The sequence below is a fragment of the Schistocerca gregaria genome, chromosome 3, assembly GCF_023897955.1.
Source record: "Schistocerca gregaria isolate iqSchGreg1 chromosome 3, iqSchGreg1.2, whole genome shotgun sequence".
Lineage (NCBI taxonomy): Eukaryota > Metazoa > Arthropoda > Insecta > Orthoptera > Acrididae > Schistocerca > Schistocerca gregaria.
In genome coordinates this window covers 948,936,559-949,224,916 of record NC_064922.1, presented here as the reverse complement: position 1 = coordinate 949,224,916, position 288,358 = coordinate 948,936,559, and the positions used below count along the sequence as shown (strand labels likewise).

At 43.0% G+C, this 288,358-nt stretch overlaps 1 protein-coding gene across 1 annotated transcript; it reads right to left on the bottom strand.

The window, feature by feature from the left end:
* Positions 1-82,329: 82,329 nt before the first annotated feature.
* LOC126355722 (uncharacterized) lies at positions 82,330-252,105 on the bottom strand. Its single transcript, XM_050006089.1, has 12 exons — positions 252,045-252,105; positions 219,825-220,005; positions 197,465-197,585; positions 184,117-184,327; positions 178,680-178,906; positions 167,850-167,956; positions 167,524-167,714; positions 149,110-149,297; positions 130,285-130,474; positions 116,588-116,791; positions 111,974-112,165; positions 82,330-82,469 (listed from the first exon to the last, which is right to left on the bottom strand). The coding sequence occupies exons 1-12, from the start codon at positions 252,103-252,105 to the stop codon at positions 82,330-82,332; spliced, it is 2,013 nt and encodes a 670-aa protein (XP_049862046.1).
* Positions 252,106-288,358: the final 36,253 nt, after the last annotated feature.

Here is a 288,358-nt window from a genome sequence, read left to right as displayed (position 1 = left end):
CTACAGTAAAGTGCCAAAGAAATTGGTATAGGCATGTGCATTAAAATACAGAGATATTGAAACAGGCAGAATACGGCGCTGCCGTCGGCAACGTCTATATAAGACAACTAGTGACTGGCGCAGATGTTAGATCGGTTACTGCTGCTACAATGGCAGATTTAAGTGAGTTTGAAAGTGGTGTTATAGTCGGCGCAAGAGCTATGGGACACAGCACCTCCGAGGTAGCGGCGAAGTTGGGATTTTCTCCTAGGACAATTTTACGATTGTACCGTGCATACCAGGAATCAGGCAAAACATCAAATCTCCGACATCGCTGCGGCCGGAAAAAGATCCAGCAAGAACGGGAGCAACGACGACTGAAGAGAATCGTCCAACGTGACAGAAGAGCAACCCTTCCGCAAATAGCTGCAGATTTCAATGCTGGGCCATCAAAAAGTGTCAGCGTGCGAACCATTCAACGGAACATCCTCGATGTGGGCTTTCGGAGCCGAAGGCCCACTCGTGTACCCTTGATGACTGCACCACACAAAGCTTTACGCCTCGCCTGGGCCCGTCAGTACCGGCATTGGACTGTTGATGACTGGAAACATGTTGCCTGGTTGGACGAGTCTCTTTTCAAATTGCATCGAGCAGATGGACGTGTACGGGTATGGACAAAAGCTAATGAATCCACCGACCCTGCATGTCGGCATGGGACAGTTCAAGCTGGTGGAGGATCTGTAGTGGTGTGGGGCGTGTGCAGTTGACGAGATATGGGACCCAGATATGTCTAAATACGACTCTGACAGTTGACACAGATGTAAGCATCCTGTCTGATCACCTGTATCAAAATGGTTCAAATGGCTCTGAGCACTATGGAACTAAACATCTGAGGTCATCAGTCCTCTAGAACTTAGAGCTACTTAAACCTAACCAACCTAAGGACAACACACATATCCATGCCCGAGGCAGGATTCGAACCTGCAACCGTACTGGTCGCGCGGTTCCAGACTGAAGCGCCTAGAACCGCTCGGTCACTGCGGCCGGCTTACATGTATCCATTCATGTCCATTGTGCACTCCGACAATTCTAGCAAGACAATGCGATACTCCACACATTCGATTAGATTAGATTTAGTTTCATTCCAATTGATCCGTAGTGAGGAGGTCCTCCAGGATGTGGAACATGTCAGAAAAACAACAATACTTGACAAATATTTACAAGTAAACCAAATGAGCTAATGTACCATTCCACAGGTCCCAAGTGGAATGATCGTCATTTTTAATGAACACTATATGAAAATCATTTTACAAATTCTAATACACTGAATTTAAAATAAAAAAGTTTTTTTATTTATTTATAATCTAATAAACATGTAATGCAACTACTATAATACTTATTTACAGTGAACATATTACTTCACTAAAATGGTGCAGAAGTTAGATTGTACTTACACACACTCACACACACACACACATTTACTATGAACACATTACTGCACTGAAATATTCAGTTGGTTTTACTGAGAAATTCAGTAATGGAGTAGAAGGAGTTGGCCACCAATAAATCCTTTAGGCTTCTCTTAAACTGAATTTTATTAGTTGTTAAGCTTTTTATGGCTGCTTGCAAGTTATTGAAAAAGTGTGTTCCTGAATAATGCATACCTTTTTGTACAAGAGTAAGTGACTTTAAATCCTTGGCAAAATTGTTCTTATTTCTAGTATTGATTCCATGAATTGAGCTGTTGGTTTGAAACAGTTATATATTTCTGATGACAAATTTTATTAAGGAATAAATATATTGGGAAGCAGCAGCTAGTATGCCTAGTTCCCTGACCAGGCTTCTGCAGGATGTTCTTGAGTTCACACCACATATAACCCTTACTGCACGTTTTTGTGCCCGGAAAACTTTAGCTCGGCTTGATGAATTACCCCAAAAAATAATCCCATACGACATTATGGAATGAAAGTAACCATAGTATGCCAGCTTTTTCATTTTTATATCCCTTATGTCTGACAAAATTCGCATTGCAAACAGAGATTTGTTAAGAAGCTTCAGCAGTTCTGTGGTGTGCTCCTCCCAGTCGAATTTATTATCAAGCTGTGATCTCAAGAAATTAACACTGTCCACTTCTTCTATCTTCTTGTCATCGTATGTTAGACATATACTCGTGGGACATCTCTTACAAGTTCTGAACTGCATGTAGTGTGTTTTTTCAAAGTTTAGTGACTAAGAATTGGCTAGGAACCAGTAATTAACTTCCACAAATATTTTATTACCTGATCTTTCTAAGACTACGCTAGATTTGCTATTTATTGCAATGTTTGTATCATCGGCAAACAAAACGAACTTGGCATCTGGTAATGTTACTGATGAAAGGTCATCGATATACACAAGAAAAAGTAAGGGCCCCAAAATGGAATCTTGTGGGACCCCACATGTAATTAGTTTCCAGTTAGATGATGCCTGATACCTTGATATATGTCTCTTTCCGAATAACACCCATTGTTTCCTGCCATAGATATAAGATTTGAACCATTTTGCAGCATTTCCTGTTACACTGTAATTAATTTACTTACAAGGATATTGTGATTTAGACAGTCAAATGCCTTTGACAGATCACAATATATACCAGTTGCCTGATATTTTTTGTCTAATGAATGAAGCACATTTTCGCTGCAAGTGTAGACAGCGTTCTCAATATCAGAACCTTTTAGAAATCCAAACTGTGACTTCGACAGTATGTTATTTGAGATAAGATGGTTATAAAGCCGACTGTACATTACTTTTTCGAAAATTTTTGAGAATGCTGGCAACAGTGAAATTTGACGGGAATTTAATGCTATTTCTTTATCTCCCTTCTTAAACAGTGTCTTAACTTCAGCATATTTCAGCCATTCAGGAAACATTCGATTGATAAATGACTGGTTACACAGATAGCTTAATATATTACTTAGCTCAGAATCACATTCTTTAATTGACTTTGTTGATATTTCACCATACCCACTAGATGTTTTTGATTCTAAAGATTTTATGATGGACATTATTTCTGTTGGATTAGTGACGGTCAAATTCATATTATGGAAGTTACTTGAAATGTCTGGTCTGAGGTATTCCATAGCAACATCTACCGAACCTGACAACCCCATCTTTTCAGTAACAGAACTGCTAGAGAGTGGCTCCAGGAATACTCTTCTGAGTTTAAACACTTCCCCTGACCACCAAACTCCAAAGTCATGAACATATTTGAGCATATCTGGGATGCCTCGCAAGGTGCTGTTCTAGAAGAGATCGCCCCCCCCCCCCCTCGTACTCTTTCCGATTTATGGACAGCTCTGCAGGATTCATGGTGCCAGTTCCCTCCAGCACTATTTCAGACATTAGTCGAGTCCATGCCACGTCGTGTTGCGGCACTTCTGCGTCCTCGCTGGGGCCTTACATGTATTAGGCAGGTGTACCAGTTTCTTTGGCTCCTCAATTTGTTTGAAACCAAACCCCTGCAAGAGTTCCAATTCAAATGCCGACAGGCGAGGGATACTCTATACAAAGGACTGGAACAGCCGGGACGTAACAGCATGTGCCTTTTGATATTCTCAAGAGAAAGTACGATTTAAGAATGAACTGCCAAAGGAAATCACAATAATGACGGCAGAGATTACGGCGATCTTGGACGTTTTTAAGTACTGTCACGCCATAATGATCGCTAGACCTAGGAGTCCGTCCTCGACGATGCCGTGGCTGAAGTGGGATGCATTTAGTAGTCTTCCGAGCGCACAGATCAGGCTAATTTAATCACCGCGAAATGGTTCTGGCAGAGACAGGTGTATCGGTAGCGGTTGTATGTGATCTGCCTAGCACTGAGACGTCCGTTCTTTTCCTCGCTTGCGATAAGGTGGTCCGTCTACAGCCACCGGGATGTTTTCACATAATATTTTCACCTTCAGCGGCCTTTCCTTAATCGCTAGATGACACTTTTGGATACACCCAATACTGAAACTTCCTGGCACACTGAAACTGTACCCCGGACTGAGACTTCAACTCGGGATCTTTGCCATTCGCTGGCAAGTACTTGGGTAGCTCAGATAGTAGAGCATTTGCCCGCGAAAGGCATGGATCCCGAGTTGCAGTTTCCGTCCGGCATACAGTTTTCATACTGATTTAATCTCACCGGAGATAAGGAAAGGACATAAGGAACTTTTATTGTCTGTAATACACCACACAGTCAATAGTAATCTTTATTTTAGAGTTGTTGTTCCCTAATTTGTCCCATATAAACAGATACTCGTCTGCATTCAGCTTCTTTTTTCTTCTTGTAGACAATGTGAAAGGCTTGTCAGGCACCAAAGTATCATAGGGAACCTCAGCTAGTAGCCCTGTACTCTCTACTACAGTGTATGTCTTCCAAGCCAAGATGTTTGCATCAGGGAAAGCTTCAAGGCCACCATAATCACAATAATTGCTCCATACCACAGCCAAGGTCAGCCATGTACTGCCTCCAAACACAGCAGAAACATCACACGTGATTTCATATCAGCGCACACTCCGGTGCAGAGTGGAAATTTCATTTTGGAAGCACCGAGTACTGTGGCCATTGCAGTAACCCCTTGACTGGCTCAACCCGTCCACCTGCTCGTCCACGATAGTAAGCGCTCATATGAAATCTTGCACACATGTTGCCTGCCACACGGGATGTCGCGCAACAGTCTTCTTCAAACAATGTACTGCACGAACTGTCGAAAGCGTGCGGAGTGTTCGCCACAGGTAACGCGTCCCGCCTTCTGTATTACCTCTTACTACCATTGTTCGGGTCTTCCGCAGCAATTGTCGGTTGTTCCGTAGCAGCTGGCAGTTGTTCCTTAGCAAGTGTTAATTGTCAAGCAGTGTACAGGGGAGTTGGGGAGTTGGATTCTTTAAAGATGGGACTGGAGGGTTTGACAGCGGAGGTTACGGGAATTAACTGCCTTACATAATCTACACTACTGGCCATTAAAATTGCTACACCAAGAAGAAATGCAGATGATAAACGGGTATTCATTGGACTAGAACTGACATGTAATCACATTTTCACGCAATCTGGGTGCATAGGTCCAGAGTAATCAGTACTCAGAACAACCACCTCTGGCCGTAATAACGACCTTGATACCCCTGGGCATTGAGTCACACAAAGCTTGGATGGAGTGTACAGGTACAGCTGCCCATGCAGCTTCAACACGATACCACAGTTCATCAAGAGTAGTGACTGGCGTATTGTGACGAGCCAGTTGCTCGGCCACCATTCACCAGATGTTTTCAATTCGTGATAGATCGGCAGAATGTGCTGGCCATGGCAGCAGTCGAACATTTTCTGTGTCCATAAAGGCCTGTACAGGACGTGCAAAATGCGGCCGTGCATTATCCTGCTGAAATGTAGGGTTTTCTCAGGGATCGAATGAAGGGTAGAGCCACGGGTCGTAACACATCTCAAATGCAACGTCCACTGTTCAAAGTGCTGTCAATGCGAACAAGAGGTGACCGAGACGTGTAACCAATGGCACCCAATACCATCACGCCGGGTGATACGCCAGTATGGAGATGACGAATACACGCTTCCGATGTGCGTTCACCGCGATGTCGCCAAACACGGATGCGACCATCGTGATGCTGTAAACAGAACCTGGATTCATCCAAAAAAATGACTTTTGCCATTCGTGCACCCATGTTCGTCGTGGAGAACGACATACCAGACGCTCCTGTCTGTAATGCAGCGTCAAGGGGAACCGCAGCCATGGTCTCAGAGCTGATACCCCATGCTGCTTCAAACGTTGTCCAACTGTTCGTGCAGATAGTTGTTGTCTTGCAAACGTCCCCATGTGTTGACTCAGGGATCGAGACATGGCTGCACGATCCGTTACAGCCATGCGGATAAGATGCCTGTCATCTCGACTGCTAGTGATACGAGGCCGTTGGGATCCAGCACGGCGTTCCGTATTACCCTCCTGAACGCACCGATTCCATATTCTGCTAACAGTCATTGGATCTCGATCGAAGCGAGCAGCAATATCGCGATACGATAAACCGCAATCGTGATAGGCTACAATCCAACCTTTATCAAAGTGAGAAACATGATGGTACGCATTTCTCCGCCTTACACGAGGCATCACAACAACGTTTCACCAGGCAACGCCGGTCAACTGCTCTTTGTGTATGAGAAATCGGTTGGAAACTTTCCTCATTTCAGCACGTCGTGTGTGTCGCCACCGGCACCAACGTTGTGTGAATGCTCTGAAAAGCTAATCATTTGCATATTACAGCATCTTCTTCCTGTCGGTTAAATTTCGCGTCAGTAGCACGTCATCTTCGTGGTGTAGCAATTTTAATGGCCAGTAGTGTAAATAATTTTTGTAATCTCAGTACGTGATTTCAAGTTGTTTGTATCTTTGTTTTTGTATCATAGTTAGTGCTTAGTTTACCAATTTACTTCGTTAAATACAACATAAGTAATTGTGATTAATCTACGTGGGTTGCTGTTTGGAGTCCACTGAAAGTAATAAGTGAAAAAGAAATCGTAACTGGTGCAGTAGGAGTAGGTTCGAGACAGCAGCCGGCGTGTAGGTACACGCAGCGGACGCCACGCGCGAGGGGGGAAGAAGATGATGCACGGCGTGTGGAGAGCCGTGTGTTACATGCGTGTGTGTGCGTCTGTGTGTGTGAGCCAGACAGTCGGCCGTGCCGGCAAGGCGCCACCGCCGCCGTCGCCGCCGCTGCCGTATACATCACGCGGACTTGGAACGCAGCAGACGCCGCCCGCAAGCGGCAGTACGGGCGACCCGTTTGTGTCCGCAGAGGCTTAGGCGAGGGGGGAAGGGGGGGGAGGGTATCGGAGCGGCCAGGTCCCTATTTACGCCGGCATTGTGGCTGCGGGTGCTGGCTCCTGGGTTTGGCCGGATCCCAGCACGCGCGAGACACGTCTTCTATTTGTATCGCCGAGCGGCCCCACATACTGCAGCTGCCTCACCTGTAGCCGGAGGACCTGCCATCACGCCACCGGTAATAGGCTCCACGACTGCTTGATCATCTACGCATTTACTAAGCCTGGCAATGTTATAGCTTTGTGGCCCTCACTTCTACGTCTGTGTGACAACTATGGCGTGCACACCTAAGTGCCTAGACATGGGTAGAACTTGAAACTTCCTGACAGATTAAAACTGTGTGCCGGACCGAGACTCGAAATCGGGACCTTTGCCTTTCGCGGGTAAGTGCTCTACCAACTGAGATACCCAAGCACGACTCCCGCCCCGCCCTCACAGCTTTAATTCCACCAGTACCTCGTCTCCTACCTTCCAAACTTCACAGAAGCTCTCCATCGAACCTTGCAGAACTAGCACTTCTGGAAGAAAGGATATTGCCGAGACATGGCTTAGTCACAGCCTGGGGGTTGTTTCTAGAATGAAATTTTCACTCTACAGCGGAGTGTGCGCTGATATATGCTAGTTCTGCAAGGTTCGCAGGAGAGCTGCTGTGAAGTTTAGAAGGTAGGAGACGAGCTACTGGCGGAAGTAAAGCTGTGAGGACGGGGCGTGAGTCGTGCTTGGGTGGCTCAGTTGGTACAGCAAGGTCCCGAGTTCGAGTCTCGGTCCCGCACAGAGTTTCAATCTGCCACGAAGTTTCATATCAGCGCACACTCCGCTGTAGAGTGAAAATTTCTTTCAAGGGTGGAACTTCTTTTAGCCTATTTATTGGCTTACACTGAGTTGACAAATGTAAAGGAACATCTCCAGATATCGTGTCGGACATTATTTTGCCCGGCCTAATCCAGCAACTTGATGTAGCTTGAACTCAACAAGTCACTGGAAATCCCTGCAAAAATACTGAATCATACTTCCTCTAGAGCAGTCGATAATCGCTAGTTTTGTTCGTGCAGGAGTTTGTGCACGAACTGACCTCTCGATTGTTGTTGTTGTTGTTGTGGTCTTCAGTCCAGAGACTGGTTTGATGCAGCTCTCCATGCTACTCTATCCTGCGCAAGCTTCTTCATCTGCCAGTACCTACTGCAACCTACATCCTTCTGAATCTGTTTAGTGTATTCATCTCTTGGTCTCCCTCTACGATTTTTAGCCTCCACGCTGCCCTCAAATACTAAATTGGTGATCTCTCGATGCCTCAGAACATGTCCTACCAACCGGCCCCTTCTTCTAGTAAATTTGTGCAACAAGCTCCTCCTCTCCCCAATTATATTCAATACATCCTCATTAGTTATGTGATCTACCCATCTAATGTTAAGCAATCTTCTGTAGCACCACATTTCGAAAGCTTCTATTCTCTTCTTGTCCAAACTAGTTATCGTCCATGTTTCACTTCCATACAAGGCTACACTCCATACAAATACTTTCAGAAATGACTTCCTGACACTTAAATCTATACTTGATGTTAACAAACTTCTCTTCTTCAGAAACGCTTTCCTTGCCATTGCCAGTCTACATTTTATATCCTATCTACTTCGACCATCGTGAGTTATTTTGTTCCCCAAATAGCAAAGCTCATTTACTACTTTAAGCGTCTCATTTCCTAATCTAATTCCCATAGCATCACCCAATTTAATTCAACTACATCCCATTATCCTTGTTTTGCTTTTGTTGATGTTCATCTTATATCCTGTCCATTCCGTTCTGCTGCTCTTCGAGGTGCTTTACTGTCTCTGGCAGAATTACAATGTCATCGGCGAACCTCAAAGTTTTTATTTCCTCTCCATGAATTTTAATTCCTACTCCGAATTTTTCTTTTGTTTCCTTTACTGCTTGCTCACTATACAGATTGAATAACATCGGGGAGAGGCTACAACCCTGTCTCACTCCCTTCCCAACCACTGCTTTCCTTCCATGCCCCTCGACTCTTATAACTGCTATCTGGTTTCTGTACAAATTGTAAATAGCCTTTCGCTACCTGTATTTTACCCCTGCCATCTCCAGAATATGAAAGAGTGTATTCCAATCAACATTGTCAAAAGCTTTCTCTAAGTCTACAAATACTAGAAACGTAGGCTTGCCTTTCCTTAATCTATCCTCTAAGGAAACTCGTAGGGTCAGTATAGCCTCACGTGTTCCAACATTTCTACGGAATCAAATCCTCTCGATTATGTCCCATAAATGTTCAATGGGATATATGTCGGGCCATCTGAGTGGGAAAATCCTTCGCTCGCATTGTCCAAAATGTTCTCCAAACCAATCGCGAAGAATTGTCATCGATTAAAATTCCGTCGTTGTCCGGGTTGCAAATGATCTCCAAGTAATAGAACAGCACCTTTACAGTCAAAGATCGGTTCAGTTGAACCAGAGGATCAAGTCAGTTCCACACAAAGACAGCCCACTCACCAGCAGCTTGCACAGTGCCTTGTTGACAGCTTGTGTTCTGCGCCACGCTCCAACCCCGGCATCAGCTCAGCTCATACCTACTAAACGGTTTCACAGCCGTCTAGCGTACGACCCACATGGTGACGAGCCGAGGAGACGCGCTGCTGGCGATGTCGCGTTGCTAAGCAACGGCACTCGAGTCGGTCGTCTGCCGCCACAGCCCACTGACGCCTGACCCAAGTGATGAGTTACTTGTTGACTTCTCCGGTCATTTCGTGCACTGTTGCTTGTCTCTTAGCACTGACAACTCTACGCAAATGCCGCTGCCCATGGTCGTTGAGTGCAGGCTATCAGCCATTGCGTTGTACATGGTGAGAGGTAATACGTGAAATATGATACTTTCGGCACGCTCTTAGTACTGTCTGACGAAACAACAAGAAACAAAACATACGGAGTGTTGAATTCGCTAACGATTTCCGAAATGGAATGTCCCAGCTGTGTAGCTGCAACTACCTAACATTCCGCGTTCAGAGCCTCTTAATTCCCGTCGTTCGGCCATTATCTTGTCTGAAACCCTCACACAAGAATCACGTGATTATAAATGACTGCTCCGCAAACACGCTGCTCTTTTATACTTTGTACACGCAATACTACTGCTATCTGTATATGCTCATATCTTTGTTCCATGAATTTTGTCACCTCAGTGCAAAATGTTCAAATGGTGCAAATGGCTCTGCGCACTATAGGCTTAACATCTGAGGTCATCAGCCCCCTAGAACTTAGAACTACTTAAACCTAACTAACCTAAGGACATCACACACATCCATCATACCCGAGGCAGGATTCGAACCTGTGACCGTAGCGGTCGCGTGGTTCCAGACTGAAGCGCCAAGAACCGCTCGGCCACACCGGCCGGAGCAAAATGTTCAATTCATATGAAGTGTGACATAAATGTTAACATATCTTAAAAACCGCCATTTATTGCATAGGGGTCTGGCGCATACGAGCGCTCGAATGCAACCGATGGTTGGTTACCTCAGGAATGAGGGTCCTTTAAGTTTCGGATAGCTTCACAGAGGGAATCATTATCAACTAAAATACTATTCTCAACAAAGCCCTTGTTTGCTGAACGCTCACATTCTGATAGCCTTTTTGTTCTGCCTATCTGGGTCTCACCATCTCCGCCATATGGTGAGTAGCAACCATCCTTTTCATAATATTGTTGCAAGATTTCTCTTCGTAACATGATTGCGTTATAGTAAACAGTCTGGAAGCATGTCCTTGTCTCGCGTCTAGTTAAATTGCCATTGTGCTTGTTTTTTGTACAACTTAAAACGTGAGTGTTCGAAAATGACTAACAAACGTATTTATAAGGATATAAAAGGATGAAAAATTAATTCGATTGGTCACCGGAAGCCATGTAATCGATATAATTTCGTCAAAATAACAGTGCTTCGACATTGGCGAAAAAAAAAAGGCCTATTGTACTGTGCTGGCATTGTCGATTAAAGGCTTATTCAATTACAATATTAAAAAAACACGAGTTGAACCTTTACACACTAGATTGTTCAAAACACGCTTTCTTTAACTAGGCGCTGAGTCCGGAACCGCGCGACTGCTACGGTCGCAGGTTCGAATCCTGCCTCGGGCATGGATGTGTGTGATGTTCTTAGGTTAGTTAGGTTTAAGTAGTTCTAACTTCTAGGGGACTAATGACCACAGATGTTAAGTCCCATAGTGATCAGAGCCATTTGAACCATTTTTGAGCTTTCTTTAAGTTGGTGGAAGCTGAAACTCATGAAATTTATATGCAGTTGCATTTTACCTTTCTGTAACTTGTGAGTCGGAGTTTTTTTCCTCTGTAGTACGTACAATTTTTGCCCTGTATTTTAGTTTGCAAGTTTGGTGCACATTTTTATAACGACTTTTTTGTCGAAAAAATTGACTTTTCTTTCAGAGTGCCGGCCGGGGTCGCCGAGCGGTTCTAGGCGCTAAAGTCTGGAACCGCGCTATCGCTACGGTCGCAGGTTCGAATCCTGCCTCGGGCATGGATGTGTGTGATGTCCTTAGGTTAGTTAGCTTTAGGTAGTTCTAAGTTCTAGGGGACTGATGACCTCAGAAGTTAAGCTCCAAAGTGTTAAGAGCCACTTAGAACCATTTCAGAGTACCGTCATTTTTTAAAGATGGTTTTCTATAAATATTCTTACATATCGTCAGTTTCAAAGCAGTTTTTGAAATTTCCTTCTACGTTGAAAATGGGGTCTTCAGATGTCCCAACATCCGCTCTCGCACTCTGCGAAGACCTTTCGCCGATTTCGTGAAGAGTAATCTGCGTCTTTCGCACAAGGTCCTTCTCTCGAATAGCTCGTTGGAAAAATTATCACCTAAATCTTTCCTTGAGAGGTCTAATAGATGCCAGGAGCTTTCAAAGTGACATCCTTGGGGAGGTAAACGTCTTCTGGCTTTCCTAAAAACACTTGAAACAGCTTTGACCTGATTTAAGAACACACGCTGGTGCAGAGTAGGCTACTATGCTTGTAGCAAGCTCTTGTACGTTTTTTACCTGTAATCCAAACTGGCCGATGGCAGAATGAGCACCAATTGGAGCCTTAGTTGTGACATCATGAGAAAGTAATACTCGGCAGCAAGCTTTTTTTCCTAAAGAGGGGAATTAATGTGATTCATTGGCTTGCTGGCGTTTCATTGTTTTTGAGTGAAAATCTTGCTTATGAAACAATCTCACCGTTGGGCGGCACTGGCAACTTTTTGGACAATTATTGGCCACATGGTGTTGGTGGGAAGACAGCAGCAGGCTACCGTGTTAGATACGTGGAAAAAGGAGTCACTGGAGAGAGGTGTACGCAGAAGGAGAGCGTGGTGCGAATTAGAGAGACTGACTATGAGACGCAGAGGCTGATGCGTCTGAGGTGACGTGCAGGAGACGGAGGCTGGACTGCGGCTGGGTTCTCAAGTCGTGGATTCTCTGTGTCTTCGCTCTGTTCACATCTGAGTGAATATTACGGTGAGCATTGCCTAAAGCTCAGGCATATTAGGGAAACCGAGAATATAGTAGTGCAGCTCCAAGATAGCTAACACTGGCTCGTGCATCAATACTTTTTCAGATCTGCAGCATTCTTGGGTGTTGATTCCAGACAAACTGCCGCTGTGGTCATCACAGTCACGCTACTGTGCCTATTTCAAGACCTAGAGCAGTGAGTTGGTACAACTTCACCTCCTTCAGCAACTTTACGAACTCAGAGATTTATCTAGCAACACACATAGTAGGTAACGTTCCTGTATCGTTCTTGTTTACTTCAGCATAATCTTGTTTTAAAACGTTAAAATTTATATTCCTTTAGTAATAAACCATAGCGTTATTTCAATCCTCACTTCATTATCACAATTAGTTCGTGTAAATGATAATATTAGCTCAATTCCTCATCTTCAGGTTCACAGCCAGAGTCAGTCTATTACAGTGTTGCTAAGTCTGTTGTGGGCACTTAATTTAGCACTGTGTCTCAGTGGTGTGCACATTTCAGAAGACGTCAAGATTGGGTGTTTTTCTGAACCACCTGTTGAAATATGTGGAGCACGGAAAGGATTTCATTGCCCAAATTGTGGCATATGACGAAACGCCGTATCATCACTTCCACCGTGCCTGCAAACGGGTGACTACGGAGTGCCGAAATCCCAGATCCACTTGTTCAAGAGAACAACAAACGAAGAAGTCCTCTCCACCCCAAAAGCCGGAAAAGTGATGCTCAGTTTCTTTTTCGACGAGGACGGACCTACACTCAACTACCAAGGGATATAACAGTTAACGCTGAGCAGTATTCAAACATATTCCTGAGGCTCAAACAGGCCATCAACAACAAGAGCAGGGGCAAGCTCTCGAATGGGGTTGTACTTTTCCAGGATAACGTTAGACCCAAGAGTTCCTTCACAAATTTCGATGGAAGGTCCTCGAATATTCTCCTTACTGCCCTGACATCTCCCTATGCGGTTCACATATCTACGGCTCCGTAAAACAATAAATGAAACGTCAGAGTTTCACTTATGACAAGGAAGTGCAGGGCACTGTGGAAACCTGGATCTGTCAGCAACCCACTAGCTTCAAAAATAAAGCCATCCACTCCCTTACTACGCGCTGTGATCAAAGTATCAATGTCAACGGCAATTATTTATCGTTTTATTGTTGCCCCAGGAACAGTAATTACACTGCTGAGCCAAAACATTATGAGCTCCTGCTTAATAGCTTGTTTGTCCATCTTTAGAACGAAATACGTCACAGATTCTGCGTGTCACGAATCCAACAATTTGTTAACAGGATTGTGGAGGAGAGTGGTTTTACGTGCACACTCATGAGTCCTATATTTCGCATAAATAACGGGCCGCTGATTTGCGTACGAAATGATGTCTCCCGACAGTGACCCACGTGGGTTCCAGGCCGCTGATTTGGGTCCACGTGATGGCGCCCATAGGATTTACATCAGGCGAATTTGGCTGCCGAGACATCAGCGTGAGTTCAGTATAATGCTACTGTAGCACCGATTTGACTCCGTAACACGAACAGTTATAACGCTGAAAGATGACATCGCCGTCGGGGAACATCAAGCGTGAAGGGATGCAGGTGGTTCGCAACTGTCAGCGTGTCTTCCATTACGACCACAGATCTCGTACAAGTTCAGGGGAATGTCTCTAATAGCGTAATAGTGATAGGGTGGTTCTCATCAGAATCGACAGCAAGCCAACACCGACAACGGTAGTTCAGATATGTATGCCGACGTCGCAAGCTGAAGATGAAGAAATAGAGAAAGTGTAAGAGGATATTGAAAGGGTAATACAATATGTAAAGGGTTATGAAAATCCAATAGTCGTGAGGGACTGGAATGCAGTTGTAGGGGAAGGAGTAGAAAAGCCGGTTACAGGAGAATATGGGCATGGGACGAGGAATGAGAGAGGAGAAAGACTAATTGAATTCTGTAACAATTTAGCTAGTGATAGCGAATATGTTGTTCAAGAATCACGAGAGTAGGAGGTATACTTAGAAAAGGCCGGGTGATACGGGAAGATTTCGGTTAGATTACATCATCGTCAGACAGAGATACTGGAATTGTAAGGCGTACCCAGCAGCAGACATAGACTCAGATCACAACGTAGTATTGATGAAGATTAGCGTGAAGTTTAAGACATTAGTCAGGAAGAATCAATCCACAAAGAAGCTGGATATGGAAGCACTAAGGAATGAAGAGATACGATTGAAGTTCTCTAAGGCTATAGATACAGGAATAAGGAATAGCTCGGTAGGCAGTACAGTTGAAGAGGAATGGAGTCCTCTAAAAAGGGCCATCACAGAAATTTGGAAGGAAAACGTAGGTACGAAGAAGGTAACTGCAAAGACCATGGGTAACAGAAGAAATACTTGAATTGATCGATGAAGGAAGGAAGTACAAAAATGTTCCGGGAAGCTCAGGAAGAGAAAAATACAAGTCGTTGAGGAATGAAATAAATAGGAAGTGCAGGAAAGCTAAGACGAAATGGCTGCAGGAAACACGTGAAGACATCGAAAAAGAAATGATTGTCGGAAGGACAGACTCAGCATACAGGAAAGTCAAAAAAACCTTCTGTGACATTAAAATCAAGGGTGGTAACATTAAGAGTACACCGGGAATTCCACTGTTAGATGCAGAGGAAAAAGCGGATAGGTGTAAAGAATACATTGAAAGCCTCTATGAGGGGGATGCCGTACAGTTGCAGCGTCACAAATCAAGACTACATATACCTGTAGTCTTCTTTTCATTTGGACACACATTATATGAGGGTTGTCCAGAAAGTAAGTTCCGATTGGTCGCAAAATGGAAACCACAGTAAAACCAGAAACGTTCTATTTGCAATAGATAGGTACACCTTCCATTTACTTCTCTACATAGTCGCCGCTCCAACTTCGAGTTCTATCGTAGTGCTGTATCAACTTTCCAATATCCTCGTCATAGAAAGCAGACGCCTGTGCTTTCGGCCAGTTATCTGCACTGGTCTGCAGCTTGTTGTACGTGGCAAAATATTGCCTTCATAGCCGGTGGTTGTTGTGAGCAGAGATGAGACTCAGGGGTAACCATTTACGGACTGTGATCAAACACTTCTCAACGGAAACGCTGCAGGAGCGTCTTCATTGCCCCTCCAGTGTCCCGCCGAGAAATGGCATGAAGAAAGAACTGCTCGACAGTTGTGTTATGTGGGCTGCATGACACAGGCGAAATCTCTAAGCAGGCCCTCATTCTTGGCGGGAGACGCTGTTCCCCGCGCATCTTTACGTGCTCACTGATCACCCAGAACTGAAAAGAGCGACGCGACCCGGTCGACGGGCATACTAGAGACCCTGCCCCACGCATCTGTGGAAAGCGACCGTCGGAACTTACTTTCTGGACAACCCTCGTATACTCCGATAAACTGAACGACAACAATGTATAGAATTATTTTTAGAAATCTCTTATAGAATTAAGAAATAATATTGAAAATATGGTATGAACTGCATTTTCCAATTTCTATGTTACAGCTTCTGTATTTTTTAATAATCTATTCAACGTTTTCTATATCTTGCTGTCCTTGACGCTTTTCCCCTATATCCCTCGCAGTAACTTTAAGGTAGCTACATGTTGATCTCTTAAGAGATGATCAATCAAATTCAATATGGTAGAGAACCGTAGAAAAGTAAGTTTCACCACAGCCAAGCCGATCGAGTCATAACGTTCGATGCCTTAGCATACGATGAACCAAACTGTCATTTCCTTTAGTGCGAGTTTCACACAGACATCCCACGTTTCCTATTTCTCTTCACATTGTACTCTAATTCTTCAGTTCGATTTGATCATGCTTATGTAACTTCCCATTCAAATGATATCAGTGTCTCAATCCTTTTTCACCCATTGTCCATATTATACTCGCATCTATTGCTATACTAGGTATGAACAGAATAAGGATCATAGCTCAACTCTGGGACACACCAATCAATTCTTTTGCGGAGGAGTATATTTTAAGCTGAGTTATTCTCTACCTGATGCTTGTCTCTCAGGCAAAAGTGTCCTATAATCTGCGACTTGGGCAGCAAAATCATTTCATTGCCTTCACTGACGAAATTTCGGTTTCGTACGAGCCTTTTTTCTTCTTTCATATTTTGTACAAAGTTCCCAAGCGATCCCTAAAGCAGATGGGAATTTTGGGAGTAACATATAACTTACCTATAATTATTCTTTGGCAAAATGAGCATTTTTAAGAGACTATAATGTATTGACCGTGCGGCAAGCTAAGTCATTTGCCCTTCACCGCCGATGCTCGAGAGAGAAGACGAGCGCAGGATTCGCTCTCACTATTTCTCAACAGCTCCTCGCCGCTTATAATAGCTCAGTTACTGAGCCGCGCAATAGCTCTTTGAGAGTGAGTTAGAATTTAGATCATAGCCAGTCCGCGGTTGCACCATGGTTCGGACAGTGGACTCGTTTTCGGGAACGGAGCTCAAACATTCGCCTGGGTACCCAGATTGCATGGTCTCCCAAATATCTGAGGAGAACAGCACAATTTCTCTTTCCTCATACTTGGTCCCCTGAGTTGTCTTCCTTCAATTACGACGGGGCCGACGGAAAGCTGAATTGCAACTTCCCTTTCTTCTTTCTGTCATAGATCCTTGTCATGGCATAAAGGAAATCAAACCGTAATTTCTTTCGTCTCTATAACTGGAGCTTATAGGTCTCGAGCTCACCATCATCATTTTCTCTTCATGGAGTAGATCTGTTTCAGAAACCATCTTGTCCTCAGACGTCCGACGCTTTGCTGTCCATTCGACGTGTGGTGAATGGCAATTCTAGGCACAGCATCTTTCTCCCTTATTTTTACATTGTTACATAAGCTGACTTTATATATTTAATTTTGCTTTACAAGTCCAAAATACGTAGCTTTGGTCTTATTTATCTGTTTCGTACATTTTCAACATTCTCGAGTATTTGACTGCTCTGAGAAACTTCATCTCAACTGTCGCAGTCGCAGGTTCGAATCCTGCCTCAGGCATGGATGTGTGTAATGTCCTTAGGTTAGTTCGGTTTAAGTAGTTCTAAGTTCTAAGGGACTGATGACGTCAGCTGTTAAGTCCCATAGTGCTCAGATCCATTTGAACCATTTTTTTTTAACTGACGCAATTTCCGTTCTGTCTTTCTTCGAGAGCATCTCCGTCTCACTTTCATATTATACTACCATACTAATAGCTTCTATAAGTCTTCAGTTTAGTTTTCTTTCTGATTTTGTATTTCAGAGTTCTACAAATTGATTCACATATTTGCTTAAATTTGCAATGTTTTGTTACTATATATTTCAAATCCAAGACAGTTAAAGGTGGATACCCGCTTCATTATTTTTCCGTTTATCTCAGTTTTGGATCTTATCGGGTTTACCCTCTGAAATGCCATTGCTATTGATTACGTGGATATATTACAGTCCATATTCTTCTGGTAGAGTTCTTGAAATGTATAGCCTTCTGTCCGTTGCACAATAATAACATCGTCTGCATATCAAATTCTACTGAATCTACACTATGGCGAGAGCATTATACTACACTTGAAAATATTTTTCATCGTACTGTGAACTTGTACACATAGCTATTAAAAAGTGTTTCGGGAAGACGTCAACCTAGTCTAACCCTCCTATTTGTCTTACAGGTGCTATTCGTTGCTTCGCTGTGTCGACAAAGTATGTTTTATATGGACTTCTGATCGCTTAGTTCATCTGGTAAACCTTTTATGATCAAAATTTTCCAGAGTACATCTCCATTCAGTCTGTCAAACGTCTTTAGAAAATCGATGAACACGATGTAAGTTTCCAGGTGGAATTCCCATGTTTTGTGAATCATTTGTTTCACTACAAATATGGCACCTAGTGTAGAGCGACCCCATCTAATCTCCGTCTGCTCGTTGATGACGGTTGTGCCTGCTATGCCCCTAAGCCTAATGACTATTCTCAAGTATACTTTGTAGGCAACTGTCTGGCGAGCTGACGTCCCTGTAATTTTCACACTCAGTCCTGCCACATTTCGTGTAAGTAGGAATGATCTTCGCTTTTAGCTAATTCTCAGGGTATTCTTGCTTGTCTCCAGCACATATTCATCAGAAGCATGAGTCCAACAGGCAAGAAGCTTCCTCTATATTTCCAGCACTCATCTTAAACACCGTACATTTCTACCACTTTTCGTTTTTCTTAACGCTTTCACGTGTCGGTTCAGTAAAACAGAAACTTTTCCTGTAGGTCCTGCATATTCAGTAATGACGACTTTGTGATTTTGCGTACAGAAGAAGAGGCAACTTCTTGCCTACCAGCTATCACCGGTGACGGTGCTAAAAATGGTAAAAGTAATGAAAAATTTGAGCTTTGTACTTCAAAGACAACGACCTATGTCCTGCACGATGTACAGGGTTATTACAAATTATTGAAGCGATTTCACAGCTCTACAATAACTTTATTATTTGAGATATTTTCACAATGCTTTGCACACACATACAAAAACTCAAAAAGTTTTTTTAGGCATACAGAAATGTTCGATATGTGCCCCTTCAGTGATTCGGCAGACATCAAGCCGATAATCAAGTTCCTCGCACACTCGGCGCAGCATGTCCCCATCAGTGAGTTCGAAAGCATCGTTGATGCGAGCTCGCAGTTCTGGCACGTTTCTTGGTAGAGGAGGTTTAAACACTGAATCTTCCACATAACCCCACAGAAAGAAATCGCATGGGGTTAAGTCAGGAGAGCATGGAGGCCATGACATGAATTGCTGATCATGATCTCCACCACGACCGATCCATCGGTTTTCCAATCTCCTGTTTAAGAAATGCCCAACATCATCATGGAAGTGCGGTGGAGCACCATCCTGTTGAAAGATGAAGTCGGCGCTGTCGGTCTTCAGTTGTGGCATGAGCCAATTTTCCAGCATGTCCAAATACACGTGTCCTGTAAAGTTTTTTTCGCAGAAGAAAAAGGGGCCGTAAACTTTAAACCGTGAGATTGCACAAAACACTTTTGGTAAATTGCGAATTTGCTGCACGAATGCGTGAGGATTCTCTACCGCTCAGATTCGCACATTGTGTCTGTTCACTTCACCATTAAGAAAAAATGTTGCTTCACCACTGAAAACAAGTTTCGCACTGAACGCATCCTCTTCAGTGAGCTGTTGCAACCGCGCAGAAAATTCAAAGCGTTTGACTTTGTCATCGGGTGTCAGGGCTTGTAGCAATTGTAAACGGTAAGACTTCTGCTTTAGCCTTTTCCGTAAGATTTTCCAAACCGTCGGCTGTGGTACGTTTAGCTCCCTGCTTGCTTTATTCGTCGACTTCCGCGGGCTAGCGTGAAACTTGCCCGCACGCGTTCAACCGTTTCTTCGCTCACTGCAGGCCGACCCGTTGATTTCCCCTTACAGAGGCATCCAGAAGCTTTAAACTGCGCATACCATGGCCGAATGGAGTTAGCAGTTGGTGGATCTTTGTTGAACTTCGTCCTGAAGTGTCGTTGCACTGTTATGACTGACTGATGTGAGTGCACTTCCAAGCACGACATACGCTTTCTCGGCTCCTGTCGCCATTTTGTCTCACTGCGCTCTCGAGCGCTGTGGCGGCTTCAGCCGAACAAAACTTTATGAGTTTTTCTACGTATCTGTAGTGTGTCGTGACCATATGTCAATGAATGGAGCTACAGTGAATTTATGAAATCGCTTCAATCATTTGTAATAGCCCTGTAGATGAAGACGTATAATATAAATTCAGCCTGATAGACGAAGACTTACAAATTCATCCCACTGTTAGTAAACCTGTTAGGCTAGACATCACCATTCTTCAATTTTCATTTTGACTCGTAATAAAATGATGTTAAAAGAAAGATGTAGAAGTTAAGGAAGCAAAATTAAGGAAGAAAGATGAAAAAGATTTATCTGCAGGGAAATCAAAGTTAAATTTGACTGAATGGCAACAACCTCCTCTGATGTCATAATCAGAAAATAAAAAGTACTCTTTTAAAGATCTATGAGGGTATGATGAAAATCAGTGCCTCTGAATTTTTTATGTGAAAACGTTTGGAGCTTTTTAAGTAAAACTAACGTTATTAACATTCAACACCTTCATTCTTCATATCTACATATTTATTTCTCAACATAGTCACCCATGACGACGAACACATTTCTCCCAACGAGACACCAGTTTGTTGATACCGCCACTGTGGGATGTATGACTTTGCTCAAAACTTACCTGTGCTTGCAAGGCTTCATCCCTATCGAACTAAAGTCCTCGAAGGTATTCTTTAACTTTTGGACACGGATGAAAGTCAGCTGAGGTCAAATCGGTAGTGTTTGGAGGATGATCCATGACAACTCATGACGCTGGAATGATGCATAAATCACATCTCTTGTGTGAGGTTTGGCATTTTCATGTTGAAGGACAGGGTGCTCCGTGTGTGAACGAATTCTTCGAATTCGAAAGTCGATTACAGCACGCTTTTCCTAGTGCACCGACATTGTTATGTTACATACCGCCACGTTACAGGCTACAATTGTAATGGCACGGTACTTCGACTATGTAGACAGAAGGATAAAGATGTAGAATCAAATGAAACAACAAGTTTACTGTTTCCATTCACTGTTTACTTACCTCCACGATGCGTTTCGAAGGTTTAAACCTCCATCATCATGTGGATTTACATTTGTTACTATGACATATGTGTGTGTGTGTGTGTGTGGGTGTGGGTGTTGTGTTAAGATTTTTTGGAGTGCCTTACGGCACTGTGTAGTGGAGAAACAACACACAAATTTGGAACATGGTTCTCGGTTTTTTTATTAAAACTAAACGTATATCTAACGGTTAGAATAAAATAAGTGAAACACAGTACCTCCTGTGGCCACAACTTCCTTTCACTATCGTAAACACATCATATGTATAATACCATAAGAGGGTAATCCCAAAAGTAAGATCTCCTATTTTTTATAAGTACATAGACCTATTTATTTCTACAATGGTTTACATCAGTTTACAGATTGAACATTTAGCTATTTTTCGACATAATCACCATTTCTACCGATGCGTTTTTGTAGACGCTGTGGCAGTTTTTGTCGACCCATGTCATACCAGCTCGCCGCCATGCTGTTTAGAAAGTTATGAACCTCTTCTTTCACCTCGTCGTCGGAGCTGAATTGCTTTCCGGCCAAATGTTCTTTTAACTTAGGGAACAGGTGATGGTCATTGGGCGCCAAGTCGTGACTGAAGGGTGGGTGGGTGATTATCTTCCACTGAAACTGTTGCAGTAGAGCAACGGTTTGCCGAGCGACGTGTGGGCGAGCGTTGTCATGGAGAATGTGTACGCCCTTGCTCAACATTCCTCTTCTCCGTTTCTGAATTGCCCGTTTGAGCTTTTTCAGAGTCTCACAGTACCTGTCAGGCACCGTCTATGTTGATCCGCCGATCTTCACGCATGTTTTCCTCAACCTTCAACACTGTCTCCTCAGAAATTGACTGTCTGCCGCTCCTTTGTTCGTCGTGAATTTCGGTCCGACCAGCTGCAAACAAACACTCTTGAGCACTTACGGACATTTTTGACATCCATGCACGACTCACCATACACTTCCGTCAACAGGCGATGGATTTCAATCGGCGCAATGCCCTTTGCGTTCAAAAACCGAATAACTGCGCGCACTTCCCACTTGGCGGTAGCTTCGAACGGGAGCTCCATTCTCAACGGCTGCCAAGCCAAGACTGAGCGCCTCAGCGTGGCGTGCGCATGTTTAAACACAGCTTTTTAAATTAGAGATGAGGCCCCTCCACGCCCGCACCAACGTGGTGACCAAACCAAAAGTTCCTCTGTCACCTCCGTAAACATGTTAGTTATCTAGTAAGTGGATCACAGGATGCTGGGCTGTGATGTTATCCGTGCGTCTTGTTAAGACTACGCATTAACACGGTCCATCAAGTGATAGATAGTGGACGAAACGCGAGTGAGGGTAGCGATTTGAAGAACAGAGGAAAAAAAGTGCCAAGGCTCGTGCAGTGGGGAAAAAACCCTGCGACTGTAGGATGGGTAGTAAGAGCAGTAGTGGCTTACTAGCTGCGATAGTTCATGCAAGGTTGGTTTTGTTAGTATGGGTATCATGCATCATTACCGTGACGAGCGATGGCGATGTGTCCCAGTTGCTGCAGCTGCTACATTCCTGGAACAATCAAGATCGTTGTACAGTAGTGGGAGATCGGCCATAGATCATCTCACTGTGTGGGGGATGTGTGGAGCTTGTCTGCATGCAGTGTACGGTACAGCTTCACTGTGTGGTGCCAGTTATTCGGCAGTGTGTTCCAGCTGGATATCCAGTAATGGCGTGTAATTAGCAGGGGCTCGCCTGTACCGTTATGTTTGCGTATGCTTGGCCATAGATGTTAGGTCCTTACAAGTATGTCTTTTGATCTTCTATGTTTCCATCTATGGTTGTGGTCGTAGTTCCCTAGATTCAGAATAAACGGGTTCTGCGAATGTCTGGAGTTCCTGTGTAGTCTTGTGGTGAGTTTGTGGATTACCTCCTTGAGAGTCTCAAGTCGGTGTTCCCGGCGAAGGTCCGCGATGCGTGTGTATCGTGGAGCATTGCTTATGATTTTGAGTACTTTGTTTTGTATGATCTGCAGACGGCACAGGCGTGTGGACGCAGCGTATCTCCAGACAGGGGCTGCGTACGTCATCAGGGGTCGGATAAGTGTCACGTACACGGACCTCGACACCCTTCTGTTCAGTGTGCTACGCCTGCTGAGCATAAGGTAGAGCTGTTTGAGCCTCGGTACTTGCTCCTATTGGTCATGTGTTGTATGTGGTCCCCCCAGAGTAATTTCCGGTCCAGCCAGACACCGAGGTATTTGACTTTCTCGCGGAAACGCATTGGACGTGCATGTAGAGTTATTGGTCTGAAGCAGCCGTGTTTGCGCAGTTGCTTCGGTCTTCTAGTGAACAGAACGGCTTCGCACTTGTCGACGTTTACTCTAACACGCCATTTCTCCAACCAAGGCTCAGCCACTATGGGTGCAGTCTGTAGGCGTGACTTAATGTTTGATGCTTTCGAATCTTGCGCAAGGATGGCTGTGTCATCCGCGTAGATTGCCATTGTTGTGTTGTGTGTGGTTGGGAGATCGTTTATGTAGAGGTTAAACAGCAGGGGCCCTAGGATGCTTCCCTGGGGTACTCCCACGTGTATACCGTGTCGTGTTGATTGTTTCCTCTCCACGTCAGTGTTGAAACTCCTGTCTGTGAGGTATGAGACGCACCAGCCCGTCGGGGAATCCCGCGTCGCTGAGTTTGCGGATAAGGCCGTTGTGCATAGACGGTCGAAAGCCTTCTCGATGTCCAGGAACACCGCCCCTGTAGCTTTGTTTATGTTGAAGCCATATGTTATGTGTTCAACGACCCGTAGGAGTTCTTGTGTTGTGGTGATTCCTGAAGCCGAATTGCTCCAGTCTCAGGATGTCATTTGTTATCCAGTGCCTAGTGATGCGTTTGAGAATCACCTTCTCAACAATCTTACCGAGCGAGCTCAGAAGGCTGATGGGTCGGTAATTTTGTGGGAGGCTGTGGTCTTTCCCCGGCTTCCAGAACATCAGGACCTCGGCCGTCTTCCAAAAAGCGGGGAAGTGTTGGTGTTTTAGTATGGAATTCGTTATGTGTGTTATGTACTCAGTTGCTTTATCTGTGAATTCCTGGAGGACACGGTTTTGAATGCCATCATGACCAGGGGCTTTCCTAGCAGCGGAATGCATTATAGCCCAGGAGACTTCGGCTGTACTAGCATGTCGAATGTCGTCGCGCGATGGTTGGGCTAGAATGCGTGTAACCTCTTGGTCAGTAGCAAGTGTGAACACTGGATCTGATGGTACCAGGTTCGGTGTGAATGACGCCGCGAGTGTTCGGGCCATTAGCTCTGCTTTCTCTTCCGCTGAGTATGCAGGTCCGTCAGGCCCTTGAAGCGTGAGGGTGTATATTTTCTCCCTGGTGAAGTGTAGGGCTAGTTGCGACACGCCTGGTCGTGTGGTGTCCAGCCCTTCGAGTTTTTGGTTCCACTGTTGTGTTCTATGTGTTTGTATTTTATCGTGTATGATGTCCTGTATCCGTACCAGTGGTCTAGAGGTAGCGTCTTTGAGTCATAATCAAAACGTCTTCGGTCCTGGGTTCGGTCCCCGCCACTGCCTAAATTTTGATAAATAATCAGCATTGGCGGCCGAAGACTTCCGGCATAAGAAGTCAGCCTCATTCTGCCAACGGCCTTGTCAAAGAGGGCGGAGGAGCGGATAAAGGTTCAGGGCACTGTCTTATCCTAGGGGTGGGAAATTGCCCCTAAAGGCGGAAGAATCAGCAATGATCAACGACATGAGGATGCAGAAGGCAATGGAAACCACTGCATTAAAGACACGTAACGTGTATCCACAGGACATGTGGCCTGCAGTTGAAGAAGCGTCATGATGATCTCTCCATTGGCAAAAGATTCCGGAATAGTTCCCCATTCGGATCTCCGGAAGGGGACTGCCAAGGGGGAGGTTACCATGAGAATAGCCGGCACGGTAGCTCAGCCTGTTCGGTCAGAGGGTTACGTGCCCTCTGTAATAAAAAAAACTGAGTTAATCGATCATCAACGAACTTAAAAGGATGTCTTACGACGTCCGCCCCGAGCAGACGAAAGGAGCAAAATGAGATTTTAACAGTCTGCTTTGCTGCGGTGCGCCCCGCCGTGCGCGACCGTGAGCGCTTGCTTGTGTTTACCTTCTCGCGGGGCCAGTTGTATTAGTTCCAAGTTCAGTGCGACTATGGCACACACATGGCGCCACGATACGATCAAAATTACTTTCCAACCAGATCACGCGCGTCCTCGAGCCTATGAAATAGAACAGTTCATACGCGACGATCTACGTTTAGATCCGGCGACTGTCGTCGGAATACATTTTTCTATAACGGCGAGCGTGGTTTAAGTTAAAATGACCAGTGCAGAGGTCTGCGCGACAGTGGTGTCTAAATACTCGAACTGTCTCAGATTCAAACATTATGACGGGCATATCGGTGCAGTGACGGTGGATCATGCAGGCATGGGCCTAAGGACTGTGAGGGTTTTTGAGCTCCCCTTCGAGGTCCCCGAGGAAGTTGTCGAGGACGTCTTCCGACCGTACGGCAATGTTATCAACCACGTTGCAGAAAAGTGGCAAACTTTCTCGACGTATAAGGTCTACAATGGTGTGCGCCAAATTAAACTTGAGCTCAAGAAACATGTGCCGTCCTATTTGAACATCGGTGGCTGTCGTGTAATCATCATGTACGACGGTCAGCCGCGTACCTGTTCCGGATGTGGGCAGGAAGGCCATGTTCGATCGAGCTGCTTACAACGTCGAATTGCGCAGATACCAGTGGGAGCCTCCGTTTCCCCGACAGGGACGACAATCCTGCCCCTCACGTACTCTCAGACGACGATGCGCACCATAGTTGAGGACGAGACGGGCGATCAGACACACCCATCGACGCCAGAAGTACCAAGGGAGGATGAGGAAGGACTCCCGACGCCAACCCATATGTCGCCCCCTCCACAGCAACAGCAGCAGCAGCAGTCCCACAGACTCCAGACGCAACGTAACATTCTGAACGCGATGGACGTGGACGTGAACATTGTCCCAACCGCGGCTTTCCTAGCGGAAGGTGATACGACGCTGGATTGCCTCCCACATTCGGATACGGATGTCCACGTTCGAAAGCAACGTTCGCCTCGACGACGGAAGCGACGTCGGCGGGACCCCTTCTGACGATTGCCTCCTACACACGGCCGGTCAAGAAGGTGACATCTCATCAGACGGCATGGATACTGTGCCTGCTGAGGATCTAAGTGGTGTAGACGGTTCACTTGCCCATACCACGAGTGCCAAGTTACTTCTTGCACCACGGATTCAGCAGGTCGCGTCGATGGATGGCGCCCCGTCTACCTCTAACAAAGACGACGTACGTGCGGGAGATTTAGGTGCTGATCAGCTACACAGCATCGTGTTGCAGCCACTGTGGTTGGACGATATTGAAGAACTTCCTGAAGAGGGCACGGGTGATAAGGGAGGGGGTGGCATTGGGGATGCCACTCCTAGCATGAAAGACTCTTAATTTGTAACGGGTTTGGTGGTTCCGGCATCTCTCGCGGTCAGCTTTGATTGCAATGGCGTCTACCCTAGGTGAAGAGGCTAGGCAGCACACCTTTCGCCTTGCCACAATCAATATCAACTCGATAAGGGCACCACACAAACTGACAATGCTACAACGCATGCTTGATGCGGCGGACGTCGACGTGGCTCTCTTATAGGAAGTATGTGTCGCTAGTTTCCCTGACTTCTACGGATATATCGCCCACATCTCCCACGCCTCTTCTACCGATTGTGGTGTAGCTGTTCTGCTACGAGACGGTCTGACGGCTACGGACATACTGTACTTACCGAGTGCAAGAGCCATGGCGGTAACTGTCAACGGTGTACGACTCATCAATGTATATGCCCCTTCAGGATCAGGGAGACGGAGAGATCGGGCCCGCTTTTTTTCGGAAGATATTACGCGTCTATTTATGGGCCGCATAGACGATATGGTGATCTGAGGAGATTTTAACTGTACATTATCTCCGTCTGATCAGCAGCCACATCACGTCCCGTGTGCGGAATTGGAAATGCTAGTGCGTGACCTCCACCTGATTGACACGTGGCGCCACATCCATGGCCCAGCTCCTGGATACACCCATTATACATCAAGTCGGTTAGACAGGATTTACGTCACAAGCACGCTTTCGACGGCGACGAGAGGAGCAGAGCTCTGGCCCACTGCATTCACCGACCACACAGCCTATATTTGCACCATTGCCCTCCAACCTGCATGTGTGTGGCGCAGTAGGCCCCCCTGGAAACTAAACGTCGCCCATCTGGACGAGCCGGCATGTAAAGGTGCTATCGAAGAGTCGTGGAACGCGTCCTTACAGCGTCGTGGTCGTTACCGGTCGACCCTCAGTTGGTGGACTGAATGTGCGAAGCCTGCTCTTAGGCGCACCTTCATGGCTTACGGCCGGGAAGCGGCGGCATGGAGGAGAAGCACGGAAAACTTTCATTTCACTATCCTACGGGAATGTCTTGCTATAGAGCCTTCACTTGACCGGCAGATCATAGTCAATCGCGCGAAAGGGCACCTCGTCACCTTAGCACGCCAACATTTACAAGGCGCTGTTATAAGGTCGCGTGCTCCAGACATGGTACAATCAGAAAGGCCATCTATGCACCACGTGCTCCTAGAACGCAGGAGGCGCCGTAGGGCACTGGTAACCGACATGATAACGGACGACGGACGACACGTGGCTGAACAAGCAGATATAGCAGAAGCCTTCTATGGGCATTACGCTCAACTTTATTCAGCAGTGCTCCCTGATATGACGACGGTAGACATCGTTACAGCACATGTCCACGGTACAGTTCCACCAGACATGGTGCCGACTTTACTTAGAGAAGTGACAGAAGAGGAAGTGCTCGACGCTATTGGTAAAGGTGCTCCCCATAAATCACCAGGAATCGATGTATTACCATTAGAGTTCTATCGAGCATTTAAACAACTGTTGGTACCGTGTTGGGTTGAAATATGTCAGGAATTGATGTCCCCGGGTATACCGTTGCCTGCACCGTTCTTGGAAGGACTGATTGTCCCCATTCATAAGCCGAAGGGACGGAATCATGTCCGCGATTATCGCCCCTTAACGTTATTGAACAGCGACTTCAAGATCTTTTCGAGGCTGCTATCAGGACGTCTTCGGGGCACACTATTTCACGTCCTGTCCAGCGATCCGATGTCCTTAGGAGGACCCAACAACATCAGAACTGCGTTATGTCGTTACAGAGATCTCATCTCCCTTGCACGGGTGAGACGTTTGCCGGCAGCTCTGGCGTCTATCGACTTTAGCCAGGCTTTTGGCCGTGTGGGCCACACTTTCCTCACTGCCGTTCTACGGCGGATGGAATACCCCGACCCCTTTATCACAGTGTTGACACGCCTTCTGCATGGGGCTACTTCTCGAGTTCTTGTTAATGGAAGACTGACGGCACCCATGCCGATCCGCCGATCAGTACGACAGGGATGTCCATTATCAACATTGTTATTTGCGTTGGCCTTAGAACCTTTGTTGTGTGGTCTCCGAGACAGGCTCGCTGGGATACAGTTCGGCGGCTCCATCTATCGCTGCACTGCATATGCGGATGATTTGATGATCGTCATACGAGGAGCTGACGATATGGCCGCGGCGTTGGACTGGATTGCAACCTACGGTACAGCTTCTGGTAGCCAAATCAACGTTGACAAGTCTGTCGCCTTGAGCATCGGGATGTGATACTGTCCGCTGCTTGGGCTTAGAGTTCATGAACGACATGCGACGCGCGACGACGCTCAATTATCGACGCCTTCTTCACCAAATTAGGGCCGGAATTGCAAATCAGCGCTTGCGACCCCTCAACATCGTTCAGCGGGTGTATTATGCCAATGTATACCTTGCGTCCCGCATACCGCATGTCGCCCAAACACTACCCATTCCGAAACCCTTGGGGCGTAGCATTATGGCAGCGCTGGGATACTTCGTCACCGCTGGTATGTTACTGAAGATCAGATACCTATCTCTTACCCTCCCCAAGGAAAAAGGTGCTCTCGGCCTAGTCAACGTCCATGATAGGGCCATTGCCCTCTATGTTAGCTCACATTTATGTCTGCTGCGCCTTTGTCCTACGAGCCTCACGAGTCTGCTTCTGACGGCGCTACGACCTGCTTCACTAAGAGCGCCGGTGCCACTACATAGACATCCCAGCGCCCCTCTTTTGTATAGGACGTTTCTATTTAGAACAAAGTTATTGCAGTGTAGCGCTCACGACACCACAAATGGCCACGACTCGACGCCTATATCACGACATGCTGCAACGCCGCCCCCTAAATGTGGTCGAACTAAAATATTCTGACGTACGGTGGCGCGTGGTGTGGAAGACTGTACACGATGCCATGCTTGATTCCGACGTTGTTTCCCAATGGTACGTAGTAGTTAATGGGAAGCTGGTGACGCAAGAACGTCACTACAATATCCACATGGCAGAATCTCCCAATTGTGTGGGTTGTAACACAGTAGATACTGACGAGCACCGCATCAGCTGTGGAGAGGCGGAAACGGTTTGGCACCTTGTGCGGCAGATGCTGGCTTCTCTCTTGCGAGTTAGGCCGGAGCATATATTTGCACGCACGTTATTGTTTCCGGATGAGACATTTTACCCCAAGACTCGAACCAACTCCGTCACCTGGATACGTGGAGATGCGGTCCATTACCTCTGTCGTGACGGACCCAAGAATTTCCTTGACTTCTGGCTCTATTTGCAAGAAAGACATCATGATATTTCCGGGCATACCACATATCGACAATGCTTTGCAAACTACCTATGGAGTGCCTTTCACAGCCCGCCGTGCAGCTGGAATGTTTCAGGCAGCGGCAGATGAGGTCAGAACGAACTGCAAACGAGCATATATTGAACAATCTTTACCAGTGGGCGCAGTCGCTGGGAAGCCTAACTACGATGGAGTAGTCCCCCATTCGGATCTCCGGGAGGGGACTGCCAATTGTGAGGTTACCATGAGAAAAATATTGAATAATCAACGAAAGGATAATGCTCTACGAATCGGGGCGTGGAATGTCAGAAGCTTGAACGTGGTAGGGAAACTAGAAAATCTGTAAAGGGAAATGCAAAGGCTCAATCTAGATATAGTAGGGGTCAGTGAAGTGAAGTGGAAGGAAGACAAGGATTTCTGGTCAGATGAGTATCGGGTAATATCAACAGCAGCAGAAAATGGTACAACAGGTGTAGGATTCGTTATGAGTAGGAAGGTAGGGCAGAGGGTCTGTTACTGTGAACAGTTCAGTGACCGGGTTGTTCTAATCAGAATCGACAGCAGACCAACACCGACAACGATAGTTCAGGTATACATGCCGACGTCGCAAACTGAAGTTGAACAGATAGAGAAAGTGTATGAGGATATTGAAAGGGTAATGCAATATGTAAAGGGGGACGAAAATCTAATAGTCACGGGCGACTGGAATGCAGTTGTAGGGGAAGGAGTAGAAGAAAAGGTTACAGGAGAATATGGGCTTGGGACAAGGAATGAAAGAGGAGAAAGACTAATTGAGTTCTGTATCAAGTTTCAGCTAGTAACAGCGAATACCCTGTTCAAGAATCACAAGAGGAGAAGGTATACTTGGAACAGGCCGGGAGATACTGGAAGATTTCAATTAGATTACTTCACGGTCAGACAGAGATTCCGAAATCAGTTACTGGATTGTAAGGCGTACCCAGGAGCAGATATAGACTCAGATCTCAATATAGTAGTGATGAAGAGTAGGCTGAAGTTCAAGACATTAGTCAGGAAGAATCAATACGCAAAGAAGTGGGATACGGAAGTTCTAAGGAATGACGAGATACGTCTGAAGTTCTCTAACGCTATAGATACAGCAATAAGGAATAGCGCAGTAGGGAGCACAATTGAAGAGGAATGGACGTCTCTAGAAAGGGTCATCACAGAAGTTGGGAAGGAAAACATAGGTACAAATAAGGTAGCTGCGAAGAAACCATGGGTAACAGAAGAAATACTTCAGTTGATTGATGAAAGGAGGAAGTACAAACATGTTCCGGGAAAATCAGGAATACAGAAATACAAGTCGCTCAGGAATGAAATAAATAGGAAGTGCACGGAAGCTAAGACGAAATGGCTGCAGGAAAAATGTGATCGAAAAAGATATGATTGTCGGAAGGACAGACTCAGCATACAGGAAAGTCAAAACAACCTTTGGTGACATTAAAAGCAACAATGGTAACATTAAGAGCGCAACGGGAATTCCACTGTTAAATGCAGAGGAGAGAGCAGATAGGTGGAAAGAATACATTGAAAGCCTCTATGAGGGGGAAGATTTGTCTGATGTGATAGAAGAAGAAAAAGGAGTCGGTTTAGAAGAGATAGAGGATCCAGTATTAGAATCGGAATTTAAAAGAGCTTTGGAGGACCTACGGTCAAATAAGGCAGAAGGCATAGATAACATTCCATCAGAATTTCTAAAATCATTAGGGGAAGTGGCAACAAAACGACTATTCACGTTGGTGTGTAGAATATATGAGTCTGGCGACATACCATCTGACTTTTGGAAAAGCATCATCCACACAATTCCGAAGACGGCAAGAGCTGACAAGTGCGAGAATTATCGCACAATCAGCTTAACAGCTCATGCATCGAAGCTGCTTACAAGAATAATATACAGAAGAATGGAAAAGAAAATTGAGAATGCGCTAGGTGACGATCAGTTTGGCTTTAGGAAAAGTAGAGGCACGAGAGAGGCAATTCTGACGTTACGGCTAATAATGGAAGCAAGGCTAAAGAAAAATCAAGACACGTTCATAGGATTTGTCGACCCGGAAAAAGCGTTCGACAATATAAAATCATGCAAGCTGTTCAAGATTCTTAAAAAAGTAGGGGTAAGCTATAGGGAGAGACGGGTCATATACAATATGTACAACAACCAAGAGGCAATCATAAGAGTGGACGATCAAGAACGAAGTGCTCGTATTCAGAAGGGAGTAAGACAAGGCTGTAGCCTTTCACCGCTACTCTTCAATCTGTACATCGAGGAAGCAATGATGGATGTAAAAGAAAGGTTCAGGAGTGGAATTAAAATACAAGGTGAAAAGATATCAATGATACGATTCACTGACGACATTGCTATTCTGAGTGAAAGTGAAGAAGAATTAAATGATCTGCTGAACGGAATGAACAGTCTAATGAGTACACAGTATGGTTTGAGAGTAAATCGGAGAAAGACGAAGGTATTGAGAAGTAGTAGAAATGAGAACAGCGAGAAACTTAACATCAGGATTGATGGTCACGAAGTCAATGAAGTTAAGGAATTCTGCTGCCTAGGTAGTAAAATAACCAATGACGGACGGAGCAAGGAGGACATCAAAAGCAGACTCGCTATGGCAAAAAAGGTACACTCCTGGAAATTGAAATAAGAACACCGTGAATTCATTGTCCCAGGAAGGGGAAACTTTATTGACACATTCATGGGGTCAGATACATCACATGATCACACTGCCACAACCACAGGCACATAGACACAGGCAACAGAGCATGCACAATGTCGGCACTAGTACAGTGTATATCCACCTTTCGCAGCAATGCAGGCTGCTATTCTCCCATGGAGACGATCGTAGAGATGCTGGATGTAGTCCTGTGGAACGGCTTGCCATGCCATTTCCATCTGGCGCCTCAGTTGGACCAGCGTTCGTGCTGGACGTGCAGACCGTGTGAAACGACGCTTCATCCAGTCCCAAACATGCTCAATGGGGGACAGATCCGGAGATCTTGCTGGCCAGGGTAGTTGACTTACACCTTCTACAGCACGTTGGGTGGCACGGGATACATGCGGACGTGCATTGTCCTGTTGGAACAGCAAGTTCCCTTGCCGGTCTAGGAATGGTAGAACGATGGGTTCGATGACGGTTTGGATGTACCGTGCACTATTCAGTGTCCCCTCGACGATCACCAGAAGTGTACGGCCAGTGTAGGAGATCGCTCCCCACACCATGATGCCGGGTGTTGGCCCTGTGTGATTCGGTCGTATGCAGTACTGATTGTGGCGCTCACCTGCACGGCGCCAAACACGCATACGACCATCATTGGCACCAAGGCAGAAGCGACTCTCATCGCTGAAGACGACACGTCTCCATTCATCCCTCCATTCACGCCTGTCGCGACACCAATGGAGGCGATCTGCACGATGTTGGGGCGTGAGCGGAAGACGGCCTAACGGTGTGCGGGACCGTAGCCCAGCTTCATGGAGACGGTTGCGAATGGTCCTCGCCGATACCCCAGGAGCAACAGTGTCCCTACTTTGCTGGGAAGTGGCGGTGCGGTCCCCTACGGCACTGCGTAGAATCCTACGGTCTTGGCGTGCATCCGTGCGTCGCTGCGGTCCGGTCCCAGGTCGACGGGCACGTGCACCTTCCGCCGACCTCTGGCGACAACATCGATGTACTGTGGAGACCTCACGCCCCACGTGTTGAGCAATTCGGCGGTACGTCCACCCGGCCTCCCGCATGCCCACTATACGCCCTCGCTCAAAGTCCGTCAACTGCACATACGGTTCACGTCCACGCTGTCGCGGCATGCTACCAGTGTTAAAGACTGCGATGGAGCTCCGTAGCCACGGCAAACTGGCTGACACTGACGGCGGCGGTGCACAAATGCTGCGCAGCTAGCGCCATTCGACGGCCAACACCGCGGTTCCTGGTGTGTCCGCTGTGCCGTGCGTGTGATCATTGCTTGTACAGCCCTGTTGCAGTGTCCGGAGCAAGTATGGTGGGTCTGACACACCGGTGTCAATGTGTTCTTTTTTCCATTTCCAGGAGTGTATTTCTGGCCAAGAGAAGTCTACTAATATCAAATACCGGCCTTAATTTGAGGAAGAAATTTCTGAGGATGTACGTCTTGAGTACAGCATTGTATGGTAGTGAAACATTGACTATGGGAAAACCGGAGCAGAAGAGAATCGAATCATTTGAGATGTGGTGCTATAGACTAATGTTGAAAATTAAGTGGACTAATAAGGTAAGGAATGAGGAGGTTCTACGCAGAATCGGAGAGGAAAGGAATATGTGGAAAACACGGGTAAGGAGAAGGGACAGGATGATAGGACATCTGCTGAGACATGAGGGAATAACTTCCATGGTACTAGAGGGAGCTGTAGAGGGCAAAAACTGTAGAGGAAGACAGAGATTGGAATACGTCAAGCAAATAATTGAGGACGTAGGTTGCAAGTGCTAGTCTGAGATGAAGAGGTTAGCAGAGGAAAGGAATTCGTGGCGGGCCGCATCAAACCAGTCAGCAGACTGATGCCCTGTAGCCTGTTAATGTGCCGTTTGAAGTACGGACGCCTGGTGGGCTGCCATTGTGTCCTGAGGCGAGTCCTCGTTGAGATTAGGCCCAGGATTTCCTGGGGCAGGGCCGCACTGCGTTGTTGTGGGGTGCGACCAGGTGTGGTGTCCGCCATTGCGTCCTGGACGGCGTTAGTGAGGGTTTCTACTGCCTCGTCAATTTGTGCTGCTTCATTAATTTCGTGTATAGGTGGGATGTGGCTATCGAGCGTTTGCTTGAACAATGTCCAATTCGCACGCCCGTAGTCCAACATCTTGCGTTGTTCCATGCGCTGCAGTGTTTTCTCGATGTATAGTATTACAGGTCGGTGGTTTGAGGGCAGATCGTTTTCAACGGCAACGTTGAGTGTCAGCGCGTAAAGCGCTCTTCATAACAGCGTGACCAGCTGCCACACAAACAGAGTTCTGTACTTATAAAAAAATATGAGACCTTACTTTTGGGATTACCCTCGTATTTTGTAAACAAATACGGCTATTAGCTGCAAGGATCTTATAACAGAAGAGAAACATTATCACGAAGTACAAAGAATATAAATCGTGACAACAGTATTACAGAATAACTTTTAAAGGATTTTGGAGATATTTGTTTTGAGGTGTTGAATACATGCGTTGGAATAAATATTTCAGGTGGTATATAAATCTGATTTTGTCAATTTCATATAGCTTAAACTTCATACTCGTTTATACAATCAGGTGACATGTTGCACACTTTAAGTACAGTAATTATGTTGGTTACGGTGGTAAAATTATACATAACTAACAATTTTGGGTGGGATTGACATATAGGAATAAAAGGCCGGGTGCAGAGGGAGAGGAAGAGAAAGAGAAAGAGTGAGGGAGAGAGCGGGTGAAAGGAGTGATTGGCTGAGAGCAAACTTTCCAAAGGAGTGGCTTCTTAAGATTATGTTTGTTACATGTAATAACTGCCTAAAGGTTGGGGTATTGCCTTTAGTTAGTGCTTTAAAATGTGCAGATGGAAGTAAAATTTATGCCATTAGTTGATGTTCATATAGCTTCATGCTGATAGGAGATAAAATATGTTGGTCTGATGGTATATTTGTAAATGAGGTCAACTCCTCGTACATTTGGGGGATGTCATGGTAACACAAATATTTATGGTAAATATTAAGGTGTGTATGTGTGTGTGTATGTGTGTGTGTGTGTGTGTGTGTGTGTGTGTGTGTGTGTGTGTGTGTGTGGGAGCGTCCATTACAAATCTAATAACGTAGGCAACTGTTGAAAACAGAAATCGTACTAGTGTAGACATTGTCATTTTTGTCATTTAAGACGGATTCAGGTTGTTTTGTATATTTTGGAGTGTTTCAAGGCTGTTTAGTTTTTTGCCTTTAGGTTAGATGTGTAGGCTGCTGATACTTGCGTTGTTAACATGGTGTTCCGTTTCTTGCAGGTGGCTGGCTATTGCTGATGTGTGGTACTGTTTTGTTTTTCTTTAAATCATATCTCAAGTGATCTACCTGTCTAACCTATGTAGAAGCAGTCACAGTCCAAACGTTCAATTTTGTACATACTTGTGTGATAAAGTGACTGATAACAGTGGACTCGTTTCATTTGATGTCAATAACAGTCACGGTAAATCCTAATGCAAAATGTTCGAATTTAAAGGTGTGGAATTTTAACTGCGTCTTTTTCATTTAAAAAGCTATAAGAGTTTTCACATACAAAATTCGGCGCTATTACTTTTGAGCACGCCCTTATGGATCTCAGATGACTAGGTGGGTGTACTGCACAGTTAGTGTAAGTAATCGACTGTGCTCATTTACACACGTAATCATACAGACAGTAGGCCTTCATACTTTTGCCTGGGACGTGTTGCCCCTGAAATGAATTAGGTATAGCTTCAGTCCACTAGTTCCGACTAAAGTTTTCGGAAGGTATGTTGAGATTGCAGATTCCTCCCACTCAAATATTACCAACTGAAGTATAAAGACTAGAAACATCAGGTCACCAGTTTATCGCCTTGCATTCGGCTATCTCCACTTTCCATTATTATTTATTTCATTCCTCCCACTGTTTCTCATCAGTTTTTATAATATCATCATCAGTTGCTTGTTCATCCCGCAGCCTCTCGACCCAAAGGGTGGTGCCATTATAACTCAACACATAAGCGAATAAATTAGACAGGGAGAGCGCGTCAGTTTGCGTTTCTTTTTCCGGGCGTTTCTTCCTCGCCCGACATCCGCTTAATGAAGCCCGTTAAGGCTCTAATGGGCCCCCTGATTAGGCCGCAGACTGGGCCATTTACGAGCCCGCGGTGCTCGCCCACATACCCGGCCACCTGGTTGCGGACACGCCTGCCTGGTGCGTTTTCTACCCGCCTGGCGCTGACCTTCCGCGCCCCGAGATTGCAGGTGGTTCCCCACGCGCAGTTACGAGCGCAGACCGCACTCCGTTACCCGCTCAATCTGATCGGCGAGCAGAATTGACTTATGGCGGCACGAACCGCTCGCCACAAACAGCCGGTAATTGGGCCCCCAGCCGACGCCCACCCGCATTACCTGGTTTTCTCGGTCGCTGACGGCCGTGTCATTTCGTAAAAGTATTTTTATTGTGGTAATAAGCAACGTTTTGTTTATATAACTACTTACAAAAACTGAGTGGTCAAAGGTCACGGGAAGGGCAGTCCCATCTGAAGATGTGACGTGTATGAGGCTCGAATGACGTGGCTAGATGCGGCGTACGGCACCGTGTCTTACAGACAGATGTGTAGTAAACGTAACAGCACGTCGCGAGTTAACTTTTCCGCGGCTCTGCATCTACCTCTACATCTACAGAGTGGTCCATTGATCGTGACGGGGCCAAATATCTCACCAAATAAGCATCACACGAAAAAACTACCGAGAACGAAAATCGTCTAGGTTGAAGGGGCAAACCAGATGGCGCTATGGTTGGCCGCTAGATGGCGCTGTCACAGGTCAGACGGATATCCACTGCGTTTTTTATATAGGAACTCCCATTTTTATTACATATTCGTGTAGTACGTAAAGAAATATGAATGTTTTAGTTGGACCACTTTTTTCGCTTTGTGATGGATGGCGCTTTAATAGCCACAAACGTATAATTACGTGAATTACGGTATTTGCTTCGTGATACATTACCCGTGGTAAAATGGACCGTTTATCAATTGCGGAAAAGGTCGATATCGTGTTGATGTACGGCTATTGTGACCAAAATGCCAACAGTCGTGTGCTGCTCGGTATCATGGACGACATCATCCAAGTGCCCGAACCGTTCGCCTGATAGTTACGTAATTTAAGGAAACAGGAAGTGTTCAGCCACGTGTGAAACGTCATTCAAGACCTCCAAAAAATGATGATGCCCAAGTAGGTGTTTTAGCTGCTGTCGCGGCTAATCCGCACATCACTAGCAGACAAACTGCACGAGATTCGGGAATCTGAAAAACGTCAGTGTTGAGAATGCTACATCAACATTCCATTGCACCCGTACCATATTTCTATGCACCAGGAATTGCGTGGCGTCGACTTTGAACGTCGTGTACAGTTCTGCCACTGGGCAGAAGGTAAATTACAGGATAATCACAGATTTTGTGCACGCGTTCTATTTAGCGATGAAGCGTCATTCAATAATAGCGGTAGCGTAAACCGCCATAATATCCACTATTGGGCAACGGAAAATCCACGATGGCTTTGACAAGTAGAACATCAGCGACCTTGGTGGGTTAATGTATGGTGTGGTATTATGGGAGGAAGGATAATTGGCCCCCATTTTATCGATGGCAATGTAAATGGTGCAATGTATGCTGATTTCCTACGTAATGTTCTACCAATGTTACTACAAGATGTTTCGCTGCATGACAGAGTGGCGATGTACTTCCAACATGATGGATATCCGGCACATAGCCCGCGTGCAGTTGAAGCGGTATTGAATAGCATATTTCATGACAGGTGGATTGGTCATCTAATACCATGGCCCGGACGTTCGCCGGATCTGACGTCCCCGGATTTCTTTCTGTGGGGAAAGTTGAAGGATATTTGCTATCGTGATCCACCGACAACGCCTGACAACATGCGTCAGCGCATTGTCAATGCATGTGCGAACATTACGGAAGGCGAACTACTCGCTGTTGAGAGGAATGTCGTTACACGTACTGCCAAATGCATTGAGGCTGGCGGACATCATTATGAGCATTTATTGCATTAGTGTGGTATTTACAGGTAATCATGCTGTAACAGGATGCGTTCTCAGAAATGATAAGTTCACAAAGGTACATGTATCACATTGCAACAACCGAAATAAAATGTTCAAACGTACCTACGTTCTGTATTTTAATTTAAAAAACCTACCTGTTACCAACTGTTCATCTAAAATTGTGAACCATATGTTTGTGACTATTACAGCACCATCTATCACAAAGCGAAAAAAGTGGTCCAACTAAAAAATTCATATTTCTTTACGTACTACACGAATATGTAATAAAAAATAGAACGAAGAAAAAACGACTGCCTGTATACCTTTGTAAGAGTCTTAACCTCTCTAATCGAAGATCCGTTAACAAATCTAGCAGCCCGCCTCTGAACTGCTTCGATATCTTCCTTCCGTCCGACATAATGCGGATCCCAAACACTCCAACAGTATTCAACAACGGGTGGCACCAGCGTCCTATATGCCCTCACCTCCACAAATGAACCGCACTTTCCTAAAATTCTCCAAATAAACCGAAGTTGACAATTCGCCTTCCCTACTACAATCTTTACACGCTCATTCCATTTCATATTACTTTGCAACATTACGCCCAAATATTTAATTGGCGTGACTGTATCAAGCAGATCACTACTAATGGCGTATTAGAACGTTATAGTTTTGTTTATCTTATTCATTTGCATTAACTTACATTTTTTTGCATTTTGGGATAGCTGCCATTCACACACCTACTACAAATTTTAGCTAAGTCATCTTGTATCGTTCTACTGTCGCTCAACGGAGTCACCTTCGCGTACACCACAGTATCGTCAGTAAACAGCCGCAGTATGTTGCTTATCTTGTCCGCCATATTATTAATGTATATAGAAAGTAACGGGGTTCTATCACACTTCTCCGGAGCACTTCTGACGATGCCCTTGTCTTTGATCAGCACTCGCCGTCCTGGACAACACACTACGTTCTGTTGCTTAAGAACTCTTCGAGGCATTCATGTACCTCAGGACCTATTCCGCATACGTGTACCTTCGTTAACAGTCGGCGGTGTGACACCGTGTCATATACTTCACGGAAAGCTAGGAGTATGGAATCTGCATGTTGCTCTTCACCCATGGTTCGCAGGATCTTAGGTGAGAAAAGGACAAGCAGAGTTCCGCACGAACGGTGCGTTCTAAAACCATGTCGATCTGTGAACAGAAGCTTTTCCCTCTAAAGAAAATTTGTCATGTTCAAAATGAATGTTCCAAGATTATGCAGTAAACCGATTTAAAGAAGTTGGTCTGTAATTCTGAGGGCCCGTTCTGTTACGCTGTAAGAGGTCCATAATTAGAGAACTCGTTGCTAGCGCACTCGAGCTGATGTAATTTCGATGTATTGCTCACGCGCTTCCTGCGATATGTAAGCTAGAAGAGAATCTGAGACCAAAGAGTAGTATTGACTGCAGTAGGAACTGTGTAGCAGTAGCCAGTTAGTTGTTGGTAGCGAGCTGTCGTGTCTGGTGTGTCGTGTTGGGTGGGCCGGTCGTGCGCAGCGATGGCAGAGCCTGAGCGTTATAGGATAAGGTAAAAGCAGCCTCGCGCATATGTAGTGTTGTTAATCAAGTCCCATGTAAATGTTTTTAAAAAAAGATCTGTTAATAATAATCTTTCTCATAAAAAGTGATTTTTGACATTAATCTCAGTTCAAACAATTCAATAATTTCTCCAATCCTTGGCCATCCCGATTATTGAAAGGAAAAATCAGTTCTCCCCTTTTATATAAGACAAATCTATCGGACAGCATTGCACTTAGCTGCGCCACGAAAAGTATCTTATAGGAGCAGATATATACGCGTTATCCGGCGACCTAATTAAGGTAAGATTTTTCAGCTTATTCAGAATGATGTATCAGGGCCATGACGCAGCATTGCTGACGTCCAAAATTTGCCAGGTTAACTTGACTGTCAATTATTGAAAGGTTATAGGTTTGTCACATTGTATTATATTTTCACTGTTGGGTAGTTACGCCAAATGAGAAAATTATTCATATTATTTTATACTGTGGGGAGGTTACACTTGGCGACAACCGGCCAGAATCGTATTTTTGTGAATTTCTGAGAAGTGGTCAGCTATATATCTGCTCTTATTTAGTTAAAATTAAAAGTAGTTTGCATCTGGTGCAACGCATTTACTAATTTGTCACTTTTTCTTTCACAGATCATCGGCAATTTATTGCTCTTTGTTGTAACTGTATTTGTTCCATTTTTGCTTTGTCTTTGTTTGATTTTGTGCTTAACTTTGAGTTGTGAAAATGCCGCGCAAAACTGCTAACAGTGCATCGCGATGTGCAAGGAGTGAAAAAGCTGACTCGAATAATTTGACTGATAATACTAGCGACACTCAGTGTCTTGATGATAATCCTCCAGTTACAGACAATCAGTGCGTACCGATCACTAGTAATGATTTTAATGCTAATGATGAGCAAAGAAATTCAATTGTGTCCTTTGTTAATTTAACGACAATTGATGAGGCGGCACGTTCCGTTACAATGAACGCTGCCCAGTTTAATACACCTGATTTGCAAAATTTACGTAGCGAACAGATAATTGTTTCTGACGAAGGTGACCAATATACACAAAGCACATCAGATTAATTTGATTCCGCTGTAGTGACCAACACAGCACATCTGATTAACAAACCTTTTTGTGAATCAGACAATGACCAAATGGTTATACAAAACGTGACACATGCAGATACACCATCACACAGCACAGAGAATACAGCAGCTAATTTTGGCATGGATCGAGTTATGGCATTATTGCTACAACTTAATGAAAATCTCAAACAACAAATTAATGAATCGAACATACAACTTAATGAAAATCTCAAACAACAAATTAATGAATCGAACAAACAACTTAATGAAAAACTAGACAACAGTTTCAAACAGTGGAATGAAAAACTAGACAACAATTATAAACAATGTACTGAATCATGCAAACAATTTAATGAAAGTTTCAAACAGTCGAATGAAAAACACGACAATCTTAATGAACAGACCAAACAACTTAGTGAACAGATTTCAGACGTCAGCGTGCAAAGTCATGATACTAATGAACAATTACGTGAGGAAATTAATGGTTGTGCTAGGAACAGTAGTGAAGAAATTAGATCTGTTGCACAAGAATTAGGTAATACACATGCAGCCACAACAGAATCACTTAGAGATGAAATTAGTGTGGTTAGCAAACAATGTTCAGAAAACGCAACACATTTACGCGACGAGTTTAAATTAATGTCAGCAGAACTTTCACGCACTCCGGATGCGAAAGTCGATGAGAAATTTCAAAAACAGAACAGCCAAATTGACGAACGTTTCAAAGTGACAGAAATGGAAAATGTTTCAGCCTCTAACACGACACAGCATACGCCACATTCCGAACATTTGCCACACTCACACAGCCAGTATAATTTAGGTAGTTTACAGAGAGTACGTGACTTAGATTCCGAACAGTCACTGACAAACAGATTATCATACAATCCTGAACCTGTTCAGAGATTCAGAGACGATAATTTTGATTTCAAGCAGTTTCTGTCCGTTAGGAAATTTAAGATGTTTAATAATGACAGAACACAGATTCACGCTTTGGACTGGATACGACAATTTGCTTTTGTATTTTCACCAGCTTTGCCTGTAATGCAGAAACTAGAATTGGCCTGGATACAACAATTTGCATCTGAATTTTCACCGGCATTGCCTGTAACGCAGAAACTAAAATTTATTTGCAGCGCGTAAAAGACATCAGGGGATTCATTACACTTCGATGAATATGTGCCGTAGCGTGCACAGGGCCCCGAGCCGTAGTAGTGCTATTTCATCTTTAGTTTTCTGCACTGCTGCCTTCTCTTTTACTATCCTTTATATCTATCAAAACAGCTCTTCAACTATCGATCTATCTAGTGCTATGAATGAGTAAAGAAAACCTTATACGACAAGTTTTACCTGAAAGTGGCAGTTATCTTTAGACACTCCCGAAGCGACAAGAACTATCAGCGTAATTTTAATAACAGACAACATTTTAATCATCAGTATATGCAAAATTATCAGCAATCCCAAACACATTTTGGGAACAATAGAGGGTTTTCACCGCAACAGCATCAAAAGCAGCCGGTTAGCGTACCAAACCAACAATGTGGTTTGCGAGGTCAACCAAGCTTTAATGTTTCACCGCCTACACGTATAGCGTCGGCTCCAACAAATACTAACGCCCACCAACAAGGAAATCACTACCTACAGAAAACACACCATTTCAACTCGTATCGCAATGCGCCGAAGAGCAACGATTATTATGACAGACGTAAAAGTAATGAGCACAGTTTCCAGCGTAACAGTCGGTCTTACCAGCAGCAGAACCATCCGCAACAACAGATTATCATGAATGAACCAGACAGTCGGTATCATCCAGCACCTAATACGTCAGGAAGAAATAACAGAACAGTACAAATAGGGAGATGCCACACCATCCTCCCGCAAATAACAGCACGTCAGAAAGAAATTGACTAGATACAGTACAGGTTGCATCTTCCAACAACGTAAGCACTACTTTTGACACGCAGAATGTTATTAACCAGAATGTTATTACTTTTGACGACATTCGAGACACTCTTTTGCATGAAAAACCAGTTATTCAAAAAACCATTTCCCACCCTGTCATTGAAGTAATGATTGGATCATCCACATTTTCAGCAGTAATCGACTCTGGATCACCTATGTCAGTTATAAATGAGGAAACTTTCAACTCTTGTAACAAATAGAATACTTATCCTACGTTACCATTAGGCAAAACTAAAGTAAAAGGAGCAGTATCTGGTAAAGGAGTACATGTAAAATTACAGACACACTTATCATTTTGTATTGCAGATCATACGTTCCACTCAAATTTTTGGATTGTTCCCTTATTGACAACAGACGTTATTTTAGGTACGAATATTTTGGTACAACACGACGCAATTATTGACTTTCAAAATTCCTATTTAATGTTAAAGGATGAAAATGTACAACTGGCATTAGATTTTCAGCACTCTTTATCTGCAGAAGAACAAACAATTAATCGGACAGTGGTCATTTCTGCATCACGTAACATAGACTGCCATTCCACATTGTTCACAGATACGTTCGTACACAACTCTAATACACCAGACAAAGCCGACTGTGACGTTATGCAAATGATTTCTGATAAAGTTAAACAGAGCAGTGCAAATACAGACGACGAACGTACGCAACTACGCAAAATTCTTTTACAGGAAGCTCCAGTTTTTGACAACATCCCTGGTACTGTGTCTGGTTTCATGTATGAATTTCAAGTTAAACAGCACGACACGTTTAAAGCCAAACATTATCCCATACCGTATATTCACAGAGAACAGGTTAAGAAAGAATTGCAAGCTATGCTTGACCAAGGTATTATTGAACCAGCAGTTAGTCCGTACATAAACCCGCTCCATATTGTTAAGAAAAAGAATGGCTCACTTCGCCTCGTACTTGATTCGCGTCACATCAATGACATTATTATTAATGAAACAGATCGCCCACAAACACTAGAAGAACTTCTACAGAAATTTCATGGTGCTGCTATTTATTCCACATTAGATTTGAGGTCGGGATTTTGGCAAATTCAGCTCCATCCAAACTGCAGAAAGTACACGGCATTTCTCTGTTTTGGTGACTGTTATAAATTTTGCAAATTACCGTTCGGTTTAACAATTTCTTCAGCAGCGTTTATTCGCAGTTTGAATAGTATACTTCCGACAGAACTTAAAGACAGAATCACAACCTATGTAGACGACATTCTTATTGCAGAAGCTAACTGGTCTGAACACAATTTGATTCTGGAACAACTGTTGCAAACTTTTCGTGCACAAGGACTCACAGTTAATCTTAACAAATCGCACTTTGGCAGAACTTCCATAAAATTTCTTGGACATGTAAGTTCAGCAGAAGGCATTGCGACTGACCCGGAAAAACTTCAAGCTTTACGTGACATTACTGTTCCAACGACGAAGACACAACTACGCAACTTTCTGGGTTTAATTAACTTTTTCCGTAAATTTATTCATTACTCTGCTTTAGACACCCCTAGATTATGCCAACTGACGGGTAAGAACACTATTTGGTCCTGGGATAGCCAAGCGCAGTCTGAATTTGTCAATCTGAAACAAGCTTTGTTGAATGCACCACTTTTATCACACCCAGATCTCACTAGAAATTTTTCCATTGCCACCGACAGTTCTAACACAGCTTTTGGCGTACACATTTTTCAGGAAATTGAAGAAGACGGTAATATAGTAATTAAAAACATCGCTTTTGCAAGTCGCGTTCTGTCACCTGCTGAACGCAATTATTCTGTTACAGAACTTGAAACATTATGTGTTGCATGGGCATTTACGAGATTTAGGCACTTTCTTTATGGAAGACATACTACCGTTTACACAGACCATAGAGCTATCCAGTTTTTACTTTCCGCTAAATTTACACATGACAGATTAAGTAGATGGAAACTGTATTTACAGGAATTTAATTTTACAATTGTTCACATTCCCGGTACACAAAATATTGTAGCAGACGCACTATCCCGTTCTCTCTGCAACAATCAGCAAGACATCGCAACCAACTTCTGCCAAGCAAATTCTAGCCTTATGTATATTCAACAAGTCGCATTTGAAAACTTCATTTCATCGTCATTACGAGACATAGCACAAGAGCAGAGTAAAGACAACGTATGGAATGAAATTAAACACCTTTGGCAAGATAAGAATAACGTTACCATTAGAAACCATTACACGGTACGCAATAACATTCTGTTTCGCCGCTCTCACCCTGACGGCAACAATTGGTTATTATGCATTCCTGACGCACTTGTTAACAAATTAAATTGGTATACTCATTTAAGTTACGCACATTATGGAGCCAGAAAATGTTTTCTTATACTGAGACAGAACTGTTATTTTGCCAACATGGAGAAACGTATTCGACGAGTTTTAGCGTCATGTAAAATCTGCCAGAAAGCTAAATCACACACGACTTCACATATTCCTCCGTTACATCCCATTGTACCTGTTAAATTGAGACACATGGGCGCTGTAGACGTTTTTGGACCGATTCCCAGAACTAATACAGGTTTTTGCTGCATCTTTGTCGCTGTTGAACTCACTTCGAAATTTGTTACCTTCACTCCGTTACGCAAAGCTACTGTTAAATCTATTTCGAATGCATTTGTAAAACATTTTTTATTGCATGTAGGGCATGTATTGAAAGTAATTTCCGACAATGGACCACAATTTCGATCTGCGATATGGACACGTATGTTACGAGCTAGAAACATTTCTCCGATCTATATATCCAAGTATCACGCTTCTTCGAACCCTTGTGAACGACTGATGAAAGAAATTGGTAAACTGTGTAGAATGTATTGCCATAAAAGACATATTGATTGGGATACACACATACACTCATTCCAGGATGTAATTAACTCCATACCAAATGAATCTACTATGCTATCTCCGACTGTTATATTGAAAAATGTTGAACCACCTAACAAAATTAAAGAATTGGTATCTTTTCCTACATCTCGTCGACTACGTCACCATGAAATAATTGACATTACGCTCAACAACATCAAACGTGCCCCAGAGCGCCGGTGAAGACAGCAAAAACAGGTTTGTACACGCCGTGACTTTCACATAGGACAGAAGATATTAGTACCCACACACTATTTATCCAACAGAGGAAAGAGTAGATGCAGTAACTTTGAACTTCTATACACAGGTCCATACAGAATTCGCAGCATTCATCATCCCAATGTGGTACATGTTGAAACTTTGAGAAACAGAAAAAGCAAAGGCAATCACCATATTTCCAATATTAAACCCTTTATTGAATGAACATACTTTACGATTTGTCACACTGTACCGCCATTTCCTGATATTTATATGACCACTCACGCAGTTATATTTATGTGATTATTTACTGATGATTATCATATTTTTTCCTGGCAAGTGCCCGGCACGGTAAGGTTAGCAGGTCGCTTTTCTTGTCGTTATATATCAGACCGTGCACATTTTCGATTTTTTGTGTATGTATGATTGTTTTCCTATCGAAAGTAGAATTTTTGTCTGTATGCACTATGAAATGTTTAAGATGTAACAAACACCAGTTTACATTGACATTTTGCATTATGATATCTCAACATCTACACTATTTTACATTTTTTGCTACTACATTATGATACTGTGTGTACATTTTTTGCAGATGATAATAAATGATGATGAATAGTTATATGAAGAATATGCTAATACGAATAATGAAGTTTTTCTTTGCAGGTGATTATAGTGATGAAGTTATGGTGATATGAATAATGAAGTTTTTTCTTTGCAGATGATGATAATATTTACTGTTAGTTAAGAAATGCTATGTCGTTATTTAAGTATTTGTTGCAGTTCCTTTTGACAGTATGTCTTATGTCGCATAGTATAATGACTGAATGTTTTGGAAAGGACAGCTAGAGTACATACATATTAAGTACACGTTTCATTACCTGTTAATTCGAAGTTCACTATTTTTCATCATAATATGCATTTCTTCTTTCAGCTCAATAATCCATTTTGTATTTTTTCCAGGAAAAGCTTTTCGTGACATGACATGCTTACCCAGTTGTGTCTATCATTTCTGAATGTGATCACATATACTGTACTTGTTTCATAACCTTGCTACAGCTGACTCGTGACGAATGACGTTAATAATCCTTATTGCCAGTAATAAGTCAAATGCAAATATTTTCATGCCCCAGCAATTAATTATCGATCCCAGTGCAATGCATTGCTAAAATAAATAAATAAATAAATAAATATTACGAGTCCCAACTATTACCAGTATAAAACTAAATAATGCTACCAGGTTAAGATATATTTTTAGTCCTAAAGATAATGCAAATTTTTTGTGTATTGATTGCATTATGTGTATGTGTTATTGGACTACCGACCTTGAGTAATAGTTCCAATGTCTTACATTTTAAATATGTCTTATGTCACTTACATGATATCGTATATGAACACCAGTAACTTGATGCTACATTCAGTAACTCCTGTTTTAAATGACGACTTGTGAATAACACTGAATAATGTTTTGTAACTAGCCAATGAATGTCAGTAACTCAATAGCTCCTGTTTTAAATGATGACTTGTTAACAACACTGAATAATGTTTTGTAACACTATATGAATACTTTGTAACTGGCCAATGAATGCCACTGATTGACTGAATAATGTTTTGTAACTAGCCAACGAATGTCAGTAACTCAATAGCTCCTGTTTTAAATGATGACTTGTGAATAACACTGAATAATGTTTTGTAACACTATATGAATACTTTGTAACTGGCCAATGAATGCCACTGATTCACTCAGATGAGTTATGAATAGTGTTTCGTAATACTCAATATTGTTCATATCGGTTGATACACTAGTGTAATTCTATGATGACTAGCATAAGACTTAATGTGTCCTTCACCTTCTGAACTAATTACTGCAATATCCGTTTATCCTGACCATCCTCATGATCATGGAGCACTATACTGGTTTTTGCACTAATTCTACGTTGCTGTAAGAGTATGGATTCTACAAGAATATGGTGTTGACATATCAATCTGTCCACCACCTTGAATGATGGAGATGTTATTGTGGTCCCACTGTTTGGTGTACCTAATGTACTACCAAAATGGTAACATTGAATATTAATACAACATTTCAGTGTCTTGGTTACACTAATAAATACTTCAGGGAAGAGAACTTCAGATTGTCTCGCTTGGTGTTGTGCTTCTGTAGAAAGATTGGACTTTCAGTGCAGCTACGTGCAACCTATTGTGCTACAACCATGATGCAATCCTTCCCATTCCTTTCCTAGTTCCTGTAAAATAGTAAAGGCTTATACAGTGCATTTAAATTCTTGTAAAATGATGTTTTGTACTCAGTGCATGTGCACTCTAATTTCTTAATGTGTTCTGCACTTATCAATGATGTATATACTCTGTGATTGTAGCCTTAGTAGACTAAATAGATTATAGAAAAATTTGTTGCTCATGGCAAGTCCAATTGACTCACCATCGCTGCCAAATTTTTGCCCCCCAGTGGAGGGTTATGTAAGAGGCCCATAATTAGAGAACTTGTTGCTAGCGCACTCGAGCTGATGTAATTTCGATGTATTGCTCACGCGCTGCCTGCGATATGTAAGCTAGAAGAGAATCTGAGACCAAAGAGTAGTATTGACTGCAGTAGGAACTGTGTAGCAGTAGCCAGTTAGTTGTTGGTAGCGAGCTGTCGTGTCTGGTGTGTCGTGTTGGGTGGGCCGGTCGTGCGCAGCGATGGCAGAGCCTGAGCGTTATAGGATAAGGTAAAAGCAGCCTCGCGCATATGTAGTGTTGTTAATCAAGTCCCATGTAAATGTTTAAAAAAAAGATCTGTTAATAATAATCTTTCTCATAAAAAGTGATTTTTGACATTAATCTCAGCATCACGTAGCATTGCTGACGTCCAAAATTTGCCAGGTTAACTTGACTCAATTATTGAAAGGTTATCGGTTTGTCACATTGTATTACATTTTCACTGTTGGGTAGTTACGCTAAATGAGAAAATTATTCATATTATTTTATACTGTGGGGAGGTTACAACGCTTCTTATATAGAGGAGTCACCTGCGCTTTTTCCAATCGCTTGGGATTTCGAGCTGGGCGACAGATTCGCAATAAACGCAAGCGAAGTATGGGAGCAATGCTGTGAAACAGAAATGGGATTCCATAAGCAACTGGTGACTGCTTTAAAGTCTTTCAGCTGTTTCTCTGCACCAGGGCCGCACAAACACGGAAAACCGCACGCGTGCAAAGCGAGGTGCACCGAGTGCCTGCACAGTGCATCGGTTCAACTCGGCATACTTCGCCTCAACTCGGCTTGCCGAATGCCCTGCCAGACGGCTTAGTCAACATTGGAATACGTAAGCGCAAGACAATTACCGGAATAATGGAACCATCTGCTCCAAAAAAAGGGAAAATTGCCGAAAGTCAATTCAAACCGGAATGGGAACTCTCCTACCTTTTTGTGCGTTGTGGCGATAAAGCCAAATGTCTAATCTGCGGTACACTAATTACGTGTGTCAGAAAATCGTCTATTAAAGGCACTACAGCAAATTGCATTCATAAAAGTGTAGTATGCCAGAGAGGAAGAATTACGGAAGTTGCAAACTCTTGCAGAAGAGAATTCTGTATCTACAAACGAGGTTTGTTGCAAGTACTTTAGCATGTATATTTTGGTTAAACGTCATGTGAAACGAAATAGCATTTGTTTAGATTCCTTAGTTTTCGTTTTCACATAAATTATTTCTAACGTATCTTTTCTTATCTACTTTAGGTTGAAGCAGATGAGGGGTGTTGCGAAAGGACTCTCAGAGCTAGTTACAAAGTTGCTCTACGTTTAGCAAGAGCTTGGAAGCCATTTATGGACGGGCCATTATTAAAAAACATTATGTTGGACGTAGTAGAGACAATGAATCCCACATTAACTCCCGCGTACAGCAGAATAACACTTTCCAGAATGACAATACATCGGAGAATCAACGACATCGCTGAGAATTTGCATGAACGACTGGCAGCCAAAATTGAAAAACTTCCTAGCGCACTCCATCGTACTTGATGAGCCGCGGATATTAACGACACGGCTCAGTTAGCAATATTTTTGCGTGGCGTGGACGACGACCTTCATGTAACGGAAGAGCTCGTGGATATGATTTCGTTGATGGACACTGTTACAGGGCCGGATATTTTAGCAGCTGTTGAAATGGCAGCTGAAGGAATAGGAATCATTTGGGAAAAGCTGTATTTCGTAACCACAGACGGGGCACCAGCAATGTGCGGTAAAGCAAAATGGTTTATTGGCCTACTGCGGAAAAAAACTTAACATGCCGAATTTACCTTCCGTTCACTGTTTTCCACACCAAGAGGCTCTTTCTGCGAAAGTTATCGGTCTTCAAGATGTGATGAAGGTAGTGGTGCGTATTCGTTCTCATGGACTCACTCATCGTCAATTTAAAGAATTTTTGATTTCCTTTGAAGAGGAGTATCCAGATATTCCCTATCACGCTGAGGTGCGCTGGCTGAGCAAAGGCAATGTGATTTCCCGAATTTTTCGACTACGCCACACTGTGGCTCAGTGTTTGGAGAGCAAAGGACGTCCGAGCCACTTATTCATGACACTGAGTGGGTAGCTCATTTAGGATTTTTAGCAGACATTATGGCTCTCCTAAATGATTTAAGTCTGAAACTCCAAAAAGAAAACAATCTCATCAACGATATGATCAGCAAAATAAACGCTTTCCATTACAAACTGAAGCTCCTCAAAAACAACCTTTCAGAGAAAAATACGCAACACTTTCCTGAACTAGGTAAGCGAGATAAAAATTGTACCTTTATTAAAACACCTGATTTTTATAACCGCTCTAATCAAAACGGTACTACTATGTTTTTGTTTGCCGGCCGCGGTGGCCGTGCGGTTCTGGCGCTACAGTCCGGAACCGCGGGGCTGCTACGGTCGCAGGTTCGAATCCTGCCTCGGGCATGGGTGTGTGTGATGTCCTTAGGTTAGTTAGGTTTAAGTAGTTCTAAGTTCTATGGGACTTATGACCTAAGATGTTGAGTCCCATAGTGCTCAGATCCTTTTTTTTTTTTTTTTTTTTTTTTTTTTTTTTTTTTTTTTTTTTTTTTTTTGTTTGCCAGCATCTGTGCAGGAAGGAGCGCGCTTTGAAAAATACGTAGAGGTGCTACAATCCCTTGAAAATGCGTTTAATGACCGATTCCAGGTAATGTGCCGCTATATGTCATACAGCTAAATAAAGGAGATTGCATTACATATGCAAGTGTACCATTACATTAAAATCAATAGCACACATTACATATTTATTAAAATCTATCGCATTTTAGTACTTCGAAACAACGGCTTACATTACTTTCCGTTATTAATATTGTCTTTGTTATTGTTTCAGGAAATTACCTACCTGCAGCCAGTTCTCGATCTTTTTGTGAAACCTTTTTCGATGGATATTGAAAGTCCGTCTTCAGATTTACATTTCGAACTAATTGATTTGCAAAGCGATGTTCACCGAAAGGATGTGTTTTCCAGTACAAAAGGTTTGCTCCAATTCTACCAGAATTTGCCGAAGGAAGAATTTCCGAAGTTACACAGAGAAGCAGCAAAGATTATTTCTATGTTTGGTTCCAGTTGCGTATGTGAAAAGTTTTTTTCTGTGTTGTCTTGTACAAAAACTAGATTGCGTGCGAGTATTTCTAATTGTAATTTAAAAAATTCTCTCAGAATTGCTGTCAGCTAATCTCTTGTTCCAGATCTTAGTAGCGTAATTGCAAATAAAATAGAGAGCACATAGGAAGATACATTTGTGCTGAAACCAAATTTAAAATTGTTACTATTACAGTTATTATATAAATCTCTTTTGTACCGGTGCACCAAACTAAGCTGTCCACCTAGTGTACATTAGTATTTGGCAATGACGAAGACAACAGGGTAAAAGCTTTGAAACAGGTCGAGCCAGGCGGCGCGAGCGACACAAGCTAAGGGAGTGAGAGGCAGCACTGCTGCGCAAAGCCGAGGAGTGGGGGGTCTGCACACCGTCGTCAACATAGCGCAGCCGTCTTCTGCACTCTGCACTGTGCGATGCGCCGGTGCACGCACCTTGTGCGGCCCTGCTCTACACCAAGGATGCTCATTACTACGTCCTCTGTACAGGATTCTGCAAATTGGAAATTTGTGGTAAGGTCATCGGTCCCTAAGCTTACGCACTAATTAATCTAACTTCTAACTTAAACTAAATTACGCTAAGGACAACACACGCACCCATGCGCTAGGGAGGACTCGAACATCCGAGGGGACGTAGGTGGGGGGTGGAGGGGGGGGGGGGGAGAGAGAGCTGCCCCCGGACCGTGACAAGACGCCCTGGACCGCGCAACTAGCCCGCTCGGCTCAGGAGTCTGTGCGATGGTCAAACGATGGGATGTTTGTACGATTCTCCCTCGTGAGTGATTTCTTAAGTGCAAAGTTTAAAACTCCGGCTTTAGTTTTGCTGTCTTCTACTGCCTCGCTGGACTGATCAAGATTCTATTAACTTTTCCCTGTCTTCATTTGCACGTTCTCTTTCGAACCGAGACAGCAGCACGTGTTGTTAATCCACGTCGTGTCTTTTGCGTTCTTAGTCACTTATTCGCACATACTTCTCCAGAGTATACTTACAATCCGTCTAAACTTTGCTCATAATTCCTCTACGTCTATCGTACAGGAACTAAATGATGTCGATTCCTTTTTAAGTGCGATACTAACGATTGTCTGCCTGCTGTTTCTAGCAGATATAATTCCCTATGCACCTTGAGTGAGTTATGTCACTATGATATCATGGTCACTAATACCCACCGAGCGAGGACGCGCAGTGGTAAACACACTGAACTCGCGTTCGGGAGGGCAACGGTTCAAACCCGGGTCCGGCCATCCTGATTTAGGATTTTCCATCCAGGCAAATGCCGGGATGGTTCCTTTGAAAGGGCACGGCCGACTTCTTTCCGCATACTTCCCTAATCCGATGGAATCGATGACCTCGCTGTTTAGTCCCGTTCTCCAAATCAACCAACTAGCTCAGTTACCCCTAAAGTAATACGCAGTTTTGATGTTGGTATGTTTGTGTCCAATTCTGTCTAGTGCTGCAGTCTAGCAAAAAGGTTTCGGAATTCGAAGAAAAATGGTACGGACCATGGGCTGTATATATATAGTGTGGGCAATCAACTGTAGTGGTGTGTGTTTATAGCTCGGCATGGTGCATATGTTTTACGGAAATCACATCACCATCTGATTGTTCCAAGAATGTATGAATGTTTCCTTATACACTGTAGCATTTTTATGGAACACTACCATGCTCATAAATATTTCTGTTGGTTTGTACATCATTTGTAGTTTCAAACGTATATAACCCAGAAAACTTCATAGAAGGCAATAAAACATTCGTATTGTGACAGTACAAACCCGCGTTACTAGATGAATATCTCCAGTATGCAAGGACTGCTTTGTGGAGAGCGAGCGCGCGACATGGTGCGCGATTCGCGGAAGGGCGTGGCGGGCCCGCGCTAGATTTGCAACGGTCGGTGCGATGTCTCCACGTGGCCCGCAGCTTGGAGCATTGTTTGGTTTTTCGCGCATTACACGAAAACTATGTAACTAACGGTGAAGAGCAATGCGGCAGTGGATTGCGGTCAGCAATATGCACCTTCTGAAAGATCGATCTTTATTTCAGGTCACCAGACGCAAAAGTTATAGTAACCTCAAAATCGGTTAATACCACGAATACTGAAAGACTAATAAAAATAGTAAGTAACAACTTACAGGGATGAGCGCGCACTCATTAAAACGTTTCGTCATAGGGGATCGAGTGCCGTAGTCATATGTTAAGATTCATAAATAATTAAGCCTGTAAAGAGTAATAAACAAAGTTTGAGGGAAAATTGTTTGCAAAATTCAATAGAAAATTTATGACGTAAAGAACGGCACTATATAATATTCTGGGTGGCATCAGACGTATTTTAAAACAGTTAACTTATACTATTCACTTAACTTGCAATAGTTTTCATTGTTTGCAAATAATTATTAAAACATTTATCGCCCATAATGAATTAATTATTATAGATATGAAGATTTTATGAGGCGCAATGTGTAGATCGCTATAGATTAGGGGCCTACGTCTAAAAACGGTGCTATCTGCAGTTCTGTGTTAAAACTTTGCAGCACAGTTGTCAACAAACAAATTTGGGCTAAGTGGCGAAATTTTTCAAAAATTAAACTTGATTTACAGGCGATAGAATAGTCCTAGAAATTAATGTAACGTAGTGAATAAGATGTACTTTTTAGTGCGGTTCCGATGGTGTACTTATTTCTGTCGAAGAATATATGTATCAAAATATGTAACCTTAACTGGGGAGATTGGTGCTTAAATAACCAGGGGGGTTGGCATCTGAGCCCTATAAGCGAGTGGCCTTCTTCGCCAGGGGTCAGCCGTCGGTCTGTCGTTTTGGAGGGTGGGTGGCGAGCAGGCCCCACTTGAGGTTGGCCCATGCGGTCGTTTGAGAATTCTTTTTCGCGCCGATTTATTTCCACAAAGAGTGTTGTATAATAGTGCAAGTGTGCAAGCATATATTTGGTGAACGATTATTTGCGTGAGTACGATTTACGAGGTTGTGAGTAGGCTGTTTAGGTTTTTTCATTTGTAACACCACCTCTGTATGAAAATCACTGGCTGTGCTGTGTGCAGTCTGTGGCTGGTTGGCATTGTTGTAATACTTGCCATTGTAGCGTTGGGCAGTTGGCTGTTAGCGGCGCGTAGCGTTGCGCAGTTGGAGGTGAGCCGCCAGCAGTGGTGGACGTGGGGAGAGAGATGACGGAGTTTTGAAATTTGTAAGACTGGATGTCATGAACTGCTGTATATATTATGACTATTAAGGTAAATATATTGTTTGTTCTCTATTAAAATCTTTCATTCGCTAACTATGCCTATCAGTAGTTAGTGCCTTCCGTAGTTTGAATCTTTTATTTAGCTGGCAGTAGTGGCGTTCGCTGCATTGCAGTAGTTCGAGTAACGAAGATTTTTGGTGAGGTAAGTGATTTGTGAATGGTGTAGGTTAATGTTAGTCAGGGCCATTCTTTTGTATGGATTTTTGAAAGTCAGATTGCGTTCCGCTAAAAATATTGTGTGTCAGTTTAAGCACAGTCACGTATAATTGTTCGAAGGGGACGTTTCATATGTCGACCCTTAGCCGAGTATACCTCACTGGAATCTTCTGTGTTTTTCTGGTAGTTTGTATAATTAGTTTAGCTTTTGTTTATTGCTAGCGCGTATTCATAGAGAGAATTTCCTTTGTACTTGCAGTCTTTCATTGTACAGTAAAACAGTTGTGCCATGCATGTAGTTTTGCACCAAGTAATTCGCAGCTAGGCTTGCAATTAACTATATGTTATTTTCAGTGCTATGTTAATGTGTTCTCTTATTTTTGCTCTTCAAATTGTGGTTTTCTGTGTTATCGTGTGAAATATTGTGACAATAATGGCGTGTGAAAAACGTAACACTAGGCTCCAAAGTAAACTGTGAAATAATAGTGACGAAGAGCATAGCTTACCAGCACCACTGTGTAGTGAATTAACAGACATTCAAAGTGGTAATTTGGTAACTGTGGATAGGGAAATGGAGCGGGCGTCAAATAACGGTGTAGACAGTGAAACAGGTAGTGAACAGGGAAGCATTATCGATCGATCGGTCGACAACAGCTCGCCTCAGGAATCGGGAATGAAAGAGCACAATCTTGCAAATACTGTACATTCAGGTTTTGCGTCCTCACCGTTTTCTCAAATAAGTCAAGACACATTTTCTGTTTTTCAAACTGCGAATATTGCCGGTTCAAATACATTGCCGAATAGCACTGAGGAACATGTTTCAGACACCAGTCCATTGTTATTAAAATTAATGCAACAAATGGGACAAAAGCTTCAAAAGTTAGACTCAGTGGAACATACGCTTGAACAAACACGTGAAGATTTAACTACTGAATTACATAAAATCGAATCGAAATGTCAAGAAGTCTGAAATGACGTAAAAACACAAATTTGTGAGCATTTCCAACCTATTTTTTCGCGGCATGAAAATGCATTACAGAATCACGAAGCAGCCATAAAAGAACTGTAAACTATTGTTCATGAAAATCATGAGACCTTGCAAGCTAAAACTGACTCAGTTGCATGTACCGATTCGGTTACGCAACTTGCAAAAACTCAAGAAAACTTAAAGGACACAGTAGATACGATTTCAACACAAATGGACACTCTGAAACTTGGTTCAGAAAAACCCACAGAGGAAATAATTTCACTATCGGATAAAGTAGCCGAACTTTCACATCAGTTCACTAACTTATCTACAAAGGTAGATAATGATCTGAATGACACAAGACCTGTAGCCTTCACAGACACTGAAGAGTATAAACAAATTAGAAAATTCTAACAAAATTAAAATCAAATTAATACACAGTACAAAACAGAAATCCGGGAACTACAAGATCAGTTGGCACAACTAATACAAGAATTACGTATTTCAGAGGACACTCGCGCTCCAGTATGGGAAGAGGGACATAAAAATACGGAACAACCACAAAATAATAACACACGACACTTCGGAAATTATGAAAGAAATTGGCAAGGCTCATTGGATTCTGAGATGGAACCGCCGAAACGAAGTAACAATGAGCGATGTGCGACTCGCCGACACGATGATTTTGACTATAAGCTGTTCATTACTACATGTAAATTCAAAACATTTAAGAATTCTGGCAACGACATTCATCCACAAGCGTGGCTTCATCAATTCTCTCATTGTTTTCCTCCCAACTGGTCATTGGAGCACAGGTTAGAATTTATGTGTGGCTACTTGGAGAATGAACCAGCTGTAAGAATGCGATCGGTCATTCACGATTGTCACAGTGAAGGAGAATTTTATCATGCCTTCCTCTCAGCGTATTGGTGTCAAGCTACACAAGACCGAGTAAAACATAGCATCATAATGATGAAACGTTTCGAACAGTCTGAATTTTCCAGTCTTATGAAATATTTTGAAGACATGTTGCATAAGAATCAGTATCGTTCAAACACATACAGCCCCTCAGATCTCATCCACATTTGCTTAATGAAACTGCCTGAACATTTACGACAAATTATTGTGGCAGGACGTTGCAAAGACGACATTGAAGCTTTTCAGGGACTGTTACAAGAACTGAAAATTGACACTGACAATCGCGGAACGCGAAAACAGGAGCACAACAATTACAGGTCATATCTGTCACAATTCCGCTATGACAGAAATAATACACGACAAGGCTATTCTTACAACGTAAATCGTGACCAAAACAGACACCACCCATATGACAGTCGTTGGCAGAGTAGTAATAATTACAGGGAAAGATCACCTCTCCGCGGTAATGACTATCACAGAGACAATCAGAGAAACAGACAATATGGGAACCAAAATAATTCTTATCAAGGGAGACAGAATAACTTTAGATGCAACGGTCCAGCGCGCAGTAACGATTCAGGGAGAAATTCTCCACCACGTGACTGACAAGAAAGAAACTATGGAATCTACCGACATGACGACAGACGATATGATCGTAACGACAGACCTGAATTGCATCAGAACTGGCGGTCTTCAAACAGGGCAGGGCCTTCTCGTCAAGGTGAATTTGTAGAAGTTAGGTCTCCTAATCCCAATAACGACGCGCGCCAACAAAGAGACAGACAATGACTCGCACCGCAGGCAGCCGCGTGCGCCGATTGGCTCAGAGAAAAATAACATCAGCTAACCTTGAGAAAAATTCCAGTGTTCCTTACCGACGTAACCACGTGATAATTGCGTTGAAACTGAAGCTCTGCATAGTAGGAAGACTAAAGGTATACACCACATTTCACATGTGTTTATTGAAAGATAATTTGCTTTTTAACTTTCTCTTTGCCATAAAATTTTTCACTTTACATTACTAGTATGCTGTGTCAGACTTAGAATCTGTTAACATGCAACAATGTTTGAAGTTAAATATCCAGTCTAGAACCTAGGGAACATTTTTAAACAGAAATTACGAATACATTGTTATAGTGAACAGATGACACAGTGTTGTATTTGTACATTCTTGCTTGTTATTTGCACGATTACGTAACGACTATCAGGCTTACATACTTAGGACATATACTGGTACTGCTAATGAGATTTTAGTGCAACATTTTGGTTTACTTGAAGATACATCTGGATTTAAAGTACTTTCTGTGAGATACCAGATGACACAGTGGTTAGTTTATGTGACAACCACACGATTTTATCACGCCGCTACTAATGAGTGACGATTTACAATGTTGCTTTTGCGGTGTATCTGTTTTATATCTGCACAGTTTTTCTGAATTATTCTGGAAAATAAAACATGTTTTAATAGTAACTTTTGTGGTATAGCTACAATGAGACAGCCTTTTCCGTAGCACAACAGTACGTTACATTACAGTACTTTCTTGATCACGGTAGGGTACGTAATAACTACGATATATATACGCAAAGCATTTCACTTTCGTTTATGATGAGGTAAGTATATTGACTTCAGCAGAGCTTTGCTTACAGAGGACGATAACTACGACACTTCCACAGAATTATCTTACAGTAAGACGCACATTTAACGCTACAGGACACGCATTTGAGTGATTAATTTTGTACTTGAACCATTTATTTTTCAAGATTTTTGAATTACAAAGGTTTTCCGTGATACTTTTCATTCAATTGCTGTAATCTGTAATACCTGAGGGTATAATTACATTAATCCTCAGGGGGGTACACGCTTACTTTGTGTACCATGTGTGGGGCAAGCACAAGAAGCCCTAGCTAATATGGTATTTGCTTATACAACTTCACACATTGGTACCATATTTCTCTAACACAGAATTACGCAGCTATGTGATCGTGTAACTGAGAGAGACAAATACTTATTTTACTACATCAGTGACAGATGTTCACGTAATTAGACAGTTGGATAACTTCAGACTTACGAAATCGTGTTTTGTCTGTACTCTGTGAACTGTTCATATTTTTTCGGAACCATTATGGTACTATGAGAGCTTTGAATGACGTATTTGGTAGGGGATCATGATTTTTAAAGGACGTTTGAGGTAGATGACACTTTTGACATGAGCAAAGAATTTGTTTTAGATTTTGAAATTATTGGAGGAATCTATGACGATTTTGAGAGTTGACTGAGGTGTTATGATGTTATTATTACGATGAAGAAATTGATGAAATGTATGATGAGATAAAAGAAATTATTCAGGTAGTGAAGGGAGACGAAAATTTAATAGTCATGGGTGACTGGAATTCGTCAGTAGGACAAGGGAGAGAAGGAAACAAAGTAGGTGATTATGGATTGGGGCTAAGAAATGAAAGAGGAAGCCGTCTGGTAGAATTTTGCACAGAGCATAACTTAATCATAGCTAACACTTGGTTCAAGAATCATAAAAGAAGGTTGTATACATGGAAGAATCCTGGAGATACTAAAAGGTATCAGATAGATTATATAATGGTAAGACAGAGATTTAGGAACCAGGTTTTAAATTGTAAGACATTTCCAGGGGCAGATGTGGACTCTGACCACAATCTATTGGTTATGACCTGTAGGTTACAACTGAAGAAACTGCAAAAAGGTGGGAATTTAAGGACATGGGATCTGAATAAGCTGAAAGAATCAGAGGTTGTACAGAGTTTCAGAGAGAGCATAAGGGAACAATTGGCAGCAATGGGGAAAGAAACACAGTTGAAGGAGAATGGGTAGCTCTGAGGGATGAAGTAGTGAAGGCAGCAGAGGATGAAGTAGGTAAAAAGACGAGGGCTTGTAGAAATCCTTGGGTAACAGAAGAAATATTGAATTTAATTGATGAAAGGAGAAAATATAAAAATGCAGTAAATGAAGCACGCAAAAAGGAATACAGACGTCTCAAAAATGAGATCGACAGGAAGTGCAAAATGGCTAAGAAGGGATGTCTAGAGGACAAATGTAAGGATGTAGAAGCTTATCTCACTAGGGGTAAGATAGATACTGCCTACAGGAAAATTAAAGAGATCTTTGGAGAGAAGAGAACCATGTGTATGAATATCAAGAGCTCAGATGGCAACCCAGTTCTAAGCAAAGAAGGGAAGGCAGAAAGGTGGAAGGAGTATATAGAAGGTTTATACAAGGGTGGTGTACTTGAGCTGAATATTATGGAAATGGAAGAGGATGTAGATGAAGACGAAATGGGAGGTAAGATACTGCGTGAAGAGTTTGACAGAGCACTGAAAGACGTAAGTCGAAACAAGGCCCCCAGAGTAGACAACATTCCATTAGAACTACTGACGGCCTTGGGTGAGCCAGTCATGACAAAACTCTACCAGCTGGTGAGCAAGACATATGAGACAGGTGGAATACCCTCAGACTTCAAGAAGAATATAATAATTCCAATCCCAAAGAAAGCAGGTGTTGACAGATGTGAAAATTACCGAACTATCAGTTTAGTAAGTCACAGCTGCAAAATACTAACGCGAATTCTTTACAGACGAATGGAAAAACTGGTAGATGCGGACCTCGTGGAGGATCAGTTTGGATTCCCTAGGAATGTTGGAACACGTGAGGCAATACTGGCCCTTATCTTAGACTTATCTTAGAAGAAAGATTAAGAAAAGCCAAACCTACGTTTCTAGCATTTGTAGACTTAGAGAAAGCTTATGACAATGTTGACTGGAATACTCTCTTTCAAATTCAGGAAGGTGGCAGGGGTAAAATACAGGGAGCGAAGGCTATTTACAATTTATACAGAAACTAGATGGCAGTCATAAGAGTCGAGGGGGCATAAAAGGGAAGCAGTGGTTATGAAAGGAGACAGGGTTGTAGCCTCTCCCCAATGTTATTCAATCTGTATATTGAGCAAGCAGTAAAGGAAACAAAAGAAAAATTTGGAGTAGGTATTAAAATTCATGGAGAAGAAATAAAAACTTTGAGGTTCGCCGATGACATTGTAATTCTGTCAGAGACGGCAAAGGACTTGGAAGAGCAGTTGAACGGAATGGACAGTGTCTTGAAAAGAGGATATAAGATGAACATCAACAAAAGCAAAACGAGGATAGTGGAATGTAGTCAAATTAAATCGGGTGATGCTGAGGGAATTAGATTAGGAAATGAGACACTTAAAGTAGTAAAGGAGTTTTGCTATTTAGGAAGTAAAATAACTGATGATGGTCGAAGTAGAGAGGATATAAAATGTAGACTGGCAATGGCAAGGAAAGCGTTTCTCAAGAAGAGAAAATTGTTAACATCGAATATAGATTTATGTATCGGGAAGTCGTTTATGAAAGTATTTGTATGGAGTGTAGCCATGTATGGAAGTGAATCATGGACAATAACTAGTTTGGACAAGAAATGTGGTGCTACAGAAGAATGCTGAAGATTAGATGGGTAGATCATGTAACTAATGAGGAGGTATTGAATAGGATTGGGGAGAAGAAAAGTTTGTGGCACAACTTGAGTAGAAGAAGGGATCGGTTGGTAGGACATGTTTTGAGGCATCAAGGGATCACAAATTTAGCATTGGGGGGCAGCGTGGAGTGTAAAAATCGTAGAGGGAGACCAAGAATTGAATGCACTAGGCAGATTCAGAAGGATGTAGGTTGCAGTAGGTACTGGGAGATGAAGCAGCTTGCACAGGATAGAGTAGCATGGAGAGCTGCATCAAACCAGTCTCAGGACTGAAGACAACAACAACAATATGTGTATTATGCTGTTGCGGTGTGTTTATGATCAATAAGCTGATGCTATACGAGTTATTTGATTATGCTACGTATCTGTCATGGTGAAATATTGAAGAAGTGTCGACGAATAAGGTAAGGAATAATGAGTAGTGGTTAGGGACTCTGGTTTGTGAAAAAGGTGATTGGAAACCAAGAATCGTACTTTAAGAATTATGAAATATATGTAAATGTGTGAATGTATTACAATGCCGACGGAACTTTTTTGCAAACTGTTATATTTACAGGATTTTGTTTCTACAGATTTGAAACACAAATTCTCGACGTGTGAAATATTTTTATATGAGACTGCCACTGTAGCGGAAACTGGTGTCGTAAATATTTCGGTAAGAAAGGTAAGTGACCGTGACATAATGCGTTGTGAGCCGCCAGGTGTGCCACCCGCCTTGAGAAATGTCATTAGTGTGTGCCTTTCAGAGGCGCAGGTGGAGAAAAAAGGAGGCCATTAACCTCGCTATTGACATTCCTTTGTAGAAAGCATCGCAAATACGACACGCCCAAACTTGAAAACATATGATTACTCTGTGAACCTCTTAATTTATGATATATACTGAAATGAAATGATGAGAAACATTTCACGTCTATTGTCTTGCTAGTTGAAAGCTTGTTTACTGCACTATGAAATGCCATATGGCTAGTGTATGACGTTTCATACCTTGCTTTGTCTATTTTGTTCAATTTCTAGTTTCTAGCTGCACTGCAAGATTGGTTAAAATAAAATTTTATAGATGTACCAATATAAATATTTTCTGTCTACAGATCCAGTATATAATAATAATAATGTGACATACTTCCAAAAAAAATGAGGGAGCACAAAAAGACATTTCCCTTCACAGGAACTGCATACATAATTTTGTTTTCAACTACTTGGTAGTTTTTTGGTAGAGTAAGTTATCGTGATGCAGTATTAAGATGTGATGTAGGTATTAAACATGGTCATTTTTACTGTAATATTTTTTCTGCTTGAGCTTTGTCATGTTTAGATATAAATTACTGCAGTTGCTGCTGCTGTTTGCCAGGCATAGTGTTACTGAATTTCACTTTGTATTACTCTGTTAAGCCAGTTTTACTATTGATTTTTTTTTTCTTGTTGCTGTTCATTGTTTCATATTAGTTGTAATGTTGCATTTGCTTTGCTAAGTCCTATATTGCTGCCTTTTTTTGCCAATTCGCATTTTTTTTGTCATTGCTGTTTGTGTTAATTGTTTTGTGCTGCTGCATTGCGTCGTCCCTTAGTTTAGCATCTGAGCTCAGTAGGTTTAAGTTAGCTTAAGAGGGGGTAGACTATATAAGAAACTAACTATGATGAATTGGAAGAAAAGCATTGAGAAGCTATAAGAAAATGGTTTGGCCAAAAAAGTAGTGTACAGTGGAGAAAAACTATTTTTGAAAGAGGATGTGAACAGAATACAGAAAGCATGCTTGGATAGGCTTTTTTTTTTTTTTTTTTGGCTGGAGCAAATGTTGAAATAAGAGGGACGATCTATGGAATGAAGTTTTGGGTTGGACTGCACTACCAAATGTTACACTGAAAACAATCCCTGTCCTTTCCTTTTGTGTTATCCCACTATGTGTTTGTGTACCCTTGTGTATTTGTTTTCTTCCTGTCTCTGTGTAGTGTTCCATAGAATTTTTTCTCTTCTAATACTAAGCTACATTCACTATGATGAGGAATACTGTTATCCTCAAATATAATTTGCATTAATAACATGTTATTTACATCCTAAAGATGTTTACACATTATTTATTCTGTTTTGTTCTAATACTCATGTGTGAAGTTGATGTTTCAAAAGTTATTCTGATCTTTTATGTATGTACTTATGTCATGATTCCTGTAACACTGATGTATATGTTATTTCGATTCTTTTGTAAAGCCTGTATTACTGCAAATGTTATCTGTACTATTATGTTCTTTAATGATATATTTTGTACCTTTGTTATTGGATTCTCATGTTATAAAAATGTAATTGACACCAGTTCATCAAATTAAGTAACTTGTAAGCATTCATTTCACTGCACATATTTCTGTAGGTCATAGTATATGGACAATATGTGAGAGTAGGGACTGTTAGTGTTTGCACGTGTTGATAATTCAGCAAGGGAGTGGTTAACAGCATTGCTGGTTGTAAGGACAATTCCAAAAACTTTGTGAGTGCACAAGTGGTGGTTCATGGACTTGCTATATTCTCTGCAAGACTCTTCGATGGTGGTTGTGCACCTGCACAGTCGTAACAGATGGCTGCTGGCCGTCTGTACAAGGTCTTTATCTTTGATGATCCACCAATACCACTATTTCTACAAGGACTGCACTGGGTCAGCACCTCTGGTGGCCCACCAATACCATAATTTCTACCAGGACTACAATGGGTCTACTCTGTGATGACCTACCTACCAATATTCTTCAAAACTTCGACTCTATTGTGGGTTTGCTCTGTTGTGGCCCATTACCTATCTGCATGTCAAGAGTCAGCACTGTCTTTCCGTTGGAAGGACAATACTACTTCAAGACTGCACGGAAATCCACTACTTCCGTGTGCATTTTCTTTTACTGCTCAGACTTTGATAAAAACACTGCTATTTTACTGTGATGAATGATCAAGACTGTCTTTATGAACTGTGAGAAAATTTTAGCTTTTGACCAACATTGTATCAATAAGTGTGTGCATTTGATTTCTTTGTTGTTGTAAATATAATTAGGAAAAAAATTTTTCAAATCTGTTTTGGCCAGTGCCCAAAACAATTTGTAAAATTTTTTGTGGGGAGCGTGGGGGCTATGTGAGTAGGCTGTTTAGGTCTTTTTATTTGTAACACCACCTCTGTATGAAAATCACTGGCTGCACTGTGTGCAGTCTGTGGCTGGTTGGCATTGTTGTAATACTCGCCATTGTAGCGTTGGGCAGTTGGCTGTTAGCGGCGCGTAGCGTTGCACAGTTGGAGGTGAGCCGCCAGCAGTGGTGGACGTGGGGAGAGAGATGGCGGAGTTTTGAAATTTGTAAGAATTGGTGTCATGAACTGCTATATATATTATGACTATTAACGTAAATACATTGTTTGTTCTCTATTAAAATGTTTCATTCGCTAACTATGTCTATCAGTAGTTAGTGCCTTCCGTAGTTTGAATGTTTTATTTAGCTGGCAGTAGTGGCGCTCGCTGTATTGCAGTAGTTCGAGAACCGAAGATTTTTGTGAGGTAACTGATTTGTGAAAGGTATAGGTTAATGTTAGTCAGGGCCATTCTTCTGTAGGGATTTTTGAAAGTCAGATTGCGTTGCGCTAAAAATATTGTGTGTCAGTTTAAGAACAGTCATGTATAATTGTTCGAAGGGGACGTTTCAAGGTATACATCGTCGTAAGTGAACATATGGTGAACTGTGATTTCGCTCCAAAACTGCTAGAACAAAGAAGGCAGTGGGACTTGTGGTTATGTTCGAATTGGTTCGTTAAAGCAACCTACATTACTACTATTGGGGGCTCGGAGTCAAATTATTATGAAAGTAAAACTGTAAACCGTCTTGCCAGTGCAAATTTCATTGTGTGAAAGAAAAGGAAAACGCCAATAAATAGTGATTGAACGGTGTCGTGAAAAACTGATTTTAGTATAATAATCGCCTAATTCTTGTTCCCTAGCATAAACTGTACTTATGTCTGAGTGAATAATTAATTCAAAAACTGTAACAAATTCCCGGATGTGCACTAATGCACCAAGTGTGGAAATCATCCCCTGAGATTTACGTGAGAGCCAAAATTTGCTATAACATTTTTTAACGGACATTTGTATGCACATTTCGTGAGAAAACGCTTCAACCACACTTATTATTATTAACCGCCCCATTGCAGTATCGAATATGTAAAACAAAATTTCAAATATTGTGTTGAAAATCTGTATTCAGTATTTCATGTTTTTCATTCCCATGAGAATAAATGCGCGTTTCTACTGATTTGTTATAATTCCTCTGCATCAATCGCCCTGATAAAGTCCCACTACAAAAAAAAGATTACTTTAAAAATCCCATTTTAAAGTGAAAACTGGGGCATAGTTAGATTTGTAGTACACACGTGTCCCACCACACTGATTTCGAAAATATGCCCTGTTATTATTATTATTGTCATTATTATTATTATTATACTGCCTTGCCGCAGTGGGTACACCGGTTTCCGTGAGGTCACCTAAGTTAAGCGCTGTTGGTCGTGGCCGGCACATGGATGGTTGACCATCAGGGCCGCCATGCGCTGTTGCCGTTTTTCGGGGTGCACTCAGCCTCGTGATGCCAATTGAGGAGCTACTCGACCGAATAGTAGCGGCTTCGGCCAAGAATACCATCATAACCACTGGGAGAGCGGTGTGCTGACCCCACGCCCTTCCTTATCAGCATCCTCGTCTGAGGATGACACGGCGGTCGCATGGTCCCGGTAGGCCACTTGTGGCCTAAAGACGAAGTGCTTTTATTGTTATTATAATGAAAGAGACTGGGGCCTTGGTTTGGAGCCAGGTATCAACCAGAGGCTTCAGTCATTCTGTGAGTGTCTTGTCTGGACCTGGGTTACCTATTGGAGAATTGTGGGCGCCCTCTTGATAGGTCATAGACGAAGTACTAGCTACTCAGATAACAGAGTATTTGTGTTCATGAGAGGTTTTTGGATTAGGTAGTAGTTTGAGGTCCTCCTATGAACGCCCACCTGTCGATACTCAGAAATGAAATCAGACCACCTACCAAGTTATAACACATGGGCTGTCAACATTTTACCAATATATTGTCGACGTTCCTGGGTTTACTGGTATCCAGGGAAGTAGCCGGGCTCAAATTGTTCTCAGAACCGAGAACTTTGTGAAAGCCAAAGTACAAACTTCGAAATATTTAGCGAGGCTGTTGCTGTTGTGGTCTTCAGTCCTAAGACTGGTTTGATGCAGCTCTCCATGCTACTCTATCCTGTGCAAGATTCTCCCAGTACCTACTGCAACCCACATCCTTCTGAATCTGTTTAGTGTAGTCATCTCTTGGCCTTCCTCTATAATTTTTACCCTGTACGCTGCCCTCCAATACTAAATTGGTGATCCCTTGATGCCTCAGAACATGTCCTACCAACCGATCCCTTCTTCTGGTCAAGTTGTGCCACAAACTTCTCTTCTCCCCAATCCTATCCAATACTTCCTCATTAGTTATGTGATCTACCCATCTAATCTTCAGCATTCTTCTGTAGCACCACATTTCGAAAGCTTCTATTCTCTTCTTGTCCAAACTATTTATCGTCCATGTTTCACTTCCATACATGGCTACACTCCATACAAATACTTTCAGAAGAGACTTCCTGACACTTAAATCTATACTCGATGTTAACAAATTTCTCTTCTTCAGAAACGCTTTCCTTGCCATTGAAAATCTACATTTTATATCCTCTCTACTTCGACCATCATAAGTTATTTTGCTCCCCAAATAGCAAAACTCCTTTACTACTATAAGTGTATCTTTTCCTAATCTAATTCCCTCAGCATCGCCCGACTTAATTCGACTACATTCCATTATCCTCGTTTTGCTTTTGTTGATGTTCATCTTATATCCTCTTTTCAAGACACTGTCCATTCCATTCAACTGCTCTTCCAAGTCCTTTGCTGTCTCTGACAGAATTACGATGTCATCGGCGAACCTCAAAGTTTTTATTTCTTCTCCATGGATTTTAATACCTACTCCAAATTTTTCTTTTGTTTCCTTTACTGCTTGCTCAATATACAGATTGAACAAAACCGGGGAGAGACTACAACCCTGTTTCACTCCCTTCCCAACCACTGCTTCCATTACATGTCCCTCGACTCTTATAACTGCCATCTGGTTTCTATACAAATTGTAAATAGCGTTACGCTCCCTAAATTTTACCCCTGCCACCTTCAGAATTTAAAAGAGAGTATTCCAGTCAACATTGTCAAAAGCTTTCTCTAAGTCTACAAATGCTAGAAAAGTAGGTTTGCCCTTCCTTAATCTAGCTTCTAAGATAAGTCGTAGGGTCAGTATTGCCTCACGTGTTCCAACATTTCTACGGAATCCAAACTGGATTCGGCTTCTACTAGTTTTTCCATTCGTCTGTAAAGAATTCGCGTTAGTATTTTGCAGCTGTGACTTATTAAACTGATAGTTCGGTAATTTTCACATCTGTCAACACCTGCTTTCTTTGGGATTGGAATTATTATATTCTTCTTGAAGTCTGAGGGTATTTCGCCTGTCTCATACATCTTGCTCACCAGATGGTAGAGTTTTGTAAGGACTGGCTCTCCCAAGGCCTTCAGTAGTTCCAATGGAATGTTGTCTACTCTGGGGGCCTTGTTTCGACTCAGGTCTTTCAGTGCTCTGTCAAACTCTACACGCAGTATCGTATCTCCCATTTCATCTTCATCTACATCTTCTTCCATTTCCATAATATTGTCCTCAAGTACATCGCCCTTGTATAGACCCCCTATATACTCCTTCCACCTTTCTGCTTTCCCTTCTTTACTTAGGACTGGGTTCTGGTTTTCCATCTGAGCTCTTGATGTTCGTACAAGTGGTTCTCTTTTCTCCAAAGGTCTCTTTAATTTTCCTGTAGGCAGTATCTATCTTACCCCTAGTGAGATAAGCCTCTATATCCTTACATTTGTCCTCTAGCCATCCCTGCTTAGCCATTTTGCACATCCTGTCGATCTCATTTTTGAGACGTCTGTATTCCTTTTTGCGTGCTTCATTTACCGCATTTTTATATTTTCTCCTTTCATCAATTAAATTCAATACTTCTTCTGTTACCCAAGGATTTCTACAAGCCCTCGTCTTTTTACCTACTTCATCCTCTGCTGCCTTCACTACTTTATCTCTCAGAGTTACCCATTCTTCTTCCACCGTATTTTTTTCCCCCATTCCTATCAATTGCTCCCTTATGCTCTCCCTGAAACTCTGTACAATCTCTGGTTCTTTCAGTTTATCCAGATCCCACCTCCTTAAATTCCCACCTTTTTGCAGTTCCTTCAGTTTTAATCTACAGGTCATAACCAATAGATTGTGGTCAGTGTCCACATCTGCCCCTCGAAATGTCTTACAATTTAAAACCTGGTTCCTAAATCTCTGTCTTACCATTATATAATCTATCTGACACCTTTTAGTATCTCCAGGCTTCTTCCATGTATACAACCTTCTTTTATGATTCTTGAACCAAGTGCTAGCTATGATTAAGTTGTACTCTGTGCAAAATTCTACAAGGCGGCTTCCTCTTTCATTTCTTTGCCCCAGAGGCAAGGAACGTATATCGAAAAGACAGATTTGACGCCGTAGGAGGGGGGAGCGTTCAGTCCAGTCAACGGAAATAATGTGTGTATTGAGGTCGACACTGAGCCTGACTGTGAAATTATCTGGACGCTAGTAACAGCCTTAGGTGAACTCAAGTTACTTATCGGATGTTTATATCGTCCACCTAATCACGTCGCGACAGTTTTACAATAATTCAAGAGAAGTACAGGCGCAGTAGTGCGGAAATAGCCAAATCATGCAGTATTGTTTGGAGACGACTTTAACCTATCGAGTATGTGGATTCGTTGCGAGTGGTACGGGCAGACAGTATTGTGAAGTAATTGTGAAGACGTTTTCCAAAAACTTTAGCGGTTATTACGACAGCCCTCACGTAATGAAATATTTTAGACCTGATATTTACAGACAGGCCTGACCTTTGTCGATATTATCAGTATAGAGCATTTTCAGCTGGCGCCACATTAGCTGAGTTGTGTGTCGATGATGATGATGAGCATAAGACAAGTTCCCGAGAGAAGAAAATCTCCAACGCGGCAGGGAATCGATCCCGGGCCCGCTGCATGGCAATCAGGTGCGAGCATCAGTATAGATACAGGGAATTGGTGTTCATGATATCATCACAGCGATTATGGCTAATAAAGGCCAAGAGGGTACTTTTGCTAGAACGAGCAGATAAGCTCTTGTAAGCGTCCCACTCAATGAATAGGCCGTATTTAGTTCCATTACGACGGACGTAAAGGAATTGTGGGCAAGGTTTGAACTGACTGTAAATCCCGCTCAGGAGTACTATGTGGCGAGTAAGTGGATTAAGGACGAAAAAGAACCATCGTGGTTTAATAACAAAATTTGGAAAATGCTGAGGAATCAGTGACTATTGTTATCTCGATTCAAAACAGAACGCGCAAATGACGACAGGAAAAAGTTAACGGAAATTCCTACGTCTGTAAAAAGATCAATGCGCGAAATTTACGATTTCCACCGACTTATCTTAGCACAAAATCCTGCTGAGAACCGGAGAAACCGAGCCGTTCTAGGCGCTACAGTCTGGAGCCGCGCGATCGGTACGTCGCAGGTTCGAATCCTGCCTCGGGCGTGGATGTGTGTAATGTCCTTAACGTTAGTTATGTTTAAGGAGTTCTAAGTTCTAGGGGATTGATGACCTCAGAAGTTAAGTCCTATAGTATTCAGAGCCATTTGAACCATTTTGCATCGGAGAAAATTCTGATCCCGCGTAAAATCGCTAAGCGGGTAAAAGTTTTCTATCCACCCACTCATTGACCAGTCTGCTGCGGGGAAAAAGGACAGAAAAAGGAAAGCTGAAGTTTTAAATCCAGCATTTAAGAGCTGATTCACGAGTAGGATCGAATAAACATACCATCGTACAGACTCAAGTGTGGAGGACATAGTAACAGACACCCAGGCCCTGGCGCAGAGAAGCAACTGAAACAGTGAAGGAACTCTGCACGAGCCTCTTCTTGATTTTGCCATACCACACAGCTTCATTTCTTTGCCTCTGGCACCTAAGTTATTTACAAATGGTCTGTTACCCTAGATGTAAAGAAGAAAACGGAAAAGACTGAGCAGTTGAGTGTGTTAGTGATGGCCACAGTATACTATCCATATTTCGTTTCGACGTTTCATTAGGTTATTGAAACTTGTCGGAGCGCCACACGCATGTTTGATACATTTAAGATCCATATTTCATTGTATCTGTCCTTTGTTCTTCTTGACCGATCAGCTGAATGTATGAATGAGGGTGTGCAAGGATTTCAGTGGGTAGATGGGTGGGAGTGTAGTAGTAGTCTGCCACTGTGTCAGAACAGCCAACTTAGGAAACACGTGCCAGGTAGCAAAAGAGGTTTCTGTTTGCCTTCGACGATCCTTCTGCATAGGTTGGCACCACAGTAAGGGTTCCTCTGGCCACTTCCGTAGATACGTGGAGCGGTCTTGGTTGGAGAGCGAATGCTCGCGGAGTGTTCCGTGGGACGTGAGACGGCAGAGACCTACTGACGGAAAATGGAAATGATCGTATGACGTCAGAGGTGGGGAGTTCCTAGGCGCGAATTTCAGCCGCCAAGTGTCTTATTGAGTGCGACGCCACATTGGGTGACTTGCGCGTCGACAATTGGGAGGAAATGATGAAAGGGTCAGCACAACACCCAGTCCCTGAGGGGAGAAAATCTCCTTTCCCACCCGGGAATCGAACCCGGGCCCCCGTGCGTGGCACTCCAACGCGCTGACCGTTCAGCTAATGGGGCGGACCTACTGACGGTAGGTGTGCCTTTCGATGGGGAGTTAATGTTGTGTTTTATATAAGTATTTCAAAGTCAGTCAAAGTAAATGATTCCTTTCATCGTTCACCGTTTATTATCGTGTGTGACAATTTTTACTTCATCTACATCTACATCTACATTTATACTCCACAAGTCACCCAACGGTGTGTGGCGGAGGGCACTTTACGTGCACGGTCATTACCTCCCTTTTCTGTTCCAGTCGCCTATGGTTCGCGGGAAGAACGACTGCCAGAAAGCCTCCATGTGCGCTCGAATCTCTCTAATTTTACATTCGTGATCTCCACGGGAGGTATAAGTAGGGGGAAGCAATATATTCGATACCTCATCCAGAAACGCACCCTCTCGAAACCTGGACAGCAAGCTACACCGCGATGCAGAGCGCCTTTCTTACAGAGTCTGCCACTCGAGTTTGCTAAACATCTCCGTAACGCTATCACGGTTACCAAATAACCCTGTGACGAAACGCGCCTCTCTTCTTTGGATCTTCTCTACCTCCTCCGTCAACCTGACCTGGTACGGATCCCACACTAATGAGCAATACTCAAGTATAGGTCGAACGAGTGTTTTGTAAGCCACCTGCTTTGTTGATGGACTACAGTTTCTAAGGACTCTCCCAATGAATCTCAACCTGGTACCCGCCTTACCAACAATTAATTTTATATGGTCATTCCACTTCAAATCGTACGCACGCATACTCCCAGATATATTACAGAAGTAACTGCAACCAGTGTTTGTTCTGCTATCATATAATCATACAATAAAGGATCCTTCTTTCTATGTATTCGCAATACATTACATTTGTCTATGTTAAGGGTCAGTTGCCACTCCCTGCACCAAGTGCCTATCCGCTGCAGGTCTTCCTGCATTTCGCTACAATTTTCTAATGCTGCACCTTCTCTGTATACTTCAGCATCATCCGCGAAAATCCGCATGGAACTTTCGACGCTATCTACAAGGTCATTTATATATATCGTGAAAAGCAATGGTCCCATAACACTCCCCTGTGGCACGCCAGAGGTTACTTTTACTTGCTAACTGGCGAGTGTTAAATGCGTTGAAATCCAGGGACGGTGTGGGCTATTGTTCAATTGAACTGTTAACCAAACACGTGGAGCCGTGTTGAGTTTATTGTGATTCAGTTCATTTCGTTTAGTATCCCTTTCGCTAGAGGATGGACATTGCGTATGACTTCCGTGATTTTATGACCGAATTTTGTGCATTTCGTCTCACTTGATAACTTTCCTTCCGCACGCTTTTGTTTGTGAGGACCACGTGGCCTTGATCTAATGAGAAACTCTACAGAGCCAAGGTCACAATGATGTTCCACCGTAGAATATCTTAATTAATTGTGATTCTTATTTATGCTTCATTTTTATAGCAGTTCACTTTAATAAAAATTTTATTCATTTATCCCGCATGTTAAAATCAAGGTAACGGCCCCTCTTGCTACGCAAGTGTGCTGTGGTGAAGGTTTTTAGTTCTTTCCCTTCCTGTTAGCCTCCCAAGTGCGTGTGAATGTAAGTGTTCTTAATTAAACCATCCTTTGATCATTCCTTTCCAAAAGATCATAGACCTTGCAGGGGACTCCGAAGTAAAGTTGTAGGTTTAATTAATGTGACCTAATAGAATGCAGGGAACAGCCACCATCATATTACTCACTACACATATACATGTGTGCAATTAAATTTACCGATCTAATAAATGTTCTTTCGCCAGAACTTTCGTGTACGCTGTCATTGCTAAAATTCCACTCCGTGCTTCATCCAGCTCTGATGTACGGCACATCCTACTGCATTCCGTTTGCGCTCCGCCACACATATATGTTGATGTAGATAGTTGTATTGAGACCGCACTTTACATCCATATTGAGATTAATTGTAAAGATACCCCTTAATTGTAAAGATACCTTTCAATAGTCGAAAGCAAATACGTTGCCAGGTCCGCATGGAATTCGGGTTCGATTTTACAGAGTAACCGAAGGCACTGGCCCCTTACTTAGCTTGTATTTATCGTGACCCTCTTGCCCAAGCGACTATAAAAAAGGACAACGGTAAAATAAGGGACACACAAAACTACCGATCAGTGTCCTAAACATAGGACTGCTGCACAATTCGTGAACACGTTCTGACAAGGGACACCTTTGACCTCGACCGCTAGGAAAAGCACGAAACCATGCTTAGACTAACACTCGATAATAAACACAACAGTGTTCTGTGTTATTTCCATCCAAAACTACGTGTTTGTCTGCTAACGCCATCAGACAGTAGCGGGTTGTAGCTGCACTAACGTGTGCTTGAGTTACGTGAATGGTAAAGCTGCAGTACGAATGTGTCTCTTGGAGTGTTTATATGCGAAGTGCGTACAGTGATAACAGGAAGAGAATTAATCCTACGAATGTGATCCAAATATTAGGGATAAAAATGTGACGTGTTGAATATGGAAATGTAATCGAGGCCTAGGATAGAGATTTCGTGAATATATTATATAATACAATGATTTAGCCATATGATGAGGATGACACAGAAATAAATGACGTTTACACTGGATAGATGAACTGATTTTGAAGAACAGGAAGAACCTGACTGAAGTAGGCTGTTCAAGCAGTACACGAGGTTTATCTCCAGAAGACAATGAGGGCCGCGCGGAGTGGCCGAGCGGTTTGAGGCGCCATGTCACGGATTGTGCGGTCCCTCCCGCCGGAGGTAAGAGTCCTCCCTCGAGCATGGGTGTGAGTGTTCTCCTTGGCGTTAAGTTGGTTTAAGTAGTGTGTAAGTCTAGGGACCGAGGACCGCAGCAGTTTGGTCCCTTAGGAATTCACACACATTTGAAATTTTTTGAACAAAAGGAGGAGGCCGGTCAAAGTGAGTACATACTATGTCCACCCAAACAGTCTAGATCCAGTGTATTAGATTATACTGATGACAGCGTACCCTAGAACATTTACGAAGACTACTACAGTCGCTGTGGTGTCCAGGAAAGTGTGGTTATTGAGTGACTGTAGGAGGACGCAAGATGACTTGGACAAATTGTCTGGTTGCTGTGATGAATAGAAGTTTGTTACGTTAATGTAGGTCAGTAGGAAAAACAATCCCTTAATCTTCGAATACAGCGCCAGTAGTGTGGCACTTGACACAGTCATGTGAATTAAATACCTAGGCATAGCACTGTAAAGGCATATGAAATGGAACGAGCACGTAAGGACTGTATTGAAAAGGCGAGTGGTGGACTTTGGTCTGATGGGAGAATTTCAGCTAAGTATGGGTCATCTGTAAAGGAGACCGCGTATAGAACACTAGTTGCTCTACTCTTGACTTCTGTTCGAGTGCTTTGGGTCTCCACCAGGTCGGAGGGAAGGAAGACAGCGAAACAATTCAGAGGCAGGCTGCTAGGTTTGATTTCTTGCAGTCAGTCGTGCGAGTACTACGGAAATGTTTTGTGAACTCAGATGGTAATCTCTGGAGGGAAGACGTTCTTTTCGCTAAACGCTATTGAGAAAGGTAATAGAATTGGCCTTTGAAGCTCACTGCAGTGCGACCCCACTCCCACCAACGTCCGTTACGGGATGGACAAAATTACAGATTACAGAAATTAGGACTCGTATGGAGGCGAGCAGACAGTCCTTGTTCCCTCGCTCTGTTTGCGAGTGGAACAGGAAAGTAAATGACTGTTAGTGGCACAGGGTACCTTCCGCCAAGCACCATATGGTGGCATGCGAAGTATGTATGTAGATGTATTGTAGATATTTATTACGACAGCAGACATTTTGTGACCTTTTACTTCTGAAAAATATGTAAGATGAGTTTTAACCACTAAAGAGTTAACCGACCTTCAACGTGGCAATAGGCGGATTCTCTCGTGTCGGGGCGTTGACTGGTAGTGGTTATGTTCGGCTTCTTGGAGACCATTTTCTGCCATTCATATGCTTCATTTCCCGAAACAACGACGGAATTTTTGTGGATGACGATGTGTCACGTCACCGGTCCACAGCTGTCCGCTACTGGTTTGATGAACCTGCTGGACAGTTCAGACGAATATTTTGGCTATCCAAATCGTCCAGTCGTCCAACACGAGTCACATCAGACATTTATGGCACATCTTCAAGAGGTCACTTGGTGCACAAAATCCTGCACCGGCAACACTTTGGCTATTATGGAGGGCTATAGAGGCAGCATGGCTCAAAATTTGTACAGGGGACTTCCAACAGCACGTTGAGTCCATGTCAAGTCAAGGAGCTGTACTTTGCTGGGCAGAACCAGGTCCGACATTATATTAGGAGGTTCCCACGACTTTTGTCACCTCAAGAGTTGTGACGGTACAAGCCCCCGCTACTAGATGAATATTTCTAGTATGCAAGGATTGCTTTGTGGAGAGCGAGCGCGCGACATGGTGTGCGATTCGCCGAAGCGACTGGCGCGCCCGCGCGAGATTTGCAACGGTCGCCGGGCGGCCACGTTAGGTTAGATTAGTTTCTCGTTCCATACATCCGTCCTGAGGAGATCCTCGTCGATGTAGAACATGTCAATTTTTTAAGCTACAATAACAATACTAATAGTATGAGTATATACAATACATCATTTGTTTCTATTAAAAAATTCGTCAATGGAGTAGAAGGAGTTGGCCACTAGTAAGTCTTTCAGGCTCCTTTTAAACTGACCTTTATTTGTAACTAATTTTTTTATGTTTGCTGGCAAATTATTGAAGATCAGTGTTCCTGTGTAGTGGACCCCTTTTTGAAGTAAAGTAAGTGCTTTTAAGTCCTTGTGCAGATCATTTTTGTTCCTGGTATTGTATGTATGAACTGAGCTGTTTGTTGGAAAAAGAGATATATTATTAGGACAAATTCCATAAAGGAGTAAATATACTGAGAGACAGTAGTTAGTATACCCAGTTCTTTGAAGAGGTTTCTACAGGACGTCCGTGAATTTACTCCACAAATAATACGTATTACACGCTTTTGGACTCTGAAAACTTTTGTTTGACTTGAAGAATTACCCCAAAATATTATATCATATGACATTATGTAATGAAAGTAGGCAAGGGGTGCAAGGTTTTTCATTTTTATGTCGCCTATGTCTGCTAACACTCGAATTGCAAATTCAGATTTGTTAAGGCGTTTCTGTGGTGTGGCCCGCAGCTTGGGGCGTTGTTTGGACTTTCGCGCATTACGCGAAAACTATGTAACATACGGTGAAGAGCGGCGCGGCAGTGCATAATGGTCAGCAATATGCACCTTCTGCAAGGTCGATCTTTATTTTAAGTAAAGAGGCGCAAAGGTACACTAACTTGAAAATTGCTTAATATCACGAATACTGAAAAAATTAATAAAAGAAGTAAATAACTTACAGACATGAGCGAGCCCTCATTACAACGTCTCGTCATAGCAGATCGAGTGCCGCAGTCATATGTTAAGATTCAGAAATATTTAAGCCCGTAACCAAAGCAATAAACAAAGTTTGATGGGAAATTGTTTATAAAATTCAATAGAAAATTCATGACGTAAAGAACAGCACTATACAATATTTTGGGTGCCATCGCACGTATTTTAAACTAGTTAAGTTATACTATACACTTCACTTGCAATGGTTTTCATTGTTTGCAAATAATTATTAGCATTTATCGCCCATAATTAATTATTACAGATATGAAGATTTTGAGCAGCGCAATGTGTAGATTGCTATAGATTACGTCTAAAAACAGTGCTATATGCAGTTCTATCTTAAAACCTTGCACCACAGAAGTAAACAAACAAATTTGCGCTAAGTGGCGAAATTTTACAAAAACAGGCGATTGAATAACCCTAGAACTTAACGTAACATAGTAGATAAGATGTACTTTTCAACGCGGTTCGTATGGTGTACTTATTTCTGTTGAGGGATCTGTGAGTCAAAATTTGTAACCTCAACTGTTGAGACTGGTTCTTGCATAACCTCATGGGGTAGACATCCGAGCCTATATAAGCCGGCGGCCATCTTGGCCGGGGGTCAGCCATCCGGCAGACGGTGAGCATGTGGGTGGCGGAATTGGCCGGTGGGTGGCACATGTGGTCATTTCAGTAAAAATTTCTCGCGGCGATTTATTTCGATAAAGACTGCTGTTTAACAGTGCAAGTGTGCAAGCATATATTTGGTGAACTGGAAGCGCTACGAGTATTTGTGTGAGTACCAATTACGAGGTATACATCGGCGTAAGTGAACATGTGGCGATCTGTGATTTCGCGCCAAAACTGTTAGAACAAAGAGGACAGAAGGACTTGTGGTTTTGTCGAATGTATTGAGTAATTTTCGATTATAGCAGCTTACATTACTGCTATTGGGGGCTCGGAATGAAATTATTACTAAAGTAAAGCTGTAAACCGTCTCCCCAGTGCTAATTTCATTGTATGAAAGAACAGGACGACGCCTATGAATAGTGATTGAACTGTGTCGTGAAAAATGATTTTTCTGTAATAATCGCCTCATTTTTATTCCCTAGCATAAACTGTATTCATGTCTGAGTGGATAAGTAATTCTAGAACTATAACGAATGGGCGGGTGTGGAACTGTGTACTGATGCACCAAGTGTGGAAATCATCCCCTGACACTTACGTGAGAGCCAAAATTTGCACTAATGTTTTTTAACGAACATTTGTATATGCAAATTCCTGTGAACGCTTCAACCGCATTTAATTTCCGCCTCGTTCGCTGGAAACAGATACTGGACAACCTCTTGTCCATGTGAGTTCTTGAAGGATTAATTTGTTGATCCGTTTGTCCATTCACGACATTCTCAGCACGGAGCATAAAACTAGTACCCTCTGCGAAAAGTACTAATTGTGCTTGATGAATATTAAGTGGAGAGCGGTTGCCATACATATGGAATAGGAGTGGACCCAAACCAGAACCCTGTGTGACGCTCTTCGTGATTTCTCTCCAATCACCAAATTTTTCTTACTTTCAAGATTGATTCAATTATTCAGCACAACTTTCTGAATTCTGTTTGTTGAATATGATTGAAACTACTTGTAAAACCACGAGATTAATGAACGTTACATTTTTCTAACAGTAAGTCAGTAAACGAAGTCAGACTGCTTGGAAAGACCACAAAATTTGCGAACTGGTGATATTTTCCTGTTTAAGGCTTGTAATACACACATCAAAAAAAGCTTTGCATCTCCTCGGTTCCGAGAGTTCCGGAACCTGTACAGAAAATTGGAATAGAGATCAACATAAACATCATATCCGCCGTTCTTATTGTTCATGCAAACGACACATTGCATGTTGTACCACCATGCAACGAGACCTTCACAGGTGGTGGTCCAGATTGCTATACACACCTGTACCTCCCAACACTCGGTAGCACGTCCTCTTTCATTGATGCATGACTGTACTCATGGTGACATACTATCCACAAGTTCATCGAGGCACTGTTGGTCCAGGTTGTCCCGACGATTCGACGTAGAGCCCTCAGAGTGGTTGGCGGGTCAGGCCGTCCATAAACTCCCCTTTTTCAATCTGTCCCAGGCATGTTCGATACCGTTCATGTCTGGGGAACATGCTGGCCACTCTAATCCAGCGATGCGTTGTCCTGAAGAAAGCCATTCACAAGATGTGCACGATGGGGGCGCGAATTATCCTCCATGAAGACGAATGCGTCACCCATATGCTGCCGATGTGGTTGCACTATCGATAGGAGGATGGCATTCACGTATCTTACAGCCGTCACAGCTCCTTCCATCACCACCAGCGGCGTACTTCGGCAACACATAATGCCACACCACTCAATGGACAGTGCATCTATGGCGTTCAGCCTGACCGGGTTGCCTCCAAACGCGTCTCCGACGATTGTCTGGTTGAAGGCATATGTGACACTCATCGCTGAAGAGAAAGTGATGCCAATCTCAAGCGGTCCATTCGGCATGTTGTTGGGCCCATCTGTACCGCGCTGCACGGTGTCGTGGTTGCAAAGATGGACCTTGCCATGGACGTCGGGAGTGAAGTTACGCATCATGCAGCCTATTGCGCACTGTTTGAGTCGTAACACGACGTCCTGGCCTGCACGAAAATCATTATTCAAGATGGTGGCGTTGCTGTGAGGGTTCCGCCGAGCCATAATCCGTATGTAGCGGTCATCCACTGCAGTAGTAGCCCTTGAGCGGCCCGAGCGAGGCATGTCACCGACAGTTCCTGTCTCTCCGTATCTCCTCCATGTCCGAACAACATCGCTTTGGTTCACTCCGAGACGCGTGGACACTTCCCTTGTTGAGAGACCTTCCTGGCTCAAAGCAATAATGCGGACGCGATCGAACCGCGGTATTGACCGTCTGGGCATGGTTCAACTACAGACAACACGAGCCGTGTACCTCCTTCCTGGTGGAATGACCGGAACTGATCGGCTGTCGGACCCCCTCCGTGTAATAGGCGCTGCTCATGCATGGTAGTTTACATCTTTGGGCGGTTTTAGTGACATCCTTGAACAGTCAAAGGGACTGTGTCTGTGATACAATATCCACAGTCTGCGTTTATCTTCAGGAGATCGGGGAACCCTCGTGATACAAAACTTTTTTTATGAGCGTATTTCCTGTGTAAATGGCGTTCTCAGTCGAGTAACCCTTATCGATCCAAAATGTAATGTGCTAAGTAAATTGGGAACCACATTTTAGTATATGATGGAAGAAGACGACACCTTAATGTGTGAGAGTGCAGTCTTAAATATCATGAGCTGAGTATAAGAGCTGTGTGAGGAAAGTAATAAGGCTGACAACACTGCGAGCAATCTGGCCACGCTGCATTGTTATGTTTGTGTAGACCGGTGTGTTCATCCCTTCCTAATGCTCAGTCCGAATTTGCTAGTGCCATCAGTGAAGTTATGTTTTTGTCGTGTGTTACTAAAATGGAACACCGGAACTTAGAGAAACGTTATGACATCTGGTTTTATGTTAAACTTGAAGAACCCGAGAGTGTGACCTTTGAAAAACTGGAACTGGCGATATGAAGATCACAACTTTTTCGCTGGAGCAACTCGTTTTTGGAAGGCCGAGAACACATTGAAGATGAACCTCGCTCAAGGAGACCTTCAATTTCAAAAAGTTGCTTTTTTGACATTAAGGAATCGTGTATAGAAATTTTGTTACCGCAGAACAAATTGTCAGTAGAGTGTTTTACAAAGATGTGCTTGCAAGACTCAGGGCAAGGATGAATCGAGTGAGACTGGACACTGCAGAGAAGTGGATGCTTCATCATGACAACTCCCCATGTCACACCCCCAATTGCGTCACGGAATTTTCGACCACAAAAGCCGCTCCTGTAGTTCCACAGCCTGCCGATTCACCTGATCTGAGCCTTTGCGGTTTTTTTCTTTTCCTGAAGTTGAAAAATGTTTTTAAAGTACATCATTTTGGGGCTCTGGACAATGTTCAAACGAATGTGACGGACATGTTAAAGGCCCTACCACTTGAAGCCTTTCACCGCTGCTACCAATATTGGGAACAACAGCTCCACCAGCGTTTAGCTGCCGAAGAAAACTACTTTGAAGGGAGGAGTATTGTTAACAAGTTTGTCTGCGTGGACATCTTCTGCAGCAAATACAGAAATACTTGTTTTGTAAATAATACAGCCTTTTCTTGCAGCAACTTAATTTATTTTTCCCGGATGCGTTTCGCCTTTTTCTTACTCTAAAGCATCTTCAGTGGGATCTACATAGAACGATACCACACACGAAACCAAAACAGCAAAGAAAACCATGTTGAATAACCAAGTACACATGGCAAATAATTCATTGTTTACACCAACAGATAAAGTAACAGAATAACAATCCAAAAGATCATTATTATCATAATGATAGTAACAATAATACCACCCAACACCTTTTCACTCACTTGTCCATGAATCCCTCCACAGAACATGTAAACCAAAACTCACACCAGCTGACCACCAAAGCTTTCAGCCACTCTCTCTGACAGCTATTACATTCATATTCAACACTCTACAACCACACACACACAGATACAAACACGCACGTAGAGATACAAGCATCATGAATAGACATCAGTTTTCAACATAGACTTCTCTAGATTAGCAACGTATAGGTAAACAAACCAAACAGGAGGAAACACAGCATGAATACACAATATTTACGTCTTTAAAAGTACAGTTTTCGAACAAGTAGCTATAACTGGTAGCAAAGTAATAACAGTGCACAATAAAAAAGAAAAAGAAAAGTGTGAAAGAAAAAGTTCAGAACATAAAATTCTGCTTATGTTTCGGAAATGAAGTGGTGGTGCGAACTCCAGACGAGATGAGAGGAAACGCAGATGCCAACAAATTGTAAGTAACTACTTATTTACTTTTAAAAAAATGAGACGTGAACTGTTAGACAATCTGAAGATAATAAAACTGTATCGTTCTAGATCGTACTGAAGATACCTCAAAGTAAGAAAAAGGCGAAACGCGTCTGGGAAAAATAAGTTAAGTTGCAGCAAGGGAAGGCGGTTTTATTTAGAAGACAATTTTGTTGTTCGAAAAACCAAAAAACTTTGTTAGACAAAAATATCAACCCCATTCCTTTTTCCACACATCTCGTACACATGGTCTATCATCTTATCCAATAAAAAGCGAAAATATTAACACAAAGAAATGATTTAATATTCATAAGAATAAATAACAAGTAAAGCTTTTCCTTTGAGATATATTATGCACTTTGTTCGCGTTGCCTGAAGGTGGTGTCCGCCGCAAGAGCCCTATTTCCAGATGACTGGCGATACAGGGTGCTGTGACAGTGGGGTGAGCCGTGGCGGGGCGGCGGCGGCCCGCCGGCGTCAGAGGGGCGGCAGGAAGTCGCCGCAGGTGGGGAACCCCCGCGGGGGCGGAGCCATGTCCTCGGGCTCGCCCACCTGCAGGACCAGCTCCATGCCGCTCAGCTGGTGGAACACGAAGTGGCAGTGCATCAGCCAGAAGCCTGGAAAGACAGACACACGTCTCGTCACTTCAGCCGGCTCACAGGCGCTCCACAGTGGCTAAGCTGAAGCTCCGCGTACACCACAGAACAGACGGGCAGTGTATATATTAGTTAAAGACTCATACGTGAGAAGCGCTATAAGACATATTCTATAGCTAAAGGGAAATCTATGACATTGATAATCTGGGGTTTAAAGTGTATCTACAGCTACAGCTGAAAATTTGTGCCTGTCCTACACTTGAACCCGGACACCCTTCTTGTTACAAACAGTCGACTTGATGAGCTCGGCCACCTGGACGAGTCCTCAAAAGGCAGAGTATCTGGGTTCGAGTCTCGGTCCAACACAACTTTCCGTTTGGTTATGAATGTAATGTTGAATCGTACACGGATGCTCCGCTTCTTGCGAATGATAGCTTTGACTACCCTGGTCATCTGGACATGCTTCCCACCCAACCCAAATTCCGAACTGCTGTTCATCTCTTTGGTGATGCCGTTCACTTTCCCCTTTGCCCATAGTCTCAATGTATTCCCGGAAGGGGACGAATGATGACATGCATCAGACCTGTCCGAAAGAACAGACAATATGCATACCATAATATTAATACGTAAATACTAAAATTGAAGTACTGATTCTTAATATTAATTATACAAACAGGCCAATGTAACTTATCTAATTCGAAAGGTACTATGCCGTTGGTGTGCACAAAGAAAAAAATCGTATGTGTACATAGCCGTTAAGAGAGGTAAAAGGAAGTAGATGCTTTAAACTTCATAATTCTGATGATATCTTCTCTATACAGCATTAAAATCTCCAACACATGGGCATCGAAAATTGAAACGCTACAAACTTCTGCCCTGCGTGTCGATCAGCTGCTATTGTAGAGATGAGACACGTAAGTAAAGTTTCTGAAATTGCATTCTAGCGTCGTTCATGTGTACATGGTTCATTTGCAGTAAAAATCGCATACGGGCAGCTTCTATCAGAAAACTGCTGATGTCAGCAGTTAAAATCAAAATATCGCATTAACGGATCTATCAATAGCGTTGTGTATTGGCGCCGATATTTCACTTACTTTTCTGTAAGAGTAACTTTGTGATCATTCGCCGCCGTTAATTGAAAATTTGAAGCAAGTTCCTAACTTTAATTTCTTCATTTTGTATAACTATGCTTTCTGACTTCCCTTATTATACGCAAATTATATTTGGAAATTTGTCATAAGGCCTTATGGGACCAAACTGCTGAGATCATCGGTCCTTAGGCCTACACACTACTTAATCCAACTTATATTAACTTATGGTATGGACAACTCACACATACACCCATGCCTGAGGAAGGACTAAAACCTCCAACTACACAGACACAGTCTTCGTGAAGAAAGTAATACGACTGAGGACATCCATAACGATAATGCAGCTGTTTTACTGACCAATCATAATTTCAATACATTGTAGTAGCACCACTGTTTAAGATGGAAAAAGGTTATCTTCGGTGCAATATTTCTGAGCGCACGAGTTAAAGCGAGGCGCGGGCCTGTTGACAGCAAGTTACGCTACCAGCGGTTGCGAAGTGGAATGGAGGCCAAAGCGCCATAGAGCCACTGGAAAGAGTAAACGCAGCAGTGTGCATGGCGCAAGTTACAGGCAGAAGGGGTCCACTGGCGCAACCCATGAGTACATGACTCAGAGCGGCGCGTTTGCAAAACAGAGGCGCACCGCCGGATATAAAAAAGGTGCTGGTCCATTAACAAGTCATTTGAGGGTGACAGCCCTCCTGCACGGCGGGGCATGTCACACCACCGGATACACGTAGCTGGCAATAATAAATCACTTGGGAAACTCGGACGAGTTTTTATATGGCACCTCCTGACAGCCCATCCTCGTCCAACATGCATCTACAACATGTACATCAAAAATAAAGGTAGAGTTTTTAAAACTAATTGGTAAAGGAGGCCAATGAAACTTATTTAATGGGAAAGGAACTTTGTCATACATGTGCACAAAAAAACCATGTGTGTATGTAGCCATTAAGAAAGGTGAGTGTAAAGAGACATATACACATGGGAAAAGTTTTTCTGTCTCTCACGTCTACCAAGCACACTGATCAGGTGCTATCGTAGAAACAATACACGAAAGTAAAAACGTTCCATGAAATCAAATTCTATGGAAGTTCATGTTTAAATGTTGCAGAGGGTTCATTTGCAGTAACACAAGCATATTGAGCAACTACAATGCCACAAATGCTAGGTCGTTGACAGCAGCGGATAACCTGAAACGTAGTAAAGGAACCTTTGGGGGCAACAAAAGTTGTTTATTACCGTCTTTTTCGGACTTACTTTTGTCTCATAGTAAACGGAACTAACTTTGTATTCGATTGCCGTCGTCACTGCATAATTTGAAGTGTTCCTGATTTTCAGCTTCTTCATTTTGAAAAGCCACAACTTTCCTCATTGTTCAGAAACTATATTCGTTTTAGACTATGCCTCGAAAAAGAACAGTGACGAACTGGACTCAAGGACGAAGAGTTAGAAAGACAGTTTTTGTGTCGACAAAGTAAAGGAAATAATGTGAATGTTAATGAGGATAATACTATTTTTGTTTTGAAAGATACATTTAAATGTGCACTGAACGTAATTCCAAATTGTTTTGACAGTTATAATTGCGGTTTGATAAATTTGCTGTTGAGATTTTACACTGAAAATCATTCGTACCTGATGTTACGCGATATAATGCCATTCACACTGTATTGTCATAATGGAAAAGAGAATTTGCCACCGTTAACACGAAATTTATTTTTCAATGCATTGTATCAAGAACCTCAATTAATCGAATAACTGAAGAGAAACCAAAGAATTATTTCAAGAATATTCGTAGCTACAATGTGGTATTTGCTATGGGTCCGTTCTGAGGCTGAAATTTCAGATGCAGTTTTACGTGTAGTGTACCACTTTAAGATACATGATTTTTTTTTTTAATCACAGGTCAGGTACACTGAGCCGCACAGAGTAGCCGGACGGTCAAGTCGCCTTGTCACAGTCCCTGAAGCCAGCGAGGCGCTGATAATACTCGAGTTCGGTTCGCGGCGGAGACAACGTGTAAAAACTCGTGGCTCGGAGCATCGTATTAAGAAATGTGTTGAAATATTTCCAGAAACGTGGTCGAACTAACGGAATTTCTGGTATCTTATTCATTTCTTCTTACTGACTTCTTTTATGCCTGACATTCTTCAAGAGACGCTCACCTCTGCTCTTATCCACTTAATTTTCTGTACTTTGAAGAAACAATCTACGTCACTAGACTGCTAAATAGGTCTCTGTCTAAACTTTCGCTTGCCTGTTGGATGGCTTCCAGTGCAACAGAAACTTGTTTCTCAATATGCCATATAATTATTGACCTAATTTAAAAATTTTAAATGCCAGCATAATGTGCTCATTATAAGGTATAATTCTATGCCAAAGGTTTGACACGGTACAAGTGTTTGTTAGAAAGTGTGAGTTTATCTTGAGCCAGAATTGCTCATAAAGCGGAAATTACCCAGACTTACTTCATCCAGTATTTGATAATGAGAGAAATTAACGACTTTCGACGAACTTGAAACATAGTTTGAAACCTCTTCCAAATCTTTTCCCGCTTATATGCTTAACGTCCAGTGATTAACACATTAACTCATTTGTTAGCTAATGAGACGTTTCATTCTTGGGAAATCGATTCTTTAAAGAACTGGGCCCAGGGTTGTTGATTTTCTGTTATTTGTCAGCTGTAGAAAGCAACCACTGCCCTTCACCACAGAAGATATTAATTGAATTATATGGCCTACTGTGAAGTGTATTTATTAATTATGACAAACAGGAGGTCGAAAACTAACCAATATGACATTATTAATGAGTCTAATGAAAATTAAAGCTGTGACTAATCCGAAGGATCCTACTGGAAATGGTACGCCGTTATCTCCCTCCAACTTCTGAACTCAATTGCCCAGTGTGTCACAGTTTAACATGGACTCTGGGCCGTGGCGTTACACATCATTTCCGCATTTCAAACATCAGAGGAAAGAAGTGATAATTGACGGATACAAATCTTTGGAGTGACCGGAGCTCGAACCCGAGACATTTGGATCCATAGTCTGACAATTTACCAGTGAACCCAAGACCCGCACGTTATCGAGCCTCTGTCCTCAGTCTGGGCTGCTGCAGCTCTCCTCGCTACTCTGTGCTGAGCAGCCTCCCCTGCAACGTAGATCCGTTTGAACCTGATTGCTGTTTTCATGCCTAAATCTTCGTCTACAATTTTCAACCCTCAGACTTTATTCCATGGTAGTTCGAGCTGCCTCCTACCAACGGATCACTTGTTTTGGTCAAGTTGCGCTACAAATTCAATTTTCGCCCCAATTTGATTCAGTACCTCTTCATCAATTTTTCGGTCTACCAATGCAATCTGCAGCATTCTTCTGTAGCTCCGTGATTCAACAGCTTCTTCTTCTATAGCAGTACCACGTCTCAAAACTTTCTAACGAGTAAAACTTCCTGACAGATTAAAACTGTGTGCCGAACTGAGACTCTAACCCGGGACCAGAACTACCCAAGCACGATTCAGGCCCCGTCCTCCAAACTTCTGTGAAGTTTGGAAGATAGGAGACGAGGTGCTGGCGGAAGTAAAACTGTGAGGACGGGGCGTGAGTCGTACTTGGGTAGCTCAGATTGTAGAGCAGTTGCCCGCAGAAGGGAAAGGTTCCGAGTTCGAGTCTCGGTCCCGCACACAGTTTTAATCTGCCAGGAAGTTTCACATCAGCGTACACTCCGCTGCAGAGTGAAAATCTCATTCTTCTAACGAGTATATACGCAAGGGTTAGAGAAAAACGTAGAAACACCAAAACACAACAAATAATCACGCCTGATAATGTGTAGGAAAGCCTTTGGCATTCAAAACGGCTCCCAGCCGACTCGAAATTGATAAACACAGATTCTGTATGGGTTTTCAAGGGAACATTAGACCTTTCTTCCTGCAAAACAGAGACACGTGTAGGTAACGATGACGGAGGTGTAGCCGGCCGGAGTGTCCATGCGATCCTTTTCAATACCTCCTCATTAGTTATGTGATCTACCCATATGATCTTCAGCATTCTTCTGTAGCACCACATTTCGAAAGCTTCTATTCTCTTCTTGTCCAAACTATTTATCGTCCATGATTCACTTCCATAAAAGGCTACACTCCACACAAATACTTTCAGAAACGACTTCCTGACGCTTAAATCTATACTCGATGTTAACAAATTTCTCTTCTTCGGAAACGCTTTCCTTGCTATTACCAGTCTACATTTGATATCCTCTCTACTTCGACCATGATCAGTTATTTTGCTCCCCAAATAGCAAAACTCCTTTACTACTTTAAGCGTCTCATTTCCTATTCTAATTCCCTCAGCATCACCCGACTTAATTCGACTACATTCCATTATCCTCGTTTTGCTTTTTTTGATGTTCATCTTATATCCTCCTTTCAAGACACTGTCCATTCCATTCAACTGCTCTTCCAGGTCCTTTGCTGTCTCTGACGGAATTACAATGTCATCAGCGAACATCAAAGTTTTATTTCTTCTCCATGGATTTTAATTCCTTACTCCGACTTTTTCTTTCGTTTCCTTTACTGCTTGCTCAATATACAGATTGAATAACATCGGGCATAGGCTACAATCTACGAGACTAAGTTGGCATTGTTTGCTTAAGCGGCTCTGTACCCTGTTAGATAATAATTATTACAGGACACATCGAGCGGGATTAGCCGAGCGGTCTCAGGCGCTGCAGTCATGGAGTGTGCGGCTGGTCCCGGCGGAGGTTCGAGTCTTCCCTCGGGCATGGGTGTGTGTGTTTGTTCTTAGGATAATTTAGGTTAAGTAGTGTGTAAGCTTAGGGACTGATGACCTTAGCCGGCAGGAGTGGCCGAGCCGTTATAGGCGCTACAGTCTGGAGCCGCGTGACCGCTACGGTCGCAGGTTCGAATCCTGCCTCGGGCATGGATGTGTGTGATGTCCTTAGGTTAGTTAGGTTTAAGTAGTTGTAAGTTCTAGGGGACTGATGACCACAGCAGTTAAGTCCCGTAGTGCTCAGAGCCATTTGAACCATTTTGATGACCTTAACAGTTTAATGGCTTTCAAATGGCTCTGAGTACTATGCGACTTAACTTCTGAGGTCATCAGTCCCCTAGAACTAAGAACTACTTGAACCTAACTAACCTAAGGACATGACACACATCCATGCCAGAGACAGGATTCTAACCTGCGACGGTAGCGGTCGCTCGGCTCCACACTGTAGCGCCTAGAACCGCACGGCCACTCCGGCCGGCCTTAACAGTTAAGTCCCATAAGATTTCACACTCAATTGAACGTTTATGGACACATCGAAGCAGGAAGTGCAAGGAGAGAAGAGCAACCGCCGTCGGAAAACCGTGTATGTGGCGTGTTGGGATGCGGTCGTTAAATGCCCAGGCCCCGTTCTTGTGTTAGTGGGCACTTGTGCACGACATAATACATTTTCCTCGGGCACGTTACAATCCGAACAAATGATTTTCTTGCATTCCTCTATAGTCCACGTTTTATGGCTTCAGCACCACGTTTTCCTGCAAACTGCCTTTGCATCACTGACGAGTGGTTTTAGAATCCCAGCTAGTCCTGGAATCTCCAGCTTCTGGAGCTTCCTTCTTTTTCTTTTGCTGCTGACGGTGTTCGCGAGTGCGATATTCAGTTCTGCAGTGACTTCTGCATCTGACGTCCGTTTACTTTTCGTCACAATCCTCTTCAATGACCGTCTTTCACTTTCGTCCGGGTTCTAACGTAGCGGACGGTGTTTCTCCGCTTTCACAATATGCGCTTACACAGTTGATGCCTCTTCAAAACGCCAAACTCTTCGGCTCCTTTTGTTACGGAAGCACCCACAATAGTAGCACCAGCAGTTTTTCCACCTTAGAATTCAATAGCCGCGACATAAAGCGCTTACAACTACACTGAACACTCTGTTCTGGCCACGACTTATACTTGCAAACTATCGAGGACATTGCACAGGTGCCGTTCGCAGTCACATACGCAACCTGCAGGCTTGCCTAGTAACTGCGCTTATGCTCAAGAATGCATTTCTCGCATCGTTTCCACGTTTTTGTCCGCCACCTGTACAGTCTTAAGAAAATTCCGTTCATTTCGTTATTCCATAGCTAAATTATAGTTCTATGGCTATAATTTTACACATTCGGAATAGCGTCCCGGCGACATATTTCAAACTGATTCGAGCGACTGGATGCGCAGTAGCCTATCAACGCGTTAAACCACTGACTGCTCGAAGCAGCCGCAGACACACAGGGTGCGGGGCAAAGCGGGAACCCGTCTACTGATGAGTGCTCTCGCTCCAGACCGGTTGCGGCCATGTCCACACAAAACAAGCTTTTAAACTTGTAGAGTTATTTCATATTTCTTATTAATATTCTGTCTAATTCCATCGTTTTTCATTCCGAGCGAGCGTCTGTACACACCAATACTGCTCGTAAACTTGGGCCCGCTTGTAATTATTTTACTCGGCTGTGTTTTACACGGGCCGGTTGATTCGCCGTTGTGTAGGATTCTTCTCAATACAAAACTTGCCCTAACTTTTTATGCGGTTCCTTTCTCGTTTTCGTGTTTGACGCTAAACTTTATGGTATTGCGTAAGTACGTCTGCTTGCTAAACTCGTATTCTGGCTTCTGGTCACAGTTTAACGATAAAACGCAATTTAAATAATCAATTTGTGCGTGATTAAAATACGAGCGTTTTCTCTCTGTATTTGCCTTATTTACATTTTCATTTAAAATTCTCTTCATTTCTATCTCACTACAATCGTTTTCTCGAGCTGCAACAAAACACTCACAATTTTTTTTCCTAACTCATTTACTTTTTGCCTCAACTTTGAATGAACTTACAGATCAATTACTTAATTGTTTTTGTCATATACTACAGGCTGCATCCAAAATGTTTCACAAGGTGTTCTTAGAAATTCATCTTCGAATAAAAAAGGTATGAACATCTTGAACATACAGTGTTATCATGTTCTGGAAATCAGTTGCTCTACGAGACAGTTAATTAACCGCCGTTTTTTAATTACATCTCGCTTGAACAGGTACCGCATTTAACCAGCTTCATAACATTATTATTCTACAGGTTGAACAGCGGAGGAGAGTGCATCTACATCTACATCCATACTCCGCAAGCCACCTGACGGTGTGTGGCGGAGGATACCTTGAGTACCTCTATCGGTTCGCCTTCTATTCCAGTCTCGTATTGTTCGTGGAAGGAAAGATTGTCGGTATGCCTCTGTGTGGGCTCTACTCTCTCTGATTTTATCCTCATGGTCTCTTCGCGAGACATACGTAGGAGGGAGCAATATACTGCTTGACTCCTTGGTGGAGGTATGTTCTGGAAACTTTAACAAAATCCCGTACCGAGCTACTGAGCGTCTCTCTTGCAGAGTCTTCCACTGGAATTTATCTATCATCTCCGTAACGCTTTCGCGATTGCTAAATGATCCTGTAACGAAGCGCGCTTCTGTCCCTTGCATCTTCTCTATCTCCTCTATCAACCCTGTCTGGTACGGATCCCACATTGCTGAGCAGTATTCAAGCAGTGGGCGAACAAGTGTACTGTAACCTACTTCCTTTGTTTTCGGACTGCATTTCCTTAGGATTCTTCCAATGTATCTCAGTATCGCATCTGCTTTACCAACGATTAATTTTATATGGTCATTCCATTTTAAATCACCCCTAATGCCTATTCCCAGATAATTTATGGAATTACCTGCTTCCAATTGCTGACCTGCTATATTGTAGCTGAATGATAAAGGATCTTTGTTTCTATGTATTCGCAGCACATTACACTTGTCTACATTGAGATCCAATTGCCATTCCCTGCACCATGCGTCAATTCGTTGCAGATCCTTCTCGATTTCAGTACAATTTTCCATTGTTACAAGCTCTCGATATACTGCAGCATCATCCACAAAAAGCCTCAGTGAACTTCCGATGTTATCCACAAGGCCATAAGGTCATTTATATATATTTTGAATAGCAACGGTCCTACGACACCGCCCTGAGGCACACCTGAAATCACTCTTACTTCGGAAGACCTCTCTCCTTTGAGAATGACATGCCGCGTTCTAACTTATTTTACTGTCAAACTGTCTCACTTCTCTCTCGGAGGGTCTGATGGAATCGCAGTTCAATCTCTTAACACCCAGCCAATCAATTTCAAACTCGGTGCAGCCATCACTGTCACCTTGTAGTGCGTACGCAAACTAATTTTACTGATTTCGGTTACCTTTGCAGTGATGACATCATAAGAACAGTATACAAAATTCTCTGAAAATAACATCAGCTTTCAACATCCTAAGATCCTGATAATTCGTTTCAATACAAGGGTAGACTCGAATGGTGAAAGTAGCTACGTGTACACTGTACACTGTACTCCTTTTGCATAATAATTTAGTAGAAACTGGATCTCACAAATTAAAATATTAATTGAAATTCATGATTTTCTGGTTTTTATCTTAGAAATTAAGGAAGCAAGATAAATTAAGTAGGTAAATAAATAAAGCTAGGATGTTTAAATTTAAGTAGAAGAGAGATTCTCTATAATCATAAAATTGTGAGAAGTTTCAACAGAATAACTATAAAACTATAGCTATAGCGTATGTCCAAAGAGATAGTTCAGAGCTCGTCTACTGCGTGCAGTGTAATTAAATTAATTCTCTCGCCCAAAACATTTTACTTAGCCACGTCAGACTTTTGTTATTAATACTTTATTGTGTGCTGATTGCACAATTAAATTGAAAGCTTCATCGGCATCAGCAAAGGAAGCAATGATTTATTGAATAACTTGAAGTGGTGCATTACTAGCCCAGCGGCTAGTCGGGAGAGCAGATTTGATCAGGCGTTCCCTTAGCCAGCCGCACCGCGGCTTTATATGTAAGAACGCTGCGCGAGAAAAGAAAGGCCCCAGTTCTCTCCAGATGCTGATTAGTGCACCACCTGTGCCGGGAGTCGCGTCGCATCGGTACATCTACATCTACCTACATGACTACTCTGCAATTCACATTTAAGTGCTTGGCAGAGGGTTCATCGAACCACAATCATACTATCTCTCTACTATTCCACTCCCGAACAGCGAGCGGGAAAAACGAACACCTAAACCTTTCTGTTCGAGCTCTGATTTCTCTTATTTTATTTTGATGATCATTCCTACCTATGTAGGTTGGGCTCAACAAAATATTTTCGCATTCGGAAGAGAAAGTTGGTGACTGAAATTTCGTAAAAAGGTCTCGCCGCGACGAAAAACGTCTATGCTGTAATGACTTCCATCCCAACTCGTGTATCATATCTGCCACACTCTCTCCCCTATAACGCGATAATACAAAACGAGCTGCCCTTTTTTGCACCCTTTCGATGTCCTCCGTCAATCCCACCTGGTAAGGATCCCACACCGCGCAGCAATATTCTAACAGAGGACGAACGAGTGTAGTGTAAGCTGTCTCTTTAGTGGACTTGTTGCATCTGCTAAGTGTCCTGCCAATGAAACGCAACCTTTGGCTCGCCTTCCCGACAATATTATCTATGTGGTCCTTCCAACTGAAGTTGTTCGTAATTTTAACACCCAGGTACTTAGTTGAATTGACAGCCTTGAGAATTGTACTATTTATCGAGTAATCGAATTCCAACGGATTTCTTTTGGAACTCATGTGGATCATCTCACACTTTTCGTTATTTAGCGTCAACTGCCACCTGACACACCATACAGCAATCTTTTCTAAATCGCTTTGAAGCTGATACTGGTCTTCGGATGACCTTACTAGACGGTAAATTACAGCATCATCTGCGAACAGTCTAAGAGAACTGCTCAGATTGTCACCCAGGTCATTTATATAGATCAGGAACAGTAGAGGCCCCAGGACGCTTCCCTGGGGAACACCTGATATCACTTCAGTTTTACTCGATGATTTGCCGTCTATTACTACGAACTGCGACCTTCCTGACAGGAAATCACGAATCCAGTCGCACAACTGAGACGATACCCCATAGCTCCGCAGCTTGATTAGAAGTCGCTTGTGAGGAACGGTGTGAAAAGCTTTCCGGAAATCTAGAAATACGGAATCAACTTGAGATCCCCTGTCGATAGCGGCCATTACTTCGTGCGAATAAAGAGCTAGCTGCGTTGCACAAGAGCGATGTTTTCTGAAGCCATGCTGATTACGTGTCAATAGATCGTTCCCTTCGAGGTGATTCATAATGTTTGAATACAGTATATGCTCCAAAACCCTACTGCAAACCGACGTCAATGATATAGGTCTGTAGTTAAATGGATTACTCCTACTACCCTTCTTGAACACTGGTGCGACCTGCACAATTTTCCAATCTGTAGGTACAGATCTATCGGTGAGCGAGCGGTTGTATATGATTGCTAAGTAGGGAGCTATTGTATCAGCGTAATCTGAAAGGAACCTAATCGGTATACAATCTGGACCTGAAGACTTGCCCGTATCAAGCGATTTGAGTTGCTTCGCAACCCCTAAGGTATCTACTTCTAAGAAACTCATGCTAGCAGATGTTCGTGTTTCAAATTCTGGAATATTCCATTCGTCTTCCCTGGTGAAAGAATTTCGGAAAACTGCGTTCAATAACTCCGCTTTAGCGGCACAGTCGTCGATAACAGTACCATCGGCACTGCGCAGCGAAGGTATTGACTGCGTCTTGCCGCTTGTGTACTTTACATACGACCAGAATTTCTTCGGATTTTCTACCAAATTTCGAGACAATGTTTCGTTGTGGAACCTATTAAAGGCATCTCGCATCGAAGTACGTGCCAAATTTCGCGCGTCTGTAAATTTTAGCCCATCTTCAGGATTTCGCGTTCTTCTGAACTTCGCATGCTTTTTCCGTTACCTCTGCAACAGCGTTCGGACCTTTTTTGTGTACCACGGGGGATCCGTTCCATCTCTTACCAATTTATGAGGTATGAATATCTCAATTGCTGTTGCTACTATATCTTTGAATTTGAGCCACATCTCGTCTACATTCGCATAGTCAGTTCGGAAGGAATGGAAATTGTCTTTTAGGAAGGCTTCTAGTGGCACTTTATCCGCTTTTTTAAATTAAATTATTTTGCGTTTGTTTCTGATGGATTTGGAAGAAATGGTATTGAGCCTAGCTACAATGACCTTGTGATCACTAATCCCTGTATCAGTCATGATGCTATCAGCTCTGGATTGTTTGTGGCCAAGAGGTCAAGTGTGTTTTCGCAACCATTTACATTCGCGTGGGTTCGTGGACTAACTGCTCGAAATAATTTTCGGAGAATGCATTTAGGACAATCTCGGAAGACGTTTTCTGCCTACCACCGGTTTTGAACAAGTATTTTTGCCAACATACCGAGGGTAGGTTGAAGTCCCCACCAACTATAACCGTATGAGTGGGGTATTTATTTGTTACGAGACTCAAACTTTCTCTGAACTGTTCCGCAACTGTATCATCGGAGTCTGGGGGTCGGTAGAAGGAGCCAATTATTAACTTAATTCTACTGTTAAGTATAACCTCCACCCACACCAATTCGTACGGAGTATCTACTTCGACTTTACTACAAGATAAACCACTACTGACAGACACAAACACTCCGCCACCAATTCTACCTAATCTATCTTTCCTGAACACCGTCTGAGACTTCGTAAAAATTTCTGCAGAACTTATTTCAGGCTTTAGCCAGCTTTCTGTACCTATAACGATATCAGCTTCTGTGCTTTCTATTAGCGCTTGAAGCTCAGGGACTTTTCCAGCGCAACTACAACAATTTACAACTAAAATTCCGACTGTTCCTTGATCCAAGCACGTCCTGTAATTGCCAAGCACCCTTTGACATTGCAGCCCATCCCGCACTTTCCCGAGGCCTTCTAACCTAAAAAACCGCCCAGTCCACGCCACACAGCCTCCGCTACCCGTGTAGCCGCCAGCTGAGTGTAGTCAACTCCTGACCTATTCAGCGGAACTCGAAACCCCACCACCCTATGGCGCAAGTCAAGGAATCTGCAGCCAATACGGTCGCAAAACCGTCTGAGCCTCTGATTCAGACCCTCCACCCGGCTCTGCACCAAAGATCCGCAGTCGGTTCTGTCAACGATGCTGCAGATGGTGAGCTCTGCCTTCATCTCGTAAGCAAGACCGGCAGCCTTCACCAAATCAGATAGCCGCTGGAATCCAGAGAGAATTTCCTCAGATCCAAAGCGACACACGTCATTAGTACCGACATGTGCCACCACCTGCAGCTGGCTGCACCCTGTGCTCTTCATGGTATCCGGAAGGACCCTTTCCACATCAGGAATGACTCCTCCCGGAATGCACACGGAGTGCACACTGGATTTCTTCCCCTCCTTAGCCGCCGTATCCCTAAGGGGCCCCATTACGTGCCTAACATTGGAGCTCCCAACTACCAGTAAGCCCACCCTCTGCGATTGCCCGGACCTTGAAGGCTGAGAATGATCCTCTGAAACAGGGCAGGCAGCTGCATCTGGCTCAGCCAGAGACAGTGCCTGAAACCGGTTTGTCAGACGCACCGGGGAGGCTTTCTGATCAGCCTCCGGAGACGCCTTTCGCTGCCTGCCACGCCTTGGAACGACCTCCCAATCAACCACAGGCGAGGGCTCAGCCCCACTGCGGGCAGCAACCGGGGCAACCACAGCGGCAGACCGATCTGGGGACAGACGGGACGAGGTTGACATCCCCGTGATACCCGAGTCCGGCTCCCCACAGTGGTGCCCATTGGCAACAGCCTCAAGCTGCGCGACCGAAGTCAGCGCCGATTGCAGCTGTGAGCGAAGGGATGCCAAGTCAGCCCTCATCCGAACACAGCAATCGCAGTCCCTGTCCATTCTAATCGATGTTTAACAACAGTTACCGAAACACGAGTCCGTGCCTAGATAACGCAAGCGGAACACGCAAAGAATGTATCAACTAACCTGTACAAATGGCTAACGACTGCGCTACAATCTGCTGAATTTACGATTACAGTAACTAAAACTCGAAATTGCACCTCCTATACGAAACTCACACGCAATTTAAATAAGAATCTACGAAGTAAACACTAAAGCGCGATGCTACAACCCTCAAATACTATAATACGCCCGAAATATATGAATTAAACAATGCAAGTACCCAAAAACACCCAAAGAAATTAATTAAACTATCTAACAAATAAGTAAGCTAGGGTTATACGACTTGCTGCTGCAGCTGCTTATCCAACGGCGGCAGGGAGCACAATGATTGTGACCAACCGACACTGGCTGTTCAAAACAAAAACAGAAGACAGACGACTACGCGAATTTGCACTATTCAGGTACTAAGGCGCGATGCTACAACCTTCAAATACTATAATACGCCCGAAATATATGAATTAAACAATGCAAGTACCCAAAAACACGCAAAGAAATTAATTAAACTACCTAACAAATAAGTAAGCTAGGGTTATACGACTTGCTGCTGCAGCTGCTTATCCAACGGCGGCAGTTGATATAAACAGCCTCGAATGCAGTAATAAGTTACTCGGGATACGCGTAACCATGAAATCGTTTTCGAGTGAAGTGTTAATTTTGGGATGACGTTAATGGTCTATCTTTAGTTTGCGTATGTCGTATTTTCACGTGCCGCCACAGGACAGATATTCTACCATTATTTAGGGTGACGTTTGATGAACATTATCATCAAATTATGGCGAACATTTACTTAAACATTTAATTTGAACAGTTATAGTTGCATCAGCGCATTAGACTCTGAACTGCTCTGGTAGTTGGATTGTGTGGATTATTTTTGGTCTGTGACGTTCAGAATATAGTGAACGTTTTAGAGAGAATGGTTTTTGATTAAGAATCCCAGACAATCTCCTAATTCCTCAGAGCTATAAGCTGTAGCTACAAATGTATTTCTCAGATGAAGTGGGCACTAGGAATTCTAATTACAGGCTTCACGTTTTGCTAATCACTTTCTGGTTGTCAGTACTGTAGTTAGAGAGCCCGTGTTGAGAACGGCAAACAACAGCACTAAATAAATAATAGGAACATTTAACAATTATTCCACCCGTGGCCCCACAGTTTCTCTGCCTTTTGTCTCAAACTGTCAACAATGAGGTGGCATTCTAACCCATGGTCTAGCATTTCCCAGACTTTCTTTTCTTTTGCTGAAAGAATCATGTGAAAATGTTCACGCTTTGTTATTCACTTCCCCCTGCAGGACTCCTGCATTCGAGAGTAAAATGTTCCTACCATATGAAGCCCAACGAAATTACTCGTCAAACAAATGTTGGATACATCCTGATATTCTCATTCACGATTTTTCACTAGACCATGCTCCTGAACGAAGACTCTGTAAATAACAACGAAAAAGAGAAATAAGGGGCAACATATAAGACAAACCATGGAGGGCACGGTCTTTGATATACAGGGTTATCCGACATACTGTACACTACGTCATCGTAACAATACATTATGTATACCGAATCTTCCGCTTTGCAGAGAAATGAGAGGTATCACGAAACAGTAAAACTGTTTGCCAAAGCAAAACGTTGCCTTTCGCAGCCAAAATTCGTGTCAACTGAATTATCACTTTTTTTTTCACCTCGTGTTCTGAATAGGTGAAGAAACTTGAAAAAAATAAAATAAAGAGAGACAGATAGAGAGAATTCTAGGCGAATAAAGGTCAGGGGCATTGATGTGGGCGTCACCGATGCTGTTTAAGCTGTATCTAGCTGCAGTACTGGAGACCTGGCATAGAAAATGTCAGGTTACCGGAGTGACAAGAGAGGACAGCAAGGCATTCAGCTTGTACCGCGCAGATAAGCAGACTGTCCTAGCAGAAGATGGTGATCTGACCTATATGATAGGAAAGCCTAAAGAGGAATACAACAAGGCTGGCCTGAAAATGAACATTAAGTGTGAGTACTTGACCACTGGAAGTGAAAATGTAAATAATTTGGAAGTAGATGGAGAAGCAATTGTAAGCGTGGAAAAGGCGAGGTACCTTGGAGTGTTAGTTAATAAACAAGGTGCAACTAACGACGAAATCAACAGTAGGATTAAGAAAGGACGAGCTGTAACAAGCACAATGAATCCTGTTCTGTGGAACAAAAAGATAAGAACATCGAAGAAGTAAGTGTGTAAGACTACAGTCTAAAGTGTAGTTTTATGTGGAGCAGAATCCTTGGACGTTAGCTGAAAGTAAGACTAAACCTCTTGCCATTGAGGTGGATAACGAAAGACGAGCCTCAAGCTGTAATTGAATGGGGAGGAAAGCATATGACGCAATCCGACAAAGAATAAAAATGGATAGAGACCACATCCAGCAAAAATAGCTGACGTGGTTTGGCCATGTGAATAGGAAGACAGGACATGAAATAGCATACTATGATGGATGCCATTTGAGCGGAAGAAAAGAGATCGCCCATGAGGCAGCTAGCAAGGTGATGTGAAGCAGGCAATGGAAGCAAGGAATACGAACGTTGAGGGAAGGCAACACAGAAGTAGATGGCTACTGGAGGCGGAGAAACGGCGTCAGCGGTAGATAACCTATAAGAAGAAGAAGAAGAAAAAGAACAACAATGCAAGTTTATCCTGGTTCCAAGGCGTCCTTAGTTGCAGAAATCTGAAACCTATTGCTGTATTGAACCACACAACAATTCCTGCTATGTAACACGGCTTATTGGTTCCTAAGATATTGACAATCAACACTTACTTTCCCATACATCGACAGCGAATTATAGTCTACATATATGTGGTAACCAGAATTTTCAGCCGCTTTTTTACCGTTTTCCTCCCACAGTGTTGTCCAAGTGTCCCCTAACTTTGTCTTCGTAGGCTGTGGTTTCTTCACAATTTCTTTCCTGCAGTTTTTCGTCATCCTTTTGTTTTCATCTTTTTGCTCTCCAAAGAGTTTTTTTGTGTCACTACAGTGGCGGGGCCTATTCACGGCTTTTCTGATGCCGCACACGACGCTCTTACAGAAACCTCAGTAAATAAGTCACATGAGTAAAACAGCTAACTAAGTAGCTATCCGGGCGCCAACGACGGTTGGTATCACTGGTGCGGCTCTGCTAGAGCTCTCTCCTACAAAGAAGTTCTGCACACCATTCTGTACTAGCACTCTGGCTGAGTGAGGTGGCGCAGTGGTTGGCACACTAAACTCGCATTTGGGAGGCCGACGGTTCAAACCCGCGTCCAGCCATCCTGATTTAGGTTTTCAATTATTGGCTTAAATCGCACTAGGCAAATGCCGGAATGGTTGCTCTGAAAGAGCACGGCCGACTTCCTTTCCCATCCTTCCCTTCTCCGATTAAACCGATGACCTTGCTTTTTTGTTGCCTTTCGCTAATGAACCAACCAACTAGACTCCCGGGAAAAGCACATAACTGAGAAATGAAGAATTGATATGCGCGAGCCTTCTTCGAAGAACATCAGTTACCGCTGTTTTGTTGGTCGAAACGTGGCCTGACACACTGCCCGTGTCCGGCTGGTCCCGGCGGAGGTTCGAGTCCTCCCTCGGGTATGGCTGTGTGTGTTTGTCCTTAGGATAATTTAGGTTAAGTAGTGTGTAAGCTTAGGGATGATGACGTCAGCAGTTAAGTCCCATGAGACTTGACACACGTTTGAACATTTTTGAACACTGCCCGTCAACCTATTCGAAAGGAGGACGGTTAAAATCCGCGTCTGGCCACCCTGATTTAGGTTTTCCGTGATTTCCCTAAATCGCTTCAGTTGAAAGCCGGAATCGTTCCTTTGAAAGGATACGAGCGATTTTCTTGCCCATCTTACCCTAATCCGAGCTTGTGCTCCGTCTGTAATGACCTCGTTATCGACGGGTCGTTGAAAACTAACCTCCTCCTCGACACTGTCATCAAGTAACCTCTGTGGACTCGCAAACATATCTCGTGGTGGGAGATTCCCAAAAATAGTTTCAAGGTCTCTTTGATTCCTTGTACTAACTCGAGCGGATGCAATGATAAAGATATCGCGGTAATATGGATAGGCGGCTCAACGAAAGAGCGCTGTATGTTCCAGTTAACGAGAGAAACAGGGCGCCTCTAACAGTATCATGACACTAGTCGATGAGCACCACCTATACACCAGACGCCTACATGTGGACCGCTGCAGCACTACATCCTGAGTTGCTTACTACTGGATCCGTCAGAGTTGGGTGCCGAGGAATAACTGGGTGCTTAGACAGAAAATATAAATAATTAGAAGCAGACATAATCTGGGTGACACTGGTATTTACTTAACTTTAATACAGTGAGTCCAATTGTTTCTCATTAGTCAGAGCCTAGCAGTCATAAACAATCACATTACAGAGAAGCTACGAATAAGGCTGGTAATCCACTGGAGGGATTTGCGTTATAAAACTGGACGGGATCGGTCGTGTGGCTTCCTTAACCGTGACTAATGCAGCAGGTGTGGCTTCAAGATGGCCGTGGGCTGGCGAGGCCGCCACACGGTTTAGTGCCGACATCGGGATGCGTTCTGCCTCGTGCGGGCGGTATCGATAATGTACGACACCACAGTTGCATTGTCTGTCTTCAACGCCGGCCGCGGTGGCCGAGCGGTTCTAGGTGCTTCAGTTTCGAACCGCGCGACTGGTACGGTCGCAGGTTCGAATCCTGCCTCGGGCATGGATGTGTGTGATGTCCTTAGGTTAGTTAGCGTTAGGTAGTTCTAAGTTCTAGGCGACTGATGACCTCAGAAGTTAAGTCCCATAGTACTCAGAACCATTTTAACCATTTGTCTTCAACGACGCCCCATCTGCCTTTGGACTGAAATTAGAATTTTTGGCATCCTTTGACCACATTGTACAAAGTAGAATATCCATATAGTGCAGGCACATTCCAAAACAACTTGGATACCACACTGAGCAGCGAAATAAAATGGCCACTTTTTTTAAACCCAGACATGTTCTCCTGCTGTGACAGTGAAGTTCCAAATTTGACTCGAAGGTGTCATCAACCTTTTTCTGTAGTGGTGCAAAAGCGTGCCGTCCTGTGACGTCATACTCGGGCTCTGTGATGCTCTAAACAGCAAGGTGTCGACACAAAAAAAAAGGCCACAGCTCAGAAGTTGATGTGAGGTGTGAGGAGGGTTAAGGACGACACTTTGGTAGCAATTTCAACATAATTGGTGGACGTGTCACACCACGGAAAAGTTCGTCACACCCTCCCTGTCCACATCTCACACCATCTCTGAATGCCTCTGCGACGGATTTCAGAAACACGACTCCCAGCGCTGAAATCGGAGATACAATTCTAATGCGTGCACACTAGACAGCTTATCACAACGAACTACTAACGCCAAACATATTCGCTGCGCCGCGTGGGAGCGCACTCCTCTGCCCAAAGAGCAGCATTCATTCGCACTTGGGTGATCCACAATGCGATTCAGTCGCTTACGATTCCTTTTCGCAGTATGCAAACGGGAAAAATTTCCCGTACTCATAGTTTCTGAGCTTCGTTTCGAATGATCTTCCATTCTGTCTTGTTATGTAGGTGGTATCCTCACTTACTGTTACGGTGGGTCGGTGATTCTGTGAATCTTCTATAGGAAAAATCCTCAGTTGCTATTAATTTTGTAGGTCATTTGGAAGCTCTTGTTTACGGAACTTCGAGTTGATGCGTCTATCCATGCGGACGGAGGGCATACTCTGCTGCTACATCCTTTTCCTGTGTGTTTCTCGTGATTAACGTGTCGGAGAGTTATAGAAACTGAGCTCTAACACGGAAATGGAGTATTTCGAGACCCATTTTTGTACAACGCGTTTTCTTCCTCTAGGTGTGGGGGATGTTTCCTGGAAGTTTAGTGATGCCTTTACGTTACACCCTGTGTGTTTCGTGCATATGTACAGGGTGTAACTAAATTCCCTTTAAAGAGTTTAAGAACTTGTAGCATGGGCCAAGACGATTAAGTTTAGCACAGAAACTCACGTACGGAAACGTAGTTTTCCAGCCACACGGAAAATGTCATACCACACCTTCAAATCGTCCACATTTTCGGAGCTACTGACTAGAGTATTTCGTATGTCATTCACCGATCACATAATGTCCCATACCGAGCCATGGACTTGCGTCAAAACATGTGGTTCCAGCTCGATGGCGCACCACGTCATATTTCAGGTGCGAGATGATCTCGACCAGTTATTTGGGCGACTGCGGACAGGTCGTGCTAGCCCCATTGCTTGGCCTTTACGTTCTCCCGACTTGAACTCGCGATATTGCTGACTGCAATGTCACATGTAATCCTCGATTTACAAGTCCCCTGTGGGAACCGAGGAAGACCTGCTGGTGCTGGTTTTGGTTCCGACGGATGCTGGATGACCAACGATTGGTGATCACGTGAATCAGACCCTGGTGGAAAATCCAAAGACATTTGATCGTACGTACAGTATACTAATGACAGGACACAATCGAAGCCTTCTCTGCGCGATAGCAATGGAAATTCTATTGATGACAATGCTACCAAAACCGAGTTACTAAACACAGCCTTCCGAAATTCCTTCACCAAAAAAGACGAAGTAAATATTTCAGAATTCGAATCAAGAACAGCTGCCACATAAGTAACTTAAAAGTAGATTTCCTAGGAGTAGTGAAGAAACTTAAATCACTCGCGAAAAGCAAGTCTTCTGTCCAGACTGTATATCAGTTAGGTTCCTTTCAGTAGCTCGATACTTAACAATCATATACAACCGTTCGCTCGACGAAAGATCCGTACCCAAAGACTGGAAAGTTGCACAGCTCACAACAGTATTCAAGAAAGGTTCAAATGTGTGTGAAATCTTATGGGACTTAACTGCTAAGGTCATCAGTCCCTAAGCTTACACACTACTTAACCTAAATTATCCTCAGGACAAACACACAAACCCGTGCCCGAGGGAGGACTCGAACCTCCGCCGGGACCAGCCGCACAGTCCATGACTGCAGCGCCCCAGACCGCTGGGCTATCAAGAAAGGTATTAGAAGTAATCAGCTAAATTGCATTCCCCTATCATTAACGTCGATATGCAGAAGGATTTTGGAAAATATATTGTGCTCGAACATTATGAAATACTTCGAAGAGCACGGTCTATTGACACGCAGTTAACATGGTTTTTACAAAATATCGTTCTTGCCAAACACAACTACCTCGTTATCCACATGAAGTGTTGAGTGTTATTGAAAAGGAATTTCAAATTGGTTTGGTATTTCCAGATTTCCAGAACGCTTTTAACACTGTACCATACAAGCGGCTTGTAGTAAAAATTGCGTTCTTATGGAATGTCGTCGCAGTTATGCAACTGGATTCGCAATTTCCCGTCGGACAGGTCAGAGTTCAGCGTAACTGACGGAAAGCCACCGAGTAAAACAGAAGTGATTAGTGTTGTAGGATCTCTGCTGTTCCTTATCTACATAAACGATTCAGGAGACAATCTGAGCAGCCGTCTTCGGTTGTTTGCAGATGACGCTGTCGTTTATCGACTAGTAAAGTCGTCAAAAGATCAAAACAAATTGGAATACGATTTAGAAAAGATATCTGTATGGGGCAATTGACCCTAAGTAATGAGAAGCGTGAAATTATCCACATGAGAGCTAAAAGGAATCCGTTACACTTGGGTTACACGATAAATCAGTCAAATGTAAAGGCTGTACATTCAGCTAAATATCTGGGCATTACAATTACGAACAACTTAATTGGAAAGAACATATAGAAAATGTTGTGAGGAAGGCAAACCAAATACTGCATTTTATTGTCAAAACACTTAGAAGACGCAATAGATCTACTAAAGAGACTGACTGCACTACGCTTGTCCGTCCTCTTTTGGAGTGCTTGTGTGGGATTCTTACCAGGTACCGTTAACGGAGCATTTCGAGAAAGTTCAAACAAAGGCAGCACGTTTTGTGTTATCGCGAAATATGGGGGAGAGTGTCACGGCCACAGTACAGAATTTGGGGTGGACATAATTAAAACAAAGGTGTTTTTCGTTGCGGCGCAATCTTCTAACGAAATTTCAATCACCAACTTTTCCTCAGAATGCGAAAATATTTTGTTGACACCGGGGAGAAACGATCATCATAATAAAATTAGGGAAATCCGAGCTTCCATGGATATAGGTGTGCGTTTCTTCCGCATGCTGTTCGACATTGAAATAAGAGAAAATTATTATGAAGGCGGTTCGATTAACCCTCTGGCAGGCACTTAAATCTGATCTGCAGAGTATCAATGTAGACGTAGATACTGTACGTCTGCTGAAGTCGTCGGTCGTCACGTGCTGTTTGTAACTGGGCCTAGACGACAAACAGCAGGAGACAGAGAGAAGCGTGTGTTGTCGTATTGTGCATCATCATCATCATCATCATCATTTAAGACTGATTATGCCTTTCAACGTTCAGTCTGGAGCAAAGTCCCCCTTATAAAATTCCGCCATGGTCCCCTATTCAGTAATAACACTGGTGCCTCTTCTGATGTTAAGCCTGTTACTTCAAAATCATTCTTAACCGAATCCAGGTACCTTCTCCTTGGTCTCCCCCGACTCCTCCTACCCTCTACTGCTGAACCCATGAGTCTCTTGGGTAACCTTGCATCTAACATTCGTGTAACATGACCCCACCATCTAAGCCTGTTCGCCCTGACTGCTACATCTATAGAGTTCATTCCCAGTTTTTCTGTGGTTTCCTCATTGTGGACACCCTCCTGCCATTGTTCCGATCTACTAGTACCTGCAATCATCCTAGCTACTTTCATATCCGTAACCTCAACCTTGTTGATAAGGTAACCTCAATCCACCCAGCTTTCGCTCCCATGCAACAAAGTTGGTCGAAAGATTGAACGGTACACAGATAACTTAGTCTTGGCACTTACTTCCTTCTTGCAGAAGAGAGTAAATCGTAGCTGAGCGCTCACTGCATTAGCTTTGCTACACCTCGCTTCCAGTTCTATCAATAAGTCGCCATCCTGTGAGAATATGCATCCTAAGTACTTGAAACCGCCCACCTGTTCTAACTTTGTTCCTCCTCTTTGGCACTCAATCCGTTTATATGTTTTTCCCACTGACATTACTTTCGTTTTGTAGATGCTAATCTTCATACCATAGTCCTTACATTTCTGATCTAGCTCTAAAATATTACTTTGTAAACTCTCAATCGAATCTGCCATCACAACTAAGTCATTCGCAAATGCAAGACTGCTTATTTTGTGTTCACATATCTTGATCTCACCCAGCCAGTCTATTGTTTTCAACATATGATCCATAAATAATATGAACACAGAGGAGACAGGTTGCAGCCTTGTCTTACCCCTGAAACTACTCTGAACCATGAACTCAATTTACCGTCAACTCTAACTGCTGCCTGACTATCTATGCAAAGATCTTTAACTGCTTGAAGAATTTTGCCTCCTATTCCATAATCTCGTAAAACAGACAATAACTTCCTCCTAGGAACCCGGTCATATGCCTTTTCTAGATCTTAAAACATAGATACAATTCCCTGTTCCACTCATAATACTTCTCCATTATTTGCCGTAAGCTAAAGATCTGGTCCTGACAACCCACACAGATTTTCACCCAATTTGTCCTCAACTAATACTCGAACTTTCCTTTCAACAATACCTGAGAAGATTTTACCCACAACGCTGATTAAAGAGATACCTCTGTAGTTGTTACAATCTTTTCTGCTTCCATGTTTAAACATAGGTGTGGTTACTGCATGTACTGTATTGTGCATGTAGCGGGAAAATGGTACGTTTCCGGACCTGGTTTCCTGTGCTAAACTTAACCGTCTTCGTCCCAATACTAGTTCACAAAGTCTGTAAAGGGAATTTAGTTACATGCTGTAAACTTAAATAATATTCATTCATTGTGTTCTGTCCATATCGTTAATGCGTCTTGTTTTTTGACAGGTCGAACTAAAAATATATTCTTCTTAAAAATTTCTTGTAAAGTTGCTAGCTTGGCAGCGCTTCAGCAGCTGTACAGGCAAAAGCTTCAATGGAAATAACAGCCAAACAGTTGGAGAATACTGGTTTATTACACCTCCACAATGGTTCGAACAGTTTTAAAACTGTCTTCTTCGGAAGATATTGTACGTAGAATCTCTGTCTAGTATATCGCGTTATCATCCCCTTAATCAACTTAATTTTATCCATATTTTGCAGCTTCAAACGTGACTGTACTCAATACACTCGAAGAATGAATTAAAAAAAAAAAAACACTTCAGTCACAACTTTCCGTCTTTTAATCAGAACACGATGCATATCGGGCCCTGTGGGTCCATCTTCAGGTTTAATTCGTCTTAATACATGCTTTATTTGTTCTCTTGGATGAGATGAAATGCATATTCCTGTCACGAAAAGGTTTGATGTTAGGTTACGAATTTCGTAAGTCAGACGCGGAAGATAAGTCCCAAATTGTCGAAGAGATGAATAGTGTGTACTTAGGAAATAATCCAAGAAAAGCGTTTTTAACGTTTTAGTAACAGCATCATTTTTTTCCTCCATCGTTTTCGAGGATATCACTTCATCCAAGAGGCACATTCGCAAACACATGTTTGTAAACACTTCACAGGTGGTGTGGTCAAAGATGAATTTTTCATAGTGGTAAAGATATAGTTATTGAACAATTGACATGTGCAGGGAACAATTGACACATGCAGGAATTAATTTTGAAACAGATCTTTAAAATTACTGAAATAGTTGTGGCTTGCGAAATCTTTTAGTTCATTTAACATCGATTATGGTTTTTGGTTTTGTGGAGGTATATCTCCAGTTGTTCTAACAGATTTATGGCCTTACCACTGGCTTCATTATGTAATGTTACCAAATTGTTTTCTAGATTTTTGATGACACGCTTCGTTTCCAGCATAAGTTGTGCAGTGACTGATTTTTCAAAGTGGTTGAGCCTGAAAGCATGTACATGTTCTTGAAAACAGGCAGAAACTTCAAAACCTAACCTCAAACCTTTTAGAACTGTCTTAAAGAGTACTTCACAACTGACTGGCTGTTATTTCCAGTCCATTGAAAAATTCTGTAACATTCACTTCAATTTTTTTTCTAACTACTGGCAGGAATCAGCTTTCGGAAGACACTCCATAATGCTCTAGATTGAAAATAGAAACTGTCAGTGCTGTAAGTAGATGAGCCATGTATCGACTCGTGCTACCCCTTGTGTTTAGATTGCATTGGTTTTCCATTTCTTCCCCTGACATGTTTGTTTGATATGTTGTCTGTCATTAAGTGGCTGCTTGGCTGTCTTTTCCCTCTGCTATCGATATCTGCGTTTTTGCTTCCGGGAAACTGCTTTGGAGGAAGTGAGATCCTTGACTAGTTGTAACCTCGTGTGGTGACGCGGAAGTAGGGGTGTTGCGCTCAGAGAGTGTGGTGGACACGGGAGGGCAGCGTGGCTCTCCAGTGCGAAGCAGGCATGGTCAGTTGCACCGAGACGCCACGTGATGTATGTCGGTGGTGTGTAACGAGCGGGTCGAGTTGACGGAAGAGCTCCCCGCGTGTTGGTTGTATACAGAATCGCCCCACGAGTAGTTGCTGTTCATTTCGCCTTGGTGGGACGTTAACAAGCTTCTTTAAATCCTCCGTTTCAACACTTCAGTTTAAAAGGAGACACCTAACATGAAGGAGCGGTCACTACCCGTCAACGTTGCAGAGAAGACGTGAACTCCGGTGACAGAGCGTGTTGTCGCGTGACCGTGGCGTGTTGGGTACGCTGGCGACGCGTGCGCGGTCGGATGTGTGGATCCTTGCCATCGGAGGTCGTGTGCTGCCTGTTTGAGCATAATTGCAAGTCAAGTTCGTGGAAGGTTTAATCATAAAGTAATAATTTTGTGTAACCAGCGTCTCTTCTGCCTTGTGGCCTCCAGCGACCGGATTTCCTGTCCCCGGCACCGGTGTTATTGAAGACAGTGGTTTTCCTCCTCCTCTCGTTACTGTCCCGTTGGAGGTGTAGTTTTAGCAGTTTAATTGTTTCGCTATTTTGTAGTGGGTTATGAGTAAATTCATGCTTCTTGTTAGTCCATCATGTGGTCGCTCATTCAGGACTGTGTGGTGTAATGTTTCCTTGCACGAGTTTAGCTCTAATTCGGTCAGCAAGTTAAAACATCTTATAAAAAGTTTTCGCTGGCTAAAAGTCGGTTCAGCGACCAGCCTGAGAGTGGAAATTGTGTTTAAGGGGCGTACTTAAATTGGTGGGTGATTTGTGGTCACCTTATATGGGTCTGTCATATCTGTTATGTTCTAATGATATTCCAGGACAGTTTGGTTTAAAACTTTTTTAATTCCTCCAAATTTGTAAATTCTTTTATTGCCATTAATCGTGTGTTTGCTGAGACCTGTTTAATGTTCTTAATGGCGGTGTTGGAAGCTTCAATACCTCACCGTACTTTATTAACAAAGTTCTGTATTACTTTAGTAGCCTGTTTACTAATGTTCTTGTTTTAAAAGGTTGTTTATTGCCGTACTGCTAGCTTCTGTGTTTTTTTTAATTTTTAAATTGTTGTATTGCTATAAATTACTTGATTGCCATTAGTGACGTGTTTAAAAGCATGTTTATTACCGTACTGGTAGTTTGTGTCAGATACGAATAAAACATTTATGAAAATCTCAACTCGATAGTAAACTACTAGAAATTTCATTAGGTTGCCCTCAATGGGCTGGGTGAACACAACGACTGTGGTTGTATTGGGTTAGATAGAGCAGCAATTAGTCGTAGAATTAAGTTGCTTTAATGACATAGTGACAACGCAGATCAGATTTCGACCTCTGTCAGGTCATTATCAATGCTAAAACAAATACAAGAGTATATATTACAATGTGATTTACAAAAGTTGTAAGTCCATCACATCATTGTCTTTTAATGTTAACGTTACCTACCAGTGCGGAATTGTAGCAGTTGTTCCCGTTCAAGTGAATGCTTACACAGTTCAACCATTACTGTCGTAAAATTATATGTTGGTTTTACAGTACACAACGGTTTTGCATATGGCACCCTCTGTAAGCTGCGCCTGAAGTTTACAGTTTTTAAGACATTTTTTGTAATATTTATGTTGTATAGCAACTAAGTAGTAACATGAAATTATTATGAGCAAAACTACGTAAGATTACAATCCTTACTCTCGCTGGCGCTAGCAGCGCGACGTATTGAGACGATGCTTACAAGCGCTACTGGCGCCAACAAAGTGCATTTTGTAAACAAAGTCCACGTTGTACCTTTTGTCAAGTAACGACTAATTAAGTTGAGACAGGTCCCAACACGACAAAATATGCAATACTTCCTATAACGTACTTTACGTAGCCATATCAGTTTTATAATTAATTTCAGCCCGTGAGGCGTAAACTGTCACTGTTACGTGCTGTAGTAATTTTAAGCATCGCCATCCTCATATGATGCAAATGAAGGTCTAGCACTCCTTTTCGACTTGAAACTGTCAAAAGAATCTTACCAGCATTTGAGAAATGGGGCTAAAGGAAACGGCTTAAACACGCTATATCCACCGTATTCAGCTGTTTTGGTAGCAAAAATAGCTTGCCGCCCTGCAGCCGTAATCCTTACTTTTACCGAATCAAAAGCTGAGGTACGGTTGCTAGCTTTGTCAGACCACACTGTTCAACGTGTTGTACTGCTGAAACGAGACGATATTTTACATATGAGTGATTCGGAAATGTCTAATATGGCCCTTATTTGTAAGTGGGACTTTGACGGAACCTCCGGCCAAAGCATGTATAAAATGAAGTTTTCAGATTCGAGCATTTCAGATTAAAGTTTATTTTTCACGTTGCTTGTTCCACTGAAACTTGCAGGTGTAAATGAAGAAACTAAAGAAGAAAAGATCTTACGGATTAATCCGAAGCCGTCTTCAACCCTCTTTTGCAGACCACTGAAGTTAGTATTTACAAAGGAAACAGAGCAAACGTCTTTAAATGAGAAAGCGTATTACGACAAACAGATCGAACTCCTCCATGGATGGGAAAGACATTTCCATTAAATACAATTTAAGCATGACCATGGTAGATGGTAAAGTGTGCAATGCTATCACCAACACTAAATCTGCACAACGGTGCTATCTCTGCAAGGCTACGTCTGCCCAATTTCATAACATTGACGATGTTTTGAAAAAACAAGTTACCGCCGATTATCTTCCGTACGGACTATCAACTCTTCACGCCTGGATTCGATGTTTTGAATGTTGTATTCATTTGGCATACCAAATGAAAACAAAAAAGTGGCAGGCACGTAAAGCAGAAGATAAAGAGGAAAAAGGAATACTGAAAGCCAACATTCAAAAAACTCTCAAAGAGCAGCTTGGAATTATAATTGGCATGCCGAAACAAGGGCTTGGCAGTACGAATGACGGAAACACCGCTCGACGTTTTTTTTTAAAACACTCCAACATCAGCACTGATAACTGGAGTTTCCGAAGAACTAATCCACCGTTTCCATATAATTTTGCAGACGATTTCGAGCGGACGTCAGATCGAGTTTGAAAAGTTTCGAGCATACGCCTTAGCAACTGCCAAGCACTACGTGAAAGAATACCCCTGGTACAACATGCCAACAGCAGTCCATAGATTGTTGGTTCATGTACCAGACATTATTTCTTCGGCCATTTTACCCATCGGTCAACTATTGGAGGATGCTCAGGAATGAACCAATAAGTTGATAAAGCAATTTCGTCCGAGTTTTTCTCGAAAGTTTTCAAGAGTTAAGACTATGGAAGACGTGTTCAGGAGATTGTTGGCAACGACAGACCACTATGTTTCTTCCTTACGCAAATCTTCTCCGAAGAAACTGAAGAGTTTGTCGCCAGAAGCCGTTACCCTCTTAGTTCCTGTGGAGGAAGACTATGAAGATTCAGATGCAGATAATGAGGAAACAGTGTTTGAGGATGATGACGATTCAGTTCAAGCAGAAGATGAAAAAGAATAAGAAAATGAAAACTTGTAAATTAAGTTATGAAAAATTTACAAAATAAATAATTGTAATTAAAATGAAATAATTTTTTGTAATATTTTTACCATCTTGTAAGCTATATTTGGTCCTTTCTTCGAGTTTTCCACTTTTTCGGTTTATTTTTTAAGCATTAACTACAATAACCCCTAAATACTGACTTTTATATGAATAAAAATATATAAATATAAATAAATAAAGGACATAAGATTTTGACCGCCATCTTGGATCCACTATTTTTAAGTTTTTTGAACTCCGTCATCATCAGTAACCTCGATAATTCCCTAAAAATTACTTTTATACGTAAAAAATGATAGTAGTGTACATAGAGGCTGCCATCTTGGGTCCGCCATTTTGTTTTTTTCACTTTTTGATATCATATTCTTAATGAGAAACTCCGCAAACCCTTACATACTAAGTTTGGTACAAATTGAACAACTCCTTATGTCTTGAGCAGCTTTTTGGGATTGTGACCCCTGTGCGGCGGCCTCCTAGCGGAACTCACCCGGGTTGTCGGCGAGCAGGCGCAGCCGCACGTAGCCGCCGGCGGGCACGGCCACCGTGTCCTTGGAGGGGGGCGCGCCGCTGTGCGGCAGCCACTGCTCTGCAGCCGGCGGGGGCCGCACGCCCTCCTCCAGCACCCAGGCGCGCAGCCCGTGCACGTGGAACGGGTGGCTCAGGGCGCCCATCACCGGCGCTGCAACACGTGTCGGCCCCTTCAACCACTAGTGGTACATTCTCGATTTGAGAAATTAGCAGTTTACGAGGATTGTTGTTCCAAACTCGACAGTATTTTTATTACTTTTTTTGTCATTACAGTGTCTTTTATTACGCAAATTAACAATTCTGATAAATTTTATCCAGTCACAGATTTGGTATAAGGGCCCACATGAAGTATTGCACCACCCATGACACTGAAAGGTTACAAGCTGCCTACTTTCGTCCTTTCTTTCATATGTTAAGTTCATCTGCCACATCTCACGACTAGCGATAGACACTACACCTAACGTTCAACCTGCTAAAAGCCTCCTGACGTTATTTAATGCTGGGGAATGTACACTGGTGTCCAAAGTCAGAGCAACAAACGGAAATTTTTCAAGCTTTTGCCACAAAACAATAGAAACAGGTGATAGTAAAGTACAGTATGAGTCCAATTCCTAGCCTGTGCGTTGTGGATGGCGAACCACCACTTGTCATTCGGCTGCAGTCCGCCTCCACAGCTGAGCGGTTAGCGCGGCGAAATGCCATGCGCGGGGACCTGGTTCAATTCCCGGCTGGGTCGGAGATGTTCTCCGCTCAAGGACTGGGTGTTGTGTTGTTTTAATCGTCACATCATCATCATTGACTCGCAAGTCGGCGAAGTGACGTTACCTCAAAAAACTTAGGCAAGGCGGCCAGCCTACCCGACGACAAGCTGTAGCCACAGGACTTTTTTTTAATCCAGCAGTGGGTCCTCATGAGGAATTATGTGAACAGCCTGCTATCAATGCCACAATCACCGGCATTTCATACTGTCGCTCGCCCTCCAATGGACCAACTAATTAGAAATACACCAGGAGCAACGAAGTCAGCAGGACTTAGTGGTTCGAGTCGTTCACTGCCCCGATTAATACGGAGACTCAGGGTTATTTTAGATCACTCAATGTGCCAGAAGATTTTTACTCTGACCTTTGCTTTTAAATCAATGTTTTACAGGATTTTATCCGATCACTGTGACTATACAGGATAATTCCGTCGGTTGTGCTGTGCTATTTCCAGACAGTGTAGTCAAGAATCTCTTACCTGGTACACGTACAGTGTACCACGCTGAAAGAATGCGATATTGAGGACACTGGAGAAGACCCCGTTCCGACTTGCTACCAAATTCCTCATCAATAAGTGCTCTTCGGCTACCGATCGTATGCATCCAGCCGAAAAGTATGTCATGACACGCTTTTCCACTTACAGAGGCAGGGAAAGGGTGTGTCATTGTGCTGGATGTCATGGCACGAGGGCATTAAGGGTAATGAAGCAGCAGATGTGGCAGCCAAGGATGCCTGTTTGACAGTACCAATTTATAAATGTGCTGCTCCTGTACGTGCAGTTACCTCGTTATTGAGACGCAACATCGTGCGTCTGTGGGAGGAGGACTGGTTAGGGCTGGAGAAGAACAGGGTGAGGACGACGAAACCAACGACACGACCGTGGCGTTTCATGTTCCGGCCACTGCGACGGCAGCAAGTACTTCTAATGCGCCTCTGGACAGGACACTGTCCTCTGACGCATGGATTCCTCCTTCTGCAGGAAGATCAATCCGTATGCAGTGCTTTTAAGTGAATGCATTTTATACGTATCCGTGAGGGCCACATTTTTCAGTGAACCTGCCCTGTGTTTTAGGTGATGATGAATCTAATGTGACTCATATTTTAAGATTCTGTGTGGTGTCTGGTCTTCTCACGTGGATGGTTTTAATTTGTTTCTAGGCTCGTTGCTTCATCGTTTATTTTTCAGTTGATGGTGTAAGCACAGTTCCTTGTTCTATTATTTTAGACGTGTGGTTACACTGCATGTATTTTACTCGCACACTGCTCTCAGCCATCCGTCTTTTGCTGCTTTGTGTGACAGTACGAGTGAGAGAGTCTCAGGAACGCTGAATGTTCAATTTTTTAATTTACATTTTGTTGCATGCTACTCACAACTGATATTCACACTTGTACTCCTTTAGGTGAGTACGAGCACTGATTAGCTCGCTGTTGAGCGCCTTACGCATACCACCGCTCCATTCACCAAATAGGACTGATAGAGGAAATACAGAAGATCCAAAGAAGAGAAGCACGTTTCGTCATAGGTTTGAATGCGAAAGCGTCACAGAGACACTAATCCACCTGCAGTGGCAGACGCTACAGTAGAGGCGTTGTCCATGACTGTGTAGTCTGCTCTTAGAGTTACGAGAGGAGGAGTCAGCCAGTATGTTGTTTCCTCCTACTGTATACGTCGCCCGAGGCCCTTGAAGGTAAAATTAGAGAGATTCCGGCTCACACGGACGCTTAACAATAGTCGTGCAAGCGCACCGTTAGTGCTGGAACCCGGATACAGTGTACTGGAACTTATGCTCGTTTTCCTATTTGGGTATATGTCTTATTTTTGTTCTGATTATTTTTATCCATTCATTCGCCTAAGTAGTTTACGGCAAAGATTAAAATGCTGTATGCCCGCAGCAATTAAGGGTATCGAGCTAGCGATAAAAGATGAAGAACATTAATTTTCTTATGTTTGTGAAAAATCCTATCAGATGTTCCACCGATCTTGTACTCCTGTCTTTTCCCGCTGTACTTCTGTTTTTTCCCGTCCATAATAGACGACGTGGATTTTTGTTTAGTTCATGCTAATTACATTAATTCTTACAGAACAAAGTCAACTTAATTTACTAATTGGTTATTTGACCTTATCTATCTGCTTTACTGGTACCTGTAATAGAGAAGCAAGAAATTTGAGCAAAGCAAACTAGCCTCCGCAACAATGTCTTAAAAGAAGAAGAGGAGGTATATACCTTCAAGGCGAGAGGAAGTATCATGTAATAATCGAATATTAAATGTTACAGATTTTTCATGTATACGAAAAATAATAAGCCTTTCTGGAAAGTGTGCTGTGCGTAAAGTTAATGTACGGTTTAAAGAGCACAAGACAATATGCGGCAATAACCCATCCACATTTGCTGCACACTTAAAAGACACCAGTCACAAAATTCATAATATAGATGGATCACTTCAAATATTACGTAAGTTGCAGAAAGGAAAAGTCATGGATCTAATGAAAAGAAGAGCTTCGCAACGATTGCTCGAAAGCAACGCGTTCCCAGTATAGCGTAAAACATTTCGGGTTTATTTTACGAGCATAACATGGAGACATAGAATGATGATGTTTGGTTTCTCGGGCGCTGAACTGCTTGGTCATCAGCGCCTGTACAAAGTCCGAATCTTTACGTAGTGCAATTTTCTTTTCTCAGTCCAATGTTGCGACTGTCACAACTGATGATGATGAAATGACGAGGGCAACGCAGACATCCAGTCCCAGGGCAGAGAAAATCCCCAACCCAGCCTTGAATCGAACCCGGGACCCCGTGATCCTGAGGCAGAAACGGGAGTCATAGGAGCAAAGACATACAAGACGTAATTTACTACTAAAAATCGTGTACAAAGGAGTTGAAAATGACCTAAGGCAACTGAACAATCGTACATAAAATAAAGAGAATGGCAGCTGAAGGCATCATGAACTCTTTCAAAAAACTCATCGCAGCCACAAACGATATCACACTGAAAATTATAGAACTCAGTATATTGGAGTTCTTGCGTGGGGCCAGCAAATTTCCATCGTAATTATTACTCCTAGAATCATTAATTAATCAGTAGAGGAGAAAGAGATATTGATATACCAAGTACCCTCCACCGCACACCATAATTTGGATTGTGAAGCGTAAATGTAAGTGTAGCTGATCGGACATGTATTAGGAAATTAAGGAATACCTTCCACGGAATTACATGCAACTGCAGGGGGCAGAAACGGTTGCGGGAAACTGATATTGTAATAAACAAGCGATGTAGAACGTTTGGGGTATGAGCTACTCTGAGATGAAGAGACTGGCACAGGCATGAGGAAAACATGGTGGGACACATCAACCCAGGCAGAAAAACATAAACCAAAATAACAAAAGGGTGCCTGTCACTAGTGTTAGCGTCAGTAGATACGTGAGCTTGTAACTTAAATTAATGAGGCGTTCCATTGTGTCTGGCATATTTAAAGGCTGAGAGAGAGCCCTTTCATCTACAACAGTAAATGTAATAACATGTGGAATAATGGGGGATGTTTGTGTCGCTCTGGCACAATATTTCGGCCACGTAATTCATTGCCTTCTTCAGGTGCTACCTGAGACTGGACAAGATCCTCCAACACGGCAGCCTCAGGCAGCACCTGAAGAAGGCAACGAGTTACGTGGCCGAAATGTTGTGCCAGAGCGACACAAACATCCCCGATTAATCCACACGTCAAGATCTCGCCGGGAAAGCCTGAAGAGTTACAGTAAATGTAATGTTGCAAGAATCGTGAAGTGCGGTAGGGAGGCAGTAAAAACAAAGGAACTCACACTGGTCGATCAGCAGCAGGTCGACGGTGGCGCCGAGCGGCAGGCGGATGACGTGCGTGCACTCTGCGAAGCTGCGGCCCTCGCCCGCCCCGGAGCAGAGCGAGCCCCGGGGCAGGTCGTCCAGCTGGGTGAGCAGCGGGCTGCCCGGCGTCACGAACGACACGTTGTTCATCGTGCCCGCCACCAGCACGGGCAGCGGCGGCTCTGCGGGCAGGCAGGCAGGCAGGCAAACCGCCTCAGGACAGGCTAACCTCCGAAAACATTTACAGCCACATTACGACACTCTCGTCCGAAATGAGCTCACAAGACAAAATGCCAGTGACCCCCTTCCAAGAGGACAATCATCATTCTTTTCTCTCTGCTCCCTTCAGTAACACATACACACTTATCAAACACATACAACATTGATACATCTCACACACATACAGTATCTTAATTTTTGGCCAAGACAACGTTCTCAATGAAGGACGATATTCCAGAAGCAAATTAATACAGTTCCAATCACCCAATTGAAGGTGAATGCCGGAACTGGTAAGCCCATCCCCCCACCCATTCCCAATTGGGATCCCCCATCTGTCCCAATATCAGCTTGTCTGATAAATGGCTAAATAGAACCACGACTCTTTGACGGACTCTTTGTATCCTGAATCCCTTGTTATCCAGCCAGCCATCCTCCCACATTGTATACTACCTGACAAAGAAGTGAAACACCCCAGAAGCATTCAATGTAACTTACTAATATCGCTGGCTAGGATGGCCGAGAGTTTCTAGGCGCTTCAGTTTGGAACCGCGTCGCAGGTTCGAATCCTGCCTCGGGCATGGATGTGTGTGATATCCTTAGGTTAATTAAGTTTAAGTAGTTCTAAGTTATAGGGGACTGATGACCTCAGATGTCAAGTCCCATAGTGCTCAGAGACATTTGAACCATTACTAATATTATACACACACAACCATCTGCAGATAAGGGAATGAGTAGAGTAGTATTTCTCTGTCAAAGGCAGAATGGGTACCAAAGTGTACTAACATTGTTCATGTTGTACTGGGACAGTGTTCAATGGATGAGAACAGCGTCAGATATCGGTGATCACTATGCACATTATGGAAATACTGTGTACTCGAGTGAGACTGCATTACCAGCATCTGACAAAGATTGAAAGGGACCTCATTTTGAGTCTCCATTTGGCCGGCTGTTCGAATCATGTAAGTCCAGATTTGTGGCGTCTTTCTTTATTCGTGTCAGAGGTACACTACAATGAACACATATACAATACATACGAAGAGTACTATACAGTATTCACCCAGAATTGGCACCTTTGGTACTGTTGGGTGCTGCAGACATTAAGTGCTTCATGCTACAGCTGGCCAGGCATAACTTCAATTTGAAGAAATGCTGGGTTGTCTGCAATTTAGCGCATTCGCACAGTGTTGTGTTGGAAGTTGGAAGTTCCATTTTAGTAGATTGTCCTTCGATCTTGCGACTTTGGTCTGTAGTCTGTTCGACGACTTCCAGATGATCCACTTCTACATGTGTCCAGTCCGCCTGCTTAGCTGGCTGGTAACGTGCTCACCTGTCATGCAAGCAAGCCTGGGTGCGATTCCCAGCCAGGTTGGAGATTTTCTATGTTCACAGACTGGGTGTTGCGTGGCCCTCATCATCACTTCATGGCGCGCAATGTGGCTTCGAATGAAATAAGACTTGCACTTGGCAGCCGAACTTCCCCGAAAAGGGGCCTCCCGGCCAATGATGCCATACACTCATTTCATTTTTTTTCCATGTGTCCAGGTGGTAGGGATTCTTGTGGTGTCATCCAGTTTCTCAGGTGTTGGCATCTTTCTTTCCACTTGATGAGTCGGTTAGCCGCAGCTGTACCTTCCAAGGACTGTGAAGTTCTTAGGAAACGCTTCCTGCACTTCAGTCTTGGCTTGGCAAGTTGATGTCCGAAGAGTGGATGTGAGGTTACTGTGTTTGATTCATGCCTGTCGATGTTAGTGCCGACCTCTCTTGTGATGTCACGTGGAGCAATGCCAGTGAGACATTGAACTTTGTCCATGGACTAGATTTTCTAGTACTGAACCGAGCATCAACATTCCAGAAGTACAAGCAAATTTGTGGGGCACTGAGATGGGACAGTGGTCCAATCTTGCACTGCAATGGCAGGTATACTTGTCAAAGTTGCAGACGATCACGCCTGACCACGACAACGGAATATCGGAATATTGCACACCAAGTACATTGCAATCGCTTCACACCTGCGTCTGCAATCGGAGAACAAGTAATGTAATCCCTGCAGCAGTGTCATCCCACATCGTTGGTCGAAGAATAGCAGCAGTGGGACTGGCGAGTTACCACTGTCATTAACGCCACATTACAGATTGTTGTGATTGAAGTAGGGCAGTGACCAGAAAGCAGAGACTGTTGTGTTCACTGATGAATCACAGTTCTTCACTAACACCGTCGGCGATTATGGTGGAGACCTAGGGACAGGATCCAGCCTTCCAATGTTTTGGAGAGGTGCGACGATGTTACTCCAGGCGTCATGGTATCGGGAGCCGTCAGGTATGACTTTGGCTCGCAGTTGGTATAATTGAGGTACATCTGATGGCACAACAGTTCGTCACCGGCATCCAACGTTATCATTTGTTATTTCTCATGGTACATCGCCACAGAGCAGCTTTTAAAGAGGACAGTGCCCATACACACATAGCTTGAGTCAGCGTGAACTATCTGGTTGATACTGAGGTACTTTCATGGTCAGCAAGATCCCCTACCTGACCCCTCTAGAACTTGTCTAGGACCAGCTCACATATCAACTCTGCCCAAAGCCCAAACGTCAGGATCCAGAACAACAAGGATCAGTCACAATTATCGTTGGTCAGCTTGCCAAACAAGCGGACGCAATGAGGGGCTGCAGCTAAATACTGCCAATTGGACTCATAGTGTCATATCCTCCGCAAATGTAACTCGGTTCCGTAATCAGTGAAATAACATCACAAATACGCTCCAGCGCCAATTTCATTCTGTTTCCTCCTCCTGATTCACTTTTTTCATCAGACATTACACCTACCCTCACAACCCAGCCCAACTCGATCACCTAACAGCTTTAACTATCCCAAAGGCCAATCCATATCCATCTCTTCATTACTCCTTCTAAATGCAGGTCCCTCCTGTCAAGTGATTGTGAGCACCGTTCGTCTTATCTTTCTGGCAACAATGGACTCACATTCAGGAGGACGATGCTTCAAATCCGTCGTCAGCCATCCTGATTTAGATTTTTCGTGCTTCCGCTAAATTGTTTCAGGTAAATGCCAGGACGATTCCTTTGAAAGGGCACAGCTGATTTCCTTCCCCGCCCTCCCATAAACCGATGGGACTGATGACATCGCTGTTTGGTCCACTCTCCCAGACAAACCAACCAACCAGCTTTCCGGCAACTCTTGTTTTTAAATATCATACGTTTTCCTGAGTCTTATTCGAAATATCGTCAACGAACAGCGTTCTTTTGTGTGTTTTGAAACATCAGTATACACCTGAAGAGAAGAGTACTGTTCTGCTGCCAGCTGACCCTCTCCCTTGTGATGAAGGAATAAAGTAACAATAAAAATAGAGAAACAATGCACACAAACACACTAAACAGCTTCAAGCGTTGTACATGGTGCAGAAATTGTACCAGACGTCAAATGACTTTTCATCGCAGGTGTAAGACATGGCAATGAAGTGGTGCATATATGGCAGTCGGTTGTATGAAAAGCACAGTAACATGAGTCGATACAGGAACGTGGCAGAATGGCAGAAAGGAGTATATGATCACATTGTGAATGAAGTTGCCTAATTTCCTGATGTATCAGTGCGGTCTAACCTACATGTCTACTAGAAATACTGCATCGCTCAGGATAGGTAACGTGGCAGATGAAACACTGTTCATAAAGAGATCCTTACATACAGATACCAGAAATGAATGTCATATCTAGTCAATGATAATCGGTTTCAAATCCGACAGGAATATCTGGTGTCGGTGAATGCATATGCATCTAAACCAGTTTCAATGCAAAGGGAACTGCATGCATTGATGTATGTAGAGGAATTGCTCGCAGAAGACTCACAGCAGCAAACTGACAGCAACTGGATAATGTCCAGCTGGGAGAATTTGACAGCTGCTGTAGAGGCGTTTGGGGCTGGTTTCTTTACAACATTAAGCCAATTGTGTGACTTTGGCATGACACCATACAGGCTGAATCAAAACACCAGCAACGAACTTCCAGAGGTTGATCACAGATACCTTCTGAGTATTTTGAATTGAGGGACCTGCTGTCTCCAGCGGCTTATTACAGAGTAATAATGAGATTATGATTTATTCGGTTTGTTACCGCACTCACCCCTTTTACTGCGAAAATACCTTCACAACAGTGAAGAAGCCTGTAATATGCTATGAGGAAAACTTACACTACACACAACACACAGTTATCAGATGGAAGACTGAATTTTGGTGTAGTTGCCGTCGCTGTGGGAATAGCTTACCGTAGCATTGTTGTGTCGCTGTTCCGTTGCATGCTGTGAATTCATACATGGCGTGCACGTCAGTCAACTCTTCATCATGCTGGCCGATGTGGCCGAGAGGTTCTAGGCGCTTAAGTCCGGAACTGCTCTGCTACTACGGTTGCAGGTTCGAATACTGCCTCATGCATGGATGTGTTGAATGTCCTTAGGTTAGTTAGGTTTAAATAGTTCTAAGTCTATGGGACGGATGATCTCAGATGTTAAGCCCCATAGTGCTTAGAGCCATTTAAACCATTTTCTTCATCAGTAAACCTATCCATACAACCGTGTATCACTGTTTAACACTGCCCGATGAACAAACTCAAGACAGAACCGAGCAGTACTGGATGTAAGCTTGAAGGCGAAGAGTACTACTGGGAATTACTGTTGTCAACATCATGTATGTGAGCGAATAGAAACAAGACACCCAGCGCATACTGTTGACATTTGCAGTTGTGCGCTATTTTTAGTGCAGAGCTAACTGGGTCAAGAACCCAAACGAAAAGCTACGATATGCCTGAGATGGTGGGTCCATTATACCAAAATACCAATGGTATCTCCGAACAATTTCTGAAAGTTTGTTGGTTGACTTCTAGTGTATTTCGAGCGACTGAGTGCACTCCTGTGTCCATGCGTAACTATTATTCAGCCACATTGGCACTATATACTTGTGAAAACCGTATTTAATGTCAGACATTGAAGTTAATTCAATTCCCTTGGTCCTAATTTTTGCACATATTGGTAAACCTACAGTGTGAGTTACTGACAACATCTTTATTGATTTTGAGTTAAGCAATAAATTTAATTTAATGTTTTTCATTTTAGTATGCCACACATGAATTAACCACTCTCGTATCACACACGTAAGTTAGTTCAGAGTAACATAGTGAGGTTAGGTCAGCAGCTGATTACACGGTCATTTACAATATTTAAATTTAGGCTGGCGATGCAGCTGTGTTATAAACGTCCCCCAAAACTCATGGACTCCATGGCAGACACTACACTGTCATCTTCCATAACAAAAAAAATGGTTGTCAGCACTATGGGACTCAACATCTGAGGTCATCAGTCCCCTAGACTTACAACTACTTAAACCTAACTAACCTAAGGACATTACGCACATCCATGCCCGAGGCAGGATTCGAACCTGCGATCGTAGCAGCAGCGCGGTTTCGGACGGAAGCGCCTACAACCTCTCTTTTCTTTTTTTTCTCATTTTGTTCTGTATTGTTCGTGGAATTTGTTCAGGACGGACGTCCGATGACACCCGTTTAGGTTCTTCGTTGATCCGTTCACTCAGTTTTTTATTACAGAGAGTAGCTAACCGTGTGACAGAACACGCTGAGCTACCGTGCCGGCTCCGCTCGGCCACAGCGGTCGGCCATCTTACATAACATATTCTTTATGAACCAAATTAGCCCTCCTCGTAAGTGGAGACACCTCTGAATGCGGTTTCGCAACTCCTTACCAATTTGGACAGATAGGCAAGTGGGATACAGCTGCATTCCTTCACAGTGGTTTCTGATGGGACATGACGATCGTAAACCGCTGCTTTCAGAATGGCCCATGCCTTATCAATGCAGCTGAGGTCTGGATAATACGGAGGCTGTTCCATCCGAATGACTCTATTCTCTAATAGACAGGTCTTCACAAGATAGTAATGATGGGGGGAGTGCATTGCGTGAATCCCGCTCCAATATGTTTACCAAATGCAGCCACAGTGCGTGCAAGGATGTTGTCCCTATCTTCATACCGGCCACTCTCTCATGTCCTGGCGCAAGGGGTGTCCTGCAGCCATACGTGATTCCACCCCAAAAAATGACTGAACTGCCTTGATAGAGGGCGGCGGTCTACGATACAGTTGGCGTCTAGGCGTTGTCCTCATTGTCTCGACACACGAATATCTGGGTGGAGACTCATACGGATGTGATCAGAAAAGAGCGTTGTGTCCCACTGCTGCCTAGTCCACAAAGATGTTTCATGCTCATGCGATATGATAATTTGAATTCTATAGTGTCACGGGCAGTGCTGCAAAATGGTTCAAGTCATACCTCGCTAACAGGAAACAAAGGGTGTCAGTGAAAGGGACTAGTGAATTAAGTCATCATTCATCATCAGAATGGGAAGGAATTACATGTGGTGTCCCACAAGGATTCATCTTAGGGTCATTGCTTTTTCTTGTGTACATTAATGCTCTCTCATCTGTTACACTGCCAGAAGCAGAGTTCGTTTTGTTTTTGCAGATGACACAAGTGTTGCAATAAATAGTATGTCGAGTGTAGTTCTAGAAAGATCTGCTAATGATATTTTCACGGATATTAATAAATGGTTTAAAGCCAACTCACTGACATTAAACTTCGAAGAGACTCACTATATATAATTCAGATCCTGTAAGAGGTTTCCACCCAGCATATGCATAAAGTATGAACAAGAACAGATAGAAGAGGTTGACAGTCCTAAATTTATGGGATTACAACTTGATAATAAATTCAGTTGGGAGGAGCACACCACAGAACTGCAGAAACGCTTTAACAAATCTGTATTTGCAATTCGAATGTTAGCAGACATAGGCGACATAAAAATGAAAAAGCTTGCATGCTTTGCCTACTTTCATTCCATAATGCCAAATGGTATAATATTTTGGGGTAACTCTTCAAGGCAAACAAAAGTTTTCAGAGTCCAAAAGCATCTAATATGTATCATTTGTGGAGTAAATTCATGGACGTCCTGTAGAAACCTCTTCGAAGAACTGGGTATACTAACTACTGCATCTCGGTATATTTACTCCTTAATGAAATTTGTCCTAAATAATATATCTCTTTTTCCAACAAACAGCTTAGTTCATCTACACAATACCAGGAACAAAAATGATCTGCACAAGGACTTAAAAGCAAAAAGCGGTCCATTACTCAGGAACACTCATCTTCAATAATTTGTCAGAAAATATAAAAAATTTAGTTACAAATAAAGGTCACTTTAAAAGGAGCCTGAAAGACATACTAGTGGCTAACTCCGTCTACTCCACTGACGAATTTTTTAATGGAAACAAATGATGTATTGTATATACTCATACTATTAGAATTGTTATTTCAGCTTAAAACAATGATGTGCTATATATACTCATACTATTAGTATTGTTATTTCACCTTTAAAAAAGTGACATGTTCCACATCCACGAGGATCTCCTCAGCACAGATCTATGGAACGAAAAACTAATGTAATCTAATCAGCACATGTCCGGCTCCTGTGACACATATTACCTGGTTAAGGAGTACCTGCTTCAAACTACCACCACAGACGTGTAGCATTGGGCTCAAGGTTTCTACTTGCTGTTATACGCAGATACCCGGCCTACACACCTGTTGCTTTTCTTCTGCGGCCGCTTCTGTGACGATGCTCAACTGATTCTGTCGTTAGTACCTATTTCCAGATCCTAGAGACATCACTTTGCTTCACAGCGACATTCGCAGCGACGCCTGTCTGTCTCAATCCGTGCCCCATTATAATGACTGCAAGGAGCCTGTCATCGTACGTTATTGTTGTGCGAACCTCCCTGAAGTAGCAGAAGTCTCGTAATGACACACAGCACAGATATTGCAGTGTTTACAGGTCACACAGTTGCCATAGGCTGCACATACTGCTCCCTCGCAATAGAAAAATGGACTATTTCCTTTAGAATTACGTGACAAACAAACCAGTGAATTGATATCATGAGGTGCACTGACGGGAAAGAATCGCAACATAATGAACGAGTCGTGTGAGATAAACGAAACTTGTATGTGTGTTCCTACAACTGTAAGCTCATATCTATCCAAATTTCGCGCAAGTCGTATAAGAGTGGCGCTGCTAGCACTGCAATGACGATGCAAATCAGGTTTGATTTAAAAACTCGCTGTGACGGGCCTGAGCGTAAGTTAGCTTTGAGATTGGACATGGTCAAGAACGCCTTTTAAAGGTTCAAATTCGTGTGAAATCTTATGGTACTTAACTGCTAACGTCATCGGTCCCTAAGCTTAGACACAACTCAACCTGAATTATCCTAAGGACAAACACACACCCATGCCCGAGGGAGGACTCGAACCTCCGCCGGGACCAGCCGCATAGTCCATGACTGCAGCGCCTAGACCACTCGGCTAGTCCCGCGCGGCAAGAACGCCTTTAAGACAACAAAGACGGAATTATCAAAACCTCACTCAATGAAATTTCCACTCTGCAGCGGAGTGTGCGCTGATATTAAACTTACTGGCAGATTAAAAATGTGTGCAGGACCGAGACTCGAATTCGGGACCTGTGCCTTTCGCGGGGAAGTGGTCTGGAAGACGAGGGACCGGCGGAATTAAAGTTGTGAGAATGGGACGTGGGTAGCTCACTTAGTAGAGCACTTGCCCGCGAAAGGGAAAGGTCCCGAGTGTAAGTCTCGGTCCGGCACACAGTTTTAATCTCTCAGTCGGTTTCAAAACCTCACAGAGTTTGAACAAGGTCGTTCAACAGGGCTACGAGGATCTGTATGTTCCTTTTGCGACACTGCAGAAAGACTTGCAAGTAGTGTAGCCACTGTACATAACTGCTGCCAGCGGTGGTCACGGGAATGTACAGTCGAAAGAAGCCAGGGCTCCCGATGGTCACGTGGCAGTACCGAGAGGAAGAACATCGTGTTCGGAGTATGGCTCTGGCACATCATAGTGCTTTTGCAGCACCAGTCTGAGCAGTATTTGGCACGCCACTGACACAACGAACTGCTACAACTCGTTTAGTTCAAGGGTAGCTCCGAGCCAGTGTCCTTGTAGCGTGCATTCCACTGACTCAAACCACCACCATTTGAGAATTCAGTGGTGTCAAGCGAGAGCTCATTAGTGGTCCAGGGGGAGCTCTGTTGTGTTTTCTGATGGAAGCATTGGTTTCAGTGATCGCTGTGTGTTGGTCAGATGGAAGCCAGTTGAGAGCATGCAGCCAGATTGTCTGCGTGCCAGGCACATTTGAGCTACACTTGGAGTTGTGCCCTAGGGTACGATTTCGTATGACGGCAGCAGCACTTTAGTGCCCATTCCATGCACCCTGCCTGCAAATTTGTACATCAGTCTGGTGCTTCGACCTGCTCTACTGCCATTGATAAGCAGCATTCCAGGGGGCGTTTTCCAACAGGATAACGTTCGCTCACATACCGCTGTTGTAACCCAAATACCGTACACAGTGGCGACATGTTGCACATTGATGTTATATGCAGCTATTGAACACGAGATACAAATGTTGAACATAAAAAAAATTAAGAACGTGACTTGGGATTTCTACTACTTGATTGAAAACAGATGCAGTCGATTATCACAAATTTATTTTAACTCACGACCTCCAATCATCACATTATATGACTCTTCTATCAGGCAATGGTAATAAATTGCGTTTGCGTGGAGTAAATCTCGATAACTCAAAAGTAATTCCTATCGACTGACCCAGGCGTAATGCGAAGTGTGAGAAGAATTCTACAGTACACGGCCCATGAAACCCTCGTGGAAACTTTGCCGACGTGATTCAACAAATTAATCAGTGGCTGGAGTGGGCGCAATATCATCTAATACAGCGTTGTGTGGACGTCGGACGACCTCGAGGTGCTGCAACGCTGCACTCTTCTATTCTCTCCTAGCTATCTTGCTCAGTACATAGCTGAACCAAAACCTCCTATCTCCAAGCTCAATCGTTCCCTTTGCTAAGTCCTAAACTGCAGAGATGCTCACTCTTTCTCAGGCAAGCTGAGTCAAGAACGCCACGTCTGCACTCTAGGCAAGCTGGGAATGGAAGACCTCTACAGAGACTTCTGCCAGTCCGCTCTTCACCTCAGTTTCCCCTCCAGCAAAGTCACTTACGCCAACTGCAGCACAAGTCACATTAATTATGCCTCGCTTCCCTCGCTGACCAACGCCTGCTCTGGGAAGTGATCGAATTCCCACAAAATTTCCCTTCCTCTCAACTTCTTCTGTTTAGCTCTCCCTAGGGCACCCATCAAGGTTAGTGTCTGCACAAACGCCAAGTTTTCCAGAATTCTGACTCCCAGGAGAGTACTTCAAATTCCTTGGTCCTACGTTCCCACCGGAGGCTGGCGTATTTCATGCTGTCGCTCTTCACCTGATTTACTTCAGGCTCTGAGGACCGTGAATTCACCGTGAAGTTGCTATAGTCACGAACACGCATATTTTGACCTCTGTTGACCACTCCACCATAGCTTTGCATGGCTTTCTCGCATGTTTCACAGAAAACGGGACGACATTTATCAACAGACGTAAAGTTCAACATCAGTTTCCCGGTACAGTAGCATGGAGTCAGGGTCAACCACCCACTGACTGTCACTGATCTTAGGGCAGCTGGAGGCCGCGCACCGTTACCGCTTTCTCAGAGCTTGAGCCGCCCTAAGCTGCCTATTGTCGCTTCCCCTCGCCACTCCCCAGTCAGCCACGTTTAACTCTGTATACTTCCCTGGATAAACTAGCCTCCAGTAAATCCACTCGTTTCCACAAAGTTTTCATGTCGTGTGACTTAATTTAAAACCGTCACCCGACATTAATTATTCCACTACGTCGACACTATACCCTCGATAAGGTGCATTGTGCCTTGTCAGTCATTTTGTTCAGCCCTACTGATCGCTCAACGTGAGTTAGGCGATCTTTAATGACTTCATGTAAGGGGCATAGTTCTTGCCATCTTACAAAATATATATATATATATATATATATATATATATATATATATATATGTTAATAGTTGACCAACTGTGAGTATTTGAAAAGATACACTCCTGGAAATTGAAATAAGAACACCGTGAATTCATTGTCCCAGGAAGGGGAAACTTTATTGACACATTCCTGGGGTCAGATACATCACATGATCACACTGACAGAACCACAGGCACATAGACACAGGCAACAGAGCATGTACAATGTCGGCACTAGTACAGTGTATATCCACCTTTCGCAGCAATGCAGGCTGCTATTCTCCCATGGAGACGATCGTAGAGATGCTGGATGTAGTCCTGTGGAATGGCTTGCCATGCCATTTCCACCTGGCGCCTCAGTTGGACCAGCGTTCGTGCTGGACGTGCAGACCGTGTGAGACGACGCTTCAACCAGTCCCAAACATGCTCAATGGGGGACAGACCCGGAGATCTTGCTAGCCAGGGTAGTTGACTTACACCTTCTAGAGCACGATGGGTGGCACGGGATACATGCGGACGTGCATTGTCCTGTTGGAACAGGAAGTTCCCTTGCCGGTCTAGGAATGGTAGAAACGATGGGTTCGTTGACGGTTTGGATGTACCGTGCACTATTCAGTGTCCCCTCGACGATCACCAGAGGTGTACGGCCAGTGTAGGAGATCGTTCCCCACACCATGATGCCGGGTGTTGGTCCTGTGTGTCTCGGTCGTATGCAGTCCTGATTGTGGGGCTCACCTGCACGGCGCCAAACACGCATACGACCATCACTGGCACCAAGGCAGAAGCGACTCTCATCGCTGAAGACGACACGTCTCCATTCGTCCCTCCATTCACGCCTGTCGCGACACCACTGGAAGCGGGCTGCACGATATTGGGGCGTGAGCGGAAGACGGCCTAACGGTGTGCGGGACCGTAGCCCAGCTTCATGGAGAGGGTTGTGAATGGTCCTCGCCGATACCCCAGGAGCAACAGTGTCCCTAATTTGCTGGGAAGTGGCGGTGCCATCCCCTACGGCACTGCGTAGGATCCTACGGTCTTGGCGTGCATCCGTGAGTCGCTGCGGTCCGGTCCCAGGTCGACGGGCACGTGCACCTTCCGCCGACCACTGGCGACAACATCGATGTACTGTGGAGACCTCACGCCCCACGTGTTGAGCAACTCGGGCGTACGTCCACGCGTGTTTGAATATGTAACGTTCGCGACTATATAGTTAAATTACAGACGTAAAGTACAGCTTAAAGATTATTTCATTTTATTTGTTTAATAAGAGAGTTTTGAGTTGCTTATTTTAATGACGTCAATGAGCTGAGTGCAGTGGTTGGTTCTTAGTAGATTTTGGTGCGAGCCGCGCCCTGTAAGTCAGTTCTGATTCGCCAGAACTCTGTACAGCCAATAAGAAGTGAGACGGTTTGCCACCTAGCGCATGAGATACAGGCGCTGGTAGAGGGAGAGAGAGAAGAAGGTAGTAGAGGACTAGCTTTCGAAGGAGCCAGTCATGCTGAAAGTGTCCGAACGCATTATGTGTAAAATGAAGTGATATTGTGACTTCCGTGTTTCCGTACGGTGATAAAGGTAGCTGGTGTTTACCATTAACTATTTGTGAAATTTTAAGAGTCAAGAGATATTTTGTTCTGGAGAAAATCGCGTGTGTAAACTTTGAACAAAAAGCGTGGCGGTACTAAGTAAATTCTTTTTACTGAGTATATATGGCGAGCAAAAACTTTATTTAAAGAGAACCACTGAATGCCGAGTGCAAAAGTAAATAGCAGTTTATTCACTGTGTAACTCTCGTAAATGATTTCGGAATTGGATAGGACAAGTTCTGGCTGTTTGATTGTGACGAGGACTATGAACAGGAACTTCAGTGTTTTGAACACATGTGGGCTGATGATCTTGCTCAATGGCAATAAAAAAATCCTAATGCAAGTTTAGAACGACCTTTGAACTTAGAAATTTGAATAGCAACCCGTTTTCGGTTTATTCATTAGAGTTCACTAGGCTATTTTCAGCTTTTTGTACTAGTAGCGGCGTCCGACGTACAGTTATGAAATATCAGTTTCTTCAACATTGCTTTTCTGAGATATCTTAAGTAGCTGCAGTCAGGAGTTACGTGTGCAGATCTGCAGCAGTATCGAGGTAGGTGGACAATTTATGTTGCAGAACCACCGTCGATGTGCGAAAGAGCGCGTTACGCCGCAAGCGGTCGATCGATTCTGTCGGCCGTGCAAAGGACTGCCTGCTACGTAACGAAGCGTTCCTTAGCGGCCACGGCGAGAGACGGAGTAATCCATCATAAGGTAAGAAGATATCTGCAGCAGCTACGGCGAGTAGCGCGTGCGTCTGAGCAAGCACGGCTGAAGAGCGGGTGAGCGCGCCTGTGCGTGAGCGCTCCGCCTTCGCTGCCGACGCTAATGGCTGGCTGCCGCCGTCACATTAGGAGCGTAATGGAGGGCGCAGACTCACGGAAGTAGCGGCGGTAGACGCCCGGCGCGAACAGCCGGCCCGCCGAGAAGAAGTGGAAGCCGAAGGAGATGGCGAGCCGCACGTGCGGGGGCGTGCCGAAGGGCAGCATGCGTGCCGGCGCCGCCTCCGCCGCACGCAGCGCGCTCACGCACAGCCCGCGGCCGCAGGCGCCGTGCAGCGGGTTCAGGTCCTGATGGCAACCAGCAACACCACACACGTCCACTTCGAAGAAGCTTCTGATGAAGTCGACACAAACAAATTACACTCCAAGGCCAAAACTCACGACACCCATCATAAATATCAGTCAGGCTTCCCAAAGCACCAAAGTACAGCAACTGCATTAATCAAAGTAAACATGCTATGGACAGAAGTGAAGCTACCATCCTAACACTGCTTCACTTTAGCAAGGCTTTCGATACAGTTGACTTTGATACACAGGTTGTTACAAAAAGGTACGGCCAAACTTTCAGGAAACATTCCTCACAAGCAAATAAAGAAAAGACATTTTAGTTTCGTCAGTATGTACTGTACTTCCTCGATTCACCGCCAGTTGGCCCAATTGAAGGAAGGTAATGTTGACTTCGGTGCTTGTGTTGATATGCGGCTCATTGCTCTACAGTACTAGCATCAAGCACATCAGTACGTAGCATCGACAGGTTAGAGTTCGTCACGAACGTGGTTTTGCAGTCAGTGCAATGTTTACAAATGCGGAGTTGGCAGATGCCCATTTGATGTATGGATTAGCACGGGGCAGTAGCCGTGGTGAGGTATGTTTGTATCGAGACAGATTCCCAAAACGAAGGTGTCCCGACAGGAAGACGTTCGAAGCAATTGATCGGCGTCTTAGGGAGCACGGAACATTCCAGCCAATGACTCGCGACTGGGGAAGACCTGGAACGACGAGGACACCTGCGATGGGCGAGGCAATTCTTCGTGCAGTTGACAATAACCCCAATGTCAGCGTCAGAGAAGTTGCTGCTGTACAAGGTAACGTTAACCACGTCACTGTATGGAGAGTGCTACGGGAGAACCAGTTGTTTCCGTACCATGTACAGCGTATGCAGGCACTATGAGCAGCTGATTGGCCTCCACGGGTACATTTCAGCAAAATGATTCATCAAACAATGTGTCAATCCTCATTTCAGTGCAAATGTTCTCTTTTCGGATGAGGCTTCATTCCAGCGTGATCAAATTGTAAATTTTCACAATCAACATGTGTGTGATGACGAGAATCCTCACACAATTGTGCAATCACGTCATCCACACAAATTTTCAGTGAACGTTTGGGCAGGCATTGTTGGTGATGTCTTGATTGGGCCCCATGATCTTCCACCTACGCTCAATGGAGCACGTTATCATGATTTCATACGGGATACTCTACCTGTGCTTCTAGAACATGTGCCCTTACAAGTAAGACACAACATGTGGTTCTTGCACGATGGTGCTCCTGCGCATTTCAGTCGAAGAGTTCGTACGCTTCTCAACAGCACAATCGGTGACCGATGGATTGGTAGAGGCGGACCAATTCCATGGCCTCCACGCTCTCCAGACCTCAACCCTCTTGACTTTCATTTATGGCGACATTTGAAAGCTCATTATCTAGGCAAACCCCAGTAGCAAATTTAGAGACTCTTCGCGCTCGTATTGTGGACGCCATTCTCCAGGGCTGCAGCAGCGCATCAGGGATTCCATGCGACAGAGGGTGGATGCATGTATCCTCGCTAACGGAGGACATTTTGAACATTTCCTGCCACAAAGTGTTGGAAGTCACGTACGTTCTGTTGCTGTGTGTTTCCATTCCATGATTAATGTGATTTGAAGAGAAGTAACGAAATGAGCTCCAACATGGAAAGTAAGCGTTTCCAGACACATGTCCACATAACATATTTTCTTTCTTTGTGTGCGAGCAATGTTTCCTGAAAGTTCGGCTTTACCTTTTTGTAACACCCTGTATTGCTAATTGAAATGAAACAACTGAATTTCTCAAACAGCGCAATACACTGGTTCGACAGCCACCTCAAAAACACAAATCAACAAGTCATTTGTGGGTCGGAGAAGCCATCATGGAAAAACGTGCGCTCTGGAGTTCCCCAAGGCTCCGTCCTTGGTCCATTTTTATATTTATTTGTTTATTGTTCTGTCAGACCAAATTAAGGAGACGTCTCCATGGTTATGCAACGAGTCTATGCATGAAATTATAACATGATAGTAGAAACAGATAAAATGAAATATAAGAAACATATTCAGGCGACAAGTAGTTACTTTAAATAAAGAAAATCAACAATGTAACACTGGAATTTGCTTAGTTTTTCAGCTCTTCCAGGAGCTACTCGACAGAATAGAATGAGTGACCTATGAGGAAACTCTTCAGTTTAGACTTAAAAGTGTTTGGGCTACTGCTAAGATTTTTTTGAGTTCTTGTGGTAGTTTATTGAAAATGGATGCAGCAGAATACTGCACTCCTTTCTGCACAAGAGTCAAGGAAGTGTATTCCACATGAAGATTGGATTTCTGTCTAGTATTAACTCAGTGAAAGCTGCTAACTCTTGGGAATAGGCTAATATTGCTAACAACAAACGACATTAAAGAAAATATATACTATGAAGGCAATGATAGAATTCCCAGACTATTGAATACGGCTCGAAAAGAGGTTCTCGAACTTACACGACATGTAGCTCGAACAGCCCGTTTTTGAGCCAAAAATACCCTTTTGAATCAGGAGAATTACCCCAAAAAATAATACCATACGACATAAGCGTATGAAAATATGGGAAGTAGAGTACTTTTCTTGTTGAAGGATCACTTATTTCAGATACTGTTCTAATGGCAAATAAAGCAGTGTTTAATTTCTGAACAAGATCCTGAACATGGGCTTTCCACAACAGCTTACTATCTATCTGAACGCCTAGGAACTTGAACTGTTCCGTCTCGCTTCTATTATGCCCATTCTGTCTGATCAAAATATCGGTTCTTGTTGAATTGTGAGCTAGAAACTGTAAAAACTGAGTCTTACCGTGATTTAACATCAAATTATTTTCCACAAGCCACGAACTTATATCATAAACTACAATATTTGATACTGTTTCAATATTACACACAAGATCCTTCACTACCAAGCTGGTGTCATCAGCAAACAGAAATATTTTTTAATCACCTGCAATACTAAAAGGCATATCATTTAAGTAAATAAGAAACAGCAGTGGCCCCAGCACCGACCCTTGGGGAACGCCCCATTGGGACTTCTCACTGTACATTAATGATATTTCTTCAGTGATTCACTACTGCAACTACCATCTATATGCCGACGACATCCAACTGAACGTAAGTGCAAGCCCCAAGATCATTTCTGAAGCTGTACCGAGTATGAACGCACATATTTCCTCTGTATCTCGATGGGCACAGAACCTAGGTCTGAAACTGAACCCCAAGAAATCCTAGGTCATTCTTATATCTCATCCAAAGTTAATGAGCCGGTACTTTTGCCAAACAGTTCCTCAAATACTCCTCAATGGTACCCAACTACCATACCAAAAACCAGTAAAAGACCTTGGAATAATCTTGAATGGACACCTAAACTGGGAAGAACAAACAGTCACAGCTTGCCGGAAATCGCTCTCCTCCCTACACGCAATCCAAAAATTTAGAAAAATATTTCCAACCCATGTTAAACAAAAATTAGTCCAAACACTAGTCTTGCCTAATCTTTACTACTGTGATGTAGTTCAACGCGACACAAATAGTGAAAATTCGAAATGCCTCGAGCTAGTGATGAATGCTTGCGTTAGATAGGTGTGGAATATACGGTTGTATGATCATATCAGTCCTTCATACTCCCAGCTAGGTTGCATACGCCCACATAAGGTACGCGACCTCCACACGATGTGTTTACTTTATCGATTTCTTAGTCACTGGTGCCCCCAATACTTATCTTCTCACATTAAACACCTATCATCATTCCACAATCGCAATACCAGATCGGATACGTCTAGCATCTTGGCTGTACCTTTACATAACACAAAATCTTTCTCCGTGTCATTCTCCATCTTAGCCATACGACTACAGAACGCGCTCCCTTGTGATCTGCGTCTTATCCAGAACCACTCAACATTCAAGAGGGAACTCAAAACGTACATATTAGGGACGGTATAGCCACCATTGTTGTTCCCCTCTCATCTATTTCTTTCTCCTCTCCATCATAGCTTCGAATTTTACCATTCTATTTCTCTTCCTCTAACCTAGCTACCTCTTCTATATCGCTCTCACCCCATTCTATCGTTCTTATGTCTCTGCTCGATGAGAATAACTCACACGCTGCAAGAACATAACGAGAAAATTCCTAATTAGCAATAGCACTGACCTTCATAAAAGAAAAATATTTTTACGTTCATATACATAGTCATTACTATTATTATTATTATTATTCTTGATTGTTACAATTATTTTTTGATTGTTGTAATTACCCTTGTACTACTGTTATAATTTCTATTTTTTTCTTTAACATTAATACTGTATAGCAAGTGGTATGTCGATAATGTTCTGTACAAACTGAAATTCGTTCAATGACTGGTTAGGTGTAAGAGAGGGCCTGAAGGCCCTAATCTTGACAGGTAGAATAAATGCTTAAGTAAATAAATTAATTAAAAACGACGCACCGCAGATTATCTGGATGGGACACAAATCGGTGGATGTGATGTACATGTACAGACAAACAAATGATTACAATATCCGTTTTGTAATTAAAAACCACCTTTTCTTCCTACACTGTATATTATTACCCCCAGATGCGTTTCGCCTTCTTTTTACTTTAAAGCATTTTCACTGGGAACTGGAATGATACAGTTTTGTTTTGATATGTGTGATCTGTAGATTATAAAGCAGCTCGCGTCTCGTTTCTTTAAAAAAAATTTCAGTGAAATTGGATGATGTATTCAAGTGAAAGAGCTTCGTGAACTGAGCAAGTTGAAACTTCCCCTGCAAAAATTAAAATTACTGGGCTGGTAAACTTATGCATTATTTGAAACTTCCTGGCAAATTAAAACTGTGTGTCGCACCGAGACTCGAACTCGGGACCTTTGTCTTCCACGGGCAAGAGCTCTACCACCTGAGCTACCCAAGCACGACTCACGCCCCCGTCCTTACAATTTTCACATCTGCCAGTACTTTCAAAAATCCCTACAAAGGAGTGTCCCTGATAACAATAACCTATACTTTCCATGAATCACTTACCTCACAGAAATCTTCGTTACTCGAACTACTGCAATACAGCGAGCGCCAATACTGCCAGCTAAATAAAAGATTCTACCTACTGAAGGCACTAACTACTGATAGGCACAGTTAGCAAAGGAAAGATTTTCATAGGAAACAATGTATTTACCTTAATAGCTTTCTACATCTACATCTACATCTACATCCATACTCCGCAAGCCATCTGACGGTGTGTGGCGGAGGGTACCTTGAGTACCTCTATCGATTCTCCCTTCTATTCCAGTCTCGTATTGTACGTGGAAAGAAGGATTGTCGGTATGCTTCTGTGTGGGCTCTAATCTCTCTGATTTTATCCTCATGGTCTCTTTGCGAGATATACGTAGGAGGGAGCAATATACTGCTTGACTCTTCGGTGAAGGTATGTTCTCGAAACTTTAACAAAAGCCTGTACCGAGCTACTGAGCGTCTCTCCTGCAGAGTCTTCCACTGGAGTTTATCTATCATCTCCGTAACGCTTTCGCGATTACTAAATGATCCTGTAACGAAGCGCGCTGCTCTCCGCTGGATCTTCTCTATCTCTTCTATCAACCCTATCTGGTGCGGATCCCACACTGCTGAGCAGTATTCAAGCAGTGGGTGAACAAGCGTACTGTAACCTACTTCCTTTGTTGTCGGATTGCATTTCCTTAGGATTCTTCCAATGAATCTCAGTCTGGCATCTGCTTTACCGACGATCAACTTTATATGATCATTCCATTTTAAATCACTCGTAATGCGTACTTCCAGATAATTTATGGAATTAACTGCTTCCAGTTGCTGACCTGCTATTTTGTAGCTAAATGATAAGGGACCTATCTTTCTATGTATTCGCATCACATTACACTTGTCTACATTGAGATTCAATTGCCATTCCGTGCACCATGCGTCAATTCGCTGCAGATCCTCCTGCATTTCAGTACAATTTTCCATTGTTGCAACCTCTCGATACACCACAGCATCATCTGCAAAAAGCCTCAGTGAACTTCCTATGTCATCCAACAGGTCATTTATGTATATTGTGAATAGCAACGGTCCTATGACACTCCCCTGCGGCACACCTGAAATCACTCTTAAAAATAATAATGTACACTACTGGCCATTAAAATTGCTACACCATGAAGATGACATACTACAGACGCGAAATTTAACCGACAGCAAGAAGATGCTTTGCTATGCAAATGATTAGCTTTTCTTTTCAGAGCATTCACACACGGTAGGCGCCGGTGGCGACACCTTCAACGTGCTGACATGAGGAAAGTTTCCAACCGATTTCTCATACACGAACAGCAGTTGACCGGCGATGCCTGGTGAAACGTTGTTGTGATGCCTCGTGTAAGGAGGAGAAATGTGTACCATCACGTTTCCGACTTTGCTAAAGGTCGGATTCTAGCCTATCGCGATTGCGGTTTATCGTATCGCGACATTGCTGCTCGCGTTGGTCGAGATCCAATGACTGTTAGCAGAATATGGAATCGGTGGCTTCAGGAGGGTAATACGGAACGCCGTGCTGGGTCCCAACGGCCTCGTATCACTAGCAGTCGAGATGACAGGCATCATATTCGCATGGCTGTAACGGATCGTGCAGCCATGTCTCGATCCATGAGTCAACAGATGGGGACGTTTGCAAGACAACAACCATCTGCACGAACAGGTCGATGACGTTTGCAACAGCATGGACTATCAGCTCGGAGACCATGGCTGCAGTTACCCTTGACGCTGCATCACAGACAGGAGCGCCTGTGATGGTGTACTCAACGACTAACCTGGGTGCAAAAATGGCAAAACGTCATTTTTTCGGATGAATCCGGGTTCTGTTTACGGCATATGATGATCGCATCCATGTTTGGCGACATCGCGTTGAACGCACATTGGAAGCGTATATTCGTCATCGCCAGTCTGCTGTATTATCCGGCGTGATGGTATGTGGTGCCATTGGTGACACGTCTCGGTCACCTCTTGTTTGGATTGACGGAACTTTGAACAGTGGGCGTTACATTTGAGATGTGTTACTACACGTGGCTCTACCTTTCATTCGATCCCTGCGAAACCCTATATTTCAGCAGGATAATGCACGAGCGCATGTTGCAGGTCCTGTACGAGCCTTTCTGGATACAGAAAATGTTCGACTACTGTCATGGTCAGCATATTCTCCACATCTCTCACCAATTGAAAACGTCTGGTCAATGGTGGCCGAGCAACTGGCTCGTCACAATAAGCCAGTCACTACTCTTGATGAAATGTGGTTTCGTGTTGAAGCTGCATCGGCAGCTGTACCTGTGCACTTCACCCAAGCTCTGTTTGACTCAATGCCCAGGCGTATCAAGGTCGTTATTACGGCCAGAGATCGTTGTTCTGGGTACTGATTTCTCAGGATCTATGCAGCCAAATTGCGTGAAAAATGTAATCACATCTCAGTTGCAGTGTGATATATTTGTCCAATGAATACCCGTTTATCATCTGCAGTTCTTCTTGGTGCAGCAATGTTAATGGCCAGTAGTGTATAAATGCATGATGTGCGAAAAGTGTTAGGGCCCTTGTAGCAAAATGCCTGGCAAATAAACCTTTGAAATTTTGTCGATGCCTGAGTTTTTCTTTTAATTATGAATTTTTCATTATCGTGATGACGTTTAATGCTAACTGAACCAGTCACTTATATATTACTGAGAAAAAATGGTGTGCAACATCTGACCAAAAGTATCCGCAAACCTATTAGTGGAAATTAATATGTCGGGTTTGCAACTTTCGCATTTATGACCGCTTAAACTCTGCTGGGGTCACTGAACGTCTGTGGAGGAACAGCAGCTCCTCCTTGTAGATCCGGAACAAGGAAATATAGTGACGCTAGGGTTTGGAGCGAAGACGACATTCTGAGTCATTCCAAAGATATGAAACTTCCTGGCAGATTAAAACTGTGTGCCGGACCGAGACTCGAACTCGGGACCTTTGCCTTTCGCGGGCAAGTGGACCTGCCCGCGAAGTCAAAGGTCCCGAGTTCGAGTCTCGGTCCGGCACACTGTTTTAATCTGCCAGGAAGTTTCATATCATCGCACACTCCGCTGCAGAGTGAAAATCTCATTTTGGATTTCAAAGGTATTCCACTGGCTTCAGATCGGCGTCCTGTGCAGGCAAGTGCATTTCATGAATTTTATTGCCCACAAACTACTGCCTGAGAGATAATACTTCATGGCAGGGTGTATTGTGTAGCAGATACAGTCCTCCACTCCGAACTGTTCCTCAACAGTACGCAGCACACACTCTAGCCATGAAAAACACCCTCATACCGTAACACCATCTCTTCCATAGTTCACTGTTGGCACTGCGCATGATGGCAGGTAACATTCTCCAGATATTCATCAAAATCCAAAACCTTCCTTAGGGCCGGCCATTGCGGGCGAGCGGTTCTAGGCGCTTCAGTTGGAACCGCGCGAACGCTACGGTCGCAGGTTCGAATCCTGCTTCGGGCATGGATGAGTGTGATGTGCTTAGGTTAGTTAGGTTTAAGTAGTTCTAAGTTCTAGGGGACTGGTGACCTCAGGTGTTAAGTCCCATAGTGCTCAGAGCCATTTGAACCATTTTTGAACCTTCCTTCGGACTTCCGCAGGGGCAGCGTATAACGTCAGTCATCATTCCAAATCACTTGTTTTCACTCTGGACACCACCTCAAACGTCTCGTAGCATTGGCTACAGTGAGTAGCTTACAACAAGCTTCTCCACCATTGTACCGCATTTTACGCTCAACCACTGTGTTAGCTGGACTGCTGGGTGCATCTTGGGACTCACGATTGATTCGTTCTGCTGATTTCGTGGAACTGTTTCACAACCACACTTCTCAATGCTCGACATACACGTCTGCCAGTACATGGTCTTAATTTAGCTTTGGTTGTTCCTTCGGGTTTCCACTTCACAGGCACATCAGTAGTAGTCGACATGGGCACCTTTAGTAGTTTTAAAATGTCACTGACGAATTTTTTACTCAGATGACGTCGAATGATTTGCCCAAGTCACCTTTCTGATATCACTGCTTCTCCACTGACAAAAAATATTTCCTGCCTCCTTACATATTGGCAAGTCTGCCTCTCGTGACGTTTGGCGGTCAATTTCGCATGACGTAAGCTTGTCCGGATACTTTTGATGAGGTAATGTCGGTTTAATGAAAGATGATATATTGTATTATATTGCATTGTATGTTAACCGGGGACCTAGAAACGACGGAGAGGCTCCGTCCCCGCCACAGCCGCAGTGGTCCACAACCCCACGACGACCACCGCAGTCCACTTCACCCCTCCGCCGCCCCACACCGAACCCAGGGTTATTGAGCGTTTCGGCCCCCGGTGGACACCCCCAGTGAACGTCTCACACCAGACGAGTGTAACCCCTACGTTTACGTGGTAGAGTAATGGTTGTGTACGCGTACGTGGAGAACTTGTTCGTGCAGCAATCGCCGACATAGGGTAGCTGAGCCTGCATTCACCGAGGCAGATGGAAAACTGCCTAAAAAGCATCTACAGACTTACCGGCTCACCGGACCTCGACACAACTCCGCCGGACGGATTCGTGCCGGGGACCAGGCTCTCCCTCCCACTCCAGAAAGCCGTGAGTTAGAGCGCTCGGCTAACCGGGCGGGCACTATGATATATACATCTCTTTGTAATTGGTATTAGCACAGATCTTTTGGCATATGCAGCGCATTTACCATGCATCGCGTAGACAAATGGGTATAAGATTATGTTTCAAGGCAAGTGGACACAGTATGTCATTGATATGTGCGGGGACACTTCACGTATGCTCACATCTTGCCAGTTAATTCAAGTGGGCTTGAATGATACACTGATGAAGCACAACATTATGACCACCTGCTTGACAGCTTGTTTGTCCGTCTTTCGAGCAAAAGAAATCACTGGTTCTGCTTATCATGCATGCGACAGTTTGTTGGTAGGTTTGTGGAGGCATGTGGCGTTGGATTTCTACGCGCTGTTCATGTATTTCTCTTCAATAACGGGCCGCTGATTTGCGTACGCGATGATGGCTCCCGATAAGCACCGAGACGGGTTCCGTGGGATTTACGTCAGTTGAACTTGGTCGCCGAGACATCAAGGTAAGTTCACTACGGGGTGTTCAGAAAGTCTCTCCGCAGTGCAGTATGGTTGTCAGCCGCGCGTGTCGTGTGATTGTTCGCCTCGCTGGGTTACTTCCCTTCAAGCGGACTCTCCCAACATTCCACTGTTTCGTTTGTCAGCCCGCATCAGTACTATCGTTGGTGTGTCTCGTTACGCGTTGACGTGAACGTCGAAGTGTAGTTCCTTTATTCGTTTATTTCGTTTTTGTCACTGTTAAAATGGTAACCATCGAAGAACGTGTGTTTTTAGTCGAACAACTGCTCAAAGCTGGCGCTAAGTACACTCTCAGTTCGTCAGACATTTAATTCAGTTTTCCCGGAGACAAAACTCCCACATCGCGGTACTGTGCGAGATTTGATTAACAAATTTCGAAGTACGGGTTCAGTGACAGATGCACTGAGAGGTGTACGTCCTAGCGTTTTGTCTGAGGACTGTAGGAGGATACAAGATGACTTGGACAGGATTTGTGATTGGTGTAAAGAATGGCAGCTAACTCTAAATATAGATAATGTAAATTAATGCAGATGAATAGGAAAAAGAATCCTGTAATGCTTGAATACTCCATTAGTAGTGTAGCGCTTGACACAGTCACGTCGATTAAATATTTGGGCGTAACATTGCAGAGCGATATGAAGTGGGACAAGCATGTAATGGCAGTTGTGGGGAAGGCGGATAGTCGTCTTCGGTTCATTGGTAGAATTTTGGGAAGATGTGGTAAAGGAGACCGCTTATAAAACACTAATACGACGTATTCTTGAGTACTGATCGAGCGTTTGGGATCCCTATCAGGTCGGATTGAGGGAGGACATGGAAGCAATTCAGAGGCGGGCTGCTAGATTTGTTACTGGTAGGTTTGATCATCACACGAGTGTTGCGGAAATATTTCAGGAACTCGGGTGGGAGTCTCTAGAGGAAAGAAGCGTTCTTCTCGTGAATCGCTACTGAGGAAATTTAGAGAACCAGCATTTGAGGCTGATTGCAGTACAATTTTACTGCCGCCAACTTACATTTCGCGGAAAGACCACAAAGATAAGATAAGAGAGATTTGGGCTCGTACAGAGGCATATAGGCAGTCATTTTTCCCTCGTTCTGTTTGGGAGTGCAACAGGGAGAGAAGATGCTAGTGGTGGTACGAGGTACCCTTCGCCACGCACCGTATGGTGGATTGCGGAGTATGTATGTAGATGTAGATGTAGAAACTACTCTATATTTCCGATAAAACGTCCAGGAGTCTGGGAACGGCCCACACAGCTGTAAGGAAAAAATTAGAACTTTTGCCGTACAAAGTGACAGTCGTGCAAGAACTGAAAAATAATGATCATGGCAGGACACTGCGATATTGTCAATGGTTCAAAAATTTCGTTCAATAAAATGGAAGGGATATTCTTAATGAAACGTTTTTCACTGATGAGGCGTGGTTTCATTTATCCGGGTACATGAACTCGCAAAATTCTCGTATGCGAAGTGCTGTAAATCCATTGCGTATTCATGAGGAATCACTTCATTCTGTGAAAATAGGAGTTTGGATTGCAGTTACTAGACATCGGATTGTAGGTTCCATATTTTTCAACGAAACAATAAACGCGCAACGATACTGAAGTGATATTCTGTACCCATTCATAGGAGAACTTGTGTTAACTGAAATACTGAACGGTTATTTTCAACAAGACGGTGCAACGGCGGCTACTGCTCGCGTTTCAATGTCACTGCTTGCTGATGTTTTTGGTGATCACATAGTTTCACAGGGCCTTAGGCCTCCACGATCGGCTGACCTTACACCACCTGACTTTTTCTTCTGGGTGCAGCGAAACCAAATTGTCTATAAAAACCGTCTTTTAAAATCCATCGACGAATTGAAAACTACAATATCCACTTCCACTGCTTCTTTTACAGAAGAAATGTTAGAGCTTATGTTCGGAAACATGATTACACGAACTGAATTGAGTAGTCAACAACAGGGGGGCCACTTTCAACATTTAATGTGACAATTTGTAAGTAAAAATGAATGTTCAATAAATTAATAGCTTGTACTTCACTGGGTTCATTTCGGCATATTCACTGCGGTATACGGCACTCGCGGCTAACAATCATACGGCACTGCGGAGAGACTTTCTGAACGCCCCGTGTAACACTCCTGAAACCACTGTAACAGGGCTCTGTCTCCGAGACTCGGGCAATTATACTGCTGAAAGATGACATGGCCGTCGGGGAAGACGTCAGAGCGCGAAGGGAAGGAGGTGGGTAACAGCTATCGGCATGTCACCGATTACTAACATAGCTCCCATGCAGGCGCAGGAGAATGTCTCCCACATCATAATACTACTGCCACCAGCCTGCGTTCGTGGCGCGCTGCACGTCTCCAGCCGTCGTTCACATCGATCACGGCGTTTGTGGAGGCGATCGTCGACCTAGCGTAGCAAAAATGTGTTTCACTCTAAGAGCCGATACGTTTCCATTCATTGACTGTCGAGTCCCCATGTTCCTGTACCAATTGCAATCGCAACTGACGATGTCGCCGAGTCAACAAGTGAACTCGTAGGGGTGGTCGGCTGCGGAGCTCCATGTTCAACAATGTACGATGGACGGTGAGCTCCGAAACACTTGTTCGTGCACCAGCATTGTGCTGTTTCGGCAGAAATGCGACAGACCACCAGTGGCGTAGTGTGAGGGGAGACTTTGAGACTTAGTCACCCCTGTATTGGTGCTTAAAAAAGGTGCAATAGTAATTCATAACAAAATATAAACAATTTTCTACTAAGAGCTTTAAATGTGAGAAGACATTACTTTTGTAGCCCGCGCCGCACCCCGAGTATTGGTGTATCTGCCTGCTTGAGACTCGACTGCTCTGTCTGCCTCCCTTCCCTTACCTGGCTGTGTTAGTGGCATTCTCGGCTCCCCTCCACTTCCCCTTCCACGAAGGCCGGTGCGCTGCACTTGCTAGCAGGTATCGAGACCAGTCCCTGCCGCTTCTATGCTGGCTTTTAACACGGAAGTGAAGTAGCGCGGTTTGTGTTCATAGGCATTCTTCTGATATTAGTGCATATTTTCGTAGTGTCGCCAACATGAGTGAGCCAGCAACTCAACACCTTATACAATTTTTATTAAAGACACCTTTTTCTACATTAACGTACTAAAAAAGTGCGAATTGAAGGACAAACGACCTACTCCTATACTCAGTGTAGTTTTGAGTGAAGCCAAACAAAAACGCACTTTTAGACAGCCTGGTACGAAAAGTATACTTGGACGACTGCGAATCCCGTTAATAACAGATTATATTGTTATATATGTCTTCTGTTTGGTGGTGAAAAGGAACGGTGCAATGAGAACATTTGAACAATAAAGAACTTTGACAGGAAAGCACAAAAGCATCAGAGACCAAAATGTCACCTGCAGAACAAAGAATCATTTCAGTTATTGGGCAAAAGTAGAATTGAGCACGCACTTTCTGAAGCCGCTCGTCTTACAGCAATAAAATAAAATGAACAAGTCGCATCCAACAGGAGAATATTGGCTCGTCTTGTTCAGGCGATTGGATTTCTTTGTAAACAAGAACTAGCCTTTCGCGGCCATCGGGAAGACGAGTCCTCCAGCAACAAAGGTAGCTATCTGGAATTGTTGGATTTATTAGCTCAAGGAGAGCAGTTAATCCGAGACCATCTATCATCATCTTCAACCTTTAAAGGAACTTCTCCGGATGTACAGAATGATGTAATAGAAATGATAACTCTGGCAGTTAATGAGAAAATAAAATCTGAAATTCAGAACTGCAATTTAATTTCGATTCAGGCTGATGAAACATTAGACGTGTCATGCAAAAGTCAAATGAGTATAATATTCAGGTACTGTATTGCAGACAAAATTGAGGAACGATTCGTTGGATTTCACTATGTTTCTGGAGATAAAATTGATTCATGCAGTATGGAAAGAATGGAATGTGAAAGAAAAAGTGGTTAGTCAAACATATGCTGGCGCTTCAGTAATGGCGGGCAGCGAAAGAGGACTACAACAATTGGTGAAGCAGTTCTGTCCCTATGCTCTGTTTATTCATTGTTACGCACACCAGCTGAATTTGGTACTGTTACATGCCTCCAAAATCATACAAGTACGCATGTTTGTAAGTGATCTTTCTGCATTCCATTCGTTTTTTAGCAAATCATCAAAACGAACTGTATTGCTAACTGAGAAAGGATTTAAACTGCCAGATGCGAGCAACACTCGTTGTAGATTTCGTTCCAGGGAAGTTTCAACAATATCTAGCCATTTATCAGAGCTATACAGTGTTTTTAATTATATAATTTGTGATACAGACTCTCAGTGGGACCCAGAATCTTGGAGCTGTGCTGTGGAAATGAAACGACGGATGGATGATGCTACGTTTTTCTACTTGCTTTGCTTCTATCGAGGGTTCTTTGTTTATGTTGGTCATGTCTTTAATGTTCTTCAGTCAAAATCTGTCAGTATAACTGTTTGCCGAGACGAAATAAGAATTGTTTTGAGAAACTTACGACAATTAAGAACAGAAACATTCGTTGATGAATGCATTAAATGCAGCTTGTGTTTGAATGGCAACGTATCATTCTGTGATAGTCAAAAGACATCTCTCAGGGCACTAACTTACGAGATACTGGATTTGCAAATTGTTCAAATGAAAAGAAGATTTCAAGAATCACCCCAAATTCAGTTTGTTGAGCTTTCGATCGAAAGTGTTTCCCGAACTATCAAAAAGAATTCCCATAGTTGAAACTGCTTCAGTTATTAGAACAGTACCCTTTTTTCAAACAAGAGCAACTTGAAAATGAGCTATGTAACATAAACGCTGACGAGAAAAAACACTTATCTCCAAGAATCCTCTTAAAGTTCATTGTCAACAATGATTAGGACTCTGTTTATGAAGAAACAACAAAGTTCCTACGTTTGGTTTTAACCCTACCCGCAACGACAGCAAGCAGTGGACGAAGCACGAGTCAAGAATTATTTAAGGAATTCAGTGTCGAACACCCGGCTGTCGTGTTTGAGCACGTTCGCAATAGAAAACACACTACTTGAAGAGCTATCCAGTGATCAGACCTTTGTAGACCGAGTTATAGACTTATTCGTGGGGAGAAAAGACAGGCGCGTTGCACTTGTGTACAAGGCAATATAAATGCTTCTTCTCTTGCTGCTGGAGTTGTACAAATTTTTCATCGTTTCTTGAACAGGTGAGTTATTATTATTATTATTATTATTATTATTATTATTATTATTATTATTATTATTATACGAAGCCCACACCTACTACAGTAGTACACGTTTATATGCCAACTAGCTCTGCAGATGACGAAGAAATTGAAGTAGTGTATGATGAAACAAAAGAAATTATTCAGATAGTGAAGGGTGACGAAAATTTAATAGTCATGGGTGACTGCATTCGGTAGTAGGAAAATGGAGAGAAGGAAACGTAGTAGGTGAATATGGACTGGGGATACGAAATGAAAGAGGAAGCCGCCTGGTAGAATTTTGCACAGAGCACAACTTAATCATAGCTAACACTTGGTTCAAGAATCATAAAAGAAGGTTGTACACATGGAAGAAGCCTGGAGATACTGACAGGTTTCAGATAGATTATATAATGGTAAGACAGAGATTTAGGAACCAGGTTTTAAATTGTAAGACATTTCCAGGGGCAGATGTGGACTCTGACCACAATCTATTGGTTTTGATTGAAAATGAAGAAACTGCAAAAATGTGGGAAATTAAGGAGATGAAACCTGGATAAACTGAAAGAACCAGAGGTTGTATAGAGTTTCAGGGAGAGCATAAGGGAACAATTGACAGGAATGGGGGAAAGAAATACAGTAGAAGAAGAATGGGTAGGTTTGAGGGATGAAGTAGAGAAGGCTGCAGAGGATCAAGTAGGTAAAAAGACGAGGGCTAGTAGAAATCCTTGGGTAACAGAAGAAATATTGAATTTAATTGATGAAAGGAGAAAATATAAAAATGCAGTAAATGAAGCAGTCAAAAAGGAATACAGACGTCTCCAAAATGAGATCGACAGGAAGTGCAAAATGGCTAAGCAGGGATGGCTAGAGGAAAAATGTAAGGATGTAGAGGCTTATCTCACTAGGGGTAAAATAGATACTGCCTACAGGAAAATTAGAGAGACCTTTGGAGATAAGAGAGCCACTTGTATGAACATCAAGATCTCAGATGGAAACCCAGTTCTAATCAAAGAAGGGAAAGCAGAAAGGTGGAAGGAGTATATAGAGGGTCTATACAAGGGCGATGTACTTGAGGACAATATTATGGAAATGGAAGAGGATGTAGATGAAGATGAAATGGGAGATACGATACTGCGTGAAGAGTTTGACAGAGCACTGAAAGACCTGAGTCGAAACAAGGCCCCGGGAGTAGACAACATTCCATTAGAACTACTGACGGCCTTGGGAGAGCCAGTCCTGACAAAACTCTTCCATCTGGTGAGCAAGATGTTCGAGACAGGTGAAATATCCTCAGACTTCAAATCAGAATATAATAATTCCAATCCCAAAGAAAGCAGGTGTTTACAGATGTGAAAATTATCGAACTATCAGTTTAATAAGTCACAGCTGCAAAATACTATAGCGAATTCTTTACAGACGAATGGAAAAACTAGTAGAAGCCGACCTCGGGGAAGATTAGTTTGGATTCCGTAGAAATGTTGGAACACGTGAGGCAATACTGATCCTACGACGTATCTTAGAAGCTAGATAAAGAAAAGGCAAACCTACGTTTCTAGCATTTGTAGACTTGGAGAAAGCTTTTGCCAATGTTGACTGGAATACTCTCTCTCAAATTCTGAAGGTGGCAGGAGTAAAATACAGGGAGCGAAAGGCTATGTACAATTTGTACAAAAGCCAGATGGCAACCATAAGAGTCGAGGGGCATGAAAGGTAAGCAGTGGTTGGGAAGGGATTGAGACAGCGTTGTAGTCTCTCCCCGATGTTATTCAATCTGTATATTGACCAAGCATTAAAGGAAACAAAAGAAAAATTTGGAGTAGGTATTAAAATCCATGGAGGAGAAATAAAAACTTTGAGGTTCGCCGATGACATCGTAATTCTGTCAGAGACAGCAAAGGACTTGGAAGAGCAGTTGGACGGAATTGATAGTGCCTTGAAAGGAGGATATAAGTTGAACATGAACAAAAGCAAAACGAGGATAATGGAATGTAGTCGAATTAAGTCGGGTGATGCTGAGGGAATTAGATTAGGAAATGAGACACTTAAAGTAGTAAAGGAGTTTTGCTATTTGGGGAGCAAAATGACTGATGGTCGAAGTAGAGAGGATATAAAATGTAGATTGGCAATGGCAAGGAAAGCGTTTCTGAAGAAGAGAAATTTGTTAAGATCGAGTATAGATTGAAGTGTCAGGAAGTCTTTTCCGAAAGTATTTGAATGGAGTGTAGCCATGTATGGAAGTGAAACATGGACGATAAATAGTTTTTGGAAAGAAGAGAATAGAAGCTTTCGAAATGTGGTGCTACAGAAGAATGCTGAAGATTAGATGGGTAGATCACAAAACTAATGAGGAAGTATTGAATAGGATTGGGGAGAAGAGAAGTTTGTGGCAGAACTTGACCAGAAGAAGGGATCGGTTGGTAGGACATGTTCTGAGGCATCAAGGGATCACCAATTTAGTATTGGAGGGCAGCGTGGAGGGTAAAAATCGTAGAGGGAGACCAAGAGATGAATACACTAAGCAGATTCAGAAGGATGTAGGTTGCAGTAGGTACTGGGAGATGAAGAAGCTTGCACAGGATAGAATAGCATGGAGAGCTGCATCAAACCAGTCTCAGGACTGAAGACTACAACAACAACAACAACAACAACAACAACAACAATTATTATTATCAGTGGTGGTGGTAGTGGTAGTAGTAGTAGTAGTTGTTGTTGTTTTATTTGATACATTTTGTTTCATTTGTTTAAATTATTGTTTACTGTACTATTTTGTCTCCCTGTAACTGTAAAGTCTCCCCAACCTTTACAACGACGCTACGCCACTGCAGATCACCATCTAGCCCACTTTACGCAGCAGACAAGTCTACAAACCCCCGTTGTGTGAAGAGTCGTGGGCGTCCGCCATTTAGCGCTTAGTGGTAGTTTCACTGTCCTTCTACCTCTTTCCGTAGATGATCAGGACAGCAGCAGGACGTGAATGCTCGGCCAGCTTCGCCGTTTTCGAGACACTCGTTCACAGACTGTGCGTGGTGGTAATCTGCCCTTTGTGACAGTCGCTTATCTCAGCGGATTTCCCAGTTGCACCTCACATCTTCGCTAGAATGGTACCCCGCCCGTGTCTGCGGCAGTTACATACTTTTGTTACCGCCTCATGCGCCCGCAACGCCACCATCGTCGAGGTGTTCAGTGGTCACGTTTTGGCTTATCATTGTGTAGGGGTACGGTGCAGCGCACGACTGCACGATGGCAGGCGAGGCGCAGGTACTCACGTAGGCGTCGGCGGCGGCGAGCCCTGCGTAGCCAGGGTCCCTGGTGAGTGGGTGGGGGCTGGCGCCCTCGTACTGCAGCGTGGCCAGCTGGTAGAGGCGCAGCGGCGCGCACGGCCCCAGACCCTGCACGCTCACCCAGTAGGTCGCCGGGGGCTGGGACGCCTCCAGCACCACGTCGTAGCGCTCGCCTGCAACACGCGCACGCTCCCCTCAGACTCAGCGGCACGGCGCCTTCCGTGTCCCACCTGTCACATACAGGGTCAGCACAAACTCTTGCCCTGCTTATAACAATCTATTATAGAATAACCGTTTCACACAATACTTCACATAGGTTAGTGTTACTAGTTTCTTTTAAGACCACTTACGTTAGTAAAGCTCTACGTGTTCTCTACATCTACATCTACATTTATACTCCGCAAACCACCCAACGGTGTGTGGTGCGGGGCACTTCACGTCCCACTGTCATTACCTCCCTTTCCTGTTCCAGTCGCGTATGGTTCGCGGGAAGAAAGATTGTCTGAAAGCCTCCGTGCGCGCTCTAATCTCTCTAATTTTACATTCGTGATCGCCTTGGGAGGTATAAGTAGGGGGAAGCAATATATTCGATACCTCATCCAGAAACGCACCCTCTCGAAACCTGGCGAGCAAGCTACACTGCGATGCCGAACGCCTCTCTTGCAGAGTCTGCCACTTGAGTTTGCTAAACATCTCCGTAACGCTATCACTCTCACCAAATAACCCTGTGACGAAACGCGCCGCTGTTCTTTGGATCTTCTCTATCTCTTCCGTCAACCCGACCTGGTACGGATCCCACACTGATGAGCAATACTCAAGTATAGGTCGAACGAGTGTTTTGTAAGCCACCTCCTTTGTCGATGGACTACATTTTCTAAGGACTCTCCCAATGAATCTCAACCTGGTACCCGCGTTACCAACAATTAATTTTATATGATCATTCCACTTCAAATCGTTCCGCACTCATACTCCCAGATATTTTACAGAAGTAACTGCTACCAGTCTTTGTTCTGCTATCATATAATCATACAATAAAGGATCTTTCTTTCTATGTATTCGCAATACATTACATTTGTCTACGTTAAGGGTCAGTTGCCACTCCCTGCAGCAAGTGCCTATCCGCTGCAGATCTTCCTGCATTTCGCTACAATTTTCTATTGTCGCAACTTCTCTGTATACTACAGCATCATCCGCGAAAAGCCGAATGGAACTTCCGACACTATCTACTAGGTCATTTATATATATTGTGAAAAGCAATGGTCCCATAACACTCCCCTGTGGCACGCCAGAGGTTACTTAAACGTCTGTAAACGTCTCTCCATTCAGAACAACATGCTGTGCTCTGTTTGCTAAAAGCTCTTCAATTCAGCCACACAGCTGGTCTGATATTCCGTAGGCTCTTACTTTGTTTATCAGGCGACAGTGCGGAACTGTATCGAATGCCTTGCAGAAATCAAGGAAAATAGCCTGTATCTAATATTTTCTGGGTCTCATGAAAAAATAAAGCGATTTGGGTCTCTCTGTTTCCGGAATCCATGTTGATTCCTACAGAGTAGATTCTGGGTTTCCAGAAATGACATGATACGCGAGCAAAACACATGTTCTAAAATTCTACAACAGATCGACGTGAGAAATGTAGGTCTATAATTTTGCGCATCTGCTCGACGACCCTTCTTGAAGACTGGGACTACCTGTGCTCTTTTCCAATCATTTGGAACCTTCCGTTCCTCTAGAGATTTGCGGTACACGGCTGTTAGAAGGGCGGGGGGGGGGACACAAGTTCTTTCGCGTGCTTTGTGTAGAATCGAATTGGTATCCCGTCAGGTCCAGTGGAGTTTCCTCTGTTGAGTGATTTCAGTCGCTTCTCTATTCCTTGGACAATTATTTCGACGTCAGCCATTTCTTCGTTTGTGCGAGGATTTAGAGAAGGAACTGCAGTCCGGTCTTCCTCTGTGAAACAGCTTTAGAAAAATGTGTTTATTATTTCAGCTTTACGCGTGTCATCCTCTGTTTCAATGCCATCATCATCCCAGAGTGTCTGGATATGCTGTTTCGAGCCACTTACTGATACTCGAAGTATCTGTTCTGTCACAGTACGCACATCAGCTTGTATCCTAGCCTTCAGTTCGTCGACGTCTGCAACTGCTGTGATGAAGACTGTCCTTGATAAAGCCCCAGAAGAAAAAGCAAAGAGCCGTAGTGTCTGTAGAGCGGGGTGGCCGGGGTATTGGACCGTTCCTTCCATTCCATCGATCCGGATATTACGCCCCTCTCCAGACATTACGCCCCTTGGCTTCATTTTTTTTCTGCGCTTGTATCAAGGACAGAGTCTTTGTCACACCAGTTGATGACATCGACGAACTGAAGGCTGGTATACAAGCTGCTGTGGGTACTGTGACAGAGCACATGTTACGAAGCACCTGGTGAGAACGGGAATACCACCACGACATTCTCCGAGATACCAAGAGAGCACACGTTGAGGTTTACTAACGCAAGTGGTCTTAAAAGAAACTAGTAGCACTAAACTGTGTAATGGCATCAAATGTAAATTATGTCAAACGGTTATTCTGTTATAAATTTTTATAATCAGGGCAAGACTTTGTGCTGAACCTGTAGTACAGTGCAGCAACTGCACTAATCAGGTTGGCTGGCGGCAAAAAACACGCCGTCGATGGATATGAAGCAATCATTCAAGCACCGCCTTATTTAGGTAACAATTTTTGGACAAATTTCTGAGTGGAGACAAAACAATACTCCCTAGCCACTACATAAAGGGATTTTGTCAGAATTTTCATAGCCCAACCAAGAGAGGGAAATGGACAATTGGGGTATCAAATTGACCAGCGTGAGGTCTAGTTTTTTTTAAAAAAAAGTAATTACTTTACAGTAATCAGGGTAATTAAAAAACCGCAATTACTGACTTGAAGCAATACTGAAATATTTCACGGACACTTGCTGCTAACTATGTAAATGAAAAAATAAAAAGTTCATCTCTTTAAGGTTTAAGAATTTTATGAATAAAAACTTACATTAGTGCAGAAACTGTGGTATTTATTCTTTCGAGTTGGAAAATAAAATAAATACCAAGTTGCTGCATGAATTGGAACTTCTCTGCTTTCTCTTGACCTACATAGGAGTAACTCATTGAATTGCAGGCCGATATCACTGACCTCAATTTGCAGTAGGAATTTGGAGCATATACTGTACTCGAACATTATGAATCACCTTTAAGAAAATGACTTATTGATACATAACCAACACAGATTCAGAAAAAAATCGTTCTTGTGCAACACAGCTAGCTCTTTATTCCCACGAAGCAATCAGTGCTGTCGACAAGGGATCTCAAAAAATGCTCAGATGTGTGTGAAATCTTATGGGACTTAACGGGTCATCAGTCCCTAAACTTACATACTGTAAGTAGGCTGTTTAGGTTTTTATGTTGGTAACGCCGCGTAGCGCTCTGTATGAAAATCACTGGCTGTGCAGTGTGCAGTCTGTGGCTGGTTGGCATTGTTGTCTCCCATTGTAGTGTTGGGCTGTTGGCTGTTAACAGCGCGTAGCATTGCGCAGTTGGAGGTGAGCCACCAGCAGTGGTGGATGTGGAGAAAGAAATGGCGGAGTTTTGAAATTTGTAAGACTGGATGTCATGAACTGCTATATATGTTATGACTATTAAGGTAAATATATTTTTTGTTCTCTATCAAAATCTTTCATTTGCTAGCTATGCCTATCAGTAGTTAGTGCCTTCCATAGTTTGAATATTTTATTTAGCTGGCAGTAGTGGCGCTCGCTGTATTGCAGTAGCTTGAGTAACGAATATTTTTGTGAAGTAAGTGATTTGTGAAAGGTATAGGTTAATGTTAGTCAGGGGCATTCTTTTGTAGCGATTTTTGAAAGTCAGATTGCGTTGAGCTAATAATATTGTGTGTCAGTTTAAGCACAGTCCTGTATAATTTTTCTAAGGGGACGTTTCAATACTACTTAACCTGAATTACCCTAAGGACAAACACACACACCCATGCCCGAGGGAGGACTCGAACCTCCGCCGGGACCAGCCGCACAATCCATGACTGGAGCCAAAGGATCTCAGATTGATTCCATATTCCTAGATTTCCAGAAGGCTTTTGATACCGTTTCTCACAAGCGACTATTAATCAAATTGCGTGCATATGGAGTATCATCTCAGTTGTGTGACTGGATTCGTGATTCCCTCTCAGAAAGGTCACAGTACGTAGTGATAGACGGTACATCATCGAGTATAACAAAAGTGATATCTGCCGTTCCGCAAGGTTGTGTCATAGGCCCTCTGCTGTTCCTGATTTATATAAATGACCTAAGTGATAATCTGAACAGCCCCCCTAGATTGTTTGCAGATGACGCTGGAATTTACCGTCTAGTAAAATCATCAGATGATCAATTAAATATACAAAATCATGTATAGAGAATTTCTGTATGGTGCGAAAAGTGGCAACTGGCACTAATCAAAGAAAAGTGCGAGGTCATCCACTTGGGTACCAAAAGAAATCCGATAAATTTTGGGTATACGATAATCGCACAAATCTAAGGGCTGTAAATTCGACTAAATACCTAGGAATTACAATTACGGGCAACTGAAATTGGAAACACGACGTAGATAATATTGTGGGGAAGACGAAACAAAGACTTCGCTTTGTTGGCAGAACACTTAGAAGATGCGACAAACCCACTAAAGAGACAGCCTACATTACGCTTGGACACCGTCTGCTGCAATATTGCTGCGCGGTGTGGGATCCTTACCAAGTAGGATTGACGGAGGACATCGAAAAAGTGCAAAGAGCGGGAGCCCGTTTCGTGTTATCGCACATTAGGGGTGAGAGTGTAACTGATATGATACGCGAGATGGGGTGGCGGTCACTGAAACAAAGGCGGTCTTCTTTGCGGCGAGATCTGTTTAGGAAATTTCAATCACCAGCTTTCTCTTCCTAATGCGTAAATATTTTGTTGGCACCCACCTACGTAGTGAGAAATGATCATCATAATAAAATAAGAGAAATCAGAGCTCGAACGGAAAGGTTTAGGTGTTCCTTTTTCCCACGCGCCATTCGAGAGTGGAATGGTAGAGAGATAGTATGATTGTGGTTCGATGAACCCTCTGCCAAGCACTTAAATGTGAATTGCAAAGTAATCATGTAGATGTAGATGTAGCTGTAGATGTAGAATGATGTTGAAATAAAGATATGACAGTTTATCACTTTTCATTTTATGCCTTACTTGCGGTGTTTCGAAATACACATCGTCGTAGACATTAACAATGTTATAGTCAGCCCCCGGTAGGTGAGTGGTCAGCGCGACAGACAGTCAATCCTAAGGGCCCAGTTTCAATTCCCGGCTGGGTCGGAGATTTTCTCCGCTCAGGGACTGGGTGTTGCGTTGTCCTAATCATCATCATTTCATCCCCATCGACGCGCAAGTCGCCGAAGTGGCGTCAAATCGAAAGACTTGTACCAGGCGAACGGTCTACTCGACGGGAGGCTCTAGTCACACGCCATTTTATTTTTAAGAGTGTTATAACACTGTCATGACTACACTTGAGCATATGTCGTACAAGGGGGAAACAGACAGCTTTATTAATATTATCTGCTTGTTTGATTCTTCTACAGGTGTGATCCAGAGTTTATAACTTTTTGAATAAGGAAGACATGATCTCCAGGAACCGCAGTACGACTTTACTTTATTGGAATACTACATCTGATAGCACTGGAATCATCTGTTCCAAATTAACTGAGGCATACTGGTCAACTATAGCGAGCCTGTAACACTCAGTTTTATCGTAGTGGTATCGAAAATAATCGTTGAATAAAGTACACACATACCGCAGCTTCATAGCAATCATGTGTTCCTTTTGATATTTCATTTCCTTTGCATCCTTCTAATATGTCTTAAGCTCCACCCCTACGAACATTGCTGCTAGCCGACCGTGGTGGCCGAGCGGTTGTAGGAGCTACAGTCTGGAACCGCGCGAACGCTACGGTCGCAGGTTGCACTAAGAGTTCATCAGTGAACATTTCTGTGGAACAGTTCCTACCACACTGCTTCACGGAATCAAGTTGCTCTACCAAAAAGACACTGAACTCGCTATGATCTTGGATCAGCATCTAAAATGGAAATAACAAAACTGTCACAGCAAGTATGCAATTTACCTTGTGGCTAATTTAAAAGCTTAGAGAAATATCTCAACCTAAAATGAAACAAAAACTTGCCCAATCGATAGCGCTGCTAAATATTTCCTACTATGATGTAGATTAACATGGCACAAATAGTGATAATTCCTAGCGACGCCAGAAAACGATGACTGTTTGCATATGATGTGCATATGATTGGGTTGTTTGATCACGTCAGCTCTTCCTGTGTCCAATTACGAAAGATGTGTCTACATACGCAATGTGATTTTCAGACACTCTGTTTGATTCACCAGTTTCTTTCGCACTACTGTTCTCAGCCTTCTTCTTGCACAACAAACACCCCTCATCATTCCATGACTTCAAATCGATGTAATGCTTTCATGTGTTGTGCCGCAGGCACAAAGGTATTACAGAAGTATTCCACCTTAACTGTATTTTAATGACAATGTCCGCCTGCTTAGCTGACTGTTAACGCGCTCGCCTCCCATGCAGCGGATCCGAGTTCGACTCCCGGACGCGTTAGAGATTTTCTCCGATCGTGGTCTGGGTGTTGTGTTATCCTCATCAACACTTCATCTTCATCACCGACACGCGAGTAGCCCATTGTGGCGTCGACTGCAGTAAGACTTGCGATCGGCGGCCGAACGTCCTCACATGGGGCCTGCCAGCCTCCAATGCCATACGATCCTTTCATTTTTTGCTCACATCCATTTATTTATTTTCACACAGACAGCTCAGTTCCGCAGTGTGCCATTTTCGAGTGCTTACTCATATCTTTATAAGTTTATAAAGTTATCTTCTGTGGGTGTGTACATTATACATCCGTCATATACATATACAAATGCTGGTGAAGTAGACTCCATACTCTCATACATTTGAATAACACTGTTGCTTTAGTGGCATATATTAGCAAATACGAAACATATGATACATTGCACAGAACATTGCTCTTCATGAGTTGATTGCCACTGTCCAGTCTAAAACAGATAGTATTTTAAATAGCTATCAACAATAGTTTCCATTGACCAGTATTTACTCTGATAACGACTGAAGCAAAGTCTTCAGAGTAAGTGACGGACTACCTCACGGATCTGTATTGGTCCCTCTCCTTTTTAACTTATACATTTATGACCTGCCAGCCACAACCTCAAGGAAATTTATATATGCTGGTGGCTTCTGTTTGGTAAACCAGAGCTCTAGTTTCACCACTGCTGAAAGCACATTAACTGCTGGCATAGAAATCTTGGACACATACTTCATGAAATGGTGCCTCCGCCTAAAACCTCAGAAAACTGTTGCTTCAGCATTCTACCTACGGAACAGACACTCTAGCTATAAACCAGAAGTTAAACTCCGAGGATAAACCTTGAAGTACTGCAGCGCATCGACGTATCTCGGAATAACACTCGATAGGTCCCTAACTTTCCGACAACATCTCTCCAACGTGGCCGCATAAGTGAAGACCCATAATAATATCATTCAGAAGCTTGCTGGTACCCCCTGGGATTGCAGCGCTCAAACCTTAAGATCAACTGCTTTGGCACTATCATACTCTGTCGCTGAATACTGTTGTCCAACTTGGACGAACAGTGCTCGCTGTAGCAAGATAGAAGCGCAACTCAACCAGACAATGTGACTTATCACAGGCTGCACTCAAACTCCATGGCTACCAGTTTTAAGTAACATCAACCTCCAGCTCTATGAAGATCAGATGCTCTCCTGAAGACCTGGAGAAACAATGAGAAGAACCCCCAGCTACCCCTACACAGCGATGTATTAATAGCAGAACATCAGCGTCTGAAGTCAAGAAAACCACCTTCGCGAACTGCACAACACCTTGAAGCCTCTGACATTAACATCAACGAAGTAAGTCAGTGGGAAGAGTCGTCAGTGTTCAACGGTCATCTGGTTGAAAAGCCTTCCATGCGAGTTCCAGGTTTCACACTCCCCAGACGCAAGTGGAAAATCATCAGCTGCATCCGAACAGGACAAGGTAGCTGCGAATATCTAAAGCACAAATGGGGCTGGGCAACATCTCCAGACTGTGACTGTGGAGCTTCCCTGCAGACAATTAATGACATTGTTGGTGAATGCCCGAAACTAGTCTTTGGGGATCAATAAATGACATCCACCATGCATCTCCTGAAGGGCTCAACTGGATCAACAGACTGGACTTAGAAATCTAAGAACTTGTGTCATTTGTAGATAATTTAGTATAATACTTTGAACATTTGATTCTGTACATGTGTTTTGCTTGTCATTTGTTACACTGTATACTCTTAAAACTATGTATTTGACCCAATCTCTGTATCATCATACGATAAATAAATATTTGCCAGTATGACTGAACCTATCGATATGTTCAGAGGACATAGTGCCTAGTTATTTCACAACTTTTGCCAGCAAGTTTAACATTATTATCACAGTGCCTTTTACCTTCCATCAACACATGTATTTCAGCCTTGTCTGATTTCTTATATTTAATTAAATTGTCTTTTATGATATTCATAGTCTCTAATTCAATCGTTGGTATAGAAGTTGGAAATATTGAATGATATGAATTTACAGTTTATCGAAATGTGAACAGCTTGTGTTGGACATTGGGAACAATACATTTCGTCTCGTAAGTGCAAAACTCTGTTATGGTGTTTATTTTCTTTCCCTGTATTTGAATTGTGCTGTTAATATAATTTATGACTGATCGAATTAGAAAACCCTCTCTCCGAATTTTAGATTGTGCCCTGCGTGCACCCTAGGATTCATTATTATACACTATCTGCCGTCCTTATCACATAAATAAAACTGCATTTTAAATGCCCTTTGAATATTTAATCATTTATTTTCTTAGTTGATGTTGTTGTCTTGTTTCCTTTAAATGATTTTATTTTTCTTAAAGAATCCATGGATTTTTCTATAATACTCACCCTCATTCATCATTACCATGGTGTTGCCTTATTGGTCTTCACTGTTACTGCTCATGTATTTCTAGTTTATTGCTTGTATCACAAACTAAATTTGTTTATTATTTTCACCTAATGTCTTATTGTTACGATTAATTTGTTCCAAAATTATTCCACTGATTGTATACATTATTTTATTGCGTTTTTATAATGGTGTTTGAGCCATATCGAGGCCTACTCTTTTAATTGCTCTGCTTTGGAACTTAGGTTGAACCTCAGGCCATTATTAAATATTTCATCTCTGGCTCTGTGAAGAAGCCAATTAAGACAGGTTTTGTATTCTTCTAAATAATTAAAAATTTCTGTTGTGAATACATTCCATTCTACATCCTCCATGACAACATTTTTTATTCATCAGTATTATTAGTTTCTTGTGCTACGTAATTTTAAATACATAGTTCCAAATGTGTGATATACACTTGCTTGTTAAATACTTTTTACCCTTAAATTTCTCAAGGATCTCCCCCTCATACATATTATTTCACAATTTCCCTTCACAAGTGTTGTTTTCCAAAATTTAGTTTAATTTCCACAGCCACACATTTTGAGACCACTTTGTTTTTTAGACCAGTCAACTTGTTCTTCAGATTAGCTTCCATCTGTCTTGCTGTCATGCATTTCTGTCAGTATGTCATTCCATATAAGCAGTAGAAATGTTTTGAAAAAATTACTTGACACAACGGTATTAAGACTGACGTATCTGAAATATCACATAGTCATTATAAATGTTTTTAATTTTCTTCTGCTTCTTCTTCTTCTCCTCCTTCTTCTTCATTTTATGTATTAGGCAAATTGCTGTTACAGTATTCCATCTCTTGTATGGCCTTCCTACACTGCTTCTTCCGGTGATTTATAAATGAGTGCTATTACTGGGTGTCTTTCTCGACTCATAAGATCTACCTGTTCTTTCCATATTCTCCTACTCTTTCTTTATGGTATATATTTCTAGGTCTTCCCTTATGTCCTCAGTTCTTTTATGATGTTCACTTGTATATCCTTCCATTCTTTATAGAAACCTCAATTCCCTGTATTTTACGTTCTTATTGTCTTGTCGTCATCTAAGTTTCACTTCCGTAACTAAGGATTGGTACTGCTATGGTTTTATAAAAAGTCGGTTGGCTTTCTTTCCTGCCTTTATTCTGCAAATGTTTGGCAGCTGTTACGCAAATGGAAGTAAATTCATTTAATTTTTTATCCACATCAGGGTTGTATTCCTAATGTGACTTTGCATCCTGGATACTTAAAATGTAACTTGCTCCGATATTTTATTATCAAAGACCTCTTCTGATCTTACTGGTTGTATGTCCTGAAATGCCTTCACTTTCGTATTATCTACAGACAGTTTTAGGCTATATTCTGAGACTATCTGCTGAAGCTAATAGACTCCCATCTGAGAGCCATCTTCATTCCCTGCAATCAGTGTCAGGCCATCTGCAAATAGGACTGCATTTAGGAACACAAGCTAAAAATACTCCTTTTGTATTTACAGTATCACTTCATCTATTTATATATTGAAGAGTGCTGGGAAAAATACAGCATCCTTGTCTTATCCCTTTGCTAGTGTTAATTAGCTTTGTAATTAGGGTTCAGCACCAGATGATCACAACAGTTCTCCTTCCCTCTCCTACAGCTACTGCCTGGTGTTGGGAATCTGTAAGAGCCATTGTTTCTCTGTAGCCACCTGCTAGTACAGGCAGCTGCTCTCTTTGCCGAAATTTCATATAGAATCACAGAATCACTGACTGTACGCAGCACAGTGTCCAAGAAGAATTTCAATTAGGTATAAAGGAGACGAAAAGTAAACGGTATTTCTTGTAATAGCTGTCACCTTTTTATATGCTGTATCGATATACAATAATGAGCAAAAGTATTATGACTACTGCCTGCTGCGAGACTGAATGTCGCCTAGTTATTTTTCCAGGGTGTGACGTGGCGAGGACAGTAAGTCGAGCAGAGTCAAATGGAAAACCATTCTAGTGAGGGGCTGCAAGTGGGTAAGTCAGCTCACACAAGCGAGTTTGTCAAAGGGTAGGTTGTTATGATCCAGTGCCTGGAATGACCTTATCAGAAACGGCGAAGTTGTTTAGGTGTACCAGTGCTACTGTCACGAGCATCCATGGAGATTTGTGACGAATCTGAAAACACGAGCAGGCAACAAACTACACCGCCTCATCATAGAACATGGATGTCGGAAGAAGGATAGGCAGTGATTTGTGCTAGTTTTGACGACTGGGTACAGTTCTGCTGAAGGCAAAAGTGTTTTGCATAACACAGTTGACTGCATGTTGTTGAACATGGAGCTCCATAGAAGACAATTCATGTGTGTGCCCATGTTGACCCAACAACATCATCGATAACGATAGCAATGAGCATCAGATAATAGGGATTGGATCGTGTTTCAATGAAAACGCATCGTCTCGTCAGATGAGTCATGTTTCTTGCTACAACAGCCCGATGGTCTTGTCTGGATACTCGGAACAAGCACTACGTGAAGGATACAGCATGGTGTGTCCATCCCAATCCGAGGTTGTGCCCCGTCACTGATGACGAATTCGTTGACGGGACGCTACCGGCGACATTCGCCAGGGCTTCGATGAGACCTGTGACAGGCGCCATGACAGTTGTGGACTACATGAACACTACTGTGGAGTAGTAGCACCCCGTCATGCTTGGTGTTTCCCCATCAGGGACGGCATCTTCCAGCAGAATAATTGTCAGTGTCACAAGGCCACAACTGTGCTATAGTATTTTGAGGAGCATGATGGTGAAGTCACGCTCATGTGTTAGCTACAAAATTCACCTGATTTGAACCCAACACACACATCTGCGATGCTATCAGACGTCAGCTCCCTACACATAAACCACTGTCTCTGAATTTATGGCAACTGCGTGACTTGTGAGTAGGCCCCTGGTACCACATACCACTAGAAACCTACCAAGGACGTATCAAATGCATGCAATATAGAATCGCTGTCATATTGCATTCCAAAGGTGGATGGGTACGCTATTATGTAAGGATCATAATGTTTTCGCTCATCAGAGAGAGAGAGAGAGAGAGAGAGAGAGAGAGAGAGAGAGAGAGTCTGTAAGAAAGGTGTATGTTTGTGTATGTCTATTCAGAGTATAGTTTTAGAATGCCTGGAGCAATTACAACCAAAACTGGATCACTTATGTCTTACTAGCTTGAGACAGTTAACGTAGTGTTTTGAAGACACTCAACACAGAGGCGACAATTTTCTGGAAGGCAGGCGGCCATGCTTCAACCGTCCACCAGAAGGCGACCTAAGAGCCGCTAGACGCAGGTCGCACGGGCCTATTCTCTTCCGCAAGCCACGTCCCAAAAATTGGCCAGGCTGTGTTCAAACGCTCAGTGAAAATATAGTCAGACTGAGAAAGAAGCATTAGCCATCATTTCTGGCTTAAAAATTTCGATAATTATGTGAAAGTTAGGCATTTCACATTATTCACCGACCATAAGTCTTTGTTTCCTCTTTTCAAGGATTCAGCCAACATTCTCACCAAAACCGATCGTTGCCTTCAGCGGTGTACCCTGTTCCTGTCGAGTTGTGATATCCATTATGGTTCTATCACACAACATGCAAATTCTGATCTTCTTTCCCAGATACCCACAGGCCAGGACCTAGTGTTCGACAAGGATCCCAAAGTGTATTCCCACCTGGACATTACCATAGAAGAAGCTGTGGGCAATCTCCCACTCAAACCAAAGCTTTTTGCTCGCACACCACAGAGCACCCAACCAACACTCAACGACAAGACAGCAGGTGTGACCGAGTGATTCTAGACGCTTCAGTCTAGAACCGGGCGACTGCTACGGTCGCAAGTTCGATTCCTGCCTTGGGCATGAATGTGTATGATGTCCTTAGGTTAGTTAGGTTTAAGCAGTTCTAAGTTCTAGGGGACTAATGACCTCAGAAGTTAAGTCCCATAGTGCTCAGAGCCATTTGAACGTTAATGACATCCTCCACCTGGTACGCCACCAGATCACAAACAGATCTGCCACCCAGAGGTCCAGGACTGCTGGCATCACTGGTACGAGCTCTCAACATTGGAAAACGTGTTCTGCTGCAAGGGGAAAATGGCCGCACCCAAGTCACCATCCCTGCTCTCCCAGCAGCACATTTTGTCACTCCTCCACATTGGTCTCTGGTTTGTGGTGCTCATTAAACATTTGGCCTACCACCATGCCTATTGGTGTGGCATGGACATGCCTGTTACTCAAATAGTAGGCTCTTGCACCGTGTGCTAGAGCAACTAGGCCACGCCTCCAACCCATTTCTTAACTTGGCCATACTCTTCCAGCCCTTTGTTAAAGCTCCATTTGGATTTTGTGGGACATTTCTTAGGCCACACCTTGCTCACTGCAATCATAATTGAGATCTAATTCCCATATGTTTCCAACATGTCTGCCACAACAACTGGTAACACTATTCAAAACTTATCTCACATTTTTTTCCACTAAAGAACCATGAGACCATTGTCACAGACTATGGTCCACATTTTTTATCTGCAAAATGATTTCTTTTCTGGGACATAAATGGCACTGCCTTAGTTCTAACAGCACTCTTGCACCCTGCCTCGAATGGACTAGAGGATCATTTCGTCTTTTAAAACGCAAATGTCTGAACTTTACGGTCACCATCCTCTGGATAAGGATTTCACCTTTTATCTGGCAGTCTACATATCAGCCCCACTAGTCTCCTCCCAAGAAACGCCATGGCCGATCTCATCAGCCCAACTTCCTATCCTTCACCCCACAGTTCACAGCCCCCCTGCTTGGCTCATCACCAACCACTGTTATTCACTTGCAGACCCAGTGTGGACCTTTGTTTGTCTAAGGGACGCAAACGTTGGTTTCCATCAGTAATTTCGAAGTTACTTAGCAGGGCCATGCCAGAAGTCACACTTCAGAATGGCTAACCATGCCACACACTTGTCAACCAATTATGACGCCGCCATAGCGCTTCTCCTGACGCCAAAATCCTACCACTTTCTTTTGTTAAAGAGATGGAGCTACCTGACATCTCCATCCTGGATACCAGCAGGTCATATCAGTCGCTCCCAGCGGCCAGCTCACTGGAGTAGGCCCTGAAAGCTCCACACACCATGACACTAAAGGTTGTGAACATCATCTCCAGCTGTCAGCGTGGAACATGCCTACTCCAGATATGTTGAGATGAGCTTCGCCCTTACCTCCCCTTCATGGCGGACGGGGTGGGGGCGGGAAGGGGGCCGGAGGGATGCTATACCAAGGCTTAATACCTGTGGTATCACCTACCATCTTCACATTAGTGCTCTTAAGATGCGTAAGATGAACAGTTCTCCAGACGAGAGATGATCTCACTCCAACACTCCACCAAGAGGTGACCCAAGCACTGCTAGAGGCCATGGACCACACAGGCCTATTCTCTTCTGCAAGACATGTGATCCAAAATAGGCCCAGCTGTATCCTAGCGCCACTGGAAATTGGAGCCGTGCTCAGATCAGACCAGAGCAGTTCACTCCGAGTGAGTTTTCCTGGACCAGGTGCCGATTCCACAAGGACTACCTCAATCAGGATTCTTACTCGAAGTCGCTATTGTTCACATCGGATTTTGCGATTCTGGGAGCTGCCTGCTATAGACTTAATGTCTGTGCCCTTCCCCCCCCCCCACCCCCCACCCCCCCCCACCCCCATTGAAGAAGATGGCGACTCTGTCACCGTGTTTGATTTTTGGGCTTGTAAATTTATTCCTGTTTGACTTACAAATGGCTACTGACCAGACTCAGATAATTTTGCTCCATATGGGACTTTGACTTTTGTAAAGTATGAGTTTAATGAACGTAAACTCAATAATTCAAAAACAGCCTTATTCGCATTTATTATTATTATTATACCGCCAACCGGTTTCAACCCGACGTAGGGGTCATCTTCTGGGCGTTTACACTGTGAAGTTATAGATATCCGTCAGAAATAATCCATTATAGAACAGCTAAAATTACGTAAATTTAAAATGTGTTACCCATTGGTCGACTGCTGGTAGTGTCACTCCTGTCTATATAATGGCAGGAAACTATGCGAGACTAACCCTTCGTATGCGCTTAAATAGGGTACCGAGATTACGTGAATAGACGGCAACACCCCAAGCGGCGATCAACGGCATTTAATACAGTTTGTTCAATGTAATTACTTGTCACCTTGGTTTAACACAAATGTAAGTGACAGGAAACGGAACAATTCCATTTAAAAAGAGTTACAATTATAGTGTTAATTATAAAATAATAACAAATGTTCCATAGTCAACTCGTAAAATTCGTAAAAGTATATTACATTATGTGCCATAATATAAAGTAAAACAATCTGTGGCACAGAAAAACTGGTGTCGTCTTGTATTCTAAAATATCTATTCGTACATTTACGTAGAAAACGTTTGAGTCCATTTACTACAACGGTTCACATTGATGGACTACAGCACCCTCTAATCCTTGTGGTGAGTACAAGATGACACCAGTTTTCCGTGACTTAAATTTGTGTTAAACCAAGGTGACTAGTAATTAGATATAATAAATTGTATTAAATGCCGTTGATCGCCGCTTGGGGTGTTGCCGTCTATTCACGTAATCTCGGTACCCTATTTAAGCGCATACGAAGGGTTAGTCTCGCATAGTTTCCTGCCATTATATAGACAGGAGTGACACTACCAGCAGTCGACCAATGGGTAACACATTTTAAATTTACGTAATTTTAGCTGTTCTATAATGGATTATTTCTGACGGATATCTATAACTTCACAGTGTAAACGCCCAGAAGATGACCCCTACGTCGGGTTGAAACCGGTTGGCGGTATAATAATAATAATAAATGCGAATAAGGCTGTTTTTGAATTATTGAGTTTACGTTCATTAAACTCATACTTTACAAAAGTCAAAGTCCCATATGGAGCAAAATTATCTGAGTCTGGTCAGTAGCCATTTGTAAGTCAAACAGGAATAAATTTACAAGCCCAAAAATCAAACACGATGACAGAGTCGCCATCTTCTTCAATGGAGGTGGGGGGGTGGGGGGGGGTGGGGGGGGGGGGAAGGGCACAGACATTAAGTCTATAGCAGGCAGCTCCCAGAATCGCAAAATCCGATGTGAACAATAGCGACTTCGAGTAAGAATCCTGATTGAGGTAGTCCTTGTGGAATCGGCACCTGGTCCAGGAAAACTCACTCGGAGTGAACTGCTCTGGTCTGATCTGAGCACGGCTCCAATTTCCAGTGGCGCTAGGATACAGCTGGGCCTATTTTGGATCACATGTCTTGCAGAAGAGAATAGGCCTGTGTGGTCCATGGCCTCTAGCAGTGCTTGGGTCACCTCTTGGTGGAGTGTTGGAGTGAGATCATCTCTCGTCTGGAGAACTGTTCATCTTACGCATCTTAAGAGCACTAATGTGAAGATGGTAGGTGATACCACAGGTATTAAGCCTTGGTATAGCATCCCTCCGGCCCCCCTTCCCACCCCCACCCCGTCCGCCATGAAGGGGAGGTAAGGGCGAAGCTCATCTCAACATATCTGGAGTAGGCATGTTCCACGCTGACAGCTGGAGATGATGTTCACAACCTTTAGTGTCATGGTGTGTGGAGCTTTCAGGGCCTACTCCAGTGAGCTGGCCGCTGGGAGCGACTGATATGACCTGCTGGTATCCAGGATGGAGATGTCAGGTAGCTCCATCTCTTTAACAAAAGAAAGTGGTAGGATTTTGGCGTCAGGAGAAGCGCTATGGCGGCGTCATAATTGGTTGACAAGTGTGTGGCATGGTTAGCCATTCTGAAGTGTGACTTCTGGCATGGCCCTGCTAAGTAACTTCGAAATTACTGATGGAAACCAACGTTTGCGTCCCTTAGACAAACAAAGGTCCACACTGGGTCTGCAAGTGAATAACAGTGGTTGGTAATGAGCCAAGCAGGGGGGCTGTGAACTGTGGGGTGAAGGATAGGAAGTTGGGCTGATGAGATCGGCCATGACGTTTCTTGGGAGGAGACGAGTGGGGTTGACATGTAGACTGTCAGATAAAAGGTGAAATCCTTATCCAGAGGATGGTGACCGTAAAGTTCAGACATTTGCGTTTTAAAAGACGAAATGATCCTCTAGTCCATTTGAGGCAGGGTGCAAGAGTGCTGTTAGAACTAAGGCGATGCCATTTCTGTCCCAGAAAAGAAATCATTTTGCAGATAAAAACTGTGGACCATAGTCTGTGACAATGGTCTCATGGTTCTTTAGTGGAAACAAATGTGAGATAAGTTTTGAATAGTGTTACCAGTTGTTGTGGCAGTCATGTTGGAAACATATGGGAATTAGATCTCAATTATGATTGCAGTGAGCAAGGTGTGGCCTAAGAAATGTCCCACAAAATCCAAATGGAGCTTTAACAAAGGGCTGGAAGAGTATGGCCAAGTTAAGAAATGGGTTGGAGGCGTGGCCTAGTTGCTCTAGCACACGGTGCAAGAGCCTACTATTTGAGTAACAGGCATGTCCATGCCACACCAATAGGCATGGTGGTAGGCCAAATGTTTAATGAGCACCACAAACCAGAGACCAATGTGGAGGAGTGACAAAATGTGCTGCTGGGAGAGCAGGGATGGTGACTTGGGTGCGGCCATTTTCCCCTTGCAGCAGAACACGTTTTCCAATGTTGAGAGCTCGTACCAGTGATGCCAGCAGTCCTGGACCTCTGGGTGGCAGATCTGTTTGTGATCTGGTGGCGTACCAGGTGGAGGATGTCATTAACGTTCAAATGGCTCTGAGCACTATGGGACTTAACTTCTGAGGTCATCAGTCCCCTAGAACGTAGAACCACTTAAACCTAACTAACCTAAGGACATCTCACACATCCATGCCCCAGGCATGCGGTCACGCGGTTCCAGACTGAAGCGCCTAGAACGGCACGGCCACACTGGCCGGCAGAAGATAGAAAGTGGATCTCTTCAGATGCCTTCCTCTTGAAGAAGAATGGGCTGCCATTTATGTACATACCTTGAGACATCTCGTTAAAAGTGGCCCCAGGAGAGTGAAATCCATCATAAATGCGTCAGGTGGACCGATCCCGTGTAAAGGTGCACTAGTAGGTGTCTGGATGCTTTTGATCAGGTAACGCCAAAGACTAGTGTAAGTAACTGCGACGTAGACTCGAAGGTCCAGTTTGAGTAGGCACAGAGCATGCTGGCAGCTAGTTAGGAAACCAGCTGAGATACAAAAGAGCTGTCGGAGAGCTCTGAATATCTAGGGGATCACTGACCTGGCCACATGACGACACCGTCGACGGTCCGCGGGTGGACCGGCGCGCCGTCGGCGGCGATGACGGAGAGACGGTGTTGCTGTATGCTGAAGCGGAAGGGGCAGACGAGGCAGGTGGCGGCAATCAGCCTCAGGCGGTAGCGCCGGCCCCCAGCCACGTGGAGGCGCGCCAGCGGCGCCTGCGGCCACGGCCTGGACAGCCGGGGGCGGCGCGGCTCCGCCCGCAGTGGGGCGTGGTCGTGGCCGTGGCCGTGGTCGTGGTCGTGGCCGTGGTCGTGGTCGTGGCCGTGGTCGTGGTCGTGGTCGTGGCCGTGGTCGAGGTCGGACTGGTCGCGCCGCTCGCGGCCGGGCGGCACGGCGGCCAGGGCGGCCTCCACCAGCCACGGCTCCAGCGGCCGCACCAGCGACGCCAGCGACGGGCCCGGCACCGAGTCCTGCGCACATCAGTCAAACTCCTGGGTGTCCAAAAATGTCACAGCTACGTTCTGGACTAATACTCTCGTTTTTGTTGTACGTATCTACACTGCTTGCCAAAAGAAGCAAAGCACACTTAATACATGATCGGAAGTCGATTTAACTTCTTAGGCACCATTGGTGGGGATGTACACTGAGGTGACATTATGAGAGAGCGATATGCACGTATACAGATGGCGGTAGTGTCATATAACTACTTTTTTTTCTGCCTGACAGTAGGTCTTGTCATGGGGGAAGTCTTCTCACAGAGGTCCACCGCATCAGGGAAGTGATTCCAGTGGTGGTTTCCCTCCCTTTGCCTTCCAGTGATGATGATGAAATGATAATGAGGACAACACAACTCCCAGTCCCTGAGAGAAGAAAATCTCCAACCCAGCCGGTAATCTAACCCAGGCCCCTTGGCAAGTGTTATATACACAAGGTATAAAAGGTCAGTGCGTTGGCTGAGCTGACAGTTGTACTCAAGTGATTCATCTGAAAAAGTTTCCGACATGATTATGGCCACTTGACAGGAACTAACAGGCTTCGAATACGGAATGGTAGTTGGAGCTGGGCATTTCAAAAATCGGTAGGGAATTCAATATTCCGAGATCCACAGTGTTAAGAGTGTGCAGAGAATACCAGATTTCAGCCATTACCTCTCACCACAGACAATGCAGTGGCCAACAGCCTTCACTTAACGATCGAGAGCAGCGGTATTTGCATAGAGTTGTCAGTCTAATAGACAAGCAGCACTGCGTTAAAAACCGCAGAAACCAATATGGGACGTATGATGAACGTATCCGTTAGGACAGTACAGTGAAACTGGCGTTAATGGGTTATGACAGCAGACAACCATCTTGAGTGGTGTTGCTGACAGCACATTACCTGCAGCGTCTCTCCTGGTCGTGTGACTATATTGGTTGCACCACACTGGACTGGAAAACAATGGTGCTCAGATGAGTCTTGATTTCAGTTTGTAAGAGGTAGGGTTCAAGTGTGGCAGAGACCCCACAAACCCATAAATACAAGTTGTCAACAAGACACTGTGTCAGCTGCTGGTGGCCCCATAAATGTGTGTCTTGTGTCTACATCGAATAGACTGGGTCGTCTGCTCCAACTGAACCGATCCTTGACTGGAAATGGAAAAATTTGGAAATTTGTGGTAAGGACTGTGGGACTAAACTGCTGAGGTCATCAGTCCATAGGCTTACGCACTACTTAATCTAACTTAAACTAACTTAAGCTATGGACAACACATACACCCATGCCTGAGAGGGATCGGACCTCTGACGGGGGGGGGGGGGGGGGGGGGGGGACTCGCGAACCGTGACAAGACGCCCTAGACCACAAGGCTACCCCATTACCCCATGTGGCGACTGCAAATGGTTAAGTTCCGCTACCTGGAGACCGTTTGCACTCATTCATGAACTTCAGGCTTCCAAAAAAATAGTCAAAGTTTATGGATGGCAGCACATCATCGATAGGGCGACAGTTGTTCGCAGTTGGTTTGAGGAATATTCTGGATATGATCTGGCCACTTACATTGTCCGACATGAATCCCATCGAATATTTATGGGACAAAATCGATAGTTCAGCTCGTGGACAAAATTCTGCAAAGGCAACACTTCCGCAATTACAGATGGCGATACATGCACCGTGGCTCAGTATTTCTGCATGGAACTTCTGACACCTTGGTGAGTCGATGCCACCTCGAGTTGCTACACAACACCCCAACACCGAGCAAAAGAAGATCCGACACGATATTAGGACGTATCCCATGACTTCTGTGACCTCAGTGTAAATCATCAGAGTTGCAATTTTCTGTGAGAGGCAGAATGGCGACTAGGATGTATTTCTGTTGTTTGTGTTTAATGTTGTTACCAGACCTGGTAAGTTATATGAGGGGCGTGAAGAGTGTCAGATGTTCAGTGATGAAAGACTCGGAAATGCCACGTACTCCCCTGAGACAGCGTTATCAGCACCTGGCAGAGTTTAAAAGGTGCCTCATCATGTGTCTCCATTTGGCTGGCTGGTCAAATCATGCAATACCCAAATTTGTAGGGAAATCGTACATGATAGTCGCCCGACGTTGGACTGCATGGGAATGTGGAGACAGGCTCATTCGTTGTCAATGTTATGGTCAACCACGTCTGAGCACCACAAGGGAGGATTGTCATGCTGTGCATCAGGCATATTTTAATGCCATCTGAGAACAAGTGGTGGACTCTACTGAACTATCTGTGTCATCCTCAACCACTGGTCGAAGGCTAGCAGCGAGCAGGCTGGGAAATTGCCGTCCCATGAGTAAGTTGCTGTTAACACCTCAACAAGAACAGCTGCATTTGAGGTGGTGTCGTGAATGGGAAGCATAGACTGCTGATGAATGACGTCACACCGTTTTCAGTGATGAATTGCAGCTGTGCACTACCCAAGATGACCAACATCGGCGAGCATAGCGAGCGATCTGGGGAGATATTCCATTCTTGAAATGTTTTGAGATGTAGAACAGTGTTACTCCTGCCGTCATGGTGTGGGGACCCACTGGGTATGACCACAGGCCAGGGCTGTTAGTAATCAAGGGGACTCTGACGGCACACAAGGCTGTGTCACGGACACTCTGCTTTCTCCTGTGTTACCTCTCAAGCAACAGTATTGTGGTGTCATTTTTCAACAGTACAAAACTCGTCCACACATGGCACGTTCCTCCATCAACTGTTTGCTTGATGGAGAGGTACTCCAGTGGCCAACAAAATCCCCAGATCTGTCCATGATAGAACGTGTATGGGACCAGCTCGTATGTCAACCCTTTCTAAGTGCCAGTATATGGGATGCCAAGGACCACTTACAGTTGAGCACAAGCTTGCTTCTGGAGTCTAATAACGGCCTTAGGCCACCCTTTCCAATCTAATCACTGCATGTATCCAGGTTATTGAACAGTACAATGTTATACTGGCAAGTGGGCCTGTACTGTCAAGTTCTTTGTAAATTTGACTAATTTTATAATAGCCGGTATAACATCAAACATCTAAGGTTGAATAACAAGTAGACTGTCTTTCTTCTACTGTTACTGTATGTGTATGCACCCTCTGCGACAACAGTCATAACTAGAACCAGCTGCTGTACAATCCCATATTTAGGAAAGCTGTCTGACAAATTAGCCAAACCCTCACATCATGCAACAACAAAACTTCATTTTATGTAAGAGGCATTGCAGTCCATATTCTGTTCAACAGCAAGGACAAAACAGAGTTATTAAGTAGTAACACTTGTGTCTATAAAATCACTTGTAATGCCTGCAACAAACTGTGTAAGTAGCCTGTGTATGTTTTTGAATGTTGGCAGCACGATAGACTGCATTAATAAGTCTGACAGCGATGTGCGCCCTCTTTAAGAGACTCTGTGTGGCTGGTCGGACTCGCAGTTGGAGGTGAACGGCCGGCAGTGATGGAGGTTGAAAGTTTATAATTAGCAGAGATGGAGGTTAGAGGTCTGCAGTGTTAGCGCGAGAGATTTAAAACTATTGATGATTATATAATTTTAGAACCTCGATGTCAAGGACGATTATATATTTTTTGAACTGGATCTCACATTTTTAAGGCAAAATTTGCTAAATACATTGTTTGCTCTGCAACAAAATCTTTCCTTTGCTAACCACGTGCCTATTAGTAATTGGAGCCTACAGTGGTTAGAATCTTTTACTTAGCTGGCTGTATTGGTGCTTTCTGTATCGCTGTACTTCGCGTAATGAAGATTTTTTTGTGACGTAAGTGTCTTATGAAACGTATAGGTTATAGTTAGGATTTCTTCTAATTCAGGGCCATTCTTTTGTCTTAATTATTTGAGCAGTCAGATTGTGTATGAGTTGTATTTGTCATGAATAATTCTGTAGGTCAGATATGAAATGATAAAGACAAGCAAAGTGACAGTACGTTGTTTCACTCATCAGTTTCAGAATTAAATTAAGAAGTTTCCCCTTCCCAGTTATTGAAATGTAAGTAAAAAAACTATTAAAGAAAGAAGTTTCAACTGTATATTCGTCAGACATGCAGGGCCATAACAGCTAGGTTGATTTAACACGAATACAGCTGGAGATTGCATAAATCAGAAATAATTTGTACGGAGCCTGGCGCTCATTTGAAACATAATTTAATATATACCTTTGGCGAACTTCAAATCAATATAAAATCTCTTTCTTATGTTTCACTTAATAATGATAATAATAATAATTGATAACTACTGAAAGGAATGGATAATAACTGTCCTCCATTTCAACTATGGATGTACGATGCACCTTTGCCGAATATGTGCTGAAGGAAGGACGCATCTACCAAATCCACACACAAGTACTACATGTAGCCAACAAAGGAAGAAAACTAAGCATGCTAAAAGCACGCGAGATAAACAGACGTTTAGCCCAAAATCTCCAGTTGGTTCTAAGTTATCAACTACAGCTAAGCACATCCTCACTTTTAAGCTTCACATAATGCTGACAACCAGTCACATACCCACAAACCTTGACACATACTGCAATACAAAATTAAACCCAGCTGACTTTCCTATTCCTTGCTTAATAAAATACTACAGTATAACTTGTAATACTTCAATATTGTATATTTGAACCATGTACTTTGTTTAATATAGTCCACTGAATAATGATATTATTTACAACGTAAAACATGTTTCTTTCTGAACATAAGTTGCGAGTGTTCAGTTACAGCATCATAATCATGTATTCCGTAATAACGTAAGATTATGTATTCTAATTATTATGTATAATACTGTCCATTGCCTTGAGTTTGGTGTAAAAAAAAGAAGTTTGTTGCACAACATAAATGAGAAGTATTCATTTTAACAGTATCTCAGAAAATGAAATCCATTTAACCTCTAATATTGCGTAATTTAATAATTCATTGGACTTAACAATGTCTATTGTGTAAAATGTAATTTCAACATTAAGAAAGAAGTTCGGTGCACGACACGCTATTCAAGTGATTGTACCTTCACCTATAATATTCGGTTACCTAAAAAGCAGTGTCCCTTCCAGACACTAGACAGTTGTTTCCTGAAGATGGCCTAATAAGCCGTAAACTGGTTCGAAATAAACAAAAATCAGTAGAACAAAAACTGTGTACTTGTTATTCAAACTTAAGTATGGAATTGTTCTATCAAGAAGTTCCAGAAGAATCCTTAAAGTACCTCATATATCCTTTCAACCCGTGAATTTTCATTTCCTTGCAACTTCTGGCTGCTTCTTTCTTTTGTCAGGCGATGTATCTGCAAACAACATTGCTAAATGTCAGTTTACACTATGGGCCTAAACAGGCAGAAAACGTATAGTGGAATTCATCTACTTAACAACACGGAAACAGGAGGTCAACGAGTAAACGTGACCCCTTTAAAACTTGCGCGCTGACAGTAGCTGCCATAAGAATCGATTATTACGCAGTTGATAAATAAACCATATAATAGTTCGTCCCACCGCCAAATTTCAATCCCATCGATACGAGCAATCAGAAAGCTTTTCATTCCGAAAAGTTCTAATTATTGGCATGTTAGCGGAACTTAAGTAGGCGGCTCGTTGTTCGTGCCTGGATAGCTCAGTCGGTTGGAGGATTGTTCACGAAAGGCACGGTTCTGCATAGAAGCCCAGATTCGGTGTGCAGTTTTAATCTGTCAGGATGTTTCAAACAGGGCACATTCCGCTCCGGGGTGAAGTATTCACTGTAGAAGTGGTAATCAGGCTGCAAATGAAAGCCGCAGACACGCATACCGAGGGCTCAGTACTTGTAATATACCATTTGCGAACAATGCCTGTGTATTTCTGTGGCTATTGTCTGTGAAAGGGCCAGTTTGTGAGGAGAGGGAGCGGGAGTGTGTTTCTACAGCGTGGAGCTGATGTGTCGGTCTCTCCTTAATCCTCATAAGTGGGCAGCGACCTTAGCACGCGAGGCTGGCTGACTTAAGGTCGAGTGATGGATCTGTGATGATCGGCGTTTTCCAACACTTGCAGCGAAACTTCTGAAAGTGCTCAACAGGGAGCAGCACATTCCAGAAGCACTGTAGGTGGGAACAGGAAACGGCCAATGAGAATGCGCCTGATTCGGATTGGCTGGAATGACCAAACGTTAAACAATTTCGTGGAGTGGTCGGGAGCTGGCGAAATCGAAGTGTACGAGGTGCGACAATACAGTAATGAGACTGATTTTCTTTGCAAGATGTGGCAACCCTGCAGGCTTGTGTAGACACAACATCTTTGACTGCTGAGTCGTGAGTTGTGCTGTAATAAGTTAACACGTGTTTGTGTCTCTCGTCACTGAAATGGAACCACATAATACTGCGCAACGGTATGGCATTTCTTTTTGCGTTAAATTAGGTGAAAACGCGACGAGAACTTACAGTAAGCTTCAGAAGGGTTTTGGAGAGAATGTTATGTCAATAGCTCAAGTTTTTCGTTGGCATTGAATGTTTAGTGAAGGCAGAACGAATGTTGAAGATGGACACCGCAGTGGGCAACCATCAACCTGCTTGTGTGCTTCTTTGATTCCAAGGGAATTATTGATAAAGAGGTGGTGCCTCCTGGACAAACATTTAACCAATATTACTACAAATACATTTTAGAATGAGTTCGTAATTGAATTCTTCGTGTCCGTGACAACATTGCTGATAATTGGACTCTGCATCCCATACTGCTCTGTCAGTACACCAATATTGAACCTCAAAACAAATTTCAGTACTACCCGAGCCACGTTATTCACCAGATATCGCTCCGAGCGACTTTTTTCTATTTCCAGGAGTCAACATGGCGGTCAAGGTACAACATTTTCAAACAACACAAGATGTCCGAAAAGCTGTGACAAGGGTCTTGGAGGATATTACAGGAGATGAGGTTCGTGAAGTGTTACCATCAATGGCAGAAGCGCTGGAAAAAGTGTGTGCAATCGGAAGGGAACTACTTTGAAGGAGACAAAACTAAACTTGACTTGAGCGGTAAGCAACATTTTTTTTTCACATCAGTCTCATTACTTTATTGTCGCACCTCGTAGAAGTCGTGTGTCGTAGAAGATGGAGTCCGTATTTTCGTAGTGCCCTTCAGAAGCTGGTACAGGGTATCTTCCATGATCAGTAGAGTTATTTCTTGCAGCAAGTGAAACTGAAAGAGTTCGAAAGTGCGTTCCCTGCGCCGTCACGGATTTGCAGTTGAACTGTCCGGTGTTCTAGAAGAGAGTTGACTTTAGGTGATCGTACACACGCTAGATTCGCAGAGTACTTATATCAGGCTGCGAAACCTGTAATTAGCTGGACGATAGCGTTCCAGCGAATGACGTGGATCTGTCGAGGTTTCGTAGAAACCAATAAAGTACATTTGTGCCCGAGAAAATTTGAGAATGATATTTTTGTGTGATTATTTCCTACAGACTTTGAACTATGTTACTGTTTTGTTGTTGAGGTGATTTTCGTTGGGAGTTGTTAGAAGCCAATTTGAGACAGTGTACTAAACTGTTAGCCGGCCGGTGTGGCCGAGCGGTTCTAGGCGCTACAGTCTGCAACCGAGCGACCGTTACGGTTGCAGGTTCGAATCCTGCCTCGGGCATGGATGTGTGTGATGTCCTTAGGTTATTTAGGTTTTAGTAGTTCTAAGTTCTAGGGGACTGATGACCTCAGATGTTAAGTCCCATGGTGCTCAGAGCCATTTAAACCATTTTTTGAACTAAGCTGTTAGCGCTGATTATATTCCAATACAGTGTTCGGATCTCGAAATCCTTCTGAAAGTAGTTGGACTGGTCCAGCGCATTAATTATTAACTTTTTGGTAGTGCAGTGTTCAACACTCTCTTGCAGGTCAATACGAAGCTGGCAACCCTTACTTATAATGCAACACTTTTTTTTTCTGAAAGCAGGTTCGTCTTGTTCAGGACTACAACACGCCATATTATTCCCCAATCTTTTCGCTACAAAATCCTACTTTTCAACGTAATCCCCGTTCAGTGCGACGGCCTTATTCTGCCTTAATGCGAGGGCCCGTCGACGTCGGAGCCACGGTGTTGCTGAATCAATAACCTCACCATCACCCACGTGCTGCTTCCCGCGGACCGCATCCTTCTAGGCCCAAGCGGATGGAAGTCGGAAGTAGCGTGATCCATGCTGTAAGGTGGATGAGGAAGATCAGTCCAATGAAGTTTTGTGAACTGCTCTCGGATGCGCAGACTTCTGTGCGGTCTTGCGTTGTCATGGAGAACTTCGTTTGCATTTCTGTGGCGACGAACGCTCTGCCCTCACGTTCCAACACTGCAAGAGTCACAGCTGTCTGCGACCGAAGGGCACGCGTGAGATGGGACGAGTAGGCGCGACCTTGTTGAGACGATCACAGATGCCTCGCCCAACGAATCGCCGTGCTTTTGTTCACTTCCAGCTCTCTGTAGATATTCTGCAAGCGCCTGTTAAAATGTACGATCCTCGGCTTTTCCGTCAAAAGAAACTGAATGATAGTTCTCTGCTTGCAACGCAGCTACATTACAGACCACAGGGACTGAAATGGGAATATTTCACGTTGTTCCATAACAAATTCCGCATTTTTTCAACCGAAATTGGCCGACAAAAACAATGTGTTGCACTACTTATTGAATGCCCATTGTAAACTGTTTTTATGTGTGTAGCAGTGTAGACTAAAAAGCTGGATCAATCAATAAACGATTAGGATTAAATCTGTGGAGCACTACATCATGTGCGAGGGGCGTTTGAAAAGTCCGTGCAAAGTCCGAGAGATGGCACCACTGGTGCGTATCTGTGTCATCTTTAGATAGTACCATCGCCCGCATCTCGTGGTCGTGCGGTAGCGTTCTCGCTTCCCACGCCCGGGTTCCCGGGTTCGATTCCCGGCGGGGTCAGGGATTTTCTCTGCCTCGTGTTGGCTGGGTGTTGTGTGTTCTCCTTAGTTAGGTTTAAGTAGTTCTAAGTTCTAGGGGACTGATGGCCATAGATGTTAAGTCCCATAGTGCTCAGAGCCATTTGAAGCATTTTTAGTACCATCTTTTGAAAAAACGAACACCAAGTTGCAGCCATATTGGTCTGTTTCTTTGTGTTTGGCATTCGTGTGAACCAAGGAAGTCGAGTGATTATCAAAAATGGACAAAGAAGAATTTCGTGTGGTGATGAAACATTACTTTAAGAAAGGTAAAACGCCTCAGGAGACTAAATAGAAGCTTGATAAACATTACAGTGACTCTGCACCTTCGATTAGAACAGTTTATAAGTGGTTTCAAATTTTTTGGAGTGGCCATATTGGCACAAGTGCTGCTGGACATTCTGGACACCCTGTGGAGGTTATGATTCCAGATATCATTGATAAAACCCATGATATGGTGATGGATGACAGACGAGGTAAGGTGCGTGAGATTGATAGCGGTGTGGGCATCTCGAATGAACGGATAGATAATATTTTGCACAAACATTTGGACATGAGAAAGCTTGACCAAAATCGGAATCGTATGAAATGTAGCAAGGATGGTTTGCAGCTATTCAGGAAGAATCCGCAGGACTTTAAGCGTCGTTTCGTCACTGTGGGTGAAGCATGGATATATTACCGTACTCCTGAGACCAAACAACAATCTAAACAATGGGTTACCAAGGGAGAATGTGCACCCAAAAAAGGCGAAGATCATTCCTTCGGCCGGAAAGGTTATGGCGACCGTGTTTTTGATTCGCAAGGGATAATCCTCATCCACTATCTGGAAAAGGGTAAAACTATTACAGGTGCATATTCTTTATCGTTATTGCAGCGTTTGAAAAGCGAGCTGCAAGAAAAACAGGGGCGATTGGACCGCAAAAAAGTCCTTTTGCATCACGACAATGCACCCGCACACACCTCAGCAGTTGTGGTCGCGTAACTAATGGAAATAGGATTGCAACTCGTTTCACATCCCCCCCTTTTCTCCAGACTTGGCTCCCTCGGACTACTGTTTGTTCCCCAATTTGAAGAAATGGCTGTGCGGAACAAAGATTTTATTCAATTGAGGAGATCATTGCAGCAATTAATAGCCATTTTGCAGTCTTGGACAATTCTTGTTATTCGCAAGGGATCAGCAAGTTACAGCAGCGCCGGACGAAGTGTGCAAGTCTACAGGGAGAGCAAGTCGAAAAATAGAAAAGGTTTGCCGGCCGGAGTGGCCGTGCGGTTATAGGCGCTACAGTCTGGAACCGCGTGACCGCTGCAGTCGCAGGTTCGAATCCTGCCTCGGGCATGGATGCGTGTGATGTCCTTAGGTTAGTTAGGTTTAAGTAGTTTTAAGTTCTAGGGGACTGATGACGACAGTAGTTAAGTCCCATAGTGCTCAGAGCGATTTGAACCATTTTTACAAAAGGTTTACCCCAAACACATAAGTAGTTTTTATTTTTGCACGGACTTTTCAAACGCCCCTCGTAATTTGTCTCGTGAGCTGTACATCGCCAAGAGTGTTAGGATTCCGGCTGCAGCCTACAGTAGGACTCTGTGCTGTGCTACGGAAGCTCTGCAGCAAGAACGGAAAGGACGTTTCTACATCTACATCTACATCCATACTCCGCAAGCCACCTGACGGCGTGTGGCGGAGGTGCATTACAGGTGCATATTATTCATCATTAATGGACCGTTTGAAAAACGATCTGCAAGAAAAATGCCGGCGAGTGGACCGCAAGAAAGTCCTCTGGCGTCACGTCCGGTACTGACCGTCACGATGCCGCGGCCGTTGATGAGGAAGGCGTCCGGGTTCTGGCCGGCGCGCCGCTTGCGGAGCCCCGGCAGGCGGTGGTCGGCGGCGGTGCGCAGCCAGTCGGTCACGACCACCACGTGCGCCTCCAGGTCGTGGTCGTAGAGACGCGCCGCCAGCCAGGGGTCGCGCGACCGCGCCTGCCGCACCACCAGCGCGCCCACCACGCCCTCCAGCTTCTGCACGCCTGCGCAGCACACAACACCACCAGTGCTACTGGAGAGCACTGCCTCTGCCGCACTGTCTTAAGCACTGTTCTAAGCTACTCGTCTTTTGTGTCCTCGGAGTCTTTCGCCATGGCATATACGAATAAAACGTTCTCGGTTCTCAAGCCGCGTCAGTCTGAATAAAATCCTCGAGCTTCCGATCACCATCTTCGCCATCGTCGTCAGGAGTTCACTGACTCCCGGAGCTCCTACGGTTTCCCGCTTATATAGGCAACATGACATTATCAGCAGCAAATCAGACAGACCCACTGCGGGGCACGCGCATAAGTCAACCCGGGCAGCTAGCGGAGCTGTTGCTCGTGGCGGCACTCGCATGTGTCTCTATTAACTGTCTGCGTGATGTTAAGTTGCGCACGTGACCAGCAAAACCCCTAGATGTGTCTTCAAAACAACACGTGTCGGATGAGCTTGCCAGAAGGCAGGATATCAAGGATCTGTTACAACAGTCTTGGGCCCTCTTGTCTCAGGAGAGCACACAAATACTTTAAGATTCCATTCCCAACCAAAGGAGCTGCAATGCCACACTGATAAGTGGGCTAAAATGGATAACTCTTTGTAAATTTGACTTGATTTTTGTAACCACAGAAATCGCAAACTATCTGAATTTGTGATGTTGATTTCGTTTCTTCTCCCCTTCCTTTGTGAGGCAGTGTGTTTTTAACATTCACTTGCGTATTGATTATTTGAAAGCGAAAAAAAAATCAGTTTTACGACAGTCAGACTGAGGCCTTGACGACGATGGCAGAGGCAGTCGTTTTACACTTTGTTGTTATTTCACTCTGAAACCCCCATATGGGTGTCTGCGAGCTGTAAACGGTAAAATTTTCCGCTCTTGAGCGAAGCGAATGAGAAAATATATAATGAGCAGGAGAAACAAACATAAGGGATGCTTTTCTATTTTCATTTAAAAATGACAGTTGGACAGCTAAAAACCGAATACATATATACATTTTGGAAACACATCACAGAATGGTATAATTCTTCTGATAAACAACGCCAAAGCACCGCAATTTCACTTAAAATTTGAAGGACCAGCACTGGTGTCGAGTATTGTGAGAGGAGAGAATGTATTCCATAGCCTTGATGGGCATGGTAAAAAGACAGTGGTGTGAGGGGTAGGAGAACTATGAATGTGATAGGTAGGAACTGAGACCAATAGTGGGAATACAGATGGTGGGAAAGACTGAGGGTAAGGAATAGTGTGATTTGTGTGTAGGATAGTAATTCCAAGAGGAAAAGGATAGGGATGGATGGAGAGGGTAAAGGAGAGAGGAGCTCTGATGTGAAGTGAAACACCTGGGGAAGAAGTAAAGTTGGTAGAAGCAACAAGTATTGGGGTAGATATCTCTGTCAGGGAGAGGGAGTTGGTTGAAGTTGCGACTGGATAGGATATGGAGCGTGTATAGCTGTGTATAGGTGTAGGGACGGAGAGCTGTGTGTGTAAAGGCATGGCAGCATTATAGGGCTTGTGATCAGAGGAGAGGCAATTAGATTAATGGAATTTAGTTTGCAGATAGAGATACAGAGGCGTTCAATGTGTGTGAGGAAGGGTGGGAAATTGATGAGGCACTATGGGATTCATGTGGGAAAGATATATGGATATGGAAAGTGAGATGGAGCACATGAAGTTTGAGAATTTGGCGAGACATATACAACTTTTGTGGGGTGGAAATCTATGCAACATTTGCATAGCAGACAATGGTTGGGATCAGTGGACAATAGTGGAGGAGTGTAATAGGCAAGTTCGACCTGGTAGTCGGTTGGTGGATTGGTGCAGTATCCAGATATGGCTGTCATTCGGATGTGACAATAGTCCAATGTTGGACTGCTTGAGAATGTGATGGCAGGCATAACCGTTCTCAAGGTACCCATCAGCCACGTCTGCCCTCCGTGTGGAGGGCTGTGTGTGTAAAGGCATAGTTTTTGTGTACAGCGGGCTTTCTGTTGGATGCTTAGCAGGTAAGGTTTCCACATCAATTGCCAGTTAAGCGTTAGTCCAAGATATTTTAGTGTGTTACTTAACTAGCTAGAACAGTCGTAAATTTCGAGGAGGAAATCATGGAAGTGCAAAGTGTGGATGATTTTGAGAATTTAACGATAATAGCTACCTTCATTTTGAAGGTGTTGATCATGAAAGGCCTTTTCTTAACCATGAGTTGGATTTAGAGGGATCATTAGATTTTCTAGAGTGCAGCATAGAGAGCGAGGGTATCAGAATCATCAGCTCACTGAAGGAGGTGGCCTGGAGGCAGTGGTTTGAGCATATCAGCAGCGGAGAGTAGATAAATGAGAGTAGAAAGGACGGAGCTTTGGGGCACCCCTGCAGTGGGATGGAAGGTACAGTAATTGGTATTGTTAATAGTGACAAAGGATGGACGATCGGATAGGAAGGATGCAATGAGGCAGACATTGTTAACTGGAAGTGTATATGTGTGGAGTTTGAAAAAGAGACGGAGCTGTCGCACAGGGTCGTAGGTTCTGTAAGTCTAGAGAGACAAAATAACGGATTTATGGTAGCTGGTGGAATGGGAAATAGGTGAAGTGCAAGAGCTGATCGTCAGACGACAAAAAAGTTCAAATGTGTGTATAATTTTATGGGACAACTGCTAAGGTCATCAGTCCCTAAGCTTACACACTACTTAGCCTAAATTATCCTAAGGACAAACACAGACACCCATGCCCGAGGGAGGACTCGAACCTCCGCTGGGATCAGCCGCGCAGTACATGACTGCAGCGCCTTACAGCTCTCGGCTAATCTCGCGCGGTGTCAGAGGACAAACTGGAATGGAAGTTGCACTGGTTAACAGGAAAAAGGTTGAGTTAGTTCAAGAGCTGATGGATGCATTGTGAGAGGATGAAGATCTTGAGGTGAGGTAGATTGGAGGGAAGGGGGTAAGAAGGAGGTGTCAGTATGGGGTTTGTGCAGATGGGGGCCTAGGAGGAGGTATCAGGAGGGGTTTTGTGCGGTCTGAGGAAAAGTGGGATTTTGGAGATTGAGCCAGTCATTGAAACCTTGGGATTTTATCCGAATGTGACGTCGTAAGTTGAAATAGAACTTAATGCAATTTTGTCATATGATGACATGATGGAGATCGTGGCTGTTGTTTGAAGACAAATGCTGATGGTGTTGGGACAAATTTACCTATACAGTACTATAAATATATTTTAAAAAAATACTTTATAATTAATGTAACAATATCAACTAAAAAAATCAATGTCTCTGTACTAGTGTACAAGACATTGAAGTTGCGTAAATGGATATATGATCCTTTACAAACATAGGACATCATCGTCAAATGTTACGATGTATTATAGCACCTTTGATACTCACATGTTTGTAAGCTCTTTGTATGTATCAAAACATGAGGTGCGTGATAGTTCTCAGTAACAAAACTAAAGTTTTCAGTGAGAAAAATTTACGCGTGCAACAATAAGAATGCAGTGAGAATGTAGTCACATGTGTTAGACGAATGTTATGAAAACAAACACTCCAAACAGACATTTCACGTATGTCACTTGCAACGAAAATCTGTAACGCAACCATCTGTGCGTGGCATCTTTATAATTATGCATTATTTATATGTTAGGACAATTAATATGTAAAAAAACACAACACATGTCATAAGGAAGGCGTGTAAACCGTCTGAGGATTAGATTAGTACTTGTTCCATAGATCATGAATACGACACTCCGCAATGATGTGGAACGTGTCAGGTTAAGAAAAGGTGTCTATACAAGATATTACATTAGACAAAATATTACATGACACTAATTCTTTTTTGCAGGTGTTAGGAAATTACCCACTTACTAAATCCAAAAATTCATCTAATGATTAGAAGGAGTTGCCATTAAGAAATTCTTTTAATTTCCTTTTAAATGCTATACGGCTATCTGTCAGACTTTTGATGCTACTAGGTAAGTAACCAAAGACTTTTGTGGCAGCATAATTACCCCCTTCTGAGCCAAATTAGATTTAACCTTGACTAGTGAAGATCATCCTTTCTTCTAGTGTTGTAGCCATGTACACTCCTATTACTTTTGAATTCGTTCGGATTGTTAATAACAAATTTCATAAGTGAATATATATATTGTGAGGCTACAGTGAAGATCCGTAGCTCTTTAAATAAGTGTCTGCAGGATGATCTTTGATGAGCTCCAGCAATTAGTCTGATTACACGCTTTTGTGCAATGAAGACTCTTTCACTCAATGATGAGTTACCGCAGAATATGATGCTATACGAAAGCAGAGGATGAAAATAGGCGTGGTACGCTAATTTACTCAGATGTATATCGCCAAAATTTGCAATGACCCTAATAGCATAAGTAGCTGAACTCAAACGTTTCAGGAGATCCTCAGTGTGTTTTTTCCAGTTCAACGCCTCATCAATGCATATGCCTAGAAATTTTGAATATTCTACCTTAGCTACCGATTTCAGATCGAAGTCTATATTTATTAGTGGTGTCATTCCATTTATTGTGTGGAACTGTATATACTGTGTTTTGTCAAAGTTTAATGAGAGCCCATTTGCAGAGAACCACTTAATGATTTTCTGAAAAACATCGTTTACAGTTTCAGCAGTTAATTCTTGTCTGTCGGGTGTGATAGTTATACTTGTATCATCGGCAAAAAGTACCAGCTTTGCATCTTCGTGAATATAGAATGGCAAGTCGTTAATATATATTAAGAACAGCAGAGGACCAAAGACCGAACCTTGTGGCACCCCATTCTTGCTTGTTCCTCAGTTTGAGAAATCACCAGTTTCTTTTTTTTTATATCATGTGAACTGTCTATTTCAACTTTCTGCACTCTTGCAGTTAGGTATGATTTATACCATTTGAGCACTGTCCCACTCATACTATAGTACTTGAGCTCATCTAGAAGTATTCCACAAGGATGAATCACAACGATTCGAAACCGGTAATGGTACCCTTTGAATAAAGGAACTGAAAGTAAATTTGTAGCTGGTTGCTGTCGCAACACCGTCAACATTTGAAATAGAACTTCTTTTCCCTTGGTGACAAGTTGTATAAAGGAACTGAAAGTAAATTTGTGACTGGTTGCTGTCGCAACACCGTCAACATTTGAAATAGAACTTTTTATCCCTTGGTGACAGGTGTTTGCGCGACCACCCCGCTCAGTGCAGGCAGGCAGGCGGGCTGCGGCACGCACCGTCGTGCGAGTGCCAGAAGTGTGTGCCCGGCGTGTCGGCGATGAAGTCGTAGCGGAAGGAGGTGGCGGCCGGGATGGCGCACTGCGTCACTCCAGGCGCGCCGTCCATGTGCGGGGAGAGGCGCTGCAGCGCGCCGTGCCAGTGGACGGCGGTGCTGTGGCCCGGCACACGGTTCTCCACGTCCACCACCACGCGGTCGCCCTCGCACACCTGCCCAGCCACAGATTACAATACATTAATACTAGTTCAATGGGTCATGAATACGATATTTCGTAATGATGTGCAACGAGTCAAATTTTCAAGTACATAGCATAATTAAGTTAATTTAACAACCTAATTAAGTTAATATAACAACCTTTTTTTTAGTTTTTCTTTGGGAGTTAGAACAGGTGGACGGTTTCAAGTACGAGGTGTATTCAAGTTCTAAGGCCTCCGATTTTTTTTTCTCCGGACTGGAAAGAGATAGAAACATGCGCATTGTTTTAAAATGAGGCCGCATTCGTTGTCAATACGTCCCAGAGATGGCAGCACCGTACGGCAGATGTAATTTTACCGCCAGCGGCGAGAATGAGATCTGCTTTAAATACTTAAAATGGCGACATTTCCCTTACTTGAACAGCGTGCAATCATTCGTTTTCTGAATTTGCTTGGTGTGACACCAATTGAAATTCATCGACAGTTGAAGGAGACATGTGGTGATGGAGTTATGGATGTGTCGAAAGTGTGTTCGTGGGTGCGACAGTTTAATGAAGGCGGAACACCGTGTGACAACAAACCGAAACAACCTCGGGCTCACACAAGCCGGTCTGACGACATGATCGACAAAATGGAGAGAACTGTTTTGGGGGATCGCCGAATGACTGTTGAGCAGATCGTCTTCAGAGTTGGCGTTTCTGTGGGTTCTGTGCACAAAAGCCTGCATGACGACCTGAAAATGCGAAAAGTGTCATCCAGGTGGGTGCCACGAATGCTGACGGACGACCACATGGCTGCCCGTGTGGCATGTTGCCAAGCAATGTTGACTCGCAACGACAGCACAAATGGGACTTTCTTTTCGTTGGTTGTGACAATGGATGAGACGTGAATGCCATTTTTCAATCCAGAAACAAAGCTCCAGTCAGCTCAATGGAGGCACACAGATTCACCGCCACCAAAAAAATTTCGGGTAACCGCCAGTGCTGAAAAAATGATGGTGTCCATGTTCTGGGACAGCGAGGGCGTAATCCTTACCCATTGCGTTCCAAAGGGCACTACGGTAACAGGTGCATCCTACGAAAATGTTTTGAGGAACAAATTCCTTCCTGCACTGCAACAAAAACGTCCGGGAAGGGCTGCGCGTGTGCTGTTTCACCAAGACAACGCACCCTCACATCGAGCTAACGTTACGCAACAGTTTCTTTGTGATAACAACTTTGAAGTGATTCCTCATGCTCCTTACTCACCTGACCTGGCTCCTAGTGACTTTTGGCTTTTTCCAACAATGAAAGACACTCTCCATGGCCGCACATTCACCAGCCGTGGTGCTATTGCCTCAGCGATTTTCCAGTGGTCAAGACAGACTCCTAAAGAAGCCTTCGCCGCTGCCATGGAATCATGGCGTCAGCGTTGCAAAAAATGTGTACGTCTGCAGGGCGATTACGTCGAGAAGTAACGCCAGTTTCATCGATTTCGATTTCGGGTGAGTACTTAATTAGAAAAAAAGTCGGAGGCCTTAGAACTTGAATGCACCTCGTACTTAGGATGCATATTCTCACAGGATGGCAACATAGTGAAAGAACTGGAAGCGAGGTGTAGCAAAGTTAATGCAATGAGCGCTCAGCTACGATCTACTCTCTTCTGCAAGAAGGAAGTCAGTATCGAGACTAAATTATCTGTGCACCGTTCAATCTTTCGACCAACTTTGTTGTATGGGAGAGAAAGCTGGGTGGATTCAGGTTACCTTATCAACAAGGTTGAGGTTACGGATATGAAAGTAGCTAGGATGATTGCAGGTACTAGTAGATGGGAACAATGGCAGGAGGGTGTCCACAATGAGGAAATCAAAGAAAAACTGGGAATGAACTCTATAGATGTAGCAGTCAGGGCGAACAGGCTTAGATGGTGGGGTCATGTTACACGCATGGGAGAAGCAAGGTTACCCAAGAGACTCATGGGTTCAGCAGTAGAGGGTAGGAGGAGTCGGGGCAGACCAAGGAGAAGGTACCTGGATTCGGTTAAGAATGATTTTGAAGTAATAGGTTTAACATCAGGAGAGGCACCAATGTTAGCACTGAATAGGGGATCATGGAGGAATTTTATAAGGGGGCTATGCTCCAGACTGAACGCTGAAAGGCATAATCAGTCTTGAATGATGATGATGATGATGATGATGATTTTTTCTTTGGTTTTTTCTTTTTTTTTCTTAATTTATATCTAAAAATTCCTCTATGGAGTAGAAAGAGTTGTCATTCAGAAATTCTTTTAGTTTCTTCTTAAATACTTGTTGGTTACCTGTCAGACTTTTGATACTAAGTGTCGGAAGTTCCATGCGGCTTTTCGCGGATGATACTGTAGTATACAGAGAAGTTGCAGCATTAGAAAGTTGTAGCGAAATGCAGGAAGATCTGCAGCGGATCGGCACTTGGTGTAGGGAGTGGCAACTGACCATTAATGTAAACAGATGTAATGCATTGCGAATACATAGAAAGAAGGATCCTTTATTGTATGATTATATGATGGCAGAACAAACAATGGTAGCAGTTACTTCTGTAAAATATCTGGGGGTATGCGTGCGGAACGATGTGAAGTGGAACGATCAAGTAAAATTAATTGTTGGTGAGGCGGGTGCCAGGTTGAGATTCATTGGGAAAAATGTAGTCCATCAACAAAGGAGGTGGCCTACAAAACACTCGTTCGACCTATACTTGAGTATTGTTCATCAGTGTGGGATCCGTACCAGATCGGGTTGACGGAGGAGATAGAGAAGATCCAAAGAAGAGCGGCGCCTTTCGTCACAGGGTTATTTGGTAACCGTGATAGCGTTACGGAGATGTTTAGCAAATTCGAGTGGCAGACTCTGCAAGACAGGCGCCCTGCATCGCGGTGTAGCTTGCTCGCCAGGTTTCGAGAGGGTGCGTTTCTGGCTGAGGTATCGAATATATTGCTTCCCCCTACTTATACATCCAGAGGAGATCACGAATGTAAAATTACAGAGATTCGAGCGCGTACGGAGGCTTTCAGACAGTAGTTCTTCCCGCGAACCATACGCGACTGGAACAGAGAAGGGAGGTAATGACCGTGGCACGTAACGTGCCCTCCGCCACACACCGTTGGGTGGCTTACGGATTATAAATGTAGATATAGATGTAGACTGTTTGGCAAGTGACCAAAGACTTTAGTGGCAGTATAATTCATCCCTTTCTGTGGCAAAGTTAGATTTAATCTTCAATAGTGAAGATCATTATTTCTCCTAGTATTGTAATTATGCACACTGCTATTACTTTTGAATTGGTTTTGGTTGTTAATAACAAATTTCATAAGAGAGTATACAGGGTATTACAAAAAGGTACAGCCAATCTTTCAGGAAACATGCCTCACACACAAAGAAAGGAAGTATGTTATGTGGACATGTGTCCGGAAACGCTTACTTTCCATGTTAGAACTCATTTTATTACTTCTCTTCAAATCACATTAATCATGGAATGGAAACACACAGCAAGAGAACGTACCAGCGTGACTTCAAACGCTTTGTTACAGGAAATGCTCAAAATGTTCTCCGTTAGCGAGGATACATGCATCCACCCTCCGTCGCATGGAATCCCTGATGCGCTGATGCAGCCCTGCAGAATGGCGTATTGTATCACAGCCGTCCACAATACGAGCACGAAGAGTCTCTACATTTGGTACCGGGGCTGCGGAGACAAGAGCTTTCAAATGCCCACATAAATGAAAGTCAAGAGGGTTGAGGTCAGGAGAGCGTGGAGGCCATGGAATTGGTGCGCCTCTACCAATCCATCGGTCACCGAATCTGTTGTAGAGAAGTGTACGAACACTTCGACTGAAATGTGCAGGAGCTCCATCGTGCATGAACCACATGTTGTGTCGTACTTGTAAAGGCACACGTTCTAGCAGCACAGGTAGAGTAGCCCGTATGAAATCATGTTAATGTGCTCCATTGAGCGTAGGTGGAAGAAGATACTCACGAAATTAAAATGAGCTCTAATATGGAAATTAAGCACTTCCGGACACATGTCCACATAACATCTTTTGTTTATTTGTGTGTGAGGAATGTTTCCTGAAAGTTTGGCCGTACCTTTTTGTAACACCCTGTATATGCTGAGAAGCTACTGTGAATATCCCTAGATCCTTAAATAAATGTCTGCAGGATGATCTTGGGTGGACTCCAGCTATTATTCAGGTTACACTCTTATGTACAATAAATACTTTATTCCTCAGTGATGAATTGCCCCCAAATATGATGCCATATGCAAGCAATGAGTGAAAATAGGCGTAGTAAGCTGATTTACGAAGATGTTTATCACCAAAATTTGCAATGACCCTTATTGCATAAGGAGCTGAACTCAAACGTTTCAGCAGATCATCAATGTGCTTCTTCCAATTTAATCTCTCATCAATGGACACACCTAAAAATTTTGAATATTCTGCCTTTGCTATATGTTTCTGATTAAGGTCTATATTTAATAACGGCGTCATACCATTTACTGTACGGGACTGCATGTTCTGTGTCTTATCAAAAGGGTCACGGAACAGCCTTAGCAGCACGTAGCAGCACAGAACGCAGATGGTGGCAGATGTGAACATCATAGAACCATTAGATCAACAAGTCAGTGTTGTTAACTGCGAAATACACCAATTACCCACATAAGAGCAGAACTATTGTTAGAAGCAGACTTCGGGAAACATCAGTTCGCATTCAGGAGACACGTAGGTACATCAGTGTGTAGGCTATGGGGATACTGGTACACTTTGTTTATGTTGTAAGTTCTGGCTTACTTTATTTACGAAGGTCACACCAAAAGAAATGCACACCTTTTTTTTAAAAAAAATCATCTTTTATTCTATATATTTGAAAGTTTTGCAGTGTGTCGATACATCCTTCAGGAACAATATTTTCATTTCTCCACACAATTTCCATCCCTCTCAACTGCTTTACGCCATCTTGGAACCAGCGCCTGTATACCCGCACGGTACATTTCTGGGCCAACCTGTTGCAGCCACTGTTTGGCACCGTGCACAAGGGAGTCATCATCTTCAAACCTTGTTCCACGAAGAGAGCCTTTCAGTCTCCCAAAGAGATGATAGTCACATGGAGCTAGGTGAGGACTGTAAGGCGGTTGGTTCAGTATTGTCCATCCGAGTTTTGTCATTTTTTGACTGACACGTGGCCGTGCATTGTCGTGCAACAGCATAACGTCCTGCTTTTTCCGTTGTGGTCGAACACGACTCAGTCGACCGCGACGTTTCTTCAGTGTCGTCACATATGCATCACAATTTATGATGGTTCCACTTGGCATGACGTCAATAAGAAGGAGTCCTTCGGAATTGAGAAACTCCGTAGCCATAACGTTTCCAGCACAAGGTGTGATTTCGCATTTTTCTTTCTTGGGTGAATTTGCATGATGCCACTCCATTGATTGCCTCGTCGTCTCTGGTGAAAAATGATAGAGCCATGTTTCTTCACCTGTCACAGATCTTCCGAGAAATTCATCTCCACCATTCTCGTACTGTTCAAAAAGTTCGCTGCATACCGCTTTTCTTGTTTCTTTGTGAACCACTGTCAACATCCTGGGAACCCATCTGCCACAAACCTTTTTTAACGCCAACACTTTCAGTATTCCGCAATCACTTCCTTCCCCTATCCCAACGTAGCGTGACAATTGGTTTACTGTGATGCGTCTGTCAGTAGTCACCAATTCGTTAACTCTCTGCACATTGTCTGGAAAGTGTGAGTACGCGGCCTGCCGCTGCGAGGACAATCCTCAGTATTGCCGTGCCCGCTTTCATCACGTAACCTGCTTTCCCACTAACTAACTGTACTGCAATCGACAGCAGCATCTACATACACCTTTATCAACCTCTTGTGGATGTTTCCCACTGTCTCGTTTTCACAGCACAGGAATTCTGTGACAGCAAGTTGCTTCTGACGAACGTCAAGTTTAGCAGCCATCTTGAAGACATGCTGTGACGGCGCCACTCACGGGAACAGGTTGAACTAAGTCTGAATACAAGCGGGAAGGATGTATCTACACACTCTAAAACTTCCACACATGCACAATGAAAACTGTATTTTCACAAAAATAGTTTGCATTTCTTTTGGAATGACCCTCGTACATCAGACGATCCAGGTCACTGGCCTCTCCATGAGCTCGATCGCTACGGTCGCAGGTTCGAATCCTGCTTCGGGCATGGATGTGTGTGATGTCCTTAGGTTTGTTAGGTTTAAGTAGTTTTACGTTCAAGGGGACTGATGACCTCAGAAGTTAAGTCCCATAGTGGTCAGAGCCATTTGAATCATTTTTGAACCTCTCCATGAGCTACACGCACTTATGTAGGACATCATGAAGTCTTTCTCCTCCCCCACTCTCCCATCCCCTCCACTCCTCCACCTCCCCTCTCCCATCCCCTCCTGCTCCTCCTGCTCTCCTCTCCGACGCTCCCCTCCCACTCCTCGCCCCAGCAGTAAAATAAAACAACCAATGAAAAATCGAAGATGGAAGAAATAGTTGATTTGTGCTAGCGTGACGATAAAAAAAAAACCATGCTCCTTTCTTCCATCCCCTTCCCCTCCACTCCATCCAACTACAGCGTAGTGTCATAATGATCCATAAAAATGACATGTTTATGAAAAATGGCAAAGATATTTACCACGAACACACACATACACACATACACACACACACACACACACACACACACACACACACACACACACAAACTGCATAGTGACCACCCCTCTCTCCTCTACTTCAGTGAGAGCCTAGTACTTTGACCATCATTAAAACGAAAGATCCAGTTACGGTGGAACCCCATTGGGGCGGTGCTCAAAAGTATCTGAATGATCTCTATTATTTATCAGAAAAATACATCACACACCTCTCTCCTCCATCCTTCAATCACAGCCTACTGTTTTACCCACCACTAAAATGGAAGAGCCAACTACTGTAGAGTGCTCAAAATTGTTCATATGATCTGAATCTTTTATCAAAAAATACGTCACACACCTCTCTCTCCTCTCCTTCAATCAGAGCTTAGTATTTTATCCACCATTAAAATGGAAGAGCCAGTTACAATGGGGCCTATCTGACTGAATTATTTATCAAATGGCTCTGAGCATTATGGGACTCAACATCTTAGGTCATCAGTCCCCTAGAACTTAGAACTACTTAAACCTAACTAACCTAAGGACATCACACAACACCCAGCCATCACGAGGCAGAAAAAATCCCTGACCCCGCCTGGAATCGAACCCGGGAACACGGGCGTGGGAAGCGAAAACGCCACCGCACGACCACGAGATGCGGGCAATTATTTAGCTATACATACGTCACATACTGAGAGAATTATCTGGGCTGCGTGAAATAAGGAAAAGTTGTCGAAATTCCACTGAAAGCTACACCGGTTGCCTCCCTAAGAGTCCTCAGACACATTTTTTCTAGTGTTTCGTCAGATATCTGAAATTTCATTTTTGCAGTGAGCAGCTGGAGTCAGGCCAAATACTACTCAACACTTTTTTCATGAGACGTTCAGTGTCATCGGTAAGCTTCATTTGTTTCCCGTTACGCTTTCCACTGACACAGCACGTCGCACGACATTTGATGAGCTGTACTTATTCATTTGGGCAGATTCGAGCTACAAATTACAAAAACGAAATTTCAAATGGTTCAAATGGTTGTAAGCACAATGGGACTTAACATCGGAGGCCATCAGTCCCCTAGACTTAGAACTACTTAAACCTAACTAACCGAAGGACATCACACACATCCATGCCCGTGGCAGGATTCGAACCTGCGACCGTGGCAGTCGCGCGGTTCTAGACTGAAGCGCCTAGAACCTAATTGACGAATTAGTAATATGCAGTTGTCAAAGATGACTTTTAGTTTAAATGCTATTCCACAAAACTTCAAACACCTGAAATAAAGTCAACTGCTGCTTCAAGTCAGCTGTTGCCATTAGCAACAGATGGCGATATACAGTGTTCGATCTCAGTACCACACTTGGTTTAGACGCAAAAGATTCACACATTAATTATTTTCCTCGGCCACGATCTTCGCCAAGTGTCACGGTGTTTTTTACAAGTTTGAAATATCTACAAAAATACGTCAGGAATGCAAAAAAGTGTACTGTTTATGTCGAGTATCGCAATGCAATTTTTCACATACACACATATTCGTCAAATTAGTACGTAAAACATGATACTCAATTCTAAAGTAAATACTCCCCCAGTATCGTTTTCATACTTAAATAGTTCTAAATAACATTATAAAATAACAGTTGACGTTTCGAGGTAGGCCTAAGGAATCGAATCGTGAAACTAACCAACTAGATTTTTAACTGCAAAAATTATGTGATAGCTAAAATTTACGATGAGCAGGTAAGCACACAGAGAAACAGATATCCTGTTTCATTGTAAGAATGTAATTAATTAGGCCTACCCTTGATGTACGCCACAATAAAACTTCAAATTAAATATTTCTACATCTAAAGTGTTATACATTAGAAAAACATAATCGTCAATACTGATTGACAGTTATTGTTTTTGTTCCAAATGACCCAGAAACCTGCAGTGTAACTAACGAATTAGTACTATGCAGTTATTAAAGATGACTTTTAGTTTAAATGCTATTCCACAAACTTTCATAAACGCGAAATAAAGTAGACCCTTGCTTTAAGCTTGTCACCAGCTACAGGTTGTGTACAGTAACAACTTTAAGTTTGAAACATTTACGAATCAGAACTGCGGTGTCAAGGCTCTCTAAACGTCTAAACGTTCATAGACAGTATTTCCTTTATTCAACTATTAAATAACACCATCGTCTAATAAAAATACATAATGTGAAGGCACAAACACACACACACACACACACACACACACACACACACACAGGTTGCGTTCTTATCATAAACATGCAAATGTAAGTACAGATCTCTATGAAAATTCAAGCAAAATAAAATCGTATTATTTGGCGAAATATGAAAGATTTTTCACACTTTGCAAGCATAATGAGACTTCAGATAAAATGTTTCCACATCTAAATTGTCTGGATTACTTCTTAAGATACATGCAGCTTGCTTAGTGGCACTGCTTAAAAAATAACTTCTGTAACTTGTAACCCCGATTCACAAACCATAACCTATACCCATAGCCCTGTGGCCAACGATGATTAGTAGATGGGTCAATGATGATCAGTGGGCAATGACGATGACCGGTGGTCAATGATGGTCACTAGACTGGTCAGTGAGAGTCAGTGGTCAGTGATGATGATCATTGGTCAACGATGGTGGTCAGTGGACAATAATGAGGATCAGCAGCCACAGATGGTCATTGGCTAACGATGACGATCAGTAGTCAGTGGTGGAAACTGGAGGCAGGGAAGAGGGGAAGGGGCAGGGGTGACGGAAAGAAGACGAGCGCTTGACTGCATTAAGCAGTTTCCTGAAATCGAGGTTAAAACTTATACCAGTCTGTTGAATACCTTATGACATGGGGCAGCCATAAAGAATCGTTGTTAACACTATCGACCAAAAATTAGCTGTAGCGAACTCACAATGTCTCCACAATGATACATGGAAGAAAGAAATATTGTCTCAAGAAAACTATATTACTATTCCGCCCTATTACTGCATCAGTTGAAAGCTCAGGTATTCGTATCTATGTTGAAAGACAGATGGTTTACGTCGAAACCTACTTCTGCACTGCCATTCATTTTAATTGTTAATGAACTAGGTTTTCTGCCATCATTATTAAATTTTAGATGTGATGTGGCATATACTACGTTTCCCATGCTTTCATGACGGATAACACGTCAAATACTGTGTGCCTACTAATGACGTCTAAGATTTATAAGCCAACGACTTCCGGGCATGAATGTACAGATAAGTAAACCAGTCCATCACGATTCCTTATTATACCTCTCCACCAGCGTGTCACCTTGATTCTCACTGTTTCCGTAAACACATGATTCCTTGTAGCGATATGAGTTGAAAGATAAAATGCAAATGCCCTGTCACTAGGGCCTCACGTCGGGTAGACCGTCCGCTGGGTGCAAGTGTTTCGATTTCATGCCACTTCAGTGACTTGTGTGTCGATGGGTATGAAATGATGATGATTAGCACAACACCCAGTCCCTGAGGGTATAAAATCTCCGAGCCAGCCGGGAATCGAACCCAGGCCCTTACGACTGACATTCTGTCGCGCTGACCACTCAGCTATCGGGGTCGGACTGTTGAAAAATGAGAAAATAAAATAACGACGAGCCGCGCGGAGTAGCCGCGCGGTTTGAGGCGTCCTGTGACGGACTGCGCGGCCCCTCCCGCTGGGCCGGCCGGGGTGGCCGAGCGGTTCCAGGCGCTTCACTCCGGAACCGCACGACCGCTATGGTCGCAGGTTCAAATCCTGCCTCGGGCATGGATGTGTGTCATGTCCTTAGGTAAGTTAGGTTTAAGTAGTTCTAAGTTCTAGGGGACTCATGACCTCAGAAGTTAAGTCCCATAGTGCTCGGAGCCATTTGAACCTCCCGCCGGAGGTTTGAGTCCTTCCTCGGCATGGATGTGTGTGTTGTTCTCAGCATAAGTTAGTTTAAGTAGTGTGTAATTCTAGGGACCGATGACCTAAGCAGTTTGGTTCCTTAGGAATTTACACACATTTGAACATTTGAAATAGTGATGTTCGAACGCAATACTGTTAACACCAGTTGCAATAACTTCACTGTTCGACTGTTAGCACTCTGGTGTGGTGTTCACGAGACTCATATGACCGCTGATTTCTCGGAAGCGCTTGAGAAGCACATCGTACTAAAGAAGTGCTTGTAACAGCTAAGTGTACACTACAGTCGTGCTACATGCAAGTAAATTCCATTACCTGCTGAATTTAATAATCCTTCCATGTGGCTCAAGAACAGCCAGCCGCTGTGGTCGAACGGTTCTAGGCGATTCAGTCCGGCACCGCACGGCTGCTACGGTTGCAGGTTCGAATCCTGCATCGGGAATGTATGAGCGTGATATCCTTAGGTTATTAAGGTTTAAGCAGTTGTAGGGCTGTGATGACCTCAGATGTTAAGTCTCATAGTGCTCAACAACCTGGAGCAAGTCCTGCCTGCCCCTGACCTACCGAAACAATCCCACCGAGGACAGGAGACCTACACTTTAACGCAACATCTTCACGTCATTGAGAGGTGAAGGCTACCTTTAAAGGCTGAGTAGAATATTCCGTGTTCCGACTGATATTGGAGCCCACGATCTTCAACTTTCCAGACACGCCCTTTATCCCTTAAGTCTAGACCACCACGCCCGACACCTGTTGGTTCAAATGGCTCTGAGCACTATGGGACTTAACATCTTAGGGCATCAGTCCCCTAGCACTTAGAACTACTTAAACCTAACTAACCTAAGGACATCACACACATCCATGCCTGCGGCAGGATTCGAACCTGCGACCGTAGCAGTCCCGCGGTTCCGGACTGTAGTGCCTAGAACCGCAAGACCACCGCGGCCGGCACACCTGTTGGTGTATGCTTCCTTTGTTAGCGTACAGTGACAAAAGACCCAACATACGAGGTTGAGTCAAATGAAAACCTTAAATTTGTAATAACAAATCGAAATTTCACGCCGTTATCCTGTAAGTTGGTAAACGTGCTACAAACAGCGTGCAGAATGGCCTGTAGGTGGCAGCATAGTGCAGATGCACACATACCGTCGTAGTATCGGTATAAAGATGGCCGCCCCACTAGCGACTTGCACCAGGGAGGAACATCGTTCTGTTATTCGGTTTTTGCGTAGTGAAGGTGTGAAACCTACTGAAATTCATCGAAGAATGAAGGTTCAGTGCGGTGATGCATGTTTGTCACAGCAGCAAGACTACGAATGTAGTAGGAAGTTTGCAAATGGTGTGACTTCAGTGGAAGATGCTCCTCGTCCAGGTCACGCAGAAAGAGTTGTCACTCCACAGAACATTGCAGCAGTTGAAGCCATAGTGAACGAAAACCGCCGAGTGACACTGAATGACATTGCAGCATGCTTAAAGATTAGTCATGGGTCAGCACACCACATTCTGCATGATGTGCTCCAGTTTCACAAAGTGTCTGCAAGATGGGTGCCACGGTAGCTGACTCCTGAAATGAGAGAACGACATGTCGATGCTTGTGAAGAACTTCTTCGGCGCTTTGAACGAGAAGGTGATGGAATCCTTGCAAGAATCGTTACTGGGGACGAAACCTGGGTTCACTTAACACCAACCGGAAACGAAGAGAACGAGCAAGGGATGGCGGCATTCCTCATCACCAAAAGCAAAGAAGTTTCGAACAGAGCCATCAGCGGGGAAGGTTATGCTGATTCTATTTTGGGGCGAAAAAGGCGTCATTTTGGAGCATTACATGCCTAGAGGGACCACTGTCACCAGTGCATCATACACAGATGTCCTAAAAAATCATCTGCGGCCTGCAGTCAAATCAGAGCGACGTGGGTTGCTGTCAGCAGGTGTCCTTTTGCAACATGACAATGCAAGGTCCCACACTGCCCGCACAACAGTTGCAACAATCACAGACTTGCATTTTGAGTGTGTTCCTCATCCACCATACTCACTAGACCTTGCCCAAAGTGATTTCCATATGAAACTTCCTGGCAGATTAAAACTGTGTGCCGAACCGAGGATCGAACTCGGGACCTTTGCCTTCCGCGGCCAAGTGCTCTACCAGGTAGAGCACTTGCTCGCGAAACGCAAAGGTCCCGAGTTCGAGTCTCGGTCCGGCACACAGTTTTAATCTGCCAGGAAGTTTCATATCAGCGCACACTCCGCTGCAGAGTGAAAATCTCATTCTGATTTCCATATGTCTGGACCACTCAAAGACGCAACGGGAGGAAAGAAGTTCCGTTCTGATGAAGAGGTACGCCACGCTGTGCATGAGTGGTAGCACGGACTACAAAAAGAATTTTTTTCTAAAGGAATTTATGCGCTTTGTAAGAGCTGGAGGACTTTCGTTGAGCGTGGGGGAGATTATGTGGAAAAGTACCACTTTTGCACAATAAATCATATTTAATTTTTTGATTTGACTCACCCTCGTAAATCCAAATTAAACGCACCGAAAACAGTTTACGGTGTTTCAGAGGAGAGAAGGGGAAGGCGCCCAGGCTCACCTGTATGGAAGGTCCGGGCAGGCGTCGGTTGACGGCGATGAACCCCCGCTCGACGCCGTCTGCAGCGACGCACTGCGGTGCGAAGCACGCCGTCTGATTGCTGGGGCAGCCTCCGCACGCACTGTGGACACGCACGGGGGTCAGCGTCCCACGTGGACACGTCCTCAAGGCGTACGTCGCTTGCTCAAGTGGTTAATACTGTCCCACGTGTTGCGGAAGTAAAAGTCACCTGTTACCAGCTTTGTAGATTGAGAGTAAAACCCTGTTCCTTGAAGCTGAAGTTAGTGTTAGGTTGTTTATACGTGCTGTCTCAAACCTCTTGGATCAAACAGCGACTCCACAGCCGATTATATTGAAACAGGGAACAAATGGTCGGAAAGGCATGTTTATTGTGTTATGGACATATACAGTGTGTTACAAAAAGGTACGGCCAAACTTTCAGGAAACATTCCTCACACACAAATAGAGAAAAGATATTATGTGGACATGTGTCCGGAAACGCTTATTTTCCATGTTAGAGCTCATTTTAGTTTCGTCAGGATCTACTGTACTTCCTCGATTCAGAGCCAGTTGACCCAATTGAAGGAAGGTAATGTTGACTTCGGTGCTTGTGTTGACATGCGACTCATTGCTCTACAGTACTAGCATCAAGCACATCAGTACATAGCATCGACAGGTTATAGTTCGTCACGAACGTGGTTTTGCAGTCAGTGCAATGTTTACAAATGCGGAGTTGGCAGATGCCCATTTGATGTACGGATTAGCACGGGGCAATAGCATTGGCGCGGTACGTTTGTATCGAGACAGATTTCCAGAACGAAGGTGTCCCGACAGGAAGACGTTCGAAGCAATTGATCGGCGTCTTACGGAGGACGGAACATTCCAGCCTATGCCTCGCGACTGGGGAACACCTAAAACGACGAGGACACCTGCAATGGACGAGGCAATTCTTCGTGCAGTTGACGATAACTCCAATGTCAGAGTCAGAGAAGTTGCTGCTGTACAAGTTAACGTTGACCACGCCACTGTATGGAGAGTGCTAAGTGAGAACGAGTTGTTTCCGTACCGTGTACAGCGTGTGCAGGCACTATCAGCAGCTGTTTGGCTTCCACGGGTACACTTCTGCGAATGGTTCATCCGACAATGTGTCAATCCTCATTTCAGTATAAATGTTCTCTTTACGGAAGAGACTTCATTTCAACATGATCAAATTGTAAATTTTCACAATCAACATGTGTGGGCTGACGAGAATCCGCACGCAATTGTGCAGACACATCATCAACACAGATTTTCTGTGAACGTTTGGGCAGCCATTGCTGGTGATGTCTCGATTGGGCCCCATGTTCTTCCACCTACGCTCAATGGAGCACGTTATTATGATTTCATACCTGTGCTGCTAGAACATGTGCCTTTACAAGTACGACACAACATGTGGCGAACTCCTGCACATTTCATTCGAAGTGTTCGTACGCTTCTCAACAACAGATTCGATGACCGATGGATTGGTAGAGGCGGACCAATTCCATGGCCTCCACGCTCTCCTGACCTCAATCCTCTTGACTTTCATTAATGGGGGCACTTGAAAGCTCTTGTCTACGCAACCCCGGTACCAAATATAGAGACTCTTCGTGCTCCTATTGTGGACGGCTGTGATACAATACGCCATTCTGCAGGGCTGCATCAGCGCATCAGGGATTCCATGCAATGGAGGGTGGATGCATGTATCCTCCCTAACGGAGAACATTTTGAACATTTCCTGTAACGTTCTGGTACGTTCTGTTGCTGTGTGTTTCCATTCCACAATTAATGTGATTTGAAGAGAAGTAATAAAATGAGCTCTAACATGGATAGTAAGCGTTTCCGGACACATGTCCACATTACATATTTTCTTTCTTTGTGTGTGAGGAATATTTCCTGAAAGCTTGGCCGTACCTTTTTGTAACACCCTATATAGCGTACACCACATAACAACAACGTAGCTCATTGCAACTATTCAAAGTTGTACATGATGCTCTTGATAAAGATGAATGTGTCATAGGCATATTTTTGGATCTTTCAAAGTCGTTTGGTACAGTCGACCACAAGATTCTATTAAATAAATTACTAGGGTTAGGAATAACAGGGGTAGGTAACGACTGGTTTCGATCATACCTAAGAGACAGGGTACAAAGAGTAGATATACTAAACATTTAGTAAAACACTTATCAGAACCAAAATACATTAATGTAGGGGTTCTACAGGGTAGCATATTAGGACCAATACTGTTCCTGATATAAATCAATGACTTTCCCAGTAGTATTACTCATAGTGAAAAAATCCTCTTCGCTGATAACAGAAATATTATAGTCACTGAAAAAAACGAGAGAACTCTTTGCTGAGAAAGCAAATGAAACTCTCAAGGAAGTTTATGTTTGGTCAATAAGTAATAAAGTGACATTGAACATAAAGAAAACTAATGCCATGAATTTGACTTTGAAGAGCAAAACGGACAATATTTAATTAAATGTAGATGGCACCTCTATAGACAGTGTAACAAATGCAACATTTCTAGGAATGATTATTGATTCCCAGTGTGAATATACAAAGGTACTTGCGAACAGAATGTCATCAACATGTTATGCCCTGAGAATTCTATCATCAGTGTGTAACATGCAGTGTCTTTTAGTTACATATTATTCATATGTACACTCAATTCTTAGCTTTGGAATTATTTTTTGGGGAACAAATGAACAAAATATGAACACAGTTTTCAAACTCCAGAAAACAGCCATAAGAGTAATAACCAAAAATACTAGTGGAGTTCATTGTAAGGATCTGTTCAGAACACTGGGTATTTTATCTGCTCCATGTGAATACATTTACCAGTCAGTTGTACACATCAAAAATAACGTTGGTAATTACTGCACAAACAGCTCTGTCCATGACGTTGCAACAAGAGATAGACACAACTTACATTTACCAAGAAAAAATAAACATGGAACTCAAAACAGCATTTTCTACCAAGAAATAAAATTGTACAATAAATTACCAAAAGAGATTAAAGAAATTGCCAAAAAAGGCAGCTAAAAAGTACCTGTTATGCAATACATTTTATACATTGAAGGATTACTTAGCTAAGACATGCTCACATATCATCTTTGAAAGTGATTTTTTATTTAATTAACGATTGCGGGCTCATTGAAACCTATTATCTCATGATTTGATAAAGAATGTTATACAAATAAATAATAATAATAATAATAAATATAAAATATCGAACATTCCACATGACACCTTCAGTTTATGTTTTTTCCTGCTTTTTTTCCTTTCTAGAAATACTTACACCCAAGCTATGCATAGCACAGTACTAACACCTCTTCCTCATTCTGAGCTCAACATGTCACTCATTATATTATGGAGGGATGCCGACTCAGTTCTTCAGGACAGCAGATGGGAAGTTGCGGTACAGAAAACGACCCAGAGATCACCAGTGTGTGTGTGTGTGTGTGTGTGTGTGTGTGTGTGTGTGTTTTGAAAGGTGGCTACACTGAGTCACAGCGCCAGAGATTGCGCCAAAGAGTATTATTTAGCCGCCTCCACTGGCAGTGGTAGTTCAGAAGTTGCCATGGGCAGTTGTAGTTCAACGGTTGCCGGGGGCAGTGCTTGTTGAGAGGGTGTTGATAGCGGTACTAGTTGAGGGCATGTCGTGTGCAGTTGTTCTGTTGGGCGAGACAGCAGATGCTGTTTGATTGGGGATGTTGTAATGATCACAGTGTATTTTTCGTCAATATATATGAAGGTAACAAAAAAAATATTTCAGTTTCCTAAATAACAATGCCTCTTGGTCACAGGTTCAGTCAACAAAGCATCTGGCTTGTGTTGATGTGTTAGACTGTAATTCTGGTTTCTATGTGCAATTATAGTATTTCTGTTTTTTAATTACTTCCTTGTCAATGTTGTTTAAAATATCTTGTCGTATTGAGGAAGAACCGAGCCAGATACGTGTACGTTGAGTCACACTTCCACACACAGAACAGTTACACTTGCGCTTTGTTGTTTCGTAGCTTTTATAGTTGCTGGGGACTTAATTCATCAATTGTGTTAACGGAAATTTCCCTTCATTCTTTATTGTTATTCTATGCAGTCAGATTGCGTACTAATACTACTCAGGGACAACCGGTTACGAGACTTCATAACCGGACACACAGCTACTAAAAATAGGCCGGCCGGTGTACTGTAAAGAAACCTAATGGCAGAGTAGAAGTTCGAAGCACTTTGGAACATATTCTCAATGATCAAAATGAGATTTCAGACGACCGTGCGTACCCTGAGGAGGAATGCCAGCGGCAGGTCGTTCCACCACTAGGACAAGAAAGGACAACGTCTTTTTTCAGAGCATGGTATTAGAATAATATCAGTTAAGCCTTTGGACTGAAATTAGGATTTTTGGCATCCTTTGACCACCTTGTACGTACAATATTCTGCACGAGTTTGCCGCGCGGCATTAGCCGCGCGGTCTAAGGCGCTGCAGTCATGGACTGTGAGGCTGGTCACGGCGGATGTTCGAGTCCTCCCATGTGCATGGGTGTGTGTGTTTGTCTTTAGGATAATTTCGGTTAAGTAGTAGACAACATTCCATTGGAACTACTGACGGCCTTGGGAGAGCCAGTCCTGACAAAACTCTACCATCTGGTGAGCAAGATGTATGAGACAGGCGAAATACCCTCAGACTTCGAGAAGAATATAATAATTCCTATCCCAAAGAAAGCAGGTGTTGACAGATGTGAAAATTACCGATCTACCAGTTTAATAACTCACAGCTGCAAAATACTAGCGCGAATTATCTATATACGAATGGAAAAACTAGTAGAAGCCGACCTCGGGGAAGATCAGTTTGGATTCCGTAGAAATATTGGAACACGTGAGGCAATACTGACCCTACGACTTATCTTAGAAGCTAGATTAAGGAAGGGCAAACCTACGTTTCTAGCGTTTGTAGACTTAGAGAAAGCTTTTGACAATGTTGACTGGAATACTCTCTTTCAAATTCTAAAGGTGGCAGGGGTAAAATATAGTGAGCGAAGGGCTATTTACAGTTTGTACAGAAACCAGATGCCAGTTCTAAGAGTTGAGGGGCATGAAAGGGGAGCAGTGGTTGGGAAGGGTGTGAGACAGGGTTGCAGTCTCTCCCCGATGTTATTCAATGTGTATATTGAGCAAGCAGTAACGGAAACAAAAGAAAAATTTGGAGTAGGTATTAAAATTCATGGAGAAGAAATAAAAACTTCGAGGTTCGCCGATGACATCGTAATTCTGTCAGAGACAGCAAAGGACTTGGAAGAGCAGTTGAACGGACTGGATAATGTCTTGAAATGAGGATATAAGATAAACATCAACAAAAGCAAAACGAGGATAATGGAATGTAGTCGAATTAAGTCGGGTGATGCTGAGGGAATTAGATTAGGAAATCAGACATTTAAAGTAGTAAAGGAATTTTGCTATTTGGGGACAAAATAACTGATGATGGTCGAACTAGAGAGGATATAAAATGTAGACTGGCAATGGTAAGGAAAGCGTTTCTGAAGAAGAGAAATTTGTTAACATCGAGTATAGATTTAAGTGTCAGGAAGTCTCTTCTGAAAGTATTTGTATGGAGTGTAGCCATGTATGGAAGTGAAACATGGACGATTAATAGTTTGGAAAAGAAGAGAATAGAAGCTTTCGAAATGTGGTGCTACAGAAGAATGCTGAAGATTAGATGGGTAGATCACATAACTAATGAGGAAGTATTGAATAGGATTGGGGAGAAGAGACGTTTGTGGCACAACTTGATCAGAAGAAGGGATCGGTTGGTAGGACATGTTCTGAGGCATCAAGGGATCAGCAATTTAGTATTGGAGGGCAACGTGGAGGGTAAAAATCATAGAGGGAGACCAACAGATGACTACACTAAGCAGATTCACAAGGATGTGGGTTGCAGTGGGTTCTGGGAGATGAAGAAGCTTGCACAGGATAGAATAGCATGGAGAGCTGCATCAAACCAGTCTCAGGACTGAAGACCACAACAACAACAACAACAACAACAAGTAGTGTGTAAGCTTAGGGACTGACGACCTTAGCAGTTAAGTCCCATAAGATTTAACACATGTTTTGCAGCATTTTGTCTAAATTCTGTATATGTCAAAACATTGATACAGGTTCGAGTGAGACTGGATACATTGTTACAGGCTGCCTACGACTAACTTAGGCTTTATTAATAAAATGTACCAAACTAAAGGTACAGCACCGCCAGATTTTCGCAGGGTAGCAGCTTCAGAAACGGATAAGAACAGGAAACTGATTCGAGAGATCGCTTGCTTGTACAAGAGCCTCAACGACGAAGACACACATCAAGAAAGAGCTTCATTCAGACCACTACAGCAATTCTTTCATCTCCAGGAACTCGCCTAATGAAACATTGGCTAGATTCTGTGCCTGGAAGCCGGCCAGTGTGGCCGAGCGGTTCTAGGCGCTTCAGTTTGCAACCGTGCGCCTGCTACGGTCGCAGGTTCGAATCCTGCCTTGGGCATGGATGTGTGTGATGCCCTTAGGTTAGTTAGGTTTGAGTAGTTCTAACTTCTATGGAATTTATGACCTCAGATGTTAAGTCACATAGTGCTCAGAGCCTTTTGAACCATTTTTATTTGCCTGGAGCCCGCCGAGCGAATGTCAAACAGCAACGAGTCGCAGCTTCACACCTACCTTGTGTGGCAAGCTGAGAATTGGGGTGTCACGATTCAAAGTCAGCCTTAGGAAATGGTGCCTCAGTAGTGATGATCAGATTTGGATAGTGTGGTGATCTACAATACTAACAACACCTGTTAGTCTGCAAGAAACTGATGGATACTGCTAACAAAACAGCAAATAAAACCGCAGAACTCCGCACACTCCACAGATTATGAAGAGAATTATGTTGCTGTTTATTTTTTATCTTTCTGCCTGAATTTATGAATGCCCGTTGTAAATATTAATTCCTGTGTTTTTGTTGTTAGTACTTCATGTATGTATTTTATTGACTTTTCTCTGTAATTCATTTTTTGTTAGTCATTAATCTGCTTGTGTATTTTATTAATACTCTACCAGTAATGTAATATTCATGCCTTGGACATGTAGAAAGAGTAAATATAAGGGCGGTCAAAAAGCTTCCGACTGTGGGTGTTGCTGCATCGTATATACAACTCAGAGCAACTGAGGTATGGGTACATAAGGACAGACATACAAAGCGTCAACATTAATAAAACCGACATACTGCAAGGACGGATTCCTGAGTGGAAACGGAAAAAAGGTCTGATGAACATTTTTCCGGAAATGCATCTTTGCCACTTATAACGGATCTTTTACGTTGGGATAAATTTATTTTATTTTCTGTTAAATGTGTTCGTTAAATAGCTGAATAAATTGTAATTAGGAATAATTCAATCAAGCAGAGTAGAAAAGATAAAGTCAAAGAGATGTTCATTGGGTGGACATTGTCGTAATGTAACGTCATTGCGTTGTGTCGGTTGTTAAAAGAAGTCGTCTGTGTTTCGTTCTGCTGTTCGGTCGTGCACGTATCTGAAAGGAACAAATTCGGGGACTAGAATAAACTTTCACATAATAGTTACGATTCGATGTTCCGAGAAAAGGGGTTAACGTCAGTGTTAATTTGAATTGTGGGCGACAGAATGTAACGAAAGTTGTTCGCATATCATCTTTGAACGTGATTTTTTATTTAATTAACGATTGCGGGCTTATTAAAAGCTATTATCTCATGTTTAGGATCAGTCCCTCTCCTCCTAGATAGTGATCATTCGTTAACATTTACGTCATAAGAGAAAGGATTATTAATAAAACTAATGTTAAATGACAATTACGTGTTATTCCGTTAGTGTGGAACCGACGTAATATCTCTGATATGATATTGATGTATAATTTGTGTTAAATACTGAACTGAGATAGGAAGTAAATTGAAATTAGTGAACATTTGATACTGAGACTATAGAAGCAGAAGCGCTTAAGGTTTCTCTTCTCTAAAATGGCAAAACAGGTACGAACTTTAACTCAATAGTCGAAATTATGTGTTGCAAAGACATTAGCATTTCGTACTTATTTTGACGACGCGCTGTTAAACAAAGGAACGTTGTCTCTGTACGAGTAATAAAATTAAATCTAAAAACATAATTAATAACGGCGAACTCCGGTTTTTACAAACTGTATTGCGTGTCGTCATCGGGCAATAACTGCTCAACCCTGGAGACCTGTGTGGTGAAATTAGAAGTCGGGCATATAAAACAAACTTAAAAATCCATTCAAGCTGCAGTGGAGTCGGCACAACACGACGTGGGCAGTTATACACTGTAGATGGCACTGATGATGACAGTTTTTCTGACCACGTGCCATACGTGGCGGTGTGATGGATGTAGCGTACTGTAAGCAGCACAATGTTTCGGGAACAAGCCGAGGTGGTGTTCGTGTACGGCCAAGCAGACGGTCGAGAGGCAGCACGGCTATCCCAAAACAAGCACCCTCACGGACACCAACCACATCAGGCAACATCTGAAGCCTTTTCTGGGCGTCTGTGTGACCATGTGTCCTTTCGGACAGACGAACATGCAAGGAGGCTGCAAACTGTCCATACACCAGATCTGAAGGACCTGCTTCTACACGATATTGAGAAGAACCCAGTTCCAGGTAAGTGGCCCGCCAACATGGTGCAGGCCACAGTACGATTATGTGTGTGCTGCATGACAACCTCTATTCTCCCTATCACCTATAGCACATAAGGAATACACGGCACGTGGTCGGAGGAACTGTCAGTGCCATCAACCGTGACAACGATGCATTTCTGGACACATTTTCTTAGGACCTTGTTTTCCTCCATTCCCAGTCAGGAATCCGTCGGTGCAGTTTGCCTGTTTTATTGATGCTGACCCTGTATATGCAAGGGGCTTGTATGGATTTTGAACGGAAACGTTTTCATAGCCTTTGTAAGTAACCGAACCAAATTTTAGTCACTGATCGCTTTTGAGTGATGCATAGAACTGTAACTAAGCGCTCATGTGACTCCCCACCGCTGACGCAAGTCATGGCAGTAAAATAGTGAGTACGTGTGTTGTTGTATGATTGTACGGAATCAGCGCAGGAAGATTGGTCGACGTGACAGAATGTCAGAGCTATCGTGTTTGAACTTTCCCATGAACACAACATGAGGGAAGTTGTTCAGTTTTATTACGAGCAGTATATCGAAACGGACTGTCGATGACGTTTGCCAGGAATCGTGTACCATCCACACCTACATAACACTGCGAATGAACATTTTTCGTAAAAGGATTCTAATCGACAATTACCGGAGACGAGTGTCTCGTCTTGTCAATACAGTCGTTTAAAATCGGCAAAATAGCAACAGATAACCTGAACAGTAGTTGATTGGCTGTGCATAGTGTTGCGCAACTAGTCGCAATTTTGGCTCTCTTCGAATGCTGCAAGGCGAGAAATACGCGACGACCCAATGAAGCTATTAACCTAGAGTGTATGGAGAGTGCACCCCAGGGCAGGATGGTTCTCTCATGTTTTGGGAGAGTGCAGTTGAGGCCAGGGTGGTTCTCTGGTCTTTGGGGGTGTTTCTCGTACCATGACTTGGGCCCTCTCGTTCAGGTGACCGTGAACGCGGAGACGGTTGTTTACTTCAGCATCTGGCGACCAAGAGTCGTCCTTTCTTCTACACCTTCATAACGAGTATACTGTGGACACACCTGTCTTCCACGATAACAACAGCCGTCTTCATACAGCTGCACGCAAACACTATCTGACCAAACGTATACGTGCATCCCTACGTAATGCGGAACTGACCACTAGATCTCACGAGAGGTGGACCCGCCAGATTAAAAGGAGGTAGGGAGTGTTGTGTTGTCAGTAAAGAAGCTGTAACAGGAGAATCGGTCGCTCAGAAGAATTCAGTGACTTCGAACGTGGACCAGTCACTGCATGTCACCCGACTGACAAAACCTATTAGTGACATTTAAACCCTTCTAAAGCTGCATAAGTTGACTATTAGTGATGTAACTGCCAAGTGAAAAGTTTCCTTTCCTCTGAAAAAGAGACGATAACTTCATTTAATCAAAGGCTAAAGAAAGAAAACCTTGAGTAAAAATTACCTGATCCTCCGGGTTGTGGGGTTGTGCAGTGGACCAGCTCCTCACTCACATAAAAACATAAAAATGCTAAAAAAAATAATAATATGCCTCGGAAAAATTGGAACTTTGGACGACGAACTGGCAATGAGAAATGGAAAATGATGTTTGGATGCTGGAATGTGCAAGGTATTTCCACTAAAATAAATTTACTACCTGCAGAACTTGACATGTTCAACATGGATGTTGTCGTACTCTCTGAAACAAAGAAGAAAGGCCAAGGAGAAGAAGAACTGGATAATTATGTACATATCTGGAGTAGGGTATCAAAAGCAGTAAGAGCCAAAGAAGGAGTCTCCATTTTGATAAAGAAATCATGGAAAGAAAGAATCACAAATTGGACATTCATCAATCAACGTATTATAACTGTTCAAATGACATTATTTCTAGGGAAGTTGTGATTATTGGCGTATATGCACCCACGAACGACACAATAGAGGAGAAAGATACATTCTGGGACACCCTCAGGGAGACTATTGAAAAAATCCCAAGAAGAAAGGAACTGATTATTGTGGGAGATCTGAATGGAAGGGTAGGAATTAGAGAATCCTGTAGAATAGTCGGAAAACATGGAGAGCACGAATATAATGACAACGGGGAACGATTGATTGCAACTTGTGAACAATTTGATCTAAAAATTACCAACACATTTTTCAAACTTAAGGACACTCATAAATATACTTGGCAACAGAAAACTAAAGAACTTCGTTCTATAATAGATTACACTGGGTGATTCAAAAAGAATACCACAACTTTAGGAATTTAAAACTCTGCAACGCCAAAAGGCAGAGCTAAGCACTATCTGTCAGCAAATTAAGGGAGCTATAAAGTTTCATTTAGTTGTACATTTGTTCGCTTGAGGCGCTGTTGACTAGGCGTCAGCGTCAGTTGATGCTAAGATGGCGACCGCTCAACAGAAAGCTTTTTGTGTTATTGAGTACGGCAGTGTCGACCTAACCGCCGTCTGCTTCACGTCTGCTGTGCAGCGAGCTACCTTAATTTAAGTATTAACTGTATTTTTCTTACTTGTCACTTCTTCTTCTGCGTGTTTTTGCTTTTAGGAAGCTTTAATAGTCGAGTGCTATTAAGTTTTCCGTAGATCTCGTGTTTGTTTTGAATACAGTCCGAGAGAGTCCCTTTAGTCAGCCATAGTGCTAGTAGTGCTAGTGTTTGTTTTGAATACAGTCCAGAGACAGGTAGTGCTATTTTCCTTGTTTTCTACAAGAAGTTGTTAGCAATCACAGTTTAGTCAATAATCAATGGCCTTTAGTGAATTAGCAGTCTAGTTAAAAGTTGATTAACACTCTATAGTAAATTGATTTCTTAGGATGGATAGGATGCGTGGCTGCTGTGTACGGACGCAGGAGGAGCTGGCCACTCTCCGCGAACAGCTGAGCATGTTGATGACCGCGGTCAGCCGTCTTCAGACTGCTGCCTCGGAGTGTAGCGGCAGTGGGGAGTCTGGTGCGTCGCAAGGTACACCCCAGGTGTTACATGCTTCACCCACTGTCCCTGCTGTCGAGACATCTTCGCGGGTACCGGGCGCGGTTGGGCCACCCTCTCCCCAAGGGGAGTGGCGGGTTCAGCGGCGTTCGCGGCGCACGAGGCGGAGAGTCAATGTGGAGGCTGGCCGTGTGGCATCGCCCGCTCTGCCTGTGAGTGGACATGTGGCCGCTCCTTCAGCAAGGTCCGAGCAGGCACAAGGGGGGAGGGGTTTATTAGTTATTGGGAGCTCCAACGTTAGGCGGGTGATGGAGCCTCTTAGGGAAATAGCGGAAAGGTCGGGGAAGAAGGCCAGTGTTCACTCTGTCTGCTTGCCGGGGGGTCTCATCCGAGATGTGGAGGAGGCCCTACCGGCGGCGATAGAGACCACTGGGTGCACCCGACTGCAAATTGTTGCTCATGTCGGCACCAATGACTCCTGCCGTCTGGGTTCAGAGGTCATCCTCAGTTCGTACAGGCGGTTGGCGGAGTTGGTGAAGGCGGAAAGCCTCGCTCGCGGGGTGGAATCAGAGCTAACTATTTGTAGTATCGTTCCCAGAACCGATCGCGGTCCTCTGGTTTGGAGCCGAGTGGAAGGCTTAAACCAGAGGCTCAGACGATTCGGCGGAGAGCTGGGGTGCAAATTTCTCGACCTCCGCTATCGGGTGGAGAAATGTAGGGTCCCCCTGAATAGGTCAGGCGTGCACTACACGCCGGAAGCGGCTACGAGGGTAGCGGAGTACGTGTGGAGTGCACATGGTTTTTTTTTAGGTTAGAGAATTCCCTCCCTAGGCCCGACAAGACGCCTCCTGAGACGCGCCAAGGCAGGAGTAGGCAAATGCAACAAGGAATAACAATATTAATGTGCTAATAGTAAACTGCAGGAGCGTCTATAGAAAGGTCCCAGAACTGCTCTTATTAATAAACGGTCACAACGCCCATATAGTACTAGGAACAGAAAGTTGGCTGAAACCAGACGTAAACAGTAATGAAATCCTAAACTCGGATTGGAATGTATACCGCAGAGATAGGCTGGACAGTGAAGGGGGAGGCGTGTTTATAGCTATAAGAAGTGCAATAGTATCGAAGGAAATTGACGGAGATTCGAATTGTGAAATGATTTGGGTGAAGGTCACGGTTAAAGCAGGCTCAGACATGGTAATTGGATGTCTCTATAGGCCCCCGGGCTCAGCAGCTGTTGTGGCTCAGCACCTGAAGAATAATTTGGAAAATATTTCAAGTAGATTTCCCCACCATGTTATAGTTCTGGGTGGAGATTTTAATTTGCCGGATATAGACTGGGAGACTCAAACGTTCATAACGGGTGGCAGAGACAAAGAATCCAGTGAAATATTTTTAAGTGCTTTATCTGAAAACTACCTTGAGCAGTTAAACAGAAAACCGACTCGTGGCGATAACATATTAGACCTTCTGGTGACAAACAGACCCGAACTATTTGAATCAGTTAATGCAGAACAGGGAATCAGCGATCATAAAGCGGTTACTGCATCGATGATTTCAGCCGTAAATAGAAATATTAAAAAAGGTAGGAAGATTTTTCTGTTTAGCAAAAGTGACAAAAAGCAGATTACAGAGTACCTGACGGCTCAACACAAAAGTTTTGTCTCAAGTGCAGATAGTGTTGAGGATCAGTGGACAAAGTTCAAAACCATGGTACAATATGCGTTAGATGAGTATGTGCCAAGCAAGATCGTAAGAGATGGAAAAGAGCCACCGTGGTACAACAACCGAGTTAGAAAACTGCTGCGGAAGCAAAGGGAACTTCACAGCAAACATAAACATAGCCAAAGTCTTGCAGACAAACAAAAATTACGCGAAGCGAAATGCAGTGTGAGGAGGGCTATGCGAGAGGCTTTCAATGAATTCGAAAGTAAAGTTCTATGTACTGACTTGGCAGAAAATCCTAAGAAATTTTGGTCCTATGTCAAAGCGGTAGGTGGATCAAAACAAAATGTCCAGACACTCTGTGACCAAAATGGTATTGAAACAGAGGATGACAGACTAAAGGCCGAAATACTAAATGTCTTCTTCCAAAGCTGTTACACAGAGGAAGACTGCACTGTGCTTCCTTCTCTAGATTGTCGCACAGTTGACAAAATGGTAGATATCGAACTAGACGACAGAGGGATAGAGAAACAATTAAAATCGCTCAAAAGAGGAAAGGCCGCTGGTCCTGATGGGATACCAGTTCGATTTTACACAGAGTACGCGAAGGAACTTGTCCCCCTTCTTGCAGCGGTGTACCGTAGGTGTCTAGAAGAGCGAAGCGTTCCAAAGGATTGGAAAAGGGCACAGGTCATCCCCGTTTTCAAGAAGGGACGTCGAACAGATGTGCAGAACTATAGACCTATATCTCTAACGTCGATCAGTCGTAGAATTTTGGAACACGTATTATGTTCGAGTATAATGTCTTTTCTGGAGACTAGAAATCTACTCTGTAGGAATCAGCATGGGTTTCGAAAAAGACGGTCGTGTGAAACCCAGCTCGCGCTATTCGTCCACGAGACTCGGAGGGCCTTAGACACGGGTTCACAGGTAGATGCCGTGTTTCTTGACTTCCGCAAGGCGTTTGACACAGTTCCCCACAGTCGTTTAATGAACAAAGTAAGAGCATACGGACTATCAGATCAATTGTGTGATTGGATTGAGGAGTTCCTAGATAACAGAACGCAGCATGTCATTCTCAATGGAGAGAAGTCTTCCGAAGTAAGAGTGATTTCAGGTGTGCCGCAGGGGAGTGTCATAGGACCGTTGCTATTCACAATATACATAAATGACCTGGTGGATGACATCGGAAGTTCACTGAGGCTTTTTGCGGATGATGCTGTGGTGTATCGAGAGGTTGCAACAATGGAAAATTGTACTGAAATGCAGGAGGATCTGCAGCGAATTGACGCATGGTGCACGGAATGGCAATTGAATCCCAATGTAGACAAGTGTAATGTGATGCGAATACATAGAAAGATAGGTCCCTTATCATTTAGCTACAAAATAGCAGGTCAGCAACTGGAAGCAGTTAATTCCATAAATTATCTGGGAGTACGGATTAGGAGTGATTTAAAATGGAATGATCATATAAAGTTGATCGTCGGTAAAGCAGATGCCAGACTGAGATTCATTGGAAGAATCCTAAGGAAATGCAATCCGACAACAAAAGAAGTAGGTTACAGTACGCTTGTTCGCCCAATGATTGAATACTGCTCAGCAGTGTGGCATCCGCACCAGATAGGGTTGATAGAAGAGATAGAGAAGATCCAACGGAGAGCAGCGCGCTTCGTTACAGGATCATTTAGTAATTGCGAAAGCGTTACGGAGATGATAGATAAACTCCAGTGGAAGACTCTGCAGGAGAGACGCTCAGTAGCTCGGTACGGGCTTTTGTTAAAGTTTCGAGAACATACCTTCACCGAAGAGTCAAGCAGTATATTGCTCCCTCCTACGTATATCTCGCGAAGAGACAATGAGGATAAAATCAGAGAGATTAGAGCCCACACAGAAGCATACCGTCAATCCTTCTTTCCACGTACAATACGAGCCTGGAATAGAAGGGAGAACCGATAGAGTTACTCCGGGTACCCTCCGCCACACACCGTCAGGTGGCTTGCGGAGTATGGATGTAGATGTAGATGTAGAAGTGAATCGATGACTGTTGTTCAGCGTGCATTTCGAGCGAAGTATGGTGTTAAACCTCCTGATAGGTGGTGTATTAAATGCTGGTATAAACAGTTTACAGAGAATGGGTGTTTGTGCAAAGGGAAAAGTTCTGGACGGCCGAGAACGAGTGATGAAAATGTAGCACGCATCCAGCAAGCAATTGTTCGCAGGGAAGGAAAATCGACTCGCAGAGCTAGCAGAGAGCTGCAAATTCCACAATCAACTGTATGGAGAGCCACCACATTGACATTTATCTGTCCGTAACTACCTGAATGTCAACTACCCGAGGCGATGGATCGGCCGCCAGGTAGCCCGTGACAGAGCACTTCATCACTGGCCTCCAAGAAGCCCTGATCTTACCCCCGCGAATTTTTCTTATGGGGGTATGTTAAGGATATGGTGTTTCGGCCACCTGTCCCAGCCACCATTGATGATTTGAAACGAGAAATAACAGCAGCTATCCAAACTGTTACGCCTGATATGCTACAGAGAGTGTGGAACGAGTTGGAGTATCGGGTTGATATTGCTCGAGTGTCTGGAGGGGGCCATATTGAACATCTCTGAACTTGTTTTTGAGTGAAAAAAACCTTTTTAAATACTCTTTGTAATGATGTATAACAGAAGGTTATATTATGTTTCTTTCATGAAATACACATTTTTAAAGTTGTGGTATTCTTTTTTAATCACCCTGTATTATCATTAGGCAAACAAGTAGTTTCAAGGCAGTAGACATCAGATCTTATAGAGGAGCCCAGTGTGGATCAGACCACTATCTAGTAAAAATGAAGTCTTTCTGGCCATGGAAGAATGCAAGGAATGATACAAGAAACATAAATAAAACGAACCAGACTGAGAAAGATGAAAATTTAGCTTTTAATTTTGACAGCCTGCAAGACGAAAGACACTCTTTGTGGCCAGGATTTAAAGGAAACAGGTTGAGTCATTTGAAGGAAGTACAGAGGAAATATATGACTATATAAAAGCTAACGTGAAAATCATAGCAACAGAGGTGTTGGGTAAAAAAGAGAGCAACCACGACTGTGGAGCAGAGTGGTGGTCAGAGGAGCTAGAGGTCCCCATTAGAGAAAAAAGAAATGTGTTCCTTCAGTGGTTGAATGATAAATCAGAAGAAACAAGATCAATATACAAGGAAAAGAAGAATGAAGTGATGAAAAAATGAGGATGGCAAAAAATGAAGCATGGGAAAGAACATGTGCCAAGGTTAACAGCAAATTAGGATTTGGGAAAGCGAAAGAAGCATGGTCAGTATTAAAAGGGCTTCGACAGGATACAGAAAGCAAAACTAATCTCCAACTGATAACACAAAAGGAATGGGTAGAGTATTTCCAAGAATTATTAAATGAGGACAGAGAAGAATATCTAGAAGAAGGAACAGTGGAAGAAAAAGGACATGAAGATGATGAGATCCAAATTTTAGAAAGTGAAGTACTTCAGGCGTTGAGAACAGGGAAGAATGGTAAATCACCTGGACCAGGCAATATCAATCTGAAGTGTCTGAAATATGGTGGTGACAAAATTGTGAAACTGATAACACAGCTCTTCAACAAAATGAGACATAGTGATTCAGTACCCAACGAGATGAAGCTAGGTTACATTAATACAATATTTAAGAAAGGAGGTCGCAAAATTTGTTCAAACTATCGAGGAATTTGTGTTACAAACACATTAATGAGAATTTTTGCGAAAGTAATTAAAAACAAACTGGAAAAAAAATTTAGAACCCAAGAAGAACAATGTGGATTCACGGCTGGGAGATCATGTGTAGACCATATTTTCACTTTACGACAGATTTTGGAGAAACATAGGGAAACATCAAAAAATATAGGATTAATTCTCATAGATCTACAAAAAGCGTATGATACTGTTCCAAGAAAATTAATTTCGAGAGCACTACATATGGCAAAGATAAACCCTTCCTTGATTAAAATAATACAACAGATGTATAAAGATAACATTTGCCAAGTGAAAGTTGGTAATAAACTTTCACAGAAATTTAGAACAAGCAAAGGCATTTTCAGGGCTGTCCCATGTCACCATTATTATTTAAAATCTATATAGATATTAGCCTTAGAACATGGTCTCGTAAATGTAATAGTGTGGGATTAGAAATAAGAGATGGAGTTTATCTACACCATTTATTATTTGCTGATGATCAAGTAGTCGTAGCACAACATGGGGAGGATGCTAACTATAGGTGCAATCTATTAGCAGTAGCAAACAAAACTTGGGGTTTGAAGATTAATTACCAAAAAACAGAATACTTGACAAATGATTCAGATGAGCTATACATTGAAGGAAAGAAAATCAAAAAGATTAACACTTTCTGTTATTTGGGATCCATTTTAGAAATCGAGGAAAAATCAGAGTCAGAAATCAATAAAAGAATTAGTAGCGGACGGAGGGTCATTGGGATGCTTAACTCAGTCTTATGGAGGAGGAATGTAATGAGCAGAACTAAGAAATTAATATACAAATCCATATTAGAGAGTGTGGTTCTGTATGGAATGGAGACCTGGACAATTAACATGAAGCACACTAAAAACTTACAAGCTCTGGAGATGGACTTCTGGAGAAGACCGGCAAGAATCTCCAGGAAAGAAAAGATAAGGAACACCGAAATAATAAGGAGAATGGGAATAAAAGAAAGAATATATGACGTAATGGATAGGAAGAAATTACAGTGGTACGAGCATGTACGACGAATGGAGAAAACCAGAACACCAAAATTGATACTGGAGTGGGATCCGGAGGTGAGAAGAAGAAGAGGACGACCTATGACCACCTGGCTCCAGAATGTACAGGACACAATGAGCAGAACGGGCGCAGAGGAAGAGGACACACGAGATCGAAACACCTGGAGGAACATTTTGAAAATATAGTTTAAGAACGTTTATTGTTTGTATTGTAACTTCCAAGTAAATTGGAGATAAGCCTCTGTAACGAGGAAAAGCTCAAAATAATAAATAAGAAAAGTAGAAAATGTTACTAGAATCGTAATTTGTCAACCTGCATGTGGATTCTTTCTCTTGTTTTAACCGGATTAGTGGTTATATTTCAGTAGCTAAAGGGATCATTGTAATTTTATGTATTTTCATTACATTTTATCTTTTAAATAATTTTCTTAAAATGTATAACACAAATGGCAGCAATATAGTGGGCGCTAGTTACTACTGACGTCATATGCAGAGGTAAGTTGCATGGAAGTGTAAACAGCAAGTTCACTTTAACTTATGTTTGGCATGTTCGATATCTGTAATGTCAAATGGTGCCATGTAGTATTATATATAAGTCATCATAACTTGGATATAATGATATGTTAATTTACGTGGTTGAAGCTCATATAAAGGACGCCCGGGAAAAAATTAGTACTTTTGGAAGCTCTACGTCAATTTCGATTTGGTGACAGCGTATGCCACCTGGAGGATAATAGATGTAGTGATAACAGTTTCAACGTCGTCCGCCAAGAGACCGCATAGTGGCGTCGCTACCAGAGCGCCATCTGTGTCTGCCCTTTAGTAGGGAACGCTCTCGACCAGAAGGCTCGGTGCGATGCAAGAGTGTGATGCAAACACTGTGAAGCAAGCGGGCAACCACGTCATGGACACACATTCAAGCTTCCTACAGCCAACTGAACGAGTTTGAAAGGGGTCAAATTGTGGACTACCGAGTGGCAGTATGGTCCTTTCGGAGAATTGCTACACAACGTGGACATGCTCTGTCAGTTGTGCAACCGTGATGCCACAAACAGATACTTCACGCCATAATACCGGCTTAAGCAAGAAGAAAACATTGATGACATGAAACCATGTAACAGTAGTAAGTGTACAGCATCATTTGTCAGGCACACCAATATCTAGTAGCTTAGAGCACAAGTGTTCATTCTCCACTGTGAAGATGATCAAAGATCATTGATCGAAACTAGTTTCGAATAAGTACACTCCTGGAAATGGAAAAAAGAACACATTGACACCGGTGTGTCAGACCCACCATACTTGCTCCGGACACTGCTAGAGGGCTGTACAAGCAATGATCACACGCACGGCACAGCGGACACACCAGGAACCGCGGTGTTGGCCGTCGAATGGCGCTAGTTGCGCAGCATTTGTGCACCGCCGTCGTCAGTGTCAGTCAGTTTGCCGTGGCATACGGAGCTCCATCGCAGTCTTTAACACTGGTAGCATGCCGCGACAGCGTGGACGTGAACCGTATGTGCAGTTGACGGACTTTGAGCGAGGGTGTATAGTGGGCATGCGGGAGGTCGGGTGGACGTACCGCCGAATTGCTCAACACGTGGGGCGTGAGGTCTCCACAGTACATCGATGTTGTCCCCAGTGGTCGGCGGAAGGTGCACGTGCCCGTCGACCTGGGACCGGACCGCAGCGACGCACGGATGCTCGCCAAGACCGTAGGATCCTACGCAGTGCAGTAGGGGACCGCACCGCCACTTCCCAGCAAATTAGGGACACTGTTGCTCCTGGGGTATCGGAGAGGACCATTCGCAACCGTCTCCATGAAGCTGGGCTACGGTCCCGCACACCGTTAGGCCGTCTTCCGCTCACGCCCCAACATCGTGCAGCCCGCCTCCAGTGGTGTCGCTACAGGCGTGAATGGAGGGACGAATGGAGACGTGTCGTCTTCAGCGATGAGAGTCGCTTCTGCCTTGGTGCCAATGATGGTCGTATGCGTGTTTGGCGCCGTGCAGGTGAGCGCCACAATCAGGACTGCATACGACCGAGCCACACAGGGTCAACACCCGGTATCATGGTGTGGGGAGCGATCTCCTACTCTGGCCGTACACCTCTGGTGATCGTCGAGGGGACACTGAATAGTGCACGGTACATGCAAACCGTCATCGAACCCATCGTTCTACCATTCCTAGACCGGCAAGGGAACTTGCTGTTCCAACAGGACAATGCACGTCCGCATGTATCCCGTGCCACCCAACGTGCTCTAGAAGGTGTAAGTCAACTACCCTGGCCAGCAAGATCTCCGGATCTGTCCCCCATTGAGCATGTTTGGGACTGGATGAAGCGTCGTCTCACGCGGTCTGCACGTCATGCAAGAACGCTGGTCCAACTGAGGCGCCAGGTGGAAATGGCATGGCAAGCCGTTCCACAGGACTGCATCCAGCATCTCTACGATCGTCTCCATGGGAGAACAGCAGCCTGCATTGCTGCGAAAGGTGGATATACACTGTACTAGTACCGACATTGTGCATGCTCTGTTGCCTGTGTCTATATGCCTGTGTTTCTGTCAGTGTGATCATGTGATGTATCTGACCCCAGGAATGTGTCAATAAAGTTTCCCCTTCCTGGGACAATGAATTCACGGTGTTCTTATTTCAATTTCCAGGAGTGTATATCGTGTTTACCGTACAGTTCTCCAGGTACATTGATGCTGTTGACAGTCAGTATCTGAATGAATATGTACCCATCACTTTTAGACAGTGTTAGTATCTGAATGAATATGTACCCATCACTTTTAGACAGTGTTTTCTGGTATACACTACTGACCATTAAAATCGCTACACCACGAAGATGACGTGCTACAGACGCGAAATTTAACCGACAGGAAGAAGGTGCTGCGATATGCAAATGATTAGCTTTTCAGAGCATTGACCCGAGGATGGCGCCGGTGGCGACACCTACAACGTCCCGACATGAGGAAAGTTTCCCACTGATTTCACATACACAAAGAGCAGTTGACCGGCGTTGCCTGCTGAAACGTTGTTGTGATGCCTCGTGTAAGGAGGAGAAATGCGTACCATCACGTTTCCGACTTTGTTAAAGGTCGGATTGTAGCCTATCGCGATTGCGGTTTATCGTATCGCGACATTGCTGTTCGCGTTGGTCGAGGTCCAATGACTGTTACCAGAACATGGAATCGGTGGGTTCAGGAGGGTAATACGGAACGCCGTGCTAGATCTCAACGGCCTGCTATCACTAACAGTCGAGATGACAGGCATCTTATCTGCATGGCTGTAACGGGTCTTGCAGCCACGTCTCGATCCATGAGTCAACAGATGGCGACGTTTGCAAGACAACAACCATCTGCACGAACAGTTCGATGAAGTCTGCAGCAGCATGGACTATCAGCTAGGAGACCACGGCTGCAGTTATGCTTGACGCTGCATCACAGACAGGAGCACTCAACGACGAACCTGGGTGCACGAATGGGAAAAGTTATTTTTTCGGATGAATCCAGGTTCTGTTTACAGCATTATGATGGTCGCATCCGTGTTTGGCGACATCGCCGTGAACGCATATTCGAAACGTCTATTCGTGATCGCGATACTGGCGTATCACCCGGCGTGATGGTATGGGGTGCCACTGGTTACACGTCTCGGTCACCTGTTGTTCGCATCGAACAATGGACGTTAGAATTTAGATATGTTACGACGCGTGGCTCTACCCTTCATTCGATCCTTGCGGAATCCTACCTTTCAGCAGGATAATGCACGACCTCTTGTTGCAGGTCTTGTACGGGCCTTTCTGGATAGAGAAAATGTTCGACTGCTGACCTGGCCAGGACACTCTCCAGATCTCTCACCAACTGAAAACGTCTGGTCAATGGTGGGCGAGCAACTGGCTCGTCACAATACGCCAGTCACTACTCGTGATGAACTGTGGTATCGTGTTGAAGCTGCATGGTCAGCTGTACCTGTACACGCCATCCAAGCTCTGTTTGACTCAATGTCCTGGCGTATCGAGGCCGTTATTACGGCCAGATGTGGTTGTTCTGGGTACTGATTTGTCAGGATCTACGCACCCAAATTGCGTGAAAATGTACTCACATGTGAGTTCTAGTATCATATATTTGTCCAATGAATACCTGTTTATCATCTGCATTTCTTCTTGGCGTAGCAGTTTTAATGGCCAGTAGTGTATGTAACAGTAGATGTATATTGTGGTCTGGCACATAGCTTCAGTTCGTGAGGAAGGAGACGGACGGGGTAAGGAGCGCAGCAGAGCACGGCAGGTGCGCGGGCGACTCACGCGTTCATGGTGTGGTAGTGCTCGATGACGAAGCGGTAGCGGCAGGTGCGGACGTCCCCCAGGCGGCAGCGCCGGCTGCAAGAGCCGCGCAGCGCGGCGTAGCCGAGGGCGTCGGCCGCGTCGGCCGGCTGCAGGTGCACGTGTGTCTGGGCGTCGGCGACGGCGTCGGCGTCGGCGTCGTCTGCAACAGGGCGGGGGGCAGGGGCGTCACACAGCCTGCAGCACGAGCCCTTCCGTCTCTGCTCCCAGCTGACGGGCACTTTAGCACACCGGGCAAGGGATGAGTCACCTGCGAGACACATTATGTGACTCCGGATACAGCCCCCACAAATGGCCTCCATTCGGCGAGGAAGAGAGTCGCCAAATTCCTTCACGTATGGCATATCCATCTGCAGCTACGCACATGTTGTATCCCATACAGCTACCAACACTGTTGGGAGGTACGTGGCTATGCCTCGCACATTGCTCCTTATGCTCCCACACATTCTCTACGGCAGTGGTTCCCAACCTTTATACCTTTACAGACCATCTATTTTGTAAAAAAAAAAAAAAAAAAAAAAAAAAAAAAAAAAAAAAAAAAAAAAAACGGGGTGTGGCGGAGAACACTTTACGTGCCACTGTCACTACCTCCCTTTCCTGTTCCAGTCGCGTATAGTTTGCAGGAAGAACGACTGCCGGAAAGCCTCCGTGTGCTCAAATCTCTCTAATTTTACACTCGTGATCTCCTCGGGAGGTATAAGTAGGGGCAAGCAATATATTCGATACCTAATCCAGAAACGTACCCTCTCGAAACCTGGACAGCAAGTTACACCGCGATGCAGAGCGCCTCTCTGGTAGAGTCTGCCACTCGAGTTTGCTAAACATCTCCGTAACGCTATCACGGTTACCAAATAACCCTGTGACGAAACGCGCCGCTCTTCTTTGGATCTTCTCTATCTCCTCCGTCAACCCGATCTGGTACGGATCCCACACTGATGAGCAATACTCAAGTATAGGTCGAACGAGTGTTTTGTAAGCCACCTACTTTGTTGATGGACTACATTTTCTAAGGACTCTCCCAATGAATCTCAACCTGGTACCCGCCTTACCAACAATTAATTTTATATGATCATCCACTTCAAATCGTTCCGTATGCATACTCCTTGATATTTTACAGAAGTAACTGCTGTCAGTGTTTGATCTGCTATCATATAATCATACAATAAAGGATCCTTCTTTCTATGTATTCGCAATGCATTACATCTGTTTACATTAATGGTCAGTTGCCACTCCCTGCACCAAGTGCCTATCCGCTGCAGATCTTCCTGCATTTCGCTGCAATTTTCTAATGCTGAAACTTCTCTGTATACTACAGCATCATCTGCGAAAAGCCGCATGGAACTTCCGACACTATCTACTAGGTCATTTATATATATTGTGAAAATCAGTGGTCCCATAACACTTCCCTGCGGCACGCCAGAGGTTACTTTTAACGTCTCACATGACTGCTGTTTCCGGAATCCATGTTGATTCCTACAGAGTAGATTCTGGGTTTGCAGAAATGACATGATACGCGAGCAAAAAACATGATCTAAAATTCTACAACAGATCTGTGTCAGAGATATGGGCCTATAGTTTTGCGCATCTGCTCGACGACCCTTCTTCAAAACTGGGACTACCTGTGCTCTTTTCCAATCCTTTGGAACCTTCCGTTCTTCTAGAGATTTGCAATATACGGGTGTTAGAAGGGGGGAAAGTTCTTTCGCGTACTCTGTGTAGCATCGAATTGGCATCCCGTCAGGTCTAGTTGACTTTCCTCTGCTGAGTAATCTCAATTGCTTTTCTATTCCTTCAACACTTATTTCGATGTCAGCCATTTTTTTCGTTCGTGTGAGGATTTTAGAGAAGGAACTGCAGTTCCATCTTCTTCTGTGAAACAGCTTTGGACAAAGGTGTTTAGTATTTTAGCTTTACGCATGTCATCCTCTGTTTCAATGCAATTATCATCCCAGAGTGGCTGGATATGCTGTTTCGATTCACTTACTTATTTAACGTAAGACCAGAATCTCCTAGGATTTGCTGTGAAGTCCGTACACAGAATTTTACTTTCGAATCCACAGAACGCTTCACGCATAGCCCTCCTAACGCTAACTTTGACATCGTTTAGCATCTGTTTTTCTGAGTGGTTTTGGCTGCGTTTATATTTGCAGTGAAGCTCTTTTTGCTTTCACAGTAGTTTCATAACTTTGTTGTTGAACCACGGTGGGTTTTTTTCGTTCCTCACAGTTTTATTCGGCACGTACCTGTCTAAAACACATTTTACGATTGCCTTGAACTTTTTCCATAAACACTCAACATTGTCAGTGTCGGACAGAAATTTTCGTTTTGATCTGTTAGGTAGTCTGAAATCTGCCTCCTTTTACTCTCGCTAAACAATATAGGTGCGAGTATTTTTATATGTGGTACACCCACAGTCTTGCCATAAAAATGTCACATACTTTACGACCTTATGTTTTCTGAGTAGTTGTACTGCTCCGCTAAGTAGACCACGCCCGTTAGGGCTGCTTCAATCGTTTTGCATCCGCACTTCGACACCTGTTCTTCTGCCCATGGGAAAATAAGCAAAATAAGCATTAGTAGCTAGGTCTTGCCACATTTACTTGGAGATACTAACCAACCCAAAGATATACGACCTGCAATGGCGACAATTATTAAATGAATTACAAATGACATAAATACTGATAAAATGTTGTTCAGTACACCATTCTCAGTCACCAGTAGGAAAGAATCACCCAATTTTGAATAGAATTGTTTATTACGAAGAACGGCTTAACGCCAACAAATTGCATACTAAATTACTCAGAAGAGACTGAAGTTTATAAAAATCCGTCATAAATGTTCAATATGTCCTCCATTGGCCACACAGACGACATCTAGCCAATAGCCGAATTCACCCGAAACTGAGCGTAAGGTGTGTCACTGAAGCTACAGCAGCTGATATTCTGGTTTCCAGTTCATCTATGGGGAGAAATGATCATCGCGATAAAATAACAGAAATCAGGGCCCACACAGAAAAATTTAAGTGCTCGTTTTTCCCGCGTGCCCTTTGAGAGTGGAACAGTAGAGAGACAGCTTGAAGGTGGTTCATTGTACCCTCTGCTAGGCACTTTAATGTGAATGGCAGAGTAATCACGTAGATGTAGATGCATGTCACGAGGTGAGGGAGGGACATAAACACATTGTTTAACATATCTTCACAGGAAGAAATCACATGGTGTTAAGTCAGAAGACCTAGGAGGCCAAGAGTGTAAAGCCCAGTCTCGCGGTCCTGTACGCCTTATTAAACGTTGAGGCACGTCGGCATTGAAGAAACTGGACACGTTGTTGTGCCAGTGCAGTGGTGCTCCATCTTGCAGATAGATGAAATTGTCATAGTCAAGTTGTGCGAATAACCAGTTCCGTAGCATCGCAAGATATGATTGTCCTGTTACAGTTTATTCCTTGCTTTGAAAAACAGAACTAAAAACATTCACTTTTGGTGAATCACCGTCGTGTTCAATTGTTTCATGAGGATTTTCGAGCCCCCATTTTCGCACATTATGACAGTGAACCTTACCACTAATATGGAAAGTTCCCTCATCGCTGAATACCAACCGTGACGTAAAAGTGTCATCTCCCATGTCCTCTAGAACAGCATTGCTAAAGTCCACTCGCTTCACTTTGTCAGTATCTCGAAGAGCTTGTACCAGTTGTAATCGGTATGGTTTGAGGGCTAAACGCCGCCGTTAGCACATGCCACACTGTCATGCGCGGTAAGCCAAGTTCTCAGCTAGCACGACGCGTAGACTTGCCGGGGCTCCACTCAAATGCTCGTCGGATTTGTTCCACCGTTTGTTCAGGAATGCGTGGCCGGCCACGACTTTTGCCTTTACAGAGCCACCCTCTTTCTCCAAACTGTTTATACCATCATCGAATGTTCTTTGGTGATGATGGTTTAGCACGAAATCGAATATGAAAAGCCCACTGAACTGCAATCACTGATTGACTACCACTTAAATTCAGTAACACAGTACGCCTTCTGTTGCGCGGACGCCATAATGCGCAAGACCGGCTGCACACTGCAGGTCAGCGCTCGTAGCGACATCTAGCGGATTGTTTCTCAAACTCTAGACTATGCCGATTACATGTAGCGCTGTTTCAGTTACCTAGTGCCATTTGTCTCAATATTACTACAAGTTAAAATCGAGTCGTTCTTTTTGGGACACCCTGTGTTTACATGTTTTTCACAAAGAAAACATTTTTACTATATTCATTTAGTTGTCACAACTAGATGAAAACTCAAAATCGAACGGTCAATTTTAAAAGGAACTGGGAAGATATTTGACATTGTTTATCACCCAGGAGAGAATCAGTAACTGGATTAAAACTGGTTAATTTTGTCTGATATTACTATCTACATTCAATCTAATCTTGTACTTATTTTCGAGAAAAGTACTGTTTAAAAGGCTATTTCACACAGATAATTAGTCGAAAAGCCTGTAAAGGCAACAGTGATGAGTCTAAACGGAATTTTTATATTTTATGAAGTTGCCAAGACCGTTAACAGTTATAGTTCATTAATGATAAAATGATGTAATATCTTAATTTTTTTTATTATTCTTTGGTAGCAAAGATGTGATGATTCTGAGATAGCTGCTAAGCGAAAAGTCAATAAAGAAGTCTTAAGCAGGAAAAGTGGCGGGTGTTCTTGGTGATTTAAAATTAGACTAAATATCGTCAAGCAACACCTTTTGGGAACTGCCGCAAATATTACGTTACAGCAGTTATATTTGGTGACCCCGACGTGATAATAAGAAGATATGACGACAAACGGGAGCGTTTCCGAAGATCGCCTTGAAGCAAACAAGGCTAGCATCAAAATTCCGCCTTTTTGGAGTGAAAAACACGAAATTTGGTTCTATCAAGTAGAAGCACAGTTCCGCATTTGCAAAATTGCTACAGAAGAAACTAAATTTAACCGCCTAGTGTCACAATTAGAACCAAAATACATCGTGAATATTTGGGACATTCTTGGCGGCACAGATGCGAATAAATATTCGTTGGCTAAGGAACGTCTATTGAATATTTTCAAAGATAGTGAAGATAAGCGTATTAAGAGATTAATTACTGGAATTGATTTGGAAGACCAAAAACCTAGTCAGTTATTACGCAAAATGCAAGCTTTGGCAGGTGTAGATATGTCAGAAAAAGCCCTAAAGACACTTTGGCTAGAAAAACTTCCGGATTCTATAAGGAACATTTTAATTGTCAGTGACGAGGGACTCGAAAAGATGGCTATAATGGCTGATAGAATAACAAAAATAAATCCCCGTAACGAATTGTTCGTCACAAAAAGTGGTGCTTGTAGCCAACAGGATGTTTCGATAACAACGAGTGACTTGATGACATGAATTTCGGGGCTAGAGCAACAAATGGCCGCGCTGTCAACTGGTTATCGAGGCAGCTCTCGTAACAGAAGCTGTGAGTGTCAACGTAAAAGAAGTCGTAGTAAGTCTCGAAATAAATACAACACCAAGGGCAAGTACTGTTATTACCACTTTCGCTTTGGGCAGAACTGCAAGCCTGAAAAATGCACACGTGCATGTTGATGGACTGAAAAGGGAAACGCGACCCAGGAGCTGAATTAGCGGCAAGTTCTGCTGCCCAAGTCCATTGCCGCAAAACCCGCTTATTTGTAACCGACAAAAAAACGGGATTGCAATTTTTAGTCGATAGTGGGGCGGATGTTTCTGTAATTCCCGCTCACGCAAATGTTAATGGTGAGTCACCATATAAATTGTATGGTGGAAATGGTACCGAAATTCCTACATACGGAATCGAACTTCGTACTACTGATCTCGGACTGCGACGTCAATTTCAATGGCCATTTATAGTTGCGTAGATCAATAAAGCTATGTTGGGTGCCGATTTTTTTAATAAGTTTCAATTATTAGTAGATGTCTATAATAAAAGATTAATAGATGATGTAACCAAGCTCAATGCTGAGGGTAAAGTTACGTCAATCTCAGAGTAAAACGTCCTGAGCACCATGAGCCAAAACACAAAATTCACAGGTCTACTGTTACAGTATCCAGACATAGCTAAACCTACTTTGGTACCTAGCGAAATTAAACATGATATCAAACACAATATTACCACTGAAGGCCCGCCTGTGCTTTATAGGGCAAAACAATTAGACCCAAAGCGCATGGCGATGGCAAAACAAGAATTTAAATTCATCATTAGACCATCTAAATCTGCATGGGCAAGTCCTCGCCATGTTGTACCTAAGAAGGATGGCTCAATACATGCGTGTGGAGATTATAGACGGTTAAATGAAAGAACAATTCCAGAGCGTTATTATCCTGTACCTAGAATAGAAGAATTCCATTGTATTCTTCAAGGCAAAAACATGTTTCTAAAATCGATCTCTTTAAGGCCTATTATCAAATACATATTGCTGAAGAAGATAATCACAAAACAGCTGTAAGTAATCACACCATTTTGACTGTATCAATTTAATGTCATGAGCTTTGGCCTGTGGAATGCACCTTCAACTTTCCAGCGATTCATTAATGAAGTTTGGGCTAGATTTTGTGTTTCCTTACCTCTACGACATTTTAATCGCCTCATCCAGTATTGAAGAACACCGAACACACCTGAAATTAGTCCTGGAGCGATTGTCTAATTATGGAGTTAGAATCAACATATCAAAATCCACCTCTGGAGTAAATGATATTGAATTCCTGGGGTACTGGATAACATCAGAGCGATTCCGTCCACTACCTGAGAAAGTGCAAGCAATTGTAGAGTATAATTTGCCTGACAAACTGCATGAGCCCCGCAGATTTCTTGACATTGTCAACTACTACCGTCGCTACCTTCAAGATGTGGCACAGACTGAAGCTGTTTTGCATGACTTTCTTAAGGGAGCAAGAAAGAAGGATAATAGGCAAATCCAGAAGCAAAGAAAATGTTTGAGAAATCTAAACAAGATATAGCAAATGCTGCATCATTGGCTTTTCCAAACTCAGAGTTACCCCTAGCATTATGTACAGACGCATCAGATGTTGCTGTTGGTTCTGTGCTCCAGCAACTGGAAAATGGAAATTGGAGACCTGTTGCATTCTTTTCACAGAAACTGAGTAAATCACAGAAGGGTTATAGTACCCATGACCGAGAATTATTGGGAATTTACCTTTCTGTAAAAAAGTTTAAGCATTTACTGGAAGTAAGGGACTTCATAATCTTCACTGATCATAAGCCACTCACATTTGCTTTCAAGCAAAACAATGATAAGGCATCTCCTCGACAGATGAGACAGTTGCAGTACGTTTCACAATTTTCGCCCGGTATTCGCCATGTCAGTGGCCATGACAATATTTTTGCAGATGCCCCATCCAGAGTTGATGAAGTAGTAATACTGGACTATGATGAAATTGCCAAAAACCAGCAACAAGATCAAGAACTACAGCAACTCCGAACAGGAAACAACTCCTTAAACTTCAAGTCATATCAACTTCCATCAGGGAAAACGTTGTGGTGTGACTGATCCACTGCAAATATCAGACCTTATATTCCTCAACCTTTTCGTTATCAAATATTTCTTCATTTTCATGTTTTAGCTCATCCTGGTATAAAGACAACAGTGAAACTGTTGAGTAGAAGAGCCATTTGGTCAAACATCAAATGTGATGTCCGACTAAATCCTGTGTCAGTTGTCAGAAAAGCAAGGTCACTCGCCACACAAAATCACCACTAGAGAAGTTTGATGAACCTGATGAACGTTGCAGTGTTGTATACATTGACCTCATCGGACCTTTTCCTCCTTCTAATGACATGACTTATTGTTTAACTTGTATTGACCGTTTCACATCTTGGATGGAAGTCATACCACTTGAAGATATTTCAGCTGAAAAAGTGGCAACAGCCTTCTACCAGCACTGGACTGCAAGATTTGGTGTACCATCACAGGTAATCACTGACCAAGGAACACAGTTTCGATCGCAGTTGTTTAATAATTTGGGCACAGTAAATGGAATGAAAATTCAGCACACAACGCCATATCACCCTCAATGCGATGGTAAAATTGAGCGACTACATAGAACTCTGAAGTCTGCAATCAAGGCGCATAACAGTTCTAATTGGACAGAAATTTTGCACACTGTTGTATTGGGGTTGCTCACTGCAGTGCGAGAAACATCGACCCATTCCATTGCACAGATGGTATATGGAAAAGCTATAAGACTTCCTGGTGAATTTTTTGAAGAGCCCACTACAAAGATTGACCTTGATTCATTTGCATCTAATTTGCAAAAGCAAATGCTTCATCTGAAACCTAGGAGGCCTGCACAAAGCAAAGCAAGATCAGTATTTGTTCCAAAAGATCTGCAAACCTGTTCGCATGTCTTCCTGAGATGTTACAGGGTAAGAAAAACCATTAGAACCTACATATGATGGTCCCTTTCCTGTCATTTCAAGACATGAAAAATATTTCACTATTAAAAGGAAGTGCAAACACATAAATGTGTCAGTGGACAGACTGAAACCAGCTTATCTCCTGCAAGAAAAATGGGAATCAGAGAAGGAACTTACAAAATTTTCCAAGGACACTGAACTACAACATCCCACAGAGGAACCATCTCCAAATATCAGAGTGTCCAAGTCAGGACGGATTATAAGGTTCCCACCTCGATTCTTAGAGCAGTTGTCTCAGTGAAGAATTAATCAAATATCATACCAGACATTGTAAAAAGTTTTTGCAATTATTTTGTATCATATCTTTTGTCATTCCAATATGTTTTTCATTGTTTTATGTTAATGTTGTACTGATTTTTTAAAGAAAATTCCTTCATCACCATGTATGAATTCGTCGTAACTATGTTACTGGTGGGCGAGTAGTGCAAAGGCGACTGTAATGAGTCTAATGGAATTTTTATATTTTATGAATATGCCAAGACCGTTAATAGTTATAGTTCATTACTGATAACATGATGTAATATCTTTAAATTTTTTTGTTTATTCTTTGGTAGCAAAGATGTGATGATTCTGAGATAGCTGCTAAGCAAAAACACTATAAAGAAGTCTTAAGCAGGAAAAGTGGCGTGTGTTCTCGGTGATTTAAAATTAGACTAAATATCATCAATCAACACCTTTTGGGAACTGCCGCAAATCTTACGTTACGGCAGTTATAAGCCCGTGAATGGTCTTAGTTAATAGTAGTTCCGCAATATCTTCAGGGACTGAGCAAAGTGGTGTACTGGCTAATGCTCTCAACTCCCATTCAAGAGATCCGGTTCGGCAATCCAGATATCAGTTTTCTGCAGCCACCCAGGTCGCTCCGTGCAAATACCGGGATCGATTCTTCCGCCCCCTCCATTAGTAAGAAAACCATGTAAATCTCTGTCTCCCACAATTCTGAACGGGATGTGAAACACCAACTGGCCTTCCTTCTTCCTGTGTCAGGATATTAAATGAGCAAAATTCAGGCGAATCATTCTTGTGAACGGTTGTGTCCGAGAAATTACCTACTCGGTCATTTGCGATCGGATTGTGGCAAGTCATGTGTTTACGCCATGAGCAGCCATCGGAGACCGCACGCCAGCCTTGTAGCACAGTCTGTAGGGGTGTACACTCCCAGCCGTCTGGTGGCACACGGTATTGGTAGTTTTTTATTTACAATGTAAACAAGTTCTGGCAAGCATTTCAACCATTTCATTCAGTACCCGTCGACCTTGACGACTCACGACTGAAACGTCTGAAGCTCTCCATAATTTCTATCCTGTCTCGGACTCTCGATCAGAGCTCACGGCCCAGTGCCATGCTGCCCATGGCCCATAAATGACCCACCTCCATGGGTGGGGATCTGCAGCTGTATGGCATTACAGTCAGGTGATATAGGGGGCCAGTCAAGGTCTGATACGGTGTGAGTGTTCTTCATACAAAGAATGTATTTGTGTATTGTGGGAATACGGTACTGTTCACAATTCTGTTTCAAATTCCGACAACACCAAATGAGCTTTGTTTCTGTTAATTTCATTCAAGGATGTCGGTGCTACTGCTTGTTGTTTTGTGGAGTGACATTTCTGATATAGTCTCTTGCTTCTTCAGCCAAACCATTCAATCCTATTTTTGCTGCTACATTTAGAAAGTGGTTGTCAAAATACTAACAACTTGGTGAATTATCAGTCACAACATTCTCATTTACTTTCATTGGTTATGATTAATTTAGTTATGGTGTCTTGTATACTGACTGATTGTCCTGTTCCACATTTCACAATATTCTGTGTCGTTATAAAACTACTACTTGGATTATTAATTTTTTTTCATGACGTGCGTGTTTCTTGACATTATAAAGACTTTCCTTAAAAGATTACGGTATTTTTTGCAGAATGTAAGTAATGTAATATCTTGAGTAATTCTTCCTCTTGCATTAGATTTTAATCCCTTTACTTCCCATGGTTTACTTGCCTTTCTAATGGATTTCTGGCCATCTTTTTTTGTAAAGCTACGTTGGAACTTTGCACAGGAGTGTTGGTCAGTGTCTTTAGTATGCCCGTCGATCGTTTTATGTCGGTCTTTTCAGTTCAGAGCGCAAAGTGATCACGTAGAGATGCCTGAAACAACAGTGTCTCCCACCAAGTACGTGGATCTAGTGACGGATTTCGCCTGAAGCTATGCAGCCCACATAACACAACTCATGCGTTTGATTCTACAAGACAATTTTCAGCCACATTCTGGAGGGGCAATGAAGACGCTCCTGCAGCGTTCTCGATGGGAAGTGTTTGATCCCCCACAATACAGCCCTTACGCGGTTCCATCCGTTTTTCATCTTTGCTCACATGAACCGTTGGCTACGAAGACAACATTTTGGCACAAACAACGAAATTCAGACCAGTGTAGAGAATTGGCGGACAGCACAGGCGGATGCTTTCTGTGACGAGGGTACTGGAAAGTCTGTACAACACCACAACAAATGTCTTAAGTCGGAGCGGTGACTAGAGTGCTCATGATTTAGTTACTAGTGGGAATTTACTGGAAATTATTAAATAATATCTTCCAAAGATGAATATTTCTGTTGAAGTGGTCATACACAGCTGAAGTCTCTTTGTACAGAATGTAAAATAGTGTTAGCGTCTGATTTTCTATTGTTACAAAGTGCAAGGAAAAAAAGAAAATACTAACAGAGATTGAGATTGCCTTCTGAGGCACAATGAATAAACCAGCTATTCTTTAGAAATTGGCACCAAAATCAATTGCATATGACAAGCATTGTATGCTCACAATTGTATGTTTTTTGTCACGTCCTGTAAATTTTTCACCTGGTATTCTGCTTTTGGGGGAAAGTATCTTCCGAACATGAGTCAAATAACGTTCCACTAAACATGGCAGTAATTAACTTCTGATTGCTTCATTTTTATTTATAATTGATGTTCCATGTGAGGTGATCAGCATTGTCATTAGTAAAAAGTGGACAACTACATTGATAGGCAACATATCACAAAGTTCTCAAGTGGTGGTCACAATTTCCTAACTGTGTGGCTAACTGTTGCGAATAAAAAGTTTTGTTTTTCACTGTGGTTTTCATTTCGCGACCGATCGGGCTTTACTTTCCGAACAGCCCTCGTTATTTGATTTTTGAAACTGTCAACCAAAACGCAGTATATATATATATATATATATATATATATATATATATATATATATATATATATATATATATACTCCTGGAAATGGAAAAAAGAACACATTGACACCGGTGTGTCAGACCCACCATACTTGCTCCGGACACTGCGAGAGCGCTGTACAAGCAATGATCACACGCACGGCACAGCGGACACACCAGGAACCGCGGTGTTGGCCGTCGAATGGCGCTAGCTGCGCAGCATTTGTGCACCGCCGCCGTCAGTTTCAGCCAGTTTGCCGTGGCATACGGAGCTCCATCGCAGTCTTTAACACTGGTAGCATGCCGCGACAGCTTGGACGTGAACCGTATGTGCTGTTGACGGACTTTGAGCGAGGGCGTATAGTGGGCATGCGGGAGGCCGGGTGGACGTACCGCCGAATTGCTCAACACGTGGGGCGTGAGGTCTCCACAGTACATCGATGTTGTCGCCAGTGGTCGGCGGAAGGTGCACGTGCCCGTCGACCTGGGACCGGACCGCAGTGACGCACGGATGCACGCCAAGACCGTAGGATCCTACGCAGTGCCGTAGGGGACCGCACCACCACTTCACAGCAAGTTAGGGACACTGTTGCTCCTGGGGTATCGGCGAGGACCATTCGCAACCGTCTCCATGAAGCTGGGCTACGGTCCCGCACACCGTTAGACCGTCTTCCGCTCACGCCCCAACATCGTGCAGCCCACCTCCAGTGTTGTCGCGACAGGCGTGAATGGAGGGACGAATGGAGACGTGTCGTCTTCAGCGATGAGAGTCGCTTCTGCCTTGGTGCCAATGATGGTCGTATGCGGGTTTGGCGCCGTGCAGGTGAGCGCCACAATCAGGACTGCATATGACCGAGGCACACAGGGCCAACACCCGGCATCATGGTGTGGGGAGCGATCTCCTACACTGGCCGTACACCTCTGGTGATCGTCGAGGGGACACTGAATAGTGCATGGTACATCCAAACCGTCATCGAACCCATCGTTCTACCATTCCTAGACCGGCAAGGGAACTTGCTGTTCCAACAGGACAATGCACGTCCGCATATATCCCGTGCCACCCAACGTGCTCTAGAAGGTGTAAGCCAACTACCCTGGCCAGCAAGATCTCCGGATCTGTCCCCCACTGAGCATGTTTGGCACTGGATGAAGCGTCGTCTCACGCGGTCTGCACGTCCAGCACGAACGCTGGTCCAACTGAGGCGCCAGGTGGAAATGGCATGGCAAGCCGTTCCACAGGACTACATCCAGCATCTCTACGATCGTCTCCATGCGAGAATAGCAGCCTGCTTTGCTGCGAAAGGTGGATATACATTGTACTAGTGCCGACATTGTGCATGCTCTGTTGCCTGTGTCTATGTGCCTGTGGTTCTGTCAGTGTGATCATGTGATGTATCTGACACCAGGAATGTGTCAATAAAGTTTCCCCTTCCTGGGACAATGAATTCACGGTGTTCTTATTTCAATTTCCAGGAGTGTATAATTTGCCCAAACATGTTTCGGCCTCCAAGTCTTGTTTTATTTATGAATCAACATTAAATGTGAAGATGCAGTTGTGCAGGTTGGCTCGCTTTTATGCCTTTTATAACTTAAAAAGGTATCTTTTTTTCATCTTATTATGTCAACAGCATTATCTAGCGTTTCTACAAGCCAATAGAGTAGGCACAGCTCTCGATGAATTTGAGCAACCGCATATCACTTTTCTAGTACATATGGAGTTACAGCAAGCCCTTCACAACTGTTGGGAGCAACTATTTTCGAAGCCGCTGTTGTTTCCTTCTATCCACGGTCAAACGACTACTGAATTGAAACACTGATTTCTGATGACTCTGGATTCGTGCAACTTTGTTCTGAACCGCCAACATATATAAAGGGTCGTCAGATGAAAACGAGACATATGAAGAAAACGTAAGTAAACTGTTTATTTTAATTTTATTCATATTTTGCAGTTTAAAACGTGACTGTATTCAAAACATTGGAGGTATGAATTAAACAACGCCTTCAGTCACAACTTTTTCGTGTTTTATTAACTACACGATGCATTTCGGACCCTGTGGATCCATCGTCAGGTGTAATTTGTCTTAATATATGTTTTATTTCTGCTCTTGAATGAGATGAAATGCATAGTCCCGTCACGAAAAGGTTTAATGTTAGGTTATGAATTTCGTAAGTCGGACGCGGAAAATATGTGCAAAATAGCGGAAAACGAACAGAGTAAACTTACCACATAATCCAAGGAAGCATTTTTAACGTTTTAGCACCGACGAACATTCTTTTCGCCGTCGTTTTAATAGATGTCACTTCATTCAAGGGGTACATTTGCACACACACGTTTATTGTTGAAATGTGTGCGAAATCGTATGGGGCTTAACTGCTAAGGTCATCAGTCCCTAAGCTTACACACTATTTAACCTAAATTATCTTAAGGACAAACTCACACACCCATGCCCGCCCTCCGCCGGGACAGCCGCACAGTCCATGACTGCAGCGCCCGAGACCGCTCGGCTAATCCCGCGCGGCACACATGTTTATTATTTGACAAGTATTTCCCATAATTTTTAATACATTTATCTTTTGTGAACCAAGACGTTGAATGCCTTCACAGAAAAATGTTTGCGGTTACCTACGGAAACATGCTTTGACCCATACATGCACTCATTCATCCGAAGAAAATCGACATCCACGAACGTCTTTTCTCAGGATGTCAAAAATACGGAAATCGCATGGGGAGGGACAGCGATCGCGTGGAGGATATGTAAGCACTTGCCAGCGGAACTCCTGCAGCGTAGCCGAAACAAACTTGGCAACATGTGGCCGGGCATTATCCTGCAACAGACGGGTGCCGTTCGTAAGCATTCCGGGCCATTTGGACGTGATGGCGCGCTTCTATTAACGCGCAGCGGTACTTTGGAGACTGAAACAATTGAAGCGCTGGCCCACAAGTTCCAATGGGAAGATCTTCCGCATCCTCCATAAAGTTCCGATTTCTCCCCATTTATTATTCATAATTTTCGTGCTCTGAAGAAAGACATTCGTGTATGTCGATTTGCTACGGACTAACGGGTGCACCTCTGGGTATAATTTTGTGCTTCTGTGTTGGCAATCCTGTGTAGCGCTTTGCATTGTATCTGACTGCGCTTTCTTTGTAAGAGACTCTGTGACTGGTTGGACTCGTTGTTGGAAGTTAAGCGCCAGTAGTGTTGGGCAGTTGGAAGTTAGTCGCCAGCGGTGATGGAAGTACTGTTCAGCAGTTGGAGGTGAACAGCCAGCAGTGATGGATATAAGATGTAAGAAGTTAGCATTGATGGAGGGTACAGGTCTGAAGTGTTAGCGTAGGCTAACAATCTGTACATGTTCGACTTGGAGATTGAATATTATTCATGATTATGTACCTTTGTACTAGATGTCAATGACGATTTATAATCGTGTTTGAACTGGATGTCACATTATTAAGGTAAAAAATACATTATTGAATTTGAAACAAAATATTTCATTTGCTAATTACATGCCTATTAGTAGTTAGTGGCTTTAGTACTTAGTGGCTTCAGTAGTTAGAATCTTTTATTTAGCTGGCAGTATTGACGCTCGCTGTATTGCAGTAGCTCGCATAATCAAGATTTTTGTGAGGTAAGTGCTTAATGAAATGTATAGGTTATTGCTAGGATTTCTTTTTAGTCAGGGCCATTCTTTTGAATTAATTATTTGTAGTCGGGTTATCCATTTTTTGAGCAGTCAGATTGCGTTGCGCTAGAATATTGTGGGTTTCATTCAGCAATTTAATTACAGCCACGCTCAATTAAATAAAGAAGTTCCAGTTTCAATAGGCAACAGTAACATTTTGCCGTTAACACATTGGCCGCCTTGTCTCACAGAGCGGTAAATATACTAACAGTTACAGCGATTACTTTTGAAATAATTTACTTAGTTTTTTCCATGCGTCTCGTTTTCATTTGATTTCCCCTTATAAATAAACCCTTGTTCGAATACGCCTCATATTTAATCACTTTCTCATAATATAAGTAGACGTAATACATAAAGCAGAACATTAGAATAGCTAAAAGTCTCAAGTGTGAATTGTGTTCGGATATTAAGCAAAAATGTGTACCACTTATTGATTATATGAGCTGAAAGTCCCCAAATAATAAACGGCTCATGAATCTGTGCAACACTTTTTTAACTGTGCACTAGTCCAAAGCTAGTACAGAGGTGGCTTTCATATCAATTATTTTGTGATGTTGTGTTGGTGTGTGTTGCACAATAACTAAAGGCAATTGGTCTATGTGATGATTAATTTATAAAACTTTTTAAAAGTCGTTGTGTTTTGATGTTTCATTCAAATGCTTCTCTTTCATACCGGTTTTTGCCAAAGGAAATTTACCGAAAGCAGGAAGTATAAGAAGTTAGTTCCTTCGCTTTCAACAGTTCAGGAATAGTGTCTGCAATCAAACGTACGGCACTTCTCTTGAAGATAAACCCATAGGCCGGCGCGAGAGGGACCAGAGGGGGGCACCTGCTCCCTCCCGAAACCTGCCGCACGGAATTCTCGCACGGGAGTTAAGGCCTACCCTTTGGCGCATTGGTGGTTTCGGCGTTGACTTGCACTCAAGGTGGATGTGAAGATTTAAATACCATTGCCAAACTATTCTCTGTCCCTTCCTCACACAGTCATCGCAGAAAGGCGGAAATTCTGGCGCCTGTTACCAGTAAAAAACATGGCTGCTCCATACCAGCCCAACCTACATCCTCAATTCCCACAAAGATGACCCTTTTCCTGCTGCACAACTGAATAACAACAACAGCCTTTCATTTGTGGGTAAAGGAGACCCGTCACGGTTTGCTGATGCGACATTCAATTTTGTACTTGCACATTGATTCTCGCAGACTCTGAAGAACACCGTGTTGCTTATTGTAACTGTGATCATCCAAATTTGTGCACCCAATTGCACCAGTCGAAAACGGAATACCGTTTTCTATGACAGAAGAGAGAGGGAAAAGAAGTGTGAAAAAATCAACGTAGAAAGAATCTCCGCTTCAAGAAATGAGACATTTTCAAACGCACAGTCTAAACTGCTGGTCTGGGGACATGAAATTTGGAGGCTACATTACTTGTAGGAGGCAGCCGGCTGCAGAGGAAGGATTCTTTCTAATATAAAAAAATAAAAAAGTCCCTAAAGGAGCTAAAGGGGGTGAAATGACGGTTCAAAGTTGTTTTGCCGAATCGACACCTAGAATAAATTATTGGCCCTTTAAACATGGAATTTGGAGGATATATTTATAATTTATAGTAGGCTCCTACTAAGGAAACATTTTATACAATTCAGCCCCTAGACAGCTGAAAACGTACTGATATAGTTTCAGCAGATGCGATGTGGTACAATCAACGACCGGTGTAAAGTCATTGACCCTCTGTGAGAAAGGCGATCTACGAAAAGTAATTTAACAGTTCAACCCCTATCGTGAGTAAGCAAATGAAACTTAGAAGGAATGTTATTTCTATATCTTGGGCGCAGTGAGAAGGCGTTTTCTTTCCTAATTCAACCCCTGAGCATGTAAACTGCTTGCGTATGTGAAAAGCATATTAAAAGTTCCGTTGCCCAGCTCGCGTAGCGAAGAACTAATGCGATGCAGTACGTGTTGCATTGTGGCCCTTCCGCACTAACTTCAGATGAACTTGTGTATAACAAAACCAAATTTCAGAAATTATTTTTCACTGTGGTGTTAACATGTCATGTCTCAATTGATTTTTCTAGTTCGACAAAATATTAGCTCTGAACGCCAATTGTTTTATAGTAATGTTATCCGTAAACCAATTGTCGGATTTCGTTTGCTTGATGAAATGGGTTTATCAGATTTTTCATAACATTTTTGATAAAGAGAGAATACGATTTCCTTATGGACGTCAGTAAACATATAAGGACGCAGGGCCAGTGCGAGAACTTTCCACCCGCGACCCAGTCTCCTCCCCCTCCCTCTCCCCTCTCTCCCCGCTTCTCCTCCGTCAGACATAAGCTGCCTCTCCTTAGCCTCTTGGTAAAACCTTTGAAAATAAATCTGAATCTAGTGGGTGAGAAAATGGGCTGTTTTCTCTTTTTAAAAAAATCCGCCAGTTGCGCGTAGGACTCGCCTACTGAGGTTTCGCTACAAACTTACTTATGTATTCAGACAGTTCACCCATGCTGAGTGTTTAGAATATAGACGATTTTTGTCTGATATCGACATTGATGTTAGCAAGATACCGGTCCCTCGAATTCTAAGACTTTCGAGAATGTTTTAATTTTGTAGTCGGATAACAATTGATGAAAGATATATTTTTTTCGCGTCATCTGTTTTTCCTTTACTTGTACCATGAAACGTTATTTCTTTCCAAATTTCATGATTCTACGTCAATGGCAAGTACCGTGTAGCTTGTAATCACTGAGTTTGGAAGTATTAAATTATGTGAGATCAATAGCCGTGTCTTCTGATCGCAATGACTTCGAAGATTAACCTTTTTTACACCACCAAGGAATCATAGAGCTAAATGTGTGACATAAATTTCAAGTTGATACGTCCTTCCGTTCCTAAGGAAAAAATATCTTAACAGATGCATAGACATTCTGATAAAAAATGAGAAAAAATATTTTTTCCGTGTGGTATGATTGCAAATTCACTATTTGTGGATTTTTCCTTTACTTTTACCGTGCAACCTCGCTTTTTGCTAAATTTGAGTTTTACCCTATAGGTTCAGTTGAGTGAGTTTTCGAGTATTAAATTATGTGACATATATGGCCGTATCTTTTGACTGCACTGACTTACGAGCTTGCATTTATTACAACGCCAAGGTACCCATAACTCTTACCGTGTGACATAAATTTCAACCCATTCCCGAGAAAAAGGGTCTTAAGAGACGGACGGACAGGCAGACAACAATTTTTCTTAATGTGCTATAAGTACAACAGGTTTTGACGAGTGAGTCTTCGAGTATCATAATATGTGACGTAAATGACCGTATCCTTTGATTACACTGATTTAGAAGCTTAACTTCGTTACATCGCCAAGAAACCATAGGTCTCAGTATGTGACATTAATTTAAACTTGATACATTTACTTGTTAGTGAGAAAATGGGTTTTTATCCGTCGAACAGACAGACGGATAGCGAAGTCATCCTAGAAGGGTTCCGTTTTTGCCGAATGAGGTACGAAACCCTAATAAGTACTATGTAGATATTTCTTCGCAACAACGGCAAGTTTATCAGTCCTATTCCAGCGTTAAACCAATTCGATTCTACACAGAGTACGCGAAACAACTTGCCCCCCTTCTAACAGCCGTGTACCGCAAGTCTCTACAGGAACGAAAGGTTCCAAATGATTGGAAAAGAGCACAGGTAGTCCCAGTCTTCAAGAAAGGTCGTCGCGCAGATGCTCTAAACTATAGACCTATATTTCTGACGTCGATCTGTTGCAGAATTTTAGAACATGTTTTTTGCTCGAGTATCATGTCGTTTTTGGAAACCCAGAATCTACTCTGTAGGTATCAACATGGATTCCGGAAACAGCGATCGTGTGAGACCCAACTCGCATTATTTGTTCATGAGACCCAGAAAATATTAGATACAGGCTTCCAGGTAGATGCTATTTTCCTTGACTTCCGGAAGGCGTTCGATACAGTTCCGCACTGTCGCCTGATAAACAAAGTAAGAGCCTACGGAATATCAGACCAGCTGTGTGGCTGGATTGAAGAGTGTTTAGCAAACAGAACACAGCATGTTGTTCTCAATGGAGAGACGTCTACAGACGTTTAAGTAACCTCTGGCGTGCCACAGGGGACTGTTATGGAACCATTGCTTTTCACATTATATATAAATGACCTAGTAGATAGTGTCGGAAGTTCCATGCGACTTTTCGCGGATGATGCTGTAGTATACAGAGAAGTTGCAGCATTACAAAATTGTAGCGAAATGCAGGAAGATCTGCAGCGGATAGGCACTTGGTGCAAGGAGTGGGTAACTGACCCTTAACATAGACAAATGTAATGTATTGCGAATGCATAGAAAGAAGGATCCTTTATTGTATGATTATATGATAGCAGAACCAACACTGGTAGCAGTTACTGCTGTAAAATATCTGGGAGTATGGGTACGGAACGGTTTGAAGTGGAATGATCGTATAAAATTAATTGTTGGTAAGGCGGGTACCAGGTTGAGATTCATTGGGAGAGTCCTTAGAAAATGTAGTCCATCAACAAAGGTGGTGGCTTACAAAACACTCGTTCGACCTATACTTGAGTATTGCTCATCAGTGTGGGATCCGTACCAGGTCGGGTTGGCAGAGGAGATAGAGAAGATCCAATGAAGAGCGGCGCGTTTCGTCACAGGATTATTTGGTAACCGTGAAAGCGTTACGGAGATGTTTAGCAAACTCAAGTGGCTGACTCTGCAAGAGAGGCGCTCTGCATCGCGGTGTAGCTTGCTCGCCAGGTTTCGAGAGGGTGCGTTTCAGGATGAGGTATTGAGTATACTGCTTCCCCCTACTTATACCTCCCGAGGAGATCACGAATCTAAAATTAGAGAGATTCGAGCTCGCACGGAGGCTTTCCGGCAGTCGTTCTTCCTGCGAACCACACGCGACTTGAACAGGAAATGGAGGTAATGAGTGGCACGTAAAGTGCCCTCCGCCACACACAGTTGGGTGGCTTGCGCAGTATAAATGTAGATGTGGATGTAGATGTAAACATTAAAAGAAGAACATTAATTTCCATTTAAAGTAATGCCTGAGGCTTATAAAATCTAAGCAGTACTACACGTATTATATTCTTCTAGGCTCAATAATAACGTGAAATCTATTAATATGGAAAGAACGAACATAAAAAAATCTGTTGTTTTTTCTGGTTTAATGATGGAAATTCTCAACTTTGTAAGTTACAAATTATTTAAATTTCCATCGGAAAAACTGGGACAGAAATACAAAATACATTGTCCAGCAGTTTTTTATTCACATTTTAAACACACAGAACGGTTTAGCTAATTAAGATACATGATACGCATGAAGAAAACAGGTCATTAAGTAGTCCAATTTTAGAAAATTTGAAGTGAAAGTATTTGGAAATAGATAGACATAGTCAAAATGTGTGAGCATGCAACTGAAAAGCAAAACACAAATTTGTATGTGACACGAAACACAAATATTTTATTAATAACTAGCTGAGAAGCTGGAGTTTCCCAGTTATGTATTTATTCCAATCCTCTATTAGTCCGCGTGCTCCTTCCCCTGCTGTTCATCTCCTCTTTCCCTCCTTTCTCCTCCACGTGCCTTGAAATTCACACATATCTCTACACATGTTTCATCTGTATCTGTTTCGAAATTCGCCCTGCAGTTTTGTTTCCACGCATGTTTATGACGTATCTCCTGACTTTGTGCCGTACAGTGATATAATTTTCAAGTAGATTCAGTGGTATATGAGGACACAGTCTACAAAATGTGTCAAGAATGACTTAATGATATACTTTTGTATGTACATTCTGCGGCATACGAGTACGTAGATACTGTCTTCAAAATATACTGTGAATAGAGTTAGCAGCATATAAGTAAAAAATCATACTCGATGTGGCAGTTTTTCACGCATGATGTCATACCTCCTGACTTACGTGTCGTAAATGGTGCGATTTTTCTAGTACATTCAGTGGTGTGTGTGAATGCTGTCTGCAAAACGTCTCGCGAATACAGTTATTATTACAGATGTGATAAATTAAACGGCATACCTGATGCGGCTGCTTCACTACATGAACAGCGAAAATGTAGTAAGCAATGAACTTTTTTCTTTCGTCGTGATGGAAGGGGGGGGGGGGCGGATCTCAGCGAGTAAAAGTTTTGTAAAGTTTTGAAAGTAGGTGTAAAGTTTGTTGCAAGCCACTAAGTGCTCACATTCTTCAACACCGAATGAATATAGTCTGGTTACTTGCTCGTCGTGAACTACGCCACTTCTTCATCCCCACTTATTTGATAGAGAGGTGGTTCCTATTCCCACTGCGATTATTTCCAAAGAGCAAGAGATATGTGTATCAAATTTTGTTGAAATCGACCCAGTGGTTTGGGAGGAGGTGTGGAACATGCATACGTACATTTTTGTAATATGTATGGATGTATAACTTTTGCATTGTGCAAAGTAAGGTAGAATATGGTTGAAATTTGCGCCCAGTTAGACGGGGATTTAACAGAAAAGTTTACATTTCAGATACATTTACTTTCACTAGGACAATTCTTGATACTGAAGTCAGTAGCAGCTCGTAACCACACGTTACCAGTTATCCCGTTTACTGCTCGTTTGCCGATTCATGTTTTTCCGAACATTCTGAAACCGTCAGCATGGGGTGATCTGTAATATGTATATATGAACACGGAACAAATGTTCAACTGCCGAGCTCTTTAAAATCATTTATTCCCTGTTCGCGTCATCAGATCTGCAAAAGATGGGACGGAAAATGCTAGGCTACAGCAACTAACATAATAGTACACGTAATTAGATCCAAAATTTTCGATACATGGAATGGCAACACATACATGCTTACATCATTACACAATCTCCTCCATCAGTAGAGTACCGTAAGTGGTGCTATAAACGTGTTTCCAAGAATTTATATAAAAAAATTTAACAGGTCTTAATATCAAATTACATAAAATAAAAATAAATTGTTATGTACGTTTTATAATGACTTTTATGATCTAATTTCATTACATCATAATTACTCGAAATCAAAGGTACAATCAATACATTGTAGTACTTTTCATCTGGAAAATATACACTGTGCCTATTTACGAATGGAGCTACAATGAATATTTTGCATTATTGTTAGCAAACATGCCGTTTGTATTAGCTTCTACACGACGATACGTCGTTCGACGTCTAGGTGAGACCTCTTTAGATAAGGATTGGAATGTGATGTAATTCTGTATGAAAAAACGCCTAAAGGATGAACTGTATAAAAATGTTTTAATTTGCGATGATTGGACACTGACCATATTCTGCTAAATGACGGCATTTTGCATCAGTTATCTAAGATGACTATCACGTGAACATATTTGTTACAGGACAAGCGTATGTAAGAGTTAGCTGGGAATGCCATGTTAAGGACTCAGCTAAGAGTGATTGCAATTCCACATGATGTAAAACTGTACTATTCTTATGTTAAATCTTGGAAGAGTGTTCACCTAGACATCAAATTGCACATAGGCGTCAGGTTACGGGACTCCAGTTGCACATCTAGAGACGTGTCGTGTGGGATAAGCTCATGTAAACATCGTAATTGACAACAAATTTACAAAAATTAAATAGTTTCATCGTTACTACGCGTACCTTGAATGTGTTCTTGATGAAATGTCATATCTGTGTCTGTACATTTCGAGCTACTCCTGGATGTATTAAAATCAACCTACTTATGATACCATTAGCTGTACATAGAGAGTTCTTAAGTTCTTATAGGTTGTCGTACTGGATGTGATTTTGTATAAAGGAAATTTGATAACGGTTATTAAGAATTGTTTATAAAACGGGTTTAAAAATTTTGCGAAGTAATGTAAAAATGTTTATGTATAAATTACGTTTTATCACTGAACAGTTTTTTTAATTCACAATACTGACGGGTTTTTTGGTATGATAATAATATAGGCATATGTGAGATGAGAGTATCGATTTTTACTAGCACTGCGTCATCTGATGTACTTGGGTGTCACTAAGAATGTCTACGCTGGAATCTTTCAGTTGTAAAGTGCTGATGAATGTGAGCACTTGTAATCGACGCAATAATGTATGTGTACAAAGCTCCTAGTATAGCTCACGATTCCAAGCATGTATTACACTGTATAGCGCCACTTAGAGCACTGAAACAGGAGAGTCTGTAACGATGGAAAAATTCCATGTATTGCAAATTTGGGATATATTATGTGTGCTGTAGTGTTAGTTGCTGTATCCTATCATTTACGGTCGCATCTTTTGCAGATCCGATTATGGCAACAGAGAATTACCGAAACCGGTCCTCAGTATGAATATGTGATGGTAGTGATCTTGGCAGTTGAAATTTTATTCAGATTTCGTAAGAGTGCATGTTTATAATTCTTGTTGACGACAGTGAGTGCATTCGAAACTGTTTTACTAACCCACGTAAATAACGAGCGTAAAGGAAAAAGGTGCAAATTGTCACTGCTGGGACATTATACTGCTCCACCCTTTTGATGACTATGGATTTCTAGATGACTTCCGAATCGAAGAGGACACATTCAGATTCCTTTGTAAAGAATTGGCGAATTTTCCTCTTCGTTAACTCAAAAATCGTTCGAATGGCTGTAAGCACTATGGGACTTAACATCTGAGGTCATCCGTCCCCTAGACTTAGAACTACTTAAACCTAACTAACCTAAGGACATCACATACATCCATGCCCGAGACAGGATTCGAACCTGCGACCGTAGCAGCCGCGTGGTTCCGAACCGAGGCGCCTAGAACCGCTCGACCACAGCGGCCGGCTCTTCGTTAACTAAAGAACAAAATAACTTCCTGCCTAGTGGAATACTCCTTCACTCCACGTAAAATTAATTCTTACACATTAGCCAAAATTTTTAAAAGCAAGTAGAAACCTGTAACACCTGCACGTTTCAAAACGATTGAGCGTATGTACCTGATCAAGTAATCGTTGTGAAATAGGAAATTTGGCAGCTAGATTCACAGTACCAGAATAGATATTGCTGTTTTTCCATAACCAACTAGCAGGTCTCCTCTCCCAAATCAACCAACCAACCAACTGCGGTACTGAAACATCGCTTTACGAAAAGGAGGTTTGGAAGCACTGTGTAAACGTAGAAATAAAAGTAAATACACTGAGCTGACATCAGTCATGGGATACCTGCTAATATCGAATCGGACCTCGTTTTGCCCGGAATACTGCTGCAACTCGACGTCTCATGGACTCAAGTCTTTGGAAGTCACCTGCAGAAATACTGAGCCATGCTACACCTACAGCCGTCCGTAACTGAGAAAGTGTCACCGGTGCAGGATTTTGTGCACCAGCTGACCTCTCGATTATATCCAATAAACGTTCGGTGAGATTCATATCTAGCGACCTCGGTGGCCAAATCATTCGCTCAAATTGTCCAGAATATCCTTCCAACCATCTGCGAACAATTGTGGCCCAGTCATTTTGCGCACTGCCACCCATAAAAATTCCATCGTTGTTTGGGAACATGAAGTCCATGAATGACTCCAAGTGGCCGAACATAAACATTTCCAGTGAATGATCGGTTTATTTGTGTCAGAGGACACAATCCGTCCCACGTAACCACAGCCCACTCCATTATGGAACCGCCACCAGCCTGCAGTCTGCCTACGTGGATACGTGGTTTCGTGCGTCTGTCCCTTACTCGGACCTTATCATCAGCTTTTACCAACTGAAATCTGGACTCATCTGACCAGGACACGGTTTTCCAGTTTTTAGGGTCGAACCGATACGGTCTCGAGCCCAGAAGAGGCGCTGCAGGCGATGCCGTGCTGTTAGCAAAGGCACTCGCGTCGATCGTCTGCTGCCATAGCCCACTAACGCCAAATTTCGCAGAACTGTCCTAACGCATACGTTCAACGTATATCCCACACTCATTTCTGCGGTTATTTCAGACAGTGTTGCTTGTCGGTTAACACTGATAACTCTAAGCAAACGCCGCTGCTCTCGGTCGTTAAGTGAAGGCTCTTGGCCATTGGGTCGTCCGAGGTGGAAGGTGATGCCTGAAATGTTGTATCACTCTTGACTGTGTGGATCTCGGAAAATGAATTCCCTAACGATTTCCGAAACGGAATGTCCCATGCATCTAGCTCCAGCTACCATTCCGCGTTCAAAGTCTGTTAATTCCCATCGCGCAGCTGTAATATCGTCGGAAACATTTTCACATGAACAACCCGAGTACAAATGACAGCCGCTTATACACTGCCCTTTTACATTTTGAATACATCGTACTACCGTCGTCTGTGTACCTTCATGTTGCTATCCCATGACTTTTGTCACCTCGATGTCATTTATATACGAAGTAATCTAAACAACGGGTCGTCACGAATGGAGACATAGAGCACTCAACAGGTGAAGTGTTTAATAAACGGCTGGCAGCAATTCCAAAATTTCTGCTCTCACGCTTCTTATACGACTCTACACAAATACAGTGATACACGGCAGTGGAGAGACACTTACTGATGAAGTGTTGGTCGATGTGCAGCTCATGTATGGGTTCAGTGACTGCAGTGACAGATTGGAAAAACGGTGTTATGTTGAGTCTTCTCCGCTGTGACAGCAACTACATCATATGATAATATATTGCAGTCTTCTTCACTGTTGTGAAGATTCTTTCATAGAAGTGAAGGTAATTGGGATAACAAAACGCAATAAATAGTAATTCCATTATTGCTGTTGTCACATAACCAGCACAGATTCAGAAAATATCGTTCCTGTGAAAAACGGCTGACTCTTTTTCAGACTAAGTAATGAGAACTATTAACACGGGATCTGAAGTTGATTCCATATTCCTTGGATTCCAGAAGGCTTTTGGCACCGTTCCTCAAATTCAGTGCCTACGGAGTTTTATTTGAGTTGCGCGACTGGATGTGATTTCCATGCCCAAGAGAGTAGAAGAACGGGTAGAAAGTACAGTTGGTGACCACCAAGAGGGATTCAGGAAGGGAAGAGGTCGTATAGAACAGATATTTATCCTGAAGCAACTGATAGAACATATGACCTCAAAAAACAAAAAGACAGTAATAAACTTCGTGGACTTCACAAAGGCATATGACTCCATCGACAGACAGACTCTTATTAGGATACTGAAGAACAGAGGACTTGATGGAACTACACAAGAACTCATAAAAGAAATTCTGACAGACACAAAAGCAAGGGTGAGATTCAGAAGAGCACTGTCAGAACAATTTGAGATCAAGACTGGTGTTAAACAGGGAGATGGATTGTCACCATTGTTGTTCAAAATAGCACTGGACGAAGTGATCAGGCAATGGAGAGCAATAAACGAGGAAATGGGAATACCAGAGACCCATGTGGAAACAAAAAGGACAACAGGGCACAAGTGGACTGCCTAGCCTTTGCAGATGACACAGCAATAGTAAGTGAGACGGAAGAAGACGCAAAGACACAACTCGACAACTTAAGTAAGGCAGCCAGAAAGGTAGGACTGAGTATCGCCTACAACAAGACAAAGACATTAAATGCCACTGCAGACTGGGAAACACCGGAAGGCACTGTGCAAATGGTGGACAAATTTAAAGACCTGGGAGGATTTATAACACGAAGGAACAGGAGCAAGGAGAGAATAACAGAGGGGATACAGAAGATGAGGTCAGCCTTCTGCATGACGAGAAAGATATACAATAAAAAGAATATATCCATAGAGGCAAAGATAAGCCACTACAAGGTAACGGTGAGGAATGCAGTATTATATGCTGCTGAGACGATACCACTAGGAAGAAATGGGACAGAACAACTAGAGAAAGAAGAGAGAAAAATACTGAGAAAAATACTAGGTCCCAAAAGAGGTGGAGAGAGGTGGATGCGAAGATCTAGGGAAGAATTGCATCGGAACATCAGAACAATATCTGGGGAAATAAGACTCAAAAGGGCAAGGTTTGTTGGACATGTAGTTAGGATGAGTATGGACACCCAAGTGATATCTGAGGTTCCTCATGGAGGAGCTCTAGGGTCTCTGTTGTTTCTGATCTCTATAAACAATTTACGAGACAATTTGAACAGCTCTGTTAGTCTGGTAGAGTGATTTAGAGAAGATACCTGTATGGCGCTAAAATTGGCAGCTGACCTTAAACAATAAAAAGTCTGAAGTCAAGATCAGGAGTTTAAAAAAATCCTTTAAATTTCCTTCACATTATAAATTACACAAATTTGAAGATTGTCGATACATCTAAATACTTAAGGATTACAATTACGAACAACTTAAAAGTGAAACTCCCACATAGAAAATACTATAGGGAAGCCGAACCAATGACTGCATTTTATTGGCATAACACTTAGAAGATCCAACAAATGTGCTGGAGAGATTGTTTACACTACAGATCTTGATAAAATTTCAAAGTGGTGCAAAGATTGAAGACTTGCTTTAAATGTACAGAAAAGTGAAACTGCGCACTTCGGAACAGATATCAATGATTCAGATTTGGAATCGGTCAGCTGATACAAATACCTGGGTGTAACGATTTGCAGCGATATGAAATGGAATGATCATGTAGTCGTCGCAGGTATTGCAGGGCGCGGACTGCAATTCATTGGTAGAATACTAGGAAAATAAAATCAGTCTAAAAAGGAGACAGCATACAAAACACTCGTATTGCTCATCCTGGTACATTGCTCAAGTGTGTTGGACCCGCGACAAATCTAACAGAATATATTGACCGGATACATAGAAGGACAGCACAAGTGCTCACAGTTTAGTTTGACCCGTTAGAGAGAGTATCGAAGATGCTGAAATAAATAAACTCGCAGACGCTTGAAGATAGATACATCATATCCCGTAGAAATGTACGTTGAAAGTTTCTGGCACCAACTTCATGTGATGAATCTAGGAATATACTACAATCGTTTCCATTGGGATCACGAAGTCAAGATTAGACTAATAATGCAATGTATAAATTTGGGTGGTGTCTGTTCTGTCGGACATGCCCCACAGAACAGACAACACTAAAATATACACATTTCTGTAAGAGCACGACGGCTCCTTGACTTTTGTTTGAGTGCACTAATGTCGTCCTAACTCCCACGGGAATCAATCATTTGCAAGCAGAAGGGGGGGGGGGGGGGGCTTAGAGAACGATGGATGCTGCATTGCAGCGTGCGGTAAGCTGGACGGTCCGGCATAAATTTTCCTCCACTGCATTACAACAATTCCCTGTGCGGCTGGAAGACACGAATTCGCACTTATCCCTTCCCTTTCTTTCTCTATTCCCTGTTTCACATACATTGACTAGTTACCGTTTGCTCAGAGGCTTGTAAACCATCATTCCTTCTGCACCCCCTGTGCGAAAGGAACGGGAAAAAGCATCAATAACTGGCACGTACCCTCTGCCATGCACTTCACAATATTATGCAGAGTACTGAAGTAGATGTAGGTGTAGATGTAGATGCACAATACCCTTGTCAGTCCTTTTCTGCAGGATTGACGGAGCGCATCGAATAAGTTCAAAGAAGGACTGCTTGATTTGTATAATTACAAATATGGGAGAGACTATCGCGGATATGATAAGGCAGTTGGGTTAGTGATCATTAAAACAAAGGCGTTCTCGTTGCTGCGAGGTCTTTTCACGAAATTTCACTCATCAATTTTCCCCTCCTAATGCGGAAAAAGTTGACTCCAAACTATTTAATAATTCAGAGCTCGCAGTGAAAGATTTGGGCATTCGGACGTGATATTCGAGGGAGTAGGGCCGAAAAATAGTCTGAAATTGGGCCTATGAACCATTTGCCAAACACTTATGTCTGAATTGCCGAGTAGTCATGTGGATACAGATGTAACTTATTCTGTAACGACCACCAGAGACCACGTGTCCCTTGAACCAAAATACTCAGAAAATATTCTGAACAAGCTAAATTTTGTCGCTGCAGTTCGGATTCGCTCTATTTAAATACGACAGTTGTCTGTATCTACTTGAGTGATATGCAATTCACATCCAAATCCTTGGGAGAGAGTTCACAGAATGACTTTCATTCTATTTCTCAACCTTTCCACTCTCTAATAGTACTTGGGAAAATGATTATCTAAACCTTTCCGTGCGAGCACTGATTTCTCTTGAGTTATTACAATGCCCGTTTCTCCCTATGTAGGTGGGAATCAATAAAACATGTTCGCATTCGGAGGAGAAAGTTAGTGATCGATATTTTGTGAAAAGATCTCGCGGCAAAGAAAAATGCCTCTGTTTTAATGATTGCCACACCATCTCGCGTATCATATCCGTGACAGTCTCTCCCCGTATTCCGTGATAGCAGAAAAAGAGCCGGGACTTCTTTTTTCTTCTTCGATATCCTCCGTCAATCCCATCTGGTAAGGGTCCCATGCGACGCAACAATACTCTAGCAGAGGACATGGAAGCGTTGTGTAGGTATTCTCTCTGGAGGATTCGCAACTAATAAAACTCAGTCTTTGGCTATCCTTACCCACAACATTAGCTACGGCCTCATTCCAATTGTTGTCAGTTAGGATTAACAATTGCGTTAACCCTAGGTATCTATTTGGATTGGCAGTCTTTAAATTAGTGTGCTTTACGGCGTAACCGAAACTTAACGGATCTTTTTAATACTCCTATGTAGGACTTCATAATTTTTATTGTTCAAGTCAGTTGACAGTTTTCGCATCATAAAGATATATTGTCTGAATCATTCTGAAATTAGTACTGAATCTTCTGATGACTTTACTAGACTATAAACGACAGCTTCGTCTGCAAACAATCTAAGCTGACTGTTGATATTGTCTCGCAAATACACTACTGGCCATTAAAATTGCTACACCACGAAGATGACGTGCTAAAGACGCGAAATTTAACCGACAGGAAGATATGGAAATGATTAGCTTTTCAGAGCATTGACAGAAGGTTGGCGCCGGTGGCGACACCTACAACGTGCTGAGATGAGGAAAGTTTCCACCCGATTTCTCATACACAAACAGCAGTTGACCGGCGTTGCCTGGTGAAACGTTGTTGTGATGCCTCCTGTAAGGAGAAGAAATGCGTACCATAACGATCCGACTTTGATAAAGGTCGGATTGTTGCCTATCGCGATTGCGGTTTATCGTATCGCGACATTGCTGCTCACGTTGATCGAGATCCAATGACTGTTAGCAGAATATGGAATCGGTGGGTTCAGGAGGGTAACGCGGAACGCCGTTCTGGATTCCAACGGCCTCGTATCACTAGGCATCTTATCCGCATGACTGTAACGGATCGTGCAGCCACGTCTCGGTCCCTAAGTCAACAGATGGGGACGTTTGCAAGACAACAGCCATCTGCAGGAACAGTTCGATGACCTTTGCAGCAGCATAGACTATCAGCTCGGAGACCATGGCTTCGGTTACCTTTGACGCTGCATCATGGACAGGAGGGCCTGCGATGGTGTACTCAACGACGAACCTGGGTGCACGAATTGCAAAACTTCCTTTTTTTCGGATCAATCCAGCTTCTGATTACAGCTTCATGATGCTCGCCTCCGTGTTTGGCGAAATCGCGGTGAACGCAGATTGGAAGCGTGTATTCGTCATCGCCATACTGGCCTATCACCCGGCGTGATGGTATGGGGTGCCATTGGTTACACGTCTCGGTCACCTGTTGTTCCCATTGACGGCACTTTGAACAGTGGACGTTACGTTTCAGATGTGTTTCGACCCGTGGCTCTACTCTTCATTCGATCCCTGCGAAACCCTACATTTCAGCAGGGTTTCACCAATTGAAAACGTCTGGTCAATGGTGATCGAGCAACTGGCTCGTCACAATACACCAGCCACTACTCTTCATGAACTGTGGTATCGCGTTGAAGCTGCATGGGCAGCTGTACCTGTGAACGCCATCCGAGCTTGACTCAATGCCCAGGCTTATGAAGGCCGTTATTACGGCCAGAAGTGGTTGTTCTGCGAACTGATTTCTGAGGATATATACACCCAAATTGCGTAAAAATATAATTACAGGTTAGTTCTAGTATAATTTACTTGTCGAATGAACACCGGTTTATCATCTGCATTTCTTCGTGGTATAGCAATTTTAATGGCCAGTAGTGTAATTTATGTAGATTAGAAACAGCAGAGGGTGTATAACACATCCTTGGGGAACGCCAGATATCAGCTTTGTTTCAGTCGATGACTTCCCGTCAATTACTAAGAAATGTGACCTTTCTGACGTGAAATCACGAATCCAGTCGCAGAAGTGAAGCGATACTCCATAGACACGCAATTTGATTAGAAGCCGCTTGTAAGAACTTTGTAAAAACCCTTCTGGAAATCTAGACATATGGAATTTTTTTGTGGTTTTAGGGGGCACAACTACAGTGGCCATTAGCGCCCAGACTAAGTTATGAATGCACTGCGAGGCACGAGGTTAAAACAGCAACTAAAAAGGACAACACTATACAAAACACATTAACAGGCTAGGGATTAAAAGAAAAGAGCATAATCAAATGTCCTTAGACAGGTTTGTCAAGTGGATAAAACGAAGAACGCGAGCAGCTGCTCCTGGGTCGAGATCTGCCGCCGATAGCTCTCATTACTTCATGAGAATAAAGAAGTAGTAGCGTTTCATAAGAAGGACATTTCCCGAATCCGTGCCGAGTATGTCAGTAGATTGTTTCCTTCGATGTGTTTCACAATGTTCGTACACAGTACAGTATATGTTCCAGAATCTTACTGCAAATTGACGCCAGTGGTACGGGTCTGTAATTCATGTGGATTGTTGGTACATCGCGACAGGCTGCCAGAAAACATCCGTGAGTAGGTCCGTACTGGGACGTGTGCGGTCGTACTGTGTGTGTTGTACTTACAGGCGTGAGAGCAGCCAGCGGCGGCGACCACAAAGATGAGGGCGGCAATGTTGGCTGCCATTCCGAGCTACGGCGTCCACGGACTGTCGCATCGGCCCACGGCACAGCGGGACATCACTAATGGTCGCCATCAGCTAACCGTTACACGCACCCTTCACTTTGACCTCCATTTCACAAACCCCAATGCTGTGGCCTTCTTCCCCTCTTCGTGTATCGTACGTCCATTCCGTTAAGTCCCGTTCCTGTCAAGAGACTGCAGCGAAACACAGTGAAAAAACAAATTAGTCACCGCCAGGGGACATGACGATAATATCGTCCCAAGATTTATAAAAAATTTGTTTTGTGTCATAAGTCTTTTGACTCGTCTGATGCGATTCACCACGAATTCCTCTCTTGTGCCAATCTCTTCATCCACATCTACATGGATACTCCGCAAACCACATTTTTTAGTACCTGGTAGAGGGTTCATCGAACCACCTTCACAATTCTCTATTATTCCAACCTCGTACTACGCGCGGGAAGAATGAACACCTGTATCTCTCCGCACGAGCTCTGATTTCCCTTATTTCATCTTGGTGATCGGTCCTTCCTATGTAGGTCGGTGTCAACAAAATATTTTCGCATTCAGAGGACAAAGTTGGTGATTGTAATTTCATGTGAAGATTCTGTCGTAAGGAAAAACGCCTTTCTTTTAATGATGTCCATCCCAAATCCTGTATCAATTCTGTGACACTCTCTCCCATATTTCACGATAATACAAAACGTGCTGCCTTTCTTTGAACTTTTTCGATGTACTCAGTCACTCCTATCTGGTAAGGATACCACACCTCGCAACAGTATTCTAAAAGAGGACTGACAAGCGTAGTGTAGGCAGTCTCCTTAGTAGGTCTGTTACATTTTATAAGTGTCCTGCCAATAAAACGCAGTCTTTGGTTAGCCTTCCCCACAACATTTTCTATGTGTTTCTTCCAGAATGAGATTTTCACTCTGCAGCGGAGTGTGCGCTGATATGAAACCTCCTGGCAGATTAAAACTGTGTGCCCGACTGAGACTCGAACTCGGGACCTTTGCCTTTCGCGGGCAAGTGCTCTACCATCTGGCAGAAGTAAAGCTGTGAGTATCGGGCGTGAGTCGTGTTTCTTCCAATTTAAATTGTTCGTAATTCTAATACATAGGCATTTAGTTGAATTTACGGCTTTTGGATTAGACTGATTTATCGTGTAACCAAAGTTTAACGCGTTCCTTCTAGCACTCATGTGGATGACCTCACACTTTTCGTTATTCAGGGTCAACTGCCACTTTTCGCACCATTCAGATATTTTTTCTAAATCGTTTTGCAGTTTGTTTTGATCTTCTGATGACTTTAAAAGTCGATAAACGACAGCGTCATCGGCAAATAACCAAAGACGGCAGCTCAGGTTGTCCCCCAAATCGTTTATATAGATAAGGAACAGCAAAGGGCCTATAACACTACCTTGGGAACGCCTCAAATCACTTTTGTTTTACTCGATGACTTTCGGTCAATTACAACAAACTGTGACCTCTCTCACAGGAAATCACAGATACAATCACATAACTGAGACGATATTCCATAAGCACGCAATTTCACTACGAACGCTTGTATGGTACAGTGTCAAAAATCTTCCGGAAATCCAGAAATACGGAATCGATATGAAATCCCTTGTCAATAGCACTCAACACTTCATGTGAATAAAGAGCTAGTTGTGTTTCACTGGAACGAAGTTTTCTAATCCCTTGTTGACTGTGTGTCAATAGACCGTTATCTTCGACGTAATTCATTGTGTTCAAACACAATATATGTCCTAAAATCCTGCTGCATATCGACGTTAACGATATGGACCTGTAATTTAGTGGATTACTCCTACTAACTTTCTTGAATATCGGTGTGACCTGTGTAACTTTCCAGTCTTTGGGTACGAATCTTTCGTCCAGCCAACGGTTATATGTGATTGTTAAGTATGGAACTAATGCATCAGCATACTCCGAAAGGAACGTAATTGGTATACAGTCTGGACCGGAAGACTTGCAGTTATTAAGTGATTTTAAGGAGCTTCAGTACTCCGAGGATATTTACCTCTACGTTACTCATGTTGGGAGCTGTTCTCTCGCCGGCCAGGGTGTCCGAGCGGTTCTAGGCGCTACAGTCTGGAGCCGCGCGACCGCTGCGGTCGCAGGTTCGAATCCTGCCTCGGGCATGGATGTGTGTTATGTCCTTAGGTTAGTTAGGTTTAAGTAGTTCTAAGTTCTAGGGGACTGATGACCTTAGAAGTTAAGTCCCATAGAGCTCAGAGCCATTTGAACCATTTTTTGAGCTGTTCTCGATTCTCATTCTGGAAAATTTACTTCGTCTTCTTTTGTGAAGGCATTTCGGAAGGTTGTGTTCAGTAACTCTGCTTTGGCAGCACTGTCTTCGATGGTATCGCCATTGCTATCGTGCAGAGAAGGCATTGATTGTTTCTTGCCGCCAACATACTTCACATTACGACCAGCATCGCCTTGGATTTTCTGCCAGGTTTCGATACAACGTTTAGTTGTGGAAACTGTTATAGGCATCTCGCATTGAAGTCCGCGCTAAATTTCGAGCGTCTATAAAAGATAGCCAATATTGGGGATTTTGCGTCTGTTTAAATTTGGCATGTTTGTTTCGTTGTTTCTCCAAGCGTTCTAACCCGTTTTGTGTACCAAGAAGGATCAGCTCCGTCGTTTGGTAATTTATTTGGTATAAATCTCTCAATTGCTGCCAATACTATTTCTTTGAATTTAAGCTACATCTGGTCTACACTTATATTGTTAATTTGGAATGAGTGGAGACTGTCTCTCAGGAAGGCGTCAAGGGAATTTTTATCTGCTTTCTTGAATAATTATATTTTTCGCTTATTTTTCGAGGATTTGGGGATTACAGTATTCAATCTTACTACGACAACGCTGTGTTAACTAATCCCTGAATCGGTTTTGATGCTCGTTATTAACTCAGGATTATTAGTTGCTAAGAGGTCAATTGTGTTTTCACAACCGTTTACTATTCGCGTGGGCTCATGAAATAATTGCTCGAGATAATTTTCAGATAATGCGTTTAGCACAGTTTCGGATGATATTTTATGTGTACCTCCGAAATTAAACATGTATTTTCGCCAACTTATCGAGGGTAAATTAGTCACCACTAACTATTATCGTATGATTCGGGTACGTGTTTCAAATAAAAACCAAGTTTTCTTTGAACCTTTCAGCAAGTGTATCATCTGAATTGGGAGGTCGGTGTAAGGATACAATTGTTATTTTATTCCGGTTGCCAACAATAACCTCTGCCCATACCAACTCACAGGAAGTATCTACTTCAATTTCTCGTCAAGTTAAACTACTTCTGACAGCAACAAGCACGCCTCCGCCAACCGTGTTTACCCAATACAACGTCTGACTATTAAAATGTCATACCTGTGTTGCTTCTTCAAAAAACAAAGGTTAGTTGTGGATGCCATGCTACCGCATTCTCATCAGTTTCCTGGGTACTGCATCTCTTCGGAAGTGAATCTGGTTGGCGGTTTGGATGTCCTTTGCAACCTGCATGCAATAATTTTTTTTCCAAAATTATTAATGAAAGGATTTTTTCCTACTTCTCAGGCTTCTCCCTCTATTCAGCAACAGTTTGATATTCATAACCCTAGCTTTTACATTTGAAATTAATAAAAAAAAACGGACCGTTACACCCTCTACAGCTCCCTCTGATACCAAGTACGTTAATCCCAGACGACTTAACGCATATCTCATTATCCTGTTCCTTCAAATGACGCATAGGACTACATGGAACCATCCGATTTTTTAAAGGTATAACTTTTTACAATTATGTTTATGAACAATGTTTTCATTTAACTTTCACAAACGCTCAGTGTGCCCAGCACTGGACACACGACAAAAGTCCATATAATAGTCCAACTCCGCCTACATTTTTGCTACTGCTTTGACTCCTATTGGCCGGCCGGAGTCGCCGTGCGGTTCTAGGTGTTACAGTCTGGAACCGCGTGACCGCTACGGTCGCGGGTTCGAATCCTGCCTCGGGCATGGATGTGTGTGTTGTCCTTAGGTTAGTTAGGTTTAAGTAGTTCTACGTTCTAGGGGACTGATGACCTCAGATGTTGAGTCCCATGGTGCTCAGAGCCATTTGAACCATTTTTTTTACTCTTTTTACTACGTGCTGTTCCTATTCACACAAAGTAGTCGGGAAGTGCAGATAACATGGACGGAGTCTTTCAAAAACAAAACAAATCAAGTCACATACTGCGAGACGAGGCGACATTCGACACCAATGGTGTTACACGAGATCTGTACTCACCTTGCGGCCGAACCATCATTAAGGCACACACGTGCAGCCCAGTGCGGTACACCTGTTAAAACGGAGGACACAAGAAGGCTTTCTTTGCGGTGTTTTGCACACTGGGTAATGAATGCGCTAGCGAGCGAGCGAGTGAGTTAGCTGCAGCACGGTGACCCTTTCCGGGAACCACATCAACTAACGACTTACAACTGGCGACTCGGTAACTGCTGCATACGTTAAAATTAACTCCACCTGCCTGGCTTAATTTATGTAGAAGAAACAGTCTTGTGAAATGCATTGAATCTTGAATCTTTTTGAAACACCGATTACAATGAAAACAAATGTACTTTCATCAATTGAAAACAATACATGTCAAAACATTCCCACATTAGACATACCTTATTTTCCGATTTATGAACTTGACTTTTCATCTTCATCTGATGATGTGACAAGGCGTCCCGAAATCGACAATCTGAAATGAATAACAAAATCCATACAGCATCCTCTGAGGAGCCAACACAAATTTACGGCTACGTTTCACTTAAATTCCTACAATCCTGTATTGGGCTTCCTGTCCTATGTTTGTATGTTTCATTCCCTCCTTGACACTCTTCTGCGTTTCACTATAGTCTATGTATTCTAGAATTCTGCTGGATATCCTATACCACAAACTACTTTTAATGTGTCAGCAGAAACATCGCCTTCTCCTTGTTGCAGAACGATGTTTTCTGCCTTCCTTTGCAGCTTTTCATTTCACCAGGGATCAAAAACCTATCCCTCTTTCCCATACCTTACCAGCTTCCACAGGATTCATTTACAATTCTTTCTATATTCTCGTGGTGTTCCTTGTTTTTCCGATGACTGCATTCGATCGCGTACAGGCCTTCTGCCTTGCTCTAATTTATTTTCCCACTGACACTAGAGCACTTGTCCACGGCAGGCAAAGGTCCCAAGTTCGAGTCTCGGTCCGACCCACACTTTTAATCTCCTATCGTGAAAGGCCAGTACGCGGAGCGTAATACAGTATCGAATAGAACTAGAGAAATGTTAAACACAGAACACTACTGAGAATTTGAGTACATGTTGACACAAAATTACGAAGTGCGTAAATATAGCGCTTAAGCTTCATTGAAGGGCGTAATAAACGTCGAAACGGTAAGTCAAATGAAATACACCACTGGCCATTAAAATTGCTACACCAAGAAGAAATGCAGATGATAAACGGGTATTCACTGGAAAAATATATTTTACTAGAACCTACATGTGATTACATTTTCACGCAATATGGGTGCATAGATCCTGAGAAATCAGTACCCAGAACAAGCACCTCTGGCCGTAATAACGGCCTTAATACGCCTGGGCATTGAGTCAAAGAGAGCTTGGATGGGGTGTACAGGTACAGCTGCCCATGCAGCTTCAACACGATACCACAGTTCATCAAGAGTAGAGACAGGCGTATTGTGACGCGCCAGTTGCTCGGCCACCATTGACCAAACGTTTTTAATTAGTGAGAGATTTGGAGAATGTGCTGGCCAGGGCAGCAGTCGAACATTTTCTGTATTCAGAAAGGCCCGTACAGCACCTGTAACATGCGGTCGTGCATTATCCTGCTGAAATGTAGGGTTTCGCAGGGATCGAATTAAGGGTAGAGCCACGGGTCGTAACACATCTGAAATGTAACGTCCACTGTTCAAAGTGCCGTCAATGCAAACAAGAGGTGACGGAGACGTGCATCCAACGGCACTCCATACCATCACGCCGGTTGATACGCCAATATGACGATGACAAATACACGCTTCCAATGCTCCTTCACCGCGATGTCGCCAAACACGGATGCGACCATCGTGATGCTGTAAACAGAACCTGGATTCATCCGAAAAAATGACGTTTTGCCATTCGTGCACCCAGGTTCGTCGTTGAGTACATCATCGCAGGCACTCCTGTCTGTGATGCAGCGTCCAGGGTAACCGCAGCTATGGTCTCCGAGCTGATAGTCCATGCTGTTCGTGCACATGGTTGTTGTCTTGCAAATGTACCCATCTCTTGACTAAGGGATCGGGACGTGGCTGCACGATCCGTTACAGCCTTGCGGATAAGATGCCTGTCACCTCAACTGCTAGTGATACGAGGCCGTTGGGATCCAGAACGGCGTTCCGCGTTACCCTCCTGAACCCACCGATTCCATGTTCTGGTAACAGTCATTGGATCTCGACCAATGCGAGCACCAATGTCGCGATATGATAAACCGCAATCGCGATAGGCTACAATCCGACCTTTATCAAAGTCGGATCGTTATGGTACGCATTTCTCCTCCTTACACGAGGCATCACAACAACGTTTCACCAGGCAACGCCGATCAACTGCTGTTTGTGTATGAGAAATCGGTTGGAAACTTTCCTCGTGTCAGCACGTAGTAGGTGTCGCAACCGGCGCCAACCTTGTGTGAATGCTCTGACAAGCTAATCATCTGCATATCACAGCATCTTCTTCCTGCCGGTTAAATTTCGCGTCTGTAGCACGTCATCTTCGTGGTGTAGCAATTTTAATGGCCAGTAGTGTACTTAATGCAACCCCCCCCCCCCCCCCTCTGTGAAGCTGGGGTGGGTCGCTAGTGTAATTATAATTTCTAAATGCGAACGAAATAGGTTTGTTTGCATCTGAAGGGACAAAAAATATATACCCCGAATACATAAAGAATTCAGTTAAATTGAAAGTTGCCCCATAATCAAAATAGACGAATGGTTGACTTCAATGAAAAAACCGCGTGTAACAAATCGAAATTGATCTGAGCTCTACCTTCTTCACTAGTCATGGTACTAGTGGACATGGTCTCTCTGGAGAAATAGTCAGTACTGAGGGATATGAGTCGAAAGATCATTCGAAGCAGAAAAATTCTAGTAAACAAGTGCTCTAAAATGCATACCTTAAGAGCTATCAGCGCTTCCTTAGTCTTCGATACTGTGAAAAAGTCTCTTCTATTGCAAGCTCTTTGCCTTCCATATTTTGAGATGTAGTACGGACCAAAACAAGAGAAAAAATTCCAGTAATGGTGCGCTCCAGGGCGCGTGCCTTTAGAACTATGAGCACTTGTTCACCTTCGTCAGCGTGAAACACATGTCTTCTACTGAAGTAGCGCTCCACTCTAGAGTCCATGTTTTCTTGACAAAAGTTCCTTGTTCTGATCCATACTACCTCCACCCAAAATAAGAAAAGAAAAGAGTTTTCCAAAGGCCCGTTGATAATGGCAACAAAGTCAAACAAAAGGGCGTAAAATTATGTGAACCTTGCATATCTCAAGTTCTTACACTTAGTCATTGCTGTCTGTCTGTTAGGAAACGAAGTCTCGGCAACGCCGATATGAGCTACGTGTTTCACTATAAAACCGTCTTGCGAAACAGGAGAAAGTGAAAAGACGAGAGGGGTGGAAAGTACTTGCAATTAGAGTTCAACGCCGAATTAATACATTTATCTTGAGTTTGTATGAGAAACTGTTCGCCAAAATTTTACGTTATCGCACTGTGACACATTTGTCGCTTAATTGTGGGGCGCATCTGTAGCGTCCTTTTATGAACATCTGTGGAAGAGCTGGATACATCCTTGAAAAGCGTTACAGAGATCCTTTAAATAGAACAGATTCCGGCTATTTCACCAGAGACGTTACACGCCATCATTTATTTTATGTTGGAAAGCTTTGAAACGAACTTTTCTGTCAGGAAAAACATGCTATTCAAACGCCGCCGATCTACCAACAAATTGTTATCGTCCAGTGAGAGAGAGAAGACTGTAGACGAACAGTTAGTTTCTCACACAGGTGTAAAGTCTACCAATAACTGCTCCCGTTAAATTTCGATGCTAAGGTGGTGTTTCGCACCATTTTCTCAAGTACCACTGTCAGTATTTTGCTGTTCTGCGTCATTTCTTCTTCCAGAAAGTCCGTTCGTAAGGCACCTGTTTGCAAATGTCTCCGTCCAGTTGCAATATCAGAGGGGGGTCTCATCGGTGAGAATCTGTTACACAATGATTGTAGCTGAAATACCCTGCAATCTGAAAATGAACGATAGCAATACCCACAGAAAAGATATGTTAACTACGAAGAATATCTGTCACGTATTTTGTGAATATTGCCATGAACAGCTTACATGGAATGGGCACAGTTCCGTTTCCATTCACGAATCACATACTTACTTCTTTCTCGGCAGTTGTGTACAATCTGCGTCGTCATCTTTGTAACGGAACCAGAAGTGTCATCAGTGGCAGTAGGCAATGCGGTGACAGTTAATGGAGCTGAATTCTATCCCGTTACCGCCCGTACCATTAAGAGGATACGTTGATGAATTGACGCAGAATATATACGTGGAACAGACACTTGCTTCCAGCGAAAGACATGCAGACTGCATAGTCCAAATTTCTTACTAGATCTAAACGGAGAAACTTCGTTACTATCTCTTTAATTATTCCCCTGTCATAACAGATGTTATCTGTCCACCTTCGTAATAATCAGAGGCCCCTACACCCTAGAACATGTTACATAATGACACCTGAAGATCGAAATGTTGTGCGCTAGAAAATTTCACAGCCGTCCTGTTATGAGGTAGTGTTTTAATACGCACAAGATAGAAGTGACGGTGTCATTCAAAGACCTTTGTAAAAAACAGACGGGAGAAGAGTTCTATTAGAAACTAAATGCTCAATAAAGCAATACGCGCTACGCATCTGTGTTTTCTAACAATAAAAGAGCCCAAATTGACTGAAACATGTAAAGAGAACTCTTTTCTGACAGTAGTGACTATTTTTTGTGACAAAGATAACAGCAAAGGAGATATTTAAAGTTATTTTATGTGTGTTATCTTAAATAGTTCCATGTTATGCAATTTTAGGAATTATTTTACGGCCCTTACTATTCGCCCTCTCCAATTGGATTACTTTTCACCAGCATACCGAGAACAGAGTAAATAAAACAAAGCTCCATAATAGACACTCCTGAAATGTAGATATCGGGGCGCCTTCTTCCGTAATGGTTGAATGAAACCACTCTTTTCCTTCTTCTCTTCACTGTGCCGAAATTGCCACTTATGACTTCACGTAACTAGCCCTGTTGCTACCAGACACAACCAAGTCCCAACAACAGAAGAAATAGAGGAAAATTATTTTTTTAAACAGTCTTAAGAATTATGATTTATAATGTGAAGGAACGCAGTGGAAACGTTATCGCTACACAGAAGTTCTGGATCTGGGGAGCGATTGAGCACACAAACGGCAACTACTTGCGTAATTGTTATCGGTATAGTTTTTAAATAACTTTCCGTTATGTATTATTATTATTATTATGTTAAGGTCAATTGCAATGACTTTTAACAGATAGTTCCTATTATAATGATATCAACACACTAACGGAAAAATGCAGTTGAGTATTGGGTACCCTGTCCAGTAATATCAGATTAATACCATAAATTGATCGAAATTAAACTGAAATCATTTCGTCTAAACACGTATGTAAGAGGTAGCCCTCTATAACTGTTCCTACAACTGTTCCTACAACTCGTAACCTTTTAGAGTAGCCAATAATCACTACTAGCAATAGATACGCCTGATTGCTCTTTAACAGAAGTGACAGAACTTAAATCCACTCGCTTCCTTATTGAGCTTTTAGTAAAATCACAGTAAAGGTTGATATGTCTTGCTACCTTATTACTGCGCGTACTACCTTCACCAAATATCCAAATATGTTTCAGATGTATGAATTTTGACAGACACAGTGAGCGTCTGTTTTGTTGTTACGACAACGCCCGTCAATAATGTTAACTATCTCTGTCTTTGTGTAAGAAACTACGTCCGTACGTTTTCAACTTTAGAACAAAAATAAACCAATCCTTCGTATTTTCTGTGCTTTTAAATATGGAACTCACTGTAACATCCTTTTAAACCCAAACTATGGCCCTAATTATTTTATTACGATGTTATCAATTAAATGTTCTTCAAGCGAAAATTCTTTAACTCGTAAATACTTTCGACTACCTATCTTGACTTCATTTGTCGCTCTAGAATCTCTGAGTTAGACATGCCTTTCCTCCGTGTTAATATCCAATAGTTTCAGATCCTGTTTGTTTCTGTCCTAATGAATGATTTCTCTCGTATAGCAGTTATGTAGTAACTTCGCACTAAATGAGAACGGGGGGACTGGGTTTTGAGTTTCAAACAGAATAACAAATTATTTTCTTCTCTTTACCAACTGTGAACAAAGGCAAACGCCAACGAGTGGTCGAGTGACAAACAAAACTAAATCCCCACTCTACACGAAATAAAGTAATACAATAATAAATAAATCCTAGGTACCACCACTCTATACGAAATGAAGTAATACTATAATAAAGATATCCTATGTGCCACCACCACTTTTTAACTCAGTTTTGAACATAAACTGCAAAATTCTCAGCCACAGCCAGGCGATTGCGACCCGCGATCCCACTAACAAAACCTCGATGAAAATGTCACTCGTCAGTGTTGACTAAGGAATAATGGCTGCAATAAAATTCCGCTTAAATGTGCTTCTTCTAGGATCTGGATCAACACGAAACGTTACTCTCGCAACTATGAGTAGGGTAAATGTCATTAAAATTTAAAATATACCGCCGGTCTGCGTATTCCTGTAACCATCTTCAAATGTCTACAAAATCGAGAACTCCGCTCGACAGTAAATAATTCACTCTCCAGAAAATCCTACTCACATATCACTTCAAATACCAAATCCACCCAATACATTCACGGCCGTTACGCTGTTCCTCAGAGAACGCCTTCATCAACTTTTACAATTAATGTACTTTATACATGTGTTACAAATGCACCATAACCGGAACTCCGATAGCTGAAGTTAAATAATACTTCTTTCATTCACGATTCACAATCCTCAGAAAACTCGTAACCGTGCCACATGTAGAAAACAAACTTACACGCAGATAAATGAAGATTGCGTCACCGAGATAATTCTTCTAAGTAAATCGAGGAACGAAATAAAATTAAATTAAATTGTTATCCAGCCCTGTACCGTTGCTGCAATCTTTCACCGAAATACAGACACTTTCAGTCATACTTCTAAAACTGCGGAAACTTCCCACCTGCACGATAAATCGCTACAACCGTCCGATGAATTAATATCGATAGATAACTGCATCGGCTCAAGTTAGCGAACAAACAGCAACTAAATATTTGGTCCTTCCGACCCTCTACACATGAGCGTAGTTCCTCTTCAGTGTCTCTGACTGCTCCTCGATACTAACTCCCTTTCCTCGGGCAAAAAAACCACAGCTGAACAATTACGTTGACAAATGTACGGCACCACCATTATTCTGTAACAATTATCAATGAGCAACACACAGCCGTCGGTCGTTCTTCTAGCGGTCAGCTGGTGCACCATGGTCTCTGGCTCTAGGACTCTGCTGTTGTCTCTAGGCTGACGGATGATCTTTGCCGCCACCTTCCGAACATACTGAACATGTACTTGGCTGTCTGCACAAATACACCAGACATACATTACATGCAGAAAGTTACAAATTTTTACATGTTATTTTCCCATATTTTATTTGTCCCGTGCTGATTCAATGGGGTAAAACGAACTGTAAGAAAATTAAATCGCCAAAACGTGTGAAATCACCCTGTCCCAGCATAAATTTTCAGACGAGACCAGACGCAACTGCATGAAGATGTCTCACAAAACAACATTACTTTTGATCTGTAATTCGTTACTTGGAGTGATTTGCTTGAAAATATGCCATGATTCTACGAATTTGAAGATAGTTAGTGCTGTTTGTGAGGGAAGAGAGAGAGAGAGTGAGAGAGAGAGAGAACACGCTGGACCTTTTCTTCTGTATAAGTTTGACAGAGGAGCAAATGCACCAAAGAACATTCGTACCGTCTACTGAGAGAATATCATTGGAGAAGCTGTTGGGAGAAACTGGTTGTGTTGACTCAGAGAGAGGCATTCTGGCAAGTTCAGGATGAGAATTGCTACTGGATGAGCAACATCGGAGTGCATTAAGCTGTGATGATCCACTCTCAAGCTCTCGGGAATTACTGGTAGTACACATAATGGCAAGGAAAGCGTTTCTGAAGAAAAAAAATTTGTTAACATCCAGTATAGATTTAAGTGTCATGAAGTCGTTTCTGAAAGTATTTCTATGGAGTGTAGCTATGTATGGAAGTGAAACGTGGACAATAAATAGTTTAGACAAGAAGAGAATAGAAGCTTTCGAAATGTGGTGCTACAGAAGAATGCTGAAGATTAGATGGGTAGATCACATAACTAATGAGGAGGTGTTGAATAGGATTGGGGAGAAGAGAAGTGTGTTGCACAACTCGACTAGAAGAAGGGATCGGTTGGTAAGACATGTTCTGAGGCATCAAGGGATCACCAATTTAGTACTGGATGGCAGCGTGGAGGGTAAAAATCGTAGAGGGAGACCAAGAGATGAATACACTAAACAGATTCAGTAGGATGTAGGTTGCAGTAAGTACTGGGAGATGAAGAAGCTTGCACAGGATAGAGCAGCTTGGAGAGCTGCATCAAACGAGTCTCTGGACTGAAGACCACAACAACAACACATAATGGAATAAAACTGTAACCAATGTTCCCTGTACTACATAATCACTGTATGTTCAGATCTAAAAATACAGAGTACCGGTATGATTACAGCATCTTTTAAATGAAAACCATAGTAATCAGTTGACTAAAAATTTTAACATCCCCTTCCCAGTAAGTTTATTAGCTAATTCCAGTATAGATAATTAGCACGATTTAACCGAAGTAATGTGTAACGAGTCAGCTGACAAGTTACATCGGCACAATGTCTTTGCGATAAGTAGAAATATATCCAAGAGTGTACTAGATTCTAAAACTTCCATTGTTGATATTGCTGATTCGGAGAGTTTGAAGAAACGTTGTGCCTCAAGAATGATGTGTTACAGAAGAAACAGAAGGCTTATTGTAGCTCAGAAGAGTGATAGGTGTCCAGTCATCAATTTTTTGAAGGTAAATTACTTTGATATCGAACACGCGAGCATCCTTCATTGGGGTATGTAAAGTACATATTACTGTATTAGTAATACTAATATGCATATCACTTTTTAAATTAATGATCCTAAATCGCATATGTTTAGAATTAAATCCAGTATATCTAATGAGTCAGGAAATAAAGCTAGAAAATATTTACAAGAGATATTTTATCCATATACAAATAATGTGATGTTCGCACTGAAAATTAAAAAAAATTAAACTGGAGTAAAACAGAACTAGGAAACTCCTGTTGGATATCAACAAATGTAACTAATAAAAAATACCATTAACAAATACTCCTTAAGTAGATCAGGAGAAAATAAAATGAACCTTTATTCAACTTTGATTTCATCGGTAAGACTGCTTCCAATGCTTCGCATGTGGTCATGTTAACGGATTTCTTGCATTATGTCTTGCCTTCTGTTTCGTATTGTCAATTGAGATAAATAAACCTTAAGTAAACGTGTTTTGAAGGTTGAATTTCATAATTTTTTTAATTAATTGAGAAATGGTTGCTGGAAGCCTGTATCTGTAAGAGCAATAGTTTTTTTGTTACAACACGATTTGTTTTGATTAACCTTCCACAGGAAGCGTTTCGGTAACTAATTCTTATTGTCAAGTGCTATGACAATTTAAAAAATTTGTGGTTTGGAAATCTGTATAATTCGATCGTAATGAATCAGAATACAATACAAAAAAACTTACCTGCAGTTAAAAATTGTTCTATGTTTGTATCCATTTAACAGGTTCAGTTGTGGCACACTCCAACGCCACCGAACTTGTAAGTACACTGATGAAAAAAATTGCAACACCAAGAAATAATTACTGTTGAGTAACGAAATTTCGGGAATACATTTGTCTAGGTAACATATTTAAGTGATTAGCATTGGAAGACCACAGATTAATGTTCGCGAGAGATAAGCCATTGCAAATGTGAGATGCTGGTATATTAATAACCAACAGGCAAACGTGCATGCATTGTGTTGTGTAAGTGCCGGATGTCAGTTTGTGAGACAGAGTCCCACGCCTGTTTCAGTTGGTCGGTCAATACAGGGACGTTAGATTCCGGTTGTAGATGAGTTATGTAGATGTCCCATGTGTGCTCGATTGCAGACAAATCTGGTGGTCGACTAGGTCAAGGGAACACGTCGACACTCTGGCAGAGCATGTAAGGTTACAGCAGTGGTATGTGGGCGGGCGTTATCTTCTTGGAAAACACCCCCTGGAATGCTATTCATGAACCACCAGACTGACGTACAAATTTGCAGTCAGGCTGTGTGGGATAACCACTGCTGTCGTACGAAATCGCGCCCAGACCTTAACCCAGATGTAATGGAAATGAGCGTTTGGCGTCATTGGCCGGGAGGTCCCTTGCGGGGCAGGTCCGGCCTCCTTGGTGCAGGGCTTATTACATTCGACGCCACATTGGGCGACCTGCGTGCCGGATGGGGATGAAATGATGATGAAGACAACACAACACCCAGTCTCTGAGCGGAGAGAATCTCCGACCCAGCCGGGAATCGAATCCGGGCCCGTAGGACGGCAATCCGTCACGCTATCGGGGCGGACACCCCAGGTGTAGGTACTGTGTGTCTAGCATGCAGACAGGTTGGTTGCAGGCCCTCAACTCGCTTCCTTGTAACCATCACACGGACATCAGTGGCACCGAGGAAAATCAGCTTTCGTCGTAGAACACAACATATCTCCATCCTGCCCACCAACGGGCTATCACTTGACACCCTGAAGTCGCAGATAATGGTGGTTTGGGGTCAGTTGAATGCCTGGCTCGGAGCTATCCTCGAAGTGACCAGTTTATGACAGTTCGTTGTTTCACCAAGATGCCAACTACTGCTCAAATTGTTGCTGCAGATGCAGTATGATGCGCTAGAGACATACTACGAACAAGACGGGCTCTCCTCTCGGTAGGCCGTCCGTTGTGGCTGAGCGGTTCTAGGCGCTTCAGTCTGGAACCGCCCGACCGCTACGGTCGCAGGTTCGAATCCTGCCTCGGGCATGGATGTGTGTGATGTCCCAAGGTTAGTTACACTTAAGTACACTACTGACCATAAAATTGCTACACCACGAAGATGACGTGCTACAGACGCGAAATTTAACCGGCAGGATGAAGATGCTGTGATAAGGAAATGGTTAGCTTTTCAGAGCAATCACACAAGGTTGGCATCGGTGGCGACACCTACAACGTGCTGACATAAGGAAAGTTTCCAACTGCTTTCTCATACACAAACAGCAGTTGATCGGCGTCCCCTTGTGAAGTGTTGTTGTGATGCCTCGTGTAAGGAGGAGAAATGCGTACCATCACTTTTCCGACTTTGATAAAGGTCGGATTGTAGCCTATCGCGGTTGCGGTTTATCGTATCGAAACATTGCTGCTGGCGTTGGTCGACATCGAATGACTGTTAGCAGAATATGGAATCGGTGGATTCAGGAGGGTAATACGGAACGCCGTTCTGGATCCCAACGGCCTCGTATCACTAGCAGTCGAGATGACAGGCATCTTATCCGCATGGCTGTAACGGATTGTGCAGCCACGTCTCGGTCCCTAAGTCAACAGATGGGGAAGTTTGCAAGACAACAACCATGTGCACGAACAGTTCGACGACGTTTGCAGCAGCATGGGCTATTAGCTTGAAGACCATGGCTGCGGTTACCCTGGACGCTGCATCACAGACAGGAGCGCCTGCGATGGTGTACTGAACAACGAACCTGGGTGCACGAATGACAAAACGTCATTTTTTCGGATGAATGCAGCTTCTGTTTACAGCATCATGATGGTAGCATCCGTGTTTGGCGACATCGCGGTGAAGGAGCATTGGAAGCGCGTATTCGTCATCGTCATACTGGCGTATCAGCCGGCGTGATGGTATGGAGTGCCGTTGGATGCACGTCTCCGTCACCTCTTGTTTGCATTGACGGCACTTTGAACAGTTGACGTTACATTTCAGATATGTTACGACCCGTGGCTCTACCCTTAATTCGATCCCAGCGAAACCCTACATATCAGCAGGATAATGCACGACCGCATGTTGCAGGTCCTGTACGGGCCTTTCTGGATACAGAAAATGTTTGACTGGGCAGTACATTCTCCAGATCTCCCAGCAATTGAAAACGTCTGGGCAATGGTGGCCGAGCAACTGGCCCATCACGATCCGCCAGTCACTACTCCGGATGAACTGTGGTATCGTGTTGAAGTTGCATGGGCAGCTGTACCTGTACACGCCGTCCAAGCTCTGTTTGACTCAATGCCCAGGCGTATCAAGGCCGTTATTACGGCCAGAGGTGGATGTTCTGGGTACTGATTTCTCAGGATCTATGCACCCAAATTGCGTGAAAATGCAGTGACATGTCAGTTCTAGTATAATATATTTGTCCAATGGATACCCGTTTATCATCTGCATTTCTTCTTGGTGTAGCAATTTTAATGGCTAGTAGTGTAGTTCTAAGTTCTAGGGGACTGAAGACCTCAGATTTAAGTCCCACAGCGCTCAGAGCTATTTGAACCGTTTTTAATCTCCCCTCGGTAGTGCCATGGATCTGGCCTTCTTGCGACCGTACATTTCTGTGAAAGGCTTCAAATGGCTCTGAGCACTATGGGACTTAACATCTGAAGTCATCTGTCTCCTAGAACTAAGGACTACGTAACTAACCTAGGACATCACACACATCCATGCCGAGGCAGGATTTGAACCTGCGACCATGGAGGTCGGGCAGTTCCATACTGAATCGCCTAGAATCGCTCGACCACAGCGGCCGGCCATTACTGTGACAACCGATGCCAGGAATAATGTACAGTGTCTACATTCCTGCCAAGTCTTTCTGCAATATCGCAGAAGTAGCATACTGCTTCTCGTAAATCTATTACACAACGTGTTTCAAACTCAGTGATGTGTTGATAACACCGTCTTTGTCGGCTTAAAGGTATTCTCGACTGACATCAGTTCACCACATCTAATCTCAAAGGTAACTGACATTCACGACCTGCACAGCGTCTATTTAAAACAAATCTGATGTGCGTTCTCATAGTGGCGACAATGGCACCACTCTTATGCGACTGTCGCGAAATTTGACTAGCAATCATCTTTCAGATGTAAAAACACACCTACCACCTTTCATTCATGTCGCACAGCTCCTTCTTGACGTTGCGGTTTATGGCTACACATCCACATAAATTAGCTGCGCGATGTTATGCCACAATGTGTATCTATATTAATCACCAGACGAATTAGACCTTTGGGATGCTTACCTATGAAAAGCATTTTTTTCTCCATTGACCTGTTTCAGTTTGCAGCCATAGCAGCAATTATTCAACATCATTGCTGTTATTGATAAATAAATGTGTGAATACAAGACAGATACGTGTACAGTTGAAATCTGGGGACGGCCGGAGTGGCCGAGCGGTTCTAGGCGCTATAACGGGTACCGCGCGACCGCTACGGTCGCAGGTTCGAATCCTGTCTCGGGCATGGATGTGTGTGATGTTGTTAGGTTAGTTAGGTTTACGTAGTTCTAAGTTCTAGGGGACTGATGACCACAGCAGTTAAGTCCCATAGTGCTCAGAGCCATTTTTTTGAAATCTGGGTCTTAGCGTAAAATGCAAACAACATCATCATACCAACACCATGTGAACACTTAGCTTTGATGTTGGTGACATGAGCAGTATGCTGTAGGTCTATACACCCCATATGCCTTCCTCCCCTACGGCCTTGATTGCCCTCGGACTAAAGGTAAGCCACTATTGTGATCAAGTGTAGCTCAAGAGGGAGGGGCTGAACTAGTGGGATTTGGGGATGGATGTAGCCGAGATGTATTTAAGTCTTCAAACCGATGGTAGGGGAGGAATGGGGTGTTCAGAGGCAATTTTCGGCAAACCCTGTGCTGGCTGCCGGTTCAACTATTTTCTGCAGCTCAGTAACGGCTGTCTCAGTAAATGACGACTATTTCGGCAACGTTTTGTAAAGATTCGCAGTCTCTTTCACTGTAACGTAGTGCAAAAATCGCCACAGAGCCGAGTATGTGGCTTAATCTTCTCGTGAAGAGCTTGACCCATCGAATGAACTTACATTATATAGTGACAGCCAGATTTACAGTATTTCTTCTATCTCTCGGAAATGTGATTTTGTAGACTCAAGGACAATGATTTCTGAAAAATGCTACAGAATTTTGAAATGAGTGGGAAATCCGTACCCTAGATGCCAATACGGGCCAGTTGTTTCCTTACGGCTCCCCCCCCCCCCCCCTCCACTCCATGTGAACGTCTAAATCTATGTGGCTCATGAGCACTTTACATTATAGTCTTTTACACTATGAATGACAATACGGAAATTTCTTAAATTTCACCACATTTCTTCTACACTACTTACGCTTCTAGTTTTTAATTCAGCTACCAGTACAAGAGTGACTCTTGCAGTGAGATTAAGGCCTACTTTGACGTGGATCAGACATGGTGAAGGAAGTGCTCCTCTGCTGTCTGTGCCAACAAAATTGTATTGCATTACATGAATCGTGTTCATGTTTCCTGCATTGAAGAGTCTTTGAATGTGGAAATAATCAAGGAAAATTAACGATTCCTTGGTGCCTAAGGATGTGTCGTATCAACAGATTTCTTCTTTTAGTTACGACATAAGTTTCTCTTTTTCACAGTTCAGTTCAGTACCTCCTCATTACTTACTCGATGTACCAATCTAAACTTGGCATTATTCTGTAGCACCACATTTCAAGAGCTTCTATTCTCTTCTTGTTTTAAATGTTTACCATCCACGTTTTACTTCCGTACAAGCCTGCTCTCCAGACAAATGTCTTCAAAACATACGTCCTAACATTTACATTTATATTCAACGTTAACAAATTCCTCTTTTACAGAAATGCTTTTCCTGCTACTGCAAGTATGCATTCTGTATCCTATCTAGTTTGATCATCATCATCAGTTATTTTGATTCCAAACAGCAAAACCTCGTCTACTACTTTAAATGTCTCGTTTCCTAATATCATTTCCTCAGCTTTGCCGGATTTGACGACTTTCCATGAACTTTGTTTCAATATTGCTGTTGTCTTTTCAAGACGTCCATTTCGATCAGCTGCTCTTTCATGTTCTTTGCCATCTCTGAGAGAATTACAATGTCATTAAATCTCATAGTTTTTGTTTCTTCTACCTGAACGTTAATTTCGTTTCCAAATGTCTTCTTGGTATCCTTTACAACTTGCTCAGTCTACAGAATGAATAACAATAGGGTAAACTGCGAACCCATTTATTTCCCATCTCATCTAGTGCTTCCTTTTCATGTCCTTTTTAGCTGCCTACCCGCCACCCCCCCCCCCCTCTCCCCCCCTTCGCCACCCCCCGCCCCCCTCATAGTGCAGCAAGTCGACGTGGCATAGACTCAGCAAGTCGTTGGACGTCATCTGCAGAAATATCGTGCTATGTTGCCTGTATACCCCTCCACAATTACAAAAGTGTTGTTTCTACATTATGTTGTGCACGAACTGACCTCTCGCTTATCTCTCATTAATGGTCCATGGGAGCGACCTGAGTGGCCAGATCACTTACTCGAATTGTCCAAAATGTGCTTCAAACCATTCTTGAACAACTATGGCCCGGTGACATGGTGCACTGTCATCTATAAAAATGGCTGCAAATGGTCTTGAGGTACCCGAACATAACCATCTCCGTTCAATGATCGGTTCAGTTGGACGAGAGGACCCAGTCCATTCCATGTGAACACAGCCCACACTATTATGGAGCCTCCACTAACTTGCATGGTGCCTTGCTGACAACTTTGGTCCAGGGCTTCGCGGGGTCTGTACCACACTCGAAACATACCGTAAGGTCTTACCAGCTTAAATCAGGACTCCTCTGACAAGGCCACGGTTCTCCAGTCGTCTAGTGTCCAAACAATATGCCCACAAGCACAGGAGAGATACTGGAGATGATACCATGCTGTTAGGTCACTTGCGTCGGTCGTCTGTTGCCATAGCCAATTAACGTCAAATTTCCCCACACTGTCCTGAAGGATACCTTCATCGCACATTCCACATTGATTTCTGAGGTTATTTCACGTAATGTGGCTTGTCTGTTAGCATTGACAATTCCACACAAATGCCGCTGCTCTCGGTCGTCAAGTGAAGGCTGTCGGACACTGCGTTGCCACTGGTGGCAGTAAAGCCTGACACTCGGTATTCTCGGTACACTCTTGACACTGTGCATCTCGAACTATTGAATCCATACCGAGTTCCGGTAAGGAACATCCCTTGCGTCTCTCTCCAAATACTATTCCATGTCCAAAGCTGTTAATTCCTGTCGTGCACACATAATCACGTGGGAAATCTTTATACATGAATCACCTGAGTGCAAATGAGAGGTCTGCCGATGCACTGCCCTTTTATGCCTTGTGCACGCAATGCTACCATCACATATAGCTATCCCATGACTTCCATCACTTTAAGTGTGAAACTGCTGTTATCCGACTCGTCTACACCTGTGGATTCTGCAACGGCACCACTATTTGCTTGGCAATATTGCTACAAATAACTTTTGATTTCCTCCACGGCTAGTCTATATGGACAGTCTATATTTCCTCTACGGCTAGTCTATATGGACAGTCTATATGGAACTTCGATTATGAAACGCGTTTTTAATGATTAAATAGTGCTTGGACATTATTCTTCTATTCTGGAACGATCACATAATATAGGGTGTTTCAAAAAGGACCTTACAACTTCGAAAATTTATATAAATTAATTCGCAGTACCTGCAGAGGTGATTGTACTGTCAATTTGTAGAGAAATACATCAAGTTTTGTCTCGCGTTCGTCGCTAGTGCCGAATCGCACCGTAAGTGTCACTAGCAGCAGCTGCGTTAAAGATGGCTGCCTTCACTGGACTCAGGCGTGGCAGCTGTGTGTTTGGTTTGAAGTCAGCGACAACAGTTCAGCGTAATTCCCATACCAAGTACGCGAAAGATCCTCCTAGTAGGCTTACAATTTATGAATGGCATAAATGTTGTGCAGAAGTAGGGTGTCGGTAAGCAGTTCTTCCAAGCATGTCTGTCGACATCATTGAGCAAGTGAGACAATGTTATGTCAACAGCCTCTCGCAGAACCGCAAATCCTTCATACGACTATTTGCCGTGTGTTGAGAAACCATTTGCGTTTGAAATCGTACAGAGTGATGATAGTACAACCAATAAAAGACACTGATAAAATTGCTCACAAGAACCTCTGTGGGGACATATTAAATCGACCACATGAGGATAAACGTTTCTTGGACAAAAATCATCTTTTCTGACGAGTCGACTTTTCATTTAAGTGGCAAAGTTAACACAAACAACTGTAGGATGTCAGGCCATGAAAATCCACATCAAACATTGTAACATGTTCGTGATACCCCTAAACTGGAAGTTTTTTGTGCATTGAACAAGAACAGAGTGTACTGACCCTTTCCTTCCGTGAGAGAATCATCAACAGGGTAAGGTACGTGGATATGGTACAACAATTTTGATACCACAATTGATGAGGATGACCAAGAACGAAATATTTACTTCATGCAAGATGGCGCACCACCCCACTACCTGGTTGGCGTCCAGGATTTTCTCATGACCACTTTCCGGGTCAATGGATTGGCCATGATGTGCCAACTGCATGACCCCCACGTTCCCCGGACCTGACACTACTCGATTTTCTTTATGGGGTTCATCAAGGATATCATGTTTGTACCTCCTGTGCCAGCTTCTCTACCCAAACTAAGAGCAAGAATTTTTGCTGCCACTGAGCAAGTTACACCTTCAGTGCTACAGCAACTTGGGAAGAAATTGACTTCCGATGGGATGTGTGCAGGATAACCAACAGAAGCCACATATTTAGTTTAAGGTAAAAAAAACTTGATGTGTTTCCCTACAAAATAACACTAAACCCATCTCTGTATTTATCTATTTTTAAAGTTGTAAACTGCGTTTTGAAACACCCTGTAAATTCTATTTGTAGCTAAGATACATATTTCGCTAAGAACTGTTGTCGTTTGCTTCACTGACTAACTGATAATTTTACTTTGTTGTTACGCAAGTTATTTACATTCAACAAACATTGTGCCTCAGAGTAAGGGTCACAACATCCTTCTACTTTTATAACTGCAAGGTAAGAGTTTGAAAGAGTGTTATCCAGTCAACACTGTTAAAAGCCCCTCTAAATCTAAAAATGATATAAACATATGTTTCCTTTCTTTAACCTATTTTCTATGAAAAGTCTTCAGCTCACTACTGCCACACATATTTTCACATTTCTCTAGAATCAGAAATGGTTTTCCTTGAGATCGATTTCTATTAGTTTTTACACTCTTCTGCCAATAATTCGTGTCAGTATTCTGCATCCATCACTTTAAACTGATAAATTTCACACCTGTCAGATCTTCTTGAAGTCTGAGGAGTTTCGCCTTTCTCATATATGTCGCACTCCAGGTGAAATAGTTACGTTGTGGTTAGCTTCCAAGGATCTCAGTAATTCTGAGGGATGCTCCAAGGGATTTTTTTTCTGTCATTGATGTTGTAACAGCGCCATCGCCGTGGCTACCACGAGTTTCGTGAGGCCTTGACACGAGTTGTCGTTTTCAACTCCATCAGCGCCAAGTGGCGTCATGATCAAACAGCAGAAGACAGCACTGCATCATGGCCTCTACACATTGCTACGGGTAGTGTCACCTCGACACACCAATCAACTTCATCTAACCCCAGAATGGAGAGCACTATCTTCATTCTCCAGCAGCTGTTGTAGTAGAGTGGCTAGGATACTCCCTAGAGCTACATCAGCAATTCACATCCACCTACCATACTGTCCTTGTGTACACTGGTAACTTTTCGTATTTGTACTTTATTTCTGTCTTCGAGACTTCTTCTGTGTGTGAATGTACATTCAGTGACACCTCACTTTGTGGATCATCGTCATTGTCACACCTCAAATAAATCGCCGTTTCATCGCCCCTGTCGCCACCACTCTGTTGTCCTGCCGGCTCCATGTTTATTGCCACCACCTTCATCTGTTATCGTCATCACATCGCTCTGGAAGTCATAGCTCTCATCCCCCACTATCTCGACGACACTCTGTCATTGGTAACCATCGTCAGCTAACCGTTCCCTGTCTCCCTGTCCCACAATGGACGCTCCAACCTCCTCCATCACATGTACCATCCCTTCTCCTGCTCCAACTGGCACTACGTGCAGCACTTCCTCTGGTCCACCACCTTATATCCAACCTCTCCTTTCCACAGTCTCATCCCCATCTGCAGTCACTTTCTTCACCTATCCTATCCTTCCCATGACCTCTTCCATACCTTCTACCACTTCCTTTGCCTGTCCTCCACTTCCAAGTTATCCCAAACCTACAACTTCTCTTGCAACATCAGCAAAAATAACAAGTGATGATGCTACTGTGGCAGCACCAGAAACCACATTACAGTCAAAAGCCAGCCAAACCTACTCAAGCCAAACTGAAGGACTTACACTGTCATATTCTACCTTCTCCAAATGCTCAATCCTCCTCCAATCCCCTAGCTCCAAAAGAGCACAGAAGCGCCATATTGCAGACCCCACTACCAGCACTACAACCAAAAAACCTCAAACCAATCCTGAGGCTACTGAATACATGGTCACAGCTCCCTCCCCTGCACCTTTTTCACCAGCTGTTCACACCTTCATCCTACCTCACCCTCATCCCGAATTCCTAAATGCCAAATCACTCACTCTCGAAATCAGGAAGTATTTTCTTCACATTCGCAGCAATGACCTGATATCCAGCAAATATTAAGTCATTATGAAATCCACAAAGCCCAACTTACAATCAAATCTCCTGCTCATAATCTCATGCATTGCCTTTCGCCCTCATGCCTCCTTCATTCCCTTCAATGCTGCCTCCCCAACCAAACAATCCCAGCCTCCTCACCGTTCCCCTACCCTCACTGCCCTGATAATGATGGTTGCTCTTGAGACCATCATAGAGAAGGTGGTGTCCAAACTGAATTCCAATCCTGCATTAGATAACTAACAGCCCACCATCATCTACAACAACTCAGGTACCACCACTCTTATGTGAGTCATTGCAGAGTGCACTCCCACCATCAATCGCCTCCTCACAGAGGGAGCCTTGATTTATTGTCGTCTTAATAAATATGAACCCTCTAATTTCCTTTCCCCATTGTCAAAAATGCCTCTGTTATAACGAGGACCTCACTCCCAATTGTAAAATTTCACTCACCTGTCCTCACTGCAAAGGTGCCCACATCCTCAAACAATGTCCAAACCTCACCTCCCATCCCACATGTATCAACTGCAATGATACCCACCTGACCTATTCTGCCAAATGAAAAGCAAGACCCTCATCCATCAGACCAGAATTAACTGTGACTGTCCATCATAGTAATCATACTGTCCATCCCAATAACTCTTTACCCACGTCCCACTGTCAAAGATACCATCATATAACTCACCACAGTCCTCTGAAATACCCATTACTTCCAATGGCCACACATCGTACACCAAATTTCCCTTGCTGCCCACTCCATTTACCACCTCAATACCCAAGTCTCCTACTCTCAAAACCAAATCCATTTTGTTGTTTTCACCCATCTCAACACCCTCACTCAAAACTCTTCACACCCTCACACAAGCGAACCACATCCTACGATTTCATCAAGGTGAAAAGCAATACAGCTTCTTATACCGCAAAATACTCTCCCTACCTACGAACACGCTGATTTAATGGTCACCACGTCCCGACAAAATGTCAATACTTTCATCCTGTCATACCTACATCAATACCATCCACCTGTTCCCCTCACCATCTCCTACACACTATCTCATCCCCTCGTATCTCATTCTAGTCTCCATTCAAAAGTTATCCACGACTACTCCCTTGCCAACTGGAAAGCCTACTGGGAATCATTAGCTACCTACACTGCCAGCCACCCACTAACCTTCCAACGACTGACATTGTTGAACTCTGTATCCACCGACATCCCTACCGAGTCGATATACACTCATCATACCACTTTCCCCCCATAGGCCATACTCCTTTTCCAAGAACCCCATTGCTTATACCACTCCTTCCTGAGGACTAGTGCCCAGGATACACTCACACACAACCAGCAAATACAGAGATACAACAGGAATTTACTCACTGCTAAAATTAATTATTTCTGCCTTACTCATCCTTCCTCTCTGATGCTGGTCCTTTGTCACATTTAACAACACCAATTCTTGTACCCTCAATCCCACTCCAGGCACACCCCAGCACTCCATCATCTCTCCTTCCCTCCATCAGCTCTAACTGCTGACATGCCTAAAGGACCTCCATCTGCCTGCCTCCTTCAGTATGTTGAAGGCACCACTTTCCTCAACCTCTGTCTACACTCCAGAAATCCCAACAATCCCTCAAAATCTACCTCAACAAGTTAACCTCCTGGTGTAACTAATGACTCCTCAAGATCAGCCATTCCAAAATACAGGTAATAATTATAGGACAAACCACTCACATCCTCCAGTTCCATGACTTCTACCATACCATTTACAACTGTTCTCTCCAGTTAACTGATAAACACAACTATCTTGGACTAACCATTGACCAGCAGCTAATGTGAAAGCCTTGCCTACTAACTATACAACAGAAAGCCCACAATAGACTGAAACTACTAACTGGCTGAACGTGGGGATTCACCCCTCCACTGTCCTCCCCTCACTGAAAACCTTGATCTGACCCATTCTTTGCTGTGCAAATGTTGCATAGATGTCCATTCCACCTGAATTCTGTAAGCACCTCCAGGCCCATGAACACCATGCCCATCACCTCATTTTTCACACCTGTTTACCTTCCCCTACAAAGATCCTTTACCACTCACCAAATTTACATCTCTCCTCACTCACGATGAGCACCTCTGAGCAACTTCACTATGGCAGACTTGGCTCCAGTAATCCTAAGTTTCCCCTCTTCTTTGCAATCTCATTTTTCATTGCCACAACTCTACCAACACATTCCGCAATCTCTACATCTATACACCCTCCACATACTCCCTCAAAGACATTTCAACCATCTCCCTTCTCAGATCATGAACTCTGTTCTGACATTTGCCCACCTTACAAACTTTAAATCCAAACGACCCATTCCACCTCACCAGGGCCTCCTCTCCCCCCCTCTCCATATTTTCCTACCCTCTTTCTAACCTTTCCCCTTCTATTGTAACCCCTTTCCCCTATGAAGTTTTAACCTTGTCAGTACTCCCATCTACTCCTTCCCTGTTGTCTCTCAATAGCCACTCCCAACCCATCAATGCCACACATAAACCCTCCATCCTTATACCACCACCCTCCTACCTACCAACATTTTCCCCCTTCAACAAGGGACTACCTATCCCAGTACAGGTCCTTCCACTTTTAGTGAGAATGAAGTGCTTCTTTTTAACATCAGTGTTTTGCTTCATGTTTTAATTATTTTTAAATTTACTCTTATTGCTTTTCATTTCTTTATCTTATCTTATTTTTCTTTTTTTTACTCTTTTTAACAAAAAACCAATGAAGTCATGTCTCATGTAGAAAAACATCAATAAATTTCTCCATCAAAACTTTTAAATGGTGAAGAAGTCAACACAAAGTTGCTAATTAAAAAAGCCATGCTTACAGGGCATGCGGTATGCACTAAAAATGGAAGAATCGCCAATTATAAACTACTGTTGAAAACAACAGATGCATACAGAAGTAGAAAAAGAAGACCTTGTGACTCCTGGAAATGAACTTTTGCAAGGAATTTTCAATGCATGTAATGAAATGGAAGGAAGCTGGAAACCTGGCAGCTGATCAAGTTCACTGAAGGAAACTTGTTGCCCAGTATCCTACATAGCATTGGATGAACTAATTCTAAGTAGCTCAGGTTGAATTATCGACAACATTATGTAAAGATGGCACATTAAGTTGCAGATAGGCACAATGAAAAGACTGATACATACTTAGCTTTCAGCCAAAGCCTTCTTCAGAAAAGAAAAAAACACACACACACATTCATACAAGCAAGTACATCTCACGAATACATGAACACTCTCTCCGGTTGCTGCAAGCATATTCTGTGCTAAGTGTGTAACAGTCGTTTCATTGTGGCTGTCTTCAACTCAATGATACATCTTTATGGTTAGTAGCAATCTGTCCTTTTTATAATACCCAAGTAAAGATTGTTTCAAATACATAAAGTGAAAGAACAGTTAATATATTTAATTCTATGACTGGGTTTTTCAGGATTGTCTTGTAAGCATATTAGTCATTCAGCTGTGGGTTCACTAACCATTGACTGTGTGTATCTGCAGCATATCACCATATTAGCCTGTATTTAAGTCAGAGCACATCAAGATCTACCAGAGGGACTTTCCTAGCTCTCTATGCTTGAGCATACTTTTCATACATTCATTTAATACTGTCCAAGGACATGATCTTTAGCACCAATTCAGCAAGGTTAAAATATATTTACTACCTAAGGTTGAATCCAATATAAACTAGAGTTTTTTAAGGTTTCTTTAACCTTCAGAAAAATTCATACACACAAAATTATTTTTCTTTATAGTCGCTTGAATGGGAAACATATTTTCTCAAATGGATAGGCAGTTTCTTGATGCCATTTTCATTTCCAACTAGGATCACTAAATCCTCAAGGACAGCCATTGATAACATTTTTATAGACAAATCAAAGGAACAAAATCATATCATAAAACCTGTAATAAATGGACTGTCAGATCATGACAGTTTTATTTGTTTTAGATGTAAATGCTAAGCAGAGTATCAAGACTACTTAATCTGAGTACAGGAGAGTATTCAATCAACCAAAAATTGAGTGTTTTAGAAAACTGCTCAAATATATGAACTAGAAAGATGTTTATAGTGCTCATGACATGAATGAAAAATATAACACATTCATGAACAACACCAGTACCATGTATGAAAACTGTTTTTCTCTAAACATTACTCAAATTAAACAGAAGTCTATAATAAAACCATGGATCACACAAGGAATAAAGATTTCTTGTAAGACTAAAGGAAAATGTATCTGTCGACCAAGAATAGCTCCATTGCTGATGATTTAGCTAAATACAAGAAATACTGTAAAATATTTAAAAAAGTAATTCAGAGATCTGAACAAATACACTACAAGAAGAAGATAGCAATGTCAGGGAACAAAATAAAGACAATATGGGATATAGTGAAAGAGGAGGCTGGTAGAACCAGAAAGGGACAGGAGCAAATAGCGCTAAGGGTAGATGACACATTAGTAACAGATGGGCATAGTGTGGCAAATCTATTTAACAAGTACTTTATAGCCGTTACTGATAGAATGGGATTGTCAGGATTAGTAAATAATGCCCTTGAATATCTGAAACTAGCCTTTACAAATAGCTTCAGGTACATGAATATATCACTTACTTCACCAAAATAAATAACTTCCATAATAAAATCTTTAAAAACAAAGCATTCTAGTGGTTACAATGAAATACCAACAAAGTTAATTAAGGCATGTTCTAGTGAGTTTAGTACAATTCTAAGTTACTTGTGCAACCAGTCAATTATAACTGGGACATTTCCTGACTGGCTGAAATATGCAGATGTTAAGCCTCTATTCAAGAAAGGGGATAAAGAGATCCCATCAAACTACAGACCTATTTTACTTTTGCCAGCATTCTCAAAAATTTTAGAAAAAGTAATGTACAGGCAGCTTCTCAACCATCTGATCACTAATAACATATTATCAAGAACAGAGTTTGGATTTCTGAAGGGTTCTGATATCAAAAAGGCTGTTTACACCTACAGTGAAAATGTACTTAATTCATTAAATAACAAGTTACAAGCAGCAGGTATTTTCTGTGATTTGTCAAAGGCATTCTATTGTGTAAACCACAACATCCTTTTAAATAAATTAGAATTCTATGGTGTCACAGGCAGTGCTGCAAAATGGTTCAAGTCATACCTCGCTAACAGGAAAAAAGGGTGTCAGTGCAAGGGACTAGTGAATTAAATCATCAGTCATCATCAGAATGGGAAGAAATTACATGTGGTGTCCCACAAGGATCCATCTTAGGGCCATTGCTTTTTCTTGTGTACATTAATGATCTCTCATCAGTTACACTGCCAGAAGCAGAGTTCATTTTGTTTGCAGATGACACAAGTATTGCAATAAATAGTATGTCAAGTGTAGTTCTAGAAAGATCTGCTAATGATATTTTCATGGATATTAATAAATGGTTTAAAGCCAACACATTGACATTAAACTTTGAAAAGACTCACTACATGCAATTCAGAACCTGTAAGAAGTTTCCACCCAGCATGTGCTTAAAGTATGAACAAGAGCAGATAGAAGAGGTTGACAGTCTTAAATTCCTGGGATAACAACTTGATAATAATTTCAGTTGGGAGGAGCACACCACAGAACTGCAGAAACGCCTTAACAAATCTGTGTTTGCAATTCGAGTGTTAGCAGACATAGGCGACATAAAAGTGAAAAAGCTTGCATACTTTGCCTACTTTCATTACATAATGTCATATGGTATAATATTTTGGGGTAACTCTTCAAGTCAAACAAAAGTTTTCAGAGTCCAAAAGCATGTAATACGTATTATTTGTGGAGTAAACTCACGGACGTCTTGTAGAAACCTCTTCAAAGAACTGGGTACACTAACTGCTGCCTCTCAGTATATTTACTCCTTAATGAAATTTGTCCTAAATAATATATCTCTTTTTACAACAAACAGTTCAGTTCATACATACAATACCAGGAACAAAAATGAGCTGACTTAAAAACACTTACTTTAGTTCAAAAAGGGGTCCACTACTCAGGAACACTCATGTTCAATAATTTGCCAGGAAACATAAAAAATTTAGTTACAAATAAAGATCAGTTTAAAAGGAGCCTGAAAGACTTACTAGTGGCCAACTCCTTCTACTCCATTGCCGAATTTTTTAATAGAAACAAATGACGTGTTGTATACATTTATACTATTAGTATTGTTATTTCAGCTTTTTCCTTTTTTTTTTTAAAAAAAAAGGTGACATGTTCCACATCCATGAGGATCTCCTTAACATGTATCTATGGAACGAAAAACTAATGTAATCTAATCATCTAATCTATAAGATGAATGTGGCTATGACAGCAGTCAGTCGTGCATGAATACTTCGACAGTTGCATTATCATCAAATCCATGTCCTCAGACTGGACTGTTTCCTTTAGTGGTCCAAACAAATGAAAATCACAGGGTGATAAGTCCAGTCTGTAGGGAGGATGTTCTAATGTGGTCCAGATTAATCTCTTAATTTTTTGTTGTGTTCAGGCAGGTGTGTGAGGTCGAGTGTTGTTGTGAAGCACAATCGCATCCTGGATTGAAAATGTGCACCTTTTGTGGTGGTATTTTGTATTCAAAAGTGGGCTGTAGTATGCAGCGTTTACAGTATAATGTATCCAGAGTGTCACAGGAAAGTGTGATAGGACCACTGTTATTCACAATATATATAAATAATTTAGTAGAAAGTGTCGGATGCTCTTTAAGGCTATTTGCAGATCATGCAATAGTTTATACCAAACTAGCAACGCCAGAAGATAGTAAGAATTTGAAGAACAACCTGCAGAGAATTGATGAATGGTACATGGGAAAAGAAATCCACTACTGTACAGCTACACTATTGATGAAAAACAGCTGGAGACAGCATCTGCCATAAAATATCTAGCTGTAACTATCTAGAGTTACCTTAAGTGGAATTACCATATAAAACAGACATTGGGAAAAGCAGATACAAGACTCAGATTCATTGGAAGAATCTTAAGGAAATGTAACTCATCCATGAAAGAAGTGGCTTATAAGCTGCTTGTTCGCCCAATTCTTGGGTATTGTTCATCTATCTGGGATCCCTATCAGGTAGGAGTGATAGAGGAGATAGAGAAGATCCAATGACACAGGAGATTGAGAAGATCCAATGAAGAGTGGCGCATTTTGTCACAGGATAGATTATCTGGTGAGAGAGCATTAAAGAGATGCTAAACAAACTCCACTGGCAGACGTTATAAGAGAGACAAGCATCACAGAGAGATTTACTATTGAAATTTCAAGGCAGCACTTTTCTGGAGGAGTCAGACAAAACATTACTTCCCCCCACATACATCTCGCGTATTGACCGCAAGGAGAAAATTAGAGAAATTGGAGCCAATACAGAGGCATACCGACAATCTTTCTCCCCACACACTATTCATGAGTGGAACACGGTTGGAGGGATCAGATAGTTGTACTGAAATTACCCTCCACCACAGACCATTAGATGGCTTGCAAAGTATCGTGTAGATGAAAATCTATGAGAAAAACATTGGAGATTAATGACGCACCCACGTTTCATCACAGATCACAGTCCAGTTCCCCTCAGTTTGGTAGTGTGTCAGTAGCCATTTGCACACCTCCAGATGAAGAAATTTGTGCTCTGTGGTGAAAAGACAAAGCACCCACCTTGCGGACAGTTTTGAAAATCCATGGTTGCCAGTAATAATTGCCTGAGCCTACCATACCTCGTGCCAACCTCAGTAGGGTACACTATGAAAAGTAAAAATAATTTTCTAAGATAAGTTGATATGAAAATCTATATGCTTTATTTTTATCATGAATATTACAGAAATGAAATACTAACTGCAACATACATGTGTAAACACGAACACCTCCAGAGCCAACAGACAGAGCTTTGTGGGTTTTCTTCAGGCCAGAAGCAAGGTAATATAAAATAGCAGCAGTAACATGTCACCAGATATAGCATAAGTAACAATTTATAGAATCTGTTAATGTTTTTTATTTTTGATGTACTTCTATTAAGACACTTTCAAGCTAGTAAAACTGTGTCCCATCATAACAAATTGCCTGTGATAGAGTAATTCTTAAGGCCCCAGTGAGCTGTCGATTACCCTTCTTCTTTCATAATCCCAGTAGTAATAGAACTGCTATGCCCACAAGCCAGCTGCATGATTATTATTAAAGTTGAAATTGCATTCATGCTGTACAGGCTGTACAAAAAGTCCCATTACCCCCTCTAGCTATGTGCTAATTGCTTTTTCTCATTGCAGGTGATACTGATTTGTGCGAAGAATGACAGACAAACGTAGTTATACACTGGAACAACAAACTGCCATGAGTATCTGGCTCTTGAACGACTTCACATTGAGAAAACACAGAGAGATTCAAAATAATTTCACCATTAGTTTTAATAAGGCTACACCACTGAAATCAACAGTATTACATTGAGAGAAGACGCTGTTTGCAACTGGTTCTGTAAAAGACAGACCAAGCTCTGGAAGACCAAGAAGATGAGCAGACACATGAGCAGATGTTGTAGCATTAGTGAAATGTGTGTCAAAAAGGTTGCTGTGCAAGCAGTCATGGGAAATGAACATCCCATTAACAACTTTATGATGATATGTGTGAACAGACTTAAACCTAAAACCATTCAGATCCTCGTTTGGAAATGACTGAGTGATAAAGACTTGGAGAATTGACGTGACACCTATGCATGGTCATTGGAGGTGTTCAACACAATTCTCAAACATGGAAAAGTTATGTCCTCAGACGAATGTGCCATGTACCATAGTGCAAAAGATAGACATGTTTATTTATGGAGTAAGGAGAACCCACACTTCTTTGAGAAATTGGAAATGAATCCCCCTATGTCATAGTATGGGATGCAATGTGTGTCTTTCATCCATATTTCTCTGAAAATCCCCAAACTCATGCTGCCATTCCAGTGAACCAAGGAACGTATCTCTCTATTCTACATGACTAGTTTGTACCAGAACTGAAGCGTTTGGGACTCCTTGGTCATATCTGGCTCTAACAAGATGGAGCACCAGCATATTTTGCAATATATGTAATGGAATATCTTACTGATGTGTTCAGAGCCAGATGGATCAGAACAGGTTCACCAACATTACCAGCGCCTCTGAAATGCCCCCCCCCCCTTAAGTCCCAGTTCTGACACTGTGTGATAATGCATTACGGGGACACCTCAAGTAGTAAGTCACCCAGAATCATTATTAGAAGACTGAGGACCTCAAATATGCTGTTCTGAACGCATTTTCTTCTATTATGCCACCAATGCTGCAGCGAATATCACATCACACCTGAAGACGAATAATTTTGTGTCATGAAAGTGGTGGATTACGCACAGATCACCTGGAGTAAATGGTGGTAATCTGGTGGTACATCACTCCTCTCATAAGATTCATGCTGTTGAAAGAACATTTCACACAGATGTAAGCAGTGTACAGTGGAGAGGGGAATGGGTATATAGTATTCTCATGTGCTGGCAGCAATGTTCTTTATTAAAGGAAGCATAACACTGCCGTGTATTCTTTCTATTTCCAGTAGGAGCTTTAACAAGGAAGAACTTACACACATTATTTTATTTATTACATTCTCTTCTTTGTATGCTATGAGCCAGTGTGAAAACAGAAGTTAAGTTTTTATGGATTATCCATTGTACACAATTTCCATAGATCTATTAAAATTATTATTAGATAAAGATGTTGAATTGCTCACATGGGTAATTTACAATTACACAGAGTGATATTACATATGAATCCCACTACAATGATCCACTGTGTGAAAAATACAATCATCAAATAGAGCTAAACAGACAATGAATTAGAACAGGAAGCAAAGAAAAAATGCATTGATGCTGCTACATGATCAAAAAAATTCCTATGGTAAAAAAATTTTTCTCAGATAAAATACTTTTTAGCTTATTTTTAAATAATGCATTTCTGTTAACAATTTGGTCACTAAGATCACATGAAGCCTAACATCTTGATAGCCTACATTCTTTTTCTTACTTGTTTTTTAGAATCAGTTCATATGCTGACTGAAGTAAGTGGATGGTCATTCCATGTGGTATTTCTGCTTTTGCTACTGTTGTTAGGGATGCCACCTTTCAAGAAACCCTGGACTGGACAACTTGATGCAACAGAATGGAAAAAATGCTAAATATTTATTACAAATATCATAAGTAATTTCACCGTTCTATTGTAATTTTGTTTTAATATTGTGTTAACACAGGAATGAAAAAGGACATCATCTCCTTTTCATTCTTATTTGAAATTTAGAAATGAAATGATTTTTTACATGACTATTTACAGCTACTACAAAAAGTTTGAAATTGAAATCTTTTAAGACCATGTGAATTGCAAACATATCATACATAATCAATTACAGGAAACATGTCAAATTGCGGTAAAATTTCACCATAAACAACGAAAAGCTGATGTTCTCAAAGAGCATCATGATCATAATACAGTTTTGTTACATGTACACATAGTAAAATCTAACACTTAATTACCCTTTGCTCAAATTATCATTTCATCCTCAACGAATTCATCTATTGAATAGTAGCATTTCTCTCACAGAATCTGCTTCAGCTACATTTCTAAAATATCTGGCTTCATATTAAATATGCATTTGCCCATTAACTTGTTATGTATTGTCATCCCCCTACACTGTGGTGTCGTGCATACAATTTCAACTGATGTTTGGGTAGCATAAAACTATTTTCGTTTCTTGTGTGATATGTACAGTAAAAATTATTCTCTTTAAATAGTTTTTGTCTACAGTGTAGGAAGATTATAATTTCATAAATGTATATGGGGGGGACTGTTAGGATTTGTAGCTTCCAAAATGATGGGTAACAAGACTCTGTTCGCTGTGCAGTTCACATATATTGGACAATTTTCTTTTGCAGTTTCACTATTTGACATACTCTACTTGAATTTCCCCATAAAATATTCCCATACCTAATGACAGATTCAAAATAACTATGACAAGCAATTTTTCGTGTACTCAAGTCAGTGGAATTTTCTATTATTTGCATTGCAAATGCATAACTGCTGAGTTTATTTGATAGGAAGTCAATATGTGTATTCCAGCTTAAGTTCTCGTCTGTATTTAGAAGCAGGAATTTGACCATGTCAACTTCTTTCATAGGTTGTTTGTTAAGTTGAATTTTAAATTCCACAAAGTTTATTGTTGGTTTTGAAATGTACCATAAGGGTTTTTGCAAGTTCAGGTTCAACCCATTTCACTGGAACCAGTTTTCTAAGCTATCCAGTGTGCTTACAATGAAGTTTGGAATTTTTTCTGCATTGTCATCATCAATTAAAAAGAAATTAAAAAAGAAATGTCATCTGCAGACAGAATTGACAGGGAATTTATATTTATGGTAAGTCATTTATGTAGAATAGGAACAGGTTAGGACCCAAAATAGAGCCTTGAGGCACACCTTGTAATGCCATACTCCATTTAGAATAATAATTCAGAGCATCTGAGGGGATAGCTACCCTTTGTTTTCTGTTGTGTACGTATAATGTTAGCCAATTTAGAGCATTGTCCTTAATACCATATTTGACTAATTTGTAGATAAATAGTAATGAAGAGATAGAGAGGCTGGTCAGTACTTACCTCAGCTCAGTACAGTCGATAGATACACAAAACAGAACAGAAAATTTACGTATCCTAGCTTTCAGAAAGTTTTTTTCTTCGTCAGGGAGGAAAGAGGGGAAAAAAGAAGAAGAAGGGAAAGTGGATTCAGTTACTCAGAACCCAGGTTATGTAGCAAAAGGGAAAGGTAAACAGGGAGGGTAGCAAAGATGGAGGCATGGGTGTCAGAGGGAAGCCACAGATATTCTACTGTAAGTACTGTGCGAGCTTCAAACCAAAGAGGATGCATACAGAAGTAAACAGGTATACAGTATAAAGATAAACACAACTATGTAGGATGAAAAGATGCGTGAATGGCTAAAGAGGAAAGGGAAAGGGGAGAAGAATGAAGAGTAAATGGGAGTGAGGTTGGTTAACGTAGGTTCAGTTCCATTTACTCTCTAAAGGACTTACCTTAAAAGTTCC

Coding starts and splice junctions, on each gene's coding strand:
- LOC126355722 (XM_050006089.1), bottom strand. CDS start 252,105: ATGGCAGCCAACATTGCCGCCCTCATCTTTGTGGTCGCCGCCGCTGGC. Junction 184,328..197,464: donor TGCCCGGACCTTCCATACAG/GTGAGCCTGGGC, acceptor GTGGCTGGGCAG/GTGTGCGAGGGCGACCGCGT. Junction 167,957..178,679: donor ACGGCCGCGGCATCGTGACG/GTCAGTACCGGA, acceptor TGATGTGCGCAG/GACTCGGTGCCGGGCCCGTC.